Source organism: Copadichromis virginalis, linkage group LG12 (genome assembly GCF_057382275.1).
Source record: "Copadichromis virginalis isolate Kocher_CV1m ecotype Utaka linkage group LG12, C_Virginalis_male_GT1.1, whole genome shotgun sequence".
Classification (NCBI taxonomy): Eukaryota; Metazoa; Chordata; class Actinopteri; order Cichliformes; family Cichlidae; genus Copadichromis; species Copadichromis virginalis.
In genome coordinates this window covers 24391323-24679680 of record NC_140629.1, presented here as the reverse complement: position 1 = coordinate 24679680, position 288358 = coordinate 24391323, and the positions used below count along the sequence as shown (strand labels likewise).

The 288358-nt window shown below is 40.1% G+C and overlaps 7 protein-coding genes across 12 annotated transcripts in view; 3 read left to right on the top strand and 4 right to left on the bottom strand.

Moving 5' to 3' along the window:
- Positions 1-2857, top strand: part of rmi1 (RMI1, RecQ mediated genome instability 1, homolog (S. cerevisiae)) — a 25829-nt gene extending 22972 nt beyond the window's left edge. For both annotated transcript variants that reach the window (XM_085475593.1, XM_085475595.1), the window contains exons 8-9: positions 1-97; positions 826-2857. The exon at positions 1-97 is cut by the window's left edge and continues 93 nt beyond it. In XM_085475593.1, the coding sequence (XP_085331719.1) occupies positions 1-97; positions 826-1981 (1253 nt within the window). In that variant the 3' untranslated portion in view covers positions 1982-2857. The remainder of the gene's footprint in view (positions 98-825) is intronic.
- Positions 2858-15680: 12823 nt separating this feature from the next.
- On the bottom strand, positions 15681-21295 carry LOC146697104 (sterile alpha motif domain-containing protein 3-like). Its single transcript, XM_085475592.1, has 7 exons — positions 21208-21295; positions 20638-20726; positions 20383-20547; positions 19889-20095; positions 19487-19655; positions 19246-19325; positions 15681-18767 (listed from the first exon to the last, which is right to left on the bottom strand). The coding sequence occupies exons 1-7, from the start codon at positions 21230-21232 to the stop codon at positions 18471-18473; spliced, it is 1032 nt and encodes a 343-aa protein (XP_085331718.1). The 5' UTR covers positions 21233-21295; the 3' UTR covers positions 15681-18470.
- Positions 21296-49331: 28036 nt separating this feature from the next.
- Positions 49332-91814, bottom strand: LOC146697103 (solute carrier family 28 member 3-like). The gene is made up of 17 exons (XM_085475591.1): positions 91673-91814; positions 73973-74058; positions 73746-73837; positions 70480-70669; positions 63032-63176; positions 62821-62934; positions 62508-62585; positions 62300-62380; positions 61921-62001; positions 61690-61815; positions 60794-60918; positions 60453-60621; positions 60136-60333; positions 59210-59291; positions 57250-57348; positions 50885-50999; positions 49332-50770 (listed from the first exon to the last, which is right to left on the bottom strand). Exons 1-17 carry the CDS (start codon positions 91754-91756, stop codon positions 50653-50655), a joined length of 1983 nt encoding a protein of 660 aa, XP_085331717.1. The 5' UTR covers positions 91757-91814; the 3' UTR covers positions 49332-50652.
- Positions 91815-97388: 5574 nt separating this feature from the next.
- ntrk2a (neurotrophic tyrosine kinase, receptor, type 2a) lies at positions 97389-205201 on the top strand. Its single transcript, XM_085475590.1, has 20 exons — positions 97389-97981; positions 100945-101019; positions 102276-102347; positions 102781-102849; positions 103736-103884; positions 113976-114109; positions 115034-115166; positions 115410-115481; positions 115680-115907; positions 120147-120173; positions 121693-121707; positions 122857-122894; positions 123227-123326; positions 170969-171157; positions 179746-179876; positions 184001-184173; positions 184410-184565; positions 184902-184986; positions 197502-197660; positions 199911-205201. Exons 1-20 carry the CDS (start codon positions 97722-97724, stop codon positions 200094-200096), a joined length of 2451 nt encoding a protein of 816 aa, XP_085331716.1. The 5' UTR covers positions 97389-97721; the 3' UTR covers positions 200097-205201.
- Positions 205202-239795: 34594 nt separating this feature from the next.
- Positions 239796-268671, bottom strand: agtpbp1 (ATP/GTP binding carboxypeptidase 1). 5 transcript variants are annotated; one of them, XM_085475584.1, is made up of 27 exons: positions 268348-268671; positions 266957-267015; positions 265654-265784; positions 261570-261637; positions 259907-259970; positions 259553-259699; positions 259022-259153; positions 258758-258851; positions 258596-258633; positions 258110-258318; positions 257812-257989; positions 257502-257543; positions 255899-255993; positions 255383-255499; positions 254322-255088; positions 254151-254234; positions 253899-253988; positions 253582-253730; positions 253305-253392; positions 251258-251402; positions 250709-250859; positions 249659-249839; positions 249315-249444; positions 248811-248942; positions 248116-248292; positions 246183-246334; positions 239796-242317 (listed from the first exon to the last, which is right to left on the bottom strand). In XM_085475584.1, the coding sequence occupies exons 2-27, from the start codon at positions 266986-266988 to the stop codon at positions 242155-242157; spliced, it is 3756 nt and encodes a 1251-aa protein (XP_085331710.1). In that variant the 5' UTR covers positions 266989-267015; positions 268348-268671; the 3' UTR covers positions 239796-242154. The 5 variants fall into 5 exon arrangements, with proteins under 5 accessions (XP_085331710.1, XP_085331711.1, XP_085331712.1 ...); XM_085475585.1 differs by having other exon boundaries at positions 239796-242314; XM_085475586.1 differs by lacking the exon at positions 257502-257543.
- Positions 268672-268683: 12 nt separating this feature from the next.
- Positions 268684-279971, top strand: naa35 (N-alpha-acetyltransferase 35, NatC auxiliary subunit). Its single transcript, XM_085475589.1, has 23 exons — positions 268684-268762; positions 271094-271222; positions 271376-271409; positions 271716-271830; positions 271977-272051; positions 272375-272542; positions 272882-272948; positions 273369-273412; positions 273524-273574; positions 273930-274013; positions 274386-274500; positions 274887-275065; positions 275900-275959; positions 276148-276254; positions 276813-276879; positions 277320-277418; positions 277528-277706; positions 277814-277950; positions 278104-278171; positions 278255-278395; positions 278490-278612; positions 279257-279337; positions 279555-279971. The coding sequence occupies exons 2-23, from the start codon at positions 271102-271104 to the stop codon at positions 279612-279614; spliced, it is 2175 nt and encodes a 724-aa protein (XP_085331715.1). The 5' UTR covers positions 268684-268762; positions 271094-271101; the 3' UTR covers positions 279615-279971.
- A 3080-nt stretch (positions 279972-283051) lies between these two features.
- Positions 283052-284867, bottom strand: LOC146697099 (kallikrein-2-like). Its single transcript, XM_085474177.1, has 5 exons — positions 284484-284867; positions 284217-284379; positions 283712-284013; positions 283494-283633; positions 283052-283385 (listed from the first exon to the last, which is right to left on the bottom strand). Exons 1-5 carry the CDS (start codon positions 284518-284520, stop codon positions 283236-283238), a joined length of 792 nt encoding a protein of 263 aa, XP_085330303.1. The 5' UTR covers positions 284521-284867; the 3' UTR covers positions 283052-283235.
- Positions 284868-288358: the final 3491 nt, after the last annotated feature.

The following is a 288358-nucleotide window of genomic DNA, read 5'->3' as shown; positions in this document are numbered from 1 at the left end:
CTGCCCGAGACAGCGGCTACAGCACGCTGCATGAGGCTTCCACTCAGTCTTCGAGAAGCTCGTCCATCAGGAGCCTTGTCCCAGCCGCTTCGTCCAGGTGGGTGGTAAACAATGTGATGTCTTGACATTTCGATGCTGCAAAGCCTCACTTTGCACTGTCGTGGAAATCGTGGCATTTCTAGTTTTAACATCACTTTTATCTTCAGGGAAAAAAAAGACTTTAAGATGGTTTTAATGCATTCGTCTTACAGCATCTTCACAAAGTTTTCTAATAAAATGTCTTTACGTCGCTGCGGCCGGTGACGAGAACAACATTCTTAACAAATAGGCAGTATACCTACAGCAGGAGGAGAAATCACAGGGTAGATTCAAATGTCACGACAATTTCCGTTTTATTTAAAGTTCATCAATTTCCTGAAGAGACAGAAGCTGCTGAGAATAAAGTGGAACGTACACCGGTCATTTTGAGATGCAGGAAAAAGACAGTTCATATGTCATGATGTAAAATGCTAAGCGAGTTGTGCAGGGTACAATTATTTCCAGGAGGAATGAACTGCAGAGTCACTAGTTTACACTGGCCTCATTGACTTACACAGAGAAATAACATTGTCTCATATTTAGCTGTTATATCGTTTCAATGTTGTGATGACGAATATTCAAGGATAGGATGATGCAAAGTGTTGTCGCTACAGTTTTTTCAAATTTATGTCTGTGTGAACTTCTTTGTCCAGTCTTCTGTGTGCGCTTTGAACAGTGAGCTGATTAACCCCGATGATTTAAAAGCCATGTTAACTCAGTCCAACATAATTTGCTGTTGTCTTTCAGAAGTGAACTCTCCACCCGCTCTGACAGAGGTGGCTCGACCCGAAGCAGCAGAAATGGTTTAGACCAGGGTTACCTAAATGATGACGAACACGTGGAAGCTGACCTCTTTGACTCAGTTCCCCCCGATGCAGTTCATCAACAGATCCAAGATCACAGCATGGCAGACGAAGACTTTCCTGACGAAGACTTTGACGACCTTCCCCTGGAGGAGCTGGACAGTGTGATTTTCCAGGAAAATGAAAGTGTCCCCACACCATCTGACAGCAGTTACAGAAACACACCACGGAACAGCAGAATAACAGGAAATCCCAACAGAGCAACAAAACCCCAAGCTGCTCTGTTTGAATCATGCACTTTGAGTGGCTCTGGGCCACGACTTGGGTCTATCAACTCCAGATCCAGCGCACAGAAAAGGGACACTAGAGAAGCTTCAGAGCAATTAACCAAGACAACTCCCGAGCTATTTCTTTCTCCAGCAGCTTCGGAGGCAGCACGTGAATTATATTTGGCTGCTAATGACGAGATTGATTTTGTGGATGAAGATATGGACTGCATTTTGGAAGAGGCAGAAACCAGTGGGAAGACTAGTGGACCAAATGAGATCCCTGTTCAGCTTAGGTCTAGTAGAGGCACCGAGAGCACTAGCTACGAAACAGAAGCTTCAAGGTCGTCCAAACAAAATGCTCGGAGTGGCAGCACAGTCCCTCCTGTCACTCTGACCTCTCCACCCTTTACATACTTGTGCTTGCTAGAAAATTTAATGTCCAAACCACTTCTCCACATCATGGAGATCCATGTCAAAGCTTTCATTGTGACTCTCTTGGGAAAACTGAGCAGCAGTAATGGCGTTTGGAGTGTTTCTGCTACAATATCTGACGGGACCGGTTACCTGGACGTGGAGCTGTCCAATGAAGTTTTGACAGGCCTTCTGGGCTTCTCGGTAGCAGAGAAGGGAGCCCTGAAGCGTGACCCGTCTCGGAGAGGTGAGCTGGATGCGGGGATGAGGAGATGCCAGGAAGAGCTTGTGGACATGTGCTGCATTATGACTGTTATTGTTCAACTGGAGGGCAGGAAAGCGGTGGTGACCAAAGTGGACCCCGTCAGCGAGAAAACACTCCAGGAGCTCGAGCAGAGGGTGAGGGACGGGAGAAAATAAACAGTGGTTGAGGGGAAGTGGGCGATAATGAGAAAATTGCAGGCAGCGGAAAAGTATATTGCTCTTAGGCAGAGATAAAAAAAAATTGCCAACAAAACTGTGGCAGATGTAACATCACTCAGTGGCCTTGAAAGTTTTCTTTTCATGTAATGAAACTAATAGTTGCGCTGCATGGAAGGAAAAAAATCACGCTAGTTTCAGACTAAGGTAGTTATTTTAATTGGTGATCAACCTGCCCTTCTGCTTCAGATTTGGAGAGCAGAACGTGTGAAATGATGATCAGCATCCCATCTGCTCCACGTGAATGTGACGTTCTGCCATTTGTCATTTGAGGATTTCATTCATCTATTCATTGTGTTGTTTTCCGCTTAGAATGCGCCGCATTGCTCACAAGCACACTAAACAGATTCAACAAACAAAGGTGGTTATGTGCAAATCAGATCAGACATCCCGGTTTTCAAGGCCCCGAATTCTGCTTAATGCTGAAAACTACCCGAAGAGCAGGGCGAAGTACACAAGATGAGAGGAGGGATGTTGGGGGGGTGGGGTGTTAGTCGTCTGATTGTGGTAATGAATTGCCAGCCGTTGCATTCATTCAGTACAACCATTACTTCTTACTGAAAAGTGATTGAATAGCCAAGGGCAATGCGGGTCTTTAATAAACACCCTCAGAGAAGAATGAGAGGAAAGAAAGATAAAGGAGAGGCCATGAGCTTCGATTATTTCCGTTCATTACAGAGTCTCGTCTGTTTTCATCTCTTAAGAACGCGCATACCACAAATTTAATGCATTGTCTGCATTTACTGTATCTTGAACGTTTTTATATATACATTTTTTTTTGTCTTGCGCTCTGTGACTAATAAAAATGTGCACGTCCTTGTTGCTATGCTTATCTTTCCTTTCTGAGCGTTGTGTTTTTTCCAGTTTAGCTGAATAACGTTATAAAGCAGACTGCCTCACAGATACACCGTGTTTCATTTGGTCTGTATCAAACGCAGCTGTTGGATATGCACTGTTTAAGCACACAGTGTTTAAAAGTATCTCTAATTACTACCTGGGCTTCTTTAGAGGAGTCAGAGATCTCACTTTCAGATGAAACAGTTTAAGAATTTCTGCTACATAAATTACTCAGTGTCTCTTCTGCCTTGTCTACGTCTTCTCTTAGGTGTGATAATGAGCAAAACACAGGTTATTAAAATGTATGTTATATCCTTAGAATTGTGTTTCTGTGGTGGGAGCGCACCTGCATGTATATTGTAGTCTTATGCCACTGTGTGCACTTCCATTCAGGTAGCCGGTCTTGGTTCATTAAGAGCTAATCAGCTTGAACATCTAAATCAGGACCCTGCTATGCATGTTGATAGCCTGTTATGTGCTAATGAAGCTGAATTTGGTGGAGGGCTGAGTGAGGAAGGGGGAAAGCAGCAACCCATAGGGAGATACAAGTGGAATAACTATTGGGTGATAGAGTAAATGAACTGAGAGGGGAGTGCTTGTTCACCGGGTATGAAAGCAAACCAGCCGTCTGCTCCCGATATTATTGGGTGGCTGTATGGTGAGTAACAAGGAGTACCCAATACATTTATTTCCTGTTTATATGCAGTCATGCTACAGAAACCATGAGTGCAATTTAGAAGTACCATCAAGTTTAAAGAGCTGTCTCTGATTTAGCTCCATCACACAATGGTTGTTCACTCATAGCTGTTAATTACCCAGAGCTATAAGAGTCTAAAGAGAACGATCAATTAAAGAAAAAGGTTCAGTTTTAAACACAAAGTTTTAAGGTTTTGATTTATTTACTAAATGAAAAATACAAGTTTATTTCATATGAGTGTAGAGCAAATAGGTCCATCTCATTTATTGACTTCACTGACCCTAGAGAGTCACAGATTACTGTGGAGAGATTGTACACAGTTACCTTGATGATAGATATCAGTATGGACGAATAAAATAAATTTCACTCCAATTTAATAAAGGTTACATGTGGACTTCAGCCCTACTGTTTATATTGTAAGTAAATGATTAAAACTCACTTTATTTCCTAATGAAACTATTATACACTCTCAGAAATAGGGGTACCAAAGTGTACCAAAAAGGGTACAAATGCTTGTCGCTGGGGGTGTTCCTTTTTGAAGGACATTTCTGTACCCTTTAGGCTTGGTACATTTTTGTACCTTATGAAGTTGTACCATCTGAAGTACAATCATGTACTTTCCTAAGACATAAATGTACCTTCAAACTATAGTACAGAAATGTTCCCTTGAAAAGGGTACAATAGGGTACCTATGAGGGTACCCCCTAGGCCTGGGCGATATATCGAGTTTTTAAAAAATATCGATATATTTTTATACGAGATATAAGATGTGACAATATCCTTTATATCGATATAGTCTATGTTACGTTATAATTATACTTGTGGAGCCGCAAGTTTGCCTCTCTTTCGTCCACTTTTGTCTTTACGCAACGTTACTCGGCCTCGCCCCTCCTTCAATAAACACAGCTCCCCCTCCTCCCCCATCGCTTCACCTGCAGGAAGCGACAAGATGGAGACGGCAAATCTCCGTTAACGAGTTACTGCACATCGCCCCGTGCGTGGGGCTGGACGCCGTTAGGGTTGCCAACCGTCCCTTAAAATACGGAATCGTCCCGTATTTAGAAACAAAAGTACACGTCCCGTATTGAGCTAATAAGGGACGCACTTTGTCCCGTAATACAGTGAGAATCAAAAGTAGTCTATAAATGTTAATGGAATTAACACTTTGTTTGAAAACATAATTCCCAGCCCCTCTCCTGATTTGTGACCAATGAGCTGACAGCACACTTATGACAATTCAGATTACCGCTCATCTCATTGGTCGAGGAAAGGTCGCTTGCGGAGAAAATACCGGAAGACAACAGATGACCACAACAAGAAGCATGGCCAACAGGGAAACAAACGCCGACACTGCGGTGCAAGTCTCGGACGACAGTACACCTAAAGCTGGGCAGACACTGTGCGATTTTTTCAGTCACGTTATTCAGCTCCTGCTCAAACTGCACGATTGACTCGCAGGGGTTAGAAGTTGGTAGGTCACGATGCAGGGTCTCACACTATACCGCCCGATGCTCTGATGCGACCCGAGTGCTCACACTGTGCCTCCATAACATGAAGGTTATAACAGAAAATCTGTCGCTCTCTCTGTCTTTCACTCACACAGACACGCCACCACCACCATCAACTTTGCTAAATTGCTAATGAAAAACATTGATCAGGCAGCTGTGAATGAGCAGCAGTGTAAATCCAACTATTTTAACGGTTGTTGTGGTCGTGATGAAGCCTTTGGCATTGATTAGAGGGGTTGACTCAATTTGTTTTGACATGTTTTAATTTATTTTAGTTTTTTAGTTATTTATTTTATCTTATCTCATTTTAATTTGCTTTTAGCATGTACAGCACTTTGTGAACTCTGGTTTTATGTTAAAGTGCTTTATAAATAAAGGTGTTATGGTATGGTGATAATTTTGTGATGCCACATCGAAAAGGCTCGGATGAGCTTTCCAAAGTTCTACAAGTTGTGCCTCCATCGCTTGTGTCCAGATCACACGCTGCACAGCCGTGCTGCTCCGTCTTTTTCACCGACGTTTACGTGTTTGCGCGTGAGCAGTGTGAGCGGCTCACGAGCGATTGATGATCGGGAGCTGCTCGAGGTGTTAATCGCTTCTCGTTACCCCACGTATACTACACGATGCACGATGAAGGCCAAAATCGGGCCGATCACCAAATCAGTCGCACGACTCAAAAATCGTCTCAAAATGGACCAAAGATCGCACAGTGTGAGCCCAGCATTAGAGCAGCAATGTTTGTTCGCTCAGAGAAAGAAAAAAAGGCTGCAAAAGCACAGGGAGGAATGGGAAAAGGGAAACACCTGGCTGGAAAAGGTCACCATAACACCTATAAAGCGCACTGCACTGTGTGCCGGCGCACTTTTTCCATAGGCATGCTTCTAATGGTGGGCACATGAAGAACATGAGGGGCGTGAAAGCTCGGGGAACCCTTAACCAATTTCTTGTCCACCAGGCCACGGCAGAAGCAGATATGGTATGTAAACACTGGTTTGTTTTTTAAACCCTCTGGTTAAGGTTAAAATGGGCATGTGCAGTGAATATCAGCGCTATGTGGCCAGAAGTGTGATAATATAATTTATTTTGTGTAATAAACAACTCCAAGGATAGATGATTACAACAAATAGATGACTAATACATAAAAGTAATACATAGATGAATAATGATGATGAGTTAAGATGCGTAATCATGGGAACAAGTGGGTTTACAAACAGGAGCAGCTGATTAGCTTTAGAAAAGCTGAAATAATACCTCAACTGAAGCCAATTGTACTAAATGCACTAAATGTGCACTGTTACAAGAATATTTTTCGTTCTATTGCTTTCTATTAATTTATATAATTTTAAGTTAAGCAGGACAGAGTTCTTTTAAAGAAAGATTTACTTATATTCTCAAAAGTTAAGCATGACAGGCTTCTGTTTAAGAAAGAGACCTGTTTTACTGTGTTAATGTTGTCATTTTGAGCTAAAAATAAATAGCTAAATGATCATTTGTTTCCCATATGGTCATATCACAAAGAATATGCATCAATTCAAATCTAAATCTAAATCAAATTCAAGTCAAATGGTTAAAAAATAATTTCACACACACAAAAAAGAGCTACCACAATGGGAAGGGTGAAGACAACTAGGTTGCCCGGCCCTGGCCACGAGGTGTCCCTTATTTATTTTTCAGGGAGTTGGCAACCCTAGACGCCGTCAACGTGTTAGCTAGCTAACCACGCTAACGAGCTAACCACGCTAACGCCTAAAATCCTTGCATTTTCTCAAAAGTTGACAGCGCGCCTTATGTATGAATTCTGGTTGTGCTTGATGGCCACTAACCGATTTTATGTGGTACACAGCGCTCAGCAATCTGTCAAAAATGTTTTAGTACGACTTTGGTAAGCTACGGTGCTGCACCGCTTGATGGATTGTCGGAGCATTACGGCTACCGAGGAGCTTCGCGGAGTGATACGTACTGTGCTTCAACGTAATATTACCCTACTGTGTATAAGGACCATAAATGGCACCTGTTAAGAGACGTGGTTACGAAGAGGATTTCAAACTCAAGACTGTCAGTCACACAGTAGAAGTTGGGAACAGAGCAGCTGTGAAATCTGTCTTTGTTTGTCTTTTAGTTTACATTTTGACTGCACAATTGTGAGCTTTTTGTTATGCACAAAAACAACATTGTTTTCTTTTATTTATGGAGCATTATTATTTAATAAATGCTCATAATTTATTTTTGAGTAAATCTTATGTACATCTATGCTCTATGTTAATAAAAGTGCCTGTGTGACATCTGGGACACAGCTTTGACTAAGAACTCTCTTTTTGTTCTTACTTCATGGCTTTAAAAAAAAAAAATCGAGATATATATCTTATATCGCCGTCCAGGTAAAAAATATCGAGATATGAATTTTGGGTCATATCGCCCAGCCCTACATGTGCGTATGAAAACAAAGGCACTGCGCATGCGCGTTTTACTCATATTCTATCGCGATATTTAATTTTCCTATCGTTGCCTAACATTATACTGGTATTACCGTGAACGGTATAATATTGCCCAGCCCTACTGCCTAGGACACATACAGGATGTCATGCTGAAATGTAAAGCACTTACAATAGAAGACAAACAACAAACTATTCCAGCCTAATTGATGACATTTATGGCATTTGCTTTCTGTGCTGACTGATATGCTGCTCAGTGCTTTGCTGCCTGCTTTTAAATCAGATGTCACTCTGAACATAAACACAAGCTACATGTGATGTCTCTGATGTGTATCTGTTTCTACCCGTGCTGATGCTAGCATGACTAAAGCTAGCCAAGCAGCAGTAAATATGTGAAGTAAGGAAGAAGGATATACTCATCAAACAAACAGGATCATAAGAATATAAAACCACGAGCACTACAAATGTAACAGAAATATGTTGACATAAAATGGCATGTTATTTGAAATCTACACGAAACAATGACACAACTACTTTTTTTCAATTTTTTCAATTTATTTATTTTTTACCAATTGTCCAAATTAGTCTGTGATTGGCCTGAGTGTGACAGAAATCATATTTATATACAACTAAATATGACTCAGCAAACATGTTTTAAATGGATGATTCCTCACTTGATGACGGATGATCCATTTCCATATTTGCTGAGTCTTAAATTTGATGTCAGTGAACTTACCAGTGGTTGGTGTTAAAAAAAAGCCCCCAAATCCCCTATGAGCAAGCACTTTGCGACAGTGGAGAGGAAAAACTCCCTCTTAATGGGAAGAAACCTCTGACAGAACCGGGCTCAGGAAGGGGTGGCCTTCTGTCTCGACCGAGAGGGGTTCAAATGTTCACTGACAATTTAGTTGTATATAAATATGATTTTTAGGACTTGATGTTGACACCAATTATGTGAAATTGGGGACGCACACAGTTCCGCTTCTTCTTGTTCTTCTTCTTCTTACTTGGCGGAATCTCTGGCAGGCTCTTAACTTCATTCTCGAGTTCAGCCACCTTGACATTGAGCATTTTCTGTTTGTCTTGTATACTTTGCAAAGATTCCTGTACAGAAAATGCAGCTGACTCTTCTTTTTCGATCTTCTGTTGTTCTGTGGTGTCTTTTTCTTTCTGAGGCTCCTGCAGAGACATTGCAGTGGATGGCAGTGAGTCCTCTTTTTCCATCTTCTCCTGTTCTCCAGTCTCGTTTTCTTTCAGAGGCTCACATTTATGCATTTCATTTGCAGCAGTGGAATTTTGTTCTTTGTGCTGCTGTGGGATTTTAAGTGAGCAATCTTTGGCCTCTTTCAGCTCTCGCTCAGGAGATTCTCTCTTCAAATCATGAAGGGCCTTGTTGGGGCAGAGCTGGGATTTCAGGTCACTGATTTCCAGGTTGAGTGTCTCCTGTTCCTGCCTATGTTTAACGGCCTGCTCTTCAAGCTGATTTTGAGCTGCTAGGAGCTGTTTCTGGAGCATCTCAATCTGCTCTTGCTGAATCCTACATTTGAGCTCAAATTCAGCCTCCTTAGAGGACTTCAGTCCTACAGAGTCAGTGTGTGAAGCCTCTGTGGTTGGAGTGGCAGACTCCACACACTGCTCTGTGGTAGGGTGGCTGATTTGGTCCTGCAGGGTAGCAATCACCTCATCCAATATGACAATAGCTTCATTGTCATTTGTGAGAGTGTCTGTCTCACTGATGTCATTGGGCTTATTACTAGAAGCCTCTTCCAGCTGCTCTATGAGGTCTTTAATCGTTTCCTCATAATTTCGCTTGTTCTCGTGAATTTCTTCACGAAGTTTGTTCACCTCAAGCTGGTGATAAGAGGCCCTCTTGTTTGCACCTACCATTTTACCGTAAAGGTCGTTCTGATGGTATTGGGAGGCTTCCAGTTGGTGTCTGAGAGCAGCAATCTCGTGCCAGGGATTAAACGGGGGTCTAAATGTGGGATTGGGTTGATATTGCCAAGTCCCTCCGTTAGGCACAGGGTTTGGTCTGCTGTGGTTCTTCCCATTTCCCTCTCTCTCCATGTCCTCCTTTGCATTTGAAATAGGGAGGGATTCAGCCTTTTCTTTTTCAGGAGTGGCTTCAGTGTTTTTTTGCACTTCTTCATTTTTCGGGTTTGCTCCATAACCCGTGGTGTTTTGAGCTTCAAGAAGAGCCTGGGCATATGCCCGAGTAATTGGTCTTCTTGGTTCTTCAGCCACTCTTTTCTGTTTTTGCTTTTGTTGTTTCTTTGGTTTCACAACCGTTTCCTTTGGTGGTTGTGCCACAGGAGACTTTTCAGTATTTGGTTGTGCGGCTTTTTTTGCTTCTGCCATTGTAGATGCGTCAGCGTTTGCGTCTGCGTTTCTCTGCGTCTGCCTTGTCTTTGTTTTAACAACCAGGTTGTTTTGTGTTTCTGCCATCCGAGATCCACTGAAGTTGGTTGAATGTCTCCCCTATTTATAGGTTTTTCAGTAGAATGTGCACAGTGACATCACAGGCTGTTCCTGTGATGCGCTGTTCCTTTGAAGTGCCATGATTAGAACAATTCAAAATAAAATGCCCACAAACCTAATGTAAAGGAAAGGCTTTTATTTTGTAGCACATACTGAATTAACACTATAAAAGCTACTCTACAGGAATTGCAGTAAAAAATAAAACTAAAGAAAAATATGTTTTTTAAATGGTTGTTAAAAAAACTAACCAAAGTAGAAGACAACTGTTTAGTGGAAAGTATTCGACATTCTAGAGATTCTCAGGCATAATAACTTCTTTCATAATTTAAACAAGGACAGGTAGAAAACGTTCATATTTAGTGAAAGATATTTATTAACATTATCCAATGAGAGTTACTGAATGTCTGTAGGCAGTGAGATCTTGGTGGTTGCCGAGGCAACAGAATGTCATCTATGTTTTGTTTTAAATTCAGTTTCAATGCTGAATCTAAGAAACAACAGACTGCAGAGGGAGACTTTAATAGAGGTTTACTAACTCTTACTATCATATACATTGTGGAAAAATCTGTCTTTATTTAGCATAATATATTTGTTATAAGCACTAAATATGTTTGATGATTAACTGACGATGAACACTAACGTACCAAGCTGAAAATTCTGCTCACCAGTCAGCAGCTTATATTCACAAAAAACGGATAAATCTGCGATCCATGCAACTCTAACCAGCCAACAAAAACATGTGTTCATAATACAAAACAAGTTTACTTTGTGAAATGTTAAAAGGTACAAAAAATAAAACAATATGTTTTCAAGACTTTTTCACAAGTTCCTATATCTCACTGAAATATCTGTAGCTGATTTCTCGTATTTTAAGTGTGATGAGAAATTTTGACTAGAAACAAGACAAATATACTTGATAAGATTTTGAGTTTTTGCAGTGTATATGCAGCTGATTGGTTTGGTCTTTAACCAACATGGAATCATTTATGTTGGGCAGCTGTGGCTATGCGTACTAATCAGTGCTTCAGTCCCCAATGCTATCAGTCCACACGTCAAAGGGCAAGATACTGAACCTTCGATTGTCCCCAATGCATTTGGGTGTGAATGAAATGTATGACTATGACTTCTAGTTCAAAAAGGGCTATTTATGTATTTAAGTCCAGTTGTTGCTCATTCACTGTTACCTTGAACGTGTCATGCTATCACCACTCTGTGTAACAGATATTTCCTATATAAGCAAATATGTTTTACACTATTTACCTACTGAAATGAAATCGTAACTCCAGAAAAATGTTTAACTGTTTATTTCTGGAATAATAATAATGCATTTCTTGCATTTCTCATGGCTTCTAATGGGGGCCTTTCTTAAAATTACTGGTCCCAGTAACAAAGACGCTTGTCGACTCAGAAATCGAGGGAAAACCAACAACACACCCGGCAGAACATTATGTTATTTACACGGGTGCACATAAGTGGTCCGCAGGTGCGCATTCGCTGTCAAAATAAAAGCCGCGCACCAGATAAGAAGTTGCAACACGCGTTTGCGTCCATATAAAAGGCACTGTTTTTGTCCGCTAGAGTGGGATTTTCACGGCACATTGTGCACCACATCTCTGTGCGTTCATCATTTGTTTGAAGCCAGCTCACCTCCTGCAACCACTTTTCCGAGAACACGCGCTTCTTTTGTGGTTCGGACTCCTTCTGACATTTCTTTGGAGGTGGAGGAACACCAAAGTAATTGCTTATTAAAGGAGCTTGCTTCTTCGACATCTTTAAGCGTTCTAAACAAATGTCTGTCCTCCTCCAGAAAATCTTATGTACGCAAACACGCGTTGCAACTTCTTATCTTGTGCGCGTTTTTTATTTTGACAGCGAATGCGCACCTGCGGACCACTTATGTGCACCCCTGGTTATTTAGCTTGTCATATTGCAGCCACAGAAATTCTTTTGTCCATGAAACCATAAAGCTGCACTTTCCTTTTGTTCTTTTCCGTTTTGTGGTAAGCTTTTCTTTGGCTGTCACTTCTTCACCCTGACCTGTCTTATTTGGCTGAACTAAAATATATATCCTGCTGCTTTTACACACGCACTCACGTTGTCAGCAATTCTCTGCGCGATCAACCTCTCACATGTTTAAGCTTGCTGTGGGAGATTTCACTTGTCATGTTTGCATAGTAAGCTAACGATTGATAAGACGATGTCAGAGGAATTGGTGCGCAAATTATCGTCACTCACCAATCAGTACTGTCGCTCTCTATGCGCAGTTCGCGCGATTGCAAAGTGAAGCAAAAAACAAGCGCAAATTCAAACGCGATTTCAATATGTGACATATTGACAGTGGCTCACCGATGCCAATGACATAATTACCCAACTACATTGCCGAAAGAATGCAAAAGCATTGACATATATTTTTCCTACCTATGATAGCCCAACGGGCAGGGCTGAGATAGATTTTGGTAGCCCGACTGGAAAAATCGCTAGCCCTGGGACGTCGGGCTAGCGATTTTGCGAGCCCTGCTCTAGAAACAACAAGTAGGCCTGCAGAGCGAGAGCGAAGTGCTCTAATAGGGTGATATGGTACTACAAGGTCATTAAGATAAGATGGGGCCTGATTATTTAAGACCTTGTATGTGAGGAGCAGGATTTTGAATTCAATTCTGGATTTAACAGGAAGCCAATGAAGGGAAGCCAAACAGGAGAAATCTGCTCTCTCTTTCTAGTCCCTGTCAGTACTCTTGCTGCAGCATTTTGGATTAGCTGAAGGCTTTTCAGCGAGTTTTTTGGACATCCTGATAATAATGAATTATAGTAGTCCAGCCTTGAAGTAATAAATGCATGAACTAGTTTTTCAGCATCACTCTGAGACAGATATTTCTAATTTTAGAGATGTTGCACAAATGGAAGAACGCAGTCTTACATATTTGTTTAATATGTGCGTTGAAGGACATATCCTGGTCGAAAATGACTCCAAGGTTCCTCACAGCGTTACTGGAGGCCAAGGTAACGCCATCCAGAGTAAGAATCTGGTTAGATACCATATTTCTAAGATTTTCAGGGCCGAGTACAATAACCTCAGTTTTATCTGAATTAAGAAGCAGAAAGTTAGCGGCCATCCAGGTCTTTATGTCTTTAAGACATTCCTGCAGTTTAACTAATTGGTGTGTGTTATCTGGCTTCATGGACAGATAGAGCTGGGTGTCATCTGCATAGCAGTGAAAATGTATGCTATGTCTTCTAACGATACTGCCTAGTAGAGCAGGGCGATATGGCCAAAAATATTTATCACGATATATATTTGAAAATTTGCGATAACGATATAAGTGACGATATAATTGATGCAAGACAAAATACAACTCCACAATATTACTAGCGCAAAAAGGCAACCTTCCATTTATTTTCACTTAAACAAGAAGCTGGTTTTTATGTACATTAAAGCTTTATAAAAATGTAACAGTGCAAATGCAAATTCCTTGCTGAAAGTTTAACCAAAAGGCATTTCCAGTAGAAATGGGCTGACATATACTGAGCATAACCATGTATAATATCCACTGAAGTTAAAAAGAGGTGCTTTGCAACATTAAACTGCAGTGTGCAGTATGCATTTTTCGGACCATAAGGTGCACAGGATTATAAGGCACATTAAGTGAAACAAAGCAGTCAGATAAATCAAACTTTATTCAACTCATTCTTCTTGCTTCCTCCACTTCTGTACCATTGATTCATTAATGTTGAATTCTCTGGCAGCTGCTCTATTTCCATGTTGTTGCAGTATATTAATAACTAACCTTGTATTGTGGATGGATTATCTCAGTTGTTCTCCTGACTGAAGTTTGGTCCGTTTACAGCATCCTGCCATGCGATTGCATTTGTCTCTAACTATCAGGAACCTTAACGTTAACTTTTATAAGTGGAAAAGTGTTAGTGTTCGTCCTCCAGCTTCACTGTTTATGTTATGCTAACATAGCTGTGTCGCTAGCGATCACGTAGCACATCATTATATATCAGCTAGCCCAACTTCAGTAACCCTACAAACGTCACTGCTGTTTAGTTTCCTGTCTTCATTTATGTTGGAAGTGATAGCAGAGCTGTACGTTTGAATTTTTTCAGAAATCTCTCAGTCAGAACATGCAATATCATGCTTAAGTAACTAGCGAAACTAGCGAGCTAACTTCCGCTAGCTTCCCGCTAACTTCTAACTCCGTTAAATGTAATAAATTTTGTTTTCATGGATGCTTGGAAGTTAAACTTCATAGTTACACCTGGTAAAGCAGCAATGCTGATCGTTTTATTAAATATGAAAGAATTTAGACAGTTTTTAACTCTCGGTGATGCTGCAGTGTTCGTTTGACCTGACGCATACGGAGTTTAGAACCCAGATTACTCCCAGATTTAAGAGCATCTTAGTCCGACAAATACGACAATAACGACGGCCGCTTGCATGTTCTGCAAAAAAATGTGCTTTGTCGTGTATCTGACGGACAAACACCAAACCAGTTCCACATCACTGAAGTTGCACCATTTTTACAAACCAATTCTGGTTCATCTGTTTCACTCAACAATCGGCCATGTGCGTAGGCCTGGGCGATATATCGAGTTTTTAAAAAATATCGATATATTTTTATACGAGATATAAGATGTGACAATATCCTTTATATCGATATAGTCTATGTTACGTTATAATTGTACTTGTGGAGCCGCAAGTTTGCCTCTCTTTCGTCCACTTTTGTCTTTACGCAACGTTACTCGGCCTCGCCCCTCCTTCAATAAACACAGCTCCCCCTCCTCCCCCATCGCTTCACCTGCAGGAAGCGACAAGATGGACACGGCAAATCTCCGTTAACGAGTTACTGCACATCGCCCCGTGCGTGGGGCTGGACGCCGTCAACATGTTAGCTAGCTAACCACGCTAACGAGCTAACCACACTAACGCCTAAAATCCTTGCATTTTCTCAAAAGTTGACAGCGCGCCTTATGTATGAATTCTGGTTGTGCTTGATGGCCACTAACCGATTTTATGTGGTACACAGCGCTCAGCAATCTGTCAAAAATGTTTTAGTACGACTTTGGTAAGCTACGGTGCTGCACCGCTTGATGGATTGTCGGAGCATTACGGCTACCGAGGAGCTTCGCGGAGTGATACGTACTGTGCTTCAACGTAATATTACCCTACTGTGTATAAGGACCATAAATGGCACCTGTTAAGAGACGTGGTTACGAAGAGGATTTCAAACTCAAGACTGTCAGTCACACAGTAGAAGTTGGGAACAGAGCAGCTGTGAAATCTGTCTTTGTTACTCAGCGTCTTTTAGTTTACATTTTGACTGCACAATTGTGAGCTTTTTGTTATGCACAAAAGAACATTGTTTTCTTTTATTTATGGAGCATTATTATTTAATAAATGCTCATAATTTATTTTTGAGTAAATCTTATGTACATCTATGCTCTATGTTAATAAAAGTGCCTGTGTGACATCTGGGACACAGCTTTGACTAAGAACTCTCTTTTTGTTCTTACTTCATGGCTTTAAAAAAAAAAATCGAGATATATATCTTATATCGCCGTCCAGGTAAAAAATATCGAGATATGAATTTTGGGTCATATCGCCCAGCCCTAGTACCCCCCCAGCGACAACCTATTTTGTACCTAAAGAGACAAAAATGTACCGCCAATAGTCCAAAATATTTGGTTATTTAACCATTTATTTTCGATAATAGAATCACATCAAAGCATTTAAACCACAGGAATACGTCCTTGATTACATTCGTATATTGCCATAGGACATGTCAAGAAAAATACATTCATTTTAAAAAAAGTAAACAATCACATAAAGACATTAAACACCTGAACACAATGTTTTGACGGATCACAGAGATGGCATGTATTTAAAAAACTGTCCACACAAATGTTTTGCTCTACTTCATCAAGCCAGAATATATATGTTCATTACATATATATATATATGTCATATATATAGACAAAGTGGAAAATGTTCTTGCAATCACGTCACACAGAATACCTCAAGGACACAAATAGCTTATCATCAACTAAATAGGTGTCTAGAGCTTGAAAGTCTAATTCATTTCCTGGATTGAACAGGATCCAGTCATTGTCAACTGCCACTTGGTAAGCATGGAAATGACATTCATAAGTGCGAGGAAGTAACAGTTTCCCACACAATACCCAACAAGTATCAACATTCAAAATATACTTGATTTTAAAGAATATAGGTATGGCTTCAGTGTGTACATGGCCAACTACAAAAACATCCTCAAGTTCATATTTGACACTGCTGACAGATATAGCCGACACACGCTGAAGCACTTTATCCTGAAAATGCACATCTGTAAAACTTTTGTGCATTTCCAGAGCATTCTGTAAGTCACCTGGCAGAGATGAAAATGGCACACTGACACTTGTGCTGCGTGAATGTTCAAAGTCAACAAGCAACCTACCTGAAGAAAACTCCCAGCACTGTTTCATTTGATGACGATTGCTAAGAGTTGCAGTGATGTTTACAAAGTTTTTGCATTTACTCGCTATATTTTTGAAATATTGATGCTTGCTTTCATATCTCATACACCACAAAGGGCGAAGAGGACCATACATCAAAATCAGCCTTGGGTAGTGAATAAGGTAGTGACACTTGGGTGTTAAAACATTTCCAAACACTTCTGTAGTCATTTCAAGAAATTCTTGAATAAGCAGGTTTAAATGAGCAAGCTCATCTTTTCTCACATTTGTAGCCATTACAAGATCTACGATTTCTGAACATAATAAGAACACATGCCAGTATGGAGTGCCAGGTGGAACATGGGGAGCCATTAAAAAAGGCAAGAGCCTGAAAAGGCACCATTTTTGACTGGCTGATCCAACTATGTTAGAATTTCGAAGCATCTTTTCCGTCAGTGGCACTGGTCTGTTCGGCTTGTCATTCCTCCCAAACTTCACATTTTTCAGCTCATCATTGATTTCATATATGGTAATGTGCTTTTCCCTGTGAGCTTTACAAATAACCAAGTTCATTACCAAAGGAATAACCCCCTCCATCAAGTCGTGCATTACATCTGGGGGAAGAGACTGGGTCACATCAAAGTAAGGCAGTGCATCAAATGTACAGTTACCATACACACCGTACAAAGCAGCACTCTCTGGGTTGTTTTCCACACAGTTTATGTGGTACTCATGTACTTTGGTTGTTCTAATAACAAAATGGTCCTCACAAAAGCGCTGTTGTATCTCCGAGTGCGAGGCCATACAAAATCGGCATATTCTGCCTGTATTGAAAGACATTGAGAAACGCCCAATCATATGAGCGGAAAGGTTGTCGCATGAAATGGTAGCAAGAGCAGCATGAACTGTGTGCTCTACTTCATCGACACAGATAGTGAAACCCTCTGTGGACAGCATCTTCAAGTCAGTTATCAAGGGCTGAAGTATAGTTTCAAGCCCACACTCTTTTAAATGTGAATGGCGAACCAGTAAGGCTAAATGAATGTGACTCAACTTTGAGCGATGTTTTCCACTTATGTTTCCTATAGTATAATAAAATGCACAGATTTTGTATTTATTTCGTTTTGCACCAAGTGCGTTCACAATTTCAAATTCATCTTCATAAAAATGAAGTCTTAGAGCTTGAGGATGGTCTTTGAAAAATGAGTGGTCTTTAAAATACATGCCATCTTTGTAATCAGTCAAAACATCATCATCTTGATTTCTGTGGTTATCCAGAACAATTTGTTCCCACACATCCTCCACCTGACAGTATTTGTTTAATACCTGTGGGATTGGAACATATGAATAACTACCAATTTTCACACCAGAATGGTCTCTTACTGTGTAACTGATAGGTTCTGTCATGTTCATTTTTGATTTGCAGTGTTCTTTTATCATAAATGGTGAACGAATTGAATCACATGCTTTCTGGAAAAAATCTGAAGTAGACAAAACCTGCTCAAGTTCTGGACAATCACTGAGGCGGAAACCATGTTTATCCAAATGATAACGAATAAACGAGTCGTAGTTTTCTTTAAAAAAACACAAAAGAAAACTAAGATCATCAACGATGTCTTGCTGAACAGAGTGTGGAAGGTTATTTTTTTCAGTACATTTGAGAATAAAGCTAAATAAATGATCTCCTAAATTATCAAGCAAACTGTCCATACTAGGTGGTGTGGGCCGCTGAACTGTGTGCGTCTCGTCTGAACTGTGTGTGTGTGGGTCTTCAACCTCTTTGTGTGCATGGTTTTCAAATCCATCTTCAACTACCTCAAGGCTATTCAAAACAGAGGGTTTGTATTTGCGATACACATGGCGTCGAAAAGAGTGATACTTGGAAAAAGCTGCCTGGCAGTCATTTATTCCACAAGTGATGCTGAAATGAGGCTCATGTGCGTGTACTAACCCAACATGTGTAATCAACTTCCTCAGAGTAAATGCCCTTTTTGAACATTTTGAACATTTGTGGAGTGGGGGCATATTTAATAGAGTTGGTTAAGTACCCTGGTGACACTTACTGGCAGGGGTTTGTCTCCCTGGTTTCCTATGTTGACAATGCAGTTCTGAAGAAAGACAAGTGTTTTCTTGAAGTATGCAGGGTAGGTCATGTTGAACACGAAGAAGGTGGAGAATGCTGAGATGTAGGCCTCATCCAGCGAGCGGCACGAGCAAACATCCACTCCTTCAACTGTCACAACACAGCGACACTGTCTTGAGAGGGCAGTTGTCCAACTCTTATCCTTCATTTGAATGGTTGGGTATGGACTCGTGGGAGTATTCTGCAGAAGAGGAAGAAAAACATTAGTATACAGTATGTTTAAGCAATATGTGCCAAGTGGATTTTCAACAGATTCCTCAAATTACCTTCTTTTTTTTGCTGCAAAACAAAACTGTCTATTCTGATAACCTGTAAACATGGCCCCTACTCCAAACAAAAAGCTTCTTGACCAATGACTGTTGTGGTAGTGTTTGATAAGCTGCTAAAGTTTGACATAATATTCAAGGGCAAAAGCAATCACCCCTGACAGTGACAGTACCTGTGAAGAAGAATTTCCCTAAGGGGACAATAAAGGTCTATCTATCTATATAAACACCAGACAAAACCCAAGATCACAGCAGCACTGTAAATTAACAGCAGTGTTTTCCCTACATTAGCTTAGCTGTGATGCTGAACCGCAGCTGAATTCAGCTCCATGCCAACAAAACACCGAGAATGAAACTTGTGGCCAAAGGCTATGCATTGCATCATGCATTTACCTCTCCAAGGATGATGAAATCTTCTATCTTCTCCTTGAAGATGGATGGCAAGAGGAGAAGTGCCCCCTTGAAGTCAATTCCTAGGTCATACAGATGCAAATTCACTTCATTAGATTTTGATAGCATGCAAATTCCCATTAACATGCTCTTGACATAGCACTATCGTACATCAATTATCTTTGGAAGAGAGAGCAAATGAATTGTCACAAAATTTACTATTTGTATGAGGTCAAATTAGCACCTGTAATGTCTTCAGCAAGTGCATTCTCTCTTGCCTCCATGTAGACCTTCTTCAGTGGCAAATCCTTGGTCATTTGAAGAATATTTTGAAGAACAGCAGTGAAGTTTTCGCTAAAGCGGCGACAGATGTTGTCTTGGCAGGGATGCATTAAATCAACCTCATCACACAACTGGAAATGAAAAGAGCAGAATAGACAAAAGAATGACATTTTACATTGAGGATTTAAACTTTTGACATGTTTAAAGGCACAGACTGGAGATAAATGTAAAGTGCTTTAACCCTTGAACAAAAATTCTAAAGATAATGAACAGATTGAATAATCAGTTAGTACAGAAAATAATAATCAGATTTAGAGACAAAAAAATCATTAGCTGTTTCCCCAATCATCTTAACAATTCTTACCCCTGCAGATGTCCCCAGGAATGGATATCTCTTTAATAGGTCCACAGTACACATTCCTTCAGCTACCTCTCGACGTCTCCATGCAAAGGTTTTTGTCATGCGGTCTTTCACCAGTGCTGTGTCAGGATGTAGCTTCTTGTGCTGATCATTTAGCACCTTGATATGAGCATCAATGGAGGCTGCATCTTCCCCCACAAAGCACGAATCCTTTGTCAAAGCAGATATCAGTATTATCATAAGTAAAATCTGATAAGTTAATGTTACTCGAAATGCGGTAATTTGTACACCAAATGCTTTGAAAAAAATGCAAAAATGTTGAATAGGAATTGCAAGTTGAGCTGACTTTTGTTAAATCAACTGTGAAGTTCCTTTTTCTATGTTAATGTTATCTGTTAACATGTCTCTTTCAATTAATGTTAACTTTTAGCTTTACAGTGATAATAAGACTACATATGTTACCTTAGCTCTTAGAGGCTGAGGGTGTGAGGACTTACGAGAGAGGGCTTCAGTCTCTTCAGACAGGAGCTGCTGGATTCCTCTGTGGTCCGATGTTTCTGCGTGCGTCCAAACTTTTCTTTAACCCGGTTCACTTCTTCATTGCTGATTAGGGGAGCCCGTTCTGCTTTGAACTTTCTCTTGAGTTGGCTGTGCCAGGTGTCCTAGTTGTTTCAAATGTATATAAGTAGTTAATTATGCTTACTTTATATTAATATAATCTATAAAAGAAACAAAAAAGGAGAGGTACTCACATAACCATTTCCGTGTACATCTCTTAGGAAAGGATACTTCACAATCAGGGCTTTGATGACCTGGATGGTAGTCTGAGTGGGTTGGGTACCTGTTTCAAACATAAGAAAAACAACCCACAGTACACTGATTACTCTTATCCTTTCCTGGGGGCTTTTCTGTTCTTCAATTCTTCTAATCATATTGTTATTACCGTAAATAGTATGTTATAGACCAATGTCAAATCAATGTAGCTAAAGTTGATTTTAATTTTTTAAAAATGGGCATGGACAAACAGCCACACCTCTCCCAAACTTCATTAATTAATTGACTGCAGTCCTGAATTATTAATTTACTCTTGAGCAAATTCGAAAATGAACACTTTGGATATCATAGTCCAGACAAGGTCTGGAGACACAGGATGTATGGTTTTACCACTATTGCCAGTTCAATTGAACTGTGTGTCACGCCAGACTCGAACGCTGGTCTCCAAATTGGGAGGGAGATGGGCTAAGCATTTGTTCTCTGCCTTTCGTACAACAGCAATATTAATATTAAAAAATTAATGTAATTATTCAGAACGGAACCCTTACATTGTGTACTGTGACAGCATTTCATAAAGAGTCCCAATTATTTTGTTTCGGTACTTCTGTTCTTTCTGGACTGGTTCTTTGAGATCCAAGCGACTCTGGACATCTTGTGGGAATTTTGGAATGGAAATAACTGCAGGCAGTCTACGGCAAGAAGGTATAGAACTGCAATACAGTAGGGAAACAGCATTAACTAGCCATTTTGCAAGCACTTAAATGCATATGCAAATTTAGACATTTATCACAACCTACCTCTGGTTTGCTTGGGACACTGGACCTTCAACTGTACCTTCAAATGGGTCGACCGGTTGTAAAGTGATGATGACTTCCTTGTAGCGGTTTGTGAAGTCTCTGAACTTCAGCTGCTTTTTGAAAGACTTGTCAAAAAGATATGCAACCATGGTCTCCGTGAGTCCACAGTCTACCGTCTCTCCATCTACATCGTTATCTGAAATATAAAGTACAGTATGAAATAAAAATAAAACCATTTTCAAATTTAGTTTTAAAGTGACATTATGGTCAATACATAATAATAATAATAATAGTAATAATAATAATAATGGATTGGATTTATATAGCGCTTTTCTAGGCACCCAAAGCGCTTTACAATGCCACTATTCATTCACTCTCACATTCACACACTGGTGGAGGCAGCTACAGTTGTAGCCACAGCTGCCCTGGGGCAGACTGACAAAAGCGAGGCTGCCATATCGCGCCATCGGCCCCTCTGGCCAACACCAGTAGGCAAGTAGGGTAAAGTGTCTTGCCCAAGGACACAACGACCAGGACAGAGAGCCCGGGGATCGAACCGGCGACCTTCCGGTTACAGATGCCATTCCCAACCCCCTGAGCCACGATATTATAATAATAATAATAAGCTATCATTGTGAATCTGTCTATATTCCCCAAAAGGAAGTTACAATTAATTCTCTTGATTAATTGTTAATATAAATTAACTGGTAATATAAAAATGTAAGTAAGTGTAAATGTCCTTGCGCATAGCTTACAGCTCTCATATTCGAAAATCCCACTAAGTAGGTGGAATGGTACAAATGTGTACCTTCCATTGTTTAAAATCCCTTTGAGCGGGAAACAAGTTAGATGCCATAAATTTTGCTTAGAAAACGATTTTGTTAATAGCTATATTTACATACTAGCATGTTTTGAGAAATTATTGATTTTTTTACATTGTTGTACACGGTTCGTCACTATTTATTGATAAAACACTCGAATACGGCGGGCAGACAGACGTTGAACATTCCACCAACAGTCTAAATAGTCCACATTTGTACCTTTCTTTGTTTAAAACTTAGCTAACTGCTAGCTTTCGCCCATGCTAAATCTAGCTCTTCGGACTTTTGCTAACTCTACTGTAAAATTACACGTTGTAATTTTTATAAAAACACAAAATCACACCCGACTTACCTCTAAATCTTTGCGCCTCGTCGTCTGACACATCAATGCCTTCTTCCATCAACTTTTTAAGGAGCTCCTCCGTGGATAACCCCCTGAGAGTCATTTTCATCGCGGAGGCGGAGCACTCATCGCTGCTGCCTTTTCGGCCTCTGGGATTAATGCGCGTTGCGAACTTGACACATGAAAATACAACATTGTGGTATTAATGCGCAGCTGTTTAGAAACCGTTATGCTGTCTTGGCGAACTATATTTGTAACTTACAAAATGTAGTCACCGTAACATAAAAATCTGCTTGACATTTTAACTTCCAAAGAGCCTCGGTTTAACTTGATGTTGCAAATTCCATAACCTGACAATTAATGAACAATTCTAGGATGTAGTAAAAGCAAAAAAGTAAATGGCCAAACATAACAGTAAAATGATTTCACGTTTTTGAAAGATTTAAAACATTAAAAATTATAACTGGAACTTAATAAAATGGAAATGGACCAGTTTTTTTTTAAACATCATTTGGTTGTGCCTGCATGTCATTGTGTGTGTGTGTTTTTTTTTTATATAATTTAACATAACTTACACAAAGGTAGGTTACAGATATTCTTTGCATCATAGGATAATTTAAGTACAGAGGAGAGGACCAACAGATTTTATTATAACATGTAGCTTTTATGAGCACACTCACATCTCATATGAATTTTACAATTAACCAGGCCCATCCAGATTTTCCCATGCTGACCCATTACCACATTCTGCCACTGTCACTGCAGTACAGGTCAAAATGGTACAGATTTGTACTTTATTTCAAATTGAACCTTTAAAGGGGCATCATCGTGGACTACAGGAGGAATGCTGACCCACATCCACCCATCCACATTAAGGGGACGGCTGTGGAGCGTGTGGGCAGCTTCAAGTTCCTGGGAGTCCACATCTCCGAGGATCTCACCTGGACGACCAACTGCTCCAAGCTGGTCAAGAAGGCTCACCAGCGCCTCTTCTTCTTGAGGACTCTGAGGAAGAACCACCTGTCCTCAGACATCCTGGTGAACTTCTATCGCTGCACCATCGAGAGCATCCTGACCAACTGTATAACAGTCTGGTACGGGAACTGCTCTGCCTCGGACCGGAAGGCGTTGCAGAGGGTCGTGAAAACTGCCCAGCGCATCGCCGGAGCACCACTTCCTGCCATAAAAGACATCTACAGGAAGCGGTGTCTGAAAAGGGCTGGGAAAATCATCAAAGACCCCAGTCACCCATCACATGGACTCTTCACCCTCCTGCCCTCTGGGAGGCGCCACAGGAGCCTCCGGACTAAGACCACCAGGTACCGGAACAGCTTCTTCCCCACAGCTGTCAGACTCCTGAACTCTGCCTCCTGACATCTGACCCACGTTAAACTCATGGACTGAACATACACACACCCACAATGGACAACTGTACCCTCAAACACAATAATAACATGGACTGAACCACCACTCACAACCACTAGCACTTTATATAGCCTCTGTAGGAATTATATCTCACTTATCTTAACTGCACTACTGTATAGCTCTGTGTAAATAATCATTCTGTACATTCGATAATCTTTAATCCTACAACTGTTTACAACTTGCATAGTTCCCATTTCTGTATAGCTGTATATCCCAGATTCTGTAAAGTTATTTATTTCATATTCTGTATAGTTTTTCATATTTATATCCTGTTCATATCCTGTACATAGCTTGTACTCACTACAGCCTGTACATACTTATAGTTATAGAATATTCACAACATACTTCATACCGTGTACATTATAACATACCATAATAGACCCATTTCTGTAATATACTCACATATCTATATTATTGCTAATATATATTGTAATATATCTATATCACTAAAGCACTTCTGGATGGATGCAAACTGCATTTCGTTGCCCTGTACCTGTGCATGTGCAATGACAATAAAGTTGAATTCTATTCTATTCTATTCTATTTCTGGACTTTTAAAGACCAGTATTGTACTTTTAAGGGAACATTTAAAAAAAAATGTACCTATAGGTACAAAAATGTTCTTCTCTCGTACCTCTATTTCTGAGAGTGTGTATATATATATATATATATATATATATATATATATATATATATATATATATATATATATATATATATATATATATATATATATATGCGCTCTGGAAAAAAGTTGAGAAGAGCCTCTGAATGTAGTGAAAAATAAACTGAAAACTTGGAAGAAACTGAGGTTATTAAATTCTAGCAAAACATGTATGATGTTTAGTAGCAGTTATAATAAAAATTCCAACGCCTTTTTTTTTTTTTTCGGGTTTTTCAATCTTGGGTTGGAGGAATGCAAAATAAAGTCAAGTTTATGATGAAATGTTGAAATGGGAAGATTGTATGAAACTAGATTTTTGACAAAAAGATGGCAGTAAGATGTAGCACAGCGGTGTGGTCATTAGCAGGATGCTTCAGGTTGAGCGGTTCAAAGACAAAGTTAGAGAGGCAAGGTAGTTTGGGCATGTGCAGAGGACGGACGTTGTATATACACAGGGCAAAAGATCTTAGATCTGGAGCTCCCAGGCAAGAGTACAAGAGGAAACCTTAGAGAAGATCTGTGGATATAGTGAAGGAGGAGTGTGACAGAGAAGGATGCTATGGACTGTGGTGACCAGCCGAAAGTGGAAGTGTGAAATCAAATTTGATAACTAACCATCATTTATGTTGGGAGGCTCATAAACAATTATAAAATGCGCAAAACTGTTTCAATATCCTATAAAACCAAACATATCTTAATTCAGAAATCCTTATAGATACTAGCTCCATACTTGACCATCTGTGTGGAGGAAACACATTCAAAACAGACACTAACCCAGTTTATATCCTACAGAAGAAAGCTGTAAAAAATCATTGGCAGCCAATGGATTATTCAACACTGCAGTGATAATGTACAACACACAAAGTAATCTTCTTCCAAACTGTATTCAGCGATGGTTTGAAATTGGAGCGATAAAGTATGAACCCAGAGGGAAAGGCAGGACATCTGGAGCAGTTGTGACAGGAATGTGTGACTCGCTATATTATTTATTTATTAAATTTTTTTCCTCTTTTTTGTTGTTGAAAACATTTTACTGAAGTGAAGGGTTTGAGTACTCCTTCCCCCACTGCTGTATATGAAGCATTTTAGTGCAGACAGTCAATTACTACAATGTACGAGGTCAGGGAACAAATAAAGAGGAGACAAGCCAAACATTTCAGCATTTTTGCCATTACTATGACCTTATGACTAATTCCTCTAAAACATATGGCTCATGCACTATGGGTCGGGGGTTCTTTTGAAAGCAGGCTGAAAGTTTTGCGGGGAAATAATATATATATATATGTGTATTCTTTTTACCTTTTAAAGGTTTTTCAGTAGCACATGATAAAAAATACATTTAGAAGCAGCATGAGAAAGTACTCGAATGCCCTAGCATTTCATTTTGAAAATGATTTCCTTGATTATGTTGGTTTTCCACTTTTGTCTCAGTCCAGAGCAGTAGCAGGGGGACAAAATAAGCTTTTTCATTCCCCTGCGAGTTTGGATGTACCTTTCCAAATTGCAAATAGCAGGCCAGTCGTGAAGGGACGGAGCACACGCAGGCGACAGAGAGAGCACCGTGTTAATTTTCTAATGTTCATGTACAGCTGCACTGAACCTTTCCGGTCATTACAATTATCCGTGTAAAAAGTACATGAACAATTCTAATGCCCCTCCTGCTGTAGCAGCTGTAATTTTCTTTGCCCTATTACAGTCAGTAATGAAAAATCCACTTAGACAGCTCAACCTCTCTTTTAGGCCTCCATCAAAATGAGCAAATGGTTTCTCTTTATGGCAAAAACATACCTCTAAATGCCTGTGTGTGTGTGTGTGTGTGTGTGTGTGTGTGCCTGCTGTGACTTGAGAATGTGAATCATTAAAGGAATAGAAAATTATGAGGAAATTGGACATGGGAAACAATAAAGTACCTTTCCACTTTGATTTGCCTCATCTGGGTGGATGGAGAAGATGATTATTGTGCTTTTAAAAAGAACCAAGAAAAGACCCATTTCATGCTCAAATCAAAGTTTTCAAGGGCTTTAGGTTCATGTATAAAAGTTTTCCATGTACTATGTATATGCACTTAGCTGTGATGAAATGTATTGTATTTTTCAATTCAGTTCTGCCTTATTTGTATAGCACAAGTTTGCATTCGTAGTTATATCAAGGAGTTTTATACTGTATTATACGATTTGTAATACACAATAAAAAATATTGTATTTTGAATCTGTTAAATAAGAGAATGTCAGACATTTATTTTCCAACAATAATTACAGTGATACATCCCATATGCACATCTTTTCTTCTTCATTGTCTGCCTCATCTGCCTTCATACCACCCATCTCCCTACCGCCCTGCTCTGTCACACCAACCCTCTGCATGTCCTCCTTCACTTTCCTCCTGCCTGGCAGCTCCATCTTCAACATCTTTTTGTGCAGCATATCTACTGTCCCTCCTCTGCACATGCTCAAACCATGCCACTCTAAATTTGTCTCCAATACACACATGAAATTTAAAGAAAGGAAAAAATCATACACCTTTAATGAGGATTTTTTTTATTGTTCACAAGAAAGTAAAACCAGACACTCAAAGTACAGCAGTGTAGAAATATTTGCAGCTGAATGTTATAAATTCACTATTTACTGCATAAAAACTTTTATAATTTATGTCAAATATGGTAAAGGCACTTCTTATACAGTGTATAAAATGTTAAACTCTTTATTTTTTATGGAAAGATAATTATTGAAGTAACAATAACTGATGTATCTAATCTCATTAAAAAATCGAAGTCATCTACCTGTCAACTTGACTCTCTCCCTGCTGTGTTAGTTAAAGCCTGTCTTCCCTCGTTAGCACCTCTCATAACCAATATTATTCATTCCTCCCTGAACACTGGAATTGTTCCTGAAGCACTGAAAAAGGCTTCTGTTATCCCAATTCTCAAAAATCTTCGCCCTATATCAAATCTCCCCTTTATTTCAAAAATTCTTGAAAAAGTTGTCGCCGCCCAGCTTCATTTACATCTCAATGACCATAATCTTTATGAACAATTTCAATCTGGTTTCCGCCCCAATCATAGCGCAGAAACTGCTCTGTTAATAATTACCAATGACCTTCTGATGGCAGCTGATTCTGGTCTCCTATCCATCCTCATCCTTCTTGATCTTAGTGCGTCGTTTGATACCATTTCTGACATTATTCTCCTGAACCGGTTAGCTTCCATTGGTATTAGTCATACCCCCCTTGCCTGGTTTACCTCCTATCTCTCAGACCGCACTCCAATTTAAATCCCATTCTTCAACTCTCTATCCGGTTTCTGCTGGTGTGCCCCAGGGTTCAGTATTAGGGCCTCTTTTATTCATTATTTATATGCTCCCTCTTGGTCATATATTCCAAAAATATAATATAAATTTTCACTGTTATGCTGATGACACCCAGCTCTACCTTTCTTCTAAACCCAATTCATCCCTCCCACCTACCTCCCTCTCAAACTGTCTTATTGAGATTAGATCCTGGTTCTCCTCCAGTTTTCTCAAACTTAACAGTAACTGAAGTTTTACTTGTTGGTACACCATCTATCTTAACCAAATCCCACAGTTTTTCCATTAACATTGAAAATTCTCCTACCCTTCCCTCCCCTCAGGTTAAGAGTTTGGGTGTCATACTTGATAATACTCTTTCATTCCAGTCTCACATTAATTACATAACCCGGTCTGCTTACTTCCATTTACATAATATTAACCGACTCCTTCCCTTCCTTACTCCCCATGCTGCTGCCATCCTTGTCCATAGTCTTATTACGTCCTGTACTGATTACTGTAATTCCCTCCTATTTGGTCTCCCTAAAAGGTCCCTTCATAAACTCCAACTTCTTCAAAATTCTGCAGCTTGGGTCATAACTTGCACTCTGTTAAGAGCTCATATTACCCCAGTTCTTCAGCAGCTTCACTGGTTGCCCGTAGAAGCCAGGATAAATTTTAAAATCTTACTTCGTACATATTTATTTGAAGAGTTTCAGTCAGGTTTCAGAGCTCAGCACAGCACAGAAACAGCTTTAGTGAAGGTTACAAATGATCTTCTTATGGCCTCTGACAGTGGACTCATCTCTGTGCTTGTCCTGCTAGACCTCAGTGCAGCGTTCGATACTGTTGATCATAATATCCTATTAGAGCGATTAGAACATGCTGTAGGTATTACAGGTACTGCGCTGCAGTGGTTTGTATCATATCTATCTAATAGACTCCAATTCGTGCATGTAAATGGAGAGTCCTCTTCACACACTGAGGTTAATTATGGAGTTCCACAGGGTTCAGTGCTAGGACCAATTCTGTTTACATTATACATGCTTCCCTTAGGCAGTATCATTAGAAGACATAGCATACATTTTCACTGCTATGCAGATGACACCCAGCTCTATCTGTCCATGAAGCCAGATAACACACACCAATTAGTTAAACTGCAGGAATGTCTTAAAGACATAAAGACCTGGATGGCCGCTAACTTTCTGCTTCTTAATTCAGATAAAACTGAGGTTATTGTACTCGGCCCTGAAAATCTTAGAAATATGGTATCTAACCAGATTCTTACTCTGGATGGCATTACCTTGGCCTCCAGTAACGCGGTGAGGAACCTTGGAGTCATTTTTGACCAGGACATGTCCTTCAACGCACATATTAAACAAATATGTAAGACTGCTTTCTTCCATTTGCGCAACATCTCTAAAATTAGAAATATCCTGTCTCAGAGTGACGCTGAAAAACTAGTTCATGCATTTATTACTTCCAGGCTGGACTACTGTAATTCATTATTATCAGGATGTCCAAAAAACTCACTGAAAAGCCTTCAGCTAATCCAAAATGCTGCAGCAAGAGTCCTGACAGGGACTAGAAAGAGAGAGCATATTTCTCCTGTTTTGGCTTCCCTTCATTGGCTTCCTGTTAAATCCAGAATTGAATTCAAAATCCTGCTCCTCACATACAAGGTCTTAAATAATCAGGCCCCATCTTATCTTAATGACCTTGTAGTACCATATCACCCTATTAGAGCGCTCCGCTCTCGCTCTGCAGGCCTACTTGTTGTTCCTAGAGTATTTAAAAGTAGAATGGGAGGGAGAGCCTTCAGTTTTCAGGCCCCTCTTCTGTGGAACCAGCTTCCAGTTTGGATTCGGGAGACAGACACTATCTCTACTTTTAAGATTAGGCTTAAAACTTTCCTTTTTTCTAAAGCATATAGTTAGGGCTGGACCAGGTGACCCTGAATCCTCCCTTTGTTATGCTGCAATAGATGTAGGCTGCCGGGGGATTCCCATGATGCATTGAGTTTTTCCTTTCCAGTCACCTTTCTCACTCACTATGTGTTAATAGACCTCTCTGCATTGAATCATATCTGTTATTAACCTCTGTCTCTCTTCCACAGCATGTCTTTATCCTGTCTTCCTTCTCTCACCCCAACCGGTCGCAGCAGATGGCCGCCCCTCCCTGAGCCTGGTTCTGCCGGAGGTTTCTTCCTGTTAAAAGGGAGTTTTTCCTTCCCACTGTCGCCAAAGTGCTTGCTCATAGGGGGTCATATGATTGTTGGGTTTTTCTCTGTATCTATGAAGCGCCTTGAGGCGACTTTTGTTGTGATTTGGCGCTATATAAATAAAATTGAATTGAATTGAATTGAATTGAATTACAAGTGTATCCATAAATCTGCTCCTTCATATTTGTGTGACCTGCTCCATATCACCACTGTTTCCCGCCTTCTCAGATCATCATCTGCTATTCATCTTACTGTTCTGTCCTCACACGTTATCACTATGGGGAACAGAGCTTTCAGTCGCTCTGCTCCTCGGCTCTGGAACTCTCTTCCTCCTGCACCAAGAAATATTGACTCCCTTTCCGTTTTTAAGACACAGCTTGTAATTTTAACTTATTTTATGTATTTTATGACTACTGTTCCTTTTATTATTTTTGTTTTTTGTAAGGTGACCTTGGGTTTCTGAAAGGCGCCCTCAAATAAAATGCATTATTATTATTATTATTATTATTATTATTATTATTATTATTACTACTATGGAAGAAAAAACTCACAAAGAAGAGGAAATTGTAGCGCATTAGAGTAAACGCTGCAGTGTCATTGACTACTACAAACTCTGGGGATTAGGTTTTAATTAAATTATGTAAATAATTTATCTATTTTTTTTTATTTCCTAACAATGTACAAGACATTAGTTGGAACAATAATTGTCAGTATATGTTATTGTTAATACATTTTGATGGGATAATTCTGGGCTTTTCTCATATCATTATTATTATTATTATTGTTATTATTATTATTATTATTATTATTATTATTATTATTATTATTATTATTAAGTTTTTAAGTTTATTTTTCTTTTTATTTCTTGAGCAGTAGTTTTGATTATAAGTTGATTCATAGTTTTATTATTTTGTTTTGATTTTTTCACTTTTCTGTTTTAGTATTATAATTATTGGTTATGCAGTCTCTGAGTTTGACTCTCTGATTCTTTGTGTTGTAGTTTACTGTAGCATCCAGTGTGTTTTTCTGTGTTTAGCTGAGTGCTAGCGTCTCATCTCTGTCTAGTTATTTACTTCCTGTTTTATTTTTTTAGTTGTTTGTCTCTTGTGCTTTTGCTATAGTTTAATTTCCTTGTGTCTTGTTACCCTCATATTTCCCATCTCTCTGATTGCCTCCTGTGTGTATTTAAAGCCTCAGTTTGTGTATGGTTTGCTCTCAGTCTATGTTCCTGTGGTGTTTTCGTCTGTTCTTTAGGACTTTGTTATCTTGTCCTCTGGATTCTCAACAGTTCACTTTTTGTTTATTCCATCACAGTTTTAGATTTTCTTTCTGTCTTTCGTTTTTTGAGCAGGGAGACAAACTAATAAGTAGCTAGTAATGTTGTAAATGTTTATTTACAACCTCAACCTGTGTTGAGGTTGTAAATAAATTGATGAAAAATGTCATGGGATTAAAATTAAGTGAAAAGTATTACAATCATTATATTTCATGCAGAACCTGAGACAGTTTTACACACAATAGTTATTTCCTATTGTTCACTTCTAGAGACCGTTTTTGGTTCTTTTTCATAAGATAAGATAAGATAAGATAAGATAAGATAACCTTTATTAGTCCCACACATGGGACTAATGGGCTGGTATGTGCCTTTGTTTGTAGTTATTAAGAATGAATTCAGTTGATTTTGTGAGCATCTCCAGCAGCACCCTGTCTATTCTGAATACGAGTTACTACCATCAGGACGCAGGCTACCACCTTTGCAAATTTCTGATTGCTCTGACATCTTTTGTACCTACTTTTATAACTAATTTAACCAAATCTAGCTTATATGTTGTGATGCTTCGAGCCTTGTTAATACATATAATGTCTGTAAATGTGATGTAAGATTTTTTGTGGTTGTATTTAACTGAAAGTTGCCGCATGCACAAAAATTAGTTTTTGAAAAGATAATAGACGTTACTGATAATAATATAAAAAGTCCAGCATGTGTGTAGTGGTTTTAAAATAAGCTATGCAATTAAACTAGATAATAATTAATGCAACATAAATATTTATGTTAATTTGATGAGCGCATATTAATTAATTTCACACAATTTCTACATTATATCTCACAGCGAAGTTATAAAACGGTGTGAAAAGACTGTACTAATTCTGGAGATGTCGCAATTAAGCAGAAACAATGAACCCAGACTTTGACCTCATTCTGAAGACTTAGGTAAATGATGGTTAACCAGACTTAATGGGGGAGCGTACTTAAGAGGCAAGTCTGAAAGAGTGCAGACAAACGATTGACAGGCCTACAATACGGCTGGCCTTTCTCTACATCCTGTCCTCTACTACCAAGCCATTACTAACATTTAAATAGAGCTGGATGTACTTGAGAAGCAGGACTTAAAAAAAAAAAAAGAAGAAGCAAGGGAACCATATAAAGAGCTGAATGAATGATTTTGCTGTGACAAGAAAGAGAATTGTTCTCTCCCCCCACTTGTCCTCAGAAACGAGTCGGTCTGACAAGCTGGCCATTAGGAAGGTAATTTAACAAGCTGAGTAGAGTGCTTTTGCGGCTCCCTTACACCTCTTGAACATCATCAAGCCTTTTTCTGTACCCCCAGATAATATTAAGAAAATACACATCCTGGAAAAGACTACAGATGATGACAAATGACAGCCAATGTATCAAGCATATGTCCTGCTCAGATCAACACAGATCTTTGAAATCAGTGACTCTCACGCCAGTGAGTCAGTCAGTTGTCAGCCAGCTGTTGAGGGCTTGTGCACTGCCACTGAGTTAGTGTTATGGTTTATTCATGAAGGAGATTACTGCACTTGATCTTGATGTGATTTGGTTGCATTTTCAGGTGAAAACAGTGGAGTCATGCATGTTATCGGGATGTTAATTTATAGGTACGAACACCTGTTTGTGCATGCCTTTATGTGTGTGCGTGCGTGTGTTTATTGGCTGACTTAATGGCTTTAATTCATGAGGCAGAGTACGAAATGAAAGGTCACCATCAGGAAACCACGGGGACGAGAAGGAAATAAGAGGAAATGAAGTCCATCACAGGAGAATTACATGGTATGGAGATTGCATAGAGACAGACAGAAAGAAAATACAGACAAAAAACAGGAAGTGGTTAATGTAGCTCTCATCTTAGAGGATATTTTTGTATATTTTGTGGATGTTTTCAGACAAGGCTGGAAGAGAATTAGAGCTCAACATGAAAGACCTTTTGTGAGTGTGAATCCAAAACACACACAGACCCACACACACACAGACACACATTACTCTGATTTACATTAATTTTCTAGACACTAACTGTACCCGTAAATCAAGATGTTATGCCTTAAATTTATACAATGATGACTTACATCTTCTCCCAAACAGAGTGGCGTGCCCATGCAATCTGACTGTGTAATACAAGCACACAAACATTTTAGTTCAAATTACAAAGTCTTCAAAACCACATACCTCCAAAGAGTATCCATAGGTAAAAAGGTAGCCTTTATATGTGCCTGTGTAGATGCTCACTGACATGCCTCAGTCTCAAGCTGTCACAAATTTAGTTAAAACCTCTCAGCAGTCCACTGTCAAGCACTGAATACCATTTAGTGCTGTTTTATACAGTGGAGCATCAATCTTGTCAATACATATTTTTAAAGTTTTGTTTTTTAAAACTAACCATGTGCTTTAACCCAAACCAAAGCAAAAACAGCTAAAGCAAACAAAGCTCCCACTTGGGATTGAAACTGTAGTTTTCAGTGTTGTGATTCACAAGAACTTGAACATGACATTCATTTGATGTTAATGCAGCCAAACGGGAAAGAAGAAAACTCAAAGACATGTCTGTTTTTTAAAACCTTTACAGGGAAATGAATATGTTTTCTGCTGCTGATAACATAACTGCTAAAATCTTTTATGTGAGCCTGGTTTTGCTATCTATTAGCCTTAGACATAAATGACTAACCCTTCCTTATCCAAACCCTGGCCTAAAACTAATAATATTCTGAATCACTGCCAAGGCATATTAAAGCTGCTGGGTTTTTACTTAAATTTACATTAATTTTCATTTCAAAACAACAAACCACAGGAGTGAGAGTGAGGAGATGTTGTTGTGGTTAGCTGCAACTGCAACCCACCACCCAGCCTTTACTTTATATTATTGACGTGTTATTTTGTGCTTTTATATTCTCTTCATCCTCCATCATCTCTTTATCCAGCTTGTTCTTTCCCTTTCTTCTTTTTCTTCTTTCTGCTCCTTTTTCTTTCTTGCCATTACATTCCCCTCTAAGACTATTAAAACTGGTGCTGTGTGTATTCTGGGCAATTTTCAGTGACAGGGAATAATTTAGCAACAGCTTATTATGTTTTTGGACCACACTGCAGCACAATTTAAAGCTTGCTTTAGGCAACACTGCATTCCTTTTTCTTTCCAAAAAGTAGCCTTTTGTATTGCAACTATAATACAAAAGTTTCAATAATAAAATAGAGACTTTGTACTGTAACTGCAACAAAATTGTTATAAACGATCGAATATTCTGAAAAAAAATTGCACCTTGCCATTATTATCTATTCAAGGAGTGACTGATTCATATTCATACATTCTGATGTTATCAAACAAAAATATCATATTTTCAGTGCGTTTTTTCCCCCTGCTTCTTTCTGTAATGTTGTTTATTGGCCTCATATTGATTTAATGTTTCCTAGGAAAGTCTGGAAAAGTGAATTAAAAACTCTGATTAAGCTGCAATTGTTGACCTATTAAGTGTTGCAAAAATTGCAAAGCCAAAACCTCTAAAGTTGATTATACTGGTTTTTTTTTTGTTCTTATTATTTCTTAGTTATTGCTGTGATCTCAGTGGAACAGCACCACAACTCTACAGGAATGAGAATGTTGCTCTGACATGCTGACATGCAGCTTTTTTCTGTGTGATGTATGCATTTTAAAAAATGAGGCCGTTGCTATAGATAAAGCAGAACTTTTTAAATAGGAAAGAAACAGAAGGAACCTCAGCAGCCGAAGGATCCGTTTTCCAGGACAGACAGACAGAATGCCTACATTACAGGTATATATATTGATAGTTTGTGTGTTGTTTTAAACATGAGACTTCCTCCCACTGCTAAACAGCTATGGGAGTAAATCTCCTTCAAATAAAATCTAAAACATCTACAGTGTTCAACTTTGCTGATTCCTTAAAATTTTATCTAATGCCCATCGTCAAGTAAAGAACTCAATTTGTGCAATAATTTAGTCTCACGCCTTTGTTTACTGCAGTGGGAGAAAATAATTATTTGATCCTCCCCTGCTGAATTTGTAAGTTTGCTCACTGATAATGAAACAAGCAGTATCTGATTTTTATGGCAGTTTCATTTTATTGGAGAGAGACAGAATATCAACAAAAACACAGCATTAAAGTTTTACATTGGTAAATGGACTGATTCTTATATAGTGCTTTTCTACTCTCCCAGAGTACCCAAAGCGCTGTATACCACATGCCTCATTCACACCCACTCATACAAGCACTTCTAAACTCAAGTGCAAACTAACCAACATTCACACACGAAAGTGGAAAATCGAGGTCTTTGGCATCAACTGGACCTGCCGTGTTTGGAGGAAGAGAAATGCTGAGTATGACCCAAAGAACACCATCCTGGCAGTCAAGCACAGATGGGGAAACACATTGCATTTAAAGGTTGTTTTCTGTTAAGGGTACAGGTCAACTCCATCACGTTTAGGTCATGCACTGTAAAATCTTGGACAAAACCTTCTTCTCTCAGCGAGAACACTGAATGATAATAACCCAGAACATATCCACAAGGTAACAAATAACTAACACATCACAGATCACAGTCCTGTACAAAATCTGTGGAAGGAGCAAAGGCTTTGAGTTGCCAAGTAGCAAGTGGAGTTTCTGTAAAGAGGAGTGGGCCAAAACCCTCCTGAGATGTGTGCAAACCTGGTGACCAACTACGGGTTTGCCCACCTAACACTCAGTCTTGTTTTCCTTTAGGATTAAGTACTTATTTCACTCTGTGGCATGCAAATCATTTCATAACTTTAACCTCATGTCTGTTTTCTAGCTTTTTGATTGATATTTTGTCTCTGTCCATTAAAATAAAATTCTGTGCATTTCTTTGTAATAAATAATTATTTCCCCGACTCTATGCTCAGTGTTACAGCCTCAAGCAGTTTTCCGTGCAATGCCACCTTTTCTCACAGTAAAATACTGAAACATACAGTCGTTGTTATTTTCAGTGTTTTAATTCGAAATGTTTCCTTTTATTTAAATGATTTAAAAACCTTCTTCTACTTTGCTGTCGCATGACTGCAGGCTCATGCTTCAGCACCTGTAAGGTACCACTGATCAGCGTCCCCTGTTGGGATTTTTTTAGTATGTGTTTCTATGGTGAATCACAACTTTCATGGTGAGTTGTTACCACGAAAGAGCGATGAATGACAGATTGAAAGAAGCAGGGACTACCTACGCTTGGAGATCATGGAGGATGTCGCTGATGGCTGTGTCAGTCACCTTGTTGTTCGAGATCTGTCTTTAATTGTAATAATTTCTATTAGTAGTCAACAGTTGCCATAGCTACATCACGACTTTACACAAGAAAAAATAATCTGCGTAGCTCACTAACCTTTTAACTAATGCATATTCCTTTCAGTTTATTCCTTCTAGTTTCTGCTTAAGTTTTAACAAACTTGCATGTTGTTGTATATATAATGTTTGTGTTCAGCTAGACTGCATGTGGAAGTTACTCTCACTCACACACACATCTGCACTAAACTACTGCAAGTAGGGACCAGCAGGTTTATGTTGCTGCTCAGGGAAAAATTATTCCAACAGTGAAAAATAGTAATTAATTTATGCACATTCACACACATTAGAGACAAGTCTTGGATTTGGACGGGGACATTTTCAAGTCTTATTAATGGAGCTGATCGGAAATGACCCAGCTGGCCGCTATGTATTGCTCACCCATTATCATGCATTATCACACTCTTGCAAATGTCTTGCCCCATCATCATGTTAGTTTTTCTATTGACTGCAGTGCTGCCTAAAATTTAAATCTACCATCTAATGGATCATTTATTTTACCATTAGTAGTAGTCATTAGGTATTATTTTCTGCTTGTGTTTTTCAGCATTTTAACACAGGCCGCAGGTAAATATTTATTTTTGGGGGGTGGTTGATAAGGGATTTTCTCCAGATTTTGAGGACGTGTTCATTCTTAGTTTGCCCAAGTTGGAACAAAAGTGAAACGGCTTCAAAATTCTATAACTTACAGCTGGCTATTCAAAAAAGATGTAACTATGTAGTCCCCATATTTATTTGTAGTCTTTTATATTCCTACAGCCTTCCATCCTGCTTACATCTATTCAATTCAATCATCTGTTAAGAAAACTCAGATGCCTCTCACTCTGAAATCTGATTTGATGAGCCTAGAGGCAGTGTCGAGGAGAATGGGGGGGGGGCAAGAAGTTTGAAGGAACTACAATAAGGATGGAAAGAGGAAGTAGAAAAAGCTGAGAAGAGATTGAGGGAGAGGTGTTTGGTGTAGATGAATAGGGAGTGAGGGCTCGTGACAAAGCAACAGGAAGGCAAAGAGGAGAATGGGTTTGAATTGCATGTGTTTATGGAGAAAGCATCTGAGTGAATTCATGTAAATGCATCTAGCAGATGATGACACTGTTGTCGGTTTCTCTTCATTTAATTAGCAGTTTCATCAGCTTGTGGAGAATTTAACGCTGTTAGATAGATGCATATTTAAATTGGAGTAAGCTGTCTAGCACTTGGTTTTTGAAGCAGGACTGATTTGTCATGATTTTTTATTAAATGTAGACTCCCAGGACAAAATCCAGCTTTAGATCTGGAGACACACTGAGATACTTCTGGCTTTCAGTGTCAACTCAGGACATTTTTAGGCAGGGTGTCCACATTTATATTACAGGGAGTGCAGAATTATTAGGCAAATGAGTATTTTGTCCACATCATCCTCTTCATGCATGTTGTCTTACTCCAAGCTGTATAGGCTCGAAAGCCTACTACCAATTAAGCATATTAGGTGATGTGCATCTCTGTAATGAGAAGGGGTGTGGTCTAATGACATCAACACCCTATATCAGGTGTGCATAATTATTAGGCAACGTCCTTTCCTTTGGTAAAATGGGTCAAAAGAAGGACTTGACAGGCTCAGAAAAGTCAAAAATAGTGAGATATCTTGCAGAGGGATGCAGCAGTCTCAAAATTGCAAAGTTTCTGAAGCGTGATCATCAAACAATCAAGCGTTTCATTCAAAATAGTCAACAGGGTCGCAAGAAGCGTGTGGAAAAACCAAGGCGCAAAATAACTGCCCATGAACTGAGAAAAGTCAAGCGTGCAGCTGCCAAGATGCCACTTGCCACCAGTTTGGCCATATTTCAGAGCTGCAACATCACTGGAGAGCCCAAAAGCACAAGGTGTGCAATACTCAGAGACATGGCCAAGGTAAGAAAGGCTGAAAGACGACCACCACTGAACGAGACACACAAGCTGAAACGTCAAGACTGGGCCAAGAAATATCTCAAGACTGGTTTTTCTAAGGTTTTATGGACTGATGAAATGAGAGTGAGTCTTGATGGGCCAGATGGATGGGCCCGTGGCTGGATTGGTAAAGGGCAGAGAGCTCCAGTCCGACTCAGACGCCCGCAAGGTGGAGGTGGAGTACTGGTTTGGGCTGGTATCATCAAAGATGAGCTTGTGGGGCCTTTTCGGGTTGAGGATGGAGTCAAGCTCAACTCCCAGTCCTACTGCCAGTTTCTGGAAGACACCTTCTTCAAGCAGTGGTACAGGAAGAAGTCTGCATCCTTCAAGAAAAACATGATTTTCATGCAGGACAATGCTCCATCACACGCGTCCAAGTACTCCACAGCGTGGCTGGCAGTAATAGTCACCTGCACACACAGATATCCCCCTAAAATAGCTAAAACTAAAAACAGACTAAAAACTACTTCCAAAAACATTCAGCTTTGATATTAATGAGTTTTTTGGGTTCATTGAGAACATGGTTGTTGTTCAATAATAAAATTATTCCTCAAAAATACAACTTGCCTAATAATTCTGCACTCCCTGTATAAGAAGTCCATGTTCTGACCATGTGATTAACTTATCTTTCTACTTTCACAAGCATTTTTTTCCCAGTTAATTTCAGTTAATTCAGTTAATTTTGCTTTAAAATAAAATTCAAATTCAAATTTTATTTGTCACGTACACAGTCATACACAGTACGATATGTAGTGAAATGCTTGGACAACTGCTCGTGACCTAAAGAAAACAGGAAAAGGCTATGAATAAGATAGGAAATAAATATGAAAAATTAAAAGGGGTAAATTTAACTAAGAAGGAATAAAATATAAATTAAAGTTAAAAATGAAATAACTGTACAACACAAATTAGAATGAAGGGTAAATTTAACTGGGAAGGAATAAGATAAAATATATAAATTAAAGTTGAAAATAAAATAACTGTACAACAAAATACACAATATAGAACTATATAAGAATGTATGAAGAAATATAAATAAATATATACACAATAACAGCAGCATATACACAATAACAGCAGCGTGATTTAAGTAATGAAGTGAAACAATGTCCAGAATGTCCAGTGTGTGTGTAAGAACTGTATGTGTGGGTCAGTACTGTGTGGTGGTGTGATTGAGAGACCGTATCGCCTGCGGGAAGAAGCTCCTCCTCAGTCTCTCTGTGTTGGTCTTCAGGGAGCGGAATCGCTTTCCTGACCTCAGCAGAGAGAACAGTCTGTTGTTGGGATGGCTGAGGTCCTTCACGATCTTCCTGGCCTTGGTCCAGCACCGCCTGCTGTAGATTGAGTGCAGGTCAGGGAGCTCGGAGTGGATGGTGCGCTCAGCTGAACGCACAACCCTCTGTAGAGCTCGTCTGTCCTGCATGGTGCTGTTCCCGAACCAGGTTAAGATGTTTCCCGTCAGGATGCTCTCTATGGTGCAGGAGTAAAAGTTCCTGAGCACCTTGGAGGGCAGTTGGAAGTCTCTCAAGCGTCTGAGGTGGTAGAGACGCTGTCGGGCCTTTTTCACCACGGTGTTGATGTGACAGGACCATGACAGGTCCTGCGTGATGTGAACTCCGAGGTATTTGAAGCTGTCCACTCTCTCCACTGGGCACTCTTTGATGACAGGGGTCTGGTAGTTAAACAGGGGTCTGGTAGTTTAGCTTATGCATTTATTCTGTAGGTTTATATTTACAGTCAGATTATTTAAGCACAGAATTCTTTATTTCGATGCGCGTGGCTCTTGTGGTCCTCCATACTTGTGGCCCTCCACAGTCAACAACATCTATGAATGCAACAGTTTACACCGTAATGTTGTTATTTGTGCTATTTTCTAATGAATACCTTTAATAACTAGTTAAAATGTATCTATAAATATCACAGTGTGCAGATTTTATATCCTAATACACACACACACCTATACACACACACAGACACACACCTCAGCAGGCTGTAATTTACTGATATCAGTCAGGCTGTTTCATTTAATTGAGCTTATCTTATTCTCTGAGCTTTGCTTTTTGTTTTTGTTGCCGTGCTACATCTTGTCTAAAGCTAATCTTGTTTTTAAAGTCTTTTTTTGGTTGTTTCTTATTTAGTTTGTTTTTCCTGTTCTGTCTTTTTCAATACTTTTTCAAAGGTTGCTGAAAAACACAAGATGTTTTTCCTGAAATATACATAGACAATAGTTTCAGAGAAACTATCTGGGAAAAAACAGGTTATTTCACTGCTGTTAATGATCAGGGCTGCAAATGATTACTCCTCTGAAACGATAGAAAGTGCTTGATTTAATGCATTTCCACCTATAGAAAAATAAAAGCAGCAATTACGCATTTATTCTTTCTTTTTCTTTTCAACAAGCTACTGATTGTCCTGATTTTCTTTGTTGTTATCGCAGCTGAAATTCCTCTTGTTCTGATTTTCTTTTGTTCTTTATCTTAAGTAACCACCATAGTTTTCATGCATTCGACTTCCACCAATCAGACGCAGAATTCAGTCCAATAACAGATACGGAAGAATAACATTGATCATTTTGTTACAATGAAATATTCTGGTGAAAAATATTCGGACACCTACCTGAACATACACTTGAAAGACATGCATTAGAATTGCAGAGAGACCTATAAATGTCACTTTTCATTGAAACTCCATAGATCGAGCATCTGTGAAGTTCTTATAGATATCCTGCAAATCTCAGAAATTGCCTGCCAGGACCTCAGCCAGTCAGGGCAGCACTTACACAGTATTTGGCTTTAACTGGTTGATTGGTGAGTGGTATATTTTTTATATTTTACTGACATTTATATATTATATGGAATTTGATGTCTTCCTTTATATCTTGTTACCAATTTAAAATTCTCCAATTTTTCAAGGTCGTGGAATTATTTTTGTTTCCAATTTTTCCATCTAAGTTTCCACATGCATCATTACCTGCCCATTCAGACTGCGCTGAGTGCAGCTCATAGTTAGGATTTCCAGGTAGAGACAATGACCCGTGTTTGGGCCCTTGAAGCAGGCTCAATACTCCGTTTAGCTTACAGTGAAGATCCCCTTCGTCGCAAGAAGGTCCTAATGCATCCTCAAGAGCCCTCTATGTGCTCTGCTGCTCTGGTCACCATGGAGATTTGTGTATTTCAGCAAACGATAGGGTTAAATAAGTACGCGTTCAGTGAAGCACGAGTAGCAGCAACAACATGTAAACACTTGTTGCATGCCCGGAACAACGGGCAGCATTGAATGGAGGGACTCGATGCGATGCTTTGATATGCTTTTAGAACTCACGTCTGTCTCCCCCCACCATGGAGCCATCTTTAGCTGTTTGTGGAGGGACCCTAAATGGGATCCAAATTGATGGAAAGATGGGCAGAAGAGATGCTGGAGGGAAGGCACAAATGTAAAGCCTGAATAGAATCAAAGAATTAAACAGCACATGATATTCTTTGGGCCTCTGAGCCCATTAGGAGAATGCCGTTCTCTCCAAATTAGAGTAATTAGTTATTAGAGTAATGAGGAGTTTGGTACCCAGCTAGCTACATGAAAAACAGGCAGGAGAAAGGAGGGAGTGTAGGATTAAGACAGAAAACACATGATTTTTTTGGGGGAAGGGGAGAAAGTGAGAGAGGGCAAAAATCACCACATTTCAATCACAAGTATCTAATTGGCCCTATAGGTTCACTGATGAGTTTGTGTGCAGAATACATTTGAAACACTCAGGTTTTCAAAGGCACCGGGGGGCACAGAGAGCTGGGAGAGCTGGGAGAGCTGGGAGAGAGGCTCCAGCAATAAGAGAAAGAAGGAAGCAAGAAATTGGAAGGAAGACAGAGACAGAAAGAGAGGGCGAGAGAGAGAGAAATGTGAATCACATGCTGCTGCTCTGATCCCAGCATGTGTCCATCCCTGTCCTAGCCAGACCACCCGCCTGGCCTACAGGGAGTGTGTGCGCGAGAAAGAGACTGACAGAAAATGAGCGCGTGCATTGGTCAACAAGCACACGCACACGCGTTGATGTGTTTACGCTTCCGTGCAATTGTGCGTCTGTGTGAGCTCTCCCAGCAGGAGCGAAAGCACATGGAATGAAGGGCACATGCGGCTAAACACGAGTTTAGTCATAAAACAGTCGCTCGTCGGAGAGAGGTTTTTCCCAGAACCTGCCTCAAACAGCCTATGTGTTGTTGAAGGGGAGACAAAAAGAGAGACAGACATCATTTCTGAGAACAAATGGAAATGGGAAACAATGTTTGCTGCTGAATCCGGCTTGATGTGAACGGTTTAATGGGCACCATTTTCACTCCGCTTCCAAGCTTGAAAAGTTCCCCTCCAAAGTTTTTGCTGATACACAGAAAAACTAAAGTTTCATGGGGCCACGCTGAGATAGTGTTTCACAGACTCTACTTTTTGTCAGAAAAACATGTAAGTTTGCAAAAAGACGGATTGCACTTCTGTCAACTCCTGAACTGTCAAACACATTTGTGTTCTTTGTGCAAGCCCGGTGTGACAAAAGATGACCACTGTGAAAGAATTAGGATGATATCTTTCGTGGTCGCTCCACACTGCTCCCACAAAGTCAAATAAGCTGAAGGTTGTCTATTGTAAGTACTTCACAACCCAGAATACCCTGGGACAAAATTCTGATAGTGTGACTGTTGTGACCTTGAGCTTGTCCACCTATATTAGACCTAACCGTCAGTCCTGGTCTAGAAATAGTCCCCTGTAACTCCTCTCTCTAAAAAGGGGACTGTGATGTCATAGTGTTAATAAAGATACAAATAAGTAACAGTTTTTAAAATGTATTTCTTGCCTTATTAATTACTAAAAAAGTGGGATACTACTTACTGCACTTACACATATACTATCTACATGTATCGCAAATAATAATACCCCATTTAAAATGATATGATGCTGGAGATTTCCCATAACAAAGAAAATAAACCAAAACACCTCTACGCTTGTTTGGATATAAATGATGCTCGGGCCATACTAACACGATTACTGCTGTTGTGTGTAATATTCTAACGAGAAACATGCTTCTCCACTTTCTACTATAATTAATGCACCAGATCAACTGCTTGTCTGCACACGTTTGTCAGGGATTCTCCTGTTTAATTTCTCACTCTGTGCCAAGACACATCCGTGTAATTATGTGTCAATGAGCAATTAAGCATCAATTAAGGTTTATTAGGCTGAGAGCATATCACCAGGAACAGTGATTAGTATCTATCCATCTATCCATCCATCCATCCATCCATCCATCCATCCATCCATGCTTTCACTATTTCTCTCTTTTCCTATTTTGCTTTTAAATGCCTCTGTGAATCATGCCAAACTTTATTTTCTGTTTTCTGCCGACCCTGAGTCCAACTCCACGCGCTTCTGTCATCCCAGCAGCCTTCCTCAGTCTGTTCCTCTTCCTTTGTATGCTTTTTTAGAGTACTGGCTGATGCAGCTTCATCTCCATTATTCGGTGCATCTCTGGTCCCTTTCACTTCCCTCTTCTTCTTGAGTGGTGCTACATGACAATCCAATATCTACCAACCTTAGTCTCCTAAATACTCGGCCTTTTCATCTATCCATCTTTATCTTTCCATTAATCCTTGAATGTCCTCTCTGCTGCTGCAGGAAATTTCTTTTCTTTTCTTTTTTTTTTTTGAGATTGGACGTACCTCGTACTTACAGAAATGTTCTCGGTAGAATTTGCTTTCCCTTCTCTTTTGGTTTTTGAAATTGACCAGCTGTTACTTCCCACAAGGTCAAGGTCAAGGTCAAGGTAACTTTATTTATACCCAAAGACAAGGTAAATTTGCTTTACAGAAAAATGACAGCATTTGGCATCTCTTTAAAAAAAAAAAAAACCAAAAAAAACCCCCACACACATACCTAGTAAATATATAAAGCTCACTGTGGCACATATATAGTAATTTTAGTATTTCGAATCAAAAACAGTTCTTATTTAATTCAGTGACAGCAACGGGGACAAAGCTATTTTTATAACGCTTTGTCCTGCATCTCGGAAATAGAAACCTCCGTCCTGAGGGAAGAAGCTGAAATTCACCCCTTAGAGGATGGGAACCATTTTTAAGGATTGATAAAGCCATCCTCTGTACCTGCTTAGAGTACAGGGAGGCTAAACAAGACTGTGGCTCACCTATCAGACGACTGGACCATCTCACTATCTGATTTAGAGAATTTTTCTCTGTGACAGAGGTCTGGCCAAACCAAACAAAAGGATAAAACAGACTCAATAAAAGAACGATAAAACAAAGTTAAAATTTTTTGGTCAATGTGGAAATGAACAAGTTTCCTAAGACAATAAAGGTGCTGGTGACCCTTTTTACAAACTGATTTGCAATTTTGATCAAAGTTCAGTTTTTCATTTATTATGGTCCCAAGATATTTATATGATTGTACTTGCTCTATTTTCTGACCTTTAATTAAAGTGACTCCGTGCCCATTTTGTTGTTTCCTAAAATCAACAACCATATCTTTTGTTTTAGATATGTTCAGCTGGAGATAAGACTCCTCACACCACTGAACAAAGTCATCAATGACTGGACCGTGGTTAATTTCACCCTCTTTCAGTAAGCTGACAATAACAGAGTCATCTGCATATTTAATAATGACCCTGTTTTCATGTCTGCCCTGACACATATTTGTATAGAGAGTGAATAATAAGGGCGATAGGACGCACCCTTGAGGAGAACCTGTGGAGGAGAACACTGGGTCAGACAGAACCCCATTTATTCTCACTCTTTGTGACCTGTCAGTTAAAAAAATCTAAAATCCAGCCCACCAGGTTTTTCCTGATTTCAAACTGTTCTAAAAGTCTTTTAATTAATATGGGGCTGTATTGTATTAAAAGCCGAAGAAAAATCAATGAAAAGAAGTCTTGCAAAAGTCCCTTTACTCTCTACATGTTTAAGAATTAGATTTAGTAAAGTCAAAAGTGCGTCCTCCACTCCTCTGTTGGGCCTATATGCAAACTGCATTGGATCCAGCTGATGTTCAGTCTCTTTCATAATCACATTTTTTCAAAGACTTTCATTACAACTGAAGTGAGGGCAACAGGCCTGAAGTCGTTTAGAATTTTTGGACGACTAGATTTAGGGACAGGAACCACGACTGCTTCTTTCCAAAGAGAGGGCACATGTTGTGTTTGCAAGGATTGATTAAAAATAACCTGAAATATAGGACTGAGTTCATCAGCACAAGATTTAATTAGGCGGCCACTAATATTATCAGGACCCTGGCTCTTGTTCACATTAACTGTATGAAAGGCCTTTTTAACATCGCTGAGTTCAATGATAAAGTGCTGAGTATCTCTCAGTTTCTGTTTCACTTCCAAAATATCCTCGCTAAAATCAGAAGAACTAAAACGAGCATAAAACATGTTTAAAGCATTTGCAAAATCTCTGTCTGAATTAAAACCATCTAAAATGACCTGACTACTGCTCTGGGGATTTTGAAACCCTGCTATGGTTTTCATACAAGTCCAGGCAGACCCAAAATTTTTTGCAGCAAATTTGCTTTCAAGAAGGTTTTTGTAGCTCTGTTTTGTTTTCAAGATCTCGATTTTCATTTCCTCGATTTTCAATTCACAAGGTTACACTGTAAAATGCACATTGCATCAAAAGCATTTTAGTGAAACCATTTGGGGGCCAGGCTGCAAAGCTTTCTAGACACCCATAGTTTTTCTACCTTCTCCCATTTATCATCATCTTATCATCCTCTTTTTCTTCTTCCTCTTCTTCTTCTGCTTTTGGAGGCTGTGGTCGCTCCTTAAATCATAGGACAGTCGCCTTATCTTCAATTCAGTTTCACCAGTATGGCAAATATTGGAGGTCATCTATTGAAGTAACTTGAAATCAGAAAAACATGTTTCTAGTTTTTAAACAACATGGTGCTGTTGGATTTCTGTGACCAAGCTGATCTTAAAGCATTGTGTGACATCAATGTCCACCGTAGAGGCAAAATACAGTTAGTTCTAAGCGTCCCAAAGAGGGGAAAACTATTTGTGGCTCTGACTTTAACAAAAAAAATCAAAGTAAAGGACAAAAATATTTTCTATAAGCTGCCAAAGTGTGAAATTGAGCCTGGCAAGATTCAAAAGTGAAAGCTAATGATAAGACATGCAGCAGTAAGAACAGGTAAGCTGTGGGATCCTTATGTTCACTATGGTTACATTTACACGGAGTAGATGTTTAGATAAGTCAAATATCTAAACATAAATTTTAGGCTGTTATAATATTCAAAGTTAAAAGTAGAGCTGTGTTTGGAAACGTTTTAGCTAACTGTAGCTTGATAACGGATAGCTAGCATTAGTTTTCCAATAGCTAACTTAAATGCTAGATTCATGGTGCTAAAAGAACCCTAACCCAAAGTAAAATCTAAGATTTTTAACAATTAACAGCTCAAGTTTACAATTCAGTTAATAGTAGCTTCGTGAATGTGCAGCAGTTCTGGAGCATGTTTGAGGAGGACTTTGGAGCCTGTGGGCCTTTGAAAGTGAGACTCTTGTTAGTACTCAAGTTTCTTTTAAACTCAGAGGAGGTCATTCATCAATTCATGCACGGTCTCACATGAAAATTGTTAAATAAATGGAAACGTGTTGAGGATGTTCTGAACTTACAGTTAGCGACCCCAACCATCTCAGTGTGTGGTGAGATCATCAATCCAAATCTGCACCTAGAGAAAATGTCTCTCCTGCTTTGCACGCTATGCAGTCAACGACACATACGTTTGCACTTTTATAGCTTTCATAACTATGGCTCTTTGTTTCTCTGTGAGCACACCACACGTGTGTGGATACTTGTTCATAATGTGATTTAAAGCAAGTTGTGCATGTTTGAATTTTGTGCACGTCTGTAAAGGTGGCCCAGTGTATGATTATGTGGGATTAACTTTTATGGCACTGGTTTAAATGTACATTTACCTTTTGTGCCTCTGCACATTTTGTGTGACTGCAAATAAATTTTCACTTTTTAAAAAATGTTTCTTAATGAAATAATAAGCTAAATTTGCCCCCCTGGTCAAAGTTGGTTTCCTGTTCAGTTGATATGCTTTGATGCCAATCCTGATTTAAGAGTAGAATATATCTCTGATTCTGTTTTAATTATTACATTTTATAAAAGAAATAATAAAAAAAATACATTGAGAAAAACCTCACACTCAAATCAACTAAACATACAAGTTAAAGAGTGAAATTTGTTACAGATTTGATGATAAAGCTCTCAAACACAAAGTAAGTTCGGTAACTAAGTCAGATTAAAAACCCATAGTTAGGTTGTTAAATATATATATATGTACAATTGGATATATATGATATAATTTCCACACAGCCTTCCAGCAAACCATGCATAGTGTTACAAAACAATTTTTAAGAACTGATTAAGTTAGAGGGAGAACTTGGCTGTACAAAGAGGGCTGCTGAATGTCTGCTATATACAGTAAATATACACAGCCTCATTTTTAGATCAGATCTTTCTTACTTTATTGTACGATAAGTTTGATTAACGTGTTTTGAAAATGAAAATGATTTAAATCTCAGAGGATTCAAGGAGAAGAAACTTGTAGGGTGAGTTTATTCTCTCCATTTGATGGTTTGTTTGTTTGTGTGTGTGTGGGTGTGTGTGTGCATCTTTTAGAGCAGCCACAGATATTTACTAATTTCACTTCTTTTTGAATATCTTTAAACTAGCTCATAAAAAAAATAATAATGTGCCATAATATTTTTTTAATATGCCAGTATTAGCCACAAAGCTGTTTTTCAGTACCTGGATAAAACCAGAATATTTTTTTAACATGCATTTCTTTGACCAGTGACAGTAAACTCAGCTAAACATAGCTGGTCATGGTGTGCCAAAGAAAAATGTTATTAAATTGGTGAGATTATTCCTATAATTAGTTAACAAGGAAAAATGTAAATTGTCTCCTTTTGTTATATATTACAGATGCAGAAAAGTCGTCTAAACTAAACGGCTCGTTGTTTTAAACACACCGATTTCCCTGAAAATGAAGACAAAATGAACGATGCATGTTTTCTTTTTTTTTAGAGGTGCAAATGTTAAGATGGAGCCTAAACATGCCCTATGTGTCAGTGTCTCATGGCTGAGTTCAATGTTCCCTCTTTGTGGGTGTGTGAAATTCGCACATGTGAACACACCTCCTGCCCACCGAGAAGGGAGCCATCTGACCTTTTGCTTGTGCTGGAATTAATGAAGAGACTGTCATTTGTGATCTCCATGATTGCATGCTCATCTCACATATGCAGATGTTGTAAATGTACAGCCATGATACCTTCCTCTTTGTTCTGTTTCACATTTCCTGAAATCCCCCATCGTTTTTCTCAAAACCGTAAAGTTCAGAATCACATTTTCAGATTACACTCACTTCGAATGCGACTTCTGGCAAGATCATATTTAACTCAACATTTTTTATCTTTGCTAAAAAAATCCAACGTTGTTTTCTGATCATACAGACAGAGAGGGTAAAAACTCTACTGGGATATGACTACCAGCTAGATCAAAAACAGATTTGACGTACAGATTTTCCAGCTAACTGTGAATGAATGAATAAAAAGCACTTTATTACAAAGATATAGGCAAACATGTTTACAGTATGCAAATGCCAGAGGCAATCTTGAACGCACGGAGTGAAAAAATACATTACAGCAAAAAAGATCCAGAGTTAATTAATGAAAATCCAGTAACTCTAAACATTCCTGGTTAGCCAAAGTTACAAGTCTTTGTGCACCTTGAGACCAGACACCAGGCTTTGACGTGTTTCCTGCTCAAATAGGACAAAGTGTTGCTTGGGAACATGCCAATTCCCGCTGATTCCTTCAAATTTTGCATCTATGTTTATGTGTTCAAGAAATGTGTTTTTAAAGGACTTTGTCAATAATGAGAACCTGTTGTTGTTGGGAGAACAGAAGAGTCTCCTGGTCTCAATGTCCTGGTTATAGAAGCCATAGAGAATCTGCTGAAAATGGGTGCATATATGTATTGTATTGTATTGGTTTTAACAGTTTTGAGGAACTGAGTGTAAGTACTGAGATGGTTGTTTTACTTGTGTTTAATTGGAAGGCATTGGAAGTCTCTCACTGTGAAAATAGGTATTATTAAGAGAGCATTACAAAAAATAAATATGACCATGTGCCTCTCAGAGTGGGATTTAGTGCTTTAGCAATTCAGTAAAGCTGTAATGAGCCAGATTCTTGGACAATCTGCCAGTCAAACCAGTGTGCCTACATAATGACCTGATATATCCAGCGTTTAGGTTGCTAAACAGGAACCAAAAGACACCAGTGACATCTAGTGGCTAATCAGTGTGCCATTACTGAAAAGTTCACCACTCCAGGCAAGGCAGGATCAAGTTGTTATAGGTTAGATCCTCTCTGTCAAGCTTGTAATTAAGCAGGTTTTGCAAGTTTTTCTCATTTTTGTGCTGGAAATGACTCTGATATAGTTTTTTGTACCATGAGATTTTTGCACTATTTAGAAACTGACAAGCTTTAGAAACACATGTACAGACATAGAAAATATCAATCACATCAGAGCAGTTTGAAATGATTGTTTACATAATGATTGCTACAACGTAGAAACAAAATAAAAGTAAAAAAAAAAAAAAAGAAATATTAAAGTGCAAATGTATTATTTTCAAACTATATAGTAATAGAAGTAAGAAAAGGATATATGACAAAAAAGCCACTATATTTTAAACTATCATTATAAAACAATGCAAAAAGTGTGGGTAAAAGGACGTTTTTGGCATGTTTCATTTTTAAGTTTTTTTTGTGAAAGAAAACTTAACTTAAAAAAAGGAAAACACCCTAAAAAGGATTTAACCTGTAAACAGCACATCTCTGTAGCACTGGAGTGTGTGATTTACAGCATAAGGCTGCAGTTGAAAAGTTCAGACGGCGTGAGCGTGCAGCAGCCCAGCAGACTGCTCTGACTGAATCCGTCCCCTGTTGTCACGTTCCATGGCTCATACACTGTCACACTGCAAATGAAACACACACACATGCACGAGAAAATGTCCACTTGGTCAGATGAGTGAGTTGTAATATCGTTTTAACTGGGCAACAGTAATAAACAGTAATAAACACACACACACCTGTTATACAGCTCTGTGCAGCAGGCGTGCATCTGTGAGCTGTTGGTCATGCTGGTGTTGTTGAACTCTACACTCAGCAAATGTGGGCACTCAGAATCAGGGATGTACAACATACCTAAAACAAAACAAAAATCCGAGTTGTGGTTTTAAATGTTATGTATGTAGGTTTATTATTTGCTTTTATAAAATATGCCAAACAGATACATTTGGAAGATTTAAAGATTTAGGAATCAATTCAATGTAGCTCAAAATGTTACAGTTTAAAAATAATTCTGTTATGCCAGATCACTGTATAAAAATGCACATAAAGATGCAGATGAAGATAAATTGAAAGTACTTATTAAATTGTACGCAGAAATGTTGAAGATTGATCAAAAGTACTTTAAAATGTACATTTTTGCAAAGTGTATATTTTAGTGTACTATCAATAAATGTTTCTTGTTGTGTATTGTGACAGACCGCCGGCCGTCGTTATGAGATTTGTCAATCGGAAGAACAAGGTCGCAGTGCTGAAACAAGGACGCAAACTGAAAGGCACGGATGTTTTCATTAATGAGCATCTGACACGAAAAAACGCAGACATCGCGAGGAAGGCAAGGCAACTGAAGAAGAATGGTAAAATACAACATACATGGGTAACAAACTGTAAGATTTTCATTAAGCTAAACGGGACACCAGAAGAGGCAAAAGTACTGATAGTGAGGAACATGGAGGATCTGGACAAGTACAACTGACACTAATGTATCGAGGTAATATATAACTCTAATGACAATCAAATGATAAATACACCAACATCTCTAATTACACCAGGAAATGACATGGACATGTTGAAATTAATTCTTCAACAGAAAGTAATTGATCTAGATTGTGAATATAAGGAGCATAATATAATAGATCCAGAAATAGATTCTGGAAGTAACTTTCTCTACTTTTGTTAAAAATTTTAATTATTTCACTCAGGAACAATATGAAAAAGAAATTAACCTAGACGGGAAGCTCTCATTAATTCACTTTAACAGCAGAAGTATGTACTCTAATTTTGATTTCATTAAGGACTATTTGCAACAATTTTCTCGCCCCTTTAGTGTTATAGCCATCACTGAAACTTGGTTCAATGTCGATAAAGGAATAGATTTTTGTTTGAATGGATATGATTTAAAATACATGAATAGATTAAATAAGGTGGGCGGCGGGGTTGCTATATATGTTCATAACTCTATAAAATATAATGTTGTAACAACTATGTCTATGGCTATTGATGGAATTTTGGAATGTTTGACTATTGAGATCATGAATGAAAAAAAGAGAAATGTTATAATAAGTTGCATATATCGGACACCCAGTTCAAGTATTGACACTTTTAATGAATGGATAGAAAAAACGTGTGCTTCGGTGAACCAAAAATTACTATTTATCTGTGGTGACTTTAATATTGATTTGCTAAACCCAACAAGGTTAAAAGCCATTGATGATTTTACTGACACGATGTACAGCTTATCACTATATCCAACAATAACAAAGCCAAGCAGAATAACATCACATAGCGCCACTATTATTGACAACATTTTTACTAATGTCATGGATTTCCAAATTAATAGTGGCCTGCTTGTCTGTGATATAACTGACCACTTACCAGTTTTTACTTTGTGTGACTGTGATTTTAAAAAAATAGATACCAAGATCATGATAGCAAAGCGAACAATAAATGAAGAAGCAATTCATGCCTTCAATTTCGATTTAGCACAACAAGATTGGAGTTCGGTGTATGAAGAGTCAGATGTGGACAAGGCTTATGATAATTTTCTAGATATTTTTACTATGTGGTACAATAAACATTGTCCTGTGAACGAACACATGACAAAGAAAAAAAAGATAAAAAGTCCTTGGCTCACAAAAGGAATTATTAATGCTTGCAAAAGGAAAAACAATCTGTATAAACAGTTTATCAAAGTAAAAACAAAAGAAGTGGAACAAAGATATAAAGCATATAGAAATAAATTGACTGATATTATAAGAACGAGCAAACAACTTTATTATAGAAGAAGATTATATGAAAATAAAAACAATATAAAAGGAACTTGGGATGTGTTAAACAACTTAATTAAACAAGGAGCTTCTGGAACATCATATCCTGAATATTTTACTGATGCAAATGGTGAAAATCACAACATGAGTAATATTGTCGATGGGTTCAATAAATTCTTCATAAATGTTGGCCCTGAACTAGCAGCAGACATCCCGTGTCATAAAAATGAAAATATCAGCAATATAAAATCAAATCCCTTTTCACTGTTCCTCTCAGCTACAAATGAGCAAGAAGTAATAAATATCACATTAGAATGTAAAATTAAGTCTTCAATGGATTATCACGACATAAATATGTCTGTAGTTAAACAGGTTATTCTGAATATTGCTAGTCCCTTAACATATATCTGTAATTTATCATTTCAGTCCGGTTGTTTTCCAAAAAAAATGAAAATTGCGAAAGTAATACCACTATATAAAAGTAATGACAAACATAGTTTTACCAATTATAGGCCTATTTCTCTACTGCCTCAATTCTCAAAAATTCTAGAAAAACTTTTTAATTCAAGATTACAAAAATTCCTTGAAAAACATCAAATAATAAATGTTGGTCAGTATGGTTTCAGAACACAAAGAACCACTTCAATGGCGATAATTGAGGCAGTAGAAGAAATTACTGATGCACTGGACAAAAATAAATATGCAGTTGGTATTTTTGTTGATCTCAAAAAGGCCTTCGACACAATTAATCACTCAATTTTATTGGATAAATTGGAAAGATATGGTATTCGAGGGAAAGCTGGTAACTGGTTAAAAAGTTATCTAACGGGTCGGGAACAATATGTTAGCATAGGGCATTACCATTCAGAGAAACTTGGTATTACATGTGGTGTTCCCCAAGGGTCAGTGTTGGGACCAAAACTTTTCAATGTATACATAAATGATATTTTTGATGTTTCTCAAGTACTTAAACTCATACTGTTCGCAGATGACACCAACATATTTTTCAGTAGCGATGATTATACTCATCTTGTAATGACTGTAAACAGGGAGCTAAAATTAATAAAAAAATGGATGGACATAAATAAATTATCATTAAATATAAATAAAACTAAAGCAATGTTTTTTGGTAATTTTAAATATAATATAGAATTACCAATTATCATTGAAGGTGTACCAATTGATAATGTGAGTGAAAACAAATTTTTGGGAGTCGTAATTGATAACAAAATTTCATGGAAACCCCACGTCAGACACATAAAAACCAAAATTTCCAGAAGCCTCGCAGTTTTGAACAAAGTGAAACAATTCCTTGATAAAGATGCACTTCGTACTCTGTACTGTACCCTGGTTCTTCCATATCTTACATATTGTGTGGAAGTGTGGGGAAACACATATAAAAATACAACTAATCCATTAGTCACAGTACAGAAACGAGCACTGCGTATAATTCACAAGGCTGGTTATCTAGATCATACTCACAAATTCTTTCTTCAGGCAAAGTTACTTAAATTCCAGGATCTGGTTAATTACAATACATCCATAATTTTGTATAAAGCTTTTACTAAACTTTTACCGGCAAATTTACAAACTAGATTTGAAATTCGAGAAAAGGTTTATAATGTTAGAGGATTTGGAGAATTCAAATTACCCAGAACTCGAACAACCCGTAAAGGTTTTTGTGTGTCTGTATGTGGTGTGAAAATCTGGAACAGTCTGAGTTTACAACTGAAACAATGCAAAAATATTCATAGATTTAAATTTCTCTACAAACAGTTGGTCTGGTCACAGTATACTCAATGATGGTTTTTTAGTGTGCTCTGTAATGTCTGTCCTCTTACCATTGCTGGTATGGATTCAAAAAAAAAAGAAAAAAAAAAAAAAGACTGTGCGTATGTATGTACATATATGTACATGTGTGTGTAGATATATATGTATGTATATGTATGTGTGTATGTGTGTGTTTGTTACTTGTAGTTATTACTGCCTGTTACCTGTGGTAATGTAATTTATAATTTATATATTCTGTATTCAGTTATGAAGGCTCTAATTGTTGCTTGCGAGCTGCAGTTTAGATGCTTGTATGCGCCCGGGGCTGTTGATGGGACTGTATGCAATAATGGGCGTAGCTGCGGGAAGTATATTGTTTTGTTTTGTTTTTTTGTTTTTTTGTTGATGAGTGAGTATAGGGGTGGGATTTAATAAGTTTTCTTTGTCCCACTCCTTTTTCAGGCAATTTTTGTTTTTTGTTTTGTGCATTTTATGTTCAATATAGGTATTTGTTGTGCCTGGAAATGAACAAATAAATGAATGAATGAATGAAAATGAATGAATGAATTGTCAGTATTATGTAGTATGTAATGACATATTTCACCCATTGAACTACAGGGAGTGCAGAATTATTAGGCAAGTTGTATTTTTGAGGAATAATTTTATTATTGAACAACAACCATGTTCTCAATGAACCCAAAAAAACTCATTAATATCAAAGCTGAATGTTTTTGGAAGTAGTTTTTAGTTTGTTTTTAGTTTTAGCTATTTTAGGGGGATATCTGTGTGTGCAGGTGACTATTACTGTGCAGAATTATTAGGCAACTTAACAAAAAACAAATATATACCCATTTCAATTATTTATTTTTACCAGTGAAACCAATATAACATCTCCACATTCACAAATATACATTTCTGACATTCAAAAACAAAACAAAAACAAATCAGCGACCAATATAGCCACCTTTCTTTGCAAGGACACTCAAAAGCCTGCCATCCATGGATTCTGTCAGTGTTTTGATCTGTTCACCATCAACATTGCATGCAGCAGCAACCACAGCCTCCCAGACACTGTTCAGAGAGGTGTACTGTTTTCCCTCCTTGTAAATCTCACATTTGATGATGGACCACAGGTTCTCAATGGGGTTCAGATCAGGTGAACAAGGAGGCCATGTCATTAGTTTTTTTTCTTTTATACCCTTTCTTGCCAGCCACGCTGTGGAGTACTTGGACGCGTGTGATGGAGCATTGTCCTGCATGAAAATCATGTTTTTCTTGAAGGATGCAGACTTCTTCCTGTACCACTGCTTGAAGAAGGTGTCTTCCAGAAACTGGCAGTAGGACTGGGAGTTGAGCTTGACTCCATCCTCAACCCGAAAAGGCCCCACAAGCTCATCTTTGATGATACCAGCCCAAACCAGTACTCCACCTCCACCTTGCTGGCGTCTGAGTCGGACTGGAGCTCTCTGCCCTTTACCAATCCAGCCACGAGCCCATCCATCTGGCCCATCAAGACTCACTCTCATTTCATCAGTCCATAAAACCTTAGAAAAATCAGTCTTGAGATATTTCTTGGCCCAGTCTTGACGTTTCAGCTTGTGTGTCTTGTTCAGTGGTGCTCGTCTTTCAGCCTTTCTTACCTTGGCCATGTCTCTGAGTATTGCACACCTTGTGCTTTTGGGCTCTCCAGTGATGTTGCAGCTCTGAAATATGGCCAAACTGGTGGCAAGTGGCATCTTGGCAGCTGCACGCTTGACTTTTCTCGGTTCATGGGCAGTTATTTTGCGCCTTGGTTTTTCCACACGCTTCTTGCGACCCTGTTGACTATTTTGAATGAAACGCTTGATTGTTCGATGATCACGCTTCAGAAGCTTTGCAATTTTGAGACTGCTGCATCCCTCTGCAAGATATCTCACTATTTTTGACTTTTCTGAGCCTGTCAAGTCCTTCTTTTGACCCATTTTACCAAAGGAAAGGACGTTGCTAATAATTATGCACACCTGATATAGGGTGTTGATGTCATTAGACCACACCCCTTCTCATTACAGAAATGCACATCACCTAATATGCTTAACTGGTAGTAGGCTTTCGAGCCTATACAGCTTGGAGTAAGACAACATGCATGAAGAGGATGATGTGGACAAAATACTCATTTGCCTAATAATTCTGCACTCCCTGTATAGCCTATTTTCATGTAGGATATAAAGAAACATTTGACACTAAGGTGACTGATTCCTGAATAGTTAACAATGAATAATGACTAAATCTTAATTAAGGAATATTTTACAGATAAAGATAAATTATTACATGCCAAGTAAGTAAATATTTTTAAATAGTAAATTTAAAAATGCGCTTAAAACTCTGCAGTTGTAAAAGCTAAAATAAATGTTTTTGAACTAAGAACAATGTCAGTATACAAGGTTAATATACAGTTGCTGAAAATTTAATGCACACTTTCTGTAGAAGTAGTTGTTTGATCCAATAAAGATATTTGTACTTGATGAGGAAATATATCAAACATAATACTTTATTACCGAGAACATCAAGCCTGGCTGAAGAACAGATGTTACCTGCGATACAAGCTGTCATGAAGCAAGAGATGCTGCCTGCAATCAGAGCTCTGAGGCCACAGCTGGAGAAATCAGATCGTCTGTCTGGAGCCATGGCAGCTGGGGAAAGAACAATTATGCCGTACAGTTAGGTGTTTAAATTTCATAGGGACATTTTGTTTATAACTTTGGCTCTGTGCTTCTACAGTATGTTTGAACCAGCAATCAGTGTGAAATGGAAATTCAGACCTTCAGCTGTAGTTCAGCGGGTTAAAATGATTAGAGGAATTAAAGGCAGTTTTATACAAGGTGCAAATGTAATTGGACTATTCCCTAAAAAGCTGTTTCATGGACAGGTGTGAGGGAAGGAGCTCTCAGTGGGGGTGAAATAGGCAACAAAACAGCTATTTCCATAAGACAGATAGTGGGAACATTCTGGGAAAAGGATCACACAGGTGAGCTGTGCAACATAAAAAGATAAGGACATTCAGGTAAGACAACAGTGGTGAATCACACGATCCTATTGTAAAGAAAAACCCCTCAACATCACTCAGCCAACCTTACAGGTGGTGGGCAACTTTTACCTGAAGGATGGCGGTGGGAGGTTATTGAGAAACAAACGGTAGCAGATTGATGCAGCTGAGTTTCACCTGTGCTTATTGAGGATTTGATAGGAGAAAGAAGCAATTCTGACACATATAAAAATGGCCTGGTAAATGGCCTGTATTTGTATAGCGCTTTACTAGTCCCTAAGGACCCCAAAGCGCTTTACACATTCGGTCATTCACACACTGGTGATGGCAAGCTACATTGTAGCCACAGCCACCCTGGGGCGCACTGACAGAGGCGAGGCTGCTGGATACTAGCGCCACCGGGCCCTCTGACCACCACCAGTAGGCAATGGGTGAAGTGTCTTGCCCAAGGACACTGAGACTGTCCGAGCCGGGGCTCGAACCGGCAACCTTCCGATTGCAAGGCAAACTCCCAACTCTTGAGCCACGATCGCCCCACGTATAGAGCTAAACTCAGCGGTCAGATTCAGATGAATATAATAAAATTGACTGTTCAAGTAGTCCAGACATACTGTGAAAGCAAACCAGGAGCTTCAGGAGTGCTACAAGCACCGAGACAGTCACCTGATCAAACTACAGACTGGAAGACCCACAAACAAACAGCTGAACACAGGACCAGCAAAGCATCAGAAAATCTATTCTCTGGTGATGCCCATGGCTTCCAAACCTCAGACTTGTCCTTTGTAGACCAAGGACAAGTTACTATTATATTAGACTGTCCTGTTACATTTGAGCACAACAGCAGAATGACATGAAAAGTTAAAATTGACAGTTTTTTTCTTCTTACCCTTCTATAATCAAGACTTTTTGCTTATTTTCAGTCCTTTAATACTTGAAGGATCCCTGAGCTGTGTCTGGAGAAGAAATTGTGAAGATGTTTTTAAAAGTGCATTTATCAGGTTTGGCCTTGTCATTGTAAATGTCAGGACCGTTGAAATGCATGATTGTTCATCTTTGTAACTTCTTCGCTACACTTCATCAAAATAATGAATGTGGAGTTTTTTCTTAATTTAAAGTAATCATTTTTTCATAGTCACGGTCTGTTCTTTGACTGAAAACAAGCACACAAATTAGACTTGTCCCATTACTTTATATAATAGTTATAAATGCGTTTGTTTAAACTTTTGATAATTTTCTGTCTATTTGAGAGTTAGGGGAATTTGGCAGCTACAAGCCCATTCAGCCCACACACTGTAACTTGCCTTAAATGTGACAGATGGGTTCCTTGTTGTGCCAACCAAAAACATCAAGGACACCCCCTCCATCCCACCCCCCAGTCTGTTCATGTGGTGGAGATACTATCAAAAAATAGTGTGCTACAATATAGTTCAGAATTTTTCCAACATCATGAAGTTGAATGTTTTTCTATTTTTTTTTTCTCCTCAGCTTTCGTAACAGGTGTCACTCACACAGCGCTCCAATGGACATCCCCAGTGAAGCAACGCTGGAAAATCCACACAAAGCGTATGTTGCAATGGCTTCAGAATGGACCTGGAACAGAGCAAATAAATCTAGTAAAGAAAACGCATGAAGTTGTAGGTATGCGGGGGGGTGTCATGAATTCCAAAAGCCTACATTTGCACTAATACAGTTTGATGTAAATAAATGTGTATATACCACCCTCTGGTGTTCAGCAAAAAAATTGCGCTGGGAAAATTCACAGGCGTCACTTGCCCAATTGACTGACACCTGACTGTCGAAGTTGTCTCCAAGCATTCAGTGCAGCATCGAAACGCATCGAATACCACCAATCAGCTCATATCTGCATTTGCCAGTGACTGCACAGGTGATTGTTCAACAACAACGTGTATCTGTGGATACTGGCCAAGTGACTAGCATAGCTGGAGACAGTCATATGGAAAGTGATGAATGGTCTGATACTGTTCTGTAAACAGAAGGACAACTGCAGTAGATATATTTCAAAGCTGGACACATTCATGGACTCGTGTGGGACAGATATGTTGGCATCTGCACTGATGGCGCACGGGCCGTGACTGGGAGACACGGAGCATTATTTTTTGTCTCAATGCGATGTTGTCTTTGTCCTCGAGGACAAGGACAAAACAGTTTTTCTTGTATGTTTTTTATTTCCCTGTTTAGTTATAGCTCTCACTTCCTGTTTTTTTTAAATGTTTTTTTAATGGAATCCACAGTTGTTTATCCTTCCTAACTGGATAGACTGATATCTGTGAAGTTCTGCTGACTTTGTGTGGCATCGTGATGACAGATGACTGATTCACTGTTTTGTGAACAGTGACTAATCATACTGAGCAAACCAGATAGGGAAAGAACTAAAAATTAGAAGAGAAATAGTGAGAACATGAATAAAACTTACAGAAATGTATTGCTTCACATTGTTCACATATTCTGGCCCCCCTGCCTTCCTCCGGTTTATCAACTCTGACAGCTTCTGAAAGGCCACAAACTCACTAAGGAATGTCTTAATGCCCATCAGTTCAGCAACAATGAAACTGTCCTCAAAGGAAACACCCATCATGAAGGAGAGAGGCATGAACACGTAGGAGCAGATGAGCTAAACAAGGGACACAAAGAAGCAGAAACAATAGAAAAATAGTCACATCAAGCTGTGTTTTATTATATTTATATAAAGTTTATTTTGGAGGGTTGGTGTATGTGTTTGTGTATATTCACTGAGAAGCTGAGCTGTGGACAGTCGAACATCCCTCCCAGCCAGGAGAGGACAGCATCAAAAAAGGACAGCAGGGCCATGAAGGCAATGATGTTGGCTAAAACGCTGGCCACTAGTGCGATTGCACGAGATGCACCAAGGGATGCCGCCTCCAACAAATTCTTGCTTTCACTGACGAAGAAGTCAGAAAGAAGTGACAGGATGAAGCAACAGCGAAATAATTTAAACAGAGTGAATTTAAAGATTGAACTGTAGAAAACCATTGTAACCATTTGAATCAAGTAGACAATAGATGTTGTATGGTGTAGTTATCTGTGTGTTTACTGTGATCACTCCTACCCACCCCTTGTCCATTTTGACTGGTCGATTGGACCTTGAAACTATAGTTTCAGGCCAGAACATCTTAGCAATGGCCAGGGAAGCTGGAGCAGACATTACTGTTGCTGTCAACAAGTGCGTTGCATCAACCTCAAAGGAAAGGCAACAAATGGCAGAGATTAATTTTTCATTTTCTTTTTATCAAATTGTCAAATTCAGTCACAAGCCTTAAATGAAATGAGAAATTACTCTATTTTTTGCATCCTGCTCTTTGAAATTGAGCATTAATAATTACAACAAATGTGACCTTTATTCAGCCATGAAGATGAATCTCTTTTGAGAGAGAGACCTGGTCGAGATAGAGAGCATAACTTTGGATGGTTTTTTTGATGTTGGGGTAAACTCTGCCCACTGCATTGCAAAATTTAAGCTGCCCAGGTCAATAGAAAAGGTTGAGAAGATAGAAATTGTGTCTTGATTTAAGTTTTCTGTTTTATTTCTGAAAATACTCACGTATTACTTTCCAGTTCGTTAAACTTCTTGTTAAACTGCTGTCCAGTTATCACATGTGAGGTTGTCTTTGAACTTCTTATAGCCAATTTTTTTTTAAAATCTTGTCAATCACTCTTGTATTTTCCTGCTGCGTTCCCTGTGTATACTTTTCATTGCTTGTAGTTTAGCACTTTCCCAATTCCCATTTAATTATTCAGACTTGACATGAATTTGCCTTGTGTCTGCCCTTATTCCCTTTATTTGTATTTTTATTTGTTTTTGTTAGTTTATTCACGAGAATAAAATTTTAATCAAGCGCACACAGGACAAGTTTGGGTGCCTAAACACTTTCCAAATATGCCTAACTCTGACAATCTCAACACTTCTTCAAATCCACATCCCATCCTTTCAGCACATCCTCTTCCTCACCCCAAAGGAGATGTAGGCTCCCAAAATGGTACCAGAGATGCTGGCAAAACCTCCTGTCATCACAGCATGGATCTCTGAGAGAGTTAGCTCACTGATATATGGACGAATCAGGAGAGGTGAGTTGGCCTGATGAGAGAGATGACGATGAGGACAGACAATGGAGTCGACTGAGATTAGTTGATCAATACAGTTGATATTAGTGTACTATTGTAAATGGTTACAGTTGCTTACAAGTCCAAGGAATATATTTCCAGCTGCAGCCATTGATTCTGCTGGAGATGTTCCCATGGTAACCTGCATTATGAATCCAATCTGGGGAAAAAATCAGTGATGGAATGTAAAACAGGGGAAAACTGTAATAATAATAATAATAATAATAATAATAATAATAATAATAATAATAATAATAATAACAACAATAATAATAATAATAATAATGTGATAAATATAACACTATCATTATCATTATTATTATTAATATACATTCTCATTCCGTGCTGTCTGTTACTATAACAGTCAACAGTCTTATTTCTAAAATAATGCTTTGAAACAATTCATCTGACTCTTATACAGCATGTCTTTTTGTGTCTGTGCTCTCCTCCATTCTCACCTTACAAATGAGCCAGGCCATGAAGCCAATGTAGTAGAGCATGGAGATGACAGAGCTTAAAAATACAAGTATTGGCATCACCTGCAGAGAGTCCACAATCAGCAAAATATTTGTAATGCTTCTAGTTATGTTTATACCTTGATATTAAAAACTAGATTGTCCTTTAAACACATTTAGTCACATGTGCGGTTTCACTGGATCGTCATACCTTAAAGGCAAGGAAGTGGTCCGTGTAACTTTCACCAAACACAAACTTTGATCCGGTATCTGTGAAGGACATAAACGCCTGCATAGAGATGTTCAGTTTTCAGCAACAGAAAAAAGAAAATTGTAACAGATGATTTTTTTTTACATTTTAAATGTAGTGTTTCCATCATCTTAAGATTAAATGTCAAATATATGCAGGAGGAACATTTGTTTTAGAAAAGCAGTGATTGCTACATCTGCAAATTTACCAAAAGCAACCATACAAGCCACTAAAAAAAGGATGTGTGTGTGTTTAAATATATTTGTGTGTACACCTCTGCTTTGTTTCCAAGCCACCGCAGTGCACCTAAACCAAAAGTGGTCCTGAGAATGAGAAGGCCAAAGATAAACTGCAGCCCAGTCCCAAAAACCAGCGTTTGCCAAGACCACTGCAACACACATGAAAAATACATTTGTCTATGTGCAAAAATACGTGTGTGAATTTGTGCATTTATGCATTTGTAAGCATGTATGTCCGTCTTTTACCCTGAAGGGGTGTTTGGAGAACAGGAGTGTTAAGAAGACGAACAGCAGCAAGCCGAAGAAAGATACCAGCTGTCTAGTCCCCCGCTGGGCCGTGTCCAGAGCAAGCCAGCACACCACGGCTACGAGCACTGACATATATATTATCCTGAAAGAGAAAGAAAGAGGGGAAGTGGAGGAATTCAGAGAGAAGAACACACAGACTCTGTACAAACACTATAGTATGCAGTGTGTATTCCACGTTATGTGTATAATACTGTTATATACCTAAATTTGTGTCAGCTTAGAAACAGAACAAATACACTATTGTGCAAAATCTTGAACCAACTCTCATTTCTTTACGTTTTTCTAGGAAATCTGGAAATGGGTGCAGTGATTTACTAGAATGTGCAAACATAAATAAAAATACTGTACATAAGGCAAAACCAGAGTTAACAGTCAATATCTGGTCTGACCACCTGTATTCTTCCACCTGAACTCTTTGGCAGGCCTTCTTGTCATTTCTTTTAAGTACTCTTAAGGAATAGTTCTCCAGGCTTCCCGAAGGACGTTCAAAGCTAATCTTTGGATGTTGGCTGCCTTTTGTTGTCAAAGGAGCTAGATACACTCCCACTAGATATAAACCTAGTGGGAGTGACCCCCCACAGAGGGACAAAAGGACCCCCTGATGACGCCTGAGCCAAGGTGGGAAACTGGGCGTGGGTCCCAATCAGCCAGAGTTTCGGGTGTGTTCATTGTGAAACCTGGCCCCACCTTATCATGCGAATTCCTGAGGTCAGATGAATTCCTGAGGTCAGATGAATTCCTGAGGTCAGATGAATTCGCATGATAAGGTGGGGCCAGGTTTCACAATGAACACACCCGAAACTCTGGCTGATTGGGACCCACGCCCAGTTTCCCACCTTGGCTCAGGCGATTAGAGGATCATCAGGGGGTCCTTTTGTCCCTCTGTGGGGGGTCACTCCCACTAGGTTTATATCTGGGACTCTCTGCCATTTGACCTTAGAACTGAAGAAGCTTCTCGGATGAGAGGTGAAACGTCTTCAAGCAACTTAAAGAAGTCCAGACGCTTTTCTTTGCAAGCTCCTTTGACTACGATGACTGAGAACCTTCACAGACACGCTGCCTTTTGTTCTGTTCTCTGTCAAGATGATCCCACACTGCTTCAATAATGTTAATGTCCAGGCTCTAGGGATGCTAATCCTTAGCTGATTATGTTCCACTGTGTGTTTTTCTATCCAGGTATGCTTTTACTGCATCAGCAGTGTGTTTGTCATCATTATCATGCTGAAAAATGAAGCTGTTGCCAATCAGATACTTTCCAGATGGTGTTGATTGGTTGATCAGAATCTGATCATACTTTTCTGACTTCATAATGTTATTTTGACAGGATCCCCAACACCACCAGCTGAAATGTGGCCCAAACCCATATTTTACAGATGGCTGTAGACACTCACAGTTGTATCTCTCTTCTAAACTCTTCCGCACATACTGTATTTACATTGAGAACAAATGATGTGTTCTTGTGACAAGCTGCTAGTAAGAAAGCATACAGTTTAGATGCAGCTTACAATCTATGTTGAAGTTAAGTGGGGTTTTTTTTTTTTTAGGTCCTTGAAAGATTCATAGGTCAGTGTTACAAGGTTTAATAAAGAAAAGCGGGGGTGGGTTGGTGGGTGGTGGTGGGGGTACCCTGATCTTGACTTGCACCGGGTTGGCCGGCCTCTAGCGGCATTGGCTACCCATCACCCCTGGGACTCCCAGCCATTGGCCATTGGTGCACCATCGGGTCTCCCTCCTACTCTTGCTGAGATGGGTGCTCAGATATAGCTGACAAGTTTGGCCCCAGGTCTTCAGCGTTCTTGGGGCTGCAGATGGCCCGGTTTTTCCTGGATCCATCTCTGTCTGCCTCTGGTTCCTGGGGGGCATTATTGAAGCTTCTCACCTTCATTATCAAGTACATTTCGTGACAAAAACACACTCTCTTTCTCTCCCTCACACTCACACACCTGGTGTTGTATGTGTCACGGTCCTGAGTATGTGGACTCAGTGTTTTTCTGTTTGTATTAGTTATCTTTGTTTTCATGATGTGTTTTGATTCTCTTGGGTTTGATTTCTGTCACTGTATCCCCTAGTTTAGTCCACGTCTGTTCAGTTTCCTGTTTTACTTTGAAAGTCTGTGTACTATGTCAATGTGTTGAGTTTTGCCTCCCCTTGTCTTGTCATGTCTGATGAGTCCCAGCTGTGCTCTCCTCCTGTTTCACATTCCCTAATCACCTCAGTATATATTTTATGTGTTTTTCCCTGCCAGTTGTTGCGTCCTCCACGTTTGTTGTGTGTGTATCCATGGTCGTCTTCCTTCAGCATCCCCTGTCTAGTTAGTTTAAGTTGTTGTTTATGTATCGTCCAAAGGTGGCTCTCCAGCAAATAAAGCCGTCGTTTAAGTTAATGTTTTGTCTCCGAGTCCTGCACGTGGGTCCAGTCACTGACAGCCACACAACTCACCGTGACAGAAGGACGCAACCATAACATGGACCCAGCGGACTCAGCTCACGTCGAGAGAGAGGTGGACCTTGCTCGCATCCTCGGACTGATGACTCGCATTAGCCACGCCTCAGATTTGCAGACGTTCTCAGTCGGGCTGAATGCAATACAAACCATATTTGACAGAAATCCTCAACTGCGCAAGCTGTCTATTGCCTCGGAGTTCAGCCGTTCGCTGACCCAGGCTAAGGAGGCAGTCAAAGCCCGGGAGCTGGCCCAATTCACCCTCATCTCCTCATCCACACTGCCTCAGTCACAGCTAGCAAGCCTTCTCATGCCGCCGCAGCAGGCGGAGCATTCTAAAGCCCCTCTGCAGCAGCTGAAGTCGCAGCATCGGACTCCTTCCTCCCTCACGTCTGGTTCCGACCACCCCTCACCTGCCTCATGCCTGGCAGGAATGTGGTCGGAGGATGAGGGACCAGTCACTGTTGCTCCGACACTCTCCGTTTTTTCTGTCGCTCCGGTTTCTAAGAGAAAGCGGCGTTCTCGTCGTCGCCGTCCCTCACCGCAACCCGAGTCCAGTTCTGAACTGCTGGACGTGGTGAGTGAACAGAACAGTTGTCACCCGGCTTCTTCCACGCTGGGAATTTCCAGCTCTGAGCCGGCGAATTCGGAGTCGGTTAACTTTTTGACTGTTAACTCAGGGCCTGCAAAGACAGAAACTGATGATCCCAAGGTGGCTGACTCTGAGGTTGTCTTTCGGGACTCTGAGCATTCTAATCTTCCCTCTTTTGTTTCTTCAAAGTTTGAGAATATTCAGGAATCAGATGACCTTATTTCAGAGTCAAAAGAGGTTTTTTGTCCTGTAACTGAGAGTGGTGTTTCTGGGTTTCATTCTGAAAAGACTGGGGTTTCTGTTTTCGCTTCTCTTGGGTGGCTGTAGCTCAGGTGGTAGAGCAGGTCATCTACTGATCGGAAGGTTGGTGGTTCGATTCCCGGCTTCCCCCTAGTCTGCATGCCAAATATCCTTGGGCAAGATACTAACCCGAAATTGCTCTCCGATGCATTCATCGGAGTATGAATGTGTGTGAATGTCAGTTGTGCTTGTGCGAATGGGTGTGAATGGGTGAATGCACAAGTTGTGTAAAGCGCTTTGAGTGCTCAGAAGAGTGGAAAAGCGCTATATAAGAACTAGTCCATTTACCATTCTCAGGCAGGTTATGTTGATTCCGAGCCATCTGTTTTTGGATCAGTTAATAGTGAGTTTCCAGATGTAGATTATATATGTGAATCTGTTATGAAATTTTCTGACTTGGACAATCATGATCTCACTCGGGACATTAAAGATGCAGCTCAAAAGACTATTTCTCTTACTGCTAAACTAAACAGGGACAGTTCAATTTCCCAGCCACATTCCATCTATGCTGTGCAGGCTATACCTCATGAGGCTGTTGTTGGTGTTGCTTCACCCATGGTTTACGCGGCTCACCAGCCAGTTCATTCTGAGGCTTCCTATGATAAACCTCATGTTTCCATAACCTCCCCCGAGTTAAATTTCAGAAGCCTAGAGTCTGCTTATTCAAAGACTGTTTGTGTTGCTCATTGTGAACTCTTCCAGACTATACGTCCTGTGACTGTCCAGGTTAAGACCAACCAGGTGTCATCTGCTGTTACCAAGCTGGCAAAAATACTTGGTTTGAACACTGCAGAAGTGGTTGCTCAAGTTAAAGTTTCGGATCCACGATCATGTTTGTATGACTCTGTGCGCCGTGCTTTTCAGCCAGTAGCCCTGGACACTGTGTGTGCAACTTCCCAGGCTGCGTTTTGTAAGACTGTGTTTTATGTTGCTTCACACCCAGTTTCTTCAGATACCGCTTGTATAATTCCTCCAGCACCTGTGACTGCCCCTGAACTCGTTTTTTCTAAGACTGCTAACGTCAACCTGGACAACTTAAGAATAGCGGTTTTACCAAGGTCAGCCTGCCGTAAGTCTCGGTTTTCTAGAACCATGTCTGGTACCATAAACCTGGTTTTCCCAGTGACTGTTACAGCTCCTCTGCTCTGCTCTCCGCGTCCGGTTCCAGTTCCCAGGCAGACTATCGCTCCGTTCATCCCTGCACCTGTATCTGCTCCACGGGCGGGGATGGTGGGCGCCCGGTCGTTGCCTGTGCCTGTTCTGGTTCCCTGGGTGGGGGCAACTGAGACCCCGCTGACTCCTGCACCCGTTTCAGCTCCTCGGGTGGGAGCAGCGGCGGTCCAGCTAGCTGCTGCACCCACACCGGCCCCCAGGGGTACGGCAGCCAGAACACAGCTCTTCCCTGGCCCTGTATCTGTTCTTCAGGTGGCGGTGGCTGAGGTTCGACCAGGCCCAGTACCCGTCCCTGTTCCCCGGAGAGGAGTTGCTGAGAGTCGGTTACCCGCTCTGTTGCATGTTCAACAACCATCACTACACCCAGCATGACCATCATCGCGACCACCACTACAACTTCTGTTTCAGTCAACCGTCCAGTCTCACGTCATGTTAGCTGGGGGTTCAGGTGAACCCAACCAGCGACCTGCCTCGTCTGCTGGGGGTTTAGGAGAACCCAGCCAGCCTCAAGTGTCGGCTGCTGGAGGGCCCGTGGAGCCCGTCCAGCCTCATGCCACGTCTGCTGGAGGGCCCGAGGAGCCCGTCCGGCCTCATGCCACGTCTGCTGGAGGGCCCGAGGAGCCCGTCCGGCCTCATGCCACGTCTGCTGGAGGGCCCGAGGAGCCCGTCCGGCCTCATGCCACGTCTGCTGGAGGGCCCGAGGAGCCCATCCGGCCTCATGCCACGTCTGCTGGAGGGCGTGAGGAGCCCGTCCAGCCCCACGCCTCGTTAGCTGAGGGTCCTGGAGGACCCAGCCAGCACATCCTCACATCTGCTGGTGGTCCTGGAGGACCCAGCCAGCACATCTCCACATCACCTCCTGCAGCCGTCCCGCTGCCGTCAGGTTCCGCAGCCGTCCCGCTGCCGTCATCTTCGCCTGGTCTGGCCTCCGCATCCTCATCATCTTCGCCTGGTCCGGCCTCCGCGTCCTCATCATCTTCGTCTGGTCCGGCCTCCGCGTCTTCATCTTCGTCTGGTCCAGCTTCAGCTCCGCCTTCGTCTGGTCCAGCTTCAGCTCCGCCTTCGTCTGGTCCTGCCTCGTCTGGTCCTGCCTCGTCTGGTCCTGCCTCGTCTGGTCCTGCGGTTGCCACGCCGCCGTCGGTGCCAGCTCGACCTGTTCCGCCTCGCCTCTGCCAGCTGTTTTCCAGGCCGCTAAGTTGGCATCATGGCCTTCGGGGACGGCCTCCGGAAGGAGTTCGTCGCCACCACTGGCATCGCGGCCGCCTTCCGGACCTGCTCAGTGGCCACCACTGCCTTCCGAGTGGTCGGCCTCCAGAACTGTTTGCCCGTCGCCGCCGTTGCCGTGTGCACGGCCGGCCTCCAGAACTGTTTGCCCGTCGCCGCCGTTGCCGTGTGCATGGTCGGCCCCCTGAACTGTTTCGGCTCTTGTGTTGTCGACTCCCGGACTTTGCTATGGACTCGTGGATAGTCTTGTTTTGTGTTGACCTGTTTTTGGTTTGTTCTGGTCTCTTGTGCTCCTTGTTTTTTGTTTGGTCTCTGTCCCTCCGTCCTGGGCCCCCTCCGCCCACCCTGGCCTGGTGCTTTGTGCCTTTTTTGTTTGGGGCTGTCGGGCGCCAGCCCTTTGAGGGGGGGTACTGTCACGGTCCTGAGTCTGTGGACTAATACAAACAGAAAAACTTCTGTTTGTATTAGTTATCTTTGTTTTCATGATGTGTTTTGATTCTCTTGGGTTTGATTTCTGTCACTGTATCCCCTAGTTTAGTCCACGTCTGTTCAGTTTCCTGTTTTACTTTGAAAGTCTGTGTACTATGTCAATGTGTTGAGTTTTGTCTCCCCTTGTCTTGTCATGTCTGATGAGTCCCAGCTGTGCTCTCCTCCTGTTTCACATTCCCTAATCACCTCAGTATGTATTTAAGCCCTGTGTTTTTCCCTGCCAGTTGTTGCGTCCTCCACGTTTGTTGTGTGTGTATCCATGGTCGTCTTCCTTCAGCATCTCCTGTCTAGTTAGTTTAAGTTGTTGTTTATGTATCGTCCAAAGGTGACTCTCCAGCAAATAAAGCCGTCGTTTAAGTTAATGTTTTGTCTCCGAGTCCTGCACGTGGGTCCAGTCACTGACAGCCACACAACTCACCGTGACAGTATGTTTGTTTTTCTTACGGGAGTGGCAGTTGGCAATACGTTGTACATTTCTTTATTTCACCCGCCCCCTTTTTTCTGCTTGTCCTGCCTTAGTCATTGTCATACAGTATACCACATATATCTGAAATGACACAAATAGAAATGAAGACATAAAGAGATAAACCCTGAACTAGAGGAGTGTGCAGAGAATTTATGTTTTTAACATGACAGTGCATTCAGATCATAATTCTGATCGCAAAAGCTGCTAGACAGAACAGGATTTTAAAAGAATGTAATATGGTTTGTAGACATAAGCCAAAGGCTGTACTGTAGGTCAAGCATTGATGTTATGAATAATAAAGCAGTATATATATATTTAAATCATCGCTTACCAGCTACAAGATAAAGAAAATTAAAATTATCCAGGTGGGGTGCATTTCAGCAAATCATTTTATTGTGTTTAATGCAACACTCATGTCAGTCTCACTAATCAGAAACTTTATCCGTCTGAGGATGCCGTGATTTTTAGAAAACTAAGAAACCCTCCACATGCTGAACTGTCTCGCACATCATTCACATCAACGAGGGATTTTTGGTATGCTATCTTTACAGTCCCTCACATTTTTTCTTCCTGTGTCATTATGGTGAAAAGATCCGTTCTCTCAGCCCACCTGGCCAACCCCTAGGTGCCCAGTTCCTTTGTCATAGAAGGTGCACATGGGAGCAGAAAGGCTGAAATATGATTTGCCTCATTTCTCACCATCTGATCCCACACCAGTTCCTGCTGAGAAGGTCTCTGATAGGAGCAAGAGCCTCCCACACTTGCTCACCATATCGTTCCATCATCCAATCCCAGACCAGGAAAAAAATGGTTACCAAGGAGATGACCAGCAGCCCAACAGCCCGATGGAAGTTCACAACACATGCCGCTATCACCATGGCAACAAAGCCTGAAACAAATATAGAATCAATGTGAGTTACATCCTCGCATGACCCTCAGACTACTGACATGTTAATGAAATGTTTTTATTTAGACTACTGCATTATCTGTTTTGTATCTAGCAGCGAGACATGAGGGAGTGTAGTTGGTGTGAAAATGGAGTGCACAGATGACACATCTTCCAGCAGGCAAACGCTACTTAAAGGTTATATGTATGATTCAGGACTCAAAGTCTTACTAGATTCCTCGACTGAACAGGTCTGAGCTGAGAGGTTAACTAAAAGTAGTCTAGTAGCAGTAGAAAATCTAGCACACAAAAGCAATATATAGAATTAGTGGTGGAAAAAACCCCCAGAAGAAACAGCTGAAATAGCTAGCTCACTGTTAGCTAGCTTTGCTAATTAGCTTAGCTAGTAACATGATTAAACAAATTCAATTGTTACCTGAACATTAAAATGCAAACTATACTATAAATAGCTAAAATGTATAGGTAAAGAAGAATGAATTAATGTATTTTATCAAAGGTGGTGTAAGATTTTTTTTTCCACTCAGAGTATGATAATTGTTTACAAATGGAATTCATGATTAAACTTTTTTACTCAAATAAAAGTAAAAAAGTACATGTTCTCAAATGTATTCAGCATTTAAATGTAATCCTTTGAAGGACTTTTAAGGCAGCTATTTATGTGTTAAGCTAACAGACAAACATTTTCATTTCCTTTTATGATGCTGCTAAAAGTACTTACAGCTATTTATTTATGCACAGCTTTTTAAAAGTCCAGCCATAGGTCTGGCCACTGCCACCAACACATTAATTCTTTTCTTTTTCAGCCAGACTTTTGTATATTTGCTGTTTGAGACAATTTGGGCCAAGCTTTAAGTGTTGGATAGATGACCTCACATTTGGTTGTATAATACTTGGTATACAGAGGAGTTTATGTTCAGCTGCAAGGTATGGGGCACCTTTTGTAAACTGAAACATGCTGCAATTAACAGCAACATTTTTCCACGTTTATCTTAAAAGCTTACAAAAACATGTTTTTTCGAGTCATTTTTTTACAACATTTACTAAAATATTTGTAACTTTTTATATCTAAAATACAATTTTAAATGTTAAATCTAAGTATTATATTTAAAACTAAATGTTAAAAGTTTAATCTTAGTATTATATTTAAATCTAAATGTTAAGTCTAAATGTTACGGGAAACTAGATATTTAGCTAACATGCAAATTTACAACGACAAAATGGCTCATAGCAGTGAGATGTGACCATCAGGGGAGAGATTTTTTTTATATTTAAAAATTGTATTTTAAATATATATATTCAGCTTACAAACAGCGCCACTTAGCAATGTGCACCGGTTCAGTGGTGTCAGAACAAGCCCATATCATGACTCCACCACCATGCTTGAAAGCTGGTGTGAGGTGTTTGCGTTGATATGTTGTGCTTGGTTTTTGCCTGATGTGATGCTGTGCATTATGGTTAGACATTTCCACTTTGGTTTCATCTACCAAAGGACAGCGTTCAAGAGGTTTTTTGGTTTATTTAGATGCAGCTTTAGAAACCTAAGCTGTGCTGCAGTGTTCTTTGTCGAGGGAAAAAACTCTCTCCTGGCAGCCCTTCTAAGCAAGTCACTTGTTCAGTTTTTTCCTCTAATTGTAATGTCATGAATTTTAACACTTTACTTTTTTTTTTTTCAATAAACGTTTTTTTCTGAGTATTGTCTGGTTTGACCTTGGGGTGAACTGATGGGGATGTCCATTCCTGGGAAGATTGTGTTAACACACGCCTGAATGCTACAGACCAGCAAACTGCCAAAAACTGCAGAGGTGCTCAGGCTTGCTGATCATCAGTTAATCAAGTACATCTGATTAGCAGCACCTGCCTGCGAACTACCCTTGCTATAGAAGCATCAAGGGCATAATAAATTTTCAGCACCACTCTAAAAAAAAACCCTTTTTTTTAACATGATGGTATGTTTTTTTTTTCTTTTAGATCTACATCAATTTACTTCAATCAAGTGTAATAACCACAACAGATTGAAACATCGTAAGATCATCTTTTATATGTTATTGGTCCCTCCATTTATATTCAAATCAGTTTGATATCAAGAATGTGTGTGAAGTAATCAGTAGCAAGCCTGTTCTAAAGTGGAAGAACAGAGCATTAAGTAAAGATATTTGTTTTTAAGATGTAGACAGTGAAAGTAAAAGGATGTCAGAAAAATTGACGTGGGGGTGCACGTGAAAAAGGCTGGAAACCATAGAATGTACTTTAAAGCCTGTGCACGCTAAAAAGATCATTTTACATTTCAATTCCCTACTCTGGTTATTTTTGTATTATGGACTCATGACAAGGTGTTTTGAGCTGGAATCTATTATCTACTAAAGATGAATTGAGATGAAAAAACGTGTTTCATTAAAGCTCATATTATCTACATGTACTCCACACACTCCTATCCTGAATTTTTGAATGATGGCACTCACCACTAGATGTATTCAGTACTCACCACCTGGCAGAAAAGCAGGTTTGGGGTCATCATCAGTGCTAAAACATTAACTAAACTTTTAACCTTTTATACAGTCAAAGATTAACAAGGCAGGTGTTTTGAAAAGCAGATATCCTACAAAGGGACTCAGATAATGGAATAAATAATTGCCTAAATTTTGGTGTGTTGTTATCTTTGAATCAATAAGGTGTCACGGTACCATTCGTGGGATGCGAAATGTCATTTTGTGTCTGCCTGGACAGACCTTGACAAGTCCTTTTAGTACACACCGCACATACTCTGATAAACCAAGTCTTGATTTTTCCACTGACAATGAAAGCGATTTGTAGTAAATTAAACTTTTACTTTTTCAGTCTGTTCCACAAAAACATGCTCACATCAATTTGCTCTAAAGGCAAAGAACATGCAGGTCCACTCACCTGTTAGGCTAATTTGTAAATTTAACAGCCCTTTACAACTCTGTACAAAATTAGAAATAGATTCTCCTTTTATGCCTTTGTATTTTAGCCCTATACAACTATAACCTACTTAGGGACCTGAGTTACACTTTAACAGATACAAACACAGATAATTTACCAGCAGCTAAAACTAGCTGGCTAATCAGGTGAATCTGGTCTTTGTGCTTTGCCATATAGCCCTGGAGTGCCTCCACTTTCTTTTCCAGCAAGCTGTTGACACACAGATAAGGGGAGTAAGGAGAGAGGTCATAAATGTTAGATCAAAAGGCTCACAAAAGAAAAGCTGGTGATTCAGAAGAAATGAAGAAACACTGTGTTTTTGGTTAAAAATGAGAAAGGACAAACCTCTTGTTGTGTTGTCCCATCTTTGCCGACGCATCGTCTATACCTTCGGATGAGATTTCCCCATCAGTGCATATGTGCTGCTGTTCCTGTCACACATGTATTGAGGATCATTCATATTAGAAATTTGGCAGAGAGGACCCAGAAGCAATCAACAAACTTGTCTTACATGGATGTTTGGTCAGTGAGGCAAAAAAAGATCAAGAAAAGGATGTGTGTGCGTGTGTGTGTGTGTGTGTGGGGGGGAGGGGGGGGGGGTTAGAGGCAGTCAGTCAGACAAGTGGAAAGCCCATTTTGAGACTGCGGTGACTGAAGTTCTTGGATGGGATTGTTTACACAGCTCTTGCACAATGTGCTCTTGCACAAGGTGGGGGCCACTAGAGGCTATAAGAGTTTAATCAATGCTCCACCATTTTGAGATCTGATGCTGTCTGTGTACGGTGTCCATCTCCCACGCGTGTGATCATTAAAATCATCGTTTGACTCAACCCGGCCGGACCAGTGTTGTTATTGTGGTTTTTCCTCTTGTATCCATCCCCAATATTTGAATCCGTAACAGTTTGGGGGCTCGTCCTGTGGTATTGGGGTGGAAGTTGGAGGTTTGGACGGTCCGAGGTTGTCGAACGGACAGGCACAAGCCAGTGGTCTGACGTGAGTGGGCATAAGCCGGCTTACAAAGGTAAGGCACTACCTGTTGAATCTATTTCCAAAGTGTGCCAAATTGGACATGATAAAATTAAAGTCTACTCACTGAAATTACTGGTGGATGTCTGTTTTGATTTTGATGAAAAATCTCATGAGTTAAAGCAGTTAGAGTCTGCTAAGAAGAAGTTAAAGCAGTTAGAGTCTGCTAAGAAATTGGGTTAGAGTCCCAAGTAGTTTGGTAGAGAGTTGGTCATTTTGTTGGTTAGAGCCCAAATTGGTTATAAGAGTGGACCTGAGTGGTCATTTTGTGAGTTAGAGTCTCCATTGACCTCTAGGTTGCACTTGCCTCAGTCAGACTCTTGTTTTGGGGTGCTGACTGTTGTTTCAAAGTGTTATAAATTATTATTAGAGTCTGCTAAGAAGCGCATAGCCCGGAGGTTACACTCCCTCCTGGCAGTGGACGCGCGACCTTGACCTGTCGGCGAACAGGGTTAGTTCAGTTTGGCTTAACTGTTGGGTACAGGGCATCCTGGAATAAGCTAGGAGTTAGAGTCTCCTTACCGTTTGTAACGGTATCTGCGCTTTTTTGGACACTGTTAAATTGAGTTAGGGACTTTAGAGATTAGGCCAGATACAGTTAGAGTCTGATACTGGTTAATTGATTACAAAAAAGTTGGACTTTCTTCGGTTGGACCCGTTAACTTGAATTTGTCAAAATTGTGTAGGCGCTAAAGCTGTCAGGCCTGAGAGTGATTGTAAATATAGGACGTCTTTGTAATATAAAATAACAGAGCTGTGTGTGAAATGAGACTGTGTGTGATGTGCAGCTGCAGCGCTGCGAGCTATTTTTAGACGGTGTGTGAACATGCAAATGAGGTGGCTGCTGTGAAGCGCACAGACGACTTTTGCTTGCTGTTTAGCGTGTTATTGAGTTTTATAATTATGATTTGCAAACAATGATACATGCCTGTAATTAAAACGCTGATTTTGCTGATTATAATATTACAAATAAGGTTTTGAATGACTACGATGAATGTTTGATGTTTGGCTGGGTTTTGATATAGAAGAGACAAATCGTGCATGATTTAGACCGGCACTTCAGTCGGCAGAGTAAGATTGTGTGATAAATACGGGGGTGATTTGTTTCAGTTTTGTGGTGTGAAATATGTTGGGTTTTTAAAACTGACGTAGAGAAAGGAGAAATAAAGGGAGAGTGGAGAATTATTGAGAAGTAGAGAGAGGAGTGTGTTGGGAGACTGGCATGTAGTCTGCACTGTAAAGGTGGGCGTGTTGCCTGCTGGTCTATTTAACAGTGATGAAAATGATATTAAATAAATCTCTTAGTGTGTTGATACAGGAGGCTACGGACCTGGACCAACTGCCCCCCACAAGCACAGCGGCCGAAGCAAAATTATAGTAATGGAAACCACACTCAGCAAGAATCAGCAGCTGTGGAAAAGACAGCAGCTAGCAGAGAATTAGAGGAGAAATTAAGAGAAGTTTTAACACATAAAATTGGGGCCAACAGACTTGTGGAGGTTGGGAAGGCGTCCGGAGCATCACAACAAAAGGTGAAACAAAAACACACACAAGCAGAGAAATGTGAGAGAAAGGCACGTGTTAGAGAAATGCCTTGTTTGAGAAAAAAGTTAAATTAACCCACCTACAAACGCACACACACGCAATGAAGAAACAGCTTACATTCATGAACATGTGAAGATTTTCCAGCAAGGTTAAAGCAGCGAAACTTAACATACACCTGTTGTTAAATGATAAAGTTTATCCACTACTAACAAATAAACTCTCTGGATTGCAGGACAACAACTTAACTTCAAAAAAAAGACACTGGTCTCACCAACCAGTGATGACACGACAAATTTAGTGGTTAAAAGAGTCAAATTGTGACATGTTTTCTGCTGATTGATTAATACAAGTGATTACTGAATGAAAGAAAATTCCATTTTTGGGGTTTTAAACACGATCTTAAGAATTTTAACATGCACCTGTGTTGTCCTGTCAACTTGGTGGGTCATGAGTTGATTATATGGTGAGAAAAAACAAAAAAAGGGGGAGAGAAGGCTGACACAGGGCCTGGCCCCGTTGTTTCTCCCCTTTCTGAATAACGCAGCCAAAACAACATCATTTTCCTGTCTAACAAAAGTTAGACTCTTCTTCTCTAATTGATCTTTCTGAGTTAACTTCAATAATTACTTCCTCCAAACCATCAACGTGTCTTTTAGACCCCATTCCTACAAAACTGCTCAAAGAAGTCCTGCCATTAATTAATTCTTCGATCTTAAATATGATCAACCTATCTCTAATGATCAGCTATGTACCACAGGCCTTCAAGCTGGCTGTAGTTAAACCTTTACTCAAAAAGCCATCTCTAGATCTAGCAGTCTTAGCTAATTATAGGCCAATCTCCAACCTTCCTTTCATATCAAAATCCTTGAAAGAGTAGTTGTCAAACAGCTAACAGATCATCTGCAGAGGAATGGTTTATTTGAAGAGTTTCAGTCAGGTTTCAGAGCTCATCACAGCACAGAAACAGCTTTACAAATGATCTTCTTATGGCCTCTGACAGTGGACTCATCTCTGTGCTTGTCCTGCTAGACCTTAGTGCAGCATTCGATACTGTCGACCATAATATCCTATTAGAGCGATTAGAACATGCTGTAGGTATTACAGGTACTGCACTGCAGTGGTTTGTATCATATCTATCTAATAGACTCCAATTTGTTCATGTAAATGGAGAGTCCTCTTCACACACTGAGGTTAATTATGGAGGGTTCAGTGGTTCAGTGCTAGGACCAATTCTGTTTACATTATACATGCTTCCCTTAGGCAGTATCATTAGAAGACATAGCATACATTTTCACTGCTATGCAGATGACACCCAGCTCTATCTGTCCATGAAGCCAGAATAACACACACCAATTAGTTAAACTGCAGGAATGTCTTAAAGACATAAAGACCTGGATGGCCGCTAACTTTCTGCTTCTTAATTCCGATAAAACTGAGGTTATTGTACTCGGCCCTGAAAAGCCTAGAAATATGGTATCTAACCAGATTCTTACTCTGGATGGCATTACCTTGACCTCCAGTAACGCTGTGAGGAACCTTGGAGTCATTTTTGACCAGGACATGTCCTTCAATGCACATATTAAACAAATATGTAAGACTGCGTTCTTCCATTTGCGCAACATCTCTAAAATTAGAAATATCCTGTCTCAGAGTGACGCTGAAAAACTAGTTCATGCATTTATTACTTCCAGGCTGGACTACTGTAATTCATTATTATCAGGATGTCCAAAAAACTCACTGAAAAGCCTTCAGCTAATCCAAAATGCTGCAGCAAGAGTACTGACAGGGACTAGAAAGAGAGAGCATATTTCTCCTGTTTTGGCTTCCCTTCATTGGCTTCCTGTTAAATCCAGAATTGAATTCAAAATCCTGCTCCTCACATACAAGGTCTTAAATAATCAGGCCCCATCTTATCTTAATGACCTTGTAGTACCATATCACCCTATTAGAGCACTTCGCTCTCGCTCTGCAGGCCTACTTGTTGTTCCTAGAGTATTTAGTCCAAAAAAACAAAAAACAAAAAAAAAACAAGGAACTGTTTTCCTTTAAAATGATGACGTCATCTTGCTGGTGAGGGAGGCTCGAATAAGTTGCGCGTGAGACTCCATTATCAGCAATATCTGGTATGAATGTGTGTGGATGTGTGACTGGACTGTGATGGACTGACGACTAAAAGTTTTAACTGACTTGATAATGAGACAAAAACGGTACCAACTTTAGGATTAGTAAATGTCCACAAACAATTCACCCAGCCTGTAAAAGAAGGGTGGATGTTTTGTCTTGCTTTGTTTTGTTTTTGCAAGAACAGAAGGATGACAGAGACTAAAGGGGGAGGCTGTAGCTTCACATGAGTGTGAACTGCAGACTTAACCCTTTGGTTGCTAATTTTGAGTTACTGATGTTTGCATTAAGAAAAGTGTGTTTTAGTAGCTGTGTTTCGATTAATGTATCACAGTATATTGTTGGGAATGTTAAATGCTAAAGGGAAGAAGAGGTTTGATTTCACTCATGACTGTCAGGGTTCCTGGGTCGTTGACCCAGTGATTTCAGTTTGTTCATGTTCAGTTTAGTTCGCCACATTAATGTTCTCACTTCCTGTTTTTTCCCCGTGTCAGTTTGTCTCCCCTGTCATTAGTCAGATTATGTTCAGCCCTGTACTCACCTGTTTCCAATCATTGTCATCGTTCAACCTGTGTATTTAAGTTCCTCGGTTTCACCAGTTCTCTGTCGTGTCATTGATGTACGTCTGATGGTAATGTGTCTCTCCGCCAGTATGTTCAGTTAGTTAGTCAGTCAGCCATTATTCCAGTCTTTCAGCCAGCCAGCTACTCCATCGTTCCTGCTTTATTCATTACCCTCCAATAAATCCTCTTCATTTCTGCACCGTGAGTCCAGCGTTTGGGTCATCTCTTCCACGCCTCCACACACACCGCTGACAGAATGACACGACCCGTGCCAAGAAGACACGCTTTTGACCCAGCGGACTCGGACCTTTTCGAGCGGCAGGACGCAGCGCTCTCCATTTGGGCGGAGAAGCTCAGGTGGAAACAGCGGTTCTTCTCAGAGAGGGAGCACGTCTTTGAGGGGACTCGTCTGGCTCTGGGTGGGCCTCGGAGACGCCGCGGTCCTCCACCTGCTGCCTCACCTGCATCGGAGCATTCGCCGCGGAGAGTGGGCATCACAGGCCAAGCTTCGGCTCCTCGCTCGCCCGCCAGCCGTTTTACTCACCGGACCTTCAACCTCGCCATGGCACGGCGGCTCCGCCTCGCACCTCGGCTCAATGGAGGCTCCCGTGCCAGAGGCTCGGCTGTGTACCCCGCCCGCTGCCTCTTCCCGGAGAAGGCGGCGCACACGCCACCATAACATGGACTGTTTTCAGATGGTGAGTTCCAGCGACTGTCTTCCACCCTCCACATTCGACTCTTCACTTAAAACAAATAGCAAACTTATCCCTGATCCGTGGGGTGTTTCCCTCCTGGAGGAGGATGTAGACTGGGAAGAATTTTTCAGCTCTGCTCCCTCTGAGCTGGGATATATTAAGGACAATATCCGCACTTCAACACCCTCGACGACCGTTCAATTAAAGACTGTAAATAGTGGTGGCAGGAGGACCAAAATAATCGCAGAGAAACCTTCCAGTACCACACACCCAGTCACTGTTTCCACACCCATCATTCAGCCTTTTCCTACCAGCGCAGCGGCCCAGATTCGGCCTTCCTCTTCAGCCGTTTCACCTCCTCAGAGGACTAGGGCCCAGCCCACACCCACACCGGTGCCAGCTCCCAGGAGGAGGGCAGCTGCGATCCAGTCCACCTCCACACCCGCTCCTGTTTCACGGGTGGGGGTGACTGGTGTCCAGCCACCTTCCGTGCCTGTCCCAGCGCCCAGGCTGAGGGCAACCAGAACCCAGCTTGACCTCCCTGGAGGCTTGGAAGAGCTAACCGGTCCACCTGCTACTTCACCTCTTCATCCACCTCCTGACCCAGCTTTTCACGCCCTCGCACTATCCCTGGTTAGGCTAGCTGAAGTGTCCCCTGCTCAGGCACCAGCTTTACTAGCCCAGGCTGTAGCTCTATCTCCCTGTCTAGCTCAGTCTTTAGCTCAGCCATCGGCCACACCAACCTCAGCTCCGTCGTCAGCCTCACCTACCTCTGTTCATCTTTTAGCATCTCCACTCCAGTCAGTTCCCTCAACTGCTGTTCAGCCTCCACTCCAGTCCCCTGTAGTCCAGTCGCCTCCCGCCCTCCAGTCCCCTGTAGTCCAGTCGCCTCCCGCCCTCCAGTCCCCTGTAGTCCAGTCGCCCGTCCACCATCCTGTTCAGTTCCCGGACCTGCAGCCACAGCACCCAGAGCCAGCTGTGAGCTACCTTGCTTTTCAGCCAGGGGTTTCCGCACCCGCTGGCCCGGCCGCTTCCCTGCCAGAGGTCCCCGCACCTGCTGGTTCTGTCCTGTGTGTGCCAGGGGCTCCAGTACCCACTGGTTCTGAGACCGTTTTCGCTGGAGGGCCCGAGGAGCCCGTCCAGCCTCATGCCTCATCAGCTGGAGGGCCCGAGGAGCCCGTCCAGCAACCTTCCTCGTCAGCTGGGGGTTCAGGAGGACCGCACCAGCCTCCCGTCTCCGCTGGAGGGTCCGAGGGGCCCGTCCAGCCTCCTGCCACGTCAGCTGGAGGGTCCGAGGGGCCCGTTCAGCCTCCCATCTCCGCTGGAGGGTCCGAGGGGCCCGTCCAGCCTCCTGCCACGTCAGCTGGAGGGCCCGAGGAGCCCGTCCAGCCACCACCTGCGGCTGCCTCGCTGTCACCTAGCTCTGCTTCTGCTTCGCCTGGTCCAGCTTCAGCCTGTGCCTCGCCTGGTCCGGCCTCGGCTTCTGCTTCGCCTGGTCCGGCCTCGGCTTCTGCTTCGCCTGGTCCGGCCTCGGCCTCGGCTTCGGCTTCTGCTTCGCCTGGTCCTACAGCTGCTCCTCGTCGCCGGCGTGGTCGACCCCCGGACCGCCTTCGCCTGAGTGGCCGCCGTTGCCTTCCGCACGGCCGGCCCCCGGACCGCCTTCGCCTGAGTGGCCGCCGCCCCCGGACCGCCTTCGCCTGAGTGGCCGCCGTTGCCTTCCGCACGGTCAGCCTCCCGAACTGTGTCCACGTCGCCGCCGTTGCCTTCCGCACGGTCGGCCCCCGGACCAGCGCTGTCATCGTCGCCGTTGCCTTCCGCACGGTCGGCCTCCCGAACTGTGTCCACGTCGTTGCCGTCCGCAAGCTCGGCCCCCTGAACTTTCTCGTCTCGGCCTCGGACCACGTGGCCGCCCACCGGAACTGTCTCATCTCGACCGCCGCAGCCGCCCACTGGACCGGCTCAGTGGTCGCTGCTGCCTTCCACGTGGCCGCCCACCTGAACTGTCTCGTCTCGGGCTGCTTGGCCGCCCACCTGAACTGTCTCTGTGTGGACTCCGTCCCTCCGTCCTGGGCCCCCTCCGCCCGCCCTGTTCTGGTTTTTTTTTTTTTTTTCTTTTTTCTTTTGGCCGTCAGGTGCCGGCCTTTGAAGGGGGGGGGTACTGTCAGGGTTCCTGGGTCGTTGACCCAGTGATTTCAGTTTGTTCATGTTCAGTTTAGTTCGCCACATTAATGTTCTCACTTCCTGTTTTTTTTTTTTTTGTTTTTTTTTTTTTTCCCCCGTGTCAGCTTGTCTCCCGTGTCATTAGTCAGATTATGTTCAGCCCTGTACTCACCTGTTTCCAATCATTGTCATCGTTCAACCTGTGTATTTAAGTTCCTCGGTTTCACCAGTTCTCTGTCGTGTCATTGATGTACGTCTGATGGTAATGTGTCTCTCCGCCAGTATGTTCAGTTAGTTAGTTAGTCAGTCAGCCAGCCATTATTCCAGTCTTTCAGCCAGCCAGCTACTCCATCGTTCCTGCTTTATTCATTACCCTCCAATAAATCCTCTTCATTTCTGCACCGTGAGTCCAGCGTTTGGGTCATCTCTTCCACGCCTCCACACACACCGCTGACAATGACTGAACATGTTATTATTAACCATAGCAGGCCACTGTAAAGAGTCAATTAACTGGTCACTTAAACAGAGGTAAAAAAAAAAAAAAAGCCAAAAAACTCTAGTAATATCTATGGATAACAGGGAAATGGTAGACTTGTCACACTCAAAATGGAGATATGTAATGATAAACACTGGTCCCTGTCTTTTAGGTCCTTTCATTGAAATAGTCCATAATTCAGAAAGGTAGAGATATAACCGACAGGGGCATGTGATAGGAGGTGGTGCTGCACAAGAACAAGAGTAAAATAAAGAAAAATTATTGTGTTTAGCTTTGATAAATTCAAATTAAAATGTACCATTACACTCAGAGGATCAATATGAAATTCGATATATGCTAATTTTGCATGAAGTACATGACTGATAACTGTTCTGTCCTGAGCTTTTGTTTTTACAGCACCCACTTGACCACACCAACAGTTTCTCGCCACCAACAGGGGGTACTTGCAAAGAATAGGGAGGAATATCATCAAAACTGGGAAAGGTAAGCCCCGAAGGGGGTGATAACACCATAACTTTCACTTATGGTCAAATTCTCAAAATTTGACCCCAAACTTGAAAATTCTTCAAACATTTAGAGACAGAGTGGATAAACATAATGTCGCAAACCACATAAGGATGGAGCATTTGAATCGATAAGATGGTGAATTAACACGCAGTAAAATGTTGATCATGTTGATTATGTTTATTCCAGTGTGCAGAGCAAGGTTATTATTATTAACGAAAAGAAATGAAATAACGAAAACTAGAAGTGAAAAAACATTTTCGTTAACGGAAATATAATGAAAAAAAAAAAAAAAGGAAAACTAACTAAAACTGTAATGAGTGTTCACAAAACTAACTAAAATTAACTGAATTTATAGCAAAATGTGTTTAGTTTCATTGATGTGTGCGTGTCCTACAATAGTCTAGGGTGAAAATGAAGTTTAGTTTCCAGATTTTTGCTGTCTCATTATGCCAGCAGGGGGCAGTACGTTAGTCGAGTTGTCTGTGTTGCTGCTCCATCCACGCGCAGAATCATGTCAGGAAAAGTCGGGAGAAAGCGCCAGAGTCCAATTTGGGATTACTTTGAATATGACTGTGTTTTGGATAAAGCAAGTGTCTTGTAGTGGAAAGAGACAAATTATGAGGGACATTTATAAAGGGAAAAAATCCCACAAACCTTAAAGTGCACTTGAAAAGCTCACACAAGAAGACTAACCTAGCTTACCTTGAAAAGGTAAGGGAGCGCACTCAACCCTCAGCCCCAGAAACAGAAGCTAACCCCAGGCAAGGCAGCGTGATGCATCCCGAGACAACAGGACAGGGACATCTACATAACTGTGTGAGTCAATTGCCTTCAAAAAGATTATCAATTCACTTGAACCAAAATTACGAACACCCGGTGCTGCAAGAGTTAATTGTCTCAATACCCAAGGATAAGCAGAAGAGCATGACTGATATGATGAAACTGGGATTTTGTTACACTTAATTTTGGCAAACACAACTAAAACTATAACTGACACTAATCAAAACTAAACTGAAACTAAGGATTTTCAGAAAATAAAAACTAGACTAAACTAGCAAACAATTGGTAAAAACTAATTACAACTGATATAAAATCTGGAGTCAAAACTAAATAAAAATAAAAACTAATGAAAATTGCAAAACGATTAAAACCCTGGTGCAGAGATTGGCTAATCTGACCAGGAAATGTTATAAAATGGATTGTCGGAACAGTCAGCGTTAAAGTCACCTTTGACAGTCCAGACTAAGATGTCTGGACATCGCCATGTTGGACATCTTCAGGGCGGAAAAGGGTTGGTGTGACCAAGGTGTGGTTTGGCTTGTTGTATGTAGAGCAGGGCGATATGGCCAAAAATATTTATCACGATATATATTTGAAAATTTGCGATAACGATATAACTGACGATATAATTGATGCGAGACAAAATACAACTCCACAACATTACTAGTGCAAAAAGACAACCTTCCATTTATTTTCACTTAAACAAAAAGCTGGTTTTTATGTACATTAAAGCTTTATAAAAATGTAACAGTGCAAATGCAAATTCCTTGCTGAAAGTTTAACCAAAAGGCATTTCCAGTAGAAATGGGCTGACATATCCTGAGCATAACCATGTATAATATCCACTGAAGTTAAAAAGAGGTGCATTGCAACATTAAATTGCAGTGTGCAGTAGCCTACGTATTTTTTGGACCATAAGGTGCACGGGATTATAAGGCACATTAAGCGAAACAAAGCAGTCAGATAAATCAAACTTTATTAAACTCATTTTTCTTGCTTCCTCCACTTCTGTACCTTAATTCATTAATGTTGAATTCTCTGGCAGCTGCTCTATTCCCATGTTGTTGCAGTATATTAATGACTAACCTTGTATTGTGGATGGATTATCTCAGTTGTTCTCCTGACTGAAGTTTGGTCCGTTTACAGCATCCTGCTATGCGATTGCATTTGTCTCTAACTATCAGGAACCTTAACGTTAACTTTTATAAGTGGAAAAGTGTTAGTGTTCGTCCTCCAGCTTCACTGTTTATGTTATGCTAACATAGCTGTGTCGCTAGCGATCACGTAGCACATCATTATATACCAGCTAGCCCAACTTCAGTAACCCTACAAACGTCACTGCTGTTTAGTTTTCTGTCTTCATTTATGTTGGAAGTGATAGCAGAGCTGTACGTTTGAATTTTTTCAGAAATCTCTCAGTCAGAACATGCAATATCATGCTTAGGTAACTAGCGAAACTAGCGAGCTAACTTCCGCTAGCTTCCTGCTAACTTCTAACTCCGTTAAATGTAATAAATTTTGTTTTCATGGATGCCTGGAAGTAGGGATGGGTACCGGTGTTCTGACATAAACGGTAGTAACCAGTTGCCTGTTATCGGACCCGGAGTTAGCAACATCCCCCAAAAACACGAAGAATAGAGTCCTGGCCCCTAGCCCTGTCAGTGTAGCAGAAATGATGACGGATGATGATGCAGCAGCAGCCGTTCTTCTCTGCGTGAGTAGCTTAATGTTGTTCGTGTGTAATTTACGTTGAGTAGGCTAACCACGTTATTACATTAATGCATGTAAGGTGAACTAGCAAACATCATCATAGCTACATGCGGCTCTCTTCTTGTTTGATGGCAGATACTCCCTTCACCCTGGCCAAAAAGGCTAAAATGACCAAAGAAAAAGTGGAAAACAGTTAAACATGAGAGGTTTTGGACAAAGTTTGTGTTTTTTCCATTGTTTAAGCACTGCTTCCAGCCAAGAGTGATACCATATATTCCCCATAGCTGCAGAAAAGGCTAACATTGTTATCTTTTTACAAAAAACAGCTGAACATGAGAGGTTTTTGGACCAATTTTGTGTTCTCCATTCTTTAAGCACCGGTTTGAGCACCGTTTGAGCACCGGCACCGTTTCAAAAGTACCGATTTGGCACCGGTATCGGATAAAACCTAAACGATACCCATCCCTACCTGGAAGTTAAACTTCATAGTTACACCTGATAAAGCAGCAATGCTGATCGTTTTATTAAAGATGAAAGAATTTAGGCAGTTTTTTATGGAGATATGGAGCTTAGGACCCAGATTGCTCCCAGATTTAAGAGCATCTTAGTCCGACAAATACGACAATAACGACGGCCGCTTGCATGTTCTGCAAAAAATGTGCTTTGTCGTGTATCTGACGGACAAACACCAAACCAGTTCCACATCACTGAAGTTGCACCATTTTTTCAAACCAATTCTGGTTCATCTGTTTCACTCAACAATCGGCCATGTACGTATGAAAACAAAGGCACTGCGCATGCCCATTTTACTCATATTCTATCACGATATTTCATTTTCCTATTGTTGCCTAACATTATATACGGTATAATATGGCCCAGCCCTAGTTGTATGTATATTTCAAGATCATATGGCTCTGAATGAACCAGTTACCAGGGCATGGAAGGAGGACAGACTCATTAAATGAGGAGAAGGATTTTTCTGGGATTGGAGATCCTCTGGGTGAGTGGTTGACTAAAAGCATGCATAAAATAAAAGCTATTTTTTGTTATTGATTGGTAATAGATTGATAATTGGCCACATTTACAGCTGTATTGACTTGTTGTGGACGCAGTCTACTTCATGTTTAAGCACTCTAATTAACAGATTGAAAATAGTGACATTAAAGGAAGAATATGCAGCGCCACCCTGTCAGACACCAGTGACGGTGGGGCTCAGTGATGAATCAGGTGAGCTGGATTCATGGCTGAATCAAGACTAAGATTCCCCTGCTGTGGACAGTAAGGGAAAAACGGGGGAAAATAAAATTTAAAAGAGGCATTTATAAACGTTTATGTGTCAAGTTTATAAACGGGATAAAAAGGGGGTGTTTTACTGTTATTTTAGCATCAGCATTATTGTTACATCAGAATCATATAACAAGCATTGCATTGATCATTTATTGAATCTTTTGACATTATACTAACATTTGTGTTCCAGTGATTGTTATAACCTCAGGTTAATCTTCTATTTACAGGTGTCAGGATAATCATATGATCTTTCATTGCAGGTGTAACCATGATCATTTTTATACATATTGCAGTTTGTTGCTCGTTATAGAGTTGTGCTCAAGTTAATAAGGGTTAAAAGCTACAGTCAACGTGATGTTTGGCTGATCTATGGACTGGGGTGACTTCGAGCATAGAAGGCCGCACACGCTTACATAACACTGATATCATGTTTTTCTTTGTGATCTTTTATTCAGTTATATTTTTTGCTAAGTTTTAAGTAGTGGCAGTTAATTAAACGACATTCATTTAATATTACATACCTGATTCAGAGCATTACACACAGATCAACTTAACAATCTGCACATATTCTCACTAATGCAGATAAATCCTCTCCCTTTCAATTACAACGTGTGGTGAGACAGGGGGATCCCCTCTCACCGCTTCTTTTTGATATAGCCCTGGAGCCCCTAGCCATTAACATAAGAAACCACCCAGGTATACAGGGAGTTAAATTTGGGAATGTGGAAAGTCTTGTTAACATGTATGCAGATGACTTACTGATATGCCTTTCCAAACCAGAAATCTCACTCCCTAATCTTTTAAATTGTATTAAACACTTTGGGAAATTATCAGGATATATGATCAATTGGGATAAATCTGAATTTATGCCAATAACAGATAATCTATGCCCAAAGTTCCTCAGCTCACTCCCATTCAAATTAGTAACTACGTCTTTTACCTATCTTGGTCTTAAGATCTCTAAAAATCCCAAACTCCTTTATAAATTGAATTTCCTGGAAATGCTGGATAAGCTCAAAGAGGATATTAGAAAATGGAAACTGCTTCCTCTGTCTCTGATCGGTCGAATAAATGCAGTTAGAATGGTGTCTTTGCCACGATTTTTATATCTTTTTCAAAACCTTCCTATTCACTTGCCACTTAAATTTTTTAAGCAGCTTGATTCATTGATTCACTCATTCATTTGGGCAGGAAAACCCCCTCGGATATCCATGGCTCATCTTCAAAAAAACACTTCCTGCGGGGGGTTAGGTCTCCCTGTGTTTAGATATTATTATTGGGCAGCAAATTCAAGAGCTCTATTGCACTGGCAGTGGGGTTCGCCTATTGATTATTGCCATGACAAGCTTCCGATCTGGCTCCAGGTAGAGGCAGCAACAGTATCTGAAGCCTCATTACCGGTCTTATTGTTTTCTAACACGGGTTCTTTTAACAATTCGCTCAGTCGTAATTTTGTTGTTAAACACTCTTTAAAGATATTAAGTCAAATTAGGAAATCTCTCAAACTACCTGATTTTTCAGTAGGAATGCCAATAATACATAACTACTTGTTTAAACCAGGTAAAATGGATGGAATGGGGGGAAAAGGGATTGAAATACATTGAGGACTTATATACAGATGACAAATTTATGTCCTTCCTTCAACTTCAAGAAAAGTTTCAATTACCTCAATCACATTTTTTTCGTTATCTTCAAATAAGGAATTTTGTTCAACAAAACTTTTCAGACTTTCCACTGAAGCCACGAAGTTATACTTACTTTGATATAATTCGGAAAGCAGATTTTAAACGTTTGATATCTCAGTTTGTTAAGTGCTTTACAATCCCAGTTGATTCCGACCGAATTAAGAAAACATGGGCTGAAGACCTCGGGGTCCCTCTGTCTGAAGACCAATGGTCAAATTGTTTGTCCAATATTCAGAAAGCCTCAATAAATGCCAGATATAAACTAATCCAGTTTAAAGTCATTCATAGACTACACTTTTCTAAACTTAAACTTAACCGGATCTATAATTCTGTATCCCCCTTATGTGACAGATGTAAAGTCGGTGAAGGTTCCCTTGCACAATTATTTTGGCATTGCCCGGTTTTGAATGCTTTTTGGAGCCGGATTTTTATGTGGTTTTCAAACCAATTTAGGAAAAAAGTACCACGTGATGGTACATTGGCTATACTTGGATCATTTGCATCAGTCGAATCTTTTTCCTTTTCACAAAAACAGATAATTACAATGGGTATGCTGGCTGCAAAGAAACTTATTCTTTTACAGTGGCGGTCTTCTTCGGCCCCGTGTTTTAACAGGTGGCTTAATGAGATGGTGTCTGTGGCCAGGGTGGAGCAGATGAGATTTGATAGAGAGGGGAAACTGGCGAGTTTTTGTATGATTTGGCAACCATTTCTAGAATTCTTAAAAAAATAACTGATCATAATTCATGCCTCACACTCCGCGTGAATTATTTTATTTGTTTTTTTTTCTTCCTCTTCTTTTTCTTCTTTTTTCCTTTCTTTTTTTTTTCCCTTTCATGCTTATAAGTTCACAAATGTTAAAAACAGTAATTGTTCTTGGTTGATTTTGTATAAGCATGTTATGTTTAATTTAAATGCAAAAATAAAATTTAAGAAAAAAAACAAAAACTTAACAATCTGCAAAACCTTGTAGCTGCAATATTGTGTCTCCATAAGGGACAGTTGGCTCCAGGAGATAAGTGGAAGTCAGTGCCTGTCCTCGAGAAGGAGAGGATATTCCTTTGCTGTGTCAAAAGTAGTCAACAAGTTCATATTCAAGTGAAGTTCATATTATTACAGGTTTTGTTTCTTGGCAATTCTGCAGACGCAGCCTCTGGGCGGAGCCAGGAGTTGAACAGATCTAACATGACAATTAAATTGGTTTCATTCCCTGGCACAGGCTGACAGGACTGGAGCAACGACACTGGATAGGAGAAGGTCTCATACTTTCTAAGATATGAGGTCACTAAGCTTTTCTTTTAATTTTCTAGCTCCGTTGATTTGACACATGGGAATGTGTCAAAAAAGGGGGGGGGGGGGGGGGGGGGGAGTTGAGTTTTAACATCAAACAAGGATTATATGAACATTTTTATGACTTCATTTGTGTTTTAATAACTTAGGTATGGTAAAGCTTAAGCTAATAGTGACCCAAGAGGTTTCCGGACTTTTTTAGAGATCCAGTGAGAAGCATAAATCATTATTTCCATGTTTAAGCATTAATCATTGAAATGAACTGAATAGCGTTTAGATGATAAAATGCCTGTGTTCATGAGAAGCTGAGTACCACACTGGAGAGGAAACCGTGGGACAGTAGGCGGAAGCAAACACATGATTTTTGGGGGGCAAATGTTAGGATTAAAAATGGCTAATTTGTTTTTGATGTCTTTTGTTAAAATGAGTGGTTTTAATAATTTTCAGACACACCTTGCAAATGTGCTTATAATGAGTCGGCACTCGGTCTTTTGGAGGTCATAAGCTTCGTTTGGCGTGATGGTCCGGACTGATATATTGCAGGTATTGACTTTGAGTGCAGAGGGCTAAATGCAAACACGCTTACACACACATAGGATATGATTAGAATAAGTCCCTGGGACATTCTGAATATTCGAAACCAATTCTGAATCGCCAGAAGATCAGTAGATAACAACATGACACTTGGACCCAGACACCAACTGGGTCCAAGTGTCATGGCGTTTGGGCTCCGATTAGTCACCTCAAAAGGATGGATCCCATAAACACAGTAATAAGCATGAAGGGGTTGGCGGAAATCCAGGAACACCAGACCAACGAGGTTTGAGAGGCTCTTGGTCAAAAGGGGGACACGTTCCTGTTCCTTTTTCTGGAGGATACACAGGACACACAGGACCCGAGGATACACAGATCGTTCTTTGAAATCGGGGCAGAATAATCCCCTGATCTGTGCAACGACTGAAGGGTTGTCTAACCCCTGAGATTGAAGAAAGAAGAGCAGAGGATAACCCAACTGGAAGACACTGGTAGCTGCAGCGATAAAATAAAGGCTAAAAGCTCCTTGGACAGAGGTTCTAGTCTGGGTACGTTTGAAGGGTATAAGGTAGCACCAAAATAAAGCTGTGGAAGAAGTGGGGAGTGATGGAGGTGTCATCTGTACCGGCTACTGTTGTAATAATAGTTTTTCTTGCATCTGAACTGCGCAAACACAGAGGTCATCTCACACATGGTTCGCCCATCAGGGGGACAAAGGACCTCAGGAGTGAGAAGAAATGAACCCTGCCACACTGGATTACAGGGTGTAGGTGAGCTCTTTATTCTAAAGAGCTCATCAGGGGGAATGTTGGATTATAATATTATTTTATGCCATGTTAGACCCCTAATTGAAGATTGTGAATTATTATGTAGTTTTAGTTTGCATTATTCTCCTGAATTAGAAGAAGGTGATAACTATTGCATTTGTTAAACTGATTTGCATTACATTAGACTGCTGATTTATTGTGAATGAATGACATTGTTTTATGATGCATTATACTGCTGAGTTATAAGAAATACTGTTCGCAGAAAGTCATCGCCTTATTTGTCTGAGTAGAAGAGAACAGAACATACTGGAGTTTTCTGCCCCAACTCAGCAGGAGCAGATAAACAGGGAGCCAAGGTCGTAGCTTAGGCGCTGTGTGAGAGAAAGAATGTGAATGTTTAGGCTTTTATGATAAGGTGGGGCCACTAGAGGCTATAAGAGTTTAATCAATGCTCCACCATTTTGAGATCTGATGCTGTCTGCGTACGGTGTCCATCTCCCACGCGTGTGATCATTAAAATCATCGTTTGACTCAACCCGGCCGGACCAGTGTTGTTATTGTGGTTTTTCCTCTTGTATCCATCCCCAATATTTGAATCCGTAACAGTTTTTAGTTAACTGTAATCACCGTGCCAAGGGTGAATCTCCATGTGTTGGCTGCAGGTGTAAATATGCCGCTCTAGCTCAAAAAACATTTGAGTTGGTTTAATTGTCCTCAGAAGCCTCAAAGTTTATTGTCAACTTCAGTAAAAGTCAGAAGATAGATGTTATTTTAATTATTAAATATAAAACAAACAAACAAACGTAGCTCAAACCATCTTGTAATCGAAATGATCGAAAAGGTTCCAGTTCTTTTAAGATTGTTTTATGCCTTACTTACCTCTGATTCAAAGGCCTCATTGTCATTTCCTTGTTTTCCATCCTTATTTTCTATTATATCCAGCTCCATTTCCTTGCTCTTCATTGACTGTATGTCAGGCACTCACTGGAAGACTTTAACCCCACCTGTCCCAACCTTTTCCCCTCCCTTCCTCCTTTCAACTGACTTCACTCCCCTCTCGAATAGTGTCCACTATTTGTTACTAATGCATGGCTACTAAATGGCTTCTTCTTTTTTTGGACTGCTGTCTGCTTGGATGATCAGATTATGTAGTTAAAAAGTCACAGATGGGATACTTCATTGTTCTTTTGCTGACAGGGATGGTTATTGGTGCATTACTTTCTAAAAGCTTCAGTCATTTCCTTTGGTCCTTTAGCAGCCTGAGAGGACACTCTGTATATGTGCAGACTTTCTAAAATGAAACAAAGCAGAAGTTCATCACTTATTAGATTAAACTCCCAGCTCACTGGAAACATTGTGTTGTACCTTCTGAAAATTGGCTTTTTAAGTATCCCGTCTGCCACTAGAGAGCACTGGTGTATAATCTGTCAGTAGAACCACAATTCAAATGACTTGTAGAGGTTGAAATAAGTTCACGAACCCCCGTGACATGCTGTACAAAACCACAGTAGTAAAGAAACATCAAAACAAAACATTTATATGTAGGAAAATCTATAACAGCGGAGCATAACTGGAGGCATGTTGAACCACTGACAAAAAAAAAGAAAAATAAAGAAAACTTTTAACTTGACTTTCTTAAAGTTAAAAGAAAATTAAGAACAATTTCCAAATTTTACTTCCTTTCATTAAAATTGCTCATGTCATGCATTTGTTCCTTTTAATCACAGCTCTGCAGTAATAATTCTGTTCAGAAAGTGACATTCAGACAATTTTTAGACTTGTGGGTTCCACTGAAGACTACTATCTCCTCATACTTTGATGTAGCCAGAAAGTACATTAGAAAGAGAAGAGAGGAGGGAAATAGTCCAGACCGACTGAGGTTTGTCTCTCCACGGGTTGTGTGTTGTGTGCCAAACCGCCTCACATTTACTGAAAGAAGAAACACATTCACCTCAGCGATGTTTTCATTACATACTCCCATCTACTCACTGGTCTGCTGTTCCAGTCATGACCCGGGTTCTGTTACTCTCAGCTTTGGGCTAAAGCAGCATATCAGCCCCTTTCTGGTCCCAAATAAATAAACCGTAACAAGTTCTGGTAAAAGTTTGGACTTGAAAATGACAAGACATTGTTCCTCATCTTGTGCAAACCTGAGGTAACAGCCGTAAGTACACATATTATGTTCTCAGTCAAAGAAAACCCAAGAACAGAATATGATGCAACAACAGGAAGCAGCACAGGTGGCTTTAATGGAGCGACATGATTGCAAAGCAGCGGCCAAAGCAATTATGACTCAACAACGAATGACTGTGACGATAAAATAGGCGATTGGGATTCAACAACATCTGATCTGAAAGGAACACAGGGGAGACTGTGATGATTGTATACTCGACTGTCATCACCTCGAAGTGGATATTTCTGGGAGCAATCTAATCCTGTATCTAAATGGACCCATCAAGAGATTAATTGAATATTATTTGTAGCCCCAGTTTGATGGTTATTTGCAAATACTTGTAAAGATACAAAATAGTTGTGAGCATAATGAATGAAAACCGATGCAATTCACCAGTCTCCACACAGCCAGAGGCAAAGATCTTTACATCATGATGCCATGCTGTTATGGGGGGAGCTGGATGACATCATGAGAATGCGCACATACATCAGCCTCAAACAGAGTTCATCGTTTATTAATAAACAGATTTATATATTTAACCTTCCTCTCGTGTTAGCTTTCTGTTATCATCTCTTATGTTAGCGGGTTGGTTTTGACCCGTGAATTAAATCAGCTATAAAATATACTAAAAACAATAAGTTATCATCCAATTTGTTTCTCATCTCTTGGTTACCTTGTTAGGCTTCCTTATCCATGAAAATGTTGGTTTTAATACTTTTGGTGTGGGCCTCTGGGTCTTTTTTTGTCACTATACCCCTCGATTTCAATTAAAAAAAAATTGTAAAATTAACCTCAAGAGAATCATATTAATAAATAAATTTTTCTGTGTTACCTGAGTATTACTGAGGGGTATAGGACACATCTCTTAAATAAATCTGTTTTATTGATTTTTTTCATTTTAAGATTAATAACTAAAATGACATCGATGGTGTTACGGGTCAATTTCGACCCATAGACATTTACATCAAGAAAAGACAAAAAAAGTTTGTTTTTTTTCAGCAGTAGACCTTTAATATAAACTGAAAAAAAGAAAAAGTCCTCTCCTCCTTTGTTTTGGTTATAGCCGTGGGTAATTGTGGGCTTTTTATCACTTCCCAATGATACAGCTTCACCTCAGTTTCCTTTGTGAAGTTCTTGTCCAAGGTCATATCTGGTAAAAAATTAAATAAAATAAAATATCACAGCTGATATTGTGATCCTGCAGTCCAGTGGTCATATGGAGGACCACACATTTTCATTGTTTCTTCTCAGGGGTGCCACTCGCAGCTTTGACTGTGAAAATCTGTACATTCCAGGCATAGTTGGTTTTTGCATCACAGGCTTCCCAGATTTTTCTGCCGTTTTTCCCTTGCTTACTGGGTATATATTGCCGGAAGGGGCATTTTCCTCAAAAAGTGGACAAGACATTCATCCACTGTCACTGGCCCTGGGATGAACATCAGTGGAAGAAGCTGCACCCATCTCTCCCAGACATCCCTGATGGGAGCAAGTTTGTCAGACCTCGGTCTGGTCTCTCTGTTGTCAAATCTGAGGACTCTTGAATCAAAATGATATCAAATGTGTGAAGTGACATCGTTGCCCAGAAAATGTTTCTGCCTGTCGATGCATCCCATAGACGATCAGTGGCCTCATTGCAGCATCTGTACACTCCAGCAAGAACAATGAAAGCATCCAGGTATTCCTCATCATGTCGCCATTGACTTTTTTTCCTTCAAGGTTTATCATAGTAATGATGATTCTTTCTAGTGACAATGGCATAAATATCTCAAAACATCTCTTGATGTCACTGACTTTGGTCAGAGCAAACCTTGTGATTCCAGGGGTCATTTTGATGACATTTGCAGCAGCTGCCCTGCCATGTACATCATGAGGTACTGAGCTCCAAAAGATCTTACCATTTTTGGACTTGAATCTTTCAGCAGGAGTAGCTTCAGCACCAGCGACCTCCACCTCTGATCAGATGTGTCTGTGTCTTCTGGATGATAGTCCACATTGTCTTCCTCCTTAGAAACCTGCCCATCTGAATCGCTATGCTGCTCTGTGTCCTCTCCTTCATTTTCACCAAAAATATGATCCAGAACTTAGCTCACTGTGAATCTTCTTCTCATTTTTTGTATGCTGCAAATTGTAAATGTGCACTCTGGAAGTCAAATGGCCACTCAAATAGTGAATTCACCTCACATGCCCGTGTTTATTTTGTTTTGTTTTTGTGCAGGTATACTGCAAAAAACATGCAAAATAAGAATCCCCTAAAGTTCATATGATTAGGAGAGGCGCTTGCTGTAAGTGTTTTAGCTGACAGTGCACTTATGATTTCAGTTTTGGCTTTAATTATTGCTTTATACTCATAATATTATACCTGGGTCGAAACCGACCCTAACAACACAAAGGTCATAATTTCAACTAGGGCATTTTATAATTTAGTGAAAATAATTTTTTTTATTTTATTTTGTAGAAATAGAGGTTCCTGACAAAGTCAAAAAGCCTTGATACAATAAACAAATGTATGTGATTTTTTTATGCATTTGAAATTTAAAATGGGTCGGTGCCGACCCTAACACGAGAGGAGGGTTAAATGCCATCTCTGATTTTTATTTCTAGAGCTGATTCATTTATGACTCACCCACTAACATTTTGCAAATGGATGTGTTTTTCTTTTCTTTTTTGTGAGGCAGAACTCATCCAAAAGAAAGTACTTTAAAGGAATGTCCCATCTAATTTCAATAATTAAAGTCTGACTCTAGATAAGCTGCTTATTTTATTCAAAGAAGCTCGTTTTTGGCAAAGGGTTATCAAGATATGACATGGATTAAACCCTATACTAACTGCCAGAGGGGTATGGCTGCCAAATGAAACGTCCAAAGAGACACCTTTAACATATTTGAATGTCAATTTATGCGCGTACAGTTTAAATACATTGAAAGTGGTGATTTAAACCATGAAACATGCTGATTCACAAGAAGCCAAATGTATTGTGTGCTGTGGTAGGCGCACAGTGCTGTATGGAAAACCCATTCTGAGGATGACAGACGGTTCGCCTGGTGTTATTAATATATCACAGACCTGTAACACAGGTTGCATCCTGTAAAGGAGCAGAGAGGAATCTGAATATTCTGTTTTTGTCAGACACAAATTTTTTTAATTGGTACACCCACGTTGCTCTGTGCAGAGTGCATACACCCCAGTTTGTGAGGCAGACACCCACCAGATTGGTCTGCACACAAACAGGGCTCCATAATTACGCTCCTCTATTCAGCAGCACTGCCTGTGCGTCAGCACAAACGTCATATTAGAGCTGCACATGGGGGACGGAACATTGGAGAGGAGAGGAGAGGAGAGGAGAGGAGAGGAGAGGAGAGGAGAGGAGAGGAGAGGAGAGGAGAGGAGAGGAGAGGAGAGGAGAGGAGAGGAGAGGAGAGGAGAGGAGAGGAGAGGGAGCCTCGCAGATGTGGCGTGCTGGGGCTTCTGCTGCTTGCAGGCAGATGTTCTGTCATCCTCTGTCTCTCACTTATAAGGTGAACGACTGTGGAGGAGTAGCTCTGTTCTCCAGTTGTAGAGAGCAGGGAGAGACCAACTCTTATGTTAGCAATTCATCCAGCTGAAGGAGATCTGGCCTATAGCAACAGGGTGACTGGCATACAGCCGTATAACTTGCACTCTAAGATGACATGTTATTGATTCAGGTCTGGTTTGGCTGAGAGCCTCTGATCATTATGAAATATGGCCTAATGATTTAATATGGTGACGCCAGGTGAAGTACATGCCAGCTAAAGACCTGATGATCAGTGATTGCTCACTCTTTCTCTGTACATATTACATCCAGCCTGCATCTTTAAGCATCTCTCAGCTCAGTTAGAAATAAAGCTCCAGGATATTTAAACACAGTCGGCTACTCTAACATGTCGAATGAGGATTAAATAGGAAGCGACTGCGAAAAACAGCTTTGTTTTTCATTGATTAGCTGTGTACCGTTCCAGAAGTATTACAGCCAGATGATAATCATAAAAACGATGGCAACAGTGTTGATGAAAATGATTACAATTAGAGCCTCTAAATTGATAGCCCCTTGTATCTCATTTAGTCAACGATCTGAAGCCAGGTAGCGGATAAATTAAGTAAGCTGTTCAGAGCACAGGTCTTTCCACGCCTCTGTCTTTCTGACCCTTCCCCCGGACCTTCCTGAGAGCAGGGTACGAGAACCGGTTCTCTAAGAGGGCATCGGTGATGTTTATTCACGGCGTGCATTGATGCTCCTTCATCCTCTTCATCCCGGCGAAGGTGAGGTGCGGTGCTCACCTTCTGACTGTCATTTTGTACACCTACATCACCACCACCACTAACAACAACCGAAAATTACCCTCCACACACGACAACTCTGTCGGGAGGAGGTTCCGGTGCTTGTCAGCTGAGAGAGAGAGAGAGGGGGAGAGCGAGAGCGATCCTCCTTGGCACACATTGCCAGTGTGGCAGTGAGATTTTGACTAACTGGCTGACTGACTGGGGGATTCTGGAGGAATCACACGGGGAAGGGACTACACGCTCTCCGGTTTTCTCTTTTTCCCCACCCCTTTCTCTCCTTCTAGTCTGTCATCGCCGGAGAGGTCGATGGTTTTGTAGCCTGCATCCATCTCAGCGGCGGATTTTGTTTTATTTCTCCTCTCCTCTATTGGCCGAACCGGGGCTGATCCCAGCCAACCTGGGCCGGGCCGTGGAGCTATTCAGCGAGCCTTATAGCTGAAGTTGGCGGCACCCGAGATGAGCGCCTTGAGACCCGGGAGCGGGGCTCTCTCCTCGCCGGGGAGACGGTTTGGGTCGTGGCGGTGCTGCTGCTGGTGGTGGTGGGTGTTGGTAGTCGGGGTGGCGGTAGGTTCGGGTGATCCGTGGATGTCCGCCGAGGCATGCCCCTCTTCTTGTTCCTGCAGCAGCACCAGGATTTCTTGCGTGGACCCGGAGCGGGGTATCAATGCCTTCCCCGTCCTGCAAACCGAGGCAGAGATGGAGAACATCACCGACATGTGAGTTTCCCTCATAAGCACCGGTTCACGGAGAGATGTGAAGCTAATGCATCAGGGGCAAATCAGCATATTTTCCCCGACTTTATCCTTTTCCAGCGGCCCACATTTCCCAGAACTTCCCAAATAAAGAAACGGCATCCTTCACCCCTATTCAGCCAATTGTATGGGGAGCTGACAGATACACAGTCAGCAAAGAAAGCGGCCCAAATGTTGTTTATTTCTGATGTGATGAATGAATTTTAAAGCGAATTCGTAAATCCATATCACTTCAGGTAGGATTTTAAGTAACCGACAGCCTACACTTCTTTCCTCGTTGGCAAGGGTTTGCCTCAGAAAGGCATCAAGTGCAACCCACATTGCATAACAGACTCTTTGGCATCAAGGGGCACATCAGTCTTTCGGCACCAGCGAGGAAACAAGCTCGTTTAGAAATGAAATGCAACTGAAGCTGATGGGCTTTATTCTAACAAATAGACAGCTCAGTCTGCGCGCGTACGTGCTCGTGTTTGTGTGGAGACGCCAGACACTACAGTCCAAATATTAGCACAGACACTTCCCAAGATGGCTTATATGAGTGTAGGCTATCTAAATGAACCACACAGGCGGAGAGAATCGATGCTGAAGAAAGAAAAAAAAGAAAAGTGACGTTTTTCTTGTCAGACTCAACATTTTGCTGGCAGTCTCTTTAAGGTTGGTCGGGCGCAAGATGCCATAAATCTCAGTGTGTGTTTAGATGTACTGTATCATCTCCTCTCCGGGCTGTATTTGAGCTTTTTCCACTCACATTTAATGAAACGTCACTTGGCCTGAAAATGAGCTGAGGCACCTCTGCAGCCGAGACAAATTAAACGGGAGATTAAGGTTTTTAATTGCGCCAGCATATTTCTTGGCAAAGATAAACGGCCTTGTTGGTAATGACTGATGTCGGAGATAAACAGTTTTTATCGGCGGCCTTGGAGAAGCCTTGGAAGCTCTTTGAATGAGCCAGTGTGGTGAAAAGCACTGACTGAGTGCTTGGCTAATGTAAACAGACAAATTACTGATGACCGTGGAACTGCTAATTCCGAACGACCTTGCCAAAAAAAAAACAAAAAAAAAAACCTACTGTAGGTCATCGTGCGCCCTGTCGTATGTGCCGTTTTTGGTTGGACTTAGTTTATGACAGTTGATCTGAATCCTCAACAACTGGTCAGAAATCGATGTGCTGTATGGGTGTAACAGCTCACACAGTCTGCGGTGATGTCTCTTTTGTGCCCTAATGTGTAGCCTGCGGTATGTATATGCTCAGAATTCCAAACAAATCATACTTAGTCACCATCTGTTAAGAAAATATCCTTTAGAGGGGATTCAGGGAGGTGGCTGTGCTAATGACTGGATAATACAGACAATCATAAATGACAATGTGTTTTGTTACGCACAGAAAATGCCCTCCTGCTTAAATACTGAAAACATAACCACGCGTACAGAAATTTCCCAGAGTTTGTATATTCACGCTTGTACCCCTACACCGACAGACAAAGGAGGCTAAAGCACATATGTGGGTATAATAATGGTTATTTAAAAGCTCAGTTAAATTCCTGCCAGCTCACTAAAACAGACATTCAGCGACGGCTTCGTCAAACATGTGCACACTTGTGTTATTTGACAGCAGCGTTATTATTCATCAAGACTGTCTGCTGTTCCCCTTTAGACTCTTTTGCAGGTGTTTATTTTATTTTATTTTGTTTTATTTTTATTTTTTAAGAGCAGACACCGAGTGACTAATTGGTGATTTATTTCCGATCGCAAACGAGTTCGTTCCACTAAAATCATTTTGTCACATTGTCCATGCATCACTGCCGTCAGGCTTTAGTAGTACAGTGTGCTCCTTATTGAGAGATACATTTCATTATCACCAGATTTTTTTCCCTACGCTTTTTTTCTAGTGGATTGTGATGGGAAATGAGGGGAAGGAAAGGATAGGTGTTGTGCACAAAAGGTTTTCTGCAGCACCCCAGACATGCAGATTGCATGGTGTACTATTTTAAGGAATTATATTCTTATTTAACCACCTGTATCTATGTTACTTACCCCCCCCCCCCCTTTTTTTTTTCAAAGGGGCAGAAAACAGGCAGCAAAACACTAAGTAATCGGAAGTAAACACAACATCCACTTTATATGCAAGCCAAACCAATTGCATTGCAATTTAGAGCAATCACACTGACCAGTGCTACTATGGTAGCAACCCCCTAAATTCACCAGGACCCCCCTGCTAAACAGGCCATGTGCTGTCCCTTCAGTCCTAACTCATTTATTTTTTCACTTGCATCAACTAAAATGTAATTATTATGGCATACATTGAGAAACATGAACTAAAAGTTACACCTGATGAATTTGCAATATTTCCCAAAAGAATTGCTCCTTCATTTCTACAGCCTTCAACAAATCAATCAATAGAGATGGTTTTTCTCACTCACTGCTTGTCTACCCCCTTGGAAAAAAACACATTATTTACTGACCTTGTGATTTAGCAAGGGAGTATGTGCAATAAGTGCAGGACAAAGGGCGGTGCTGTGACTGTTACAGTGTGTTCCCTTGATGGGAAAGACTGTCCAGAGCTTTTGTTTAGCTCTAAATGTTCTCAGAAATCCGACCCCGAAGCTGTGATATTCAAAGATCGCATATACTGCTTTCCAGCACACATTCGCACAGCTAAATTCATTCACCCAAGGGAGTTGCCCACAATCATCTCCTGCTGGCTCTAGAATCAAGTGCCATGCACAAGTGCTGCTGAGGAAAAGAGGCGAGAACTGTTCCTTTTTCACTGCCCCCCCCATCTCCTACGTACCACCTGCACGCTTTCCAGAGTCCTTTTTTTTCATTATTATTTTATTTTGGTCCCTCTGACTTTTTGAAATGCTTCTGTTTATGCTTCCACCTGTTAACAAATGAGCCGTCTCACCAACGCTTGGTTCTCTTGACAGTTACATCGCAAACCAGAGCAGCTTCTCCTCCATCAGCGACAAAGACCTGCACTACTACAAGAATCTCAGGAACCTGTGAGTCTTTAATGGCTTATATTACCCGTGTACCCTTTGAGGTCTGTCTGCATTATTTTAAAGTGTTCTTGTCCAATGTTGGACCCAAACAATAGGCAGCATTTCTATGTACATTCTCTCCTCTTTTTTACTAGTCTTATTCATTTATTTCAGCCTTGTTGTGTTTATCACTGCATCACACAGTGTTTTGTCCAGTTCTGCACTTCTTTATATTAATTTGCTTCTTTAAAAGAAAAAAAAAAAAACTATAACCACTAGCAACCACTTTCTTCTACCCTGAAGATAAAATCTGTTAGGAAAACGCTACCTAATTTCTCAACCAGTATCCCATTTGCCAAGCAAATTAGCACAAAGCACATATCCACAGTGAGTGTGCTGTATGGTTTTCATTGTGGCTGGACTCATGGGAAAACAGCTATAAATGCAGGAAGTCTTAAATGCTGTGTTTAAGCTTCTATCTGAAACAAATGTCCCGTGTGTCTGAGACACGCTGCACAAACACTTACACTCTGTGCTGTGTTAATGTAATAGTGTGTGATCTGACTAGTCATACAACAATATTTTGTTATGATTCACACTTTTAATGACTAAACACTAAGCCCAAGTGATGCCACACCATCAGCTGCAGGAGATAACATCGCACCAAACGGCAATATTGTCTTACAGCCTCACCTTAACTGATAAAGGGCAAAGACTTTATGCATCCCGTTATAGCATCGTTGTGTAATGCCTGTTGTGTATTAATATTAATTTTTTATGTACATAAAAGCATTTCTATTGGGGTACCATTTACACTATGCCCAGCGGATCCAGTGTATTAGCTTCGATTAGCTCTGATGGATGAAGTTTTTATTGGAGTTGTTTATATAAACGTCATTTTAACAGAAAGGGAGACTGATGTAAGATTTTAATATGAAAAACAACCTTTGTTTGTCTCTGTCAGTTTGCATCACAGACATCCCTATATTGGACAGCCAATAACAGAAAGCATGTCCTCTTTTAAATCTCTAAATGTTCATCATTTGATTAGTTCTTTGGACCTAAATTGTTCTACTTTCTAAAAAAAGTGTTGTGTTAATATATATATATATATATATCCTGGTTGTGGTTTGTAGGTCATATAAGACAATAAGGAGAGCAGAATATGGGTTACCAGGTTCTTATTGCTGGCACATATCCTCGTCTTGCCTGGCTTGTGATGTGAGACAAATGTTCATGAAGATACTGATGATGTTCTTGCTTTTGTTTTGTGGCAGAACGGTGACCAACAGCAGGCTAACATATGTATCAAAGCTGGCCTTTCAGAACAACTTTAAACTGCAGTACTTGTGAGTAAAAAGTCATGCTGTTTATTCCTTCCCTTCGATTGAAAATGTGTACCTTTGCAACGCAATGTGAACAAGTCACACTGTGAAGAGAAAATTAATAAGTAAGAAGAAAAGCCAGTGAAGGCAGTGAGATTGATGAAAAACGAAGTCCGCTACAGGTTAACAAGATTTATAATTGATAGTCAAACCGTGATGCAGAGTCAATATAATTAAAGTTTAGTTTGATACTTATTATATTTAATTAATGCGACACTTAAGGTTAATTGTGACAGTCTGTGACAATGTGTGGGGAAAACTTTAAATGAGAAATATAATACAGGCTTATTAGTGTAGATAGAAGCAGACATGTGCTATTAGTCCTAACAACAATCCACTACTTTGCTTTGGTGCTACAAACACTGTCTTCTTCCCTAATGTTTGATTTAATTTCTAGGAATCTGAAAGATAACAACCTGTCATCCCTGTCCTGGAGGATATTCAAACACCTCAACATCTCTTATCTGTGAGTTCAGAGGAACCTTTGCTATCAGTCTTTCTATCCCTGTGTGTGTCTGTTGGTTTACCTCCTAGTTACTATGAGAGTCTTTAGATAAACACAAATACACACAGTAGCATCTGTAATAGCATCTTAGGTTTTTAATCTCATCGGTTCATAGTTCTATTTAGTCCGTAATTTTCCTCAAGCAAGAAAATGTTTTTTTTTAGAAGTTCTTGATTAAAGAGGAGCTGACTTTTTAGTTGCATTCAGAGTCCAGTCAGATCCTAATTTGAAACAGAGAGTCAGAAATAGTGACATAGTTGTTACGGGATAGTAATTCAACTACAAACTTAGGTTTATATTGGAACGCAACCGGTTGGTTGTATAGTAAGACAAAACCCTACAATAACTGAGTTGCCTGTTGCAATGAAACATGTCGCAGAGCAGTCAGTCTGTCTGTGTTTATAAATTACATGGAAGTTATCTTTAACCCTTTGGCAATCTGTCTGAGAGTGATTGCAGTGAGTCTGAGTCAGACTGTGATTGTTTGGAGACAAGTTGGCCCCCACCAGACAACCTGTCCAATCCCTTTGCAATCAAAAGTGTTCACCCAGGAGGTTGAGGTTGTATTTTATTCTTAGATTTATTTTCCCCGTTTCTATTTTTCCCCCGATTTAAAAGCTAAATAACAGCACAGAGAGCATGCAGAGATGTTAGTAGCAAAACCTTGTAATGTGACAAAAAAAGAAAAAAAAAAAACAAATCCCAGAAACACTTAACACTAGTGGTGTCGAACAGTTACAATTCCTCTCTTTCTTAAATCTTCCAAAATGTCTGTTACTCTTTCGTGCTTTGCTATGCTCTGCTTCTCACAGATCTTCAATGTGTGTGTGTGTGTGTGTGCTTCTAGGATCCTGTCTGGAAACCCTCTCCACTGCTCCTGTGAGAACATGTGGATCAAACTGTGGTTAGGAGAGGAAGCAGACATTCAGGAGCTACGCTGCATTGAGGACGGAGGAGCACGCAAACTGCTGTCCAGACTGACATTACCTAACTGTGGTAAGGGCGTGCGCGCACACACACACACACACACACACACACACACACACACACACACACACACACACACACACACACACACACACACACACACACACACACATAGGGTAAGGACCTGGAAAAAACATTCACAAGCTGTAGCAGAGTGTAAAGCGTTGAAGCACCTGGAGGAAAAAAAATCAATCCTAATAGTTTCCTGTGCAAATATTTTTCCAAGGGCTTGCTTATATTTTGTCGTGTTCTTATGTATTTTTCATATGTCTGACACATCTGTTTTTATGTGCACAGTTTGTATAAATGTGTATGTACACGTGTGCGGTATGAAACTTGATATTTGAAGACAAATGTGCTAAGTGTTTTGGCAATTCTCAGGAGGTGTGGGGGTTGAATGAATAGAGACACTGAAGCTTGCTGTTAACACCTAAGAGGATAACTGTACAAAGAGCACAATTCATGCACTGACTACAGCCTCTGCAGTAATCAGTAATATATACCTACTGGTATGTGAGTAGGACGGATGTGCTGCACGGACAGCATTGCACTTACATGGAGTGTCGCTTAGCCTGTATATTGTAATTTCCCAAGACACTGTGAAGTGCAGAAAGCTACAATGTCTTATGCATGAGCAAGCAAACAAATGACCAAATAAAAGCACGCACGCACACTTAGAGCCTCACTTTCACAGGGCTTGAACATGTTGTTTGCTCTCTGTTGTGTGTCACCAAAACGCCATCAGCGCTGCACAGACTGATTTATCTTTGTCCAGTTGGGATTTTTTCTCATGCGATGCACAGATTAGCTGCTAGATGGAGTAAAGTGAAATGACCGACACACAGGTTATGCATGTGTGTGCCGTTTGTGAGTGTGTGAGGGTTGTGTTGTCCTATAATACTAGGCGGGGGTAGGCTTAGCCTTTCTGGACAGGTGTCCAGCCATCCGATCAAAAGTTACGAGTGTTCATCTTCCTGTTTGCTCTAAATTTCATACATTTATGATGTGCCATAGCGCTCTATTTCACTCCTCTGGTTAACCCAGCATGTTTAATGTGATGATAGGTTTTAAAAAATGGCTGCAAGTTCTGTTAAACCTGTCAGAGATTTCCTCTAATCAGAAGTTCATGTATTAAAATTTTAATTTGGGGAGGCTCTGACTCAGGAGGTAGAGGTCCAAGTCCTTCAGCCTGCAAGTCCAAGTATTCTTGAGCAATAAACCAACCCCCAAATTGGTCCTGATGTATCCACCGTAGGGTGAGTGCATCCATGATAGAAAACCCTTGGCTTGTAGCAAAAAGCTCTTCAAGTACCAGTCCATCTAACAATTAAATGTGCGTTAGATGGGTTCAGTATTCTTGTGTACTTCTGTGCATGCTTGTATGGTGTATCACTGAAAGCTCTGTCATTACATTGAATGTGCTAGATTAACCAAAGGAGAGAGAGAGAGAGAGAGAGAGAGAGAGAGAGCATCATGATGTATTGTACGGTACACGCTTGTATGCTTGTAGTAAAAAGGTCCATTTACCAATTAGATGTGTGCAATGTTTAACATTCTTGTGTACTTCTGGGGAAGCATTGTATTGAACGAGCAGGTGAACAACATGAAAACAAGGCTTTTATATTTATTATTATATTTATATGTACATGTGTAACCTGGGGGAGGAGATGTCTAATGAAGCTATTACATTATGTCTCAGTGAGCCGTCCCTATTGATTATTTTCCCTTTTGCTTTTACTACCGAAACTACGAGGGTATCGATTGTAGAAGTATTCGTCCTAAGTATTTTCACACACACGTACCCACAAAACAATCTGGCCTGCTTTTATTCTGGAGGTTTGCAGGGAGCCTGACGATGTGTGCGTGTGTGTATTAGCTGTGCTGCTATTTTAGAGAATAAACGCACAGATCTTGATCGTTGCCTGTAGAAACCATCATATGTCTGCTACGTATGTCAGTCGTACGTAGAGCTTACTTAGAGATTTTGTTTTGTGTTCCTTCCCTGTTCTTTTCCTCGCCACATGCAGAAAACAAAGAAACGTTAGTTTAGTCAGGATTTAGTTTATTGCGCGTATCGTTATCAGAGATCATACAAAACCTGCCAAATTTGTGCATCGCTTTGCCTAAGTTGCTCATCTATTCCTTCTTGCTGCTCACCTGCAACAGCAGCATGCTAGGACTATATGATGCTTTGTGTAATTCAGCACATAGATGACATCATTGACTCTGAAAGTTGCTGACTGTATGTACTGCAGTAAAATGAAGTGTTATAAAGACCATCTGCACTGTGTCCCATAGCACCGGTGACCTGCTGTCACGCAGCAGATTTCATTTCCTTTTCCACTGAATCATCATGTTTTGTTCTCTAGGAATAAAAAGACAAAACCCAACTTTTCTAGATTTATGGAAAGCTGCAATATTATAAGCAAACCCCACAAAGATGATCACATTTTAAAAGCAAGAAAAGACGCTTTCCACAGATTTAATCAAGAAACGTTTCTTTGACCTGCCAAGAAACACAGTTAATATTATAATAAAGAATTATGTCTTTACAGTCCTCCACATACAATTACTTACCACATAAGTGTAATGTCAGTTTAAGTACACTTCCAGGACAGGCTTCTACAAACCACAAGGCTTTTATGCTTATGGGAGTGTTTATGAAGCATGAATGTATAAATGTCAGCAGTTATTTGACACTTTATTCTTCCCTTCTTTATATCATCTGTATGAATTTTTCATGAATCATTCTATTTTGGACACTCTTCTGTTCATAAGATGTGTCAAATTACAGCTTGACCTGTCTCAGAGTCTGACCTGCTCTCATTCTCTGGATTTGTTGATTTTTTTTCCAATCGTGTGCACTGTATCTGTCTCAATCTGGCATTTAGAGCTTGAGTTTGACCAGAGTAAGCAAATAAAACTTGTTTTCGCCTTTCGGATGGGGAGTGCACCCCAGTTTATTTTAGTAATGTGGCATTATAAAGGAATTTTCATGTCAGACTTAAATTTATAAGAAAAAAATCATCAGTCAAATCCGCTTTATGAGCCTAATCATGTTTTGGGGTTTTGTTTTAGCATCTTTGTTGTTCACAGAGGAATCAATCTGGTGAAAAATAGCTCTGGGCAATCCGGACACTCAGGGCACAAACAATAAGTTAGCTTGCAGGAAGCTAACAATGTCATTGATAATTCCTATTGATCTGTCCCCTCTACCTTCCCTCCATTAGCAGAGGATATTTTTGGCATTAGCACAGTTACAGCAGGGCCTCTGGAGAGGTGGGCGGGGGACCCCCTGGCAGAGTGACATATGAGTAGGAGGACATGGTGGGGCAGGGGTGCCAAATAATGCCCCAGGGCTAACAGTGATACACCAAAAAAGACCTTTCAGTCTGGCCAAACTGCTAGCCCCGCGCTTCATGCTCATAGTTCTTCCTCTTTATTTGGCATTTTCCATCTGCCTGTCTGCTTTATGTAAAACCTTTCTGTCTGTGGGCCTGAACATTTCTGAGCGACATTATGAAGAAGGCACAAAGAGGAAATGCCCATCGATGCCCTCGGGCCGACACTGATCTCACAGGCGAGCCTCATACGATTCTCCGTCTGTGGACTGTTTATGGTTGGAGCTCCGCCCCGAAAGGATTACAAACACAGAGCCTGTTCAATGTGCAAAATAAAAACATCAGCTGTGTCACTCAGCAAAAATGTTGGCAACGGCAGGTGTTTAACAGTCCCGCTGTTTCTTAATAACGGGGTAATTAAAACAAAACAAAAGAGCCATATTTAACTCTTTATAAAGTCTTTCATTTTGTGTCCTTCTCTCAGTTCCTTCTCCCTTTAATGCCACGCTTGTTAATGGTAAGAAGGGCAAGTTTAAGCTTTTTCCACCATCGCTCTTATAACACCTTTAGCTTCTGCTAAATGAATCAAATTCCATTAAAGTGAATAACTGAAACCAGCTGTCCTGAGCAAAGGGTGCTTTTTCCCGGCGCTGTAGAAATTATAGCAGATGTATTACCAGATTCCCGCTGGGCACATCACAGCACAGGTGCACTCTGCCTTCATCTGTGTCTCTCTCAGTTAGTCATTCCAGTCAAACACGCAAAATGACAGTCAGTTGTTGCCCTTAATCATCTATTTTTTTTGATTGCTGTTCAAAGAATTTTTGCCTCTGTCCCCGTCATTTCCTTTCTGACTTAATTGGCTTTACCATCCAATCTGTGCATAGGCTTTTGAATAGTTGTATAGTAGATAAAACTAAAATTCAGCAGCACAGGCAAACACAAAACAGACCAGATGGCTTCTGTAAGAGTTTGTGGACAGGAAATGCTAATTACATATGTGAACTTTCCTACATGTTAAATAGTGAGGAATAAAGCAAGACACAAAAGATTTAGTAAGTATATTATGTCAGTAAAGCAGTTGGGAGGCACAACACAAAAACACATGACAGATGAGGCAGATTGTTGTATTTGTAGCTTGTAACCTTGTTTTATGAGGTAGCTGAAGTTAAAGTAACAGGCCTGAGAAGTTCAGCTTAATTCAGTTAAATTGTATTTATCTTTATAATGTAAGATAAAGACTCTACAATAAAACAGAGAAAACCACAACAATCAACAACCGCTTGTGAGCAAACTTGGCACTTGGCAACAGTGGCAAGGAAAAACTTCCTTTTAACAGGAAGAAATCTTCAGCAGAACCAAGCTAGGGGCAACCATCTGCCACGGCCACTTAGGTTAAGGGGAAAAAAAGAAAACAGAGGGAAACAAGAACCACTCAGTGCATTGTGGGAAGCCCTCTGCTGTCTAGGCCTGTTGTATCGTATCTTAGAGAAGGCTCAGGGTCACCTGATTCAGCCCTAAATAAATACTCGAATTTTAAGCCTAATTTTAAAAGTAGAGATGGTGTCTGTCTCCCAAATCCAAACTGGAATCTGGTTCCACAGAAGACGGGCCTGAAAGCTGAAGGCTCTGCCTCCCATCCTACTTTAAACAGGAACCACAAGTAAATCTGCAGTCTGAGAGCAAAGAGCTCTAATGGGGTGATGTGGTACTATGAGGCCTTTAAGATAAGATGCAGCCTGATTATTCAAGACCTTGTATGTGAGGAGACGAATTTTAAGTTTGATTCTGGATTTAACAGGGAGGCAATGAAGAGATACAAATATAGGAGAAACGTGCTCTCTTTCTAGTCCCTGTCAGGACTCTTGCTGCAGCATTTTGGATCAACTGAGTTCTTTTCAGGGAGTTTTCAGGACATCCTGATAATAATGAATTACAGTAGTCCAGCCAAGAAGTAATAATGCATGAATTACATTTTCAGCATTACTCTGAGACAGGATATTTCTAATTTTAGAGATATTGAGCATATGCAAGAAAGCAGTCCTACATATATGTCCTGGTCTAAAACGACTGCAAGAGTCCTCACAGAGTTACTGGAGGCCAAGGTAATGCCATCCAGAGTAAGCATCTGGTTAGACATCATGTTTCTAACATTTTTAAGGGTCAAGCACTATAACTGCAGCTTTATCTTAATTAAGAAGCAGGAACATAGAGGTCATCCAGGCCTTAATGTCTTAAGACATCTCCTGCTTTCCTTCTAAGGACATACTGCTGTCATTTTGAAGTTTTCATAACTGAAGGATTCAAGAGAGATTAAGAAGGACAGTTTGTGGGAAAGAGGACAGGCGGTCAAAACAATTCAATAAACAATCTTTATTAAAAATGGAAGAAAGTAAGTTCTAAGATTTTGAAATGAGCCAGAAGGATGTCTTTTTGCATAGCTTAACCCTTTTAATGTGGAAAGGAATTACAGCCATTTACATTTCAGTGATTGTGTCTCGTTCCCAAACAGAAGACTGTGTAGAGAGAATCTTTCTCAAAGCTAAGATGACTTTTCAACGCTATTTAACCCAAACTGCAACTTAGCCTTAATTTAATTGCCATAAAAATATTTCCCTAAGAATAGTGACTGCTTTGCATTTTAATGCACAGCATTTATGGTGTGAAAAAATGCATATAAAAGCTTTAAACCTTTCAGAAAGACAGTAGGACCCCTAAAAGTCTGAACCTAATCAAACAGTGCTCAAAACGGGAACAACAACTTTAAACACTGAAAACTGAGACATATAGAACATAAATCTGATTCTCCTGGTTTAAAGTTGTGTTTTCATTCTCAGTTAGATATTTTATTCTTTACACTACTGCAATTTTCTTCCTTCCTGGCAGAGAGAGCTTTTACCATAACAGAGGAAGCAGACTATGTTTGCAGGTGGTACGTGTATAAGTAGCATCCACGTGAAATACAGGACCTGTGGTTTCCCAGCAGAACATCGCCAAGAGCATAGCACTGCCTCTGTTGGCTTGAGTTCTTTCGATAGCGTATCCTGCTGTCATCTCTCCTCCAGGAAGATGATGTGCACACAACCCGATGTCCATGTGAAAATAAAAGAAAATGTGATTTGTCGACTCAGATGCTCGGATGCTCGATGTAGATGTATTCAGTAGTGGATATATGGGTCAGCATGTCTACTCTCAGCGTTCTGCAGCAAGCTGTGATGCACTGTGTTCTGACACCTTTATATCAAAGGCAGCATTAAGGTTTTTAGCCACACACAGGCTAAGCATAATGACGTTGTGACCATGTCTTTGCTGCCAGTTCACCAGTCGTCCTTCCTTGGACCCATTTGGCCAAGAACACTGAGGACAATAATTTAAATGTGGCCTAATTAAAATAAAAAAAAAGTGTAGAGAGATTCAAAACTTTCGAATGATCTGATGCTGGAGTTAAGTGTCAGCCTGATTGACTGTAATCTCAGACAAGAGATCAGCAATCATTAACACATCATCCTCCTCCCTTTGTCTCTGCATCATTTGTGAATCCTTCACAGTGCATGAACAGCAGAACATTGACAGGTAAACTTATGGACAGACTTTGTGTTGCGTGCCTCAGTGCTTTCCTCACCTCTCTCTGCTATACATTTTGTCAGAAAACTCTCTTTCTGCCTCTGCATTGCCTCAAAAAACACATCATTATGATGGAGCAGAAGGAAGGTTACATAATAAATGCTAACATTTCTCTGAACATCAATACAAACGTGCCTATTGTGGCCTGTAGCAAAAGCTAGCAACAATGACACTGAGTAATGCTGTCGCTGATGCCGTACTTGTAATTCATCACCCATTCATTGAACATAATCCTGGAAAATGAATGCAATATGGATTCCAGGTGTCAAGGAGTGTCAAGAGCTAGTATATGCATAGGTGCATCCAGGGGTCATTTGTGAAGTTTTCCCCACTTCTCTACCTGAGAGGTTGTCGTTTACAGAAAAGAAAGCTCTTTTGTGACACTAAAATATAGTCTTTAAGCAACGTTTACCAGAGCAATATCACAGTTTCTACTTAAATTGATCATTCTTGCTTATTCCAGTGCAACCTAGTAGTCAAATGACGATGCACAGTATCAGATGCAATGAACTTTGCCTCTTAACTTTTACGAGATTCAGTCTGAATTAGTGGTAAAGCGATGCATTTTCTTTTTATCTGACCCGTCTGACGTGGGCTTTGTGACCCTTGGCTTAAAAGTCAGATGTGCAATCCAGTTATTCAATTCAGAGTCATGGAAAGGTTGGAGACAGACCCAGCTGTCACAGGGTAAGAGCCAGGTTACACCCTGGACAGATGTAATCTGTTGCAGGGTTAACACAGAGAGACAGACAGCCATTCACACTCACACCTACAGTCAGTCTAGATTGATCTAATTAACCTAATTCCATGCATATCTCCATACAGAGCTCCAAGATTAGAAAAAAATTTTTTGTTGTGGAATCTTTAGACATAATTAATATTCAGTAATTTCCAAAAGACCAATCTTGATGGTACAACCAAGTTATTTCCAGGGTTTTATGTGTCAATATAAGATTAATATAAAACAAGGACAGAAGGACATAGACGCTACCACTTGGATGCATGTCAGAGACGGAATAACTCTGACAGCCTGAGTGGATGAGTGAATAATGAGCTGCTTTCCAAATAAAACACCTCTATACAAGTGTGAAGGCTACAGCAGTGTGGAAAAGACAAAAGAAAAAAAAATATTCAGCTGACCTTTTAGTACAAATCTAAACCCTGTTGTTACAGTGAGCATGTGAACTTCAAGTACAGACAAGTGAGAAATTAAAAGCAGCACCTGAATGTGGAACACGGAAAACCATTGCAGTTCCAGATGCTTCTGTTGAGAGGTCAAGGGGTTTCATGAGTCCAAGATGATGTGAATCAAATCCCATGGACACCAGCATCAGTTTTGAGCCCAGCTAAGGATCCATGGGATATCATGTTTCAGCACTGCACTGTATTTATTTGAAAAATATCATCAAATCACAAATTGAGGCAATATAAGTACAGTAATCTATTTATATTTCTACTCATAATAGAAGAATACTTGAAAATTCTGCAATGCATGACAGGAAATAACCTTAAAAATAAGAAGAAAACAAGCAGTTCGACCACTCAGATTTTTGTGCTCTTTAACCTTTATTCTTCCTTCGCTCTTATTGCATGTCGTCTTTATTTGTTTAAACGTATGTTTTGGAAAACATTAGCTTAAACGGTGAGTCAAAATTGGCCATGGTTTGAGTGATTTGAGTGTGAGTGTGAATGGTTTTCTGTCTTTGTGTCACAGACTGTCACAATGTAAATGTCTACATCTCTCACAAGAAAACAGACCTACATCAATAACCACCGCAAAGTTCAGCCATGCCTTCACAAAAGATATGGCTCAACACTACTAACAGAAACATAGCTGGGATTTTTTAGTCAAAAGGCTGAATGAAAAACCATTTAGCTAGTGTCTAACTCTCTTGCATGAATATAAATGTCGTGCATCCCTTGCAGACACCCGACTGCCAGAATTTCCTCACAAGTGGCTGCAGGTGAACTATAGCGCGGGCTCAGCGCTGATACACGACACAGTTCCGTATAATTGCTGGTGTTGTCACAATTGCAGGGCGATCTACCGTCCATAATTACAATAAAACCCTTTTCAATCCCACTTGTTGATTCTGAAAACATCTAAGCAGCTAAAGATTCAGGATCACACACTGGCATGGATGATTTAACTACCATAATTGAACATGAGGTCATAACGATCCTGCTGCACTTACATCAAAATCACGGTGGTTTGCAGAGGTTTTATGCTAATTTGTTGGCTTCAGTGGGAGATGTGTGTGTGAGTGTGTGTGTGTGTGTGTGTAATGTGCAGCCTGCAGATGGCTGTAGTGGCAGTAGAAAGCTGATTTACTGAGAGCCTGTTAAGATATGTCGTTCTGATATAGTAGCTGGGCTGCCACCAGTGAAATGACTGGTTTTTACGGCGTCTCACAGTGATTGAGTGGGTTGCCGTAGTGATAAGTGGGTTGCCCTGGTGATAAGCATTCTGCCGACGGACAGAAGAGGTTGGAAACGGGTGGGGAGAGGATGGGGTTTGATAAGAAATCTGTCCAGTTTTTATCTGCAGTAGCTGTCGACACTCTTCTCTTCTCTTCAATGATGTTATTGGACAGGGGACAAAAGTGGCAAGACTCTGATTGAGTCTGATTGGTCGTGCTCAGGTCACATCCTGGTCACCTATGTAGACACACACACACAAACATATATGCACACACACACAGTCACCAGTGTCTTTGCTTTGACAGGGGCTTTAGACTGTGTCCAATCAATTTAGTAGTTGGGCTGCTGAAGACATGCACTAGTAATCAGTGTAACCATCACTGTGTTTGAACTCTGTCTCTTTGTCTGACTGTTTGATTGGGGTGAGTGTGCTTAAATGAAAGTGAGAGAAAGAGAGCAGGAGATTGAATTCGAGCTCTTTCTTTGTGTGTCCCTGTGGTTGCGTGTGTGTGTTTGCCTGCTCTTGTCTTGTTGTCGAGGTTCTTACGTGATTTGTATTTCAACTGAGAAGAAAAAAAACAGCGGCCTTAAACAGGCCTTAAATCCTAAGTTTGCTTCCTTTCCTACCACTTCCTGTCCTGTCCTCTCGCCATCTCTAAACTTTACGTTCTCCTCACTCTTCTCTCCTCCTTTCTGCCCCCTTGCTGTATGCAGAGGTTCCCACGGCAACGTTAACCCCATCCAATTTGACCAAAATGGAGGGAGAGAATATGGAGCTGTTGTGTACGACCTCTGGTGTCCCATCTCCTGAGCTGTTCTGGGATATGATACGTGTCGCCTACTATGAGGTTAGGAGACACACACACACAGACACACAGTGCACCAGCACTGCTGTCCTACTGTTACAGAAATTACGATATTGTGCTCTATGAGCTTTACATTTCAGCATTTCAGTATTCAGACCATTTGTTGCTATGATACTGTTATTTTAATGTTCCTACTCTGATTTCCAATAAATGGCTTATTACCATTAATTATAACTGCATTTTGGTTGCTTGTGTGTGTTGAAGACTTCATCTCTTGCAATCCCCCAAAGTCAGGGAACAGGTTCCGTGAAAATGTAAAGACAGACTCCAGCCAGGCATTTTTGCCCACATGGCTGCCCATTACTAGCTACCTCACAAGTCTACAACAATCAAAGTCTTACATGTAAAAGATTGTAGTAGCTTGCCGTTAGAATTTCTTCCCCCAAAGACAAAAGCATGTACTCTGATTGATCCCCTGCTGAATTTGTAAGCTTGCTCACTTACAAAGAAATGAACAGTCTCTAATCTTTCTGTTAGTTTCATTTTAATGGAGAGAGACAGAATATCAAAACAAAACAAATTACTAAAAAAGTTTGACATGATTTGCATGTCCATGAGGGAAATAAGTATTTGATTTCCTCACAACACCAGAAGAAGGGTTTGGCTACCACAGACCGGCTGTGTCATCATAAAAACAATTAGCAATTTAGAGTATATTACTGTCAACACATACTTTTCCCTCTTGTTTAAAGTGCTATGAATGACATAACCCAGCGTTTCTAGTGTTTTATGCACATATCATGAACATTTAACAGCTTGAGCGTTATCGAGGTCCACTCTGATTTAAAAGTCAATTTTTACTTAATGTGGCTCTTGGACCTCTTAACATCACGATCTGACTTTGAAGACATTGTCTTCTACTAAGCAATCAGTTTTTGTTTGTGCGGCTGCTCTTTTCTCATGCAGATAGCGACATCGGGCCAGACTTCCAAGCTGCAACTGTTTAACCTGTCTTCCACGGATCACAACAGCAAGATCAGCTGCACAGCTGAAAACATTGTAGGAGACAAAGAGTCCTCTGTGGTGCTGAATATACTATGTAAGTTTATCCTCTGGCAAACTGCCCCAATTTAGTGAAGATTAATTTGTCAAAGCATCCCTCGATGCAGCGTAGTCTTTAAATCAGAGAATTAAAAGCTTGAGAAGACAACGGTTCTTCTCATCTTTTAATCTGTGTTCTTGCACGCTTCGCTAGTTTTTACCTTTGCCTTATCTTAGTTCTGTCTTCTGTTTGAATTTCACACTGTTGCTCTTAAACTCTCTTTTCTCTCCGCTGCATCAGTTCCTCCCAAAATCACAAAGCTGAGTGACGCAATTCCAGATCATCATTGGTGTATTCCCTTCAGCGTGACAGGTACAAGAGATGTCCACATGATTGTATTTAGTCATATTCTGATGTTTGATTTTTGTGATTTCACAAGGTCCCAACATAAAAAGACTTTCCCTAAGTCACACCAGTACCTGCGTAAATAGGGTAATGACATCTTTTTAAATAATGAAAACTAGTTAACGTTACTGGTTCTTTTGTATTGTTTTCACTACCTCTCTTTAGGAAACCCTAAGCCAACTTTCAAGTGGTCACAGAATGGTAAGCCAGTGAAGGAGGGGCAGTACATCTTCACCAGGATCCACGACTACGCTGAGAGAGAGTACCATGGCTGCTTGCAGTTGGACAGCCCTACACACATCAACAATGGGCGTTACAAACTAGAGGTTGCAAACCCCTATGGCACAGACGAAAAAGAAGTTGATGCTCATTTCATGCACATGCCTTCCGATGGTAAGATACAACATTATTGGATGTTTTATTTTCTGTTTCTACACCACTATCATCATGATGTCTGATCTGGTTATTAAAAAATTATCAGCAAGTTCATTTTTACTATTTTTTTCAAGAACATATGATATACCACTTCTTTTTTAACTAAATTATTAATTGAGGAAAAATATTCTTCATAATTAATAATCACAAGAACTAGACTATGCAATTTCTGGAGAAACAGTAGAGTGATTAATGCTACTGCTGGACTTGCTATGTTGTTAAGAAGTTGAAGCTAAGTAGACTGCCCCAAAATACTTTTGATAGTTTAAACTCTGGCACCTGAAACCATTCTGATAAATTCATGTCTAGCTAAGTTTTATTTGAAATATATTATTTATTTTTAACATCCTGTTAATTTTGTAATTTTACTTTGAAAATCTCACATTATTAAAGCATCTTGACAATGTCCAATACACAACTGGAGGCTCTGATTTTGATGAACTCTGATGAATTCTTTTGAAAATCAGACAGCTTTGGTCAACCGAATAGCTTTCTGTATTTAATTAATGGCTTTTATGTTGAAAGATCTACATGTTTTAAAGCTTACTGGTCTTCCATTAACAAGCTGGAGGATTTTGTTTTGAAAATCTTACAGCAACACAGTCGCTGTTGTTAGCTGCTGGTGGGGTTTTTGGACTATTTTGTGTTTTTCATGTGTGCATATGAAAAAGAGGCAGACAGGAGAAGCTTTGACACTGAGTAACACCGTAACATATGTAAAGCCATGACTCCGTATCTGTATGGCTATGGAGACAAACAGTCAGGAACACTGACAGACAAATAAATAAATTGTATGTAAATTTATTGAGCGGCCCCAAAAGTTATATATATATTTTTTTCTTTTTGTTTTACTTGTGTAGACCCGGAAAAAGACGTATTTTCAGCTTTTCTCAAAAAGTCCTAGATCAAAATATAATGGATCTGTTTTCGCCAGAAAGATGACACTGTTCTCATTAAGATGCCTCCAGGTCAAAGAGTGCAGATCAACTGGCATTGAGAAAAACACTGTTTGAAAAAGGAGAAATGTTCCTACTTTGTAGTCATGCAATGATGTCTGTAAACTGAAAACCATGAGCCTAGCAACAGGTTAGAGTTAAAAATTTCAGAAGAATATTTTTCCTTTCCCTGTCTGACAGTTAATTAATGTACAGGGTGGGCCATTTCTATGGATACACCGTAATAAAATGGGAATGGTTGGTGATACTTAAGTCCTGTTTGTGGCACATTAGTATATGTGAGGGAGCAAACTCCTCAAGATGGGTGGTGACCATGGTGGCCATTTAGAAGTCGGCCATCTTGGATACAACTTTTGTTTTTTCCATAGGAAGAGGGCCATGTGACACATCAAACTTATTGGTAATGTCACAAGAAAAACAATGGTGTGCTTGGTTTCAACGTAACTTTATTCTTTCATGAGTTATTTACAAGTTTCTCTTTGTTCACAGCCATTGAAAAGTCGAAGAGGTTAACACGTGAGGAGCGGATCGAAATTGTGTTGATATCTGGTGAACGCAGTAACCGGGTCATTGCAGCAGATTTCAATGCAAGACACCCTACGAGACCACCCATCTCCCATGCTACAGTTAGCAAACTGCTTGCTAAGTTTCGTGAAACTGGTTCAGTGTTTTATTTGCCAAAATGTGGACGCAAGAAAACTGTCACTAATGAAGAAACATCAGTGGCTGTCCTAGCTTCATTCAGCAAGAGCCCACAGCGTAGCACTCGCCGCATGTCACTGGATATTAGCTACTCACAAATGGCACCCTTACAAACTCCAGCTACTGCAGCATCTCAACGAGGATGACCCAGATCGGCGCACAGAATTTGCAGAATGGGCAAAACAAAAATTGGAACAGGACCCTAGGTTCACGCAGAAGATTTTGTTCAGTGATGAGGCAAACTTTTATGTGAATGGTGAAGTTAACAAACAAAATGTTAAGAGATATATTCTAAAACACTTCTTCAGCAGAGAATCAGAGAGGAGAAACACAGAGATTTTCTTGCTAGCAAGGGCAGCCTCCAGAACTGACACACCAAGAGTGAGCCTCAGAGACTAAGCACTGAGGACTGCCCTGGTCTTTTATTTATACACTTCAGTGAGCGTTTGTTCCATACATTGATATGTGGAGGTGTACGTGTGTGTGTGTGTGTGCGTGTGTGTGTGTGTGTGTCAGAGTGTGACCCCATAAAGGACTTCCCTAAACCTGCTGGACTGGAAGTCCAGCAGTTCATCTAAACAAAAGGCACTTAGACTAAAACATGTATAGCTACGTTAATCCTACCGTAAAACAATAAGACAAGGTACGACCTCTCCCATACTCCTAGGATGTGGGGGTGAACGCCAGAACACCCTGGGATGTTACAGACCTCCTAGGATGAGACATTCTTTCAATATGCCATCAACTATATACTTCTAAACACAAATGATTTCATACAGTATTCTACCATATGCAAACTTATATCATTAAAAGATTATACTGACTACTAAGTACAATTTTCCATTGACACAAAACCACCGCTATTGGTCTGACACTAACCCACATTGGATGGATCCCTCCAAGACTGTTGGAACAACAAAAGTGATGGTTTGGTGTGGTATATGGGGTACAACGATAGTGGGTCCATTCTTCAGCAATGGAAACCTCAAGGCCACTGGATATTTGAAATTGCTACATGATGATGTGTTTCCCTCTTTATGCACTGAAGCTGGCACGTTCCCTGAGTTTTTCCAGCAAGATGGTGCACCACCACATTATGGGTGCCAGGTCCGAGCATTCCTAGATGGACAGTTTCCTGGAAAGTGGATTGGTCGTCGTGGGCCACTTGAATGGCCCCCAAGGTCTCCCGGTCTGACCCCCTTAGACTTTTATCTTTGGGGTCATCTGAAGGCAATTGTCTATGGTGTGAAGATACGAGATGTGCAGAACCTGAAACTACGGATACTGGATGCCTGTGCTGGCATTTCTCCTGCGGTGTTGATATCAGTGTGTGAAGAGTGGGAGAAGAGGGTTGCATTGACAACCCAACACAATGGACAGCACATTGAACACATTTTATAAGTGGTCAGAAACTTGTAAATAACTCATGAAAGCATAAAGTTACGTTGAAACCAAGCACACCATTGTTTTTCTTGTGACATTACCAATAAGTTTGATGTGTCACATGGCCCTCTTCCTATGGAAAAAACAAAAGTTGTATCCAAGATGGCCGACTTCTAAATGGCCACCATGGTCACCACCCATCTTGAGGAGTTTGCCCCCTCACATATGCTAATGTGCCACAAACAGGACTTTAATATCACCAACCATTCCCATTTTATTACGGTGTATCCATATAAATGGCCCACCCTGTACTCTAGTACGACACATTCCACCCACTGAGATGAATGTGTTTTTTGTGCATTAATTGTAATAGTTTGGAAGAAAATCAACGAGAAGAGTGGATAAATGAGCTGCTTATTTGGTCTTTGAACTATAATTCTGTGACAAATGGTGCAGGACTAGTTGGGTGCAAAACTTTTTTGTCCCTTTGCACCATAAATGGGATTTTTTCCTTTACGACAATCCCACCAAATACTGCATTTTGGCATTTTTAAGTACTGTATTTGAAGCAGCGTCCAAACTTTCTAGTCTGTTTAGCCCGTACTGAATATTTTTAATTTGATCATTTTATAGCCCTTTAATCTCAAGGCAAAACCTAAGAAATCGCCCCTTTTACAGCTATTTTTGCCGTTACAGATACTTTTAAATTCTTTCCTATCTTTGTACAATTACAATCAAATATTTCTGTTTAGTATATAGGAAATGCATTTAATTATTACCACAAATAGACTCTTTCATATACTTCTCAGTCGCCATCCTGATTCATCATGACTCTGTTTCACACTTTAAATATTGCTGCAGACTGTGTATATTTTGCCATCTGGGTTATGCGCATCGATTTATAATGAGGGGTAGTTGCTGGCATGAAATCAGATAAAGGAATGGCAAACTGGCAGTGTTCTGTTTTAAATCTGCCTTTATTGATAGCAAAGGTGGAGCTGCTGAAAGAAAAAAAATCTTGCTGATGCTTTTATGTTATACTAGACTATATATGTACAGGTATAGCTACATACAGTGAAATAGTTTGTGTTGATGCACAAAGTTGGCTTTGTGAAACAAATGTCATCAATGTAAATGCTCTTTTTTTTTTTTGCAGCAACAGATCCGGAGCCTTACTATTATGGTAAGTGAGTATGTTTTGTCTTTTTTAAGTGCAAAATTCTTAAAAGAGGCACATCTAGTTTCTGTTTACAGGCACTGTTTTTAGATGTTTAACATCAGCATCGTGTAGGGGTTAAAGTGGGATTTGGCAGGTGGGGGTACTCAAGGTTCAAGTGTATTAGGGCAGTGAGGGAACAACTATATTCTACAATATGTAGGCCCACATTATATTTGCCACTATGGCTGCTTTTCAACCCCCAGCCAGTAGAAAGCTGCAATTTGGCAACTGTTACTAATGAACACGAAAAGCTTAAATAAGCTTAAATTAAAATCAGTGACACTGTCTACTTAGCAGCCGCGCATAGATTTACTGTTATTTTGAAGCATTATCTAAATTATCTTTCATTTCAAACATCAACAGGACAAAAACTTACAGGCACGTACAAAATATTTAGTAAAATCTGATACAGATATGTTCAAACTTTGCATGCAGTTCTAATTCGACCACTATCTAAATATCTTTTAAATTTCAATTCATAATTAAAGGGCTTATCTCTCTTTTATAATGTTTCTGGAGATACGAGGACCCATCGAGCATTGAGCCAGGACACCACAGTCTGCACTTTACAACTCCAACATAGTTCATCACTGACCCACAATACAGACTGCACGTGTATACACTTTGGATAACATGAATTAATATCAATTACCGGTTAATTTACTTTCAAAAACATTTTATGATGTGAAACATCTAGACAACTTTAGAAACTTGTTATATAGCGATCCAATCTGATTACCAAGCTGTAAACTGAACTAGAACATTACGTGTAAGCTTGAAATTTCTACCTTTATTAGAGCATTTTTCTCAAGTCTTCCCTCTGTTCTCCATCTCACAGAGTAAAATGATCATGCATTAGTATTTTTTCTTCCCTGGGAAACACAGTCACTCTGCCCTCAGCTAGCAGACAAATTATGTGTCAAACTGCAAAGAAACTGTTTTCGTGTCATACATATTGAGCTGTTTGAAATGCTGAATTTTCAAGTACTCTCCACTTCAAAAAAGTTACTCCGATTACGCTCACTGCACTTCTGTAGCACTAGCTAGATGAAGCATCTTAAGCACAGCTTTGCATCTGAACTGTAGTGACTTAACTGTCTCTGCAGCCCATAAAGACTGAAATCACTTAAAAATATTGTGTATTAAACTGCCAACCTGATTTAATTACTCATTAACTGAAAGTGCCGGAAAGTTCAGGCTCACTTTTACAACTGGTGTCGTCAACAAACACAAATTACATTTCAGCAATCTTACTCTCACGAACTCTTTTGTTTTTCTTTAGATGTTGAGAGGTTACGTACGCGTACGACCCTGCAGCTAGAACGTGTGCATGTTTAGCACGTGCTGTTTGCACGTCGTGTTTGTGTAATGACTATGTTTTTGAAACAAGCTCAGAAAACAGAGTGCTTGTCTTACAGTTGAAATATGTTTGAGAACTAATTTGTTTCTGTCTGTGTCTTTCTCCAATACGCCCTCCAACCAGCAGATCAAACCACAGGTACAGCCATATCTTTTAGTTGCTCACTCTTATCCACAAGTAACACAGACAATGAATTATTTACGGTAGTTTTGTTTTGTATTTTTGCACATCTGCCACTAGATTTGAAAGACAGAAAAAAACTGCAAAAACAAAAAAAAAGCACCCATCAGTTTGTGATATACGCTCAGGTAGCATGTTGATTACGTTAACTTTACGTCTACAAGTTGTTGAGTTTGTATAAAGTCAGTAATTAAGTAAAACGCCAGATGCTTTGGTTACTTGGACAAGTGATTTGAGCTTAATTGTTTGTAATGTTAAGGTAAGTTTCTCTATTTCAACAAAAAAAAAAAAGGCTTTGAGGAAGAGGTCAGATCAATATGACCGGTGTAAACCACCTTGGATGATGAGGCTGTGAAGTTCTCTTAATCTAACCTTATGAAAATCTGACCTCCTGTTGGAGCAGCTTCCACATGGTGGGATACTTCTGTATAATGATACTCTTGGTCTGCTTTTTGAAAAGCATAGATGAGTTTACATACCTGAGGTCAACCATCAACCCTCCAGTCGGTGGAGAATAATGTCAGGGATGATTCCTGACAGAAGGATAGCAGAAAGAGTGAATGGGAAGTTTCACAAGATGTTAGTGAGACCTTCTGTGATGTACGGTTTGGAGACTCTGGCACTGACAAAAAAGACAGAAGGCCGACCTGGAGGTGCCAAAGTTAAAGATGTTAAGATTTTCATGGGGAGTGACCAGAATAGACATGAGAATAAATGGTTTAGACATGTGTAGAGGATGTATAGAGGATATATTGGACAAAAGATGTTGAAGATGGAGCCCCCAGGAAGGAGGAAGACCTCATGTAATGAAGAAGCACATGTGGAGGGTTGGTGTGACAGAAGAGGATGGTAAGGGCTAGGATGAGATGGAGGCAGATCATCTGGTGTAGCAACCTCTAAAGTGAGAAGCTGAAAAAAGAACAAAATGTAATATTTTAGCTTATTTTGTTAGAAACAGATAAACAATTTTATGCTTCAGATGAACAGTAAATCTTATTGTGTCAGTTGAAACCATATCTTTGTTTGACAGTGAGTAAAAAACACTCCTTTACTTGTCCTTAAATCACAGCTTGAGTTTCTCTTCCTCTCTATCTCTTGCATCAATAGACACCCCTCCTCCGAATCAACACGAGGACAGAGTCGCTGTAAGTCACTTCTATTTTCCTGCAGCTATACGGTTTTGCTGTTTGCCACTGCAAGTTATTTATGGTTTGTGCCTGTTTCTCTTTCATTTATTTGTGTTTCCTGTCTAGAAACACCTGAGCTGGCTCTATTTTTATGTAATGCGTAATTGAATAAACCCAACACATTGAAGATAAAGCAGTCCTTAAGAAAATCTGCCTTTCTTGAGCAGTGATATAAACAGCCTGTGGCCTATACCTTTTGTTGTGGTGGGTTTGGCATTTGGCTTTGTGTAGCTGTCAGTGTGTTTGCTCACCTCTCGGGAGATTTATAACCCCGATTTCTCATTGTACAGGTGTACGTGGTGGTGGGCATCGCTGCTGTAGCCTTCACTGGTTTCCTTGTAATGTTGATTATTCTCAAGTTTGGAGGAAACTCCAAGTTTGGCATCAAAGGTAAGACTTCTTGCTCTAATCTTGAGTTGTGGTCTGTGGGAGAATGAACCGGTGATTTTAGTTTGACGTGGACGGCTTCATGGATACATGAAAACATTAAAGCCTGTTATTAATTAGAGGGAGAGAAACTATGTTATGTGGTCAAAGATATTTCACTGTATGAATTAACCAAAGAACAACAACAGTATATGTTGTTGTTCTTTTGGTTTACATTTCTTCAGTTTACCCAACCTTTTGCTCTGTCACAGCTGAGTAAGACTCCAGATTCCTTGTAACCTTATAATATGTGGATGTATCGAATATTAATATGCCAACATCAAAAGCATATGGGCCAAACAGTGTTCGTCACTGACCACTAAAGCCTTGATTTGTGGTTCCACTTTTGAGGAGGCAAAATATACAGAAATCTAAGTTAAAGGTAGGATGATGGAAAATTAAAGCAATCAGAACCTGAAAGTCTTTGATCATCATGATCCTAATTTAATATGCAGGCCCTCATGTATCCACGAATTCACCCGGTTCGGATGGAAGCGGCTGCTGTTGTGATTAAGTTTCTCTGGGTCTCAGTTCTGCTGGTGCATAACATGCATGTGGACTAAAATGAACTGTAGTCTTTGTCATGTTGATGTGAAATTGATTTGGTACTGTAGCCACTGTTGAAGCCTCCACACACACATGCTTGCACACACTCCGTCTATCTTTTATGCCACATAGTTTTCCTCTTGTTTGAAACAACTGCTTCTGCATTGGCTACAAGTGTCACTAATCTGTTTCCCTCATCTGGTATTTACTATTCTGACTTACTACAGCAGATTTGTCTTTTCTCATTTTTATGCTTGGCTCAGATTTTGTCCTCCTTCTTGTAAACTAACAATAATCACTGAACCACAGTCCTTCCATTTTTCACATCGTACATACAAAAATGGTCATGCTTCATTTTAGTGCTCACATATTCCGTGTGTAGCTATAGAACTATAGGTGTACACATTAATCTTTAATTTTGAAATGAGCCCTTTCAGTCTTTCATTCAGTTTGGTTGAGAAAATAAATACGCGAAATTTACATTCAGGGCAGACGGTCCATGAACTCCTCGTCTTGAGGAAGTCGTTCTTTGCTTTTTAAAGATTTTTGTTTTTAGGAATAAAACGTTTCTTGGCACCGCTTGAGCCATCACCGTTTGATGCAGCGTAGGTTTATATTTCACATTCAAATTAGCGAACCAAAAAGTGAATGCAAATGTAGTCACAGAGTTACTCGATGTGCGTTGCCAAGTGTGTGCGCCTTTATGTGTGTGACTCTCAGTTACACTGTAGAAGTGCAGTATTTTGACAGTGATTGATTTATGGGCCCCCGGAGAAGGAAGGATGTGGGACAGAAGGAGCAAAAGGATACACATTGTGTTTGTGTGTGTGAGATTTCTTAGATGTCTTAGTATCATATATACAGTATATATTTGTGTGTTTGTGAACATCTAAGCATTTTTGCATCCTGTGCAGGAGGTTAGGTCACATTACAGTTTTGCCCTCTGATTGCTTCCCTTGACTCTTCATCTTCCTTCCTTTCAACCCTTCCACCTTCCTCTTTCTGTTCACATTCCCCACACATGTAGAAATACAGATGCATGTGCCCGGCAGCAAGTTTACGCTGCAGTAAGTTTATGGAGAGAGAAATTTCGAGAGGCCTGCATCAGTATGAACAACAGATCTAGACAGGGGGTTCAACAGCTGCGAGTAATCCACAGCAGCACTGAGCCCACTGAAATTAATCTCAACAAGAGAAACACAACTGCTGATGGCAGCTCCTCACCAGTCCTAATCTAAAACAAAAACTATTTTGTCATTGCAAAATAACTAAATCACCCCCACATGATGATGGCGAACTTGTGATCAGAAAGTGTAAAGAGTGCGTGTCAGGCCTTGTACCATATTGAGCAGGTGTGCAGTGAAAAATCGTCACTCGCCTCACTGAGCTGAGGATGATTTGCTGACCGCCTCTTTTTGATAGCTGAGTAAAAAGCTGTGGCTGGTTTACATTATTTATGCCGACTGCATTATTCTGCTCCTCTCTCATCAATAACACATGGACAACGTTTGGTACTGGTTTCCTTGCATGATCTCTTCGCTGCTTCTTGACACTAGAAGGATGATTTCATTTAGTGTGTATAGTAGTTTGTTTTCTCGTGTTGGCACAAAGGAGCAGGTAATATTTAAGTCTGCAGTAGGTTCACATGTGTGCATGCATCAGCAGCGGTGACATGTTGCAGTGTTTACTGTTGTAATCTGATCGAGCCCGTCTTCATGTTGGGGATAATTTATTATCCAATGGTAATTTTCTTGTTTTAGCTTTAGACACTCATGTGGAGCCTGCTGCTGTATGAAAGCTATATGTAATAATCTGAAAGCATCAGACTTAGCTTTGTCCTCATAATGTTTTATTAAAAAACAGGCTGCATTTAAGGCTTTATGATTTTTATTGGTCACTGCTGATGCTGACATATGGAAAAAATGCAGACTACGTCCTGAGTGCAGAAACATGCATAGCAGAAGCCTAATGATTAGGGTTGGCACATTACCAGAATTTGAAACTTGAAAGCGATAGGCTGGAAAATAATTGATATGTGGTAGGATTTTCATTATTATATGAGGAAAAGGTGACAAAAATAAAGATAATATCTTATGATACAAACAACATAACAGTCATGTGTGTGTTTGAGTGTATACAGTTTTTAACAAATATATAAATTAGTCGGGCTCACCTCTACACATGGCTTGGGCTCTGGAACCAGTCTCCTGGAGAGGGGCTGGACTCTGTCTCAGTCTGGAGTTGCCCCTGGTGAGAGGCGGCGGGCTGGGGTGGGTATCCTAATATCCCCTCGGCTTGCTGCCGGTATGTTGGGGTTTTTCCCGGTGGACGAGAGGGTTTGTTCCCTGCGCCTCAGGGTCGGGGAACGGGTCCTGACTGTCATCTGCGCTTATGCGCCGAGTGGCAGTTCAGAGTACCCAGCCTTCTTAGAGTCCCTGGGGGGGGGGGTGCTGGAGGGTGCTCCACCTGGAGACTCTGTTGTCCTGCTGGGAGACTTCAATGCTCACGTGGGTAACGACAGCGAGACCTGGAGGGGCGTAATTGGGAGGAACGGCCTCCCTGATCTGAACCCAAGCGGTGCTCTGTTATTGGACTTCTGTGCTAATCACAGTTTGGCCATAACGAACACCCTGTTCGAACATAAGAGTGTCCATAAGTGCACGTGGCATGTCCCACCGGGAGGAGGCCCCGGGGCAGACCCAGGACACGCTGGAGAGATTATATCTCTCGGCTGGCCTGGGAACGCCTTGGTATTCCCCCGGATAAGCTGGAGGAGGTGGCTGGGGAGAGGGAGGTCTGGGCCTCTTTGCTTAGGCTGCTGCCCCTGCGACCAGGGGCAGCAGACAAAGCGGATGAAGCGGATGAAGATGGATGGATGGATGGATGGATGGATATAAATTACCCGTAAAAACAAGAAACTGAACTATTTTAGAAATGAGACTAAAGCTTGTCTAAAACTAAAATATTATTATCATTATTATTTTTTCACATTTTTTCAAATTCACATTTTTTAATCAAAACTTGAACCGGCACAATGGACTAATCAGAGAAGTCAGAAATTAATCACACATAACATTCAGTCACTAAAACAAATTTTTCTGTTCAAGAATGCAAGTAAATAACTATAATTTAGCATCTTAATAAAAAAAAAGCTTTTCTATTTTTTTGCAAAACCGTAAATCTGAAAACTCATGGATAACAAAATAATTATTTTTTAACAGATTTTTTTTTTTTTGCATTACCATTACAGAAACATTTTTTTAAAATGACTTTGGTAAGTAACAAATCATACAAAAGACAACTTTTTAAGGTTGTGTGGTAGCGCTGTACCTCTGTTTACACTAGTGGTGTGCGGATTGATATTGAAATGTATCCATTCCTCCAATACCAGTTATTTATGTTCTAGAATAGATTCTCATATTAAAATATCGATATTTTAGTAATTTGGGGTAAATTTGTAGTTTATCATTAACAGGAACACAGTGGAAAGAAACTATATCATTGAGATCATCTAAATTGGAACTACTTCCTCTTCCGCCTTTCATAGTCATATGTGAAATACGGCTGTATAAATGTGTCGCAGCCCTTTGGCGTGCACATTCGCAATAATGGCTGAGCGTAAACCGAGTCATATGTGGACGTATTTTACCTCCACAAACAGCCAAGACGCAGTTTGCGATACATGTTGCAAGACCACTAACCTCGTCAAACACCTCAGAGTAAATCATATCACAGAATATGATGAGTTTATGTTGAGGCGAACCAAAGAGGAGGAGAGGAGTGGGACAGGCGCTGCTGGGCGAGACAGACGTCTCTCGCGGAGTCCTTTAGTGTTGCAGGCAGGCACTATCCAGGTACAGAGGAGGAAAATGCTGGGTACATAGGCTAGGTCTCATGAACAGTCTTGGGGAGTAATGGAATACATGTACCGGAGTTATGTATTTAAAGTACAAATTCAAATTCAAATTCAAATTTTATTTGTCACACACACACAACCATACACAGTATGACATGGGGGTGAAATGCTTGTAGCTGTACAATGCCCGACCATTAAATGACAGAAGAAAAGTTTTACAATATTTACAATTTACTACAAAAATTTACAAATTAACTTAGGAATTTACAGTAAAGAATGTGCAAATAGCAGAAGAGATTATAAAGATAAGGATTATAAATTATAGGAATTATAGGATTATAGGAAATGTGTGGTGGTGCGTGTGGTGACGTGTGTGAGAGTCCAGTCTTATAGTGACGTGTTTGGGAGAGTCCAGTCCTACACCTGGTTCAGGCCCCGAATAGCCTGGGGGAAGAAGCTCCTCCTCATCCTCTCTGTTTTGGCCTTAAGGGAGCGGAAGCGCTTCCCAGACCTCAACAGTGAGAAGAGTCCATTGTTGGGATGGGAGAGGTCCATCATAATCTTCCTAGCTTTGGACTTGCACCGCTTGGTGTAGATGGACAGCAGGTCAGGGAGCTCTGATTGAATGATGCGTTCTGCCGAGCGCACCACCCTTTGCAGATCTCGTCTGTCCTGCTTGGTGCTGTTCCCAAACCAGGTGCAGATGTTTGACGTCAGGACGCTCTCGATGGTGCAGGAGTAGAAGTTCTTGAGCACCTTCAGTGGCAGATGGAAGTCTCTAAGTCTTCTGAGGAAGAAGAGACGCTGACGGGCTTTCTTAACCAGGGTGTTGATGTGACAGGACCATGACAGGTCCTGAGTGATGTGGACACCCAGGTATCGGAAACTGTCCACTCTCTCCACTGGCGTGCCACTGATGATGAGGAGTTTGTAATTCCTCGCCTGCTTTGTAGTGAAGTCCACGATCAGCTCCTTAGTCTTGCTGATGTTTAGGAGGAGGTTATTCTCCTGGCACCAGGTCTCCAGGTTCCTAATCTCCTCCAGGTAGGCTGTCTCGATGTTGTCGGAGATCAGGCCCACAACAGCAGTGTCGTCAGCAAACTTGACAATGGAGGTGGTGTCGGATGTGGCTACACAGTCATAAGTGTACAGTGAGTACAGCAGGGGGCTTAAAACACAGCCCTGAGGCACTCCAGTGCTGAGTGAGATGGAGGGGGAGACTTGTTTTCCTACCCTCACTGATTGGGGTCTGTCTGTGAGGAAGTTGAGGATCCACTGACACAGTGATGAGCTGAGTCCTAGATCCGTCAACTTGGTGAAAAGCTTAGAGGGAATTATTGTGTTGAATGCTGAACTGTAGTCCACGAACAGCATCCTAACATAATTCCCTCTGCCAGTGTCCAGGTGACTCAGGGATGTGTGGAGCAGGTGAGATATGGCATCGTCTGTGGAAAGATTAGTCCGGTAAGAAAACTGAAGTGAGTCGATGGTGGGAGGAAGTGAAGAAGTGATGTGATCTCTCATCAGTCTTTCAAAACACTTCATCACAATTGAAGTCAGTGCTACAATATGAGTAACTGTATTCTGTTACAGTTACCATTTAAAAAGGTGGTAATCAGAATACAGTTACTTTGTTGAAATGAATGGATTACACGGCGGTCTTTTCCTGTTTCATATGTTAGGCTATGCCCTCTCTATTTTTGGTAATTCCGTGTCGTTGGAAACCCAAACAAAACACGCAATAGGAGCATACTTGGAGTATATATATATATATATATATATATATATATATATATATATATACAAAAAACTTGAATATTATAATGTTTATTTATCAGATAAAATAAGTTAAATGTCACCATTATTATTGCCCGGCCGGAAACAGCGGGGGTGTCCAAATTCAGAGGCTGCATCCACCTGAAGACCCGGCCTTCGTGGCCTAAGTGGGCCGGGTCCTCCGAAAGCCAGGTAGGCCAGAAGTGAGCGACTGTTACATTTGACGGTCAGAATTACGTCACGAGCTCTCGGTGGAGTGAAACTCTGCCGTCTGCTCCTTGCTATCTAAAATATAACCGGACGCTGGCGTAAATTCTTGACCATCTCACATTTCTGTTCAATCAGTTTTCTGTTTGACATTTATTCAGTTGTATGAAGACCCTGGAGGAATCCTCCCAAGGGATTAATAAAGTTTCATTTAATCTAATCTAATCTAATAACTTTAATCTCAGCCAAACCAATTTACTAACAAACAAATAAAACACTGAAAAAAGCCAAACAATTACATTTTTAAGGTATCCGAGTGACTTATATATCATGTTTAGCCTGAGTAGCGAAAGACCGTGCGGGTCTGAAAACGATGAAGCCGGGGGTTCGCTGTTCTCACCGGCTCGAGTGACAATTGAACCCCCCGGCTAGCTATTGAGCCAGTGTTGCCAATTTAGCGACAAATCTGGTGACTTTTTCTGGTATTATTGGAGACTTATTTATGACGATTTTTTGATGTGAAAACGCGTATCGCTCGTACTCTCAACAAGCAGCGGTGCTGCCGTGGGCACCTCACCCGTGCCAAAGCGCTCACAGGCGGAGGATAGTCCTCCCCCAGCTGCTATCAGGGCAGGAGATGTTCGCACCTACGCGTCCACTGCAAATGAATCGCGCATGAGCGAAGCCGCTGCTCCCGCACTGACTGTAACGCAGTCAGTTCTTCTTTTACTGTTATGCTTTTTTGTGGATCACAAGGTTTAAAACTACTTATAAAAACACACACACACAAAGTAACTCCACCAGAGTGCCTCCAAAGGATGCAGGCTGGGACACAGCTTCTGTCTCTCGCTAGCAAAGTTGACCCAGACAGTTAAGCTAGTTCTCGGCTACGAGCCCGACACATAACCTAAGGTATTAGCCAGAGGTCCCTTTACTATGGTTCAGAGCCGCAGACCTGTTCTGTTTTATACACACAGAATACTTTTCTATACGAGATCGCTGCAAAAAGTGCAGCCTTACCTAGTGTCCACTCTACTGTTACTCATTTTATATTAAGATTTAAAAATCTAGTTGGTATTGGTATGACGAGTAGCCTTCGGTAGTGATGTGCGATACCACTGATTTCCTTTCCGATCCGATACCAAGTAAAATTCAGGGTAGTATCGACGATACTGATCCGATACCAATACTCTGTACAAAAACTTAATGTTTCATTGTCTTTCATAATACAATATATACTTTCATTATGTAATTGTAGTAATAATATAAGGATATAGCTTCATAATGATTTCAGTACATCAGACTACTTGTTCTTATTGCTCAATAATGCAGAATAATCATATAGAAAAAAAAAACTTGAGGTTGTGCGCTATTTGAACACCTTGCCTGCCTGCAGCACTAAAGGACTCCGCGAGAGACGTCTGTCTCGCCCTAGCAGCACCTGTCTTCTCTTTGCCTCAAGATAAACTCATCATATTCTGTGATATGATTTACTCTGAGGTGTTTGACGAGGGTAGTGGTGTTGCCAAAACACATCACTCTTGCCACATGTATTGCAAACCACGTCTTGGCTGTTTGTGGAGGTAAAATACGTCCACACATGACTCCATTTATGCTCAGCCATTGTTTTGAGTGTGCATGCCCTGTGTATTTTATTTTATTTGTAGATGATTGCCCAAGAGCAGCAACACTCACAAGATGCCTTGTAGAGATGATTGTGAAGTACCCCCAGCCTCTGTCCATAGTGGAGGACCAAAGTTTCCAGGGATTTGTGAGAGCTCTTGACTCAAAATATGAACTCCCAGGAACAAAAACACTGACAGAGACTCATCTTGTAAATTTGTTTGATGAATGCAAAGGCAAAGTAAGAGCATCTTTGCAAAATGCTTCTAGTGTTGTACTTACCACTGATATGTGGACCTCACTGTCCACAGAGGCATATTTGACTGTAACATGTCATTTCATTGAAAACTGTCAAATGAGAGAATTTGTCCTAGAAACCCACTCTTTCCATGGGCAGCAGATGATATCAGCTCAGCGCTTAAGCGCATCACAGAAGAATGGTGCATAACTGAGAAGGTGGTTGCAGTTGTGACAGATAATGGTGCAAATATGGTTGCTGCAGTGCACAAAGCTGGCATCATCCCTGTTTTGCACACACACTGAATTTAGTTGTAAAGGACAGTGTAAAATCTGTCCCGGAAGTGGTGCAGGTGCTGGAAAAATGCAGTGTGATTGTTTCACCACAGCACAAACGCTACAGAGAAGCTCAGGGATATTCAGCAACAGTTGAAAGTGGCAGAACACAAGCTAATTCAGTCAGTAGATACCTGCTGGAACTCTGTCTTTCACATGGTGGAGAGGCTCTGTTAGCAAAATGAAGCTGTGACCACAGCCCTCTGCCTTTTAGGGAAGAATGCATTGTGCTTAAATGTGGGAGAATTATCCCTCATCAAGCAAACAGTTGATGCACTTCGGCCATTTGAAGAAGCAACACAGGAAGTTTTATCTGAAAAACACGTTTCAGTCTCCAAAGTGATTCCACTTGTGTCACCCATTCACAGGGCTGTAGCAGCCTGTGAACGTCAGGGCAGCTCCCTTGCCACACAGCTGGCACAGCAATGTCAGCACAGATTCAGTGGTATTGAGAGCATTCACTGTCTAGTGGCAAGTACATTTCTGGATGTTAGGTTTAAACACCTTGGTTTCCGAGACAAAGACAATGTTGACATATTAAAAAAAACGTCTCCACACTGAAATGCAGGAAGTGTATCAGACAGGACAGTCTGCTCCCACTCTAACTGTAAGCTCAACACCTACTGTTAGCTCTGCCTCAGGGCCTTCTACTTCAGAGTCTAGACAGAGTCCTGCACCCGCAGGTCCAGCTGCAACAAAAGGAGGGATATGGACAGATTTTGACATGGCCAACATCACCGGTCAGCTTCCAGTGATGCACCCATTGAATTACGCCAGTACTCACAGGAAAAACTCATTCCCCGAGATAAGGATCCACTGGTTTGGTGGCAAGAGCATGAACAAACCTTCCCATCCCTAAGCAGACTTGCAGTGAGATACCTGGGAATTGTCTTTTCAAAGGCAGGAGAGGTTGTGAGCAAAAAACGGAGCAGACTTGAAGGGAAAACTGTAAATATGCTGTTGTTCCTAAACAAAAACCTTTGAATAAGGGAAAGTGTTACTGTCAAATGTTTTTGTTGAAATGTCCAGGCACGTTAAATATTAAATGACATGTTAAATTACGTGTTCACATAGCCCACAACTTAAGGCTTTTTTATTTGTAGGTGATAATTCTGCATTATTAAACAATAAGAACAAGTAGTCTGATGTCCTGTAATCATTATAAAGCTATAATTTGAAATACAATAAAACATTACGTTTTTGTGCAAAGTACCGGTATCGGATCAGTATCTTCAAATTTTTCTTGCCATTGGATCGGAAGGGAAATCATTGGTATGGCACATCACTACTTGGCATCACATTTTTCTTGCTCAATAAATAGAGCCGTTAAAGCAGCCTGTCACTGTTTCTGTCTAGTTGCGGACTTTTCCTTGCTTCAGTCTGGCACATGAAGAGAGACAAAATGCTTTTCAGATACAAATAATTGTTTTACTTTTTTAAATGAACAGTTTCTTAATGTTACTGACATTTGCTGCATAGCTCCCACAATAATGTTATTGTTTTATTACTAGCCATAGCTGCTAGCTGTCGGGCAACTGTTGGTGTTAGCATGTATGCCAGCCATGCTAATATTTCTGATAGCTGTTCAACAGTTAAATGTTGTTGAAATGGAAGATTTACTGACCTGGAATATTGTCTTAGAGTTTTTTCAGTGTTGTGAAGGTCAGCTACTTCAACTGCTAGCAAGGTGAGTGTGCCTCTCTGTCTGCAGCAATGCTGTATGAAGCTATGTGTCATCGGAAGAGGCGAAGACGGTAGTTTTGTACTCATTCTGTTACAAATGAGCATAGAAATGAGCAATTATAATTTTTATTATCAATTAGTATATGAGTATAAATACTTTTTAAAAAACCCTCTAAAGGCACAGTACGAGTAAAAGCATATTTTGCTTATTGTTTAAATTATTAAGGTTGAAAATATGTTGAGTTTAGTCCAGTTTAATCTCTTCGTAAACGTGAAGCGTAAAAGAAATCCCCACCAAAAAAGAGTCTACGTGGAAATTACTGTGTGTCCCATTTAATCTTACCTCCATAACTTTAAATTAAACAATAACAACATTAAGGGTATGCTATTCAGAGTAACAGTGACATTGTTTATGGATGAAAGCATGTCCACAGAGTCAGTAAGATACAATCAGTTAGCTCTTTGGATTTAAGACAGAGATTTGGATTCAAGACAGAGACACTAAACTGTGGAATTTCTCCCACCATTTGAGTTTCCATGGTACTTGTCAGTACCATTTAGGATCTAACCTGTTCCCAAATAAGACTAAACCTGCCTGATCGATACAGCCCCAGAGAGAAAGCAAACAAGGTTTTTGGAGACTAATTGTGTGGTCTGCCACCTCGTCTGTGTCTGGTTCCACAATACCAAGGCTGCATCTCTTGGAATAAAATTTAGAGCTGTATTGTGGATGAGTCCTACTTTACCACAAGATTCAGACCCTGAAAATTAGAGGTAGAACAGGAACACACTGGCTTAAATAGGCCAATTGAAAGCCTAACAGTTTTCACCAAATTACACATAACAACCACCCAAAACTAAACGCAGAGCTCTGAAAGAGGAACGAACCTAGTTACGTGTAAGTGGGCATGTAGGAAGAAAAGTACAACACAAACGACTGTTATGTGGTAAGAGCGAGGCAGAAATGTCAAGACTGGGGAGGAAAATGATTGATTAAAAGTTTAAAAAAAAAAAAAAAGTAAATATGACATGTGGAAAGTGTGAGACAGGTGGAGAAGCAGAGAGAGAGAGTGAATGTTAAAACTGACATTTGACACGTCAGACTGAGAAAAACAGAGAGTCAGCAAGGAGGTGAGAAAGAGGGAGAGACATTAAAATCTAGCCCAGAGCGGGACAAAGAGAAATAGGAAAAATTGGCAGAAAGAAAGAGATGAAAAGAAAAGTCTTCTCTTGTCCACTTATCAATGATTCATCGTTAGTGCAGGTTTCAATTTTCTCCTTGTTTGGTGGAGTTGCATGCCTCCGTCTTTCTCTCCCTCTCCCTCTTTCTCTCACATGCGCACACAGCGCCTCACTGTCGATCGATCGATACGACACCCTCAAGGTCAGCAGGGCTTCATTCTAGGCCCAAGTCATTACTGAGCATGTTCAGGGTACCCACCACTGCCTCCTCCTCCTTTCCCTTAACTTCCTGTAGAAAAGCAGTACTGGCTTCAGTTGTTCAGCGTTTTAAGAAACCAAAACGAAATCTGAATGAGCTGAACTACAAAGTCAAGACTCTGAAAACAGTCAGTGTACGGCAGAGTAACCTTCAATACCTTTGCAGCACTGACTGAAAGGCGTCAGCACCAAGAGATTGTTAAAAACCAAATACAGGAATCGGGTGCCAGATCAGAGGGTCATTTTCTATGAACAAAGCAAATAATCTATAGCCATGCTTGTGGCAAAGGCACAACAAAAGCACAACAGTGCATGCTAAAATGTTCTTGTGGTAATGTCACATTTACCATGTAAGCATATTTGTATTTTATTTGTATATTAGCAGTAAGCTAGTGGATAGCAGGTTTGTGTGGGATACGTTTAGCCATTAAAGAAGCAAACACAATTTTTAGCAGTGATTCTTTTAACAAATTTAATCTGGGCCAAAGTGACACCACTCCTCGAGTCATGACTGTGCTTAGACCTGTGGGTACGATTTGCATCTCTAAGAAAGAATTTTCTTATTCTTGTATTAAAAAAAACATTGTATGAATTAGTTTGGAATAACAATAATTTAAATAGTAATGCTTAATTTTACATTTTAGGCATAATTTGTGACTAACTTATTTGACTGAGTCATTTTTTTTTTGAACTGCTGTAATTCTTCATGGCATATTTCCAACAAGGTGCTGGAAACATTCTCTGGGAATTTTATTGACATGGTTGCACCACACAGCTGCACATCGATGATGCGAAGCTTCTGCTCCAGCAAATCTCAAAAGTGGTCTATTGGATTGGGATCTGGACACCGTGGTGGCCGTTTGAGTTCAGTGAACTCACTGTCATGTTCGAGAAACCAGTTAAAGATTATTTGAGCTTTGTAACACGGTGTGTTATCCTGTGGGAAGCACTCATCAGAAGATGGAACACTGGGTTAAAAAGGGATGGACATGGTCAGCAACAATACTCAGGCCGCGATGTTTCAGTGATGCTCAACTAGTACAATCCCCGCATCATTACACCACCACTGACAGGCAGGGTGGAGCAATGCTGTCATGTTGTTTACACCAAATTCTGACTCTAACAACTGCATGTCACAACGGAAACTGACACTTGAGACCAGACAACATTTTTCCAAACTTCTATTTTCTAGTGTTGTTAGTTGAGGGGCGTGGCACCTGGTGTGGTCTTCTGCTGCTGCAGCCCGTCTACTTTAAGGTTTGATGCATGTGTGTTCTAACATGCTCTTCTGCATACAGCGTAATGAGTAGTTATTTGAGTTATTATTGCCGTCATATCAGCTCTAAGCCGTCCAATCATTCTTTTATCTAAACTAGGACTTTTCACTCAGAGAACTGTTGCTCACTGGATATTTTCTTTTTTCCAGACAGCATTAAATTTCCCAACCATTTAAAAACAAACCTAAATCCTGTGGTGTTGATTTTTATTACTGTGGGATTGGATTCAATCTGGTCAGATCTGTTAACTGTGTTGCAGCTAACTCTTATCAAATTTTCCATCCATTAAATATCGCTATGCAGTGATTGTCTGCACAATACACAGTACTGCATTTCTGAATGGTTAGGGTTTGTTTTTTTTCACATGGGATAGGGACATATGGAACAGATATTTTCCAAAACAAAAGGAGTAAAATTTTTCTAGCCTGAGCCTTTAGACTCTATGTCAATGTATTCATAAATAAGAAGGGCTCATGTAAAGGTCAGCTGGTTAAGAGTTTTTGTGCTGCCTTCCAGAGTGAAGCTGGACTTTTCTTAGCAACTTTAAAACTTGTTTGCAAGTCAGCGGGTTATTTGTGCTAAATGGCCTAAAGCTCTGCTATTCTGAAATTATAGATACTTGAACTGCCATGCAAAATTGCACACAATTATTTTCCACCTGACAAACTTTGTGCAAAATGAGCCTTGAAAAACATGCAGATGTAATAAAAAATGCTTTAAATTGTTTTACAGCAGGTTCTTATTCAGAGAAACTGACGTTTAACTTTGTCGTGTTTATTTCAGTTAAAGAGGGTCGAGTCTGTGCAGTTCAGTGAGCACAGAAACAACACTGCACAAATAAGTTTGTTGGAGAAAGATGACTGTGACATATTCTCAAAGGAACCGGCTGTTTATTTAAATTTGGGTTTTAACTTTTGTCTGTGCGATTGTCAGTCTGCTCACGTCAATGTGGCCCCAGATCTCCTCTTTAAAAAAGCATCATAACTTATAGCCCCGATTGCTGAAGCTTTAACAATAAAACAGTTTGCAATAAATGGTTTTAATCCTCTTCAATGTAAAATTTATTTTAGTGAAAGTTGATAATTTTATACCTTTTAAACAAAAATACAAACTATATTAACAACGCTAAGCGAACCCTTCTGCAGGAAATGGCTTTAGCCCCATGTGACCCCTTGACATAAAGCATTGATGGATGGCTAGAACAGAAGCCACCCATCTTGGTTGTTTTTGTTTATTATGAACTTTTAGTTGTGGAAGTTTTTCAAGGAAGAGTTTGGTTTGATTGAAGATTTTAATGTTGAGAGCTGGAGAAAGAAAATTCAAAATGCCTACGGCAGATCCTAAGGGCAGCGATTGCTTGAAGTGCTCTGAAAATGGAAACTGCTCTTTTCCAAAGTGAAACGTTGCCTGTAGACCGTGTCTGTGCACTTTCCTGACTGCAGCTTTTTCTTTTTGTTCACGGCGCTAGGTAAGTGAACATCTTTGCAGTCTTTTCCACATTCATTTCTTGCGAGTTCACCTCTGCAGACTGACATATTTGAATTTGTGTTGTTCTTTGATCAGTTGTTGAAATGCTGCAAAGTTTAACAGACACCACAGAAACGTGGCGTGATACTGTAAAATGCCATCATTTTCAGAAGCTGTTTTCAAAATGTCTCATTTTTGCGGAAAATTTCGGAATTGGCTGAAGACAGGAAGTGAAGTAGGCATCGGCAATGTTTACTCATTACCTAAAGTGCCTCCTGTGGTTTCATTTTCTGTTATTTTGTGCAGGATTTGAAAGCTCTCTTCTCTGAAATCAGACAAAGCGGGCAATCAGAAGCCTTGAGAAGGCCTGTTTTGAAAAAGGAAAAATGTTTCTGGTCAGATTCAAAGATGACTACCATCACTTGGTGTTTCTCTCCTCATCTCTGGTTACGCAGCTGTATATCTTTTTGCTGTCTTATATTGGTCGGCCTGACCTTCGCTAAGAGTCGGAGCTGTGAAAAATTAGATAGCTCAAACTGTGACTGTGAGAACAGTGTGTATACATACTATTTAGCAAGAACAGATGAAATTATTACAGAGCAGCTGAGCCTTTAAAATGTTCTTCCACTTTGAAATATGGAGGCTTTTTAAATTCGATCAGTCACTCTGAAATGCTCAGCGTGACCTCATTTTAGTCTTTCCACTGATGGCTACACACATCAAAAAACATAAATGATCGCACAAGTAAAACTATGGCCTCGCGATGCTTACAAAGGATATATTTATCTGCATTTTTAAGACATTAACAACGCCATAGTCTGGGACATGAGGTTCTCTGGCGGCAGTTGAAATATATTAATGCAAATAATTTTCAGTAATGTTATCTTCAGATGGATATCTGCCCCTTAGGATAGATCAGGCTGGAAATAATAACTTGACCGTCAAGTAATCACTACATAAACATGAGCATTATTTTCCTCAGAGTGCAGCTGTTTTGCTCGAGAATATTCTGATATTCACTTGGCAACACAGCAAATATAATTAGACTCTCTTTTTGCTGAACTGAACTCATTGTTCCACTATACCACAAAAAAATCATCTGTGAGAAGAAAAATGAAAAAGCATGAAGGGAAATCGTAGAATTCAGTTTCATCAAAAACACAGAAAGGTTCTTACTCTGTTTACTTGAAGGCCAACAGTTTTATCGAAACAAATATAACATCTAACAAAGGCTAGACAGCGGTTTGTTTACCACATACACAACAGAGGTAGTCTTTTACTGGTTATGATAAATGAAACCAGGAACTAAACAAGCAAACAAACAAATAAACAAAACAGAAGTATTTGTCCTTTTCTGATTTCTTTGGGGGGGGGGGGGGTTTCATAGTGGTCACACATGTTTCAGATCAAACACATTTTAGTGTCAGATTAAGATTAAATATAAAACGTCATTTATAAATATTGATTAATTTTTTAAGAAAAAAAAGCCAACCAAACCTACCCGACCCTATGTGAAAAAGTAATTAACCCCTAAACTTAATAAACGGTTATGCAAATCTTGGCAGCAAGACCTGCATTTAAGTGTTTGCAATAACTGCTAATGAGTATTTCACATCACTGTGGAGCAATTTTGGCCAACCCTGCTTTGCAAAATTGTTTAAATTCAACCACATTTGAGTTTTTTCCAACATGAACAGCCTGTTTAAGGTGACGCCAAAGCAGTTGAAACCACCTTGAAGCAATCCAAATTCTTCATTTTTTTGAAATTTCAAAAGTCATTTAAAGGTGGCATGATGTGCTGCTTTATGAAAACTTTTAGCTTCTATTCAAGTGATTTTTTTTAATTCAACTGGTCTGGCAGGAATCAGTCTGGGTGTGGATTGTGACATAGAGCATGAAGTAACTGTGGTTAACCACAATCACTTCATGATTTAACAAGGGGGCAATTACTTTTTTGCACAGGGGCACGTCAGTTTGCGTAGCTTTTTTCCCCTTTAATAAATGAATTCATCATTCATATTACTTGCTTGTATATTTGTATAACTGTGTAGTGGCAACTTGTGAAGTTTTTTTGTTATATTTTTTAAGAAGTAAAGTTCAATTTCAGAAACAGACGTTGGAGCTAGTGTGTTATACCAACTCCAGGCAGGTTGATTGCTTTCTTAGATTTGTAAAACTTTTATAATAATATTTAAAATAATAAAAGTTACAGGTACTTAGATTCCGCATACATTGTATGTATATTTTTTGTTCTCACTGATATTTTTCTCTATCAATCCAGTTTTGTATGACTTTCATCAGTCTCTGTATTTATAATCATGTCACATCAGTGCTTTTTAAAAATCCGAAATGTTCTGGCATCCCATAGGGACTCGAATCAAAAGCACCCAATTCTGCCCAAGCAGTTTTAATAAACAGAAGTATTTATTTGGTTAATAATTGCCACGGGTCTTAAAGTAAACACAGTATCAAGTTAGGTGTGCTCTTTCAATTACTTTTAGGAAGAAAGATTGTTGCTGCATTGATCATCTGGAAATTATCATGACATGACAACCTATGACAGCTGTGGCATGCCCTGGTCACACATGAAAAAGAGAGCTAAAACCTTGCATGCTCTAATCCAAGAAACAATGACTGTGCTGGGAGTTATCTCCATCTGCTCATGTGACTGTCAAATGCTCGCCTGGAAAATCTGCTTGGAAAAAAATGTTACCTTTGTCCTGAAACACAGAGAAGAAGGTATCAGCTGCTCTGAAATCGTGTGCTTTAACTGTGCGCCTAGACGCCTCCTAGGTGAAGTGTTTCTGGCATCTTGAACTGGCAGATGTCCCTGAGGCAGAGCAAGACATACTGGAAAGATGAACTCCTTGTGGCTGACTGATTGCATGTTTATTTAAATGTTTTTAGAGTCAAAGTGACCCTGACTGGTTTGGGACTCAGAGGTGGTCTACTAAACAGAGGTCAGTTGCTCAATCTGTGGCTCCTTGGACAAGATACTGAACGCCAAGTCGCCTTCGATGGATGGAAGTGCGACTGTGTGAATGTTAGGTTAAAAGTGCTCATAAAACACAAATGTATAGAAAACAGCCATTTCATGAATGTGTGTGTGAATGGGTGAATGAGGCTTGTAATGACAGAGATCTCAAATTGAGCAGAAAAGCACTATATAAGCACCAAACACAACACGTAATGGTTACCTGAAATGACTGAATGATCCAAGGATAGGAAATAAGCTTTTAAGTGGTTTGTACTTCAAATATGATTTGAGCATTTTCCTGGCTTGTGCCAGAGTGATTCACGTTGTATTTATTCTCGGGAAATTAGCAGTTGGAATTTTTTTAATTCTATAGTCATCAGATTTTGAGTTCACACCATGGGTGCTTGCCTATGCAGAAGGATTTCATGTGTCAACAGGTACACCATGTCAGCGTGACGTTGTTGCTCAGACAGTATGACAGTGCCTTGCTGTTCAAGGTCCTGCTGGTTGCTTAGGACACGTCATTGCTGCCAAAGAGTGTGTACGTTGAATCACGGTTTGGCTTTTTCTTGGCAGCAGGTTGGATAGCCGTATTATAGCCTCTATGTTAATGAGGTTTTAGCTATCAATCAACCCCTAGTCTTGCTGGACTAAGGCAGCTACTCAAGAGGCCAAGAGACACAGAGAGAAACACACATGGAAGTGCAAAGTTTCCTTGAATATGTATGAGAGTTGGCAAAAGGGCATGCCAGTATCGTTTATGGTGTCTGGCTGCTTTTGCGTTTCATATTTGTGCATTTGTGTAGCATTTTCTGCACAGCGGGGGCCAAAAAAGTGGTGCGAGAGAGAAAGAGAGCATCAGTGCAGAGCAGTTGGGAACAGCACTATAACAGATAGAGGTTTATTGATGGATCAATTGATCGTTGAGCCAGGATGCTTCTGTCTTCTTGGCTCTGTTTTCATATAGCGGCCTAATGCTAAGGTCAGCAGCTCTGTTTTTGTGGATTCTGTTTTATGACCTTGCGTATCTGGAAGAGGCAGCTTGAAGCCGACACAGACAGAAAAGCAAATGTCTTTCCTAAAAAACTGATTACACTGAGTGGTAGTCAGAGTGCTCTCAAAGTTATGAGGAAAACATCATTTATGTGAATCCCGTATGCCTGACACTGTTTTTAAAATGCTTTTAGGACAATCAGATCTGGTGTGGATGACACACCCAGTGTAAATGACCAAGAAGATGATCTGGGATGCAATTTGTTTTTCCCAGCTGGTCTGTTGTCGACTTGTTGCTGTGCTTGGAAACATTGTCATTTTGCATGATCCAGCTTGGGCCAAACTTTAGCTGTCAGACCGATGGACTCACATTTCACCCTAGAAAGTATCGTGTCCCAACAGGGCTTTGTATATCAAACACAACTGTTTGATACTCCCTGTTAAACAAATACTTTACTGGTGACATAATAACTCTACAGAGTAGGAGCTTTGATCTTTAAGAGGAATGCAAGTAAAATATAAAAACTAGTGGTAGTTATGTTATTACATCTTCCAAAACTGAAAGATGTCTGCAAATATTCATAGTCGAGGTTCTGAAGCCTGAGAATGACTTATTAAATATCAGATTTTCACTGTAATGAGCAGCTATGATTCACAGTAATGTACAGCTCTTTGTGATAACGGTTAAATGCTGTAAATACTTGTGGGGGGGAATAACAAGCTATTGTATTTATTTGTTTTTCCTTACTTAGTGTGACTGTTTTTGTCATTAACAAGCAGATAGACACAGGGGAGTGTAATATAAATATTAAAGTTTAAAAAAATATTCTGGGCTCTAAGGAAAACTAATGTATCATTATAATGACCAAGCTGCTGAGAGAGTTACTCTGTACAGTATCTAATAAGACGAGAGGCCTTTTTAAAAAAAAAACATTTTTACAGTTCGAAACAGTTCGAAACTACAGCGGCGTCTCGACACAGACAAACTACCAAACTGAGGCAGTGACAGATGTCTCACAGCTGTCTCCTTGAGCCAGTTTTGAAGTTTTTCTCTTTGTCTCATTTAGTGCAATACAGGATTGACATTCAGGGCAAGTGGCGGTGAAAAGGCAGTAAATAATCGTGCAGGTAGATTTTCATTGCAGTTCATTTTTAATGTGAATAAAATGGAAACATTGATGCTGTTCAGCTCCTGGCTTTGACATATAGTGTAGTTTTTCTAATGCATGGACCAGTGTTTGTATGTGTGTTCGTGTGTATGGTTGTCAGAAGGTCTGCAGTGTGACATGGTCAACTTCCGTTGCCCGTTGCATACTGTTGCCGTGGCAACCTGCGTCATTGCCAACCCGCGCCGCTCCAAAACTAAATCATTATCACTTGCTGAGTATGAAGGTAGTGATTCACTCCTCTTGCACACACACACACACACACACACACACACACACACACACACACACAGATATACATATATATGAATGAGGACTCATGATCCGACACCTGGTACCGACTAAAGTCAGTTGAAGCTGAAATGAGAGCAGACAAAAGACGTCAATTTGTAAATCCCAAGTTCATTACTGCAGCATGGTGCCTCAAGCAGAGAGATCTTTTGCTCCATTTACTGGCTTTGTTTATGAAGTGAGTCATGGCAAGAACAACATTTTTCGCTCTTCCTACACGGACGGCGATGATTGGCAGCAAAACATGAGACTGATTTGGATTTTGAAGGTTGAAATTACACCTTTAAATCTGGCTGGTGTGCTGATTTGAGACGCAGAGTAAAGAAAGTCTGGCACTTCAAGTAGTGAACTGTATTTGTTTTAAATATATTGAAGAGCGAGACAAACAACAGGCAGCTGCAAACCTATTTATGAGTGCCCGTCCGTAAATAGACGTAGACAGAAGAGCATAGGATTTCCTTTTTCTCACACCATTTAAATCAGTGGTAAGGTTGCCACTCTCAGCGAGTAGAAAAATCTGAAAATCAGCCTCTGTCTGAAATCAACACAACGAATCTTTAAAAAACACATCAAATTTTTAAAGAAGCCCAGACCTTCTTACGTTTCAGGACTTTTTCAGTTGACAGCCTGGATCGTGACACAGTCCTGGCTTTGCTAAAATACATAAACCATCTCATGGAAACCAGTAAACACCACCCACCGCACCTCCCATGTTACATTCCTCTGCTGTGTGCTGGGGTGCCAGCGTACTAAACATCCAATAATGATCTTCAGCTGGATTATTATTTCTTACATCTTAGTAACAAATCACAGCTTTAAAAGTGTCGCTTTTATTTGTAACATCACCACAACAAGGAAGCTCAAGACACTTCCCTCGCGGGGGGCTAACTGGGTTTACTGTCTCCGCTGTCACTGCCTGCTGGTAGTAAAGTGAGAGTCTGTTGTTTTCTGGCATGTTTACTTTTAGTCCACTGCCAATCTGGAAAATTTTCTTTCAGTTTTTGCAAAAAAGAAATGACAAACACAGCTTAAGGAGGGGAGCCGAATGTTGTTTTTGGCTCACCTCATCGTTTCCTTTATCATAAAGTGTCAGCTGTCTGGAATGGTTTTCTCCTTTATTTTCCTGCCCTGACAGATGCCTCAGCCAGGCTGCTGCTGCTGCCCGGGCTGACTTTATTCCCAGTGCTCGGGCTACCTAATTACACATCCTTCTTACTTGGACCTAGACACATTGTTCTAGGGAACAAGGCATAACAAGCATGTTTGCAGTTACAGGATGATTACACACAATCTGGATGTACGCCTCGCTATTATAAGTTTACTCGTTAGTGCTGTTTTTCACTTTCAATAAGCGGAGATGCTAATGGGGGACGTTTATCATTACCATCCAAAACTCCCCTAACCCCTGGCTCTCATTAGTTTTTGGATTGTAGCTTCATGTTAATTATTTGTCAGTTTACAGACTTTGTCCTCAGTTCGTGCAGAATTACAACCCTAGCTGCAGAACTAAACAAAAAATGTAGTTTTCTAATTATTTTCTGTAACTAGGTAATTGATTGGGCTCCATATATTAAATGAATTATTTGCCATAGGCATAAAATGACACTGATCAGATGTGGCGTTGATGTTTTTTATTCCGGACTTGTTTGCATTTGAGCACTGTTGACCTCGTGACATACTACCTCTGTTTGAGCCAGCAGTAAAAGCTACAAGCTTTTTTGGACTAATTTTTCTTCATAGCTGCAGGAGTTGGCAAAACTTCCCTCTAAAACTCAGCGGGAGATGCAAAGCCAAACAGTATGTGAAGTCCAAATGATTCGAGGCACGTTTTGTATTGTGCTAGTTAGACATTTGAAGCAGCGCAGCAGAAAATCAGCTGAAATGCAACTGAATTTGTATTGAAATCACTGCTGTGACACTCCTGAAACGTGACTTTCCATCTCTTTTTCCCCTCCCTCATCTCTATATCCCTCCTCTCATCTGTTTTATGTTTTCTAAGACATGCCTCTCTCACATATCAGCTTAGACCGCGTTTTTTTTCCCCGTGACATTTCTTATTTCGTCCATTTGGCATGCATTTGAACCTTAATGCCACATCCAGCAGAGAAGTTTCATTTGTTTTGGTTGGCTCAGCCTCTGTCATAAACTGACAGGTTGGTAATATACACATAATCCTCTACCACAGATACGCCTGTTCTGTTGTGCTGGCACAGACTCCCCCAGTGACATGCCAGGTGTTGGTATCAGTCTGTAATTTTACAAAGAAACATGCAGCTGATTATCTTTAATGAATTGTGCGCACGTGTGCACATGTCTTTGGCAGAAAGCGTAAACAGTTGGAAATGTGGAAAAGCCCATTACAGTATCTGGTGTGTGTGTGTGTGTGTGTGTGTCCATTGATTGGGTTGCAGTTGAGCACTCCAAAGCAAAGTTCAGATGTGTTTAGGATCAATGAATTTATTGTTCATGTTTGGAAAAAGGTCACTTCACCCCTACTGTGAGTAAATATTTTTTAAACAAATAAACACTTAGCACTTTGCTAGGAAACCTCTCTGCTGTTTTTCTGTATAAAATATCGGTGACCATGACCTTTTCTGCGTGCTGATGAATAAATATGGTCAACTTTATCACACACATGTGCAAATAGATGGTGAAGAGGGTGCAAGAGCACTCTTGCACCCTCTTCACCAGCTCGTTAACGAGCTAACCATGCTAATGATTCACGCCGTGCAGCCCCACGCACGGGGCGATCCGCGCTAACTTGCTAACGGAGATTTGCAGCGTTAATGCAGTCATGGCGTTAAACTCATGTTAACGCTGATTAACGCTGACAACTGCTTAATTGTCCCGGCTCAGGAAATAGACCCAATAGCGCGACATGAAAAAAAAAAAGAAGTAAAAAAAACTGAAAAAGAACATAAAATATGGGGCAACGCAGTGATGCAGGCTGGCAGATGATGAGATGCTGAACTGCTGGTATGTAATCAGCTAACGAGGTGAGGAAGATGCGGTGATCTTACTGGCAGGAGAGCAGGGCGGGTGGGAGTGGCAGGTCTGAAACAGTTTGTTGATAATGGACAATTAGAAATAATGAATCACTCTGACCCTCGATGAGGGGGCTGCACAGGCGCGCCCTCTTGTTAACTATCTACTTGATATCCACCTTGGACTTGAGTAGTGTTAGTGTGTTTTTTTAATGAATATTTTGGGCCTGTATTAGATATCACTGTGAAGAGAGACGGGAATGCAGGCGAGACACACAGTAGAGGGTCAGAATCAAACCCAGGCTGCTAATTTCAGCTTATTGCCTCCTTAACTTATGAGCTAAACTGCTCCTGTGTTAGTGGGGTTTTTTGTATGTATGTATTTTTTATTTAAAAAAGAATTAAGATGCTCTTATTGTTAATCCATAATCCATAAACCTTCTCGACTATAACAATACGCAGCTCATTACTGGATGGTGGCTCCACCGTCGTGCTCACCATCAACACAGTTTAGCACTGCTGCCCTAGAAGGGTTTAAGTCACCATGAAAGCCTGTTTTAAATTGTATCTTGTGTGAATATTTAGTCAGAGTTTCTGGGTCTTTATTGTTCTGTAAATTGTAGATGTCCTATTACAAAACATAATGACTACAGAAGGTCTACTGCTGCTTTGTTATGAGTAACTTTGAATAACAAACTCACTAAACTTCTCTGTTCTAACACCAGACTTTTCTAACCTGGAGTTAATTTTACTGACAATGCATTTTTGCTATATGAAGTGTGGAGAAACAACACAAGGTAATAAATGCAGCTGTAATAGCTGCAAAGAGCACACTAGTTTCCTTAAGCCTTGGATACACAAACCGAGAGACCATTCATTGAGCACCTGGTAGCCTCTGTTTGCGAGACTGGATTCCCTGATTGGTTGACGAGTGCTTCCTGGAGGTTGCTTGCACCAAAAAGTTTCTTGTGTTACTTTGGTTGCTATCAGATTGCTGTGCCCATAGTTTGCATGGAAGACCTTAACCTGTCTGCAAACACTTGCTAACTATGCACTGGAGTAAAATTGAGTGAAATTGTAAAATTTGTGGCTTATTGCTGCAACTTTTCTGCAATCAGTTTCACCTAGCAACGGCATGCAACCTCCTGTAACTGCTCGCCAACCAGGTGAGAAGTAACATTTTTCTCTAGTGACCTGTGGTTACCAGGGGGTCACTGACTGGTCTCTAGGCCGGTGTGACTGCTAGCAACCACCTGCAACTGGTTAGAGAATATGCGGTTATCCCTGGCTGTTAACTGGTAACCAGTCTGTAGTTGTGTGTTACTGGGGTCTTAGTATTTAAATTAACAAGTAAGAGTAAGCACAGACAAAAAAAAGCCTTGTGAACTTTCTCCATTCTACAGTGAAGCATCACAAAAATAACTTTTATAACAAATACTAAGCAACAAAAGTCTCTGTGGTACTGACACCATCAGCAACTAGACCACCTCTCTTGTATTGCTTTATTATTATTGTTGTTATTGTTATTATTATTATTATTATTATTATTGTTGTTGTTGTTGTTGTTTTGCTTTTGTTGTTGTTGCTTATGATTTTTGTGTTTCCCTTCAGGCTGTGTGTTATTTCACAACATCCCAGTGGAGGTGGTCTCACACTAAAAGAGATGGACACACAAGAGACTGAGAGAAAAAGAGAACGATTGTTTGTCATTGTGTGTGTGTGTGTGTGTGTGTGTGTGTGTGTGTGTGTGTGAGAGAGAGAGAGAGAGAGAGAGAGAGAGAGAGCGAGAGAAAGCAAGAGAATGAAAATGGAAAATGGGGGAAGGAAGATAAAAGAGAGGTGCATTCTCATATTCAACTAACACAAGAAAACAATAGTATATATAAAAATTGAAGGGAGTAAACCCTGTAGCGGTTATAGAGTTGTGCAACAAACGAACACAGACGCACACACACATACAACACCGATGGTCAGGTGGGACGTGTCTGTTGTGTTCTCTAAAGGTAGAAGAAGCAGGTAGAGCTCTGGGATGCGGCAGCCCAATCAGCCAATCACACAGAGACTTCGGAGACACATAAAAGCCTCTCCTTGGATGAATTATTCACAAAAGAGGGACAGAGACAACCATTAACCTAGATCTTCACCAAACACACTCACATCTCCACGCTCTCTACAGACACGCACGCACACGGCAGATTTAGGCATCGCGGCCCCTGATAGGTTACCTCGCAGCCCATTGGTGCAGCTCTAGACAAGTTCGCTGAGCTATTTCTTCTCATACACACTATGTACAAGGCCTTCCTGCGCTCACACAAGCTGTACTTTGTAAACAACCCTGTGTTCAGGGCTCTGTCTAATTCAGACTATTTTCCATGCTTCGAAATTGTATTTTAACACAGAATTCAACCCCTCAGATATTCAGCCAGCACACTGCCCGCACTCAGAGATGCTCCTGAAATGAAAGAACAGAGAAGAACAGTTTGAAAAAGTGTCGAGGCTGGGGAGAAAAATTTGGCTTTGAAGGCAAAAAGTGATTTTATTTGAATTTGGCAGCAGCTCCCTGTTAGTGGAGACTGCACTGCCGCAAGTCACAGTTAGAACAAGTAATAAAAGTGATCAGAGAGAAAATGGCTTCTCTTCCAATTGCCTCGCTCTTACATGCAACAAATGCTAAGAAGGATAACTACGCGATGAGTCGGGCAGGCTACTGAAAGTCTTTATTACAGCCTGTTAACATCAGGAGTGTCGGAGTACATCCGCCACAAAATACATTTCCTGTCCTCTCGCCGCCCCTGCCAAGCCCCGTTAAGTAAATTGGTAGCTGTATAAATCAAAACATGTTGATTGGTGCAATTTTTTTCTTCATGTTTTCAGTGTGTATTTAGGGTTTTTTCACACTGAGAGATGTTATATGTCTCATCTCTGGCTCATTAGAGAACTTGCACCTTGTCAGCACTGACACATACAAGATCATAAATTAAAGTCTGGGTTAAATATACCTTTCCTCTCTGCAAGACAGACACACTCGTGCATGCATGTTCAGTAATATAATACACAATCAGGTGTTGCACCACTAAATCAAAGACCCAAGAACATCTATGTGCATAGAAAAACCTTTCCAGTTTGGGCTGTGTTGGACTTTAATGCAAATATTTAACATATCTTAGTTTTCCCTGTACAAACGTGCTGGTTGCATACATCTCAGATAGACTATGGGGAAAGATGTACTCATAAATGAATCATCACGCACATGTCAAATGCATATGTGCATCACAGCGTAGTTCATCATGTGTGCACATGTCAGGCCAGCATGTGGGATGTCTCTCTGTAGCACACACACATGGACACACACACCGTAGCGAGACAGAGGGGAAGACAGCGGCAGTGTTGGCTGAGATTGAGGTCAGGGCAGACGTTTGGGGAATATTTGATTAAGGGTTAAAACACAGACACTTATTCTGGTGTGGAAGACAATTTTTGAAGTTTAATAGAGTGCAGCTCTGTTTATCCTAAACCCCAGACAGCTAAACTAGTCAGCAAATTTAATCTAAAGCAAAAACAAAAAACAAAATCATATGTTTTCAATTGGATCATGTTTTTAAATTGCATCATCTTAAGAGGGTGCACTTGAGTAGCCACTACATCCATTAATAAGGGGAAGAAAGGGAGGGGGGGGGGGGGGTGCACTTTCCCTGATGTAAAAAAAAGACAAAAGTCTGCATTTCAAGTGGGGTCCAATGACCAAACTGAAAGGGAAGTTAAACTAGTGTTACACGCCACAGACTCCTAAAGATTTCTGAATCCTTTACCGTGTGAGGCTGAATTAAATATGAGGATTAGAATTTGTCAGCCAAAGGGAATATTAGATTGTTTGTTCACTCGTGTATTTACACACAAAACTGGATTAATTATTAGAAGAAAGCCCAACATTACCATTCCCTTTGGGCTGTAGTGAAATAGGAGCATAATCAAATTGTCAATGCGCTAATTAGGTGTCACAAATAAGTGAAATTTCAGAAGGATGAATGTTTTAAAAGGCAACACGCTGAATCAAAGTAAATGGTAAATGCAGTCATTTCACAAAGCGCGACAGTAATCAATAAAAATCGGTGCGACAGAAGGTGGGAGAGTGGGATGTGTATGTCTTTGTGAGAAAGAAAGGGAAAAGGAAAGGAAGTGCGACATCAAATAATCAAAAAATTGCAGCTTCATCAGCGATATGAATGTACCTTTTTTAGATGTGTATCTGTTGCTATAAATGTGAAACTTGCTCTTTAACCAGGTATATAACAGTGCAGTGCATATATATGTATATAACCGCCTGATAATTTACAGTAACAGCATTACAGTAACATAGTCATGTATTCATTGCTCTTTAGTACAGGTTTTATCAAGGCTGAGGTTTTATAAAAATTCGAGTTTTTAATCATTAGACACCCATATCAGTAGAGCAGCTACGTGAATAAAAGCAACTACCAAACGGGTCGTGAGCAGCATTTGAACTTTACTACTAAAAATCAAGATTTTCCTGTTGATTAAAAGAAAACAAGGCAGGAAGACGACAGAGTGCGAGGGCCATATTGAGAGAAAAATATTAGCGTTGATTCTGAGAATAGAGTCGTCATTTCGAGTTAAAGCGCTGCAATGGCTGCCACACCCTCTACAAAATGCCTCGTTTTAAAGAGTTTCTGAAATCATACTTCAGACTCAGTTTTGGTGTGGAGATAAAAAAAAAAAAAAACCACAAAATGAAATTTTATTTCATTTCACATATATTTTCAAAATGAAATTTTATTTCATTTTGCACAAAATTTCATTGTGCAAAATGAAATAACTGGCAAAGGACGGATACAAGAGTATCAGTCTTACACCCTCGTGCAGTAAAGAGGGAGTATGATGTATCACAAGACATTATAAGGTAGCTGATCAAGTTGTTTCGGTAGCTCATCTACACAAGGGATTTTGTAGGGGTCACATGACCAAAGGAGTTATTTGACTTGAAACAACAACTTTAATCTCCACATTTGGACTTTATATAAATAATCTTTTGACTTTTATCTCAAAATACTATTTTATGAGTTTAATCTTTATATTTCATTATTGTGAAAAAGAACAATTGGGATTTTGCTGCCATTTCGACTGAGCTCGGTCAGCTCTTTTCCCTGTTAGCAGGATTTGTGCTGAGCTGCTGCTTAATATTTTAATTTATGTGTAAAACACATAAAATAAAATTGCTCTTATAGTCTTATCTTGCTGTGGCATTTCCCCTTGTTTTAAGTTTTGCTTCGAGTTTGTCAGGAAACTTAACTTTGTTACGGAAATGTTGTCATAAATCCTTAAACTTCGATTGACTTATTAGGATCACCGTAGGGTTGAATTTATTTTATTTTTTGCACGTTGCACATATATTTTTTTCTTTCGTTTGAAATTTGTAAAAAGTGTGTGGTTCTTGGAAAGATATTTTAGCTAACAATGGGAAGAAAAAAAACACGCTAACACTGGGAAATATGACAGTAGAATAGGCTTTTGAACTGGAAATGAATGTTGTTTCAGATTTTATTGTTATTTTATTTGTCCTTTTTATTTCCTTGGTGGATTCTGTGATACATAAAACTGTTGTTTTGTAACTCAATTGTTCTCAAGCGTTTGTGGCAGACAGTCATACATTACGATACCTCATTTTTCATGCATTTCCATCTGCAATGTTATGCCCACTAGCGGCTGTATAGTTCAATTTAAAAAGAAGGAGAAAAATAAATACATTAAAGGCAGGCAGTGCACAGTGATGACCTCCATACCTCTGAGCTATTAGGATGCCACTTCTTCATTTCTTTTATCAGCATCAAGGCGAATCTGACAAGGGAAAAAAATGTGGAGTTGCAAAGACTTTTTAGCCATAAGCTTCTTCCATAAACTACACGTTTTGTAGTATTAGAGCTGTGTTTGAGAAAGTTTCTGTAAAGCTGTTTAAAAGTGTCATTTGAAAACGATATTTCCCCCAGAAGATAGCTTGGGTTTTACTTTTCAATAAACAAACTCATTTATTGGTGTCCCACGTGTGTAATTGTTTCTTTTTCATTTCAAAGTGAAACAGCTTTTAAGTGTGTGCTTGGACGTCAGGGAATGTTTTGTACGGACTTTTCCTTTATTTATCCGTAAAAGAAGCCAAGTCAGTAAAAGAAGCCAAGTCAAACACAGTAAATAGAAGGGAAAATATCTGAGACCATTCTGTGAAATCAACGGCGCTTCCTCTTTCTGTTGGTCATGTTTTCCTCACTTCTCTTTGACTGTTGGCAGCAATAATGTTTCAAGTCATCAAGGCTTTTCCCGTTCTTACTGTCGGACTGTACGGATTTTTAAGAGTGTCACTGTCAGTGACGAGCTCCCACCGGTCCTTTCTTAATTATAGCGCAAACCCTTTTTTTTCTTTTTGTACTTACGGAATTTAAGAGTTTTAATTCATTATGATGGGTTATGCATGAACACTAAGCTTTGATGGGTTTAGGGCAGTGGTGAAGGAAGTATTCAGATCCTTTACTCAAGTACAAGTAACAATACCAAACTGAAGGAAAGTCCCACTGAAAGAAAAGACACTTTACAATATGTGTGAAAAATAAAATCATCTGAAAACCTTTGTGAATGCTTGCCTGGGGTATTGCATCTCATGCATGCTTCATTTCAAGAAGGGCACATTTATTAATGCAGCAGCTAAGGTATTTAAAATCAACATGATTCATAGGCTATTAATCATGCTCTGGTCTTGTTTATCATCAAAGCTAAACGCCTGAGCAGGAGTGTTATAACCACTCACTGGTCACTTCATTAGTTACACCTTGCTTGTATTGGGTTAGACCCCCGTTTTTCCTTTAGAACTTTCATTTTTTATGCCGCAGATTCAATAAAATGTTTGAAACATTGCTCAGAGATTTTGGTCGATATAGTCATGATAACAGCACATATTTACAGCAGATATTTCAACAGCACTTTCACGAGTCTTCGGTTCTACCACATCCCAACGGTGCTCTATTAGATTGAGATCTGGTGACTGGGAGGCAATCTAAGTACAGCAAACGTAACGTGCGGTTACATTGTAACCTTGGTTCTCTGAGTGCGAGCCGCAATGGAGTAGAGAGATAGTCTCGATATGATAGAGAACGTCATGGGTCAAGAATCAAGTTTGAGATGGTCTGAGGTTTGTGACACCATGTATCCATGAGAAAATGGATAAACTATGGTCAGTACTGCCAGCAGCAATACTCAGGTACACTGTGCTGTTTAAATGACTTCACCTCGCAGAGCACACAAAATCTGTTGTTCGTTCGATTGGCTAGTTTGTTTTTGTCAGTGACTTTTTAAAATATTAATTCTTAATAAGGATGATGTGTAACAGCACACGGTGGCCTCGTGTCCGCCAAGGTTAAATAAGTATTTTGCTGTCAGTGGAGTCTGATGGGTTTAATGAGAGAAATGCAATTATTTTTATATTAAAAGGGTTTTAAATGCAATACAACAATGTAAATATATGGAAATGTAACAGGAAATGTGGCTTTGTTTTAAAAAGCTGTGATATTTTAATTTAAATTTTGCTGTTATTAACTGTATTTGTGATTGTAACGGACTTTTACTTTTGTGGATTGAACCCTTCTTACACCACTGTAAATGTTATCTTATTGAGCATTATTACTGAATGATTAAAATTAATATTTTAAAATGAATTATTTTACTGTTTTAGTGGGTCAAATAGAGCAATGTAGTTTAACGATACGTTACATTTTTCTAATATTCTTATAAGTGTTTGAATAAGCAGGTAAAATTCAGCATTTTGTACAGAAACTGTAATTGTCTTAATAGTCAGACACTTATTGAAATACTTGGGCTGTACTTGAGCAACATCCAACGCCGTGAGGTCAATAGATAAAGCCACTGAATCACAATGTGCTTAAAGATTGATTTATTATAATTAGTGAAGTTCCTGTTGTCATAGGCACGTTAGCATGACCAAAGGTAAATGCCACAATCGGTAGATTTATATTATAGGGTCCCAGAGTTGTGTCACATCCGCTGTGACCTCATGGGTGATGATAATAAGACCTCCCTTCACTCCAAGGACTTCATACCCAGCACTCCACGTACGCAGTGATCTACAAGCCAGGTTTGAAGACTTTAAGGTGAATGGGTTGCATTGTAGGTGTAGATACACACACACATACAGAGATTCCTTCATTTGTTATAAATTATTCATTTAAAATTTCATAAACGCACATGTGAATAAAGCATTTTAATTTTTTGCTTATGTAACAGATTCTTGGTAATAGATTTTCTGCTCCTGAACCGAAAACACGACGCTTTATCACTTTTAATTTCTTTCGCTATCACTTACCTCCTCGCTTCTTAATTTTCACATCTTTGACCAACGCAGACTGTTTTCAGTAGGAGGAACTGGCCTTCTAATGTGTCATATGGGAAGGTGAATGTGGGTTGAATATTATAAATAGAAAAGATCAGACTAAGGGGGCTAGAAGGAAGGGAAAAAATGGAGAGGAAGAGAGGAGGATGTGGGAAACAAAGAAGAGGATGACGAAAGAAAGCGAGGTGGAAGACACATACATGGAGATGAGAAAGGAGATACACAACGTGACACAGATGCACAAAGAAAGAGAGAGAAGAGGAAATGTCTATTTTTACCAGTGGTAAAATAGACATTTTACCACTAGAAGAGGGAATGTGATATGCCTCTGCATTAGGCCGAAGAGGAGGAGGATTTTGGCTCAGGCAGATTCATATGGATGTTTATCTGACTGCAGCATAGAGGGAATTTTAGCTAATGTATCCATCGCCCTGTTTCTCTTTAGTTTATTTGCTGTACTCCCTCTATCTCATAATATGCGCAATTTTTTTTCTATACCTTTTTTTTTTAACCCTTTCAGGCCCAATTTAAGTTTTGTGTTGCTAATGCACAACCAAGTCCTGCAGTGGTACTTCTGAGTAAAAGAAAACTCATAAAATATGTATGTGGGGTAATCAGGTTGTTAGGTCTTAACTGTTGCAAATCTGCAACGTCTGCCTGGAGAGGGTTAAAAAAATACTGTAGTTTGTTTAACCTCAGTGGTTTGAATGCTGTTGGTCCTTCTGTTGTTATCGCCATCACGAAAACCTTTAAAGTGCGTGAGAACTTCATGATAATGATCATTAAAATAATATTATTGAGATGCACTGATATACTGTTGCATTTCAGGGCCACTGTAAATAATCAGTCTGTTTATTTGGCAAAGACCTACATGACTGCCAATGATTTTAACCGAAATGAAAAAATCAATTAGATAAAAAAAAAAAGACAGAAATGTCAAAAATAAATACACAAAAGCAGCAGTAAATGTGGCAGAGTGACAGATTTTCTTTTCATACAGTCAAGTCCACAATTATTCATACCCCCTCCCTGTTTGTTATGTTTTGTGAAGCAAAGCTTCAACCTTAGCTAAAACTTTCTTCCGTAGTTCTCAAATATGTTACAAATGAATAAGTAATACCAGAATAATAAGTACTGGCACATTTTTTAGACCATTTAACTTTCTTTTTATTTTGGGAAATACACAGTTTCCCAGAAACTTCTTTTCTAATTTTTTTATTTATATGTGGGACTGTAGAGGCAGGACAAGCCACCTTCATATCAGTCAGACATTAATCATGATGAAGGTGAAGGAGCTCAGTGATGATTTCAGGCATTGTTACTGTCCCCAAGGAGGCCAAAGGCCATTAAGCCATCTCATCCTCTTATAGCCGTTGCCCTGAAAGTTCACAAGGTCACCGTCGAGTCCATCTTAAAGAAGTTAAAGAACTCTCAAACTGTGATCAGTTTGAAAGGTCAAGGTCAGAAGCCCAAAGTGTCCCAAGCCTTGATCGGGAAGGTTGTCCAAGAAGTCAGCAGTAATCCAATAACCACCTCTGAGGTCATCTTCAAGAACTCTGGGATACAGATTTCATGAACTACACCTTAACAAATTCTTAATATTGGTGGCCAGGAAGACTCTGGTGTTCAAGCCGATGCACCTGAAGTCATGTTTGGTATTTGCAAAGCAGCATTTGGAAATGTTAGAAGCGTTCTGGTTATCCGTTTTGTAGTCTGATGAAGGAAAATGTTATACGGAGGAGAAAAAGAGAGGCTGTACCCACTGTGAAATGTGGTGGTGGGAGCATCATGCAGCGGGGGTGTTTTTCGCTTCATTTGGTACTGGCAGCTTGTTCAAATTCGATAGGATCATAAAATGTGAGGACGGCATCAAAATCCTTGATGAAAATCTAAAACAATCCCAAACACAAAGTCAAATCTGACATGCCAGTAATCATGTGCTGATTCTTGAATGATCATCTCAAAGTCTGGAGATTTGTGCAGGGGGTTGAAATCTGAGGTGTATGCTTGAATGCCTGATTATTAATACTTTTGAGTTCTTTGGCAGAGAAATTAGGTTAGGATGAAGGTTTTGCTTCACAAGACAAGGAGGGGATATGAATAATTGTATTTAAGTGTAAAGACATCAGCTTAGATTAAATGAGCGATAATCAGATTTAGGCATAGCCATTAAAAAAGACAGTCCTCACTTATTATCAGTGCTTGGAGGTGTATTTTGATGAGACCGATCCCTCAAATGTCCCTTGTATGTGAACAGTTGCTGAACCCTAAACCTGCACAAGAATAAGTGATATCTTTTCCAGATGATATCTCCCCTACTTTAAGAGGAAAACTCTATGTGAAATAACCTTGTTTTTACGGCGAACGTCGCTGCTCAGGAAAAAAAAGACAGCAGAGAAAAAACACATTTTCTGCCATCCTTTTTTTTCCATCTTTCCACTAACCACTCTGTGAATCTGCAGCTCCTCTTTCCTTACCCATTAAACTTCCTCCCTTATGTCCTCTGTCTGTCTCTCTCCGCCTCATCGCTTCATCCCTCTTCCTCTTGGATCGATAGATTACTTCCTGTGTTCAGCAGGGTGACAGCACAGTTTAGAGACCATGGGGTTCATGTTACCAATCATCTGTATGTGTGTGTGTGTGTGTGTTGGTGTGTTTGCACGTATTGTGAAAGGTTTAAGGGGTCACAGAGGCCTTTGGTATCAACAGTCCTATCAGTCACTCTGAAGCCTGAATGACTGATGCACTGACTGGTTGTATAAAACATTCGAGAGAGAGTGATGAGAGGGAGAGAGAGAGAAAGGGGGGTTGCATGTGATATTTTGTGGACTTTTTGTCTAGTTGATTAGATATGTTTGATCAACATGCAAATTGTAATAATGTAGTCAACAGTTTGTGCTATTAAACTGGAGAATATTAAAAAAAAAAGCAGAGCTGCTTTTGCTTTTGGTGCATGATCAAAAGATTAAAAAGAGTAAATACGTCAAATGGCTCTACTTGTAGAGACCCAACCCAAGCTGAACTTGCTGCCAACTTTCACCTCGTATCTGAAACGTCCATCATCACCTCTGAACCCTATCCTTCAGCCAGAGTTACACACTGACCTCACTGACTGCTGCCAGTCATTTCAAATCATGAGATCCACTGTTATCCGCAAACAACTCTTCCCGCTGTTCCTCTCAAGGCATACAACAACCAGGCTGTTTTAACAGACAGACTGACAGGCCCTGATGTCCTTAAATCCTATAACAGTCTCTCTACATCTATCGCCCTGGGCAGCATGCAGCAGTAAATGGCTTCAGTTTGTCTGAGGTGTACCCAGAGAGCCCAGGAGAGATCAATACAGTGACTCACTGTCATCGTTTTAACTCAACTACAGTCTAGACTTGTCATAAGACTCCTTCTCCACTCAAGTTCCCAAATTCTCAGGCTCCCACGGCGAGGCTGGTGTCGCTGCAGCAATGTGAAGAACTAAAGAACGTGTGCTGTCCACACGGCTGTGTAACGTTACATCTGCCTCACAATCGCTGGTGTGAAGCATCTGCAGCACTACCATCACCATTTCTCTTGCAGTAACTGCAGTAACTGAATTTCTGCTGAATGCTTCAGGGCTGCATTTTGGCTGAATTACAGTTGATTTAATTTATGGCACCATTTTCCCGCTGCACTAAATCCTGCCTGCAAAGAAGGAATGAGTATCAGCTGCATTTCTCCTCCAGAAATTAGAAAACTGTAGCAATAAGATGGGAGTGGAAAAATCCAGCCCCCTGCCTTTTATATTCTGTGCAGCACTTAAGTTTCTAATATCCCCCTCATACCTAAAGTGGAGAGATTTGTTTTGTTTTTTTTTTACTTTCACCTGAAGTTCTTGTAGCTGAGGTGTGACGACAGAGCACATCTGCTCAGTTTCACCGAGCATCTGATTTCCAGCACTCAACATAAAGCTCTAATGAAGCAGGCTGTCAGGACTTGAGATCATTAATTTAACACTGTCATTATTCATGAGCTGTATTCTGATTGGACGACAAAAATGCCTAACGTCCCTTGACAGAAACAGCTGTTTAAACAGATGCAGGGCCATTTGTAGCAAGTTTGATCAGGAATTAGATGAACAACACCTCTGAATCACACTTGGAGGCTTTTTAAAACCTTATTGTTTTCAGCATCAAATAGCAATGCGCACCAGTTTGGCATCTCTCACCGTTGGTAACAGTAACATTGCACTCATTGAGTTAATCACGTGTGAAAGGCGTGTTTAAGACTGTACACCAAGTCAGTCAAGGCTAATGCGAAGACGCACTTGGGCACAAATTCACTTTGAGTGGATCAATTTGAGGGAGTGTTGTGTGAGTGGAAGCTGTAAAAGTTCACTCGTCCCTCTAAAGACTTGCGAATGTATGAAAAGGAGCACAAAACAAACCAACAAAAAAACCAAGATGCTGAAACCAAGAAAAGAAAGCAGTAACGTTCCTTGTGAATTTTAAAGGTCAGTTTATTGCTAAAGTCCAGAATCCACATAGAGAGAGTTTGTTGACTTTGTAATTGTTCCAAAATTGGTTGTAGTTGACCTAGAGGCCACTTATGAGATATATCTATGATGAACGGAGCTACAAGTCTCCACTCACTCTGCCTTACAAGCAGTGGGATTTCTTGCCTTTCCGAACTATTTGGTTGCAGCACAAACTGAAAACATTTTTTTAAAAACAAAACAAAACAGGAATTTTGAGTGCAAAAATTGATCGTCCTACACAGACAGTCCTACAATTCGGCCCATGAGCTGAAGCACAATCAGTGTTGCCATTGATGACTTAAAGAGCCCCACACAGCATCACCTACATAAGAAATAGCTAATATCGGCTTTATGCTTAGAATGCAAGAGACTTGATAATGATAACCAATTCCCATCCATTCATTTGCCTAACTACTTATCCAATTCAGGGTGAAGGCAATGGCGTGTCCAGCGGGGTGGCCTGGGGGGGCACAGGCCACCCCCCAAACCAGACTGGCCACCCCAGGTGCCACCCCAAAGGCAAAACAATAAAATTCAATCAAATATCAAATGTCCGATTATGTTTTCACGGTGACGCTCAGATATCCGAGTGTAAGTGAATGCAGCATCGCTTCTGCGCTATGCGCATCACGTTAGCAAAGGTAGGAGAGCCAAGCACGAAAGAGGCACTGCAGGAAACAATTTTTCGGTGAAAGAAAATGAGGACAGAATAAATGTCCCGGTAAGTAATATCAAGTTTGTTGAGTTTAGTAAACTTCGGTGAAATTAGAATACCAAGGAAAAAAATAACACTTAAAGAATTATTGCAGCTGTGGAATATTTCAGACAGTATGCTACAGAGGGCAGCTAACATAAGAGTTATGAGTTATAAGATATAATCTAAGTCGTAACATTGCTGTATGGAGCTGCAGATTTGGTTGCAGGTTAACATAGCTGGACTGGCCATCGGGCATACCGGGCATATCCCCAGTGACTTATTTTTTATTTTTTCTTGTAACGGCATGAACAATGAGAGGTGGTGGATTGGCCAGATGCAGGTCGATGTGTAGAAATAACTCAGTTGTTTGGTGGTGGCTATGACGGGGCTTCCACAGAGGCAGCAGGTGGATGAGGGAAGGGGAGGCAGGAGGAGAGCCCCGAGGCAGCCACCAGTCCGAGTGTCAGGTGAACTGAACTTCAGGTAAGAAGTTATGACCTGCAGTCTGTCTGGGTCAGATATAAACCAAGTTTAGGTGGAGTTTATTTTCATGTTGCTGACTTTTTACTGTCAGTTGCAATAACTCATACTGCGTTCTAGCCAGTTTGACGGAGTTTTTATACAGCTGGGTGGGTGCTATGATGTTACTGATAGTGAACTTTATTTTATTCATAAGGTTAGTTAGTAGAGTTGCCAACGGCTCCTTAAAAAAATGGAATGGTCCCTCATTCAGAGAAAATATTACACGTTTCGTATTGAGCTGAGAAGAGACGCAGTTTGTCCCGGACTTTAGCTAGAATGGAAAAAAGACACAAAGCTGGATTTATTCTGTCTTTATGCTGCACAGCTGCCTCTTCTCTCATTCTCTCCCCTCCCTCTCCTGTTGCTACTTCAATCATGAAACTGATCAATGATCAGCTGATCGGCTTTTCTCTCTTGTTTGTTTATCGCCCACTTTGCGCCAGAAAGAGGAAACCAGCAGATGTCACGTTAAACAACAGCAGCACGTTTAAGCTTGATCAGCTGTTGTTAGAATTTATTTAATATTAATTTCTAGTATCAGCTGATGTTTGCTGGAGCCACAGCTGTAAAGCTGCTGGTCATGATGTCGGTTTGGATATGTGGTGAGAGGGAAACATGAAGATGAAACCAGGAGATGTCCTTACTGAACCATCAGAGCTGAACAGGTGATGGAGAAACAGGTTTACCTTTTAGGTGACATGAATGAGTTGAAGGGAAGTTATACATTGTTTCTGAGAAATAACACCAGGATCCTTTTCTAAGCAGCTGACAGCTGGTAACTGTGCAGGGGCGGGTCTAGCAAAGTTTTGCCAGGGGGGCAGGTAGGGCATTAACAGGGAGAGGGGGGCACAAAGAAATACTTTTCTTTCTTATTCTCATTTAAAATACCTAGTTTTTATTAAATAATTATCTGAATCTTACAACCAAAGTTTTTATCTGACGTAAAATGTATAGAAATCATACATATACCAACAAGACTGTACATCACTGTCACAACAGGGTTTGTTTTCAGTCAAAGTCTTTATGGCTTTACTACCTGGTGGGTCGGTCTGTAGTAAAAATGCCCAATTTTTTTGTCCCAGTCCAGCCCTGCAGGTTAATACTGGCAGTGTCACCATGCCAGCTGACTGGATTTCATCATCAGCCAGTGTTGTTCTTTATCAATATTACCAAAGTTTACCATAAGGCAGCATAGAAAGTATTTACTTGCTTTCAGGTTTTATTCAAATATTAGTCTTTTCAGTTGTTTCCCCACTTTTTTCCTGTTTCAAAATCAAACACCAGTTTGTGAGAAGATTATCTTCTTTTTTTAACAGGCAGATAAAGTTTTGCATTGGCATTGGCTAATTTGTCAATTGTTTGTTACAAATGTTCGTATTTTAATTTTCAAAAATGTTTTTGCCCAAAACATATGTGCACTATATGTCAGTAAAAATACTATGCAAATATTGCTGTCCTTGAATGCTGAGTAAACACTGACAAAACACTGATTGTATCTCTTGTACTTTATCAACGCAGTATCTAAAAACTTTGCACCGTAGTGGTTAAAATCTCATTCTAATAAGAGTTAAAAGTGCATTTGGTTATTAGGTTTATAGGATTATTGAATTATGGTTAAGGGTTGGTAGAATTTTTTTTTAAAAACATTATCTGCCAATTAAATCTGCCACCCTTCTCCAAATCTGTGCCCCTACCTGGCCCCCCCAACAAAAATTTTCTAGACACGCCACTGGGTGAAGGGAGTTGATCCCAGCTGTCACAGGGTGAGAACCAGAGCACGCCCTGAACAGGTCGCCAGTCCATAACTGAGCTGTGACACAGACAGAAATTCAAACTGACATCACACTGGTGGCCAGTTTCTCTTTGGACAGTAAATTTGAAGTCAGGACCTTTTTGCTGCGAGGCGACAGCTCTGATCACCAAACAAAAAATATTCTGTTATGCCTAAAATCATTTCCAAAAGAAGGCAAAGGCAGATACTGAAATATATCGTCTAGAATTGTTGGGAAGCTTAACACATATGACCGTTCACAGATTGAATTTGGAGTTCTTCAACATATACCCACAGTACAGCACTAGCGCTAGTTTTGTTCTGCTGTTAGTTTTTCATGGGTGAGATAACGTAAGAAAACTGGCGACTTGATTGCTGCTTGTCTGATCGCGTGATTCTTTCTTTTTTCTTTCTGTTGTTGTTGCTGCATACCCAGATCCAGGCGAGTCTTGCAGTTAGTTGAACAATTGTAACACTTCAAGTCACAGCCAATACGACTCCCTACAATGAGACTCGAGTTGCTATAAACCAAGACTTTTGTCAGTTATCTTGAACTTAACCACACTCATTTCACTGGCTTCTCAATAACCTAAACACTAACAAGACACAGACTTTACTGTGTTGCTGCGAAGACTGGAAAACAGTGACATACAGCGACCCGCAGCATTAATGCACCCTGCCATCCACCTCTCAGTTGTGACCTCAGCTTTGAAAGCAAGGTATTGTAATTTATTGACTGTTAACCCAGGTTTTCCCCCAACACACTACAAGTAGATCGGGTCTCCATCGGTTTAAACACCAGTTCCATGTCCATTAACACTGTTGGGTCTTGACCTGACCCCACTTATACCTTCACCTCTGATGTCCATCTCTCCCTCTCTCTTCCTCCGCCTCACATCTCTACATCTTTTTATTCCCCTTTTTACCCAGTCACTCCCAGTGGACGCTCCCTCTCTCCTTGTCTCACACACAGGCTACTGCTGGCACTCAGCTTAACGGTTTTTATAACGATCTGACCCTGGGACCTTTCTCTCTGTTAATGATCTACAGCCCCTCCCCAACACAAACACATACACACACTGACAGACGGAAACCTGCACCTGTGTGTGTGCGTCCTGTTATTGTCCTTTTTGTTATGCTGAGATAACGTCAGAGCAGTAAACACTAAAGGTAATTATACAATTCAAAAAGCCCCAAACTAACAGTTTCATTTCTTGAATATGAGAATTTTTCAGAAGGGACATAATTGAAAGCTCTTTATTTATTCAGTTTTTGACAGCCTGTGGTTTGGACTCACTGCTGTGATGAAATGGCTGCTCTACATTTAATAATGCTGCTACAATTGCAGACTCGGTTTGAGAGGAAAAAGAAGAAAATAGTAGCACCTGCCTTCATTTAATGAAATAAATAGAATTTTCTTCTGTAATGAATAGCGACAATCTACTATATGTCTCGAGCTTCAAATGGAAATCAAAGATTTCATTTTGCAGCTGTGTCCTTGGAGTTTTTAATGAAAACAGATCTATTAATGTTACCTTGTTCTGAAGAGTTCACTCATATTGTACGCTTTGGTACTTGCTCTTCCTTTGAATGCATAAGTACATTAGCACTGAAGAGGTGCGGCTACATGCAGTGCACTACATTTACCAGAACAATGTCCCTAAAATTAGGGTCTAAAATCTCTATAACACACAAATGTTATATCTCTCCTGGGTGATAAAATTATCAATGCACTTATCGGAGAAATGTAATTAACTTGCAGTGAAGAAGAAGAATTTTGCAAGAGGAAATTGGCGGCCAGAAGGGGGAAAGCTAATTGGAGAGCTAATTAACTAAATGGACATAGCATTAAAAACGAATATTCATGATAATACGCAAAACAAGATGGACAGTATGCAGTAAATAAATAATTCCTACTTTTGTGTCATTAGAGGGATTTTTTTCTGCTCCACTGACACAGATACTCTGATACTTTTAGATTATTGTCTTGTAATTTCACGGGATCGCTGGATTATAGTTACTGTGGGCATTATATTGTGATGGTAAATTAGATACTTGGATTTCCACTTACATGTGCAATACTCTATGTTTCTCAACCTCAAAAACTGGTTCCCTCTGTAGACGCAATCTTTGAATTCAGGTGTTATTAAATACGTTTTGATTGTAATTCCATCCATACATCTATCCATCCTCTTCTAGGTTTGGTAACCACAGCAACTCAGCTACTTAAAATAAATTAATTAATAAATTCAAAGTTGAGAAAATTCAAAATATCAAAATGATGTGATCCAAAACATCTCAAATTGCATCTGCTTTTGTTGCTTTTGTTAACAGAATTCCTGGCAATGGTCTTTTTCACTTAGTTACATATTCCCGTGGGGTTAACCCCTTAATGCCCAGTATAATGTATTGGATACATTGAGTTTGATTTCTTTGGTCTGAAACACCTAAATAATTTGCACAATGTATTTATAAGCAATAAATATGGAGAAAAATGCCAGATGTAGCAAAACTTATAATTTATATAAATGAAATGAATATTTCATTAATCTTCAAGAGATTACAATTTTCTTGCAATTATTTCACGGTTCCCGGTTTAGGCTTTAAAGGGCTAAATAATAAAATTCTTGCTTCTGTGGCATGTATTTTTAAAAGCAGATGGATCTGCATATTTGATTTAGCACAGATTTTTACACCAGATTCCCTTACTATTGCAAGCCTCCCATTCATCCAGGCTTGGGGTCACCCGAGGTGCTACGCTACCCTGCCATGGTTTACTGCCAGAAGAAAACACTTTCCCAACCTCTTTGAGTCAGGATGGGCATCTGGTGTAAAAACGTGTGCCAAACCAAATATGCAGATCCATCCGCTGTGGTGATCACTTGGAAAATAAAATGAACAGCTGAAAGTTGTTAATGCAGTGTTTTTGAAGATAGATACATGTTACTGAAGCTATCATTTTTTGTAATTTTCAGGTTGCCAGAAATTTTTTCCAAATCAGTAAATCAGTCACATATTGAGACATTTCAAAAAGGTGCTGAATTACAGTCTCTTAAAAAAAAAAGACTATTAAGTTCCCTCAAGTTTGTGCAGTTATGGAGTTTCAAAGTTCCTCTGGCATTAAGCTAACATATAAATTGGAGCTTCATGGAATGGGTTTCTGTGGCTAAGCAGCTCCTGTAGTTATACAAAGTGGGTGGTCTGGTACTTTTGTCCATATAGCGAATCTTGTCACGGTAGCCTTTAAGGTAGGAGACCAACAACCCAGTCTTCAGTCATTAAGCAGAGTGCTAGTTTGCTAGTTAGCCAATATTTGTTAGCTAACTAGCAAACTAGCTTGTTAGTTGCTGTAGAGTATATCCTGGAATAACTGTCAGAAATGGGAATGGTGAAATTTAAGTCCACTCTAAAGGAGTGGGGGAAAAGCTTAAAATAGCATGTTTGTGTTAAGTCGTCTGTACAGAGTACTGTATTTGTTTCCTTACTTGTTATATTGTTATGTCTTGTATTCGTTGTAACATCTGCTACCCTCTTGGCCAGGTCGCTCTTGGAAAAGGAATTTAATCTCAAAGTGACTTTTACCTGAATAAAGAAAAACTATAAGGTATCATTGTTAGAAGGGTAATGGTGTTGTCTGGATCTGCGCATTTAAACTCAGTGTGGTATTTAATATACTATTCACTGTCTAGTTAGATAGGTAACTTGACAATCAAGGTCAAATGCTGCATTGTGTTTCACGCTGAATGATAGTTAAGTGTACAGTACACGATTCCTTTTAAAAGTAGATTCAGAGTTACTGTTTTGAGAGTTTTGACTCTGTTTTCTGATAGTTTTATTGCCCTTTGAGTGTTCTGGTTAGTTTTCAGTAATGCAGAATTAAATTAAATTAAAATTAATCTTAATTGGTTAACATCATACCTGTTTTGCACAACTTAGATTAGAAACCCTTTAAATAAATTTTCAAAATAAAAAATATTTAAAAAGAATTCAGTGTACCCTTCTGCTGATAACAATACAATTAAATTAAAAGCATAATTAGTTGACCTTTGAAGATATTTTGCACGGCAGCACTGATTTGTGCAAAAGAAAAACCATTTAATCCGAGCACACAGTGTTCAGTAATACTTCTTAATACACTCCAAATAATGCACAGCATCCATTTTCACCATTTTCACTGTCCCCAATCACTCTTTGAGGTCTGCTTACTGAAAGTGACACATTAGCTTACAAGTCTGGATCTTGACAAAAAAAGATGCTGTCAGACATCGCAGCCAAGACACACACATTTACAGCACATATAAACTCTCCACACACAGAAAAACAAACTATTGTGCTCTTGCTCTCATTCTTTTTCTCTCTCAAGGCCTTTTCATTCTTCACGAGTCACCAACACACACATACGCTGGTTAAGACTCACACATACACACACACAAACAAACTCTCTCAGCTTCTTCCTCTCAATCTAGCCCTGTCAACAGCACTAGAGCCTGATACGCGTCCAGGGACAGAGGAAATGAGCGATGTCAACCAGTATTGTAATGCAGCAGAGCCGACCACATGAGAGGGGAAAACATCTACTGTGTTTTGTGCTCGTGGGAAATCAATCTCAACTCTTAATACGATGTTTTCAGGCTTGTGCTCATGTCTCAAAGAGGCCTAGAGAAGAATTACCTGTGTGTGTACGTGTGCATGTGCGCATGTACCTGTAATCCTACCACGTCTATGATGAAACCCATGCTCTGACTTGTCTGTAGGGTTATTTTCCTTCTACTGACACAAGGTTGACGAGCTGATGAAAGACCGAGACTGCATGGAAGCGTCCAATTATCCTGCTTAAGACAGTCTTATGCATACACAGTCCGTATTGTTCTCACCTGTTATTCAGCGAAAAGGCATGCATAAGATGATATTGCACAGCTAGAAGCATGACTCTGATCTCTCACCAGCCTTTATTTCTGCATTTTCAGGACAATGCACTAAAAAGCACTAATTTACTATCCGCTTCATGTACCTGAGTGATTGGAATCATTTGCATCATTGCCTCTTAACCACCTTTGTTATATGCTAAGATGATAGTGTCTGCAATTAACTGAGCGTGGTTAATAAAAAAAAGAAGAAGAAGACATTAAAGGAATGAAAAAGGGTGTGGGGGTTGTTTCCATGCAGCCATTTAAAATGTGAAAAATGTCACCACTGGGGCAAATTTTGCAACTTTAAGTTTTTTCAGCTCATGATTGGCTCCACAGTATTTACGATTTGCAAAAACTTTTGGCACTATCCCAGAAGAATCAACTACCCAAAACAAAAAGCAGAACGCTCTTGAAGCTGGAATGAACTGCAGTAAAGTGCTCTCAGTGGGATTGCTGCTGACATAACAGGAAGTCATTGTTTCAGTGATTTAAGCAGCACTTTTTTTTTTATAATTATACATTGTAAACACTGAGAAAGACAAGCTGGTCCTAAACGTATGTGCACTCACTGGCCACTGTGTTAGGTAGACTGTAGTATTGAGCTGGACCCCTTTTTGCCTTTAGAGCTGCTTTAATTGTTCATGGCACAGATTCAGCAAGGTGCTGGAAACATTCCTCAGAGATTTTGGTCCATATTGACATGATAGCATCACACAGTTGCTGCAGATTTGTCAGCTGCACTTCCATGATGAGACTCTCCCATTACACCACATCCCTAAGGTGCTCTATTGGATTAAGATCTGGTGACTGTGGAGGCCATTTGAGTACAGGGAACTCTCTGTCATGTTCAAGAAACCAGTTTTAGATGATTTGAGCTTTGTGACACGGTGTGTTATCCTGCTGGAAGCAGCCTGCAGAAGATGGGTACACTGTGGTCGTGGACATGGTCGGTAACAAAACTCGGGTAGACTTAAAAATATGCTAGGTTGGTAGATCGTTGTTGCAGCAGATATTTAGACTCTTTCAGATCATTGGCTGACCGAAATGGCACTGTGTGCTCTTACAGATTTGCTTCAGGGACAGATATACTGTGCCTTCAGAGATGCTCTTCCACATAACTCTGTAACAGTCTGCAGTTATTGCAGTTATTTAAGTTACTGTTGCCTTGTTTCAGCTTGAAGCAGTCTGGCCATTCTTCTCTGACCTCTGGCATCAACGGGGCATTTTCACCCAGAGATCTAATTACTGCATATTTTCTCTTTTTAAGACAATTCTCCGTAAACACGAAAGATGGTTGTGTGGAAACATCTCAGAAGATCTATTTCTTAAGTACTCAGCCTAGCCCATCTGGTACCAACAACCATGACCATGTCTGCATGCCTGAATGGGTTGAGTTGCTCCATGTGATTGTCTGATTAGATCATTGCATTAACAAGAAGTGTATCAATAAAGTAGCTGTTGAGTGGATATATAATTATATGATCTTGTATGTATTTTACTGGTTGCTATACATGTTTCTTCTATACTGGCCATAAAGAAGAAATTGCTTAGAAAGCAGTTTTGGTACTGTATGAGATTTGTGCCAAAAAAACTGAACTACAAAGAGGCTATGGCACTCTGCCTTAGACACATCAGATGTTTTCTTACCAAATTACCGTTGTTTTAGCACAAAAATGTGGAGACTGTTTTCACCGCTGGCTGGGCTGGAGTAGAACAATAGCGGTACAAAGGGGCAAATTTGGTAACTCTGCTAGAATCGCAGAGTCGTCAGATAAACTTCAGAGCAAATATTAGCACAGCATAAAGACTTGAGGTGATGCTCCTGTTTAGTTGATTTACAACTAAATTGCTTGTCATACTTTGTCCTAAATTCGACTTTCACAATACATTTTTAGGTATTTCAGATGGAATTGAAAGCGTATGAGATTTAAATGTACTGTATGTTAAAGGTGTGAGCTGTACTGTAATAGCCAGTTTTCTGTGTTGATTGTAAAAACAATTATTATTGTGTAGGATTGAATTAGATTTCACAGTTGTGCTTAATAAAGTGGCCACTACATTTCTAGTGCATGGATGTATGCAGACATATTGATTGTAAGTATTAAACACTCCAGTGAGAGATAAGGGTGCATATGCAGGAGTCAAAGGTGAGGCGAAAAAGAAACCCAGAGTGAATATCAGTCTGTACCTGTAGGCTCTTGCAAATGCAGCTGCTATTTACTGCTACAGTCTATGTGAGAAGAAAAATAAAAAGAGGTTTGTTTGCTTTGGCACTAAGTATGGGTACAGAAAATTAGCAGAAATGTGATGAGGGTTTACTGTCACAGACAAACCTCCTGGACTATTTTCACGGGCCTAATTAGAAACTAATAACGCCTCCATTCTGCTGCCAAAACAAACCCTTTTGCTGTGAAAGGGATGGGTTCCGTGTCTGACTCACGCTACCCCACCTCTGCTTTGTTTTCCGTTAATTCATGTTAATGCTGCATCTTGTGCTTTTCAGAAATTTGAGTAATGTGAAAGAGGAAGCGTATTCTCCTGAGACTTTTATTTTAACGAGATAATAGTGCCATCTCTGCGTCTGCATTTTCCACTTTTTGTGTCGCTTTGTTTTTTTCCACCAAGCTCCTAGATTGCTGCTTTTTATTGCATACATGAATTCCCTCTGTTACCTTCCTGCTCTGGAGGAATACACTTCATATTAGCCTTCTTTTCTTGACTTCATCATTAAATGCTGCAGAAGCGTACCTAAAAAAGCTTTCAAACTGACAAAAAGAAAACAGCTACTGCTGATAAAGTACCTAATGGTATTCTCCCATTTTGGCCCCCTTAATGGGGCACTTACCGGCTTAGTCACTCATTTTCTTCATGCAGAAATTTGCAAATTTGTTTTCATCCAGTCAAAATGACCCAAGTTACTACAGGAGCTGCTACTTCTGCCCCTCATATTTCCTAGTATCTTTGCTCTTATCAATTAACCTCATAGAGCTCTGTTGCACATTAGGATTAAAACATCTGTTACTGACAGAGGGGAGTCATGTGGTCTGCCATTTGTACCTCCACCCTCTTTTTACCTGGATAAATACTGTTGGGCGTGGCAAGTTACTCCTGACTTGCATCAGTGTCCTAGCAGGAGATGTAGTAAACAGGCTTTTTTCAACCCCTGAGGAGCTCTGTTTCAGAAAAAAAGCTGTATGAAATTCAAAATCAGTGGAGACTCGGACTGGAAATAACCCCTGCATTTAAGAATACAACTTACTGTGGTCGGGTGCTTGTTTTGGGTGTCAGTGAGACATGAAATAAAAATTTAAAAATGCATTTTTTTCACATTAAAAAGAAATGTACAAAGTTTACATATGCAGTAAGGCGACCATCTAACACAGGTCAGCACTTGTTGGTTACAAGTGTTGATTCTGATTCACTTTGTTTCTGGAGCCTTGTGTTCATATCAGTGCAGCTACTGTTTAATTTGTGCTGAAGTCAGCTTGAACTACAGTTGTGAATAATGCTGTAATGACGGACAGAGCTACGCATGAAACAAAGGAGCTGCAATGATGTGTCGTGTAAACACAAGCTTCTTTACTGTTGTTCTGAGCAGCCAGAATAGTCAGACACAAGGAAAAATACAGCTTTGCCTAAAGTAAGGGCTGAGACTTGATAATGGTTCAAATGGGGATAATAGTGCACACTTTGAGCCAATCTTTTCTTGAAGGCACTCATGTTGCTTGTCCACCAAGAAATAGCTGTATGAAAAACAGAAAAAGAGAGCTTGCTAGAGTTCTAATGTTAGGAAGGTTTGGGGGTCTGTGGGATTTTATCTCCTCGCTGCCTGCCAGTAACAGCTTTAATTACTCCTCTTGCGTCCTCATACTGATCACATAGCTGAAATGCTTTTCAAACACCGCTTATCCCCATTTCTCTCCTACTTAGGACCATCTTCAGTGATCAGCAATGACGATGACTCTGCCTCTCCTCTTCACCACGTCTCCAATGGCAGCAACACTCCTTCGTCATCGGAGATGGGCCCTGACGCAGTAATCATCGGCATGACCAAGATCCCAGTGATCGAAAACCCTCAATACTTCAGAAGCACAAACAGCCTGCTCAAGACTGACACATGTAAGTAAAAGAAAAATCTGACTTATCTTTAACGTGGACCCGGATTAACTCTGATTTAGAATCAAACTTTTATCAGTTGATTACAAGCTACTATATACATCCTTCCTCGCTGTCATGTCAGTGACCTTGGAGCTACTGCTGATAAAATCTGAGGGAAGAATGGGAAATAGAAAGTCTAATTATATGCATGTTTGTGTGTGGCTGTGCCCCAGCAGAGAGAAAGAGAGCCACAGACAAATAGACAGACAGAAAATGCACAAGGATATTGACCTGGTCCATCAACATGACATTATGATTATTGGCAAGTTATAAAAGCTTCTCCAGGATTTGGCCTTGTGTTGCAGTAAATTATGGACCCACGCATTTGTGTATGTGTGTGTGTGTGTTCATGTGTGCTCATTCTGTTGAGAGAGAGGTTTAGGTTGTATAATAATGGGGGACTGGAGGTCGACCTCTTCAGTCCTGCATTATAACTAAAAGACTGACTGGGATTTACAGCCAAATGACGAAGAATGAAAGCGCTTAGGATCAATGAAAGTCAATAACACACTGTGGTGTATGTGCATGTGCCTGCATGTGCATTTTTAATATATTACAGCCATTACAACTATTACACAGTGTGTGCCTTTGACTCACAGACAGGCTGCATAAATACTGAAAGTATCTGACCGATTATTTGGCACTCCGCCTTTTCAGACCGGTACAATAGCCTTTGATGGAGACAGTTTGGCAAAGTGGCACATGGTTGAATGCCAGGAACTGAACTCGTTTTAAAGAGAGGTCTTAACCATCCTGTAATATTGAATGCAGGAGGAATCAGTAGCAGGTACACGTCTCTGCTTAAATGATCGCGCAGGCCTCTTTCGCGCAGCAATAAAGCAACAATTACTCTGCTGAGATGATGGATCTACGTGTAATTATGGGAAATGTTAGTGTGCTGCAAAGCTTCGGTTGTGCAACTGTCTTTTTAAGTGAGCACCTCATTAAAAATAATGATATTAGCAGAGTTAGCATTGTTGGAAAGCAGGTCACAAACATTACAAAGAAGCTTCAGTAAAGCACACAGATATGAAAAGGTGGTAACTGTTGTGTTTATGTTTTGCTAATCACTCACATATACATAAATTTGGGTTTACAACTAAAATAGGTATAAGAGTATATGAGCATATTCTCCCACTACATTGACTATCATATCACACATTTCTTTCCACTAAACTTCTCTGGAGATTCAATTTGAAGATTCAAATTTCAGGAAAACCCTGTCAAAGTGTCATTCATTTTTTTTGGACCACTAAGACAGAAATTGCGCCATTCAGATAACCATGCACAAACTTGTTTTATTAAAGACCAATTGTGAATGGTTGAGACCCAGGCTGGAGTTTCTTGAAGGTGGCAACGATCTGTTGAGTTGGCTTCACTGAAAAGTGGCAGACTGACACGTTGTGGCAGACTGAGGAGACTAAGGCAAACTGGCAGTGAACCTGAGACACAGGGGCATACAGTTAAACATGGTTTCAAACAAGATCAAGAGAATACAAAACTAGACATGTGTTGCTACCAGGTTGGAAAAACTCTGGCAGGGACTGGAGCATAGAGTCAGTCATATGGGCTGAAGGGCTTCATAGGAGAGTGGATCACAGGTGCAACTGAGGAAAGAAGTGTGAACAGGATGCTGAGCCATGCCAAGACAAAGAGAGAGAACAAACAGGGGAGACTACAAGATACACAAAGAATGAGAGAGAGGTACACTCTAGACCATGGCAGCAAAGATTGTTTGAAATTTCAGGAATAATTGAACACTGATTCAGGCAGGCCAGGAGCCAAAACTCAGTCTGCAAAACCCAGTAAATCAGCCAAATCAACTGATTGCTAGTAGTGGTTTCCCTGAAAGTATACACATGGCAAGGCAGGGGATCCAAGAACAGAGTCATGCTGCCGCATATTAAAGATTGATGATAAATATGAAGGTGGTGTGAGTTCACTGTTAGCTTGCATTAGCATAAAAAATAGGAAACAGCTAGACTGGCTGCACCCCCCCCCCCCCCCCACAAAAAAACAAAACAAAAAAAAAACTGTCACAGTATATAAAATACATATAATTTATGGAATTTATGGTGAGCTTTAATAATTGATAAATAATCCAAAAATCAACACAATTCAATGAAGGAAGAAAAAACAACTGAGATAGAGGAGAACATAAATGTTGTGACAAATACTAAGGGGAAGGATAGGACTATTTATACACTAAGGGATGCTTTGGGTGCATTTAATCAATACAGGTAAGGACAGACAGGGAGGAAGAGAAAAGTAGAGCAGGTAATGGATAGTAACAAGAATACTAAAAAAAAAAAAAGTAGACACTAAAACATGGAAGAAATCTAAGTATGTAGCGGAAAAAAAAAACTCACTTCTCTTTAACATGGACCCCAATCAACTCTGATGTAGAACTAAAGATTTATCAGTTGATTACAAGCTATAAAATAAATTTCTTCTTGCTCTCATGTGAATGACCTTGAAGCTGCTGCCGTAAGATCTGATGGGAGAATGGGAAAATAGAAAGTGTAGGTTTGTGTGTGACTGTGTCCCAGCATATGTTAAGCCACTCATAAATTCAAGACTTTCGTGGATGACTCATACACATACCAGAGCTAAAAGAAGCAAATCATGCTAGAGCTCATGAGCCACTTGTGGCTGATTCAGTTTTTTTGATTGCAAAGGCTAAAGACAACACGCAATAGACTAAGTGAGGTAAAAGGTCAAATGCTGTGGCAAAGATTATGGGGATGACAGGGCTATTTATACACCAAGGGATGATTTGGGTGTATGTAATCAATACAAGTGGTAACAGTTAGACAAGCAGAAAGAAAACACAAATAAAGCCACAAGAGAAAAGTGAAGCAGGAAATAAACAACAAGATTAAAACAAGCTTAGCTTATTCAGGGGCAACTATGGGAACTCGTTTCTGCCACTGGACAAAAAACCCAAAAACCAAAAGCCCTTCCATATGTCAAAATTTAGGGTTAGGCCTCTAAATTTTGAGAAAATAACTTCAAATATCAAGTTATTAAGTTGACATTTTTATATAATTAAAAATGCTGACTATAGAGAGCAACCATGTATAATGACACTGACAAATCAGAGAGGAAAGAGAAGGCAGAGAATCTAACAAAAGACATTAAGAAAAACAAATAAAGGCAGGAACGGTAGTTAAGGCTCAAAATCCCAGAAACATAATCATCACTAGAATGACAAATCAAAACAAGAATCAGAATACAAAAATATAATAATAATAAACTCTGAAGCTAAAAACCATGAATATAAAGCAACAAATGACAACCAAGCAGGGACCCCAAAACTCATATTAGCTAAGGATATAAAACCTCAAAACAACACAAAACCCCAGGACCAAGGCAGAAACACGTGCCCACCAGCACCTGCAAAACTCAATAATGTACATTTATGCAAAAACTGAAATGTTAATGACTGTAAATGAGAGGCAGAGGACTGGCTGCTAGTTATTTTACCATTTTTTGCCTTTGTGCAGCTAAGCTAAGCTGACTGAGCTCTTGCTGGATCCAACTATATGTGTAGGGTCACATATAGGGTCATGTAGGCTCATGTAGGGTCACAATAGTAAAATCATAAACACCAAAAGTGTCTAAGCTTTTCATTGTAGTGTTTAAGCTCAAATAGAGATTTTAGAGGACTTGTTATTAATATCTGCAGTAGCAGTGTTGAAAAAGTGATTTTTCTTTCATCATCTTTCTTACATCATCCTCTTGGCTTTGTGTTCAGTACCTCTCAATTCTTCCACTGCTTCTATACGAGTTGGTCTTTTGGGCTTTGTATTTTTTTGTATCCAGGGAATGGGGATTAACTTCACTCTGGAAAATGTTATTCACAAGTCAACACGTGCTGACTGTATTTGAAGACACCGGTTTACAAAAAAACATATGTGCACGCACGCACACACACACAGGCTGACGCACAAAACTTAGGTCACAATTAGCTACGCTTGCTGATAGGAGGGCGCAGAGTCAGGAAAAATCAGTGCCATGACATTACTGAAGAACGTTTGACGTTTCTGGTTGTCCTCTTCTCAAAGCATCTGTCAAACACGACTGTGTCTTTGACTTATCCTGTTGCTCAGTTCAAAGTACCGAACTCAGTTTTTCCAAGCTGTTCAAGCTGTTTTATGTCTGCATTCAACGCAATGGAAAGAATTTGGGAAGATGAGACGAAGAAGAACGGAATATGAAACAGATGGCAAACGGAGAATAATTATGTCCCCAGACATTAATTTATTTGGGAGTTCATAAGATGCTGATGAAGGATAGGTGTGATGGGACTCTAAATGATGTGGTGGAAAAATGAAGGCAGGAGGGCAAAAAAGGTGGAAGATGAGGGGGTCGATGGGAAATATTATTCTTCTTGATGTTAATATTGTAAACCCTGTCATAAACAGTTAATGGAAAAAAACTAATGGAGCAACAGAACGGGGGAAGAACCTGTGCCTGGATGTTAATACTTAGAGGATGCTGATTAAAAACTGATAGGTTTAGCAGCCGAGAGGAACAGCAACAGGGAGAGATAAATGGTGAAACAGAGGAACGCTAAATAAGGAAAGTGAGAGTAAGATAATGAGAATAGATGGAAGAATGCAAATGAGGGAAAATGAGTGAATATGATAAGCATGGAAAACGGGTACTAATTAGGAAAAACATCAGAGAGTAAGTGTGTTAAGTCTGGTAAATGAGGAATTATATTTTAGTAGATCTTAATTAAGGATACTGATTGAGGAGAAGGGGTGTGATATGTCGCACGGCATGTGGAGACACAGTGTAACAATGAAAGTGAGGTGGAAGACAGATTGTAAACTTGGCAAAAGGAAAGCAGCTGCAAAGCACAATTATTTAATGACTGAAATACGGCCATTAGAAATAAAAGGACTTATTCTTTTACGCTCTTGATAGACAATAAATGCTAATGCTTGAATACATGCAAAATAGATGCGACGACACTGGAAATCTAACCAAAAAAGACACAAAAAAGAAAATTGCAGGAAAAGGTTGTGCGAATAACCACATCTTCCTGCCAAAGACTAAAGAAAAGAAAGGAGGGGAAAAAAGCGGTACGGGAAGCACTGGTCTGCAAACATCAATTTATTTGCTATTTGAGGATGTTAATTAAGGAGAAGTGGTGCAAGGCATTTTCATGGATGAATGCTTATTAGACAACTGCAGTAGGAAAATAGTGCGGTGAGGTAATTAGCTGGTTAAATGGTGGGTAGCTTTCTTGTGGGGATGTGAGTTTATTGTGCGCCGTTGTTGCAAAGGGAATTGTGGTGATCAGCGACATGTTGGTTTTTTTATTTGAGATGAAGACTCAATTTTAGGAGAAATAGATGATAAAATAATTAGTAAATGATGAAACAATTTACAAATATTCTTGACTTTTATTCATGCTGATACCTCAGGATTATGTATTCAGGTTTAGAAGGTAGAAGTTATTCACATGCTGCTGATTTGCAAAAACGAAAAAGATCCGCAGCGTCACTTTTTCATCATGTAAACACATATTCAGATACTTACAGGACTTATTTGATAAAACCATCCTAAACTATAAGCTGATGGGGTTTAGGCCCTTGCCATCTGAGTAAAATATTAAAAGGTGAACTGTGTCTGCAGTACAATGCATGACTTGTTTGTTTTGAAATGAAAATCTTTCCCCAAACATGACCATGATACTTTTGCTGGGTAACCACACAGCACATGGAAGAAAGAACTTCCTTATGTGGACTTTGTTGCTCTTTCAAACAGCATCGCTAGCTCTTGGCATCGAAGATTGCTGCAAGCCACCAATACGGAAGGACACCCAGTGTGTATCCCTGTGTAAGGCACTGGTTTCTGACAGAAGCCTGTATTTGAGGCCCGGGGACAAGAAAACGTCTATTTAGTGTATCATAGAATCTGCATCTGGAGTACTTTCCACCATCCTAACAGAAAGCCCAGTATGTTGTTTTTTCTTTTTTTCATTGACCGATAGAAGCTCACAGAAATCTTCCACACACAAGCTATCAAAATAAAAGAGAGGTTGTAGTATAGAAAACACACTGTCCTCCTTAAACCACCCACATTTTCTTTTTGTTCATTTTAGGGGGTTTTTTGAACGCAGGACAGATGGGACTGAACGATCTGCAGTCTTTTTAATTAAAATGTTTTAATTCATTTTCTTATTTGACGTTTCCTTCCCATTAATTCACAAAGGTTACAAATGAAGGCCAAGACGGGATTTGACGGAGACAATATGCAGCCTATCACGTATCATAACAAGAATTTATGAGTGTATAAATGCCTTAAGCAAAACAAAAATATCATATGGTCTTGACCTCATATTTAATGCTTTTGAATATCTGATGCAGACCAGCTGTGTGTTTCTCTTTTCTCCGTAGGTCTGCAGTTACAGTATTGGGTTAGGATGGACCTCAGTAGCTTACAGTGTCGATCGATGCAGCTTCTTCAGAGAGTCTAGCTGAGCTTTAATGTGATATTCTGAGTGGACAGCTTTTCTTCAAATGCACCTCTTAATCACATCACACATAAATCTCAGCTCTTGGTGTGTGTGTGTGTGTGTGTGTGTGTGTGTGTGTGTGTGTGTGTGTGTGTGTGTGTGTGTGTGTGTGTGTGTGTCTAAAAGCGTGTGTGTATGTATGCATTTGTATTCAGGACCTAAACGAGCACAGGTATTACAGGATAACGTGTTTCTCTGCATGCAGACAGACATGGAGCACATTTGGCTGGCGATCAAAAGATGGGGTTTAACTAGGTTATTGTAAGGTCACGAGGCTGTTAATCATTCTGCATGATAAAACCTTGTACAATAACCGGCGAGATGCCAATTTTTTTATTTTCTATTTTTTTTTTTTTTTGAGAAATCAGCTGGTGTGGATTCGCGAGTTACTTAGCAACAGAGAGCAGAGTTGTCGACTCTGATCCAACTGTGGATGAGCAGAAGGCAGGAAGAGGTTAGATGCATGAAGCAAGCAGAGAGACACGTTTTTCAAATTTACATTACTGTAAAAACTGTGTTGAAGTCGTAGAAGACAAAAAAGAAGGAATTTGCTTATTTACTTTTGCATTTATTTGATACATAAATCAAGACATAAAATATGTATGCAGTAGAAAATGATCCCCAGATATACAGTAGATACAGTTATGAGCCTTTTTTTGGCTTCGAAATGAAAGTAGATGAGGGATGAACAGTAGAGGAATGTATCTGCATGTGGATTGTGAGTGACAGAAACCATTTATTTTAACATCATTTTCCCTTTAGAAAAACCCTGGGGGTTAACATGCCCTGCAGCTGTGCTTTTTGTTCAAAAAGGAGGAAAATCCACAGCTTCGGATTAACAGGGATAAATTGTTATAAGAGTAAAGGTTATTTTATAAGAAAACTGACAAGTTTCAGTTGATACTCCAATGTGATACTCCAAACACAAGGTCCAGAAAACAAGAAGCAACTGGGCATTTTAGAGAAGAGTAAAAATAGATTCAATTGCTCTTGTAAATACTGGCTACTTACTGGGTAATAGTGCTGAAAGAAAGTCGGTGACGAGAACATTGCTCTTACAGTGTAATTACAGACTAATAAGTAAAGAAAAGCCACACTTTATATTACAGACCTCATGCCTCATCAAGGCTGTGTTATGCGCTCTGTACTTTTACTCATTAACAGACGTTACTGCAGCGTGTGGGAGAAAATACAATTTAAAAGAAGGGAGGTTTATTACAACGACGCTGTGTGGATTTATTACCACGTGTCTTCATGTGTGATAGGAGAAAATGTTTGGATGATAGTTTTTGAACTACAGCAACTCATAGTGGGCGCACTGCAAATATACCGCTCTCAAGCACAACTACGCTAGGTCGCAATTGTTATCCAAGGTGACAAAGTCATGCTATCATGTGACTTCTAGAACTATGGAGCTAATTGTTTATGTCTGATAAGATGTTTATTTTCTTTAAGGACAGAGCAAGAATAATAGTTTTGCCACATATGCACTACAAAGATGCTATATTACCACATGCTATCAAGTCAACATTCAAATGTCTTCTTTTTGTGTAAAATCAGATGTCTTATGATGCAGTTTTCTCTTCTTTGAGTGAAATCAAACACCACAAAACAAATGACACCAGACTGACTCACTGCATGAGCTGAAGTCATTAAAGTATAAATGGCGTGCGATCAAAGCATCAATCCTGCTTTCCATCATCACTTCCAGCTCCTTGTTTTTATTTGTGTACTTCAGCTTGATTTACAGTTGATCTTTTTCTGGGCCGAACAAGCACTTTTGGCTTGTTTTTCCCTCCCATTATGCCAGCTTTCTTCTTATTGGCTGCCCATCACAAACAGAAGGTTTAAGCAGCAGGTTGGTGGGCTGTGAGCTAAGATTAGAAAAGCTCCCTAAAACTGAGCATTTGGGGCAATAGAAAAGAAACGAGGAAAAAAGATTACCCCCCTCCCCAATTTATATGCATGTTTGTAACTTGTACTAAAAAGTTTTCCTCTTCATCTTCTCATTCTACAGTTGTCCAGCATATTAAAAGACATAACATTGTGCTGAAGAGAGAGCTGGGAGAGGGAGCCTTTGGGAAAGTCTTCCTGGCTGAGTGTTATAACCTTTCACCTGACCAGGAGAAGATACTGGTGGCCGTCAAGGTAATGTTGAAGTCCTAAAATTCCTAAGAAACATATTTATAAATCAGAGAATTAGACTAATTAATTTCATATTGATTCCAGTTTCTGAAAACACAAACTTCTTTTTGCAGCTTTTATAACTCAAAGCCCAGAAATGTAAATAAAATGTATCCTGTGTGCAGTAAAACAAACGGGTCAAGTTTCAACGTGAGATATTTTTAAATTCCTTTGGTCCTACAGAACAATTGATCATGTCAAAATAAAGCTCCTAAATGGCATTATTGAAGGTGAAATTATTATTTTTCTATTCCACAGTATCAGAATTGACATCTGATACATGAAATACATTGAAAATATTGAACTGGTTCCTGAAATAGATCCATGGTATTTTGAAATAAAATCCCTCACATGGCGTCAGCACGGTATTGAGAATCCATGTTGGCCTCCATTTACTGTGCTATTGTTAGAAAGTCCCTCTTTTCATGGGTTTCTCTGCAAGAATAAGGTGGAATTACACTCAAAAACCGCTGACTTCCGGGGTCAAATTGAATGGTTTCCTAGGGAGCATCGCATCTATGTGTCCATCAGTCTCTCCATCTAGGATTCTTTTTCTGCTGTTCTGCAGAGAAACAGGATCTGAACGGTGAAGAACTTCTCATTAACTATACATGACCTGTGAAAGAGCCCCCTCTGCCCCTCACTTCCTCTGTCCTCCACACCTCCAGCTCTCACCTGCAGTCTTTTATTTTCTCTCTCCTCAGTCGTCATCCTGACGCTTGCCTCTTCTCAAATCCTACACCTTCGTTTCTCTTCCTACATTTCCTGTTTGTTCCCGGCTTAGCCCTGAACCACCTGCTGATGTATGCTGCCAGCTTAGCGTCGGTTTAGACTGAACACACTTCAAAACACGGACCTGGAAATCATGGACAGCAGCACAGTTCTTGGTTGTAGAACACGATGCTTCATTTTGCTGGCTGCATGTCAAATCTGGTTAAATGTAGGGGAAAAAATGAACAATTCTCAGATTTCCACGTATGCAGGTACACCATTGAATGTTCTTTTTAAATGACAGCAGATTTGTTTTTAATTAACTAATTGACGACCTGCATACGTCAGCGTCAGTGATCCTGCTGCCAATACACTGCAATAACACAAAGTGCTGAAGGGTGATGAAAAGAGACTTTCAACAGTACTAGCTCCATCCATCCATCCATCCATTGTTGTACATATACATATCGCATAACTTGAAACTAAAATAAAAAAACAGTCTCGTGAAGGGGATGCTTAGAGTGTAGAAATCCAGATAAAGATCGTTTCTGTTTGCAAATAAATATGTTGTCACTTCTTACCAGCTGCTTTTAATTAAAAGAAGGAGACATCAAATTAATGCAGACTATTCCTCGAGGTTTTCTAGGCAAATCAAATCCCACGAGATGTTTGAACACTCAGGAGGATACACACATCTGATCTGATCACTTGAAAACAAGAGTGCTGAGAATCTGTTGTAATGACGGGATTTTAGAAACAAATTTGATTTGCCTGTGAGAGTTGTCAGTGTATTTAATTCAATCCCTGGCCAAAAATTATGGAATCGCTACAGTTTGATGAAGTTCATTCAGCTTTTTCCTGCTTTTTTCTTTAAACTTTCTTAGAAATAAACAACTCATCTGTCATTCTATGTTGTCTATATATTTGCTACAGATTTTATACAAGGCGTCGTATAATCCTTTCCATTGTTTGAGTAGACACCTCTCTTGTTGGGGGCCATGCTTCCTTTCAGTCAGCCAGGTGTAGCAGCAGCTTGTTAAGGTCCTCAAACTCTTTCTTTTAACTGCAGACTATTTTGCATATTTAAATTTGCACAGGTATTTGTTTTAGAAATGCAAATTGCAAGGAGTTTCAATACTTCTTTCCTCAACACTCAGTGATTTCATCCTGCAAATGTGGTGATTCCATCATTTAACAGCTATAATTATTGTGTCCTGTAATTCCACTGTACAGAATAAAGGGGAAAGGACATGGATTATGAGGAATGCACTTTCTTTATGATAAACCACGCCATGCTTATATTGCTCTCTGTGAGTCATGCTACATTACAGGTTCTCATTTGTATACCACATTACAATGACCTACACACACTAATAGAGCTTAATGGGCCTGGATTTTAGGGTTGTCTATCAATCAATCCGTCATCCATAATACAGAAGCAAGTTTTACTGTTACTGTATATTAAACACTGAGTTGCCATCGATCAGAGGATAATTGTAACAAGTGCACATAAAAACAATATGCACATGCACGCAGGCAAACTCATGCAAACACATTTACGCTCCTGCATCCCATCAGTCATGAACTTCGAGCACTTTCAATAATGTTCTCTTCACGCATGTATATGACTCACCACATTTGTGAGCTGGATGTTGTTGATTGCTTTTTATTTGTCCATGGACCTGAATGTGCTCAGACTGGATGACTAACAGTGCAGTGTTATGAGTTTCAGCATGGGAATTAATGCAGCTTTCAGTACAGAAAGTCACACTGTGATTTGTAATACTCCCAGGCTCACAGGAAAGTCAGTATTTTTCCTAAACTCAACATTAATATGTTTGGCTCAATACAATGATTAATACTGGTCGCAGTGGTCATTTGATACTGATTGAGACCAGCGGTGCAGTGAATAACATTTCTTTTTCCTCTTTAAGTTCATTTTTCTGCACACAGTACAGTACATCATAGATTAGACTTCAGGGAGTCATTGTCAGTCAAACTGGGATAATGAGGAAAATTGTCCATGTTTTATGAGCATCTCTTAAGAAGTCACTTTTTGCAAAGAAATTGTAAAAGCTTCATTATAAGTTAATAGATCATTACAGATAAGTTCTAAACCATGCTAAGAACAAAGTCTGGGCTTTCAGCATCATATTCATCGCCTCTTATTACCTCCTGCTGGTTTCTTTCAGAGTGAGGAACAGCTGTGTTTATTTGTGGCTTTCAAACATTCAGAACTGCACTGATATGAAAAACCACACCAATAAAAATAACTGGAAACCTCAAAGCTGGTTTTAATAGCTTTTCATTGACCTACACAGCGTCAGTCTTCATTTTTAGCCATTATTAATTCTATTAATTACGAACAATAAACTGATAACATTAAATATAACAGTGAAAGGTCCTGCAAAGACATCTGAGGAAAGTCAGTCAACTCACATATCCTATGCATATTCTCAAGTTACATGGTGAGACAGGGGCACAGGCATTCATATACACTATCTATACTGTAATAATCATCTTCTTGCAGTATCACCTTGCAGTCTGCAGTGTACTCGACCATGCCTCTGTTTCACAGTACATTATTGGTTGAATGTAAGTGCTTAAGGTTGAAGTCTGTCTAATATTCTTCCATTTTAGTGCTTTTGATGAAAGGTCAGAGGTCATCTCATTCTGCTTTTTCTAAGTCAGTGCTCCTGTAGATCTGTATTTGTAGTCGGAGGTTCTACCTGCAATGTGTGTGCATAGGCACACTCGCCACTCGCCACACGCTCACACCTCATGTATATCTCTATCATATACTGTAGGAAGACAATTAATTATTCATGTAGGACAAGAGAAACTTTTCTATTTTTCTTCTTATATGTGAAATTAATACACACCCCGTATCACTTTCATTTCCTGTAACTTGCCTCCAAACACACACACAGTCATTCACTTTCACTTCACATACACTCTCTGTCATGGATGCTTGTATTACACAAGCTCCCTGACAGATTTCCTGATTCATGGAAGGGAGACAAAGATTAGTTTCAAAGGGAACAGGGAAACATAATGAATGTAAACAGTGCTGTACTTTGTAATGGCTAGCATTTATTTAAAATGTCTCCATCCTTTTCCTGCTCTGCTGTCATATCGGTCCTTGTTTGGTGCCAGTAATTTCACACTGTTTGTGCCGTGTTGCTGTAACTCACTTTTATATGCACTTTTGTATTGTTTTTTTCACACAGTGGACGTCAGCCAAATAAATTGGAGGAGAATGAATCCACTATGAAAATGACCAATTGGCAGAAGTGTATGTGGTATAATGTGTGAGGTTTTGATTTGTCACTTTATTAAAATGTCACTTGTGTGTGTGCGTGTGTGTGTGTGTGCAGACACTTAAAGAGGCCAGCGAAAATGCCAGGAAGGATTTCCATCGTGAGGCTGAGCTGCTGACGAACCTTCAGCATGAGCATATTGTCACTTTCTACGGAGTGTGCGTGGAGAGCGACCCGCTCATTATGGTGTTTGAGTACATGAAACACGGTGACCTCAACAAGTTCCTCAGGCATGACTCTCTTCTTCAATATGTAAAATGGCAAAATTTTAAATGTGTTTTTCTCTAAAGAGTTTCTATGAAAAATGAGCGATCAAAGAATTAAAGATTAGGAAGCTTGCGTGTGCTAATCCAGCTTAATCTTCTACATACTCTCTATTAGAGGGACACATGTAAACATCGTACGTGGTTGATACATGGCTGAAAAGACAAATGATACATTGTTTCCCTTGTTTTTTTTCTCACAGGGCTCATGGTCCAGATGCAGTTTTGATGGCAGAGGGCCAGACCACCAGACCTGTGGAGCTGACCCAGTCTCAAATGCTTCACATTGCCCAGCAGATAGCATCTGGCATGGTCTACCTGGCATCACAACACTTTGTGCACCGTGACCTGGCCACAAGGTTTGTAAAATACTCTGTTAATGCACATCGTGTTTGCTTGTTCCTAACAGATGCCAGATGTGTCATTAAACAGGAACTTTTATTCTGATCCTTGAGGAATTTATTTAAAACTCATAATGACTGAGTACGAACAATCGCTAATACCACCTAAAAACATCTAACAAGGAGGACTGTAGCTATTAGCGGAACCAGTAAATAATCAGCTAGAGATAATCAGTAAAACAGTCATGGTAATAACCATATAATAAGATATATGGTTGTAGTTTAACACCCTTCATTTTAACTCAGCAATGTGAAACATCTTTATTGAGTCTCACTGTGTTTGTTGTCCAAAAGGAACTGCCTGGTGGGTGAGAACCTGCTGGTAAAGATTGGAGACTTTGGCATGTCAAGAGATGTCTACAGCACTGACTACTACAGGGTAGGTGTATGTGTCGATATCTTTTCAGGCCTTTCTTTCAGCCTCCCCTCCCTCCCTGCTGCATGGGTGCCTCTCTGCTACTCCCCTGCATGGGCATGACTGATGGACGTGGGGGTTTGAGTAAGACACTCGCAGGGATAGGTTAACTCAACAGAAGGAGTTGGAAATGGTTAGCATGTTTGATTAGGTGAGTTCGTGGGGTGTTACATTTGCTTTAAGTAACTAAAAAAGTACAGGTGAAAGGAATGCATTTAAAAAGATCCATGTTCAGTCTTTTTGAGCATTTTTGTGTACTGCAGGGATATTTAGCAGCTTTTCTTGCTGTGCTTGGATAACTCAGGGGTACAAAACAAAACTGAAAGTGTGTGTTTTTCTTTCTGCAGATAATCTGTTACTTTTCCAAAAGGCCAAAATCTAATCAGTTGTATTGATTGATAGGTAGTTGGACTGTCCATTTTTCCTGCCCTTTCTCTCATTCTCTCTGACAAAGCGACACAACTGACAATGACAGAGTAGGAGAGAGAAAGAGGTAGAAGACTGCAGGCATTCAATGGCTAGACAATCGTTTAAAATTTCAGAAAGATAATAATATACAACTGATGGATGTATCATTCAGTGACGGTAATTTTGCAGTAATAATTCATCTTGAACAGAAATGCTCATTGTAGTTATGAAAATCTATATTTCTAACTTGCTGGGAAAGAGAGTTGTCTTTGCAGTTTGTTCTCCTTTCACACGTTCCACATGCATAATTACACATATGTACTTTGGTATAAATTGTAATGTATATGCACTGTATTGGCATGCTGATATAAGAAAACACAAGATATTTTTTTCCTGTTTCTCATTAAAAATATTAAAATTGTCTGCAACTACTGGGGCTAAAAAAAAATGAAGTCAAGTTAGAAGTGCCAGAAACTGCAGTTCCTTTAGTGGCCACTTGAGGCTGCCCACATTAATAGAACAGAATAGAATAGAATTCAACTTTATTGTCATTGCACATGCACAGGTACAGGGCAATGAAATGCAGTTTGCATCAAACTGCATTTGTCTGTTCCCTATTTTCCCATCTGTATGATGATTTCTTTTTTTACAAAGTGCTCTACAAACTGAGATATTGGCTCTCTTACGAGTTAGCAAACATAAACTAATGTAAATCAATTAGGTGCAACCAACGTCTCGTTCTGTACTGGCACAAGATGGTGCTAACCATGTTATAAAAATTGTAACTTTAAACATGTATTAAATCCAGCTTCGAATTCATTGATAAATCCGTGTCAGTTTTAGGGAATATGGCTAAATTTGAAAGGCTTGTGTGACTGACTGATTTGCCAGCAAAGGCACAAAGTGCTGTGCACAAAAAGAGTAATATAAATAAGAAGATTAAGTGCCATAACAGCAAATAACACAACCTGTTTATTTCATTGTGTCTTGCACAATAAAATAAACAGGTTCTTTGATTATGTATGGAGAACCACTAAAAAAAATGTGAGCGTAAGTATGAAAATGGTCATTTTCAGAATCAGAATCAGAATACTTTATTGATCCCTGGGGGAAATTATTATTTTTAAACAGTTAGTGCAATGCTTTTGGTAAATTACTTGAATTAAGGGTAAAACTGCAGTATTATTATCCAAATGTTTATGAGCCTTGCTATATCTGTGTCTGTGGATTGAAGCTGTACGCTTTATGAGTATAACTTACTAACCAAGCTTGCTACATTCAAAATATGTTCCTTTTCTGAAGGCTTCCTGCCCATCCTTTATATACAGTCTGTGATTTCCTCACAGAAAGCTTCTGATACCCCACAAAACTATAAATGCCACGTTGCCTGAATGAATCTTTTTTAAAAGAACATAAAAAAATGCTATTTTTTCGAGGTCTTTGATAATGACTGTTGACATAAAATCAAAATAACAGGTTATATTTGGCATCAAATTAAAGATTGGTTTGCTGCTGTGGCATTTTTTTGTGCTATCTCTGTGTGACGACACACAGCAAGCTCCCCGCTCCTCCTCCTTCCTTTCACCCCTCCTCAATAAAGCTAAGTGCTGTGGCTGTAGTCATGGTAACGGCAGAGGGCAGTGGCGGTGGGTCTCTTACTTGGGTCTCCAACGTTTCTCAGGAAGAAAAGTAATCAGAGAAGTTCTGTTTAGTATGCTGAAGCAGTAGTGGAGAAATAGAGTTGGAGAAGGAGTAAGATGTAAGTGTGGGAGATGGAGGCAGGAGGGTGGCAAAGCGATGAAAGGAGAGAAAGGCTTGGAAATAAGGGAGAAGGGGGGGGAGTAGCAGGAGAAGAAGAGAAAGAGGGAGGAGAAGGAGTGGGATGCCAGGAAAGAAGAAAACAAGACACAAATAAATATCCAAAAAGAGAGACGAGGCAGTAATAGAGCGATACAGGGGCATACGGCACTGCTTAAGACGACCACAGAGCAGCGTATCAGAGTAAAATGACAAAAAAAAGGACAGAGAGGTAGACAGACAGGAGAAAAACAAAAACCAGAATAGAGGCATAGGGGGTGGAAGGTAAAACATAGTGATTCAGCCGTATTTCAGCATCCAGGAGAGACAGAGGTGTGTGTGTGAGTGTGGGGGGACGTGTAGAGTGTAGGGACCCAGTCATGCTCTTGCGTCAGACAAGTGAAGATGAGTCATAGAGGAATTGGAGCCCCCCCCCCACAACCCCATGCCTGTGTGTGTGCGTGTATATGTGCAGGGAAATAGATGCAGAGGCGTAGGATTGAAGGGGCTGTGATGACGTCATTGAATCCCCTGTTACACAATGAACCTGACAGGCGCTTCAGGAGACAGACAGGATGCCTCAAATCAAACCTTGAGCCTTTCCACACAGGCTCGGTGCGTGTGTGTGTGGGCGTATGGGTGCGTGGGTGGGGCTCGACTCCAACACTACAGCACATTTATTCATTTTCCCCTAAACTGATTTTATGGCCAAATGTGTAGGATGAAAGAAAATTAAGGTTTCATGCCTGACTGTTTTACGCTGCTGACACGGCCTGTAGAGGAACACGGGCAGTGAAGCAGAGCTGACAAATCTCTGAGTAATTTTTTTGGGTAGTGGGTGGTTTTTTTTCTTCAGAGACAAGTATCGACCTTGTGAAGCACCTGGAGAGGCGACAGTGAAACAGTTATCCGTGATTAAGCAAATGTGCATCAAGACAAAACTGAGAGGATGTAACACAAATTATTCAACTGCTCATTGCTCATGTACATGGCCTCATTGTACCTTTTATATCATTATTACTATATTATTATTACAAAGAAAGAGACCTCATTCACATACTGCATTGGTTACCAAGAAGTTGATGGGGCAAAGTTTTTTGCCTTTGAACTTGTTGTGAAAGTGTGCAAGCTAACCCAGTCCTATTTGTATAGTTGTGTAGAACTGATTGCAACATCACAGGGACTGAAAAGTCAAAAGTCAAAAGCAAGTAGAAACAAATAAAATGATGATCTAAAGTTTGCATGCTTACATAAGCTGAGACTTCATATCTTCTGGTTAAGAGATTATGTCATTAATGGCTCAACGAGAAAGTTTACGCAATCATCACACCACCCTACTTAGTCTCTGAGGACAACAGCCAATAATTGCTCATTTATAAAACTTACTGTAATACACAAACTATTTGTTTTTGTTTGTTTCTTTGTCTGCAAATTCTCCCTGGATCATTATCTAGAAAAAATTTGAAACAAAGGCCCCTTAAGGTTCTTATCTATATCAGATGTTATGCTGTCCTCGTGTTGTCTAGCGATGACCTAGCAACAGTGACACTTTTTAGCATTTAAGCTCCTATAATGCAGTATTAAAGCATCCCATTGTTTTAAGTTCAAGACAATAACATCTCATTTATATCCACAAAGGCTAAATTATGCATGATATACTACAACACTATCATGTTGCTTAGCAACCACTTTGCAGTGGGCTAAAGTGACCCATTTTTTAACATTTAAACAACATCTGTTGCCCGTTTTTTACTTTTCTCAATGTGATTAAATATATCAGTAAGCAATAGCATGGACAAGCCAAACAATACTGTAGCATGAGTGCATATTAGTGAAGAGAAATTAAATAAAAGGCAAAATCATCATGCCGATTTTGCCCACATTGTTTGCTTACCTGTGTGAAAGCAAAGCCTGTTCAATCCTGGCTGGTGAATCTAACCTGTGATGCCAAAAGTCTTGCCTTTTACTTTGGATTTTGCATATGAATATGTACAAATCTTCTTTGCGAGATTAATCGAATGTTAACACAGACTTTTGCAGGCTTTTTTACTTCCTCATTGTTGTTCTAACAAAACGTCAGTATGTGGCCATTGGGAATTTTGTGACTTGACAACTGCACGTTGAAGAAGTACTACCATCATATTTCCTGCTGGGTTTTTATTCGACATGAGCACCATCACAAAAAATACTTAGCTTAAACCTACATGTCATTGGCTTTACTGTATCTGAGCTGGCCAGGAGAGAACCATCACATGTACTTAGACACAAGCGTTCTTGAGTTTTTTCCATGACAGCAGAGACAACGATACGGTTCCCTGTGTAAGGTGCGAGTGGGCGGGGTTACTCACGTAAGCTCCTCCTACATCAAAATCCCATAATGCCTTCTTTTCAACGTGCAGTTGCCATGGATACCACAGCCTCTGGGAGGTCATCACAAAGAACACACATCCCTCCTCTCTGCTGTGTTTTTTCCTCGTCTTTTTGAGGCTTTCCTGGAACACTCAGACAGTGGTCGAGGTGAAATAATGCATATTTATAAGACAGAGACTGAGGGAGACAGGCAGGCGGGCTTAGAGACAGTGAAGGAAGGTGAGAACGATTGAGAGAGATTGAGGGGGAGAGCGATAAGGGAGCAGGAAAGAAGACAAAGACTGATGACGAAGCCACTGACAGCAAAGACAAAACACAGAATGAGCCAATGACAGAGAGAAATGCAGCAACTAGGCATAGGTAAAAAAAACTTAGAAAGCATGTTTGGTCTTCAGACTGATCCACTGTAAACACGACTTTCTTAATATTTGATGACCCCCTCCTCCCAGTGACAGGAAGACTCAGTCTGAGGCTTTCCTTTCCTGCTCTTTCATGGGTTTTCTCTCCTGTTTTCTATTTAATTCAACCCTGTTGGTGCCCTTTTGAAGTGACTGCCCTTCACTTTGTTCCTCATTGTCTCGCCAATGAACGCACACAAATACACGTACGGTTAACAAACATAATAGGAGAGATGTTGCGCGGCAGTTCAAGAGGCCCGTATTAATATTTCAGAGCATCAGGGGAAATGATCAGTCATGATGAATAACACAAAAAGACTAATGGATATAATGAAATATATAAAAACTATCAATAGAGTAGAACGGAAAAATCTCCCCAACAAAGCAAGTAATAACAACGCTGCTCGACTTAACTGCAAATCCTTTGTTGATTCACACATGAGTGATTTTTATTCACAAAAAAACAAAAATAAACTAAAAAACAATAAAACATATACAGAGAAAAATGAGTTTCAGACAGTTTCCAATGAGTAGGAAATTATACAGAGCCATTATGTTCTCATTTTGTTTAATGTTGTGGGCGTAATTGTTGGTTAGTTTGCAGTACATTTATTCTAATGTTAATCTTCCACGTGCAATAATAAACAGAGCTGTGTTTGGTTAGAAATGACATCGGTTTTTTTGTTGGTTTTAGATTTTTTTTAGTCTAAACAGATTATTAACACATCATGTTAGTGTTGTCGCTGCTCATAAAATGCCTTCTTGGCAGTCCTCGCTTTTCTTCCATTAATGATCTGCATCACCATGTAACACATTACAGTCACTAACAAACAGTTTGGTTGTTACTTGAATACACTTTCAGAGGTAGGTGTTATATAAGCTCAGCCTACACCCTTTCAGTTTGCCATTTGAGTTCCTATGATGAACATTAACTGAATAAATAAAAAAAAACAAGTTTGGAAGTTCCTCAGTTATCTGCACGATGGGCAAAAATTGAGAAAAAAAATCGATTTTAGGCTGAATTCAAGAACATTCTAGATTTTTCATCATTTTTATTGCACTAAAGGGTAAGACTGTGACAGTGAAGAGCACAATGCACCGAGGTCTATGAGGGGCCTGCAAACCAAAATTCATTCTTTCACTCATTAAAACTCACATGTATGCATTTTCTAACACAGGAAGTTAAGCAGGAAGTCACTCTTCAGAGCGCTGGATGACTATCCAAATATATTATAATACATTGGACAAATTCGAAGAAAGACTACAGATTCTTTGTTCTTCAAAGGTTTATAAAGAACTCGGTGATCACATTCAAACCTTTACTGGAGTTTTGAACTATAGAAACAGCGATTAAGGGCAGAGTTCAATCGAATAGTGGATTACATTTATTTAATGAGCTCCTTTAAAAATATTCAGTATGTTGATTTGCCATGAATTCAAAGCACTACCAAAGAATTTCAGAACCAGCAGAATAACCATGCGCTTTCCACATGAGGAGGGGAAACCCCTCTTTAGATGTGGCAAAGGGTTATAGTCAACAATGCAGGAATGCATAACCCAGATTAGAGTGGCATTTGTGAAAATGACTTTGGTATTGATGAATACAGACCACGGTCAGTTGGAGACAATAATGACCTACACAGTACATATAGACAACTCTGGACATGGAAACCATCACACTGCTAATTGTCTATAATCCAGCTGTTGTTCTGATATCCAGTTTTCATTATCAAATTATTATGACCAAAAGATTTCATTTTAATTATATCATTGTGAGATCTTTTAGAGGTTTTGGGAGGAAAAAAGAAAATTATTATTATTATTACTCAAATAAATTTCATAAATTCCATCATGGATGGATGATGGATCCATTCACCAGTGTTCATGTTGACAGCAAATTTAGTTTTAGTCATACATTTAGTCATTCACTAAAACATCTTATAGTTTTATTACTCTAGTTGTATTCAAATAAATATCATAAGATTACATTAAAAAGTATATTTTATTTGACTAAAGTATGAAGTATAAGAGTTTGTTGTGTTTTTACCCGTGAGAGTTGCTTCACGTGGTTTACAAAGCATCTTTTTTTCACTAACATCAAATGTGACGTGATTTCATGAGAAACAGGGAGCACTTCCCAACTTGTCCTTCCTTTTCACAAAACTTAATTCGTTCTGATCGGATCTTGTCTCTCCAGAATATTTACATCTGGTTTATATTTGTTGATGGAAATTTCGATACATTTCATTAAAGCTTTTTTCCTCGTGAATTTTTTCCTCAAAAATTTTGGTCAATGATATTAAGGCTGCTTCGTACACACACTCACTGAGATCAGTCATGTAAAACTCATGTTTTCACCTGATCTGGGCACTAAATGGAATTTGTTTTTCAGCATTTAATCTGTTTTTTAAATATATATTTTTTTATTTTCTATCTCTCTCCTCCACTTTTCCTTATTGTCCGATCAACATGTTGTCTGCATTGTAGTGAGTAGGGATTGCTGACCTACATTCATTTACGTGTCATTAGCTAATACACCTGTGTGCCATGAGGATTGGAGAGTGTGTGGCTGAGAGGGTCGCGGTTTGTAAACTGTTTACTGATCAAGTTGACTTTTCACAGCAGGCCAAAACAACCCTCATGCCACCAGGAAATATTCCAGCTTTGCTAACTGACCAGTCCACCCTGTGTGTGTCCTCATTAGGATAAGGATCGGTACCCTGTTTGATCAAGCAGTGTTAAGTTTATATTGTGAACTATGCTTAAATTATAAGAGTACAGTTACACTAATGCAGTGGTTCCCAAACTTTTTTTGCTGGGCCCCCCTTTGTTTTACAAGAAAAATGTTCGCGATTTGAAGAACCCAGCACGTGCTCCCGACGAAGGGAAAACCAATTCTGCAGGGGAGACCTACCTCAGCACTTGTGCAGGTGAAGCCAAAGGGCAGATATGCTTCACCATATTTTCTAGTCTTTGGTTTAGAATGAAGTTGGTTTGGAAACATATTCAGCGATGCTTCATCTCCTGATTTGCGTTTGTGTGGGCGCCTGTGCTAGCAGTGTCCAAGCTCTGTTTTTTTGTTTTGTTCTATTGGAGCCACATGCTCCAAAAGAATAAGAGCTAAAGCAAGGAATTAAGACAAAGAGTGAAACACAACTGTAGCACTACTGAAATAAAAATATAAACCTGCGAATTATCATAATAGGAGCATTTTAGGAAGAACAGGTGCTGAGGCTGACTTCAGTTCAATGTGAATGGACTATGCAGTATCTATTATGTAGGGAGGAATATAAGGGAGAGCTCTTTGAGAACACAGCATCACAATAAGACAAGACTAAAATCCTGCTGTATTCTGTATGTTGTACACTTCATAATAATAATTTAAAAAAAAAACTAAAAGACTCAAACCTGCTGTATTGTGTAGGAGTGTGTATAATATAAGCATTTTGTATTTTATATTCTATATTACGATTCACATTATGCATTGTGGACCTTCTACTCTGCTTTAGCATACTGCATGCAGATGGAGAAATGTAAATGATAAACAGAGAAACAAGGGAGAAAAAGCATCACTGCAAGAAAAATGAAGGCCTGGGTTTGTAGCGCACGAGCTGCAGAGATGGAGGCAGATATGTTTCCCCAGATGTAAACCTAAACCTGATGGCTATCTGTGTGACAGTGCACATTTTATTACTCTATTAAATAACCCCCTGACTAACACAGAACCAGGCCAAGTGTGGGTACCAAACCATTAATGACACACATAAACCTTAGAAAATGGATTGTGCTATCTGTGTAGCACAGTGGAGTGCAGATCAGTCGCTAGATTCATGTTCAGGGGAGACTAAAGTGAGCGGGGAGGTGCAGTAAGAGGAACAAATCTTGTCAGCAGGTTAAGCTTGCTTTTGATTCATTGAGAAGTTAATGAAAAAGTTAATATATTTAACAATGTTAAAACCCTGAAATCTAAGTCAGCCGTTACAGCCAATCACCATCCTTTTACTTGCAATGTCACCAAAAGTTACGTCCGATTTAGAGGACAGTAAAGTTTTATAGCTTCTGGAACTCAAGTAAAAGTAAACATTATGTTGGATGGTTTTGCTGAAACGTGATGCTGTTGCTCACATGTGCAAATGCTTTCTGTTCTCGAGAATGTGCATATGCTACTTAGTCACCAATGTACTCATTACTTAATGCTTTGCTATAGCATGCTATCTATCACATTTAACTAGTGCAACTCAGTTTGATAAGTGCTTTCCCAAAGTTGCAGCGCCAATCTGCAGAGTGTAGTTACATAAAGGTCATTAAGCTACAGGAGCAACTAATGCAGCATATTCTATCGAACTGACTTTATGAGGGAGTTGGGCTGGAAACCCGTGTAAGAATGTCTAAAACGCAGGGTTATTAAGAAAAATCAAGTTATTACAAAAGAAAGTAAAACCTTAACTGTGTGGTATTGATTTGATATCAGTCATAAGTGGAAAATCTTATCAAAAGGTGATAAATGTTCATTATAATTTTAATATATTTCACATGTAAAAACAAAAAAGTTACCTGAAACCTCAGTTTAGCCCAAATATGTTGTTCTGTGACTTACATGCTGTTTTTTTCACTCATGGGTAATTGGTTTGATTTAATGACTTCTCTCTCTTAAAATAGTGATTATTAAAAAAACATTTGGATTTGAGATGAGTTTCTTATCGTTTTGATTTTATTACTTAGTTGCTGAATAAGTCATCTTTTTTTCTCCTTTTGTTTTTCTCAATTTTAATGTCTTGCAAAATAAATAGCTTGGAATCAAAATTCAAACTTTTAGGTAGCATTGGATATCGCTGCTGTCAAACACTATTATCTGTTATCGCTATTATCGCCCTTTCGTAAGTATCCGGAGGTATCACTCGTCCTTTTTTTTTCTGAAAGTCATGCTTTGCTCGCACTCTGTGTCTGACCTCCCTGATTTTTCAGTCAGAGAGTAGATTTAGTCTGTCATCATGCTTGCTTGTGTCTTTATATTCCTCATTTTTCATTAGGATGTGGTTTCTGAGTCTCTGAAGATTTAAACTGTTACCTTGAGATTTAAAGTGGGGGGGGGTTGGATCCACCTTTAGACTTCTTTTTGCTTGATGTTGGCGTAAGTGAAAACATTTTGTAACAGGAAAAAAATCTAATAAAAACAACCTGTTATTAGATGAAAAAAATGTGAAAATATTTCACCTGTACACAGTGCGTAACTTTAGCCAAGAGCTAATAAAGAAAATATAATATATTACGTACAAGTTTTGTCATAAGGTTATTTTTGCACCGTTAAAGGAAAAAGAGAGATAAAAGAAGAGGGATTAAAAGAAGATTCATTATAATTTAATCAATTTAATTAAATTCATTAAATTCATTAAACACATATGTATTCATGACACATTTTCATGTTATTCTTTTTTATCTTCATTGTATCACTGTAAGTAATGAGATGGCAAAATCAGCTGTTCATAAACACCAAATAAATGAATTTAGCTGTGGTTGTTTAACTGATGTGATCCATGTGTAAGCTCAGCTGTATATGTGTGCAGTTGTTGTTTAAGGGGATATGAAGCAGTTTATATAAGGCGCACTGTCGATGAATCTGTTTTCATACAGATCAGATAAGTCAAACTTTACTCAACTCATTCTTCATGGTTCCTCCACTTCTGTACCATTGATTTGTTAATGTTGAATTCTCCTACAGTTGCTCTATTCCCATGTTGTTGCAGTATATTAATGACTAACCTCATATGGGGCGATCGTGGCTCAAGAGTTGGCAGTTTGTCTTGTAATCGTAAGGTTGCTGGTTTGAGCCCTGGCTCGATCATTGGTCATTGTGCCCTTGGGCACACCATTGCCTACTGGTGGTGGTCAGAGGGCCCGGTGGCGCCAGTGTCCGGCAGCCTCGCCTCTGTCAGTGCGCCCCAGGGCTGCTGTGGCTACAATGTAGCTTGCCATCACCAATATGTGAATGTGTGTGTGAATGGGTGGATGACTGAACGCTTTGGAGTCCTTAGGGACTAGTAAAGCGCTATACAAATACAGCATTCATCCTCCAGCTTCACTGTTTATGTTATGCTAACATAGCTGTGTTGCTAGCGATCATGTAGCACATTGTTATATACCAGCTAGTCCAACTTCAGTAACCTACAAAAGTCACTGCTGTTTAGTTTTCTGTCTTCATTTATGCTGGAAGTGATATCAGAGCTGTATGTTTTAATTTTTTCAGAAATCACTCAGTCAGAACATGCTATATCATGTTTAGGTTTAGGTAACTAGCAGAACTAGCGAACTAACTTCCCGCTAACGCCGTTAAATTGAATAAATTTAAATTCTAGTGGTACGGATGAAGTCATAGAATCACTCTGATTGATATTTTTGGATAAAGTTCAAAAATAAAATCATCTATCTGTTACACTAACCTGCCATAAGCGACAAGACATGTACCACATTCAGATGAATGAGTCTGATGATGTTTTGTCTCCAGATTTATGACATTTTAGTAATGAAGACTTTGAACGTCCATCGCTTTATTATCTCAGCCAGAGTTAAATGATTTAATGTAAGATTTGTATCTGCCAAAGGAAGCGTCTGACTTGTTTGGGTCTAGATTCAGTGAAAAAGCCCTCCTGGCTCCAGGAACCAAATTTTCTTTTTATAGGCATCGCAAGAAGGATTTTATTCCATTCTTTGAAATGGATGATGCCATTATTTGTGTTGATGGTAAAGGTCTTTTGGGGGCAATGGGTTGTGAGTACTGTTACGGCCCTAGCCTCTCTCTCTCTCCTGAGGGTGCCTGTGTGGGCGTGTCCCACTACCTCCCCTGCCTGAGATGCCACCTTTCCCTCCTGTACAGCTGACTCCCATCAGCAATTAAGGGTATTTAAGCCCAGAGCAGGGTGAGCTCTGGGCCAGAGTGCCATTTTGTGTGGGTCCAGCTAGTGAGCTGAGTGTCTTGTGGTTTCCAGCTAGTGAGCTGAGTGTCTTGTGGTGTTTCCAGCTAGTGAGCTGCGCTTTCCTTTTGACTTTTTGCCTTACTGACCGACGCCTGAGTTTTGTTTGTTTCTTTTATGGTGATAACGGCTTGTCCGTCTCTTTTAGTTGAATTACTTCAATAAAACTGTTTTATTTAACTGTTTTGCCTCCCTGACTCCTTTTTCTGACCCGGTCACTTTTGTTACTTCCCCCTCCCCCCCTAGACGACCCCCCCCCCCCCCCCCCCCAGGGGAACGTAACAGTACAATGCAGTTGGAGTGGACTGTTCATCGACAAGTAGAGAAGCCAGCGTATATTAAGTAATATTGTTTACTGGTATTTTTGAACTTAAATTTAAGGTCAATTAATGTCAGATATATTCTGGCAAACAGCAGACATTTTATTCCTTGATGCAGGGCGGGGAAACAGAATATAAGATGCTTCTCAGCTTTCACAATCCGACCGTACTTCATACTTTCTGTGTGTAACTGTGTCTCTGTGTGTGTGCTTTCAAAGGTTGGAGGTCATACCATGCTGCCCATCCGCTGGATGCCTCCTGAAAGCATCATGTACAGGAAGTTCACAACAGAAAGTGATGTTTGGAGCCTCGGAGTTGTTCTCTGGGAGATCTTCACCTATGGAAAACAACCCTGGTACCAGCTCTCCAATAATGAGGTATACAAACTTTTATTATAAGTGCAATAGTTTCTTCTGCAGGTGCACGAAGACGTTTGTGATTCACAATTATATAAACGACCTGGCTTAATAATTAACATACTTTTTGCAGTGTTTTTAAATTTGTTGAGTGATCACCAAGTCCTGGTAATTCCAGCATTAAAGTTAAAGTAACAAAAGTTCTGTAAAAGTTGCCTTGGAAGCACCTTCTTTTTAATAAGTGATGCTGAACAAGCTGTTGCAGCCCCGAGATATGATGAAACAGACCTTCAGTAAAAGTAAGGCTAAATATTTGATCTGTTTTGTGTGCATGTTTCTCATAGGTATACACCGAGTGAGTCTTTTGTTCTGCGTCATCTCCTCACTCACAGAAACTCAGTAAGAATGACTTCATGACATGGAGCAAGCTACTCGAAAGAAAGAGAAACAAAACCCAGATGAAAAATCTGCCGGGGCCGTTTCTTTTTCCTGAGTCTAGCAGAAGTGTAGCAGTTGTTAGACATCGCGCCTTTTAGATTTTTTAGATATTAAGAGTATTTTCTTGATTCCTCTTACTTACTGTATAATGAAGTTGGAAGTAAATGGCAATTTCTTAAAGCCACACGTGGTAATATAGACTTTTTCTAAATAACATAATTTGTTTTAAACACTCAGATGTTTTGAATTTCCAGAATTGACAACTGCCTCTATCAGAAAGCTGTGGAAAATTAAAATAAGGCTGAATTGTATGAATGACTCATTTTAAAATGGCTAAACAATCTACTTGCTCAAATTCAATCAGATTGTGGAAACAACAGCAACTCCCTCACACAAAGAAAATCAACTTAACCCAGAATTCGAATCAATTTTCCGGAAAACACAGCAGTGTCACAGCCTTCAACCCCTCGTCTTAACCTTAGCCTTACCAGCATGAACCCTGGGAGAGCCCTTAACTCTGGTTACATCCAAAAAATTAACCTTTAGCCCTTTCGCTGTCTTCTTTTACCCTTTATGTCTGTCTATCCTCTGCTGTATCACAGCTCACTCGCATCGTGAATGAAATGTGATGCTCACATATCTTTTACACAGGATTTAAAGTTTTGATTGGGTCCTTTGTAATTTTAGATATTGAAATACTGCCTGTGCTGACTACAAACAGTACAATCACCTGACACTTTGTTAGGTACACTTATTTATGGGCTTGTTAATGTAAATATCTAATCAGCCAGTCGGCCGCTGCAGCTCAATGCATTTTGGCATGTAGTCATGGTCAAGATGAAGCTCAAACTGAGCATCACAACTGCTGATCCACTAGAATTTTTCTAAGGGATCAAATAGAAAACCAAGTGAGCTGCACCGTTAATGCCAAAGGTTGGAGCAGAATGGCCAGAATGCTAACAACTCAAGTAAATGCTCATTACAACTAAAGTATGCAGAAGAGGCCTCACACAACACAACACATTGTGTTGTTGATTTGGTGCAAACTACATGAAAGCATGGACATATCCTTTGTATCAATGATTTAGGCTGCTGTGTGTCAGGTAAGGGTGTGGAGGATAATTTGTTGGCACACTTTCAGCACCTTAACATCGTATAAACACCACAGCCTCACTGAGTATCGTTGCTGACCCTGTCCATCCCTTTATGATCACAATGTGGTGATCTTCTGCCTGCTGATCCCAGCAGATAACACATCATGTCATAAAGCTCAGATCATCTCAAACTGCTTCCTTGAACTTGACAGTGAGTTCATTGTACCCCTGGTGTCACTGACCTCCACAGTCACCAGATCACAATCCAATAGATCAACTTTGAGATGCGCTAGAACAGCGGATTCACTTCATGATTGTGCAGCTGACAAATCTGAAGCAACTGTGTGATGCTGTCATGTCAAAATGGACCAAACTCTTTGAGGAATGTTTACAGCACCTTGTTGAATCTGTGCAATGAACAATTAAAGCAGTTCTGAAGGTAAAAGCAAGGTGCATCTAATGAGTAGGTGTTTACACATGCATGTTGTAAATCTGACTTTCCCCTCACGCTGGTGTAGAGAAATTGCAGACTTTGTCTTGAAGACTTCTCTGGCATATTATTTCTCGAGTTCAGTAAATAATTTATTCGCTGTGACATTTTCACTTGGCAGAGCAGATGCTCCATCATCTTAACTGGAGTTTGAACACTGAATTAATTTTTTCTGATTTGTTCTTTACTAAATGGGACGGGGCTTCTTCTCACAATTAACTTGATGCTTGTCTTTCTTTCGCTCTGTAGGTGATAGAGTGTATAACCCAGGGCAGGGTGCTGCAGCGCCCTAGGACCTGTCCTAAAGAAGTGTATGACCTGATGCTGGGCTGCTGGCAGAGAGAGCCACACATGCGTCTCAACATTAAAGAAATCCACAGTCTGCTCCTCAACCTGGCCAAGGCCTCGCCTGTGTACCTGGATATACTGGGCTGAACGCAGAAGGAGGCTGAAGAAGGGTTTTAGCTGTGTGTGTGCGCGACATGTGTGCATTTATGTGGGGATGGTCGCTGAATGTGAACGCGAATGCATATTTGTGGTTGCGTGCATGTGTGTGCGAGCTGCAGGGTGCGAAGCTCATACAGGTGTGCGTGTGTGCAAGGTGCCGCTGTACAGGATGTGAAGCTATTATTAAACTCTCAAAGGCAATCAAAAAATTCCTCAACTGATCCCCGATCGCCTCTTTCTTCCCTGCCGATGTCCTCTCCTTTATGCATTTCCATCCCCCTTCCTTACCGAAGAGACATTTAAGAGTAATTTAACTTTGGAGTAAAAAGAAAAACAAAAAAACCCAAAAAAAACAACAGCATCTCACTTATTTTCAAATGCTTTAAACTGACTGGGGCTAAACTGATGAAACCTAATTTAAAGAACTTTTAAATGACTCATTCCCTGCTGCCTGTTGGACAACAGGACTCGTTTGAACATCCGCAAATTTCGAGGAGACGTGGCGAGGGGAGGATTTCCGGAAGCTTCGATCTTTTGCGTGTAAATATGAGACTGGCGAAGGAAATGGCTCTGAGAGATGTCGAGCCATAAAGACACTGTGTTTTCCCCGCCCACCCTGTCGGTTTGTCTGTCTTTTTGTCTGTCTCTCACAAATGCATATCAGTATTAATGTCTGCGTCCATCCAACAAGACTACACAGGCAATGATTAACACGTTGGTACACATACAGTAAATTGCGTGTGACCAAATAATGACTGGAGAAAAAAAACAGTAAACAGAATCTGCTTTCCTGTCACACAAAATTAGGAGATGTGATGAAAAGATCATTTCTGGTCGGCCAATTTTGCTGATGCAAAAAAAACCCAAAACAGCGGCAGCTGAGGCTGATCTGAAATGCTGTGGTGACGGAATAATTCAGGAGTATGGCGGAGGAATTGTGCGATATTTAATCGTGAGTAATACAAATGTAAAAAAAAAAAGTGTCTGATCTACATTAGCTGCTCATTATCCGCTCTTGTTCTGTTGTTTTACTCAGGCCTGTACTGCACTGTCATACAGCACAGGGTAACATGAGGACTACTCCCCCAACCCCCTAAAGTGACAGATGCTTCACCTTGTGATGTCAAGCGCTCATGTCAGAGGTCAATTGATTCATTTGTCCACAGCTGTCCAACAATCGCGAGATCATGGCGTTGGGGAGGGAGGCGTAAAGGTTGCCTGGGGAGGCTCGGGGTTTGAGTGGTCAGATGACGGTCAGATGTGTGGGTGGCGGCATTGTAGAAGGTGTGGTTCATTTGGTCAACCCATATTAAATCATCAAAGCTCTCAGCACTTAGACATCCTTGAAAACCACATCTGCGCTACAGGGGATGCACACGAGAACACACACACACAGTGTATACTTTATCCCATCATCCTTCCATTGCTATATCCTCACACACACACACACACACACACACACTGAAAGTCACTCAAAACTGTCCAAGAAGGAAATTGAATTGTGCATGTTTTATTATTTGAGCGGTGCAGTGCTTTAGCCAGGCCCCGTGCTCTGTAATGGTGTAATGTATATTTCATTACAGCCTAATGGGCTCCATTAGCACAGTCTCCTCACAGACATTCAAGACTTATTGTTTTACGGCCGAGAAGCAAGGGTGGAAGGATGGAGAGGATAGAAGAGGTGAAGGAGAAGAAACAAAAGTAAGGGGCCCGGAATGAGGAGCAGCAGAGGGGAGAAATGGGAGGAGAGGTAATAACGCATGGTGGGAAGAAATGGAGAGGAAGGGAGAGAGTTCAGATCGGAAGCAATGGGGTAGAAAGGAGAAGACGATGGGAGTGTGACGGTACGGATGGGTCATGTGGAGAAAGATGAAGGAGGAAGAGGAGACAGTTGAGCGGAAAGGCAGAGGGAGAGAGTGGCGGAAAGAGAGGTGTAAATGTCCCCGGGGAGAAGGTGAGCGCGAACATCCCTCATTACTGTAGCCTGCAGATGTTCTGTAAGCCACAACTTTAACTTCACGCTCTCCTCACATTCCTACAGCTGCCCTCAACCACATTTTACACACATGCAAACTTCCCCACACACATTTTACTGGCAGTCCACCAACAGCTTAAACCGAAAATAAACTCAATAATGTACCACACATCCCCATTATTGAGAACCACTTCACTCACTTACAGTACAGCTCAGATATCTGAAAGCTTACAGACGCACTGTATATACAGCATCTCGTGCATGCAAGGAGACACATTCTGTGTTTGTTTTTTTGCATTTTACTGGGGCATATTTATCCTTTACAGATATATGAGGTACAAAAAAACTAAAAAAAAAAAATAAAAAAAAAACAGTCATAATCACTGCGGTTTCACTTACAGCCATTTTTAATTCGATGTCTTCTTGTTTATTAACAACAGCACTTGATGGTATTGGTGTTTGTGGATTTTGAAAATGTTGATTTTATTGATTTCTAGTATTATTATTTATAAATTAAGAAGCATTTTGTACATTTCTTTCTATAACTGAAGTTGCCTTTTGCAACTACAACTTGACTGAAGTTGAACGCTGGTTTAGTTGATTACATTTTAGCAAGATAATCTTGAGTGTATATGTATTTTTTATGTCAGGCTCCCTCTAAACAGTTACTATGCCTGTCCTCTTCGTGCAGCCCGCTGCACAACAGGGATGGATGTTTCATCAGTCCGTCACTTTTCTAGATTTAGCTCGACATATTGCGAAATTATTGTCACCTGTCAGCGCTAAGTGTGAGGCTTAATGGAAGAAGCATCGACAGTACGCACTAACAAGGCTCTCAGAATCCATCCCTGCTGTACAGTCAAGTAGAGTTTGCACTGAGTGAGCACACTCGCAAACACGTTCAAAAACTTGCCACACAATAACTCTGTGCAATAACAGAGGGCATGGTATGTGAGGGCCTGTGTGTGAGCTGGAAATAAAAAAAAACCTAACTGTGAGAAACCAATGCAGTGCGTATGAGAACGCCTCTGGTGTCAAAAGAGTAGCGTACGTTGAAGAAAGTTCAGCTGGCTGCACCGTGTGTGCACGTACCCGCTGTGTTTCCTTTTCTTTCTTTTTTTAACAAAGTAATGAACTGTGTCAAGTTGGACAGCGGTGATGTTTTGATAGTCGCTGTGAGAGGAAGAGGCTGTGAGAGAGGTGTTTGCTAAGACGAAGACTGGTCAGCAAAGATCGACTTCGCGTTGATGCCTCACATCACAGAGATTTCAGCAAAGGGGAGACGATAAAAAAATAAAGGGAAAAACAACAACTGCTGTATGACCAGACACCTCAGACGAGGAGGGACTGACAATCACAGACTTCTTTCTCTCTCTTATTCAAGTGACCTACTGTAAAATAGACTATTCAACCAACTTTCCTCTTCTATGCTGCCTATACTGTATGTGATAGTCTTAAACTTTGGTCTTTAGAAGTGCTACTTTTCCTTTTTTCTTTCTTTCTTTCTTTCTTTCTTTCTTTCTTTCTTTCTTTCTTTCTTTCTTTCTTTCTTTCTTTCTTTCTTTCTTTTTGTAAAATGAAATAACAGCAAGAGGAATGAACAAAAATACAAATGTACAAATGTGAATAAGCTGCTGAAAGAAATAAGCATCGCTAACTACTGTGTCCCAGACTGTGTCGGTATCTAGATTGTACTATTTTCTTCCTTTGTTTTTGAAGTAGAGGGCAGAGAAATGGGAAGCTGCACTGGACTCACAAATACACAAGATGACATACAGCAGCCCCCGGGATTCAGAGTGATGCTTGCACATTCTCTCGGGGGGTGTTTGCGTGCGTGTCTGTGTGTGTTTGTGTTTGTGTCTGTGTGTGTGTGTGAAGAAGGCTGATTGATGCCAGAGTGAGTCAGGAGGGATCTGGAGGCTGGGTTTTAGACTCAAGTTCAAATGCAATGAGATTCAAGACGAGAATCACCGATTGATTTGTTGTCGCTGTTCACCAATTCATGATAAATGGCTTTCCCCAGTCGTGTAGGACTGTGGTGTGTATTATGGCAGCTAAGATTTATGGAATCAGTCAATTGCTTTATTTATGACTCCAAAATCAGCCTTCTTCTCTACGCAACTTACTAAAGCCTGGTTTTCACACAGGTATATCAGCAATAGTAACTGATATTTTCCTTTATTGGTTCTCCTCACTTTTACGTAGTTTGCGCTGAGTTTGGGCTAAACCACGTGACTCAGTGGACCAAAGCATATATCTCATACAGTAGATACACATCGCAACTTTGAGTATGCTTTGATCCATATCACATTTAATCCCTTCTCTCTCTCACAACCCCAGCATCACAGTCTAAGCTAATAGAGCTAAAACATCTTAAAGGTCATCTCTGAGATTACTTTTGTGCTTGGATGCTTCTGGAGCCTGTACGCCCTGAAAAACATAATACCACAAAAACTGCTTTGCTGCATAGAAAAAAATAGCATTGAGGAAGAAAACTGTGATTTGCTATATGCAGTATTTTTTATTTATTTATTTATTTATTTTTTGGTATAATTTTTGGGGTTCTGTGCCGTTTGTTTCTTGTGTTGAGGAAGGTTTAACCACTGCTATTGTGGCAGGAGTGGAAGAAAGAGAGGATGTTTTTTGGATTGTCAGAATTTTTAAATGGGATGGTGGACAATATGTGTATGGAAGATGTGTTAAAATGTTACTTGTTTGCCTACAGATGCTCTTCAAAATGTAAGAAACGTGTATTGCAAAGCACACAATGTTATTAAAGCTGGAAGTGTTCTGTCTGATCGAGATCACGAACGTTTATCTTTGCAAGCAGTGTTTTGGGTTTTTTTTATTGGTACTGGAAAGAAAACGTCTGGATGTCCACATCTGTGCCCTGCTGGTTCAAACACACACACACACACACACATTAAATTCACACACACATACAGACACACAAACACACATAGAAACACAGACCAGAGGGAACTTGTACAGTCATACAGTTGCGTGGTGAAAATGGTCATAGTGACTCATGATGGTGATGATGGTGATAATATGACTTCTCTCTGAAGGTGGACCAGTCTGTTGTGATATAGTGTAATTAATAAAAAGTGTTATGTCACATCAAAGTTCCTGCAAGTGATTATACGGACATGTTATACACATATGTGTGTGTGAGAGAGAGATGAATTCAGAAGTACTCAGGCATGCTCAAGGCAGTGTAAGAAAAGCAGAAAAATATGCCCAATTGAATTGAGTGATAGAGCTCGAGTGTCCGAGTGATGCTTCATCTCTCTCGTTCTATTAATCCCAACATAAATCCAGCGTCTTTTAAGGGAGAAAAAAAACTTACTTGGTTTGCAGATTAGAAGCAAGCCGAAGGCTTTTGTGGGGAATTGTGCGAGCAAATTGGACAGGAGCGTGTGCCTAAATCCCTGATGCAATTAGGCAACAGCTGAATTAATATCTCCTTTTTACACAGAGCTCTGTCTACAATTTATCTTTTAATAAAAATGTCGTTGGGAAGGAAATAAGAAATGCAAAAATTCACCTTAGTGTAAGTGTGTGTGTGAACTGTGTGTGTGGGAGATACTTAGACTTAGCATACTGCCTGGGTAAGCAACAGCCAGGTGCTGCTGATCAAATGAGGTTGATTAACTAATCAGCAGCAGGTATTTCTGCTTTTCTAGTCTGGAGCATTCAGGTACTCAATGCAACAATCTTCCCAGGAGTGGCATTCCCAACATAGTCACTGTAAAGTCAGACTATGAAACTACAGAAAAGCCCAAAAGCTACATCTCAGACTATACATGCCCCAGCTAGCATGTTAAATGTTAAAGTTCATGATGCTACAAAAAAAAAAGACTTGTTTGGAAGGGTTATAGGAAAAACCATCTTCTTTCTAAGAAGAACATGGCAACTTTGCATGCTTAAGGTTTGCACAATTGCATCTAAACAAAAAAAAAAACAGCTCTCTGGACAGCTCAGACCAAGCTGGACATGTTTGGTCATAATGCACAGCACCATATTTGGCGAAAACCGCACACAAACACCTCATAGTAACTGTCAAGCACGATGATGGGGAGGTGATGATTTGGGCTTGATTTAGGGCCACAGGACTTGTGCGACCTGCAGTCATTGAGTGAACACATTTGACTCTAGAATAATTTGTGTGACAGCAGATAAAACTTCCCCTAATCAGGTCGTGTAGCAGGACACTGTAAATCCAACACAAATCTACAACATAACGGGTGAAAAAGAAAAGAATCAAGGTGTTGAGATGGACCACTGTAGGTTTGTGTGAGTATAAAGAAAGCAGCTTGTAGTTGAGAATTTCTGTGTTCAGCAACCGAACATCATAAATAACACTGTTAATTAATGGATTCATAAAGCACACATAGGTCGAGCTGTAAGGATGACTTTAAGACATCTTCTGTATGATCGTGGACAACGCACGCTTATGTAACGCGTGTGTGTGTTGCGCTTGATGTTGGCTGCATTGTGCTCTGGTGTGAAACAATGAGGCAGCGAGGGCTGGATGTCTGGTTCTTTAGTGTCGACTAACTGAAACAATGAAATATAGAAAACAACAAGCGGCGTGTGTGCTGTGCGTCTGTTAGGCTGGCTCCCCGTGCCCATTTTGGAAAATACTTTGAGTTGAGTGCACATGCTCGTCTACACACACACTGAAAACACACAGAAAGGGGATTGAAAATTTTAAAAAGGCATTTAATTAGCTCTAATTACATCAACTGCCACACATAACCTTAATAATTATGGTCTTAACAAAGATAACAAGAGCGGATTCCACATCAGTAGGTTAGTAGTTTCCTTGAGTAACTAATTACACTAAAAGGGAAAACAAATCAAGTACTACCAATTCATAAATTCAATAGGCTGGTCTCCATGTCAGTAAAAGGTGATGTTTAGGATTAAAAATCACTGTTTTGAGGAATCTTTGAGGAATATTTTGGTAAAATAAAAGAATCACATTTACTTCTTGATGTCACAGGCCGGCTCATAGCCAATGAAAAGTAGGCGAGATGAGGACTTCATCCTGCAATACGTGTGTTTTTTGAAGAATTTAACCATTAGTATTGGCAATTAATTGATAAGTTGAGTTCAATTCAAAGTAAATAGCCTGCAATATTAGAGAGAGAACCCCAGTCATCAGGAAATCCCCTATAGGCAGAACTTTGTGACAGTGGAGAGGAAAAGCATCCTTTTTAACAGGAAGAGACTTCCAGCAGAACCAGGCGTGGGGAGGGTCAGCGACTGATTGGTTTGGAGATGAGAGAGAAGTGGGGCGCATAAAGAGACCACAACCCCAAAAAGGATGCAAAATAAAGAAGAGAGGACAAAGGTTAAGGCCATGCATTAGTGTCAAATTAATGCATTGGAAGGGGGGGAAAAAAGGAAAACAAAAACTTCACTGCATCATGGGAAGTCCCCCAGCAGCTTGAGCCTGTAGCAAGAAAACCACAGGATCTTACATGAGAAAGGGTATCTGTCATTCTGCCTTGCACTTTTCATTTTGAAACTGGGAACCACAAGAAGTGTATGCTAGTGTCGTCCAGGGAAAAATAAATAAACCAAAACCAGGAGCGGTGGATCCAACACCTTCCCAAGCATGTTACTGCAGTCTTGGTAACCTCTCACAATGGAAGGGTGAGAGCTCATGATGCCAAACAATCAACCAGACAGGAAACCACCCAGATTATTAGCCACTGGGGGGGAAAAGGCACAAACACTCCACAACCCAAATGGCTTGACTACATATGAGTACAGACTGGAGAGTGTTGCCAAATGCCCAAATCCCCTATGCCCTTTTTGTGAGTGGCACTTGCCAGTAACCTTTCAAAAGATCAAATTTACCCACATGCTAACCTGATCAATACGATCTTCCATGGAAAGAAACCAACACGAGTCAGCCTACGATTCTGAGCAAACTTTTCAAACCTTTATAACACAAAGACAAGTTCAGGGCCATCTCAGTGTGCACCATTATTAAATATGTACCGAGCTTCAGCTTCCAACTGCCTTTTCTTTTCCTCAGAATAAAATATCTGTTTGATGGGGTCAGCACCTTCGACATCCACGTCCTTCTGTAAGTGGGTTGATACCAGCTAGCAGAGTGGGATGGCTCCAAATAGCCAGCACCTCATATTTTCTCACATCTAAATGTTGTTACAAGGTATCCAAGTACTGCAATGCATCTGAATTTTTAAAATGACCCTGTAGCACTACAGACGCCAAATCCCTCTCTCCACCACCTCACAATCAGAATCAGCAAACAAGGCAACAGGAGCAGCAGCCACTGTTGGCTAGATCGCTCTAGAGCCAGGATACTTTAAGCTCTCTGAGTCACAGCTTTAAGGGTCTGGTTTTAAGAGATTTTTAATTTAGTTGATATCTTATGGCTTGGATTTCAAATAAATAGTATAGGCAGACACTCGGAGCACCACAGTGCAGCTACTACTGTACTTTCCAAAATTGCTAAAATAACAAGGGGCAAAAGCGCAAGGACACATTCGCTGGGACTGAACTAATGCTAACTGCCTGTCAAATCATCATTTTTCTTCACTTTTTTTTTCTCTTTGGGATCGCTAATTTTTCCTAATCCAGTTCACCTGGCCTTTCCAAAGGTTAAATCAGAGATATTTAATTAGCCAAATAGGTTTAAATGTAATAGATGTAAATCTGAAATCACTTCTAGGGGAGATAGTGTTTTAATTTATATGTATTCATGCTTTTTTCTTCATTTGTTTGTTTTTGTGTGTGTGTGTGTGTGTGTGTGTGTGTGTGTGTGTGTGTGTGTGTGTGTGTGTGTGTGTGTGTGTGTGTGTGCGTGCGTGTGTGTGTGTACGCGTGCGTGTGTGTGTGTACATGTCTATAAATAGGAATAGTAGTGGTACAATAGCTATATCAAGCTATATAATTTGTCTTCCATATTTCCAACCATATCCATAATCACATACTGTGTATGCTATCATTGTATATAGTGTATTATCTTACTTTTTTCATTGATTGTACTTATTTGAATTTTTGTATTTCCTTCTGATATGTGTACCTGAGCTGAGGTGACGCAAAAATGTCCCCGTTGTGGGATCAATAAAGTCTTATCTTATCTTATCTTATAACATACTTTGTGCCATAAAAATTAAATTAAAAAATGCAAAGAGCAGATCTTTGTTATTGGCCCTGTCAATATACTTGACATAATTCTGAAAATTAATATTTTACATATATTTTATTCTTTCTTTTTTATGTGGACATAGCATGTGTAACATTAATTGTTTAGTGATCAAGTGATCAAGTGAAAAAAGTTTGATTAAAAGTTTGTTTTACAAAAAAAAAGTAAAAATGCGGTACAGTTGTACATCTTGGTACATTATGGGGAAACTCAAAAGAACTGCTGTGTGATGTCTGTCTTTATTGTACAAATGTGTATTAATCACCACTAGAAAATTGATAATTATAACCATTTCTCACATGAACCTGTCACTATACGGTACCTTGTTCCTCACAGCTTTATGACAGCATTATAGACAAAGCTCAGAGCTTCGACAGAAAAATTCACTTTCCAGTAATAAACATGTTCTGCACTGTGAAGGTGAAAAATTTAAGAGAGTGATGAACACATATTTTTGAGCAGAGGATGCTGGGAACACGGCAACCCTCAAAGGGATCAATCAAAAGAAGAAGCAGACGTCATTATCATAATCATAATTACATTTGATTGGATGTAAAGTAGTATTTATCAGTGTAAAGCACTCAAAACTTCTGTGTGTAAAAGCAACACATCTTATTAGAAAAGCCGATGTACTCCTACAAAATCTCATTATAGAACAGACATCTTGCCAAGGCTGCACTGGCAGAGATCCCACTTTCAGCATGTCAAGACATACTTGACATGATGTGTGAACAAAGAATAAATATTGATAACAAATAAATGAGAAACATAAACAAAACAGTAAGTGCAGTTACAGTGTCAACTGAATGAAGAGCAACGCAGAAACTTTGCTCGACACAGCAGATCAGTGCTAGTAAAATAAGCACCACCAATTAGTGCTGTGAAAAGTGGCAACACCAGTCCAAGAGGTCACCATGAAAGTTGGTGCACAGACAGCAAGAAGGTATCTGAAGAATCTAAGAGTTTTTTGAGACCTCTAACTTTCCCTGACAAGCATCCATATTAGAGATATAGATCTAAGTGAACAGAGCCATTTATCTCTGTCCCCTTTGTGGCTTTTGACCTTATAGGATTTGCAAGTTATCCGATTTTATAATGTTTTAAATTTCTTTTTTTACCTCTCCCAACTTTTAATGCCACGAGGGTTGCAATTATAGCAATTATAGTCTCTGGTCTGCTCTTGTTTTAATGATGGGGCAGTGATACTGATATTATCATTCAGTAAGTAAGTAAAATGTATTCATGAAGCACTTTTTACAGATTAAAATTACAGTGCTTAACAGTAAAATAAGAAATAATATCATAATATAAAACAAGGTAAAGCAACAGAATAATACATAAAACAACAAACGAATTAAAAGCTTTTTTCTGTATGAAAATGTCTGCAGCTGTTTTTAAAAGAGTCAGTGGAGCCTGAAGGAAAAACCCTGAATTTTAAAGTAACCTTTTAAATGCATCTGCAGACAATTGTGTTCGAAACATTTAATTTCGAAATGGGCTCAAATTGATATTCTGTTATATCAAATATCAAAATGATAGCTACAGTTGTCGGAAAATTCAAAGTCTGAACCTCGACATGTTTTCCACTGAAAATTAGCTCAATCATTCTCAGAGGTCAGCTCCAGTCATTTCCCAGCTCATCCCACCAGGATCCAATTTGTTTCTATTCATAGTGGCAACCTGTATTCCTTATTTAAAATGTCTCATCCCTTCAAAACTATGTTGAAGGGATGAGACATGGTTTCATCCCTTCAACATATTAAATATATGTTTTTGAAATAAAACCTATGTTTAATTAAAGACTACATATCCATGCTATGGTCAGGAGAAATGCATGAGCAAGGATTAACTTAGCAGGAATACACACAGAATGATTAGCATGAGAAAGCATAAGCAAACTGGTCTGCTTGCCATACTGAGTAAGATAATCTGATGCTGGTCCTTTTGGACAGTGGTTGATTAGGCTGCAGGCTGATGGCTCACAGGTGGTTCAGTCAGGAGCAGCAAGAGGCTCCAGAATCACAGCTGTGGCTTTGAAGCACTCTGGGAAAACAAACATTATGGACCAAAGGCTTGATATGGCAATACAGTTACTATTACTGAATTTTGGCTATTAACTGTAACTCAGTTAAAAATTCTCTGCTGGGCTGTAAACGAGCCATTATTTCTCAGTAAAGACTGATATCAGATTAGATTAGAAAATGATAAACTGGGAAACATTAAAGCAGAGTTTGTGTCTAAATCTCATGAATTTATTTATCCAGTAATGGCAGAAATAATGAAATTTGCTATAAAACAGGGGAGATTGACTCCAAATGGAATATTTCCTGCACATCCATTGCTGAGGCTGCTGCATGGACCTGCATCTGCAAGGTGGTTGGTGCCTGCCATGTTGGTAACACCCTAACCAGAAGGTGGATACCGAAGGTTAAGGGAGCAGTCCAGCTGAAGAGGTCCTATCGAGCTTGGTTAGCCTGTGGGACTTCGGAGGCAACTGATGAGCACTAGCAGGCCAAGCAGAGTGCAGCTTGGACAGGCATAGACGTAGATTAGTGAGGCCATGAAAAAAGACTTTTGATCTGCCTCAAAGTGATTCTGTCTAACCATCAGGTGACTCAGCAGGAAGAAAGTGGTGCTCTACTCACATGGTGTATAGTACAGGTGTGTTGCTGCTGACTCCAGCTGAGGATATAGCCAGGTGATGGAAGGAATACTTTGAGGATCTCCTTCTACTAACACGTGTTCTGCACAGGAAGCAGAGTCTGGGGATGAGGTGGATGACTCGCACATCTCTGGGGGCGAAGTCACTGAGACAGTTAAACAGCTTCTTGACGGCAAGGCCCCAGGGAAGAAAATTTGGGAAAACAAGACATAAACAAACGACTTGAAAATTGTTCCCAAAAACATCTGCATTGAGTTCAAAGTCTGACATAATGTGTCAAATGAGTGATGACACATGTAAACGTGATGTGTCACTAGAGCTGAGTGACTGAAACCACACAAACACAACATCTTCTTCCTCTTTTCTCAGTTTTGAAGCTAAAGATAAAATGCTAGCCAAGCTAGGGCTTAGAGTCTTATGCTGTACATCAAAGCCTCAGTAATGCTGTTACTAACTATAGACAGGATGTACCTTAATACTATGCCATTAACAGCAGCCTCATCCCAGAACAAAAGAGCAACTGTTGCTTGGAGGAAATCTATCATTATTGCAGAAATGTGGGCTTTGAGAGAAAACACACAGAACAATAGTGCAGTGGCGACAAAGACAAGACATGCCAACACTGCTTTGTAATGACGTGGACCAATTAGATATTTTTAAAGCAATGACAAGCTCTCATTAGTGGTTAATCCCTCGCTGCTGCACCTGCATGGTGACATCACCACCACAGCAGGGAGGAGTGTTCATGCGGTCCCACTCAAACGTCTGTTTCTGTGTGACTGATTTATAAGTGTTCTCTGCTGTAAATAGCATTACAAAGCAGAGTGAGCAACTTTTTAAATTAAGCATTGTTATTTTCAAATGTTATTTTGCTTTCAAGTGAAAATTTCTTTTCTTTTTTTCTGCTCGAGGGAAAAAAGGAGCTGATCCCCTGAGTGCTTATATTTTTACCAATATCCCACATAGAAAAATTGGTATGGCCCCGATCTAGCCCACACAATGTGCTTACATATGGCCCACATACCGCAAAGAATGACGGCCCTTTGGTGGCCCAGATCTGGTTTGCCAGAGGTGACCCACACATGGGCCAGCACGAGGCCAGTTGCAGACACACTGGCAGTGTTGGGGAGTAACGGAATACATGTACCGCCATTACGTATTTAAAATACAAAATATGAGTAACTGTATTCCGTTACAGTTGCCATTTAAAAAGGTGGTATTTAGAATACAGTTACTTTGTTGAAATAAATGGATTACACTGCGATATTTTCCTGTTTCATAATGTGGCGGGTCAGGATTGTTTGGGTTTGTTTGACAGCTACGTTCTGTTGTTCCAAGCGGCAGCACTACGGTTGCCATGGTTACAGGGCGACACTCTCTCTCTCTCTACGACTGTGTGTTTCCTGGGTGAGAGAGCACCTTTTTGTTGTTGTTGTTGTTGTGCTAAGCTAATAGGCAGAATGCTACAGGTATAGCTCTAAAGAATGTAGCCTCATGGGCAGTGTAGTCCGTGCTGCAGGGAGAATGGACTGCCATACCCGTTATGTGTCTGTGAGCGCGAGGAGGTGTTTTTCCAAATGGAATAAGTTCTTAAGGAATAAGGAATGAATAAAAACTCAAAGTGAACAGTCCATTTTGTATGCAAAGAAACAGATCGATGTAATTCAAAAATGTGAAGGTGGACCCCGCCGTACATACACATGGTTTGGTGACAGCACTTTTATTTTTATTATAATAGTTCACTGTGGTTTCGCCACACGCTCGGGACACGAGCACTCCCGCTCGGCTGTCACGTCTGCTCACCAGCCCTCCTCAACTGTCACTGCAACATAAAAAGAGTTACAATCAATCAGGCGTCCCCAGCACACCTGTTCACACCGCCTCTGTGCCACCCAGGAAGCTCACTGTGCCGCCCCTCTGCAGCGGGACAGAGACCACGCCCACGCCACAAAACAAAATTCCGATAAATGAATAGATAATCAAATTCAAATTAACAGTAGGGGTTACCCTGGTTTTGCTGTTAAGACAACTTTCTCCCTTGTATCATTTGCATGGGGGTCGGGGCCAAATGAATAAAGAATATTTGGAGCACTAAGCAGTTCGGCTAGTCTGCAATGATATAACAAATACTGGATTAACATTTTACAGACTAGTAGCAGAAGATTAAACCCAAATAAACAATTCAAACGTCTTACTTCTTCCATGGCTTAGGTTTTGGAAAGACATGTGCCATCTCATCTTCGTCAGGGAAGAGGATGCTCTTAGATCTAATTACATACTTGATGTTATTAAAATTGAAAATGCACATAATTTCAGGCATGTAAAATATATGTATAACATAACAACTTACATTCTTCTCCTTTTGGGTTTAATTGGAGAATCATCCCCATCTGTCCCAAGATCAGTGTGTTCAACAGCTTCTGGAAGCTTTAGCCTCACCTCATTATAATCATCTACAAAATAACAAGTACTTAATGGTTAATTTTGTGATATTCACACGCACAAAATACAACTGGTTATATTTAAATAATTTGACTGATACTTTCTTGCCACAGGAATACTGTATTTGCATTTGTTTGTGTTTACTTTTGCCTATATACACAGTTACCAAAGACAAGGTATCGTTTAGGTTTTATCCGATGCCGGTGCCAAACCGGTACTTTTGAAACGGTGCCGGTGCTTAAACGGTGCTCAAACCGGTGCTTAAAGAATGGAGAACACAAAATTGGTCCAAAAACCTCTCATGTTTAACTGTTTCCCACTTTTTCTTTGGTCATTTTAGCCTTTTTGGTCAGGGAGAAGGGAGCATCTGCCATCAAACAGGAAGACAGCCGCATGTAGCTACGACGGTGTTTGCTAGTTCACCTTACATGCATTAATGTAATAACGTGATTAGCCTACTCAACGTAAATTACACACGAACAACATTAAGCTACTCACGCAGAGAAGAACGGCTGCTGCTGCCATCATCATCCTCATCATTTCTGCTACACTGGCAGGGCTAGGGGCCAGGACTCTCGTCTTCGGGTTTTTGGGGGATGTTGCTAACTCCAGGTCCGATAATAGGCACCACACCGCTGACCGCTTGGCCTTGGTCATTTTTAATCTGTAGCTCTGCTCTAAAAGGACGTACGTACCTGGACCCGCCTACTATCCTCAGAAACGTAAAACGATTGGCTAGAATCTAGTGTGTATCACAGCTCAGGAAAAAAAAGCACCGAAATGTGCGCTGCTTTTCGATCTGGTTACTACCGTTTATGTCAGAACCGTTGCCATCATGGCACCAGATACCGGTACCCATCCCTACCAAAGACTAGTCTCACAATTGTACTTACTTGATGTGAATATAACTTGGAACAAATATGTTTTCCAGCCTGCTCCAGGTTTTTCCTGGCTCTTTGTTGCTTTAACAACATCCACCTTGTTTGGTGGCCACAAACACTGTTCTCCGATGGTACCATTTCCACTTCATTTGTTTTCTCAGAAATAACAATGTGATGAATGGCCTATAATGTAAATGTAAAGAATTTTGTTCATTTTCTTCTTACTATAATTTACTATTTAAAAAGAACTGCAGAACACAGGAGCAATATGAGAAGACTGTACTTGGTGTATTTGGTGCCAAAAGTGCTACTTCACTCTCACAAAATCACAGTGTCATTCAAACTGAAAAGGTGGGGGTTCATCAACTCAGAAATTGACTCTGTTATTCCTGTACAGACATTCATTTGAATGTATCAGGGGCACAACAACAAAGTCATCATAGAATGGCAATCTGATGTACTTTTGTACACTTTACTCCATCTGAGAGTACTTCACATCCTTGGACAGGTTAAAAACTTTGAATATTCCCAACTCTCTGGAATCAACTGGATATAAAAAGAATGGTTCCTTGCATCTGTATAACAGTAAATAAGTATGTTTGACATATGAATATGGCTATATTTCTATCCTTATACAAAATGCTAACACACCATTGAACTAATAAAACAGTACAAGTCTGCACTGGGGGGAAAAAACATAACAGCAGAGCTTTCTCTTCCCAAAAGAAAGAATTGGTTAAGTTTTAACCACTGTTTATGAAGTCTGATTATCTTTAACCAGAAAGTTATCAAGTTTTTCTGAAACAACTTGAACTCACCTTACAATAAGGTTTATTGAGCATTTAACATTGAAATAATTTTCCCTGTACAAAACCATATTCTCATCTCCTTTAAATCAACCTTTGGAAACAATGGTAACGATTTGATCTTCATCCAGCTCCGGGACTCCAGTCACATTTTACACTTTGCCTGCAGCAGCAGTAACCTTCACAGGTGATCAAGCAAGTAAGTGGGAGAAAAGAAAATTGAATAAAGAGCACTGGCTCAGGCAGGACTGTCACACAGTTACAGTAACTTGAACATAAAACATATTCTTATAATAGTAGTAAGAACAACTGAATACTCCAAAACACTGTTTTGAAAACTTCATCAGCGCCTACCCGACACACCCACACACTGATAGAGTTGGGAAGTGGGTACAATGCTCGTTACATCAGCTAGCAACGGTAACATTCACGACACTCACCAAGACATTCGGAAGTATTATAATTCCTGCTGAAACAACCTCCGGTCTTCTTGGTGATTCCGTTCTGCTCCTCCTGAACCAAATCCCAATTACAGATTGTTACTTTTCCCACTGCAGAAATCATTTTTCCTCACTAATCAGGGGTTGCTTGCTCTAGCATTTTACCCGATGCACTGTAGCCTCATCTGCGTTACACGGGGAATCTAACTCAGTCAGCATGAGGATTGCAGTGACTTTTTAAGATTTTTTTCAAGATAAGATCAGTGGCCTAAGAGGTAACATAACTCCCTTAGATAACCCCTTTAACTATGATCTTCCACACTCTGTAATTATGGAATTCTTTCATCCAGTTTCTTTACTGTTTTCTTTACTGACCCAAATGAAACCCTCAACGAGTCCAGCTGAAGTCCTACTTTATTTTGTAAATTTTTTTATACCATTGGCTCCTCTGTGGTCATGTTGATAAACTGGCTCTGTCTCTGTGCTTTAAACAACCTCTGCTGAAAAAGCCTAACCTGGATCTGGTACTTCAGTCAAGCCCATCTCAAAACTTCCTTTCATTTCTAAAATATTAGAAAAAGTAATTTGGTCACAAGTAAAGAAGGCACTGGAGGAGCATACTATTTTTAACTTTCAATCTTTTGTAACTTTCAATCAGGTTTTAGAAAGTTAGACTCCACAGAAACAGCTCTCCTCAAAGTTACAAGTGACCTTTCGATGGCCGCAGACAGAGGCTGGGACCCATAAGCTAAACCACAATCAGGCCAGATGTGGCATGCCATCACATGAACAGTGCCATCTATGCCAGACCTGGCTCACATCTGGTTGACATATACCCTGCCATAACACCAGTCAGAAGTGCCAGCTTGATGCCAGATCTGGGTCAAACCTGTTTTCTATGGGCCTGGGCCACATAAACCAAACCACAATTGGGCCAGATGTGGTATGCCATTACATGAACAGTGCAATCTATGCCAGGCCTGACCCACATCTGGATGACATACCATTTACCATGTCAGAAGTCAGCCAGCAGTGCCGGTTTGACACCATACCTGGGTCAGACTCGTCTGCTATGTGGGATCATGAAGAAACTTCAAAAAAAAAAAAGAGAGATTTGTGCAGAATGTTGACCAGTATATGGTCTCGTGTGTTTTCCTGAAATTATTCATTCATACAAATTGAAGCATGAGTCACGCTCTTTATTATGTTTAAGAAAACACTTGAATACGGACAGGTTAAGATTCAGCACTTAGATGGAATGAACGATGACGGCCCCCTCCATCAGTGCCACAGAAATACAGGTTTGTCAATTTTGCAGTGCCCAAGGTAACTGAGTACATTTACTCAAGTACTTTACTGAAACACGGGTTGAATGTATTTGCTTGGTTTTGAATAATTACTTTACTTTGTACTCCATAGCATTTATTTAAAAGTTTTAGTTACTTATTATTCTTATTTAGTTACTTAGTTGCATTCTGGGGACTGTTGTTGTGAATTGGCACTATATGAATAATATTTATATAAGATCAAGATACCTAGCAATATATAAGTAATTAAAATCATCAACAGCTGCAACATTCAAGTGATATACACATCAGCTGATCAATAATTATGGTCTAATAGTATAGTTAATGTATATAATATATGATTGCAAAAAGTGTCATCTGTGTGTACAGATATGTAAAGTTGAAAATAACAATGTTGTCACTGATCATCTTTTTTTGAATTCAGAAAACACTAATTTAATGCTTAAAGAGGGTTTGAGCATACATGAAATGAACAGCTAAATATCCTACACAGCTATATTACTTATATTTCGTTCCCTAAGATGCTACGTCTCACTGAAAATGCTCCGTCCAGATCAACAGAATCAACATTTTGGGATTTCCTTACCTAGATGATTGAGTGTGCAGCAAGACACAACACAGTACATACTTGCATGTAATACTTTGCAACAGAGTTAAACCTGGTCACACTGTGTGTTAAATAAGAGTACCAACAAATCATGTCCAGCTCACGAGCCATGAAAAAAACAGGGAGAGTCCCAAAATTTATCAGGTTAATAACCACAAGAAGCCATAAAACAGGTGTGTCTGCAGAGCATAAAACCTAAAATAACAAGGCTGAAGCCAACCAGACAAATAGCATGGTGCTGGGTGGATGGAGATACAGCAAAGCCTGAGAGAGCCAGCACTCCAGGGACCGCTTAAGACAGTTTAAATGCTCTAGGGACACTGGCCAGGTGCTCCCTGTTACTCTCACTACCCCTGCCTACCAGAAACCTGCAAGGTAACACAGAAGGACAAACAGCACAAAACATGCAGCAGGCACAGCCAAGGCAGTCCAAATATGATGTGTGCATTGCTCATAAATATCATTGTTAGTTTATCCTAAACACTGAAAAACCTGCTCATGTGTAATATTAATTTATCTAACTTATGACACAGCTAAATGTATTTTCATTAACAGGCTACATAACTGGGAATACAGCGTATAATTTATATATATTACAATCTTAATGGCACATTTATCATTAATTTTCCTGCCAGTACAGACCACCGAAATTAATGATTAGAGAGGTCGTTATGCTCAAATATTGAAACAGTAATCACCACTGCAAATACTGACTTTGAATTTGAGAATGCACACATCCAAAAACAGTAAACACATCAGACTTACTAAAATGTCCAACAGCAGTGCAGAGTCTTGCTGTGTTGGGAACGAATGATTGAATAAATAATGTGGTGCCTGCTGCTGTCTCATGTTTAAAGTGCGACTCTCTGCTTTGGTGCTGGACACTGCAGATCGTGTGAAGCTGAAGGAATCAAACGGCTGGAAGCAACAAACAAACTTGATTCCTGTTGGCCTTTTTTATCGAACCAGGGTTAGGCTATTTCACTAACTTCTTACATTATGGTGTTGGTGAAAAAAGGTGACATTAAGATAGGACCCAGCCATTTCTTCATAAAGTGATTCTTTCAGCATGAGAATGAAGGTAAAACCCCACGCCACATGCCAAAAACGGGATTGTCTGCAACTCTGAGGTGACACAGTAATAATTGTTTTAAACACGATACTCTGCATTCTCATAGGCTTTTCTGCCTCTCTTATACATTTAGCTTCAAACAGCTAGGACAAATTAAAAATGCATCCCAAACAAGAACTCCAGTCTCAGGAGGTTAAAGCTATTGTCATTAGCAATTCAGCTAAGGACATGACATTTCCAGCTAACCATTAGTAGGCTGCTGTTAAGCTTTGATTTATTTCCCCTATTGAAGACTGCTTATTAAAAGGAGTGGTCTTCATTGCCATTGGACAAAAGAAAATACATGGAATCTCTACTTACTGAGACTGAGGCCGAATTTAAAGAGCTCGCATTTCTCAGTCATACAGCCTTTTACACGAACCATTTAGCAGTTAGAGTTCCAGTGGAGTCAACTGCTAACACCACATCCATGAAGTCCTAGTGACCAAGTGAGGAAAAAAAATGTGTGTATCCCATACCCGGTTAGCATGTGGTTGCTGGAGGTTGGTGACAGTCTCTGTTATTAAATTGTTCATAAAGAGGTACACGATCCTGTGCCCAAAACCTCATCACTTGAAGTTTGCTGCGGCCCTATGACTGCTAGCAAACAGCACAACTGCAAGATTTGTGATGCCGTACTGTCTTTATGATCTGTTTCTTTGGGGCTTCTTTTACTTGAGGTCACAGATGTTTCCCTAGCGACTGAAGGTTTCCCAGGGGTCGCTGACCAGTCTCTAGGGAGGTGTTGCCTTCGTGAATAGGGCACCAGTTAACTGAAAATGAGCTAGCTGAAAATGAGTAATAGTAACCTGTAAATTTGCAGGAGAATGACCCTATTACTTCTTTTATAGGGCCCCCGCCTTTGTTTAATAAAAGTCAGTGAGATGACATCCAGTATACAAGAAGAAAACTGTGCAATGCTGCTTTTGTTGCCAAGAAACTACACACAGTACTCGGCTGGAAACATCTCCAGGGATGCTCCATCCTGATAACCACAGCAGAACAAAGACATTTACTCAAGTTAAAGGTGCTGTAGCCAAACAGGACCATTTTCTGCAAAACACAACAGCAGTAAATACATGTAAATGTAAGAAGGCTGATGATTTCTCTTCCTGTGCCATTTTGCTGAGGCAATAATAAAAAGCAATTTTATTTTTCGCAGGTTTCTTGCTGAATGGTTTAATTATGGTAAATGAGGTGCCTGGAAAACAATGAGCAGAGCTGGATCACTTTAAACAAAAGCAAAAAGGATTAGATACAGATACAAATAGGGCTATGAGGATTGCTGCCCAAATGCAGAAAGGTCTATGATTACAAACAACACCTCTGCAGATCACTCAAGTGAATCCCGATGAAAAAGGCGCTCTCAATCCACAAGAATTCTCCCTCCCAGCGGACGTAAAACATCAAAAAACGGGACAAACTTATGAGCAGGAGTCATTCCTCATCTTCTGTCTCTTCCAGTTCCTGTACGAGTTTCCTGTTCCACCGAAAGAGAACAGCCAGTGGCTTTATCAAGATTTATGGGCCAAATCATCATTGGAAATATAAGACAGTTGTTGGGGCACAAGGGGAGATTGGAGAGGAGAGGGAGCAGGTGGAGAGAGGGGAAGAGATGGCAGTGGTTTGAAAATATGAGGGGGGAAAAAAAGAGAAAGACGATACGGAGTGAGAGGAAAAACAACAGCGATGACGAAAGAAAGACAAACACAGATAGAAGGCTTTTGGTAAGAACAGATGTCTAGACTTGATTCAGAAACCCAACTTCAGTTCTATCTTTTATGATGCCGCTGTTTTCCTCTCTAAATGTGCTGACATCCCATTTGAAAGCTGTTATCAAGTGAAACACTCTCAAAACAAGCGTAAGTGCAGCAGTGATAAAGGGCTGAATGGACTGGAGACAAATGGAACATGAGGTGAATCTGAAAGTCCATCAGCCATATCTGTTATATTGCACGACGACGTCTGTTCGTGCACTTAATTTTCTCACTCAAGATCTCTTTTTTCCCCATCAGAAAAAGAACAAAAACATGCTGAAGAAGAAAGAAAGCACCAGCACAAAGAGCACACAAATCCTGCCAGCGCTGTGTCGAGTCAAGTCACTTTTATTTATATAGAGCATTTAAAAAAACAACAGGAGTTAACCCGAAGTGCTGGGTACTCGCGGGGTTATGTCAGCAGGCCTAAAAGTGGGAAGAATGGGGGTAAAGGCAGCCCATGAATAATGTCCCTGGGCTAGCAATCTATCATTTAGGAGTCGCCACAGTGGATCATCTTCCTCCATCTCACCCTATCCGTGGCATCCTTTTCTGTCACGCCAGCCCTCCTTCTTTGGTGGTCTTACTCTTTTCCTCCTGCCTCGCAGCTCCATCTTCAATATCCTTTGGCCAATATACTCACAATCCCTCCTCTCTAAATGTCCAATCAAGCTCAACCTTTTGACTCCAAATTGCTCAACCTGAGCTGTCCCTGTGATATTTCTAATCCTGTCCATCCTGGTCACTCCCAGTGAAAATCTTTCCCAGCACCATTTTCCCAGTAGGAGATCAGTAAAATTTCTTCAGTACAACGTTTTAATGTAGCTTTAATGCAGTGTCTCAAACCTCCCCAGGACTATAGTCTAGTCTATGGGTCACGATTCTTTTGGTTGAAGCTGGATTGACGCTTCTGCATTTGTCCTGGTTTTTTTGGTTATGCAGAGAGAAGGATTACAGGAACTCGATGCACAAATAGGCTACAGAGATGCACTTGTGTGCAGTCCAACAAAGCGTCACCAGTGGTGAAAAGTTTGCGTGAATAGTTTGCGTGAATAGGAAAGGGCGCAATGGCAGAGTTCACCAGCTCGAGGAAGTAATATAAGAATGAAAATCATAAACGGTGGTGGACAGTTTGAATGGTCTTAACTCACATTACCAGCTGTTTCACATAGTTTCGACTGTTCACTGGTGATAGCAAACAACAAGAACGTGAAGCTGGACTAATGAGACATTACCATGATGCACGTGTGCAGTGAGTCAGAAAAGGAAGACGTGAGATTTGGGGAAAGTGGCTGGGATGGCCAGAAAACTCAAACTACACTAATTATTGTTAAGTCTTGTAAATCCAACCAGTTAGTCATTGTAGTAAAGGTGTGCTTTTTATCAGCAAGGCTGTAAATGATTTGAAACTCCTGAGGAAAACTGAATGAGATTTCTTATTGCATGAAAGTGAGACATTTAGCCTAATTCGTGTGGACATTGGCTATAAAAATTACAAACTTACGAAGAAAAATATCCCAATTTACACACAAATTTAAGGAAAATAAAAAAAACAATTCTTTGAGCTGTTTTAGCTCAACAAGTCTTCTAAAAATTGTTTGCTTGCTGTTCACCGAACACACTATCTCCTTTGAAAGCTCACTTCACTGTGAAGGTTTGTTATTGTTTTATCTTGATCTACTCATTTTAAGCCCCAATCGAATGCATCTGCAGGGATCGTGTGATAAAAACAAAATTAAAACTGTAAATACTTGATAAATGTCAGCTCCCACAGCCTGCGCCACCTTTATTAGGCTGTAGCATCTGTCCATTGAACAATACGACCCTCTACGAAATGACTGCCGAGTCTGGTGTTTGGGCAAATTGAATCAAGGGTATCTGCAATTTCCTGATTTCCAAATGATTGGCCGATGAATTGATTCAAGTTATGCCGTAAACTGAATCAACTTATTTGTCCCGTATAATTTCTACACTGCCACGGTGGAGTTAAGAGTTGTCGAGTGGGCCGTAAAAGCGAAAATGATGTGAGCATGGGTGAAGCTGAAATGTGAGGAAAAGCTGTATATAAATTGCTTTCTAATAGGCTACAATAAATCCAGTGACGACGAAGAGAGGAAGGAAGGAGAGCGACAGAAGGAGGAAGCGAGAGCATAGAAAAGTCAAAACAATTGAATCAAAGCAAATAACATGAGAGCAATAAACCAAGACAGTATTGAAAACAGGTGCAGACAGTGCAATCAAGCATCAGGAGCCAGCAACAGAAAACACTGGGGAGCCTGATACATGGAGAGCAATAGAGCAAGCAGCAAAAACGAGCCAGTGAACGAGGGATGGGCTTTTGATGGAATCTCATCTGGAGTGTTTATGACGAGACAGCGCCAGCAACGTAATGAGTTGACTGATCAATCTTTCCTCCTTGCCCCGCTGGATCAATAGCACTGTTTTGACAGCCTACATTAAGCTCTAACTAATTGCCAGATTGCTAAATGCTTTTAAGAAGGAAGAAAAAAAAAAACATATCCAGGGCAATCAATAACACAATCACACTAGTGACTCTCCTGCGCTATCAAGGGAGGAAGGATGTGCTGCTGTGTGTTTGCTTGCTTGTGCCTCTATATGGACGCGTGTGCGAGTGTGGTGAGATTTAAGGGCCAGTCAGTTACCTGCTTCATGAACTGAGTACTCGGGCATGTATCTCATTTGAGTGAGTGGTGTTAGAGCAGCTGGGACTTGTGGTCAGTCGGAGCACAGCGGTGGTATATTTGGGGTTTGAACCTCGGCAGCCTCAGTGGAGCAGTTATTTGATTTGGTTCACATCTCCGTGGCTAAACCACCAACAGTTTAAATGAGGGCTGTGTTATGGGCTATAAATATTACAAAAATTATTACAATTTGTATCTTTGAGTATAGGTTTGGTCATCCTGGACATTATAGCACTCGCCAAAACATTCCCATGTGGTGGCAATATTACTGAAGGCTCTGAACAGGGCAGAAATTTTGGGTATTAGCCAAAAAAAATTAAATAACTTTTTGGCTTATAAGCTGTTAGCTCTTAAAACATATCTCTTATGAATGATATCAAGGAATTTTGAGCAGTAAAAATATTCTTCTTAGGAGGTGCAATGGGGGTTTTAGATTTCCTTTATTAATCCAGGTAGAAAGTGTCATTGGCATTAGACATCCAGCCAACACACTCTCATTACACATACATATAGGATCTTGGGGGTGGGCACAATCACGGAGTCCAAATCACCATCAGGGTGTATACCTCACCCCTGACGTCGTTGCCCACCTCTCAATTTTAAATACACTTAGTCATTGAGGGTTAGCAGGAGGGACTATGCGCTTACCTGCTGCTCCTTGGCAGGTAGCTCCATGCCCTCCTGGGTTTTAATTGCACCTTAGAACACATATGCATCAACACTACAATGAGCGGGTGGAGGGAGGTTTGGAGTCTTCTCCCACCCCCATTCTCTGCGGCCTGCTGGAGCGGGAGGGCTAGTAGGAGGAGTTGGCCGTCCGACTGCGGTCTGGGGTGTGGGGCCTCCCTGCTACTGCGGAGTCGGGGTGGTCTGCCTCTCCCCACCGCAGGGAAAAGGGTAACACCACCTGGGTCTGGGTGCAATTCCCCCCTCCAGGGGCAAGGGTACCTAGACCCGGTTTGTAGAGTACGCTTGGGGAGTGTGATTGTGTGTACAGCGTCTCTTTATGTCTGTCTCCACGTTGGTTGAGTGTGGAGTGAGTGCATATGAGAGCATGAGGGTGGGAATGGATGTTTGTATCTGTGTGTGCCTGTATATCTGTGTCTATATGTCAGGTTGGGTATCAGACGCCACCTCTCTGGGGACACCTCAGGCCCTCCAAGGTTTGGAGGCCTATCTCCACCCACCACCACTTCCCCTGCCGGTGGCGGACTCCCTCAGGTGTCGGTGTGTTGGTGGTTCTTTGTGTCTGGGGGTGGGCGTCCGGGTACACACCGGCTCACTCCTTGGCGGCCGCTTGTCGGGGCCTGGGGCCTGGGGCTCGCTCGGGCCCCTTTGGAGGTGGGGTGCCCCCGGCCTCTCGGCCTAGGGCTCGGTCACTCAGGCGCAGCTGGGGGCCGGCGGAGCTCACGGGCGCGTCACTGCAACTCCCCCTGACTTCTGCTCCGCGGCTGCTGGGCGAGCCCTCATCTGGGACTCTCCTCAGCTCTTACTGGGACAGTGGCGCGGCTGCCCCTCTGTTGGTCTTCCATGGTCTCTTGTGTTCTGGGGGCCTCTGGATGTCTGGAGTTTTGATCTCCTCCATACCCGCTTCACACCCTGGAGGACGGGGCTGTGGCCCCCCCACACTCCCTAGCAGATCATTACATGGAGAAACCTTTGGAATGCAAGCATGCTGATCCACACAGGTATGCACACATGGGTATTCACAGACGCGGACTAAAGCTTTCTTGGCTGCTGCCTCAAAGCACACTGTGCGCTGTCTATCTTGCGTGCTGCACAATATCGTTTATTACTTAGTAAATACTGATATCTATGACTAGCTAGTTTATTGTGATGGTGCTTTGTTTTCTCTATTATTATGTTGCTCTTTGTTGTTTGCTGTCTCCTCTGTTTGTTTTTGTTTGTTTGTTTGTTTGTTTTTTTTCTCCATACAGGTGACCCAGGAGTTTTTTTTTTTTTTTTTGTCTCTCTTCCCCCCCCTTCTCACCGTCTCTTCTCCCCTTTGGTTTTCTTTCTTTCTCTCCCCCTCTCTCTCTCATTCATTCCCCCTGTCCTATTTATTTAAAAAAAAAAAAAAAAAAAAAAAAATGACAAAGGATGAACTGAAGCTCTGCCATCACGTAATGTCGCATACTGCTGTTTCTGATGTCATTTAGAAAAAAAAAAAAAAAAAAAAAAAAAAAAAGACATCCAGCCAACAAGCCATCAGGAATGGGAACAAATATAACAGTTCTGTAAGTGGCTAAAAAAGACAATAATGCAGAGTTGTAAAGATCATTTATGTTACATATAACCTCTTTGTAAACCTTGTTCTCTACAGCTTATATATGCAAAAATTATTAGACATTAAAATACACAGAAACACTGAAAATGCTTTTTTAGCACACATGGGAAAACAGTGGTAGGAGACTGTAGAGTGATCAAAATTATTCCAACTATGTGCAATCAACTCGATATCCCCTTGTCTTCGAAATGATCACTTCATACATGGGGACCAGGTATGAGTCCACTTGCAGTCAACTGCCAAAATGGAACAAAGTGAATCCTTTTCTGTGTGGAGATCTGGGGATAAAAATGGGAATGGGCTTCAAATGATGCTCTGCAGGATAGCGGGGAAAAAAAATCTTTCCTGAAAGCAGACTATTCTTTAGGAATCTACGGTGATAAATTTAGCACAATTTCCAGTAAGTTGCTGCTACTAAACGTAGTACTTCAGGTTTGTGTTTCATTATTTGGAGCTGATGAGTTGCCATCACTGGTGCAGACTGACTGATTACAACGTGTTGGCAGTTTGTCAGAGTTTATGAATTAGATGCTGATTAATTGCAAACCTTCTCCCATCTGTTTGAGAGTGACTGCAGTCAGTCCAGGTCAGACTGAGACAGGTTGCTTCCCACCAGGAATTGCCTTACTAATAGTTGGTAGCAATGAAAGATAGCGGGGGGGGGGAAATAAATAAATGCAATCATGTCAACCACCAGTTTTTGGTTGTTTTTTTTCTTGGTCACATCTAGGCTGTGATAGTATTTTTATTTTAGTGCCTTATTTATACAAATTTATTTGCCGATAAAACTCAATTAAGCACAATGGAGAATGACTTTTGATGATTTTTGCTGTTTTCAGGAACATAGGCCTCCTCAGTAGCAGCTAGCTGAACAGCCAGGTCCAAAGCAAAGGAAAAAAAGACTTAACATTGTACCTGGTGAAAGACACAGATTCAGAATTATAACTAGCTTTGCTCCATTACTGTTCTTTGCTAATGCCATGATTAGTGCTTTGAGCTTACCTTACTAGCTTCACTATTTGGATGCTGATTCTGATGTAGCTGGAAATTCTCTCCAATTGAAACCTTGTTGAAGCACTCTTGCCACAGCAAAAATAGTAGTATCAATAATCCCATGCCTGTTGCCAGCTCTGAGGTCACAGACATCTATTTTTGGGGTAACAGTAGTACTGTGGGCTGACGGGTGCTTTGGTTTGCTGTGATCAGTAAACTTGTCCAGGGGTAGGCAACTCCAGGCCTCAAGTGCCAGTGTCCTGCAGGTTTTAGATCGCACCCTGGGTTAACACACCTGAATCAAATGATTAGTTCATTACCAGGCCTCTGGAGAACTTCAAGAAATGCTGAGGAGTCATTTAGCCCTTTAAATCAGCTGTGATGGATCATGAACACATCTAAAACCTCCAGGACACACAAAGGTGTAAGTCCCAAATCCAAAGAAAAAGAAAAGGAGAAGGCAAGGGTGGAGTAAGATAAGCCATTTTACGTAAGTCGACTTAAGCTGAGGAATAGGAGACAAGAGTAGAAATAATGGATACAGTAGAACTTTCAGAACTGAAATCTTATCTTAGGTGCTTAACTCGTTTAGACTTTTTATCATTACATAGGTTAAAAAAACTACTATAAACATTTAGCATGAAAGTATAATGCTAATAGCAATTTTGAGTAGTTCTTGTTTTACTGATGAAATCATGAAATAAATGTACAACTAATTTGTCTACAAATATGAAAGATAACTTTGCATTGCCAAGGCTTTTAAGACATTGAGACTGAAGACTAAAACTAAATGAAACCTTTATTATTTGGACATCAGAGAGACATCCAGAGATACATTGCACATATTTGACACATGTTTGGAAACTTGCTAACTTTTTAGCTAATAAGCAGAAACAATATGTAATAAAAAGCTTCAAATGCTATAATAATAGGGGGGCAGAGCCCGTCTCCTTTTATGTCATTATGTGGAATAACAGCTCTTATGCTACATTTAAAAACAGCAATAACAACAATAATTATGCATTTTTTTTGGAACACTTTGGAAAAAGTACTTAAGCTAGCAAATCAGAGTTATCCTTGTGCTAATGTAATCACATTTTTTAACACTGGCACTTCACCAACATGTAATGTACCTTTTAAATCTTAAATAAATAGCTTTTAAAGTAAAGCTGATGAAACTCTATGTTACCAAGAAAAGCGTTGGCAGGGTGTGTGTATATGAAAAACCTGTTTTATCTCTAAGGGTCACAGCAAAATGAAAAAGCTAACTACATTCACAGTCAACTGACTAAAACTGAATGTTTTCTCAGGTTTTTGCAGGTATAGGGTCAGCTTAGCCCAGTCTCCCTGCAGGCTTTCAGGCTAAAACCTTTATTGGCTGGTTATGTGAGGTTTTACATGCCTCTGTGTGTTACATGTGGACACTTATCAGCCTGTTTTTTGTTCAGGGCAAATTGGGTCATGTCTTCGGAGAAGGTTAACGACGCCAGCCGTCTATCTTCTCTTCCTCAAACTCTCCATTTCCACTAAACAGTGGAGTATGAAAAGCCTTTAATTTTTTAGAGAAGCGATGCTTCTCTGAGCCGGAAAGCCTCTCCTGTACAGTGAGTTCATGCATTTTTAACACGAGAAAACAAATCGGACAAAACGGCGCAAATTGAAAGCGCACGCATGAGAGTAGCTCACCTAGTGTCTTACTGGTTTTTTTTTTTTTTTTTTACAATTCACACAATACTTTTTGCAGCCTTACTCACAACCCAGCAATTAAACGTGAGAAAAGCTAAAATGAGGAGCATGAGGAAACAAACACAGAGGGAGAAAGTGACTACACACAGCATCCTCTTTTCATTGGTAACACAAAAAGATAAACAAAATTAGTATTGGAGAACATATTGGTCTGTTAAAACTACACTTAAACATCCTCTGTTTGCAATGATTTCCATCATTCCCCAGACTTAAACTGTAAGCCAAGCTGACATTAATTTCTGGGGTGCTGATTGTAGGTGAAGCTAATTGCGTGCAGATGATATCATGATGACAGTGTGATTAGGAAGCATAGCTCTAATTACTAAACAACTTGATTCAATTTTTTTTTTGAATCGCTAATCAAGCAGACCTAAATTTGTATTCAAAGTGTGCACAGCAACACCAGTGGATGCATGCAAAGCTGCAACTATTGAACTGATTAGAGTCCGGAGCGGAAATTAACTTACAACAGTCCAAATCAGTGATTTGTTTATTAAGCAATGCTTTTGTAAGTATGTGCTTATAAGTATTTTTAGGTTTTATGATGAAAGAGACTCCTGGCACCTTTTAATTCATTTTTTTTAATGCACCAAACACAAAAAAGAAACTGTCTCAAAATATGTAATAAACTGGATTTTATAGATCATCTATGGCAAATTCACCAAACAGTCAAGTTTTGTTTTTAAATGTAGTCTTTAGTGATGTCTTTCGTAATTTATTTCTGCTGGGGCAGAAATTCACACAGATTCTTTTAATTGAGAAACAATCACACTTTTTTTTTGATGGAGAGAGAGACGGAGAGAGCAGGATGAAATACTTTGTGGTGTTAAAAAGAACATCAGCAGAGCTTGATAAAGAAGAGCTCATAAACTCAACATCTCAACATAAAGGTTTTTTGTCAAGTATGTCTTTCAATAACCAGGCGCTGTCTTTCGGACACTATTTTTCTTCTTTTCCTTCTACATGACGTCTTCTCCCCCCCCTTCCCACTTCTCCTCTGGCTCCACCCCTTTTCCTGGCTGATCATTTTCTCCTCTGTTTCCATATCTCTGCTATTAAAACAACTGAATTATTAAACCTGCAGTAATAATCAATAACACTCTTTCATAGGAGGATAGACCTCTTAATAATTGACTAATCCCGAGGGAACCTCTTGCCCCAGTGCGTGCTTTTTGTGTGTGCTTGTGAGCGAACGCGCATGCGTACGCCCCTTTGGAAAGGCACATCCATTTGCATTTGTGTGCACCTGGATGTGCTTATTGTTCCTTTTGATTGAGATGAGCGTTATTGAGGTAAGCTGGCTCTGATGAGGGTCATGCCGTACTAATTAAACCCTTAACTCTCATTTCTAGAGAAGCAGGAAAAGAGAGCAGTCAATGCATGTAATTAGAATGACTAAGCCACAGGTGCAAAAGGGTAAACAAACACATTGCATGCTACATCACAAGACTTCACTAGGATTCTGCCACTTTATGGAAACTGTTGATTCATATACCTTTAAATGATGAAGCTTTGATTTAGCAGATGCATGCTTCACTCAGCCTGTCCCCGTGCGAGCATCTTTCTTCCCTCTCCTTTCAAATCTCAACCTATAAAAAAAGATTGTTCTCTTTTAACCTGTCAGTGTGCAGACGGAAGAGTGACCTACTTTCAAAACAATGTGCTAGCCCCATTAGTCCAGGGAAACTACATTTTCCAGATCCTGTTCCATTAAAAACGAAAGCCTTTCAAAATTCAGAAAAAGGTGAAAGGGAATTCAGTACATGTGGTCATTAAGTATCACGAACACGTGTTAAGTTAATAGACGATTTGGTTTAGTACCGGTAGTTATTTACAAGTAATCGAATGATGGTGTTTACTTGTTTAATAGTCGGATTCTAAATAATTTATGAACATTTTCTGGAAGGTTTCATAAATTTGCTCATTACATTTATAAAAATTTGTAATTAGTTATTAGATAATGCATAGTAAATCTATAATAAACCGATATTATGTACATTCAGTATAGTACAAAAGTCTTGAGTGCTCCCTAGTTGTTTCATATTATCCACATAAATGGAAAAACAGAGTTTTGAAAGTCACTTTATTTTGTATGACTGACTTTATTCTTCGACGCAGTCTGGACCCTCTTCGGAAACCTTTCTTGCTTTCAGGCTGTTGAACAGACACTTCTAGATCTAGATGGTTTTGCATGATGGATCAAAATCTGTTGATATTATTCAGCATTCATATTTCCATCACTTGTGACATGATCTCCAATACCACTGGCTGAAATGGAGCACCTAACCACGACGGTGCCTCCTCTTGTTTCACAGATGACAGTAGAAACTCACCGTTCAACACCCCACCTGACCTCCCTACATAGAGATGATGATTTGAATAAAACTTGTTAACTTGTAATTTGATATGGCAACAAAACAAGGTTTTAGGCCTTTTCTTCCCTGTTTGTCTACTTTCCTCAGATTTTTTTTTTTTTTTTTAAGGACACACTGAACACTGTGCTGAGATAGCCCAAGTTTTCACAAAATAACTTTGGGATTCATCTCTCAACCTGTGTTATCTTTGGCATTTTCCATAGATTTGTTTTTTACAGGCTGCTATTTAACAAAGTGTAAGAATTTAAAAAACGGAACGATTTAAAAATTTATTTTTTTGCTAAGCTTGAATAATTCATAAGTCAGTGTTAAGTGGCTTAAAAACAAACCAGCAACTGCAGCAACAAGCAAAAAAACAACATATAGCTATATAAACAGTATATGGATAGCCATTATAAAGCTGGAACTGATAGTTAAACTATAGTATGTTAACTATAGTTTGTCCACATCATTTTGAAAATTATTATTCATGATTTTCTTTTTTCCTTTCATTCTTTTTCTACTTTTTTTTTTCTTGTAGTCTGGTTTAAATCAGTATGATTCAGCCACAATATCCTATTGTGGTTGTTTTATGTTTAATGGCATGTTTTGGCTCCACTGAGTCTTTGCTCTTAACATTCCAGAGCGCTTCAAGCTCTTTTATTGAGTCAGGAATTCAACCTTTATCCTACCTCTGGTTTTTTGTATTGATAGCAACTCTTCTGTCAATTGCAGCAGTGTGCTCCATCTGCTTTAGTCCTTAAATTACCTAGTTAATCTTGGAGGACTGTCACACAACTTCTTCGCCGATGGGTTTGAAAGCTGCTTATAACATTAAGGAGTGGCTCAAAGTTACATAATTCTGGGGTCACGCAGGAGGGTAAATCTTTTAACCTTTCATAGCTTAGAGATGTTCTGAGTGACAGCTATCCTGTGCAATGGCAGAAATTAAACAATTTTTTTTTACCTCATTATCAGTGAGTCGTGTTAATATTTAGACTTTGTGCTGCTAAAATATATATTTAAGATTCTCTCATCATCTCCCTGCTCAAGAACCAGCTGCAGGAATATGCAGAAACCGAGACCAGCACTAGTATCGTACACACTAATTACCTGTCAGTTACTGGAAAATTAGCTAATGGTAAGTTTTAGTCTTTTTCTCAGTTTTAACATTCTGAAAAATTCAAATAAATTCTTGATTTCTGCTGAATAACTGACTTTAAATATTTAACGATGGTGCACAGGCTACACATTGCCAAAGAAAAGCTCTACGGGCACTTTTCTGGGTAAAATGCTTATTTTTGAGTGTGAAATGAGCTCAGTGTTGCCCCTTATGGCTGCTGGGAAGGAAAACAAAAAAAAAAATTCAAGCGAGCTCCTTAAAAAGTATCCACAGTTAAATCACATAAAGGACTTTAAAAAGGAAGGCTACGTGGTTGTTTTTTTAATGTATATTTAGCATTTCAGTGTGTTAATGAGAGCACAGCATAATCCCTCAGCTAAGTCTTAGCTTTTTTTACTGAACCTTGTCTAAGTCAGGACTTCATTGTTTTGTCTGCTCAGTATTTAAATCTGCAGTGATTTGCTTTATTGTTGTGTTTTCAATATTTGCAGTGTGCTTTGTGAGTCATATGTTTTCTTAATTGCTTTCTGTTATGTCTCCTTGTATTATTATATTTACCAGCAGCACAGCGACCTTTGGTTACCGGTATAAAGATATGCAGGGAGGCTGCTATACTAACTTACACATTAAAGACACTCCTGAGAGACTTTGTGCCGGTCTGTCTGTATGTTTTTCTCTCTGGAGCTATCATCACCATTCACTCTTCCCACCATGCACACTGAGCTGTCTCCACCCAGGCGTGCCATGAACTTAACATGCTTTTTGTGTGTGTTTTAAGTGTGTATATGCACAGTGTATGCAGTGTTGTTCCTTGTGCCAAGCTCAAGGTTATGGCTGTTGACCTTGTTGGCGTCCATCCATCGACTTCCCCGAGTCGCCTCGGTCCGGGGTCTGACTGGACGCTGACACAGGACTCTAAGAGTCTGCTGTCACTATGTCTTTCTTTCCTTTTGCACACACTCTCTCTTGCTCTGTGACAGAAAGCTGACACAAGAGTGTAGGGCTGTCCCTTCCTGTCTTTGCTCTTTCTCAGCATCTTTTCTTTCTGCTGTTGAGCTGCATCCAAATATCTACATTTTCTTCTTTCCCCATGATTTCTAATATTGTATTGTTACATTTCTGTTTCCACACTACGATTTGCCAGCTCTGGAATCAATTTAGTAAAAATCGGATGCATTTGGTTGTTTAATGCCAGACAAAAAAAATCCCTCTGGGTTAAAATACTGCATGTGCAGGTTGGCACAGAAATACTAGAAGGATGGCCTGCAGTGTGTGTGCTGCTCTTTAGAAATACAGCTTTCTAGTTTATTGAAGGGTGTATGAAAGCTGGTGTTGTGTTTTGTTTTGTTTTGTTTGTTTGTTTGTTTGTTTTCATGTAACTCTAATTACCCAGTTGTAAACCTCACACAAGCATTGAATTTTATTAAAGCCCATCCCCTTTTTCTTTTCCTCCAAGTTTGTACATAATTGATATGCAACACTGGAGCTACAACATATTTTTCCTCTTTGCAGAGACAACATTTAGCCATAACACCGCAGGCTTTATTTGCTGTTTTGTGTGTGTGTGTGTGTGTGTGTGTGTGTGTGTGTGTGTGTGTGTGTGTGTGTAGTATCCTTGAGTGTGCATATATTTGTCCACCTAATATCTCCAGAGTTCTGCCTATGAGGCAGTATATACTTCCTGCTTCCTGCTTTGTCGGCCAATGATAACTTGATACACCCCTGAGAGCTTTTGCGGGGGCGGCGATGGGAGAGCAGATGAGCCAAAGGATGTGAAGTTAAATAAGATGGGGCAGTAGGGGTGTTTTGAGGTTTTAAGTAAAGTGTCCACCTATAAAGATGAAAGCATTCACTACATTCTTTCTTCTTTTTCCCCCACAAACACACCAGGCTCCTTCTGACTTGATCTACCAGCATGTGAAAAGAAACAGACTAATTTCCAGGTCCTTTGCTCCTCTATCAAAAGCAAATTACACAGACATTGGCGCTTACACGTCGTGTCATGCGGGTCTAACCGAGCCACTATCTCCGTGTCCAACCTCTGAGGACACGACGCTGTTCGTTATTCAATTCTTTTAATTGGTTTCAAGTCTGCCTCATTTGCATATGCATGCCAAGAGGGCATCTTATTGGAGGAGAAGTGGGAATGGAAACGGGCTGAAAAGCACCCGGAGAGAGAGAGAGAAAGGGCAAGAGAGCGCGGCATAAAGGAGACTAAAAAGAGGAATGAATGAACAAACAAGTGAATAACAGACGGGATGTGAGTAAGTGCTTCTAGAAAACTCAGTCTCTTTGGTTACCACGGCAACGAGAGGTGCAAGTTGGCACTGCTCCCTACGTAACCAATTATGTCTGTGTGAGTGTGTACGTGTGTGAGTGTGTACGTGTGTGAGTGTGTGTGTGTCTACGATCTAGCACTATTGATATGCAAAAGAGAAGGCATATCCACACAAGGGTCTGTGAAAATGTTTGCAGGCCATTTGATTTTAATGTAACGTGTTTGCATCTGTGATCTATGTCAAGCTGTCTTCTGTCAGTCTATCAACAGCCACAAACTCACACACACAGACACACAAAAGCGAACAAAACCCGCCATGTTTGTACTGTTATGTTGGTTGACTGCTAACAAAAAGCTGCACACTGGGCTCAATTCAAGAACACCATCACGAGCGGTTCCCCCCAGTGAGAGACACAATCCGTCCAGTCTTCTTGAGGTATACATTTTATATTTTGGTGTCCTTTCACCCAATGCGGGGTAAAGTATGCAATCTGTTTGGGGTCGTTTCGAGTCCATCTGTTTCCCTGCTTTTTCAAGAACAATCACTTATAAAACACCAACATCAGAAATCTCAATAGGCATAGATTAGAACCCCACAGGTGCTTACAAAAGCAAAAGAATGAAGCAGATGAAAATCCTATGTAATTAATCATGCTTTACTTAGCTACAGGAGGTTTTGTGTTTCTTTAGGAGACTTTAGAAACACGACCTCATCTTAAAAAAATAAAACACCCCTGATCCTTGCTGAGTTAGTGACCACAGCCCAGTTTCTATCAATGGGTTGAGCAAGTAATGTACAAATTAGTATGTAAGCATTCAGTCCAAACTTGTGTCAGTGGTGTTATCGAGTATGGAGTACATCTGTTCATGAACCAGTCTGTTAATCTGTTAAACTTCTCTTTTTTTAAATTACTGTACAGATGGGTTGGTGTCAGGCTAAAAACACTGAACGCGTGCCTGAATGTGATACCTTCGTTGCTGAGTGGGACCATTTTTAACCATTCAAGCATCTTCAAAAGCACTTCTTCCTATCATGCCTGTAACAGCTTATACAGTTTAACTCTTTGCTGCGAAATTCTAAAACTGAATCACAACGAGATCAAACGCACACACAAACACATGCACGCAGAGTTATCCTCCTGTGACATGCAGCCTATACACACACGTCTTTGTCAGGACGTCCTTTGTGGACTTGTACCTTTTCAGGGGAGCCATTCTGTCCCTCAGTGGGACCACCAGTGAGTTAGAGATGCTGCCAAGTCGGACTCTGGCACTAATTGGCTCCACTATTAGAGGCTCACAGAGCCACACTTAGACTACAGAAATAAGCTCGTCAGTGTGAGGATGGAGGTTGGGCACGGTGCCTGCATGAATGCATGAGACGAGGAGAGAGACAGAGGGGGAGAGAGATTACTAATTAGGGGTCTGTGATGTACATGAGAAACCTACAGAAACAGTTCAAAACCCTCCACCCTGTAAGGCTCACACACACACACCTTTGCGCCCGTTGGTCAGGGCAGTTAATTAATTGGTTGGATGGTACTGATGCTTTCTGCTGTTGGATGGAGGGAATAGGGGGGTCTTTTGTCTGATGCACTTCAGTTGCTCTGATTGACAGCAGGGACAGGAAGTGAGGGCGTGGGGCTTAGAGAGGAAAAGAGCTTTTCTCTCCATGCTGCCTTCCTCAGATTAACATTCCCCTCCAACTCTCCAAATTCCTCTCATCCTCCTTTCTGCTTTTCACTCTCTCCCTCCCTTTGCTCTGACTTTGCTCCCTCCTGCATCTTTCTGTCCAGTTATACCAATTTACATTCAGTAAACACTACTGATTTTCAGAACACATGCACTGGCTTTTGTTGCCCCCCCCCCCCATTCTCCCTGTGTTCATCTCCTCAGAAGCAAGAGATTTAAAAAAATCTCACAAGAAGTGATTCATTATCTACTTATAGATAATGATTTATTGATTTATGTGATTTATTTCTATTAGCACAGAAATAAATCACACCGAACCAAACCCAGACGGAGATTTGCTAACTTGACCTGATGGTGATCTTGTGACCTGACCTCTGTCATCTATGTTTCACAGGTTCATTTGCAACACTTTTTTTATTTTTATTGAAGCTTTGATGGAAACTATACAAACACATACCACTGTAAGGGTCTGCCGATCATTTTCTAGTCCTCAGCAGTGACTTGAGGGCTGCCGTGCTTCAGGAGGCTGAGTGAGCAGAAAGGATTACATCATCAGATTTTCAAAACCTCCTCTTTCCAAACTGTGACTGGCGAATTCGTGTGGGAACAGAAACATTATCTTTTTTTTATTATCCTCATAAGTAAATCTGCCTAAAGAGGAACAAGGTCCTCTGCTTCTTTCCTTTCCAGATATAAATATGATATTATTATTATAATTAGGGGAAAACATGACACACGTACAGGGTTCGTTTTCCACTACCAAGCATTTTGTGCTGTATATCTTCCAGCATGCCTGTAGGGGATGTTTAAAGAATTAGCAAGTCGCTGACCTTTTTCTGATCTGTTTGGATTTGTGGATGTGAAAACTTCAGTGCGTTACAGAGAGGTGAGCAATGCACAGATGACGGCGCTAAGAATAAAGAAAAATAGTCTTCTGACAAATAAATGACTGCATAAAGGATGAACTTATAGCACATATAATTAAACAAAACTTGCTTTTTTGAGGATAACAGGAGTACTAAAAGTGCAGATCCGTGTCATTGTTCTTCCTGTCCTCGTTTGTGAATAAAGCTCTTTTTAAAGAAATTACTGTGGGACAAAAGGATTCTAGCCTTCAGCACAAGCTCATTTCCATGAGTTAGAAAAACTAAAGTGGATATCTTCCAAAGTTTATGTTTTTTGTACTCAAGATTCGGCCTGTATTTCTGTGCCTAGCAGTGAAGAGGCAGAAACACAAGCAGGGAATTTCATTCCTAAGACGACCTAGTTAATTTGTCCAAGTCAGACTACAAAGGCCTCATATTAACATTGGCTGAACTTTAAAATTATTTTCTGCACACATAGCAAAGTCGTGAGCATGCAGGGAACAGGGTAAATGCAGGCTGGGGTGTTGGTGTGTCTGCCTCTACCCAGTAGTCAGGCAGCAGCTTCTGCTGGGGTACTACTGTAATGGGGTTGTAAAGTACTTTAAAGATTTTAACCATCTTTTTTTTATGGTGTAGCTATAACTAAACTTGGTTTTATACTTTGCATGTTTGTATTTGGCTTATATGCTTTTATTTTGAAAATTGTTGCTAGTGATACTTCCTACCCACGTCTCCCAATTAAGGCAATGAGGCACATCTGACCTAAAAATAAATAAATAAAAGTGAGACTAGGCCAGGATTGGGCGTCAGCACAGCAGGCGAGCCACAGCAGAGCAGCCGCAGCAGGCATCAGAGACCCAGCAGAGCAGGGACGGGAGCAAAACAGACATCACTGGGAACCCCATAGAGCTGTTTCTTCGGAGCCAGCGTTGGACATGTAACAGGCAATTTACACTGAAATCCTACTGATGAATGATCAAGTGTATGCCTGCCATACTGCTACAATGGTATCTAGAGCCTTTGTTTTAAGATGCATGTCGCCGTGGACACAACGCACTGCTGGACTATTTGCTCTGTGTGATTTTAGTTTTGGCTTGTACTCTCTTATATTAGAGAAGAATCTCTCTGTACTCATTCAATCATCAATCATTTCCTAACTCTCTCTTTTCTTTTACATTTCAAATGAAAAGGAATGAAAAGCGGAGTCAACGCTAAAGTGCCGAGGACTGCACTTCCTCTAGCAGCTACTTAAGGCTATCTCCAAAGTAAGCCCACAATGACTCCCAATGGGACCAGAGTACAATCACAGCCAGTATAAAGGATTAAGCCAATGCGTCCCAACTCCGCTCCTGATTTATTAAGTTTCACAGTAAGATCCATCCCTCGATCATCACATCTGGCTTCAAAACTCAACCTGAGGCTTCAAAACAGGTGTTCACAAACCAGTGGCTGACACCATGGTAGCATAATCTCTTCTGTGTCGGAGTTGAATCAGCAGTTGAAACATATCACCAGAACTTACCATGAAATGCTACGATTTTGTTCACTTTTTTCCAAGCTCTTCTTTTTTTTTTGTCCCTCTAAACACAAAGTTGAACCACGCAGTTATAGCTTCAGTGACAGTCACCGTGTACTCCCTTTCTGACCGCCCGTGACATCAGGAGAGTCCAAGTTGATGGGTTTTTGCAGTGCATCATCGTGAAAATTTTCACCAAATTTGAAAAAAATGCAACAAATGTGCCTCGATTTGTCCAGACCAAATGAAGTTACTCAGTTAGACAAGCGTTTTAAAACTTTGCCCTGTATTTGATAGAGAATAATACCCGTAATTTGTTTAGATATCGAGGGTGATGTTTACTCTACAATTGTGGCCCCAACATATTAGAAAGTATTATTAATGTCAACAGGTTAAACTAAAGCAACTATACAGGATTCTGGTTTTACAATAGATTTGAAGCAACATGAATCTCTCCAGTAATCCATTATTAACAAGCTAACTCCCCCCCCCCCATCGGCTGACTGAAATGATTTGTGTGCATGGCGCCAAAGCTGGACGGGCTGTTTATATACAATCACTCTAATGCTGAGATTTAGAAGAGTGTCTGTCAAAGACATCAAGTGAAAAACCGCTGTATATAAAAGCTTAACTAGGATCTTAACCACAGTTTAATGGACTGACATTCTGAAGTCTTGGCCTCTTTTGAAGCCTGAAATGAACATATTTACATGAGGCTGGGTGCTGATCTATAACTATGCCTAGTAATCTCAGTTAGCAGCGCTGATCTATAGCATCTGTGGATGCCCTGCACAGTCAATTTAAAAAAAAAAAGTAAATAATGCAACTTCGACTTCTTGGAATATCTGCTGGGACAGTTAACCACACTGCAAGCCACATCATTTGTCAGATACAGGACCGTGCAAATGACTTGACACCCCTCATTTCTTTATATTTTGCTAGCAAAACAGGAAACGGGTGCAGTGATTTATTGACACCAAAACCAGAGTTTACAAGCTTGAAAGTCAACACAGCCTGAAAACGTTTTTTCCTTAAAAAAAAAAAAAAAAAAAAACAGAAAGAAAAGAAGCTCTTTTAATGTGTTTTGCTTCTCATATCTTTAGGATCAATTACAGTTGTTTTATTAAATTCAAAGAGAAATGTTTCCATGAGGACAGATTTTATGTGAATTTCTTGCTCACTCAAGTTTCACAAAACACACGTCAGTATCACAGTGAAAAGTGTACAGTTCAGGAACAAAAAACTAAATATGAAATAAATAAAATGCAGCAGTTTACCATATTCACATTTTATTTCCCATGTATTCAGTCTTAGCTTTTATTTTCTGCAGTACAATCAACTTAAAATGAATAACTATCCCAACAAACGCAGCCCAGCATTGCACATAAGCTGCAAGAGACAGAAACATGACAGACACGTATCGCATATTATACTGAAATTACACGTGGATATCCCTCAAACACACACACACATGCACACGCACGACAATAATGCTGTGTTTCTAAGATGTCCCAAACAAAACTTAAAAGGAAGCAAAGGACAGAAAACAGAGGAGTGAAATGGGTTTAGAAGGAAAGAGAGGAGCGAAAAAATTATTGGGGGAGTGAAGCCGAGTTAGAGTGGATAATCAAATTGAAAGCAGAAACACACTTTAAGAGCATTAGCTGAGCAGAATAATGGAATAACTTAAACTCCTGCAAATGTGCACACACAGTCTGCACCCACACAGAAAAATGTACGTACAGGAAGCATCACACAAAAAATACTTAATAATTTAAAAACAGCAAGCAAAAAACAAACAAACAAATCAACCTGTACAACAGAAACACATCTCTATGAGCAGGAAAAAAAACAATTTGATACTCGGCACCATCTGTTTTTACACATGGGTCTGTCCTACACAACTCCACAAAATATACACACAAGAGGAAAGAACAACGACGGGAAAAACATTCCAGTATAGACAAAAGAGAAGTGTTACCGTCGAGCTTTGGGCTGGGCTCAAACAAACGAGGTGACTAAAGATGAGGTTTCCACACTACTCGCATTCACTTTGTCTTTGTTCTGTGTGATTTGTGTTTGTCCAAAGTGCGCAAGGGTTTTCTGCTCTCTGTGCAGCTCATGCTTTCTTGTTCATCACTACTTTGTTATACTAACACGGTTCATAAAAAACAATGAAAACACCGACATGTGGCTGCTATACATTCCACCTAAATGTGTCACTGATGTTAGTTTGCAGTGTTTACATCCACGTTTTAAATACTGTACAAGGTTTGTCTTTATAAAGACGTGAACATTCTGCTTGTGTGTGATATGAATAGCTTCGGTTTTGGATAAAGCAAGGCAGAGAGCACATGGGTGATCGGCCCACGTGTCACGTTGCCAAAGAGGGAAGGAAGTAAGGTCACGGCTCAAGTCTGGTTACATCTGAGCTGGTTCTTGTTCAAATGATGTTCAGATATGACAGCTGTTTGATCATCTGTGCATCCCATTTCAACAGTGATACCTTGGCTTCTCAAAGAAAAGAAAGAGACAAGCAAAGAAGGCCTGAACAAACTAAATGAATACAAAGTTAAAGTGCAGGGCAACAATAAAGAAAGCTAGAAAGAGGAAATAAGAAGGCAGGCAGATTGGATCTCGGTGCTGGCCAGTGGAGGAGATCCAGTTTCCCTAAATCACCTGCAGAAGTGTTTCTATCAAACACAGCGTCACAGATGAGAGGGCTTTCAAAGCCTACAGAAGCCACTGGCTCTATTATACAACTACAACCTTGGCAGAAAGCTTCAGCGTGAGTTTGGAAGTGATAAAAAAGGAGCAGCGAGTGGACCGGGGTTCAAGTTAAATGTCAAAAGTGCCTGCTGGTTGCAGCCCTGTGCAGCTATATGTGAATCTCAGAGGCTATATGGTGTCTGAGGTCAAGGCTTACAGTTCATGATGATTAAATTCTGGTAGTGAAAGGTGAAAACATTCATTAGAAGCTTTATTTTTTGTATTACTGTAGCTTATATCAGTCTATCTGAAGTGAAAGGCAGGTGGAGTACCGTTAGGAGCAGCACGTCAGCCGCATAGACAAGAGTAAATCTATCAGGTCGACGCACACCTGTGTGGTGCTTATGTAGCATTTGGATTTGTATTTACAGCAGGGTCAGGTTTAAATCTATGCTATTTATCCAGCAGTCAATGTGAGAAGTGTTGCTATGTCACCTGTGAAATCTTTAAATTTAGATCATCTAAAAGCCCAGGCACCGGCTGTTTGTAAGCTCAAACTGCCAGGTACAGATGAGATTAACCCCGCAGCGCTGATCCCTGCGATTAGTACGAGTCGGACAGTTGATCAAGGTGGTCGGGATTCTCGTGGACGTTGTTGCCGTGCTCGTTTTCGGGCTCCGCGTCCTCATTGTCACTTTCTGCGCTGTAGTCTATAGCCTCCAGAAAGGACGGCTCGTCCTCCTCCATCACATAGGTAGTTGGGCTGCTGGGTAACAAAATAAAGAGTCACTGCCACGCGTGTCATGGATGATGGTTAAACTGGAAGAATGGCAATGTTCAAATTGTGAAAGCACAATCAAAACACAACAGGAGCTTTCATTTAAAAATAAATAAATAAAATGTTTCTTTATTTTGTGATTTTTTTTGTTCAGAGGCATGATTTAATTTTTAATTTAAATAATATACCAGTAAGACAGGTCATTATTTTTATTGCTGATGGAGTTTGTGATTATCTTGGATTCACTATTAAATTTAGTCAAAGACAAATTGATTTTTTTCCTCAAAGTTTGATTAAAAAATATTTTCTAAATGAAAAGGCAGCAAAAAAAGATCTGAGAATCTAGATTTAACATTTTTGCTTGATATATGACTTAAATGACCGATATATTCATAAAACTGCTGCAGTTTGTGACCTTAAATATGAGGAAATGCTCTCTTTCCTCACATTTCTACTGTTAAATGCCACATAAATAATCAGATCCTGCCGGTAAGAGTAATTGCTTAAACACAGAACAAGAAGCAAACGCAAACTCTGCAAAACAATTATACATATTAATATAACATTTACAAATCATAAAAACGTAAAGACCGCTAACACACATTAAATGTCTGCTTTGACCAATGAGGCAGTTGGGTTTTTTCTGTCGGTCTTAATGGTTAAATGCTTGCTGGTTCTTTGAGGTTTTAGTGGCTTTAGTGGGTTTTTAATGGTGTTAATGGTCTGAAATGTGATCCCAGGGAGACAGTCGATCAGGGGGGCTCAGACAATGATCTCCCACCAAGCTCGCCTGAGTATGAGTGGATGAGAGAGACAGAGAAATTACGCATCAGTATATGTACAGCAAACGTGTATGTGTATGAGGTAATGTGTGCGTGTGTAATGCATGTTGTCCAAACAGATAATGAAAGCAATGTGTCAACCATTTCAGGCCATTACAGAAATATCAAACCAATTCTCACACACACACACACACACACACACACACACACACACACACACACACACACACACACACACACACACACACACACACACTTTGTGTATCCACCAAATTGCAGTCATCTCCATATACCATCTGTCTGAATATACAAATCCATATATGTTCATTAAAACCCAAATCACCCTCAGTCACACAAGGATAAACCTCCACATCTGCAGAACCTTCTAAATCGTTCTGGTCCTTTCTTATGCGCACAAAAAAAAACCCAGACCCCATTGCTCGTATCCACCCATTTAAGCACTCCAGTTATTTGAAGACACATCCCAGTGGCCACAATATCATCGTTGTGATGAACTCTTAAATGGTAAGTGGTACTATACCAAGCCCCACGAATAAAGCCATAAATCCAGGATGAGAGCGACCAATCCCAGAGGGTACTAATGCCCACACACACACACAGCCACACAAACACTTTTGGAGTCCCTTAATGATCAGACACATAAATGATGAATGAATATATCAATATGAGAGTAGAGTAGGTTAGTAACAGAGAGACAAGGAGATGCAGGGAGAAAGAGATGTAAGCATTAAGTGGTTTGGAATATAGAGCCATCACTTGGATTCGACTTCTTTAACAAAGCAGAAGCTAATGTATTAAAATAAGAAATGAAGATAACCTTGGTGGTCACGGCTTGGGTTTGGCCAAGCTTAATAATTTATTGGCTGTGTTGAACTAAGTACAATCTAATCTGTGGCGACCTCATATTTCTGAACTGGTCATTTCAATCGAGGTGATTAGATAATGCATGAAGCTACTGGGTGATTTCTTTTTCTTCTTTTAGGGTGAAGAGCAGTGCTGACTCACTGTCACTTGCTAAAATATGGATGAAGATGCCGAAAACTTGAGTGCAACTATGGTTTTTGAATGAGTCTGTATTTAGATGTGGACACTAAATTTAGAGTTAAAACTGCATTTTTTTCCTAACCCATAAAACTCTGATGTAGATTAGATTTTTTCTAAACTTTAGTTAATGTTGGTTTGTCAGACAGATACGTCATAATTTCCTAATTATAGCAGGTCCGCTGGGTTCGGTGAGAAAAGTCCGACAGTCCAACATGAGGCCCGATTAAAAGGTTAAAAATAATTTTTCTTTAGAAAAGGATTTAAATGTGGTAACTTGTCACGCATCTCTGGGATGCTTTCAGAGAGGCTTTCATTTTTAATACTGCTGCTTGGGAGCTAAGTTCTATTTCCATACTTCTAACCACTTCCATATCTGGAATTTCGCCACAGAGCTCAAACTTGTGCAGAGACGACAAAGATTGCGGCGTGTGATGACAGCTGGGTCTCCGGTTATGCCCGAGCAGTTTCCAAACCTAAAGATGTACGTCAGTTTAAGGTCACCCCACAGGGTGAGACTGAAGGCTGAGTTTTCCTGCAAGGTCCTGAGACGCCTGAGCAGGTGCACTCGGTGATCCGAACAGTAATACGTGGAACTGTGTGACGGCGTACGCCGCACTGAAGAGGCACAAGTTTTTTGCCACCACAACATAATCATCGCTCACCACCCTTCCCACTCACCAGACTTGGCTCCCTGTGACTCTGTCAGTTTGCCCGAGATAAAAATCAAATTGAACAGCTCCCATTTTGACACACTGGAGAGGATCCAGCGCGCATCGCCGACGCACAAGCGCGAGGGACAGAACGAGACTTTCAAGGAGCAATCTTAAAATAGCAGCCGCGCTGAAAACTGGTCCGGAGGTGCACGAGAAGCCAAGGACTGCACCTCATATAGTCTACGACAGAGTAAAATAGAGAGCAGCAGCAAATCTATACATGAACCATCTATCTATCTCTATATGAAAACATCAAAACAAATACCAAACGTGGTAAGTTTTCTTTTAATCCTATGCCTGATACTGCAGTTGTATCCTTTCCTTTACTGCACTGGGGAATGAGAGCATAAGAAATGAAGTTACTGTACACTACTGCAACAAACTGAACACGTTGACACAAGAACTATAAAGAATATAACTATAGAATAAAAAGGCAGATAAGATTAGAGTTCATCTTAACAGCTGAACTATAAAGACATTCAGTTTTACCATCCTTTGACACTTAGGCTGTATGAGGACACGCTGTGATACTGACTTTAATAAACTGCTTTCCCACTTTGTTGCAAATGTATTCCAGCTATGGAGGGAAGCTAATCTCCACGTTCCACGCACATGTACTACCCTGCACCATCAACTACTTCACGCGCCCCTTAACAACTCTACTGTGTAGGTGTAAATGGTTTTATCAAAAGAGATCTTCTGGCTGTTTTAAGAAATAATGATGCTACTGACAATTATTCATGACCACTTCCCTCTCAGACCAAAGTTTTCATTATATTCCTCGCACATGATCATTGGTAGAATTTCAATGATGCTCACAGCAGCCCTGCATAAATGGTAAATGGTAAATGGCCTGTATTTATATAGCGCTTTACTAGTCCCTAAGGACCCCAAAGCGCATAAATTCAGGCCTTCATTTGTTTCTTGAGTAGTGCTTCAGAGCCAGAATGACAGTCACACCGTTGAGAATCAGCGCCGAGGGGGAACGTGTCTAGCAGTAATGAGGATATTTGTGCAGATAAAAAAGAAGGCAGTCTGTAATCATTTCCAGGTAGATTTATGGTCACAGAAAACATTATCAATATCTCAGATACCTTGAGAAGGTTGCAAGAGGACAAGAACTCAACAGCTAAGAAACAAAAAGCTGAAAAACTTAAAACAAAAAGGAGAAAAAGGTTAATGAGGAGAGTAGTTTTTGTTTGCTGTATTGTTTCAATAAGACCAAATTCCACAGCTGTGTGTGGCTTGTTCAGATGACTGCACAGAGTCATGGCTTTTTTCCACAATACTAACCTGACCACTTTGGACTGTGTCCCAATAATATCGCTCTCCAAATCCAGTAGGTGTTGGTGGTTCCGGAGCCCGGTCAGCCTCTTCAGCCTCAGCAGTGCCACGCAGAACTGAGCTCCCATCTCCTCCAGCTCTCTGGTGCCGATCTGAAGACCCTGGAGAAAACGCTAAATGGTAAATGGTCTGCACTTACACAGCGCAGTTCTTAGTGGTTCTACAAAGTGCTTTAAAATGTGTTTCTCAATTATCCTTTCTCAAACACACTCCAATGACGGCAGTGCTACAGTGCAAGGTGCTCGGCTGTGATAGCGGGCGACTTGGGGTTTGGTGTCTAACACCAGGGAACTTTTGCAAGTGGAGAGGGTTGGGATTGAAACACCAACCGTGAGATGACTGGACAGCCCGCTGTACCTCCTGAGCCCAAGATTTTAAACTCGATACGTTCACCAGAAAACAAACTAAAAACTCACACACATACTCGCAAGTACTTTCAATATACTGACATATTCAAAAATAACTGCAAAGGTCAGAGTGAAATCTAGTTTAAAATGACTGCTGTGGGTTTTCTAAAGCTGCTCTGGAGCCTGGGGATAGAGTCATTGTCCAGCTTCAAACGCCCCAATTCTCGCTGCGGCCAAGCACTTGGTAAGAAAACTTTTCATGTGGAGACATGATCATTTATTTCATTTTCAGGGACACACATTCAAACACATATGCACCCCTTCCTACACCCACACAAAGTCTGCACAGTTCATTCGTACAAGCAAATGCAAACAGGGACACACTAACCTTCAGCTCACCCCGAATCCCGACCCCTCCAAAAAACCATTCATGTTCTTTCCCTCCCCCCAGAGCAGAACAGAAGGAGGAACATCTAAACTTGGCCACAGACATATGCAGCCACAAATCAGGAGACATTAGTTCCTGCACATCTGGACAAAAACTTTCATGAAAACCAGTAGGGGTCTTAATCAGAGCCAAAATGGCATTGTGGGACTCAGTGTTAGATGTTGACATTGGCAGGAATCAATAGGAAGGAAGTCAGCTGGGATGGAACACCATGGAGTTAGAAAGAAGAAAGGGAGGCAGCACAGTCAAAAAGGGAAGAAAGAGAAAGGACTGAGAAGAAGCAAAGACAAACAGCACCGCAGCTCCACCTGGTGGGCATGCAGAGGAGCAGAGGGGCACCTCCCTCTGAGAAAATGACAAGCTTGTTCAAAAGAACATTTTAATTTCAGGGTCATTACTCTAAGCTACAATAAAATGCCCAAGTCTTTTATTTGTCCATACAAAGGATGGGTACTGTTAAGATCTTACCTGCACTCTTATTGCTGGATTGCACATGTGTTAATGTAAAATATAATCATAAGTTTTACACATTGCCAACCTCACCAGAGTAAGCAGGTGGGGCTGTTTGGTAATGTGCCTCAGGTGCCAACAGCTGCAGTAATCTCCCTACAGGCAACTGTATGAATAACTATGAGCGATTATTTAATTATCACAAAATTAACTGTTGGCTGGAGCTTTTCATTAAATAGGAACATTAAAAGTAGTGATTTAATTTGAAGGGGAAACAACTGTATTTTTCTGCATGGGTGCAACTCACTGCTCTGCTTATTATAAGAACACTGTGTTCGAAATTCGTTCCAGAGGTGGGCGGCACCTGCTCAAATGAAACCATTTCTTCACAGTCAGTGAATTTTCATAAAATGTAGCAAAAGTTAGTTTTGAACAGCCTGTCCCATCTACATGACAGGACAGCACAGAAGTGTTGTCATGAGAGCAGAGCTCTTACAGCTCTGTTAAAATGAAGTCTAAATTGTTATTATGCTAGATAAAGACTGACTGTACAGTAGCACTCTTTGTCTAGTATCGGTACCAATTTAATACTAGTGTTCGGTAGCAATCCATACTGAATAAACAAATATACCCATACCTTATATTTGCCCTGATCACAGCCGCAGAGCGTGCTCTCCATTGTATAGCTGCGTTGCACTCCGATCTCTCGCCAGACAACCACGCGGGCGGTTGCCTCTTTGGAGCGCTCCACAACAAAACTGCAGCTAGCCATGCTGAAGGCTGGAGCGATTTGGGACAGGATCTTGGGAAGGGTCTGAAGAACATATAAAAAGTGTTTGAGAAGTCTGAATGTCTTTGTGTAGGCGTGTGCGTGTGTGTGCTAGGGGTGCAGATGATTAAATAAAGAAAAACAGGAATCGATAAAAGCTATAGTTATGCAAACCCCCAAATTTGGGGTTTTCATTCCCAAATGCAGACAAAAACATTTTGATGTTACCAGTTTTTTTTGTCTTTGCAAAATGAGTTTAAACCCATTTGAATATGTTTATTAAGACATGGTGACAGTGTTAAAGAAAGTCAACAAACAGAACAGGTAACATTACAAACATGTACTTACTAAAATCAACATCTTAAATATAGTTAATATGTAGCATTAACTATGTGTTGGTGTAATTATAAGTCGACTGATGGCATGTCTTTTCTGGAGTAATACGAGCACAACTTAATAATGGTGATTCAAATTCAGCCCAATTAATATCCACTGATATGTTAACTGTACTTTCAGAAACTGGGCAAGTCTAAGAGAAGTTTGTGTGTACTGCTGGCATTCACCCTGTATCCAAGGTCCTCGTGCAAGTCGCTCGATGTAGCACTGATATTGGACTGCCAAACTGTCTCCTTTACGCTGCAGCCGTACATGAACACATTCTTCTTCCTGGAATGACCGTGGTAGTCGCAAAATACCTGTGCATTCACACACATGCACACACATAGACGGAAAAGAAGTACATTGAATAGTTTTTTTAACCATGACACTGAGACTCGAGTTATAAAATAATGACTTTCTATGGTCAGTTTGCAAAGAATAACAGCCTCACCCCTCTTTGTGCCTTTACGTTGCCACCCATTGCAATATACCAGTAAATAAAATTATATGTAGCAGAGAGGCGAGCACAGGGTTTAGTTTATGGTAACTATATGTGTAATAAAATAATGCAGTTATTTACAGATGTTAAGCAGCCAAACAGAATGTGCAGCTGGATGGAGAAAAAAAAAAAATTGTGTCGCAAAGTGGAAAACGCCCCTAGAGTAATTCCAGTTAATTAGAGGTCATACCAGTGGTGCCCTCTGTATGTGTGCAAGGTACTGCAGCAGGCTCTTAGTGTGGTAGATGGTGGGGTGGAGCTCAGGATTGGGATTCTGCCACTGGCGATTCAAATCCTCCCCACTCAGAGAACAACGATGACTACAGCAGAAAGGAGATGGCAGAAGAGGGGAAGGATACAGAGTGGAGCACAACAGAGCAACAGCTAGAGAATCCTTCAAGACAAGATTTGATGTGTGTTAACGTAAAGCTGTGGCCACCGTGCAGGCCCAGGCTCGGCAGAGTGTGTGTCGTTGGTGTGTATACTTGAGAGTTATGAGCGTGCGTTAATTTAGTTCCATTTCTTTTTACTCACTTCCCATTTATAACTCCATCAGGGTTGAGCATGGGCACTATCTTGAAGATGTAGGCCTCCCTCAGGCTGGCTGCCAGTGGGCTCGTGCCCATTAAGAATTCCAGCGTGCCCTTCATTACCCAGCTGGCATTGGTCTCTCCGGGGTGCACTCTGGCAGACAGGAAGATCAATGGACGGTTCCCTGAAGAGCGAGAAAGGAAAAAAAAGTGCAACACAAACATGAGCACAGGGAGATGGAATGAGAAGGAAAAAATCTTCAATTTTAAGTTTTTTCAGAGCAGAAAAACAACATCAGTGCAGTGCAAAGCTATTTGGAAAATAAGAGTATGCCCTGATACCTCAAGGCTGTTTTACTGTAGTACTAGTCATTTCTATCAGTTACTGGGGAGGTTTTTCAATTAAAGGACCCAAAGAAATTATCACCAACTAATGACAGATTACTTGTGATAAAATAACCTCACGTGGATCAAAAATCTACCCATTAACAGACTCTGAAATAGTTTTATCTGCTTAAATAGGCTACAAGATACTCAAGGAGATTCATAAAAGCAAGTAAGTTGGACTTTCAGGCTCAGTTTACTTTGTTAGACAGACTGCTCCCAGCAGTCAGGAATAATCTTCATTCTAAGGATGACAAATTAGGTGTATCTGAAAGGCTGTTTTAGGTGATTTAATCAGAGTGTCTGGCAATGAAACACTTTGGACTTCTTTTACATACACACGATTCCCATTATTGTGATTTTGTTGCGCATTTGACAATTTTAATTGGATAATTCAATGATTTCAACTTTCTACAGCCCAAATAAGTTTGAACTAACTTTGTTTCACCAGAATAAACCTTCAATATCAATACTTTCCACAAGTTCCTGAGTGCAAACAAAATGATGAATCCAGCAGTTTGCAAAATCTATCGACTCCAGATTTTTCTGACATTTAAAACCACACAGCACTGCTTCCTTGACATTTATTGCCAACTCTAGAGAGAGCTATATAGCTTTAACCAAATAACTTTAACTAAATCTCCATATGGATCTACATTTATTTACTCACTAAATTGACAGATGTGATCATTTGAGTTGGACTCGGGCATGGCAGTGATGGTAAGAAGGGGGCAGATGTTCCCCCCGAGGGTTTCGCACAGCACGTCCTGTCTCAGGTAGATATGAGGGGTCCTCAGTGCCTCCAGTTTGGCCAGGTGCATCTGCGCAAAATGACAAATTGCAGCTTTTAAACCCACTCCCATCCACAGCTTCCATTTGAACCCTCAGAGCTTTTGGATGTTTCTATTTTTACATGTTATGGTTGTATTATTCTACTGGCTATTTAATGAGCTGATCACAATTAAGTGATTTAGATTGGGTTTAAGCTGAAGTAATTCCGTGAAGCAGCTCTAGACATATGCAAAAAAATGTAATGTACCTATTCTCTTGATAAGTGACTGAGAGTAGACTGAGAGCTAATAGTGGTCTGCATCAGGGTTCAGATTACAGGTTTGTGATGTAGCAACAAAGGAAGAGTGATAATTACTGTACGAGCGCATGCTAAGACCCATTTCAGTATTCTTGAGGTTACACATGTCTTCTAGTGCTACAATAATACCTTGAGCGTAGAATATGTATAAGGGTAATGATAGGCAAAGTAGCAGACGTCATCTTTATGGCTGAAGGTTGTGCTGAAGGTCAGAGTGAAATACGATTTTCCTTTCTGACCACCAGCTGCGATGGAACTCCTTGCAAAGTGATTCCTACGAGAAGCAAGAACACTTCGTGAGTATCTGTTGAACGCCAACAACACACACACTCTAGTTCTTCATTAGTGATCTCTGCATAATCTTTGCAGGACAATACATAGGAAACTAGTAAACGTGGAATCACAGTCAAAAAACACTTGAGCAAGTACTGGAAGCTATACTAGAAGTTGTAGTATGGAATGACTACCTGAATCCACTGGATGGCACTGCAGTTATTTTTATAATAAATATGCCTGGCCTAATGTGAGCTGTGGAAAACTAACCAAAAGAGAAAGTTATAGCTTTATTATTTCAGATGTTGCATGAAGTGAAGACACCTGCTGTGAAATATTATTTATGCTTCACTTGATTTAAAGAATGGATTAATATATATATTGGAATATTCAGCATATATTTCAATTCAATGGTATGGACATAAGACATTGCAGGGGCCTGTGAACACTGTTAGAGATAGAAAAGCCTTTGGATGTCACCTGGTGCTTGGATATATGTCCACATTTAGTTGCTGCTAAATTCATTTTGATTAGCCCAACACCTCTTGAATGACACTAGTCTCTCATTTACCTGAGTTTCTTTTAAGTTTCTTTCACCCTTTTCCTAAAATTTACAGTTAAGATGAGAGAAAAAGGTCATAAACAGGTTTGCTCCTGCTGTTAATTTATTAGAACTGTCAAAGCAAGGTCTCTCCTCTGGGGCGAGGCGATGACTACACTGTAAATCCTAGTTTTCTCTGAAAATATACCTTATAACTTTTGTCGCTGAAGCTATAAAATATATGATCAAATGCACTCAGTGGCTACCATATTAGGTACATCTTGTGAGAATCAGGTTGGACCACCCTTACTTCTTCATGATGGAGATTTTGGTTTATATTGACATGATGGTGTCACACGGGTGCTGTACATCCATGACGTCAATCAGTTATTCCACCACATCTCAAAGGTGCTCTATTGGACTGAAATCCTGTGACTGTTGAGGTCATTTGAGGGCAGTGAACTCATTGTCATGTTCACTTGTTATAGACTATTAAAGCTTTATGTGCGTTATCCTTTCAAAGGTAGCCATCAGAAGATGATCATAAAGCTATGGACAAACAACAATACTTTAATTATTCTCCAAAGGGCCCAAAGTGTGCCTAAGAAATCCTCAACTCCTACACCTTTACACCACAAACCACAAGCCTGAGCAGTTGATATAAGCCCAGACAGATTCATGCTTTTATGTTGGTTATGCCAAATTCTGAGCCTACCCTCCGAATGTCGCAGCAGAAACTGAAACAGATCAGGCAAAGTTTTTCCAATCTAACATTGTCTAATTTTGGCGAGACCATACAAATTTGAGCCTCTGTTTCCTGTTCTTAGCAAGTGGCTCCACATGTGGTCTTATCTTGCTGTGGCCCATCTTGGCCCAAGGTTCAACATGTTGTGCTTTCACAGATGCTCTTCTGCACACCGTAGTTGTAACAAATGGCTATTTGAGGTAATTTTACCCTCCCATCACACTGAAGCAGTGTGGCCACTGCCCTTTGACCTGTGGTATCACGGCATTTACACCGAGAAAAATGCTGCTCACTGGATATATATATATATATATATATATCTTTTTTGGGTTAGAGACAGCTGTGTGTGAAAATCCTAGTAGATCAGCAGTTTCTTAACTACTCAGACCAGCCTGTCTTGTACCAACAACTATGCCATGTTCAGAGTCACTTTTCATCCTGATTCTGATGCTCAGTTTGGTCGTCTACATGCCTAACTCCACCAATCTGCAGTGTGCTATGTGACTGCAATAACAAGAAAAAGTGCATCTAATAAAAGCAGCAAGTCTACTCTTGCTTTAGAGCATTTGATTTTCTGCTCAATTTTGCCCATTTCACTACAATATGATTGCACCTACTTGTAGTAACAGATGTCTGTTCCCGTTCTAACCCAGCGAGGTCTGCCACTGATTGCCTCCTGCACAGAGTACATCAGCACCTGCATGCCTACACAAACAGGGAGAAAGCCCAAACACAAAATAAGTCAAACTGTGCTGTGCAAATTCTCAAGCAAATTACAGTCAAATTTTTTTTGCTGTGCCTTTAATACAGTCTAATTCCATTTCTGCTGTATAAAAATCTTTACAACAAATGAATAAATAAAAGTTCTGTAGGTTGGACTGTTATTCTTCTCACCGTAGTTGAACTGGCTGTTTGACTTCTCACAGTTAATGATGTTGAAACGGTAGGTGGTCCCAACACGCATCCCACTCACTTCTAAGTAAAACCACTGGTGGTAGTGATTACTGTTGATGTCTGAATTCAACACAAGGTCATACTCATACCTGAAGAGATACCACAGAATAAACTCTAAATATGAGCCCAAACATCATCAACCATAAAGAAAACTCATCTAGACCATTTTAGGCATTTAACATTAGTGAAGTCACACACAGCTTACCACAGAGTGGTGTCTGTAACACTGTATACTCCATTGAGTATTAAGTACTTACTTTCTAACTTGAATTGCCTTTCTGAGGTTACCAGACTCAAACTGAGAGTTAAACTTCAGTGATTCACCACTGTCTTCAATAACAGGGCAACTGAAACATAAAAATTAATATACAGTAAATGGCACAACTCTAATTATAAGGAGAAAAGTAGCTTTTGTTAGTACCACTTAACTGCAAATGCTCAATAATGGAAACAAAATTCATCATTTTACATGAGTTTAACCCTAATTGATAAAAAGCTCTAAGGCTCACCTGGGAATGTCCAAGTCATAAACCACTTTATCCAGGATATCATTCGGGTGAATCAACCTCTCAATGTCCTGGAATATCTTAGATCTGCAGCGTAACACCCAAAAAGAAACTGCTAACAGACTAAAAGGATAAATATTCTTCAATTGCTTATTAATAAGGATGACCTCTCACCTCTGTACACCATAAACTCTTTCCAGATGGGGCTCCTTAAAAGTTGGGGCTACATGGCCAAAGTAGTCTGGGTAAGCCACTTCAGCGTACTGTGGGACAGAACGTGTCCCCTTCACCATCTCCACGTATAGGTCAGGGTCATGCAGCGGGAGGAGGAGGGCTGTGTCAGGCACCTCCAGAACCGCTCCTTCCCCTCCCTCATCTTCAGCACCCTCTGATCCACAATCTGAACCTCCTCCTCCCACGCGACGTGTAGCGATATCCCCCAACAGCAGAGGTGACTGTATGTGTCTTGTAGCACTGACTGGGGATCCCTCTTGTTTCACTCCCTTTAAACCGTCCTCTACATTCAGAGCCCCCTTGTCTTCTAGAGAGACACAATCCAGTGCATGCGGTAGTCCCTGTTCTATCATCTGGCCTTGAGGAGAATGCATGGAGGAGGATAAGGTTGTATGCCCATCTGGGGTAGGAATGTGAGTCTCCTCTTTTTTGTCATGGTCCTTGGTGAGGTGGATCGTGTCCAGTTCTAGAGATGCTAGAGAAGCAGCGGGGGTTCGAGAGGTGGCAGAGGCAGGTGGCTGTGTGTGTTGTCCTTTGATAGAGTTCCAGACCTCCTGAGAGGCTGGTGTCGCCATGTGCTTTGGGGACAGGGCTTGAGCTGTGGGCACTATGATTGGACGAGTGGATCGAGCTGAGGATGATGATGAAGAAAGGGATCCTGATGAAGGAGTAGAAGAGGCACCTTTTGAGCCTTCAAAGTTATACCCCTGCAGGAACAATATATTGTAGTTAACAGCTCATGCATTGAAGAATGTCTAGACCAGACTGCTGCCTGTCAGCCAGTAGGATTTTTAGTAAATATTACATGTTCAGTCGACACCACAAATATAATAAATAACACAATTTTGTTGAACTCTTGCAATGTGATAAACAGACTGACACACGGACACATATGCAAAGTTTTAGGCACCTACCCATCATGCAATATCAACACCATGCAAGCACAGAGTCAAGGTCTTAAAGAACTATGAGGACCATGGAGCCGTGTAGAAAATACTGACCTGAAAGTCTTCAGATAGTTCCAGAAAGAATCTCTCATATACCCTCAATTCCTCGAATGGACGACCAGGGCTCTTTGTGGGATGCAGCTTGTTCAGGTCAGTCTCTATGTCATCGTTCTGATTGACAGGAAACAAAGGAAGAAAAACTTCAAATTGCCTGTTATACATTTGTATTTGCTCTGTCAAGACAGCTCCAATCTAGTTCTTATGAGGTTCACCAGATATGGGTGACAAAGTGATTTCAGCACTCAAAAATGGCTGGTAAATTATGACTGCCCTCTACTGGAAATTTAGGAAAGTTCCGATATCAATGACTAGGTATGACTCATGAAAATGTACGATTTTGTGTTTCACAAAACTAACGATGATATTATAATTTCCAGTGATATCAAAGTTGAATTGTGAATCTAATATCACATAGAGGCAATATGCTTGCCATAGTGAACAAGTGTACCACATGTTAGTGTACTGTTGTCATGTGAAATGTCCCATATGCATGCAAGTATTTGGTATTACCAAAGTGCGATGAGCTTTCTCGTCCTCTTCATTGTCAGTATCAGTTTCTGCCTCCGTCTCCTCATTATCGTCGCTGTCATCCACCACATCATCCACTGGGTACAACACACATACGCAGAAATTATTCCCCTGACATTTCTGTTTGTCTTTTGCCCACGCTGGGGGAGAGAGAGGAGGGGGGCTTATTATTTCTGAAAATGTGAAAGAGGCCAGCACATGACCAGAACAGCAGTCCCCCCCCAGAGGATTCTGGTCAATGAGTTGTAATGCTATGCCCAGAACAGAGGAAATGTTAACAAAAAGATGTGAGCAGCCATGGTCAAGAGATGGGTGATCAAGAGAAAGAAGAGATTCTGAGCACGTTTCTTCAAATAAAAATTCAAGAGCTCACCGACATGTTTTCAGGAATAGAAACGAGTCAGCACCAATCGATGCTGTAATAACTAATGTATATCACTGTTTTACAGCGTTCCTGTTTGATTCTACACTCTGCAATAAACCAAAAACAGAGGTAGTATTTGGTAACCTTCTTTTTAAAAAATACAAATACGAACAGTGCTACTTGGAAAAAAAAAAGAATGTAATAGAGCTTTTTTTATTTAAAATTTTAGTTGAGACTAAAGGCCCTTAAACACCGAACGTGTTGTGTAAAAACAAAAGAAAATTCAAAATTTTATGAATCTGAATTTGATGCGTAAAATATATAAACACAGAAGGTGTTGCGTTTTTACAAAAAAATCATCCTCAAAAAAAGGACTGTCAAGAAAAGAAAAAAAAAGAAAAGTTGAGCTGATGATGCGCTGGCCCTGATCTTCCTAATGAAGAGAAGAAAGAAACGAGGATTCTGGTTCATCCAATTCTCACGAGAACACAGCAGCAGGGAGAGTATTATGGTTTGGTCCAGGAGTGGAAGCGGTATCCCAGCCGCGTTTGTACATTTCAGGATGTCAGTGGGGCAGTTTGAAGTCTTGTTAGCAGAGTTGGAATCATATATGAGGAAGTACAGAAATCATTTCAGAGAGCCACGTTAGTCGGAGTAGTGTTCGGCTGTGTGTCTGAGGTAAAATCATATTTTTTTTAATTATTTCAATGTCGTTGCATATTCAGAATCAGAATCAGCATCAGAATACAGTACAGCTTTGGATTTGAGCTATGAATGCACTTGTTGCCAATGACCAGAGATCTGATTATTTGGATCCGAAACATCAGGAAAAATTGAGATTGGTTCAAAGAAATAAGTGTTTCAACTCCGTCGAGTAAAATTATTTGGTCCGTTTGAATGGCTGCTTTAAGAAAAGGTCCAAAAAATATATTTCTAACGCATAAAACATTTACACAATTTTACGTGTCGGTGAGACAGGGCCTTATGAGAAAAGAAAAGAAGCTCAAATGTTTCATCATGTGCCTTTGCGCATGATGTAGGAAGCAAATTAGCTGAGTTAAATGCAAGAACATACGGTATGTCTACTAGTGGGAAAGCAAGACTATGCAATGTGCTCTTTATTACCAACACATGTCATGTGTTAGTTTAGTCAAGTATGATGTGAGGTGAATGAGAAAGAAATAGTGAATCTGTATAATCTGAGGGTTACGTACGTCTTACCCTTCTTTAAGGGCTTGTTGCTGAGCTGGTGACTTGTTGTTCCTGTAAGGCACATTGTGTGCAGCAGTGTCATGAATGTTGTCATTAGCCATTTAGTATTATTTATCCGTCTGTATGGTATAACGTGTTGAAACTAGCAGTTAGGACAGCAATTTTAAAAAAGTGCCCGTACTGTATAATCATAGATGGAAGGTGTGCACATACACAGTGATAAGCTGGGCCACACGCTTGTGAACTGTGTGTGTGTGTGTGTGTGTGTGTGTGTGTGTGTGTGTGTGTGTGTGTGTGTGTGTGTGTCCTGAGCTCTCACCCCCAGGAGGCTGGCTGTACAGCTGTGCCACAGGTCCAACTGGAAGTACATGAGGCAGCTGGTAGTGGAAAGCTGATTTAATGGTAGGCACAGGCAGACGGTTTTTAGGAAAACACTTCCTCATGATGAGACTCGAAGTGTTGATCAGTGGATCCAGAGTTCGCACCGGCAGACACTCCTAGAAACAAAGCCACAGAAAAATCAGAGAGCAGCTCAGACCGAAACCTGTGTATGTGGGAAGTAGTTCTGTTTTGCATGCTTTAACTTCTTGTCATTCACATGCAATTTTCTTACTCACAGTAGATGTGTTGTAGAGGATCCTCATGCCATCGGCCTCTATGAATGCCTTTCTCCCAAGTTTGATGTTGGTAATATTCCTGAGGCAGACCAGCAGCCCTTTGCGAATCAACATGTGACGATGACGTGCGTCATTGCGATGCCAATCCAGGTACAGAGCCAGCAAGGCGGGCACATGACTGCCGTCCACTGCACGACGAGCGTTAGTTTCTGAAAAGGGAATTGAAACAAGAAGCGAAACCACTGCTACATATCACTTTGCAATTGTGTGGCGGGACAGAAGAAGAAAATGAAAATAAAAGCAGTAATAAGCATATAGTATATAGGAGAAAGTCACGTGACACTAAACTTTAAGTCTATGTGGAATGATCTATTACACTTTGTGCTCCAGAGCAGAAAAGACAATAAGTGAAGTACAGGCAAAGGATTAAACAACACTAATTAAGGACCACTGAGCTGTTTAATGCTACAAACATAAATTACTCACTGGATTTGAGAAGTGCTCCAAGTGCATCCAGAGCTACCCTGTTGATTTAAAAACAAAAAAGATGGGGTCCAACAGCAAATATGACACAACTATGGCCAGAGGCATATGAATGTGGCTGTTTCAGGTCTGCAAAGGAGTCAGCATTGACAGTTAGACACTCACTTGAGCAGGCTGGTGTTCTTCTTGCTGTATGGTGCTATAATCTTGAACATCAGTTCCACTACTCCATTCTTGCCCAAAGAAATTGCATTCACCGCTATTACAGTAGAAATCAAAATCAAGCACAACTTAGAAGTAAACACAGCCAGTTCAGTTTAATTATTTTTATCAGCTGCTGTCTGGGACTCTGTAGTATTTTTTGGGACTACTTTGCTTGAACTTCATTAGAGATTATAATATATACTGTGAGAGTTTACGGGGACTTACAGTTGGCCGAATAAACCCTGAGAACCTGCAGGCAGGGCAGAAGGAGTTTGGCATTCTGTAGATTCTGTTTGATCAGGCTGATGGTGACGTTCAGAGCTCCACTCAATCGGGCCTTCACACCAAACTTTCTGTCTGGACACACACAGGGTCCAATGTCCCAGCTCAGTAAATAAACAATAGAAACTTTTGATTTTTCCGTACCTTTCCTCTATTTTTGTTTCTGAACAGAGGACTTGTTATCAGTTTTGCTTGTTGTTGTTTTTCTGCAAATGGCTTAAAGTTTTTTCACTTATCCACTTAACACTGATAGCAAAGGCAGTGAAAACAGAACACTCACAAGGACATCATCGGTGTACAACTTCAACATACGTTTTAAATAAACATTACACATGTGGTGTCAGCAAAAACTTTTCAAAATGTAAACATAACACTCTTCATTTACAAGCATGATGCCCAGAGCAAAACAAAAATAAGACAAAAATACAATCACTGGCTCATCCAGTCTGTGTGTGTGTTGGACTGCGACATTACCTTTTGGGCCAACCTTGGCTAAGAGTGAGTGAAGCTGTAGCATGAGCTCCTCACTGGGAGGCAACTCTTTGCTGGCAGAGGTCAGGATCTGGAATAATATTCCTGTTCCTCCTTTGGACACAAACACTCCCATCCTGCGACCCCTGCCTGAGACAGAAAAGGGTTGAGAGCATGAGAACCACATGAACTAGATACTGTAATTATTAATCCAATCAAAAAGTGTAATTTAACACCATGTAACAATTTATTGGTAACAAAAATCAAAAAGTTCACATGTTTAGCAATTGATTGTGTTGTTAGAGCATGAACAAACTCGGTGAACAAAAAATAGAAGAAGAAAAAAACTCCACTCACCCACAGTCAGCAGCTCACTAAGAATATACAAGATGTTCAGGGTGGTCTGAACATCTCTGCTGTTCTGTAACAGTCACAAATAATACATTAGTTAATAATTATTTGCACGGTAAATCTGAGAAATTTGTGTAATTACCTTGATGTTACTCTACATAAGTGTGAAATCTAATTCCAAATTGAATTCAGGGAGCAAGGTGCTAGAAAATTGAGTCATAATGCAAGTCAGGTTGTGAAAAACTACACACACCCTTACTGCATCTATAGGAATTAAGAGGATAGGTAGCAGCCAGGTGCTTGGTCACAGAATCTCTATAAAAACAGACATTTTTGGCAGTTTGCTGGTCTGGAGTATCCAGCTGTGTGTTTAAAAAAGATGTCAGCAATCATCTTAGAAACGACATTGTTGCTGTCCATCACTCTGGGAAGGGTTACGTGGCCATTTCCAGATAATTAAAAGTCATTTAAAGTCCTTCATTCGTCAGTGAGAAAGATTTTTCACAAATGAAAAGCATTCAAAGCAGCTGCCATTTTTCCCAGGAGTGGACGTCCAAGGAGATTCACCTCAAGGTCAGACCATCTAATGCTCAAATGATCTGAGTTGATCTGAATGTGATCTGAACTGTCTCTGCAGGCCTCTGTTAGCACGTTAAATGTTAAAGTTCATAACAGTTCAGCTAGAAAACAGACTGAACAAGTCCAACGTGTTTGGAAGGGTTTCCAGGAGAAAAACCGCTTCTCTTAAAAAAAGGACACAGTAACACTCTTAGGTTAGCAAAGTCACATCTGAACAAACCACAAGACTTTTGGAACAACGTCCTTTGGACAGATGAGACGTAAGCAGAGATGTTTGGCAGTAATGTGCAGCACCATGTTTGGTGAAAACTAAACACAGCATATGAGCACAAACAGGTCATACCAGCTGTTAAACATGGTGATGAAGGGGGTGATGATTTGGACTTGTTTTGCAACCACAGGACCGAAGCACCTTGCAATCATTCCGTGGAACATGAACTCCTCTGTACCAGTACGAAGGATTCTAGAGTCAAATGTAAGGCCATCTCTCTGACAGCTAAAGCTGGCCCAAACTGGATCATGCAACAGGACATTAATCCCAAGCATAACAGCAAATCTACAACAGAATAGCTGAAAAAGAAAAGAGTCAAAGTGCTGTAATGGTCCAAAGTTGAGACCTCAATTTGACTGAACTGCTGTGGCAGGCCCTAAAGAGAGCTATGCATAAACGAATGCAAACAAACCTCAATGACCCAAACCAATGTTGTGAAGAAGAGTGAACCAAAATTCCTCCACAACAACGTGGGAGACAGATAAATTCATACAGAAAACAATTACTTAGTTATTGCTGCTAAAGGTGGTTCTATAAGCTCCTGAATCATGGGGTTTACTTAGTTTTTCACACAGTGCTTCTGCATTATGATTTTTTGTTTTTGCAAAATAACAAAGCAACTTTTTTAATGATGTGTTCTGATATGTAAATCCTTAGAACTATATTATATACATGACTGTATGACAGTAATGTATTTTTAAATTATTTTATAATAAATTTCTTAAACATTATTGTTCACTTAGATTGACAAAAAGCTCTCTTCAACAAGTCAGTAACAATTGAAATGCATAAGAACTCAAGTGTTGTTTGTGAACTGACCTCCAGTGAAGCCAGGATGACTTCCATGCCGCTGGAGCCTTTGGACATGACCTCTTTTCCACTCTTCTCTGTAATGCACAGCAAAGTCAACATGAACACAAAAGTGAAGGCTAACAGATTTGCACTGCAATTTTTGATTTTTTTGGAAATCACAATGTAATTTATACTGGAGTATGTAAAAACATCTAGTTTACTCACAGTTAGAAAACTCCTGCAACTCTCAGTGAGTACAAACTGCATCTTTAAGGCACATTTTACAACCATGTCCTCAACCAGTCTTTGTTTATATACTGACCTGCTCAAGAACAGCTGAAAAGGGTGACAAGGTCTTGCAACAACCCCTACTCTTTCTTCATCTTCCCACCTCTTTAAATCCATACCCTATGTTTGTCCTGTTATTTAGGAGCTGACAGATTCCTGACCTCTAAAAAGGACCGTATTGGTCCTGTCCTGAATACAAAGGGATAATCAAGTACAAGTATTCGCCTTTGCAAAATGCTCTCTGTAAACTAACAGCAGAAATTGTAGATGATTACAAATATAGAAATAAATGTCTTGAAATTGTATCTCAAAATGTGATACATACATGCCAAATACTTTGCATATCTGAGGACCCATTCACATATACAAGTGCTCTGGGAAGTAAAGCAGTAACCTCTTGTTTCTGCTATGCCAGACCTTTTAAAGCACTTCAACACCAACCCCACTAAAGAGTAATGAAGGGCCACACAAGGGCAACTGTATTGTTTGAATAATGATGATTAGTTTGTTTATATAAGAATCCTATAAAATAAACTGAACTTCGAGACTGAACAATCACCATTCATTTCAACTGTAATTTTTAGGCTGTAACAGCTGACAGTGAAAAATTATCACACATGAACTGAAATGCAATATACCGCAACTCTCACTCTACCCACTCAAAGTAATATACGTGTGTGTGTGTGTATATATATATATATATATATATATATATATATATATATATAAAACAGCTGACAGTGAAAAATTATCACACATGAACTGAAATGCAATATACCGCAACTCTCACTCTACCCACTCAAAGTAATGTACGTGTGTGTGTGTGTGTGTGTGTGTGTGTGTATATATATATATACACACATTAATTTTTACTCAAGGTGTTCTGAACTGTACCTGGTGTGTCCAAGGAAACCACAGATTGATGGTGTCTCCTGGTGTAGCGGTACTCCATTTGAGGATAAAAAGTTAAGAAGCTTTACGTGAAACAGTGTCTATTTTCCAAAAGATCCCATTGAGGCTTCCACAGAAGTACTAAAACTGATTCAAAAAGTTTAACTCTTTGACACCTCAAATCATGTGTTGTCAAAGATTGAAAATCAAGGCTTTTCACTAACTCCTCAATTAGTCAGTCCAAGCCTCCTACTTTTCAACCGTACCTCTAACTCTGCCCTCTCAGTCAGGGCTCTCTGAAGCTGGTAATCAGCCCCTCTTCTGCCTTGATACCTGAAACTAATCCACAGACAGCTCCTATAGACATCAGCATAAGACAACTCTGTTTATGCAGAGGGGGTGGATGATACATTACCACCAAATGAAAACAGACACTACAATTCCCACAGGATCCATGCAATACGGAGAAAATTCAAAATTTCATTCATTTTGCAGTAAACCAAATGTCCAAAGGTACAGTATGTGGAGTAATTATCTTCCTTTTCCCTTTTAAAATTATTTCAAGAGATGACATTTTGTCTGCCCTTACAGCACCTGACATTCCCTTGTTCTTTCTCATGGTATTTCTTGACTGCCTCTTAAGCTCCTGAGACCCTGAACTTGAGACAAGAGTACAGCAAAGTCCATCCTGGGGTGTATAGTTACTGCATGCAGGGTTACAGACCTCGGCGCTTCCCTCAAACCGACGTCACACTCATACACATTTCAAGTTGAGACTGCAGGCATGGTGTCACGGACAGCCAAGCAACAGGTGAGAGAGGAACAGCTGATATTGCATGATTGATAGAGTCACAGACAAGCCTTTCCACTGTGCCCATCATTCATGATAGATTAGCTAGGACTTTGCTTTGAAGGAGGAAGCAACAAGTTACGGAAAGACGAAAGGTGAAATTTAAGAAAAGTAAGAGAGAAGAAGTAGCTGGAAATCACATCATGTCATGATTCAGCAGAATTTCTCAAAGGAGGAGGGGACTGACAAGCACTGAAAACCAGTAACTTAAAACTGTGCTACAGGACAACATTAGTTTATTATAATTATTATTAGTAGTAGTAGTATTATATAATTATACTACTACTAATATTGTTATTATTATGTTATTATAAGTAAAAACAAACAAAAATCTTGCAAAAATTGATTTTTTTGCAAGATAGCATTATTTGAAGATTGTGGTTTTTTTTTAAAGGTTTATAACTTTACCTTTGTAAAGGTTAGAGGTACGAGTTTCAAATACTAAATGTTGTAAACACAGGATCAAAAGCCTCTGTGAGTTTGTTAATTAAGCAAGTCCTTTAATTTTTAATTGTTACAGCAGCAGAACAATGCTGTTTGTTTTTCGTTTTTGTAATTAGCTCCTTGCTAACAGAGACGCACTCATGTATCAGTGTGTCCGACACCTGGTGTGCCACCTTCTTCTGTTATGAGATCTTCGTCTCCATTTTCCTTTCAAGGAGTAATCAGAGAATGGGGGTCACATCTTGACTGTCAACGAACTACTGCATCTCAATTTACACAACAACCACACTTTAAGTTTTCTACGAATTTGGGAATTTTCCCCACAACCTGAAGCTAGGCATCAAGGCATTTGTGAAATGTACAGATGGGTTTGAGAGGAAGAAATGTACTTAATAAATGGACAATAACTCTGATTCTGCTGCATTTGACTGAAATACAAATAAGAGTTCTTTAAAGCTTTCACACAGATCTTTGCCTTTAAGTCTTAAAACAATAACAACCAACTCTTCCACTTGGTCATTATAGTTCCACTGAAAGACTTCGAATGGTACAAACTTAAAAATGATGTACATTTAATAGAAATTAAATGTTCAGAAACTGATTGATTTACAGCAAGAACCAACAGAAACCAATTAAGTCTTAAGATTAAATCCAAACAGTTCCAACAGCTTCTGCTGATAACTTAATCATTTTGCTGCAAACCCTCCATCTGTACAAAGACCAGATGTGTTTGAACACACTCTAAAACTGTGCCCTCTGACACATTAGGCATATCTACTCATTATCATTCCCATCCATGGTTATTGTAATAAAGATTTCTCAGCTAACTGTAGTCATATTGTGCTTTGGCATTGGGCTCATTTTGTGGGATCAGCCAGAGACACTTATTGTGTTAGCACCTTCAATTAAGCTGTTAGTCTTATAAATGTGGGTGCATGCACATTATAAATACATTCAAATACATCTTAAATGCTGTTTAAACTTCATATTTGAGGCCAAACTTTTTCTAGAATTGAAAGAAATGATTGTATCAGTTATGACTGGTGCGTCTATACATACATGACCATTAAAATAAAGGTTAGGGTTGTATCCTCATTCATTTTAAACACGAGCTTTAAAACAGTTGCACAAACAACTGCCCATTAGCAAGACTTGCATCCTGGAACTAAATATACTACTTTGTGGTTGCGTCACTATTCCAACAACTAAAGATGCAGTTTACAGACATGTACTTGTCTGTACACGTTCATACATGTCCAACAGATATACTGAGGATCTTCCAGATAATTACTGGGAGTTTTAAAAAAAGTGATTCCACAGGAACCTCCTAATTCTAAGCATCTTATCGCGAGTCCAAGGGAACATTTGTAGCAAAAATATGGAGGTGATCAAAAACCTCTGATCAATAACGTCGAATACTTGCTTACACAATCCAAACGAATCACTTTGCAAATTGCAAGGAAATGCTGTTTTATAACTTGTTACAGTGCCTGAATATTTTGCAGCTGTTTCCACTGCCAGCAATGCAATTCAAGGCCAGGACTGCTCACTGAGATCGCACTTGGCTCAAGATAACAAAACTATACCGGAGTTCAGGAGATTACATGTATCACTGTGCATGTTTACACACATTCTTACCCTGTGTCTGTATGAGATGAAGGATCTTTGTAGTGACCTGTCTTGCTGTTTCAACATCCCTGACCATGGCCTCACCATTCATCCTTTCCAGTTGGCCCAGGAGCATCACTATCCTGGAGTTACTGGGAACCCTTGTAACAAATAAAATCTGTTTTTACTTTTAGAACAATGCATCCAACAGGATAATTCAGTCGTATGTTTAAAAAAAAAAAATCAACAAACAACAACAACAACAAAACAACAAAAAACACACACACAGGATGATCAACTCAATTATGGGAAAAGGCTAATGTTATTAATCACAATGTGCAGTTGGCACCGGAAAACAAATGTAAAGCATGATCTAATATGTGCAGTGACCTCATATACTCACACTGAGTCAAGTGTGTCTTTGCCCACTTTTAGAAAGCATCCAATAAAAACAGCCTTTTCCATGTTACTTTTAGCAGTGCCGGTGATTACAAACTGGCAGTCTATGACTATATGACTCTAAAATTCATTTATTAAAGCTTTTCAACAAAGCTGTCTCTTTGTGTTTCACTTCATTTCTGGAGCACTGATCCGTCCTCCTCTTATAATCTTAGCGCAGTAGCACTCAGCTGGAAACTCGAGGTTAGAGGTCCGTTGTTGGTACAGCAACGGCAAATACTGGACAGAGAATCAAGACCCTGATTCTACCCAGGGGAGCAAAAATGTCTTATATGTCCTTATAAAGACAGAGAGACAAGAAAGGAGAGAGACAGAGAAAGTGTATGCTAAATACAGAATAGCAAAAAATGTCAGGAGTGAGAGAAGAATAGAGTATAAACAGAAAAAGGAAAACACAGAACAAAAAATAGAAAGCCTAAATTAACATACTACATTAATCACTATAACGAACACAGACACACACACACAAAAAGACTTTGGAAAGCCAAAATACACCGAAGGTTTTTCAAAGTATATTGCCTCAGCATTAAGGACAGCTGTTATTTTCAGTCTTGACATATCAAATGGCTGTTTCAAGCAAGGTCCGCTAATTATCTACCAGTCTCGGCTCTGTTGCACAAGAAGAAAAGCAGGGTCAAACCCTTCTGCGAACAGTCTTAACAAGGTAAAACAGAACAAAAGTGGAAGTGCATCATAACACTAAAGGCTCACTGAGACAGAGAGAGAGGGCACGAGAGTGTGAGTGTGAACAGATGGCAGTGACAGAGCAGCTTTCAATCAGAAACACATGCACAAACATCACAAACCCCATGCCTGTTTTTGTTCACATCTGTAATGACATTTTTATTTGCTTTCTGAATGCAAATCAACTCACCCCTTCTCTGTGGCCATTTTGGGCTTGTTCATTTTTACTACATCAACATTTCAAGTCATCTGCAAGTGAAAGAACATGTAGATTAGATATGAAGAGGAAGAGGTTTTCAACACCATTTTAGAAACAAGCATGTCAACCTTTACCCCACTGGACTCCCTCTGTTGCAGCCAGGCTTGCTACTATGCCAAACCATTTCACAGAAAAGTTAAGTGTCCCTGGCTACAGTGTACGCATGCCTCGTGAAGTCACCCCACAGACAAGAAGCTGTCAACTTAGGGGACACACTGAGCAGAGAAGCCATTAGTCTGCAAATATGTAGCTGCTCCGCAGCAGACTAAAAACCTGTCCTCTGTGTATCTGCCCCGCAGTGCATGCTGGGACCACCTGGGGGACACATTACCTCTCAACTGATTTCACACAAAACAAAAGGAGCTGTTCAACTCATCTCAGATATCCACACAAAACAGTCGCAGTCAAGGTAATGTGAGCACAAGGTTTGAAAGCACGTTAAACAAGTCAACTTCGTGCGGTATCATTAACCGAAACGGATGAGCAGGTGAATCCAAGAAGACTGGACGAGTTAGTGTGCTGCACTTTCAAAACAGAAGCATTTATGGGCTGAGATAAGATGGGTCACAAACATGTGTTAGAGCGTGGTCATCACTGGTGCCTAATGCCATTTACTCCATTGTTTTTAAACACAAGGGAGTTTTGTAATAACGTTATAATGTGCTAGAAATGTCCACACTAAAACACTTCATTACTTTAGAATTGAAGGTAAATAAGTAAAAAACACCTTTACTCCTTAACGAGACTTTTGCAAAGCTTACATGCCCATCACCCGTTTTACCAAAAGGATAGAGCCTTATCTAAGAGTGACAGCACAATCTATGGTCACGCCTTTGTTACAAACGGGCTAAAGAAGAGCAAAGATGAAACTGGAGGTCAGACCATGTACACGTTTAAAATTTGCACAAGCAGTTATGAAACCTGACATGTTATAGAGGTCAGCTTACACAAGACTGCTGTAAACAAGTCGAAATAACCCTATAGAGCTACTTCACAATCCCCGATCCAAAATCCTTTAAGAAACCAGGGTCATTGCTCTCATTGCACCAGCTCATGGGGGTTGTCATGTTAGCGGGTTATTGGTGAAAAGGCAAACAGCTAGGCAAGCCTCTGTACGGTACATGTTTACAAGATGCTAAGTCAGACAACCTAGCTGAAGCTGGTGGCAGCTGCACCTGCTGGGCTAGTCACTCATTAAGACTGGCTGTCTGCGCCAGCAGGCTAGCTAACTGAAGAATATGCTAACAAAAACAGCACACAGTAGATGTTAGCTGAAGCAGTGGTTCTTTAGAATAGCAACACAAAAGAGAAGCTGTACAAACCTGTATGAAAAAGGAGCTGTCCCGTTTAGGGTGGAGGAGTAGTTGCGAGATAAGAGGCGACAGCTACTGTGCTCCTGAGCGTTGAAACGCCCTGATGATGATGAGATGAGAACAGACACAACTAGAGGGGGCAGTTAGTGAGCACCGCGAGAGTGGTTACGTCTTTGCGCGTGGTGTAAGCGGCATTTAATGCTACGATATGAACATCGTAAATTAGCTCACTGAATCCTTAAAACTCAAAAATCGTTTTATATCATCACTGGTCTGGTTTTAAGCCATAAGCGTTCCGTTAGGCTTGGCGTTCACAGGACTACATTTCCAATCGCTGCTGCTGATGACGTCATTCATGTGCGCCAATTTTTACAGTCTTCGGAGGGATCTTTGATTAGCTACATGGTTAATACAATATAGTAAGGTACGTGCTGATTTACAGCGAAAGTATAATTTCTAAGTAACAGTCTTCGTGTTTTATATGCCTGAGTGGAATGGATTAACCTGTTAAAACATCCATAAGCAGCTTTTGTTCACAGAGAACACCCAGTGTCGGCAACATTAGCTTGTTTGCACACGGTAAAGCTAGCTAATGTGACGATTGGTGATAGCTACCTCACACCATCTCGTGTCTTTTAAAATTATGTATCTTGCCTAAGAGTTTTAGTACGCTTTTGGGGACTGTGTAAACTTAGGTGACCTTTTGACATCCATGTTATTAGTTTCAAAAAGGTATATGTTAGGAGACAAACAGTTACTACTACTTATCTCATTGATCATTTAATCGGGTAATATCGATATCTGATAGGCTTTTTATTCAGGCATCTATACAAGTGATTACCAGTGTTGCCTCTTATATGTCCTCTAAACGTTATATATGTTACAGGTGAATGAACCAATCATTTAAAAATGGTTTCAACTCTCCCTGACCCACATCAGTTCATTAGTGTTGACGGCTGAAACTTTCCAGGGCACTCTGGAGTGCAGTTTACACCATTTTAGGCCATAACAAGCTTCTCAAGTCAGCTCACATGTTAATCTTCTGTTGTTAGCTTAGATCAGCCTCGTCAAACTTCAGTGAGTCAAGATCTAATGTAAACAAAAATGCGTGAAAGCTTTTAAGAACATACATAAATTGACACATTTCCAGTTGAAAAATAATAATGCATTGCGGTTTTAATGCTGAGAAGCAAAAAACAAGCTTTATGACTGATCAATGAATTATATTATTACGTTGGATCACATTCACTTTCTTACTGTACGTTAACTTTGAGCTGTGTTACAACTGTTACACTGCATGATGACGTTTTAAATGTTTATGTTTTTTATTATTAGGCCAAGGTACTTTACTCATACTAACCTTTCATAGCTCAGTAATAAAATTATATTTAATATACAGTATAATATACACTATCTTCAGAAGTCTTTTGAAACTGTAGATTATTCTACTCTACAAGCAATATAGAGCCAATATAGTTTTGGTCAGAAGTTTACATACATTCGTTATGGGCATGAATGTCATGGTAATTTTGGGCTTTTGATGACTTCTTTGAACTCTTCTTTTTCCACTGTGGAATGATTGTACAGTGTACATATTTAATGACTTTAAAACAATTTTTAATTTACTTCGGATTTTCTCTAATCCACACAGGAAATCTATGTAAATATCTGAGGTGGTTCAAGACTTTTATTGGAAAGAAAATATTATGTAGAATTAAATAATGATTCTTAAAGGTCACCCCTTGGAAATGTTATTTATGGTATAACACGATCTATTTTAGGTTCATTACTTTTTTCCATCTATATTAATGACATGCCCTAGGCTGTGTCTCATGAACCTGAATCCTTTACGTGGATGATTTTGCTCATGTAGTTAGTGGAAATACGTCCTGACGATCCATCCATCCGTTTGCTTCCCCTCCTTATCATGGTTGTGGGGGGCTGGAACCCATCCCAGCTACCATAGGGTAAGAGGCAGAGTACACCCTGGACAGCTCACCAGTCTGTTGCAGGGTTATCACAGAGAGATGGACAGCCATTCACACTCACAATCACACTAAACACCAAACACCAGCTAACCTAACCCCACTAATCCTAGGGATATTGAAGTTACATTGTCTCAAGAATTAGAATTTTGTTAGCCTATGACCTGAGGAAAATATGATTTCACTTCAGCAAGGAAAACCTAATAAGATAAGAAACCTCTTAATCAAGTGTAACTCTTATGCCATTAGCTGAGCTAATTATAACAAGGACCTAGTACTAACTTTGAGCTAGAATTCATCAGGTACAAGCATGGCTATATCTCTTATTAAAATAATAAATAAATACAAAAATGAGAAAAAATGTTTTTATATAGGAAAATAAATCTTTCTTTTCAGTAAAGGAAAGTGTGGAGACATTGCAGATTTGGAGCTTTATGTGTGTGTGTTTGTTTGTTTGTTTTTTCATATCCTCCATGTGTCTTTGTGGGGTTCCTGTGGGTGCTCTGGTGTCCTCCCACAAACCGTATGTTAATTGCTGATTCTAAATTGGCATTAAGTGTAGTTGTGCAAGTAGAGTTCATGGTTGTTTGCATCTCTGTGTTAGCGCTGTGATGCCAACACAGAGACACAGAAACACAGAGGCTGCTGGCCCCCTCACTGCCTCCCTGAACTTTTAAGTTGGCTAGGCAGTTGGATGGATGACTTAGCAAAATGCTTTACATTGGCATGTAATGGTTAATTTAATGTAATGTTTATCTATGTGCCTTAAGCTGTCACCATGGTGATGAAATCAGCAGTTGATGATGATGACACTGGCTGGGGGCTGGGTATCCCAGAAAAGATGAAGAACAACGCCAACTGGGTTGATATTACACATGAATTCAAAAGCGCCTGCAAAGGTAAGGACTGTGTGTGTGTGTGTGTGTGTGTGTGTGTGTGTGTGTGTGTGTGTGTGTGTGTGTGTGTGTGTGTGTGTGTGTGTGTGTGTGTGCAGTTAAAAAAAAGGGACTGACGTGTTCCTCCTTCCTTGTTGTCATCCTTTATTCATGCAGATTTGAACCTTGGAGAGTTGCTTCATGACAAGCTGTGAGTACACCAAAGTGCTTTTTTGAGTCCCTCAAATTAGAAACGACCTTTTCATCTTACTGCTGCACAGATCCTCAATTAAAATAGTTTTCATGTCCCAAAGTCATAGTTCAAAACATTGACTGTGCGGAGTAATTATAATGAAAGCTTCTAATGTTTTTGCCACAAGTGACTTTGAATTTAATTGGGTTGATATTTGCATTCATTTTTGGATCGGTCCATAAATATTGTCAGTGCTCTTATGTTTTTATGTAGTGAACACAGAAAAATGTTACAGAGGTCAAAAATGTTTTACTTCTGCTGCAGGTTTGGCTTGTTTGAAGCCATGTCAGCTATAGAGATGATGGATCCTAAGATGGATGCGGGAATGATCGGAAACCAGGTCAACAGGAAAGTGCTCAACTTTGAGCAAGCTATTAAGGTACTGATCTCTTTTTCATGGAATGAAAACAGTATACAGACAGAGATGTAATGTAATCCTAGATGTAATTTTTCAGAGCTTAGTTTCATTTGTTTGTGTATATAAAACACATTTAACCACCTTATTTTGCTCTTTCTTTGTTCCAGGAGGGTGCCATCAAGGTCAAAGACCTCAGTCTTCCTGAACTCATCGGGATCATCGACACCTGTTTCTGCTGTTTGGTGAATTAGCTTTTGCTTATTATAAGGCAAAATTTTGAAAGTTATGTTCAAGTAATGTGCTGCTCCCTGTAATTCCTTTGTACTGCAGATTTTCTGAAATGTGACTGGATTGGAAAAGCTTAATCTATATTCTGTATTTGTAGCTGTTTTAATGTTTTTATGCCATTTTTGTCTTTAGTAGATTGTAAAATTTGAGAAACACAATAAGCTTTGGCGAGATTACTGATACAGGTCGAGCCAGCGATGACTCAAACTGCGGACTCACTGATCAAGACATATTTATGTATGCATGTTTGTGTTTTCTAATATGTGTGTATATATAGATAACATGGTTGGAGGGCCACTCACTGGCTCAGACTGTGTTTACCTGCCTCTATGTTCACAACCCTGACCTGATTGAGGAGCCAGCCCTCAAAGCTTTTGCCCTGGGCTTGCTGAAGGTGTGTGACATTTCCCGGGAAAAGGTCAACAAGGCTGCTGTGTTTGAAGAGGTGAGCAGTTTTCTGCTGTCAGTCAGTAAATGTTTGGTTACTGTGGTACTGCACGTTTCAATGTGGACATAAAGTCAGAACAGATAGCAGGTTAAAATCATGGACCAACACAAAAAAACCCAGGTGGGAAAGAAAAAACTGTGAGTAAGTTGTGTGTAAAAATTGAGATATCTGAAAGATGGAGCTCAGTGTAGCATTTCAGGACCCAAAGAGCTTTAGTTTGATTGCAAATGTGTGTTGTTTAAATCTATTTGTTTGAAAAGTTGTTCTCGTAGTAGCCCATTTATAAAACTGTCATATGTCTGAATGGTGATTTTTATCTTATATTTCTTTATGCAGGAGGATTTCCAGGCCATGACCTATGGCTTTAAGATGGCTAATAATGTCACAGATCTGCGGGTGACAGGTATGAAGACTTCCAGTCATAACTGAGTAAGGCTCAATATCAAACTCCAACCTAAAGCATAAAAATGAAACTCTTAACAACCTAAATGATACCATTCGAGTGCACAGGATCACACGTTGAGTAAGTCAGTTTGAGGCCTAGGATTGTGTGTTTGGGACTTTTTGTGGGTAATGCCCTCAGGCAGCATCTGCAGAAATGTAGACGTGCAACAAGGTTTAAAAATCTCTGCCAAAGAACACTTGATACTTTGACAGTAGGCCCTCGTGGTTTTAGCATAAACACACATCCAAGTTTATGAAGCAGTGTGTACACATTGGGTTTGGGCTTTAGTCTGCAGCACCAACTACAGTGTAGACAGCTAAAGCAATTACAGGCAGACACTGTAATCATTCATCTCTCATGACGTATTAATCCCTTCAGGTATGCTGAAAGATGTAGAAGATGAATTACAGAGGAAAGTTAAGGTAATTATTCTTGTTGCTTTAAGTAAAGGCCATTGCCATTTCAATGAAGCACTGATAATGCAAAAGCTTTTCTGACATGCGATGTTTCTGGGTTATTTTGTGCTCCGTCAGAGTACGCGCAGTCGACAAGGTGAGCAGCGAAACCCGGAGGTTGAGCGGGAGGTAAGTGAAATCATTCACGCATTTTTGTTGAGTTTTTGCAACAGTTTTTTTTCTAGAGGCATTTTCTTTAACTCCAGGAACAAATTATCTCTGTTTAGCTGTTTCTTTGTAATTTATACCTTTTGAGTCATATCTCACTACCGGCTATATCTCTCTGTCAGTAAAGAGTGTGGGACTCACATGACCTTTTAAAGACTCAGCTCTGGAATTTCCAGCTCTTTCAGTTATATAGTTATATAAAGAAAGGAAGGGAAAAAACAAGGAGACCCAAAAATGGACTTTTCTGAGCAGTCTTTAAAAAAAAACAGGTGTATTAATAGCTCTGCAATGTTCTCCCATGCTTTGTTTTTTTCAGCATCAACAGTGTCTGGCACTATTCAATAGAATAAAGTTCACACGCCTTCTACTGACTGCACTGATCGCCTTTACCAAGAAAGAGGTAATGCACATATCGACAAAAGCCCAGCAGCAGATAGAGACTGATTCTGTTTACTGTATGCATTACATATAAACAGAGTTTTTCTTGTGACTACACATGTAGCTGAGGTAATGAGTTACCTTATCTAACATTTTTCCTTTATTTCTGAACAAAAATATGAGTAGATGAAGCAAAATATCTTAAAAACAAAACAAAGACTAATGGAGGAAGTTTGTTTTTTAACAATCCTGATGATTTTCTTCTGAGGATGAAATTTTGATGTGTTAGAAAAACCCTGATGTTTAGATATATAACTGTGATATTTACAAACTATATATACTTTTGTTGGTAAGGGGGCTTGTTAGTAAGTGTTTTGTTTTGTGTCTTTATCAGACCAGCTCAGTGAGCGAGGCCCAGAAGCTCGTGGCACAGGCAGCTGACCTGTTATCCCCCATTCATTCCAGCATTCAGCATGGCATCCAGTCACAAAATGACACCACTAAAGGAGGTAGCACGCACATTCACGTTTAATCTGTTAAGTGGAGGAGTACAAGTTAAGCCTTTTTTTGCAATTTGCAAGCCAACAGCTCAGCTACAGCTGCAAAAGATATGTTCAAAAATGGGTAATTAAAGAATTTGAGCATAAAATAATCATTCTGAGGCTCCAGTTGTCCAGTTAAGTCATCGTAATGGCAACCTAAAGTCCACACTGGATGTAACTTGTCTACACTAACAGTTTTCCTCACACAGAACTGAAAAAATCAACTTCTTTTCATTTACTTTGGTTTGGCAAGTCCTTAAAGATGATTCAGTTACATTTTTTTTTCATATGTGACCTGTGTTCATGTCTCTAATTTATGTTGTGATTAGTTTTGTTCCCTGTGATTGCTGCAGACCACCCCATCATGATGGGATTTGAGCCTTTAGTCAACCAGAGATTGCTGCCACCCACCTTTCCTCGCTACGCCAAAATCATTAAGAGGGAGGACATGGTGGCGTATTTCAGCAAGCTTATAGAGCGCATTAAGACTGTTTGTGACGTGATCAACACTACCAACCTACATGGCATACTGGTAAATACATTTCCTGAGGTTTGTCTTGATGCATTCGTTTTTTATTAAGTTTTATTATAAACAAGCTTTTCAGGACATTAGAAAGTTTCTTCTAAAAAACTAGGCTGTTTCAGTTATGCACCAGATGCCCTCCCTGAGACAACCCCAAAGGGGATTTGTGTGTCCAGTTGGAAATATGAATTGAAATTAAAGCTGCAAGCAGCACTGAGAGAGCCCGCGCACTCTGGCACCATCGAGCCATGCCCAACACCTCCTGTGCCCACTAGGTGGCGACGAAGTATCCTAGTTAACAGTATGTCACACTGGAACCACCTATTAAAATTTAATCTAGATTTGATAATGATTATAAGCTACTGCGCATTTCCTGTTCCAACTAGGCAGCGCTCAAACTATCGCTGACAAATGGTATATCAATCTGTTCAGAGCCAAACTATCATCATGCCTGTCAAGTCTGGTAGAGTTTGTTCAATCCGTTTTTGAGTTACAGCAGTTTCGTGGCGAATGATCAAAATGTGGCATGTCGCCACGACATCACCCCTTCCTGTTGGGTTTGGGGTGATGGGCCCCTGGACATTTTTGTCCGTCTTTGTATGTTACACGTGTGTACCAAGTTTCATGTCTACAGCTGTTCCAAACCAATAAAATATCTTATTTTTCACCGTTTGCCAAATTTCATGAATTTATGACTATGTTAAGACTTTCAAAAAGGCAATTCATTGGACAAAATAATAATAACAAACAGCCTTCGCACGTTTCGTGCTCGGGCTCTAATTATAAAGTTTCTCCTATGATAACTTAAGGATTGTGTTTTGTTGTTGCTGATGTTTTTACCAGGACTTCTTCTGTGAATTCAGTGAGCAGTCTCCCTGTGTGCTCTCCAGATCTCTTCTTCAGGTAGATGAGTACTTGCTTTCCTAAATCTTTCAAATGTACCTGTGGTTTTATTTTGGTGATCCGTGTAGATACGACCTATGCAAATATGAAAAATACTTGGATAGATATAAATACTCCATAGATACTATGGAGTATTTAATAAAAAAGTAAAATGAAACTACATTTCATTTTTTTTCCCATCAATCCAGACTACATTCCTGATAGATAATAAAAAAGTGTTTGGCACCCACCTGATGCAAGACATGATTAAAGATGCTCTGAGGTACTTTGTCAGCCCACCAGTCCTCTCATACAAGTAAGTTGTGTTTATTTTAAATACTAAATGAGATTAGTCGGTCTGTTGTTTTGTCACTAGCTTAGCTGTGATTTGAGGTTTACAATATGCTTTTACCTGTATTGATTACTTTAACCTTTCTACTGTCAGAGGATAGTTGGTGCAACAGAAAAATATCAGGATATATATGACACAATAATGATATTACTGTAGGCTGAAATGAAACACAGTGAGAAATGAGATATGATCGGATTTAAAACACTTAATAACAATATCCTTTATAAACTAGTCAAATATCGTAACCATGTATTTAACATCTGATCATCAGTGGAAACATTGAACACACTGATATTGTATAATAAATGATAACAAGTGATTAGATATCAACAGTGATCATTTTAAAACCCCTTGGCCTGCAGTTAAGCTACCGGATACACTTACTCTGAACGCACTGCAGTGTGTGAGTTCTGGTTGTAAACCTCAAATAGACAATTCAGAAGCTAAGCTACAGAACAAATGTCCCTTTGTTTGGCTCAGATTGACCTTGTCACATGTGTTGATGTGCCTCTGTCTGTCCAGGTGTTGTCTCTTCAACAATCACCAAGCGAAGGACTACATTGACTCTTTTGTTACACACTGCTCCAGGGTATGTTATTGCTGTGGCTCAAAGTCTCTATATCTAAGTCATCGTTTATTATATTTGACTCCCAGTAGCTGACTTAGAGGTAAATCGTATGAAAGTAGACATAGACTTATGTGTAATAAAATATAAACATCACAAACGTTCATCCCTATAATGGATTATGTTTATGACTGTTGCATGTATTCATTTTCTCTTGCCACTCACCCCCAACCTGCTGCAGGAGATAGCTGCCCTCTCCCTGAGCATGGTTCTGCTGGAGGTTTCTTCCTGTTAAAAGGGAGTTTTTCCTTCCCACTGTTGCCAAGTGGTTGCTCATAACGAGTCGTCTGATTGTTAGGGTTTCTTTCTAATATTATCGAGTCTTTACAATATGAAGGGCTTTGAGCTGACTGTTTTTGACTGAACTGGCGTAATATGAACTGAACTGAGTGTTTTCCCCATAGCCTTTCTGCAGCCTCATCCAGATCCACGGACACAACCGTGCTCGACAGAGAGACAAGCTGGGACACATTCTTGAAGAGTTTGCCACACTGCAAGATGAAGTGAGCTGCAGCTACGTTCATCCAAATTAGCTGTCTTTGCAGTTCGTGCTACAGGCAGTTTCTCTAAATTCATCAAGCAACCTCAGAACTCTTTCTTTGTGCTGTACAGGCTGAGAAGGTGGATGCAGCTCTGCATAGCTTACTGATGAAACTGGAGCCTCAACGACAGCATCTAGCCTGTCTTGGGACCTGGATCCTCTATCATAACCTGAGGATCATGATTCAGTACCTGCTGAGTGGCTTTGAGCTGGAGCTTTACAGCATGCATGAATACTATTACATTTACTGGTAAGATTGCATGCCTCTGTGAATTACTGGTAGAAGCTGAACTCTCTCTCCCACATAACCTGGGTGCAGGTTTGCTGTAAATGAGCATGTGTTTGTTTTGGTTGTAGGTACCTGTCAGAGTTCCTTTATGCATGGCTGATGTCCACTCTAAGCAGAGCTGACTCCTCTCAGATGGCAGAAGAGCGGATTCTAGAGGAGCAGCTGAAAGGGCGCAGCAGCAAAAAGACCAAGAAGAAGAAGAAAGGTACATTTTGTTGTGTTGCTTTTATGTGAAGCGGATAACCACAACATACAAACTGAAGTCTGATCAGAAATGACCACTTCATTGTAGAAGTGGCATCATCCTGTCGATATTTCTTCAAAGAGCACTGAAGTTATTGTTTCTGATTTTCTTCAGTTCGCCCTCTCAGCAAGGAGATTACCATGAGTCAAGCATACCAGAACATGTGTGCTGGCATGTACAAGGTAGGCATAAAAATAATGGCCTTTATTAGGCCACTTTTGGCACAACAAAGTGTAACATGCCCCTTCCCGGCCTTTCTCTTCAGACGATGGTAGCTCTGGATATGGATGGGAAGGTGCGTAAGCCTCAGTTTGAACTGGACAGCGAGCAGGTTCGCTATGAGCATCGCTTCGCCCCCTTCAACAGTGTGGTCACCCCTCCACCTGTGCACTACATCCAGTTCAAGGTACTGTGTCTTTTTATGGGCCTAATTCATCTTTTCTTTTTTAAAATATTCCACTTTCTTTTTAAAATGTTTCTCCTCTTCTTGCCTATTTCAGGAGATGTCTGATCTGAAGAAATACAATCCTCCACCAGGCTCTGCAGACCTCTATCTGGCAGCTAGCAAACACTTTCAGCAGGCGAAGCTCATCCTTGAAAATGTGCCCAGTCCCGATCCAGAGGTCAGAAAGTCAAAATACTGTGAAATAAATACAGCGGTTTATGTTCATTAGCATTTGTTTAGTTAGGAAGTAAAACTCTTGAGATTAAGACTCTCTTTTACAAGAGAGTGCTGAGCCCAGATGTGTAGCACTAATCTTGCATTCGAGCCAAACCTTATTTGGATGCATGCATGAAGCCCTACGTTTAGCTATTACTAGCTAGATAGATGCCCATATGAACAAATGAGTAAATTGATAAAATACTGCTCTGTCAATCAACAAAACTGAAACACAAGCTTCCTAGATGGATTTTATCACCCAGTAAGCCATAATTTTAGTCACATAATTCATCACAGATGCTCCAAAAGGCACCAGCAGCACACACACAGTGCAGAAGGCCAGTTTATAGATTCAAAGTAGTGACGGTGAGGCCTTAAAGATACTGATCTGCTCCAGCTGCCTGTGTCCGAACATCGACACGTTAGCATCATTAGCTCCAGTGACTGTCCCTTGGATTGAACACACTGCTCTATAATGTGGCTGCGATGCATAAAAGCAATGGTGTATGTAATTATCTTGGGGTGGTTTTCAATTTTATACAATGATATCTTATCTGCACTTTTTCTTGTCTTGTTCTATAACCACTCATTACTCTTTGATAACAGGTGAACCGTATACTGAAGGTGGCCAAACCTAATATTGTAGTTATGAAACTACTGGCTGGAGGTCATAAGAAGGAAACCAAGGTAACACATTACTCACATTACTTGTATTATTGTTTGTGTTTGTGTCTGCATTTACAGTTAATACAACGTAGATCTTTTAAGCTACAAACCAAAAGAATCAAACAAATGCATTTGATAATTTAAATAGGAGTAGTTGATTTTTTAAAAAGTACTAACTGTGTACATATTGGTTGCATTGTGCTTCTCTTAATGCAGCTATACATTTCTTTATCCTCAGGTGCTCCCAGAGTTTGACTTCTCAGCTCATAAGTACTTCCCCATAGTGAAGATTATTTGATCCCGCCCCGAGCCACAGGGTGACAGCGTTCCTCACCTGAACGGGTGTGCAGCGGCCCTGACCCAGACCTCGTCCAACAGTTTGTGTGACACATTTAACTGTAACGCCATGCACAGGAGTGTCTGCACTTGACTCTTTTCTCACCTTTCTGAGAGATGAAACCAGAGAACTCACCACTGGACCTCAATGAGTGACAGTATGCACATTTGTATTTCTGTGTGTGTGTTACAGAAGAGCCGATGTGCTTTTGTGCAAAGACCTGGCAGATGGATGCTGCCTGAAGAACAAGTCTTGCAAATGCTTATAAAGAGTGCTGTAATGATAATAGGTTCATATCATTAAATCATATGAAACTTTTTTGTATGTGTCTGCATGTTTATCTGAGGAACAGCATTGAATCTATAAATGATGTCTTGTTAGAGCTTATTGTCCCTGACTTTATGTGATTACTGGACTAAGTCAGATCGAAAACTTGACAATACAATGTGCAGTCTCTGTAAAACAGGTGTGAAGCATAAGGCCCAAGATCTGACAATCTGGAAGAAAAAACTAATTGGGGTGTTTTAGCTGTATTTTCATAGGTTTTGCAGTTTTGGGAAGGATCCTCCCCACAGCCATGCATACTGCACCAACGTAAATAACAATTTAATAAACAATTTAATGACAGAAAGTTGCTGGGTTTTTTACTCTCTACTATTTAATTTATGTTTTGGGTTTTTTTTCGAATAGAATAGTTTTATTTTGAGGATGTCAAGATAACTAAAATAAGAGAAAAAAGAACAGACAAAAGTATAGACATCAAGTTGTCACAGTATCTCTACACAATGTTTATGCTCGAAAAGGAGTAGGATGAAGTTTACACTGACTTGTTCCTACTCCCTTATTTCAGATTCCATAACTTGTAAATCAGTGTTCAGAGTTCAACATATAATCCCAAAATATGAATGTTTATCTATGAACATGTCTACACTCATACAATATACACACAAAACAACTGAAGCTCAATTCAGTTCAATTTTATTTATCCAGCGCCAAATCACAACAACAGTCGCCTCAAGGCGCTCTATATTGTAAGGTAGACCCTACAATAATATATACAGAGAAAAAACCCAACAATCATATGACTCCCTATGAGCAACCACTTTGGCAACAGTGGGAAGGAAAAACTCCCTTTTAACAGGAAGAAACCTCCAGCAGAACCAGGCTCAGGGAGAGGCGGGGCCATCTGCTGCAACCGGTTGGGGTGAGAGAAGGAAGACAGGATAGAAGACATGCTGTGGAAAAGACTCACAAACCAAGAGATCAAACTACATTTTTACATTGGCTAAACACCCTGCGATGAACATTCCACTAAATCTCCCCTTTAAATTTGCTTTACAGTGTTTTCACAGAAAACAAAAGACATTCTGTCAGTTAATTTTTTTTTCATTTTTCTATTTTCAGAACAATCTGGGCAATGAGATACCAGAGCTTTCCGTCATTTTAAACATATATTTCTTACAATTGAGAAAATTTAATTTTCTCAAGCTTAAATATTTTGAAGATCTATCCCTCTGTTTGAAAAGTAATGGTACTCCTATTTTACAGGCCAGGAACCATCAAGGCCTACCCCTTTTATTTAACACAAGAACACCACAGCCATCATCACACATCATCAGAAGACAAAAATATATTAATACAGTGCTGCAACAAAGTATTTACCTGCTTCACGATTGATTGATTTTTATTTTTATTTTTTTGCACATTTGTCATACTCATATGTTTTAGATCATCAAAGAAATTTCAGGACAAGACAGATTGCCTGAGTAAAGCAATCAAGCATTTGGTTTAACTGACTATGAGTCTTTCTCGTCTCTGGGGGAGAGGGAGGAATTGTGGCCCGCTCTTCTTTGGAAAATTGCCTCAGCCACACTGGAGGGTTTTCAACCATGAGCGGCCCTTTTAAAATCATGCCAAAACATCTAAATCTGATTTAACTCCGGACTTTGATTAGGCCACTCTGAAACCTTCCTTTTATTTATTTTTTTAAGCCATTCAGAGGTGGACTTGCTGCGTAACCTAAGAGTGCTTGAGCTTCAAGTGACAAACTGATGGCCGGACATTCTCCTTCAGGATTTTCTAGTAGAGATCAACATTCATGGTGCCATCAATCACAGCAGGTCATCCTGAAGCAGCAAAGCAGACCCAGACTATCACACTACCACCACCGCGTTTGACTGTTAATATGATCTCAGTTTTATGCAGTGCCAGTTTTACTCTAACTAACAGGGCTCAAACCTTCCAAAAAGTTCAGCTTTCTTCGTCAGTCCGCAGAATAGTTTCCCAAAAGTCTCAGGGATCATCGTGATGTTTTTTTAGCAGATGTGAGACGAACCTTTGTGGGGTTCACCTTGAACTGTAAATTTTTAAGCAGCATGGACTTTCAGTCTGTCTGTAATTTAATTATTTTTTGGAAAATAAATAAAAAATGATCATTGTACCGTCTCAGTAAATTGAGGAAGCTTGTTGACAGATGATTTCCTCTCAAGCTTTGTAATCAGTATCCAGGGTGAGCTGACTGCATATCCAGTCCTTGAAAAAATAAAACATGTCTCAAAGACAGATGGCCACTAAGTGGCACTGGCTTCCAGAACGTTGTAGAATTGATTTTAAGATGTTATTGCTTGTGTTTAAGTCTCTGAATGGATTAGCTCCGTCATACCTCTCTGACCTTTTAACTAAAAATACTCCAAATAAAACCCTCAGGTCAGCTGATGTTGCTTCTAGGCTAAAAAACAGAGGAGACCGGGCCTTTGTGATTGTTGGGCCAAACTTTGGAACAGTCTGCCCCTTCATATTAGGATCTCTCCGACACTCGACATTTTTAAAACACATCTGAAAACACATTTTTACTTTTTAGCTTTTAATTGCGACTGAATTCGTGTTTTATTCTCTGTCTGTGTTTGTTCTACTTTTTACGTTTTTTACTGTGTACAGCACTTTGGTCAACCTGTGTTTTTAAATGTGCTTATAAATAAATTGATTGAATTTAAATTGATAAATCTTATTCAAACGGAGAATCGGGCTTTATTGTAATGTTCGGTTTTGTGCAGAAATATTTTTATTGTGTTACACTTCAGGTACTTTATATTCTAAAATGAGAAAGTGTATTTTTAATAGAAACTACAGTTAAACCCAAATTCTACAGCATAGTCTCAATCATCTTGTATGTTGGGGGTATTCTGGCACATACTATAATCTGGAGTTGTGCTCATTTAACATAAATGAAGGAGATGATTTATTCTGCCGGCACTCAATCAACCGTGGGTCAGCCTGACATTACAGAACGTCTCATATGAAGTAAAAGGGTGCATGAAATTTGAAAGTGATCACATTTTTATGGAAAACAAACATCTGATATTCAAATGCCTCAAACAGACATCAGATAAGACATGAACTTCAGGTAACCACATCATTTTTATTCATAGATGAAAACAGTGCCAAGCTGTTTATATTGCAACCATACTTGGCTTCAGCTTCTCAGGTCTCTGATCTTTTCCAGTTTATTTTAAACTCTCAGAATAAATTAGGAAAAATGAGAAATGACATTTTTAAGGGAAACGTATTTCCTCTGTGGTTTACTCATGGATTGTTCAGCATGGTGTCAGCAATCCACTGTCTGTAGCGACAAATATTCAGCATTACAATAGGATTTGCACACTTATCAACAGGGTTACTGACAATTATTCCATGTAAAATGCTGTTGTACTCCACAGCTGTACCAGCATCACCCTGGAAGACATTCAGACAGAGTTCAGAGGTTAGATCGTTTTAAATGTCAGTGTTTAAAGTTTAATATTAAAACCAACTCGGGGTTAATATATCAAACAGTTTGCTTACAAAACAGGACTCCACGCCAGGTTTATGAGCACACATGGTGGTAGACTCATCACTAAAGTATTTACTATCAGGTTTATCATTCTCTCCACACTGAACTATCTCAGTCATAGCGCACTTTAAATTCTTGGGGTTGCTGGTCTCTGAGGAAATAAGATAAAGCATTATTAAACTTATTTCTATTTCCAAAAACTGGATCTAGTGTCTGAGGGTTTCCTTACTTTTCACATCAGCTGTCTTGAAACCCCATCCTCCAATCTGAACAAGATCATTCATATTTGGTTTTTGACACCCTTCAGCAGGAGGAAGCCTGATAGTGGGAAGTTTAGGATTCACATCCTCATTCAGTTTTATCAGCATAATATCATGGGGTTGATCACCGTCTTTGAAGGTAAACTGTTGTTTAGGATCAATGTTCTGCTCAAGATTTTTGGGGGATCCTTTAAAAAGCTTCTTAAAAAAACCTGTTATTTCTTTCAATAATGGTACTTGGTTGTTTAAGCCAATCTTCACTTTGACCAACCTGCAAAAAAAAAGAAATTGCTTTGTTTATTTCAGTACATAATATAATAACAACAATATTACTGAACAGCTTAAAAATTTAGTCACTCTGTTTTATCTTTGATTTTCACTTCACCTTCACTTCGTGCTCCTGATGACACACTAGCTTTAAACACCATTCCCTCTCATTGGTGAAGTGACTCAACAAAAGCTGCAGTTTCTTACCGTTCGGCACAATGAGAAGCCGTGATGACCCAGCGGGTGTTAATCAGAGCGCCTCCGCAGGTCATGCCCCCCTGAACAGAGTCTATCTGGACATGATAATGCCTGTCCTCATTACAGGATACTCCCCCAACAATCCTCTTCTCAATGTCTCCTGATGCACAACCTGACACGAGGAGGGAGAGAAGGGTGAAAAGTGCACTCGTGCTAAATAATTTCTTCCTTTTAAAAACGTGAACGTAGACAAGAATATGAAGGAAAACAACTCACCAGCGAGCACAAAAACAAAGACAAAGGAAAGCATCATCCTGGTCCCTCTGGATGTGGATCACTTCAGGTGACCAAAAGTCTGATCCTGTGTCTTTTTTATAGCATGAACCAAGTGGTGTGAGATGCCTAATATGGCAGTCAAATGTACCGTTAGGGTGGGGCATGCAGAGGATTGGAGAAATGGGAAGGAGTGTATTTAAAATACTGAACAGGTTTTTGCATACCAGCTGCACCTCTGACCTCCTGAACTAGAAGAACCAGTTTGGAGCCCCTTTTTACCTCAAACTAAACTTGTGGGATTCGTTTCATTTTTTAAAGAATTTTTCAAACTTTTAAGACAGGCCTTTTTAAATTTATATCACCTTAAACTCTGCACTTCAAAATAAAATAGTTTAGCAGCCTTGTGCTTTTTCCATGTAACTTAGAGTATATTTATTGCAATATATGATGAATGATGATTTGATTTGGGCTTAAATTAAAAGTTAGTTCTTTATATCACATTGGGTGGAGAAACTTAGTTTCCCACTGTCTCCCTGGAAAATCCTGCTAGAGATCTGGGTCAATTAAACACTATCCACTTATATAAAAATAAAACACTTAGAATTATGGTATATATGACAACATGCTACTGAAGTAATCCTCCAAATGTAATTATTTGTTAATTAATTTTTTAATGCTGTACTGTCTGGCAGCTTTTACAGTCAAAATTCTGATCTGAATAGTGTTGAGCCAAACACACTCGGGTTTTCCAACATGAGCTCTATAAATGTTCTATAGACTGCTTTTGCTCATGTATGTATTTCTTTTAGCTGTTTATTTATTCATTTCTATTAGTGTTAGTTCAATTATTTTACTATATGTGTCATAGTATCCTCCACATGTACAATTACTTTAGTAGAGGTAAGCCCAAATTATAGGCTTACCTTTTATTTTATATTGGAGTTGCCTGCTATAGTTTTATATTGTATTTTAGGTCAAAGTTAAATGGAGCTGCTTAAACAGCTTAATAGCCCAATGTATGAGAATGTATATACAATATTCCTTTAGTTGCTTTGGAACCCATATCAACATATCCATAGTATTTTGTATATTCAAAATCATGAAGAGATACTTATACATATGCTTAACCAAATCCTTTGTAACCAAATGCGATCAAGCTGATACTGTTTTCCGTTATTGTGTATTGCTTCTTATTGAACTTTCTGTTGAACTACGTGCAAAAGTTATAGTTAAAATGTGTAAAACATGTTTTTAAAACCCAGTCTATTCAAAAACAGTAATTGTTGTAACGAGAAAACTTGTGAACTTAATGTTTGATGATAAAGTGAAGACTACTCAGTAGCCTTTTGAATATACAGTATACAGCTAAGATACTGAACAGGTCCCGAGGACCCGAGCTTGAAGGATAGACCGCCCACAGGGGCGAGTGGGGAATTATTATATATATAATAAATGACAGTTTCCAGGTTTTATGTTTCAGTTCTTTAATCCACTCCTGAACCTTTGAACCAGCCAGGAGCACAGAAGCTGAAGGCCATGGTGTTTCAGGAATACTTGGAATGGTGACTGTAGCATTATGAAAATTACAGTGATAACACATCTAACATCACGAGCTAATATAGCTATATAGTAAGTTTCTACACAGAGCAGAACATCTGCACAAAACAAAAGGCCACATACGATTCATAATATTCCCAAAATGTTGATTCTGTTCATCTGGATGGAGAAACGTTTCATCATTCACCATAATATTATTACTTATTCTGTTAGTTGACTTTTATCAAATTAATTTTCATTTAAGCTTTCCATTTAAAAGTGTGTCGGGGGATCTTTCACTTGCTGGGTGAATATGTAAACAATACACTCCAGAGCCGCTAAAGCAGAGACTGAATCTGCACAGCAAAATCATTAAGGCAGTATCAGACAGCTGGATGACAGTTTTCAACTACTGACTTTTTTCACTTTGTTGCATAAGCATTGCAGGTATCAGATATTTGATTGCATTCATTTGCATTTTAAGCTCCTTTTACAACCTTCCACTTTCTTTTTCTAAAGCCTCATGTTGCAATCGCAGCTTCATCATTCTTAGTTTCTGTTGTCACATTTATTTCATTCAAACTTCCTTTGTGGAAATTAGGCAGTTCAGTAGCAGCGTTTGCAGCAGACACAGCCAAAAAACAGTCAGTATGCATTTCTCCACCAATCAGTTATTTCGGAATCCATCGTTAACACTAGAAATCATACGTCATTGCTCAGACAACATAGATATTACAAGGGCAGACAGCGCCCCCAGTGGACAGGTCAAATAGTCCCTCCACTCGGTGCTTTAGTCATTGCACATGAAGAGCGAAAATGTCATTTAATTTAATTGCATAGTTCAGTAATCAGTTTAAACAACCCGAGCACGAAGCAAAGCATTTAACATGCACACACAAACAGAAGGGGAAGATAAGGTGTCAACCTATCCTCTCTGCATGCCACCACACCGTGAAACAACTGATGATTTCGCCTTCATTAAAAACCTTAATGTGATATAAGCATAAACCTTAAACCCAGGAATAGATGTGCAACACAACATATAAAGGTTTACAATACTGGGAAATCCCTACATCCCAGTGCCACTGTTAAGATCCTGACTCTGTTATGTACTTTCTGTTTATCTATGGTCATTCGATAAACAAAATTATTTTATTATTATATTTATATATATCTTATTTTCACCCAGTGGGGAGTAGTATGTGTGTGATACTAGAGCTCTAACAGAGCCTGAGGGTCCTGTCAGTATCTTGGCTGTTCCTAGGATTGCATTCTTCTGGACAGGGACCTGATGTTCAAACTGGAATCTGCTGGAGCCACTCTTCCAATTTGGTTACCGCTCCTAATGCTCCCATTACCACTGGGACCACATCTTCCAGCTGCCTACTGGAAGCGCCATATCTATCGCAACTACAGTCCTCTGCTCCTTGTCAACTACCTGCAGGTGCGCCTCCAGATGAGAGTAAGGCAAGTCCAGAGGAGTCAGCTGAAAGGGACGAACAGGTTGATTAAGTTGATTAACACCTATGATGTGAAGATTGTCAAATATCTGGGAGCAGACAGAACCCGCTGACATCAAGACAAGAAAGCTCCTTACTTTGCATGGAGGGTTTCACCCCAAATCCAGCATCCTGAGACTGTAAGCTAAGCAGAAGGAAGGAGGCTGAGGACTGTGAGCATCAGAACCACTATTCAAGGTAAAAGAAAACTGGTAATAGCAGGCCTAGGAACAGCTGAAATACTGTGTAGGATCTTTTAACTCCCAGGCCTCTGGTTGAGGACCCGAGCTTGAAGGATAAAGACCACCAAAAGGGCAAGTGAGGAATTCATATATAAATGTACATACCATATATCAGGGACGTTGCTTGGATGTCTGAATTTTTTTGGATTTAAAGTGTTAAAAGCACCTTTTTATAAAAATAAGTTATTTATTATTTTTTTAATTTCTGTTTTCATTTTTGCAGTACTTTGTTTTTTGAGTATTTTAATAATTACTTTTCTTTTACACCATTTTTGGGATTTCACTGTATTCATCGACACTGACTTACTCTTTCCTACAAACTATTCTGTGTAGCGTTTTCAAATGTAAACTGGATTTCATTGAACATGAAACACAACATAATACATGAACCTCTATCATTTTCCTCTTATTGTGGCACAAGAGCAACAAATTGTAACCAGAGAAATTACAGAAAATGCACTCAAGAGATGGGTTCATATTTATGAAACAACATTAGCGGCACAGTCCTCACATTATTGTGTATGGAATGATGAATTCACCTATTGTTAATGTTACAACAGTAATATGCACTGCATACATATACAGTGTATTTCTTTTA

Excerpts from the sequence above, each read along its gene's own strand:
- LOC146697104 (XM_085475592.1), bottom strand. The coding sequence starts at position 21,232 with ATGAAATGCTGTCACAGTACACAAT. Across the intron at positions 20,548-20,637 it reads ATGTACACGGAAATGGTTAT|GACACCTGGCACAGCCAACT; the intron begins GTGAGTACCTCT and ends TGAAACAACTAG. Across the intron at positions 20,096-20,382 it reads AGAGACTGAAGCCCTCTCTC|GATTCGTGCTTTGTGGGGGA; the intron begins GTAAGTCCTCAC and ends GCTTTGACAAAG.
- LOC146697103 (XM_085475591.1), bottom strand. The coding sequence starts at position 91,756 with ATGAAGAGCAAGGAAATGGAGCTGGATATAATAGAAAATAAGGATGGA. Across the intron at positions 59,292-60,135 it reads ATGTGAAGCAATACATTTCT|GTCCATTCTGAAGCCATTGC; the intron begins GTAAGTTTTATT and ends GCTCTGTTCCAG. Across the intron at positions 51,000-57,249 it reads CATGACAGCTTGTATCGCAG|GTATGTTGTACATCCCTGAT; the intron begins GTAACATCTGTT and ends GTTTTGTTTTAG.
- ntrk2a (XM_085475590.1), top strand. The coding sequence starts at position 97,722 with ATGAGCGCCTTGAGACCCGGGAGCGGGGCTCTCTCCTCGCCGGGGAGA. Across the intron at positions 114,110-115,033 it reads TACGTGTCGCCTACTATGAG|ATAGCGACATCGGGCCAGAC; the intron begins GTTAGGAGACAC and ends TTTCTCATGCAG. Across the intron at positions 197,661-199,910 it reads ACCAGCTCTCCAATAATGAG|GTGATAGAGTGTATAACCCA; the intron begins GTATACAAACTT and ends TTCGCTCTGTAG.
- agtpbp1 (XM_085475584.1), bottom strand. The coding sequence starts at position 266,988 with ATGAACAAGCCCAAAATGGCCACAGAGAAGGG. Across the intron at positions 265,785-266,956 it reads AAAATGGCCACAGAGAAGGG|GGTTCCCAGTAACTCCAGGA; the intron begins GTGAGTTGATTT and ends ATTTGTTACAAG. Across the intron at positions 255,089-255,382 it reads AACTATCTGAAGACTTTCAG|GGGTATAACTTTGAAGGCTC; the intron begins GTCAGTATTTTC and ends TTGTTCCTGCAG.
- naa35 (XM_085475589.1), top strand. The coding sequence starts at position 271,102 with ATGGTGATGAAATCAGCAGTTGATGATGATGACACTGGCTGGGGGCTG. Across the intron at positions 271,223-271,375 it reads ATTCAAAAGCGCCTGCAAAG|ATTTGAACCTTGGAGAGTTG; the intron begins GTAAGGACTGTG and ends TTATTCATGCAG. Across the intron at positions 279,338-279,554 it reads GTCATAAGAAGGAAACCAAG|GTGCTCCCAGAGTTTGACTT; the intron begins GTAACACATTAC and ends CTTTATCCTCAG.
- LOC146697099 (XM_085474177.1), bottom strand. The coding sequence starts at position 284,520 with ATGATGCTTTCCTTTGTCTTTGTTTTTGTGCTCGCTG. Across the intron at positions 284,380-284,483 it reads CTTTGTTTTTGTGCTCGCTG|GTTGTGCATCAGGAGACATT; the intron begins GTGAGTTGTTTT and ends TCCTCGTGTCAG. Across the intron at positions 283,386-283,493 it reads CTGGCGTGGAGTCCTGTTTT|GGTGATGCTGGTACAGCTGT; the intron begins GTAAGCAAACTG and ends AATGTCTTCCAG.